General features: G+C 43.9%; 4 protein-coding genes across 11 annotated transcripts; 1 reads left to right on the forward strand and 3 right to left on the reverse strand.

Annotated features, from left to right (window-relative positions):
- Positions 1 to 16,259: 16,259 nt before the first annotated feature.
- Positions 16,260 to 26,621, reverse strand: ERI1 (exoribonuclease 1). 4 transcript variants are annotated; one of them, XM_068403143.1, is made up of 7 exons: positions 26,503 to 26,621; positions 25,478 to 25,653; positions 23,078 to 23,288; positions 21,715 to 21,798; positions 20,960 to 21,069; positions 18,585 to 18,699; positions 16,260 to 16,666 (listed from the first exon to the last, which is right to left on the reverse strand). In XM_068403143.1, the coding sequence occupies exons 1-7, from the start codon at positions 26,581 to 26,583 to the stop codon at positions 16,424 to 16,426; spliced, it is 1,020 nt and encodes a 339-aa protein (XP_068259244.1). In that variant the 5' UTR covers positions 26,584 to 26,621; the 3' UTR covers positions 16,260 to 16,423. The 4 variants fall into 4 exon arrangements, with proteins under 4 accessions (XP_068259244.1, XP_068259247.1, XP_068259246.1 ...); XM_068403146.1 differs by lacking the exon at positions 26,503 to 26,621 and adding an exon at positions 25,914 to 26,381; XM_068403145.1 differs by lacking the exon at positions 26,503 to 26,621 and adding an exon at positions 25,902 to 26,381.
- A 1,546-nt stretch (positions 26,622 to 28,167) lies between these two features.
- Positions 28,168 to 63,423, reverse strand: MFHAS1 (multifunctional ROCO family signaling regulator 1). Of its 5 annotated transcripts, XM_068403958.1 has the most exons (6): positions 60,120 to 63,423; positions 58,153 to 58,377; positions 57,229 to 57,314; positions 56,344 to 56,638; positions 50,656 to 50,829; positions 33,926 to 34,010 (listed from the first exon to the last, which is right to left on the reverse strand). In XM_068403958.1, the coding sequence occupies exons 1-2, from the start codon at positions 63,265 to 63,267 to the stop codon at positions 58,304 to 58,306; spliced, it is 3,222 nt and encodes a 1,073-aa protein (XP_068260059.1). In that variant the 5' UTR covers positions 63,268 to 63,423; the 3' UTR covers positions 33,926 to 34,010; positions 50,656 to 50,829; positions 56,344 to 56,638; positions 57,229 to 57,314; positions 58,153 to 58,303. The 5 variants fall into 5 exon arrangements, with proteins under 5 accessions (XP_068260057.1, XP_068260059.1, XP_068260058.1 ...); XM_068403957.1 differs by lacking the exon at positions 50,656 to 50,829 and having other exon boundaries at positions 33,928 to 34,010; XM_068403956.1 differs by lacking the exons at positions 50,656 to 50,829; positions 56,344 to 56,638; positions 57,229 to 57,314; positions 58,153 to 58,377 and adding exons at positions 28,168 to 30,377; positions 31,947 to 32,381 and having other exon boundaries at positions 33,884 to 34,010.
- A 7,089-nt stretch (positions 63,424 to 70,512) lies between these two features.
- On the forward strand, positions 70,513 to 218,753 carry TNKS (tankyrase). Its single transcript, XM_068402666.1, has 27 exons — positions 70,513 to 71,038; positions 84,234 to 84,458; positions 106,323 to 106,418; positions 149,351 to 149,387; positions 150,252 to 150,327; positions 171,432 to 171,526; positions 175,044 to 175,110; positions 175,564 to 175,750; positions 177,778 to 177,899; positions 180,508 to 180,599; positions 180,691 to 180,769; positions 188,565 to 188,736; positions 192,505 to 192,584; positions 193,529 to 193,674; positions 194,691 to 194,856; positions 197,865 to 198,084; positions 198,361 to 198,470; positions 201,050 to 201,238; positions 202,571 to 202,808; positions 203,541 to 203,623; positions 206,131 to 206,251; positions 206,884 to 206,981; positions 208,377 to 208,451; positions 209,677 to 209,782; positions 210,644 to 210,830; positions 211,586 to 211,742; positions 213,576 to 218,753. Exons 1-27 carry the CDS (start codon positions 70,540 to 70,542, stop codon positions 213,660 to 213,662), a joined length of 3,810 nt encoding a protein of 1,269 aa, XP_068258767.1. The 5' UTR covers positions 70,513 to 70,539; the 3' UTR covers positions 213,663 to 218,753.
- Positions 218,754 to 218,968: 215 nt separating this feature from the next.
- On the reverse strand, positions 218,969 to 224,823 carry DUSP4 (dual specificity phosphatase 4). Its single transcript, XM_068402667.1, has 4 exons — positions 224,427 to 224,823; positions 221,365 to 221,501; positions 220,729 to 220,948; positions 218,969 to 220,505 (listed from the first exon to the last, which is right to left on the reverse strand). Exons 1-4 carry the CDS (start codon positions 224,821 to 224,823, stop codon positions 220,120 to 220,122), a joined length of 1,140 nt encoding a protein of 379 aa, XP_068258768.1. The 3' UTR covers positions 218,969 to 220,119.
- Positions 224,824 to 288,358: the final 63,535 nt, after the last annotated feature.

Below are 288,358 nucleotides of genomic sequence, written 5' to 3' on the forward strand. Positions count from 1 at the left end.
TCTCGAGGTCAGCATCTTGCTTTTCATGAGGTAGCCCCCAAGGAAAGCCCAACTGCCCACATGGGAACCATCTTCCAACGCTACTCACCCCCCATTACTGTCAGGTCTCTCTGGCCAAGGGGCAGAGGCCAGCAAGGACCCCAGCCACACATGTGAACCAAGTCCTGGTGTTAAAGCAAGAGTGGGGACGGCCTCGGGGGTGACTCCATCCACGTGTCCACCCTGCTGAGACAAGGTGCTCTGCACAGGGCAGACACCTCAGGGCACAGCTAAATACTTCCCCCTTTATGAAGTGGGGATGGAAAGAGGCCAGTGATCTCAGAGGGACTGGCAGCCATGCAGAGGGACAGGAAGGGCAGCCTGGGAGAGGCTGGAGAAGGCTGATAGGGAAAGGTAGAGAAACCCCACCCCCTTCCTCCTCAGTGGCTTTGCTCTCCCCTCCTGCCACTTCCAATACACAACCACCAGGGAAGCAGCTGTCGGTTCACAAGAGCGTGTGCCTTTGGGCTGGAGGAGAAGGGAGAGACCTGGAGAAGGAGCCCCAAGGTCAGAAAGGCAGGTAGAGATGCCCCACCACCACTGAATGGGAATGATGGGAGACTGAAGGAAATGGCAGTGGAGGTCTTTTCTGTTTGCACCGCATGCCTTCACAGGTCTGAGGGAGGACAGTAGGGTTCCTCAGGCTCACCACAGCCATCCTAGTCCACCATAGTGCTCCACAGTAGAGGAGAGTGAGGAACTAGCGCGAGGTCACTTCCCTGCCCAAAACACAGCAGCAACCACAGGTGGGGATGCCTCAAGGTGAGGTAAGATGCACATTTCTCATCCACCCAGCAAGCAGCTCTGCCCAACAGACTCCCCTGAGGAAAGGAGGAGAAAAATGTGTGTCACACCCTGACCAGAAGCCAGCCAGCAGCTCACAGTCACATCAGCTGTCCTAAAACTGCAAAATAACCTCGTGGCTTAGCCAAGACAAACCCTGTTGCTCTGAAATTAATTTAGTAAAGCATATGCAACTCCAGTCAGAAAGGCCATGGGAAACACCCCAAAAGAGAGACAAAGTTTTGTCAAAGTTGCTTGTAGGGTAGGTTAAGAAAGCCTTCCTTAGATGACCATGGATGGTCATCTAAGCACGGGGTAGCAGAATCAGCTGTGATTTTGCTGGAGCCAGTTAGACTTTGGAGGCAAAAACGTGAAGATAACGTGAAGTTTCTTAGGACCAAGCTTTTCACAAGAAAAGGCTGGGCCAAGCAATGGCTTGGTTAAGAGGACCGGTGCCTGGATAAGGCACAGCTATGGCTTTCTCCCCACTGAAACCCAGGCACTCAACTTAGGGCACATTTGCTCTTCAGGGAGGCTTTTAATCAAAAAGAAGCATTAGCATGGAAAAAAAATGACTCTGCGGGTACTGTGTTGGAGTCCGGGGCTTCCTTGACTCATAGCATTGGCAAAGCATCCCAAGCTGGACTTCAAAGTTGGTCCCAGGCCCTGGACATCTTAAAATCCCAGTGGGACTTGGGCCCCGCTGTCTGGAAAGACTCTCTGCTGGGCTCTGAGCCTGCTCCTCCTCACCCGGGGCAGGGTTATTAATGCTTGTTGGCTCCAAACCTTTCCTCTGGTGAGAGCAGTCATATTTCCTCCAGTTGCTGCAAGTCTCTATTCCTCAGCTGTTAACCCTCCCACCAGAGAGAGATGGATACAACAGCCAACTCACAGGATACCTGTCCTCCCCCTTGGTGTGAATCCCAAATCTCTTCCGTTTCTCCCAGGAGGAGATGGAGAGAAGACAGCCCTCCTCCTTACTGCTTCCATGGCACGGCCTAATGAGAACACGTGCCTGCTATTCCTTCCTCTGAGATAACGGGAACAGAGCCCATCGCAGACACAGGATGCCTGAGGCAGCCATCCTGCCTTTCTCCTGCCTCCAGCCTCCAGCAGTGTCAGACCAGCGATGCTGTTAAAGCACTGGAAACCATTGTCCTTGCACGGAGGTAACCAACACTGATTCACAGTCCTTCTGCAGCGAGGACTGATCCAAACAAGTCAGGCAGCAATCACTGTTGAGACCTGGAGATGGGAGAAACCTGGAATGTCAGGCAAGGTGAGGTTTCCCAAGAGGCGAGGAAGAAATGCCATATCTCTTCAGTGAGTTCATGAGGTTGAGATGGCAGCGTGTGGAGATGTGAAAGAATACGCGGCGCTGGGCCTTGGTGTGGAGAAGCCAACACTCCTACAGACAGCAAAAGCCCCACGATGAAAAGAGGTGTCTGACTGGCTGCCCTTTGAGGCAGCCAGGAGGATCTCAAAGGATTTCAGGATGAAAGAAGTAGTAGGCAGATCAAGGGGTCAGGAAAGGGAAACTGTCAGAAAGCACCAGCACAGCTCCAGACAGCCTTTTGCACAAATGGCTGAATGCAGACAGAACGAAGGTCAAACAGGAGACAGAAGAGGGAAGCCTCGACATCTGCCCAAGACTACTGAGGAGCAGTCTGACTGGGAAAGATCAATCCTACAAAACTCCAAGGCCTGGCACCGCTTACCTGGGTTTGCTCTTGCAGCGAGAGGTGTGTGCCAGGCACCCAGCCCAGCCCAGTCCACGCCAATGGACCTGAATGTGACTGCAGAGGAGAATGTGACCGCAGAGGAATGCTGCGAAGCAAAGGCATTCGCAAGAGACTAAGGCCATGGTGGACATTTTGGTGATGATTACCAGGTTTTAAGCCTGTTGGCAAGGTTTCCAGACATGGAATTTTCCCCATGAAGTCATCTGATGGACCCACACTGGAGCCAGCACCTCACCATCTTCCATATAGGGAATCAAACCTTGTGTCACTCCCTGCCCCTGCATTTCTAAATCCTGTTTAAAAATAGGATGTTTCTGAGTTCAGCCTCCCATAGTGAAAACCATAGGAACAGTTGCTATCCAAAACAGTGTTGTCATGAGCTGCATACACCAAAAGACTGTAAAACTGGAGTGTAGAAAGCCAGTGACCTCAGGAGAGGTAAAAATGGCTGCAAAATTACTCCCTCTCCTTTCAAACGTGTTGCTTCCTCAGCCAGTGCCTGCCAAAGGAAACAAATGCTTTTTAATTATTCAGCCCCCAAAGTCATTAAGTAGACTAGTACCAGGCTAGCTGAAGTCTGACATCTTTGCTTTTTTTTTTTTTTAAACGAGCATACTACATTTCCTTCAAAAAACATCTTTGCCATGCAAAGAGCAAAAGCCAGCAGTCCGTGTTTAATTGGGTCCCTGTGTGTTTGTCTTCGTGCACTTCAGGAGAGAGAGAAATATGCAAACATGGGAACAGGGCCAGCATTTGCAAAATTCATGAGAAAAAAAACCCACAGTCACTGCTTCCGCAGAAGCACTGCCTCCCGTGAATTTATACTTGCACAACCAACCAACAGAAGAAAAAAACACGCAGCATGGTCACTTGTGCTTAGCTCTCCTTCCCTTCTCCCTCCAGCAGCACAGGGACATCAGGTCTGGGTAGTTTCTCAGCTTTTTCAACAGCACCATGGGCTATATGTAGTCTTCCTGTCAGTCAGATCTGCCTTGGTCAAACATTGCTCCTAAGAAGGTCAGAAGTCTGCAGGAAGGAGGGAACTGCTGCAGTAGGCTTTTGGTCTGCTGCAGTGGAAAACACCCATGCAACTTCTTCTGCAAATCAAAAATCAAGGCTGAACATACCAGTAGTGGGAATCCTCCTCTAAGGACTTCACACTCCACATGACTTGTTGCAGGACCACTGGCGGTGAGTTTCCCTGTTGCTGCTGGCTCCTGAGAGCAGAAAAAACAGGCTGGAGGTACTGAGATCTAGGATGCTTATGTTGCTCCATGCCACTTTGCAACCAGACAAGTCCATCACAGCAGTTTTCAGCCCATTCCCAGGAAGAGGGCAGGGGAGGAATCAGGTTCTCTGGGTCCCAGTGCCAAATCTCAGATGATGTGACCTAGTGTCAGAGCCTAGGGTGAACATGGGGTAGCAACACCACATTCAAGCATACCAGCGTGGGACACAGCTGGGCTGCTGTGGCCAGGCCTCCGTCCACCATAAGGCACTAGGATCACACGACATGAGACTCCCAAGAAGGAGCTACATATGCAACTGATGGTGTGTCCAAGCTGTAAGACCAACAACTTGACTCTCAGAGTAAGTGCTCTCCACTCTCATCTCTGAGCAGTTGAGCAAGGTGACCTTGCTCTGTTTTCCCACCCAGAGACCTTTTCTATGTTGCTCTGAGGACAAGCAGAGTATCGACCACCTTTGAGTCAGATGCAGAACCCAGAATGAGAGCAGCTCACCAGCAACTGGAAGGCCTTCTCAAGCAGAAAAAGGCTCTCAAAAGTGTTCAAAAATATCTAGAGCCCTACAGCCTTGTGTGGCAACACCAAGAAAAGAAATTCTGAAGAGAAGACTTAGTACTGGACAAACACAGACAAGGGACTGGCCCTGAATCTCTCAGCCCTGGAACTCAAAGCTTCCTTCTTGGATATTATTTCCTGTTAAGCACAATCCTTAAACTAGAGAGTGTTTTCAGCAGTGCAAGTAGAAACTATTGCAGCTGGCTTAAGCGATGGACCACCATTGTGAAAATGCCTACAATGCTGCAAGCATCAATTGGGACCTATTTTCTAGAGGTTACTGCCCACAGATACGTCAGTGTTTTTCATCTCCCACTGCTAGTTGTGCTTGCCTCTCTGCAAAAGATTGTCCGACTCACCTGGCCAATGTTTTGCTCCAGTTAAGAGCTGGAAAAAAGGACATCTGAAAATGCAATGACCTTTCTCAAGATGAGACCCTCATCACCGCAGGGACATTTTCAGATGTTTGACATCTTGAGCATGCACAATGTGGAAATTTATCCTCAGCTGATTCTTATAAAGTAAACAAGCAAGAACACAATGCCTCTGCAAAACTGGTACATCTCAGGGGACTGCAAATATCTGAAAATCGGAATAATGTGTAGGGTAAACGCTACTTTGGTACTTTCTTATATTTTTCTTGCTAGAAATCAAAAGACCTACTGTATATTTATAAAGCAAGAATTCTGTTTCAGTAGTACCACAGACAAATCAAGAGCCTATGGTATCAAACATTGGCAAGTTTAGAAAAGAACCTAGGGCTGGAAAAAAAAAGCGCTAGAAACTTGGGGGAAACTCTGGTGTTTTTTTAGGAGCCTCAGTAAAGGCTAGAAGTTAAAATTGGCCTGAGCATCTCAAGTAACACTTATGGCTACACACACCCTCCTGCTTCTTCTGGAGGATTGGCTACTAGCACTGGCCGTGACTTGAAAGCCATTGGTCCTTCTCACCTCTGACTCCTTGTTCTGTGACCTTGGAAATGTATTTGGGGTCACCTTGGACACCTAAAAAAGGGCCAGATACAGGCATTAAGCAAAACCATTAAGTTCCATATCTTGCCTCGATCCTTTCCTCAGTCCTGTCTCTCTCTGAGCACATTCAGACCCTCCCTGCCTGACGTGACATTTCCCCAGGTGTCAAGAGCTCAGAAGTACCTTGAGTAAAAGATGGGAGCAGCACTATTTCCCCACACCCTGCCTCTCCCCTACGGTCATGGCTCAGGAGAAAGGCATGTCTCTCTCCATCACATGTACATCACTTATAACAGAAACCACCCTGTCCAAGGACTGTTCCTGCCTTACCGGTGAGGAGTGTGGTTTTCTGCCAACTTATTATTTTTTGGGCCTGTTTACATTGCCTAGCTCACTCCAGTTAGTTGACATCTTTCTTCTGGAAGTCCTCAAACTGGACACCATGCTTCTGATACAACCCTACAAATACTAAGCAAAGGGAAACCAATCATCTCACCTGCTCCCATCACCTGGGTGCGAGCTAGGGAGGAGAAATCACCCCTGAGGACAAAAGACATGTAGCTCCAGAACCTCAAGGATACTTTTTGGCTCATCCAAAAACTGGAATGAAGCCAGACAAGCACCACCTAGAACTGTGCTTAGAGATGTGGTTATTCTGAGACTGCTGCATCTCAAAGCTGACAACCTCTGCCGAAGTCAGTGCAGCAGCTGGGAGAGAGGGTGTACTTGTGGACACCAAATCCCTGGGAACATGGCCTGCAGGAAAGGCTTAGTCACTGGCAAAGATACAGCTGGGTGTTAAGTTTATGCTAGAATTACATGTGCATGTTATCTATTCAGAAGTCCCTTTCTTTCCCATCTTGTTCAATATTGTTTTCTGTCCCTTAGCACTCACTGAAGACTCCTTTTCATATTGAGCCTGCCAGCACTGGGGTCAAGATGAACTGGAATGAAGCCTACAGCTTTGTGGACAGAAGGTGTCCTACAGTCATTGGAAAAGGCATAGAGAGGGGAGATGTTACCTACAGAAACCTTGAGAGGATTCAGAGTCCGAGAAGTGGGTGCCAACCAAGCTCTCCATGGACCCTGAATGAATACCACCACCAATGGTAAGATGGTGATGGGGAAGAAAAAGTGCCATCAGGCTGAACTCTGGGAAGGTGTTTCAGATGGCCACCTGAAGCCAGGTTCCTCCCACCCCCAGCTCTGTTTTCAGTCTCCTCTAGAATAACATTGGCTGCTTTACAAGTTTGGTATTGGCAAGCTGGTGAAAGAATTTGTGCCTGATTTGCCAGGTAAAAGAGGAGCAGTTTGTAGTGATGCTGTCACACAAGGTCAAAGACACCTGTGAAATAGTGCAGGCCCCAGGCCAAACACGGAGACAAGCCCACAATAGCATTAGCTGCCAAACTCAGAAAGCCTTTGACTGCAGCATTATTACCTAAATTTAAGGGCAGAAGGACTGGTTGAACTATTCATTGCAAGCAAACTCTCTGGCAAACCTTAGCCCTGCTACCTGTTAACAGACTGTGGGCAAACTGCTTTTCTGTTTACAGATGTTTGTTATGCAGAAATGTATGAACTGTTCATGCAAAACACGTTTCAGCCTGGGAGCTGTCTGCCAGTTCTTTACTTCTGCAACTCCCTGCCCATGAGCTGTGCCGTGTCTCAAATGACAGAGTGGTATCCCTGCTCCCTGCAGTACCTGTAAGTCCTACCCATGGGCAGAAGAGAGATACAGCCCAGGGAGGAGGAGGATACTGTCTCTGAAGTGTGTGGATAGATTTAACCATCCTTTTTTGCAGATGCTTATGCATCTATTTGCTTGTATCCATTTTCCACTCTTTCTTGTTTTCCTCTGGGACATTATCCTCTTTCTGCAGTGGAGTTTTTTGCCTGGCTGGGGGACCAGACTGGAAACGGTGCTGGGAGTCTATCATTACATTCTCATCGTTAGACTCAGTTCTACTGCTGTGCCTCTGTTTGCAGCCAGCGCTCTGTCCCTTTCTGCCTTCAACAGTCTCGCAACCATTTCCAACTTTTCTGGCTAAATAATCAAAACAAAGCACTCCCATGCTCATGGAAGAGGCTAGTGCTGTGCTATCAGTGTTGCATACACATCGCTTTGACGCCTTGCACTACCCTTTCCAGAGGCAGAGCTCTGTTACCAGTGACAGTCTTTAGCACAGAAAAACTGCTTTCTGGGAAGAGGTAGGATGGTGCTGAAGGCAGCCCAGAAAGAGTGGCTGCTCCAAACTTATGAAGGGAAAATAAAGTGCAAGAATACTTTTTTTTTTTTTTTTAAATTCCTTTAATTCCCACACTCCCCCCCCCCTTTTTTGGGCATTCTTCTTTTTGTAGGGGAGGGCCAGTTCTCTTGCCAACCCCTTTCACCTGGACTCAGCTATGTCTCAGTGTCCTGCAAGGCTGGGTTCACTGCCTAGCACGCTAGTTTGCTCCACTTGTTCTCGTGCAGTTGCACGGAAATCAGCTCTGTCCTGCTCATAAAAGAAGTGCCTTTTCATGTTCTACCAGCAGAAAGGAGACAACAGTCTTAGGCACTGTGGTTTGTGCAGACAACCACAGAGATAGTTTGGCAGGCAAAAGTTACCCTGAGAGGGACTGACCCTGAAACCACTAACACAAGGCATCCCAAATGCAACATTTTGCTCTAACAAACTGAAAAGCTGAAATCCCTTCATCCCAGCTTAAATACTTGCACCAAACCACTACCAAAAAGTAAGCATCACTCTTCCCTCACTTCAACAAGTGCTTCAGAGACTCTTCCCAACTTTGAATCAGTTCAAGACTTCCTAAAGATCAAAGGCTAAGCACCCTGATCTGCAGTTGAGGACCTCGGCAACTAATTGATATCCACAAAGATCAGCTCCTCCACCCCTCCTGCGCAAACAGGCAGTATAGCAGAAGGTGATCCCAATCTTAATGATCCTATAGCAGCTGTCACTATTGATTTTCACTGAAGTGCAGAAACAGAACAACTAAATCCAGATCTAGCTGTCTTTCTCCCGTGCGTTTTGGGAAGGCTTGTTAGGTGAGCCAGACAGAAACACGTCCTCATTTCCCAAAGCCTTTGGTGTTTGGGAGATGATGTCTTGGCCTCACAATTGCATTCCCTCTCCTGGCTGCCTGAAATCCCCATCTCTCTAGCAAAGGGTCTGTGGAAGCTCATATGCTGCACAGCAGCAGCACAGCTTCTACCTTCCAGCTAAGTCATATTAAGAGGCAGCAAAGACCAACGGGACAATTCATCCTCTGGAGGTACTTGTCTCTTCCTGTTAAGCTGACTGGGCCACAGGCTTGCTCCAGGGGCACCATTCCTGTGCCCACACATGGGTATGAGCAATAGCACTACTGGAGATATCTCAGGTCTCCAGTCTGACCTCCAACTGCTGCTTCAGAAGACAGGAGGACTCATGCAGGTCCCATATGGTATCTGCAAGCTTTGTGCAGACAGCTCAGATACCAGAGGGTACCAGACAGCTATGTTTAGATAACTAAACCTTTCCCCTAGCAGGCCCTACAGGTCTAATTCTTAAAGAGCTTAAGATAGAGTAAATTATGTGTTGTTTGTGCCAAGCTCTTCTGAGACAGGAAGAAATAAAGTGGAATTGGAAACACGACTAGAGTGAAAACTGGAAATCTATGGCAAACGCAGCAAGCAGGAACCATTTCTAATCAACAGGCATCCTTCTGTCTCTTTGAGAAAACAACCTCCTGGTTGGTCTCCATTTGCCTATTAAACTCTGCCAAAAATGCATACTTCATCATGCTTCCTTGAAATGTTCTGTAGACTGTGCCTGGAAAGACTCACAGACTCCTTTTCTGTTTCAAGGCCCATAATTTGAGGCTACAGCCTTCAGAGCAGATCACCAAATCTGTTTTGTAGTAGGACACTGGAGTCCCCTGCCATGCTTTGAGTTTGCCATCCTTTGAGTGCTACTGCTAAAATCACTGGCAGCTATTGGTTCCCAGCAATTCTTCGAGAGTAAGACAGTCTGTCGCAGGAAATGAAGGAGCAGAAAACTGTGTCAGAGCTTGCTTTTAAAGCAGCAAAATCAAGCCATAAGTGAAAGAGAAGAGACAGCTGGAGAAAGTGACTTGAAAAGGCAACTTTCCCCCAAAGACATTGGACCAAGAATGAACACTTTGCATTCCAGCACTGCCTATGCACTGACGGATCTCTCTTCTGGCAGCCACACTGCAGCAACAACTGTAGCAAAGCTCAAGGTGAATCTATAGAAAGGTGATTTTGCTTAAAAAACCCAAACTGATTACACTCATGCATACTCACATACATATAAACATAAGTACTATGACATGCGTCCACATGGTCAGTCCAGAATGCAAGCATTGAGGGTCCATGCTCTTACCAGGATTACTTGCAATGAGATGGAAGAAAAAAGATGCCAGCTATCTTCCCCCACCCTCCTGAACTATCAGGTTGGTGAGCATACGCATGTTTTGGATGTGCTCTCTGTACCTGTAGGAGTCCGACCTGTGATTAGGATCATCTCGTCCTATCTCTGTAAATCATTAGGATATACTCACCGTCTTTTGTCTGCTCAGGGTGGTTGGAACTAGATGATCTTTAAGGTCCCTTCCAACCCAAACCATTCTATGATTCTATGACTAATTGCTCCAATCTCATTCTTTTATCATCCAACCAGCATATTTTTTTGCCTTGAGATTTCAGATTTGTCTTGTCCTGGTTGAGGTTGCCCCTTGTTCATCCCATCGAGGTATTCTAAGGAGCTGTAGGTGTGCTGTATTCAGTTTCAAGATGACCCTGTCCTTGCCACAATTTTTAATCTCTAATGGTGGCAGCAGCCCCAAAGGAGATGTGCATGTGATAGCAAGCATGAATAAAAGAACTATTAAACCATGAGAATTTGCCACAATGTTTTTGCCATGACTTGTGAAGGAAGCCGAGAGATTCTCCATTTACTTACACTGCCCTCTCTACTGTTAGTATCTGTTAAACGGCTGCAGCATTCAGGAACTGCAACACTGCACTAATACAAGCTCCTAATGAGGCAGCAGTCCCTGATTTGATAAGGTTTCTGTAAGACCTGTTCATAACAGTTAGGCTAGCAGCGCAGACAAGATTACAGCATAGAGTACAGCTGCTTCCAGACATGGCTTGTTAGAAAATCAGTACAAGCAGGGTCAGGGAAGGACTATTTCATGCAAGCAAAACAAGCAAGAACAAGGAGCGAGCCAGTAAATTCCGGAGAAGCCAGCCCCAAAGCCAGCAAATTTAAGTGTTTGAGAAGGGTGTGAAGAAGCAATATGGCCATGTGGCTCTGCAGATTAACAGGGGGGAAAAAAGGCACCAGCATAGCTGAAGGAAACTGCTCCCCGAGATCTGCAGCACACCAGTGGGCAGGCTTTGCAGGCACCACAGCAGTTCCCTCTGACGCCCTCCAGATAAGGATGCCCAATTTCTTTTTCAGCTGTGCCCCCCCCCACGCTTCTCAAATAAATGCCCCTTATCTCCAGGGCTGCCTGTTTACTGAAGACTGCCAAGTGTGGTGACCTGTTCTATGGATATTAGTCTCAGCAGGACATGGCTTAACTTTCCAGACTAATAGATGGAGGGACATTGTGTTGGAAGGAAAGAACAGCTCTCTATCAGTAATGAGAAACAGTCCTCTGAAGAGTAAAGCTGGTCTCAAGGCCCTGTCTGTGGCCAAAAACGCATGGAAAATTCCCAGTTAGCTAAGCGATCCCAGCAACAGATTAAGACTACTTGATAATCTACATCTTGTTTTTCCCCTTGACTGATTTTCACAGAACCAGAGCAGTGTTGTTTGGAAAGGAGGTGGGGAGGTCTCTTGTCCAGCCTTCCATTTGGAGCAGAGCTATCACTAACACGACATCGGGGGGCTGGCTCTGTCTTCCCTCTTGTTGTGGAGAACAGCAATGTATGACCACACTATCCCCCAGACTGTGCTTAAATACAGTCAGTTACCCCCCCGTACATGGCGTTAGGCATCCCAAAAAGCCTGTTCTCAAAGTTCGTCAACTGTATTAAATACCCAGACTACAGGGATAGGTATAAGCACACACCTGGCCTACCCTGCCTAGATCAGCTAATAACGCGTCACTTCTCCCTTCTTTTTAGGTCTCTATCATCTTAGTCCTTATCTGCATAAATGGAAATTAATCACATCATTCAAGTGTTTTCAAGTGAGAAACGGAGGCACTTTGAGTCTCAGACTGCTGGCTGCTACACCTGTCTCTAAATTACATATAAAATGCTTTCATGCTGCTCAGAGCATAAAAGTATTCAACTACTTATCAATTCAAATGATGAATTATTATGAAATAAAGAAAGGAACACAGCCAGGAGACCTCCAAATCACAATGACTGCTGTCATAAATGAAAATAAGCGATGCCCAAGCATGGTGTTTTGCTGAGCATGTAGCCGTCTGGGAACTTGTGTCACGCTTCACAGCCAGCCTGCAGCCCAGGACATCCACACCACCCCAAAGCTGAACACAACCACAATGAAGCAATTCCTGCTTATTGGGACATCTCTGGCTCACAGAGGTCCATTTGGCTACATGTGCTCTTTAAAAATCAACATAGCTGAAACAGGGAACATAAACAAAGGAGATCAAATCACCTGCAAGTACTTTACCAATGCAAGATCATTACTACCATTCACTTCAAACAGCAAAAAGCCACGATTAGCAATAACTTAACCAGGAAAGTAGGAAAAAAAACCCCACTACATATCTGCAAGCAGCATCACAAGATGTACAATTAACATGTGCAGTCATGACCACACTGAGTTAAGATCGCAGGAGCAGGGCATGGTACCACCCATGGGGCACCCCTGAACTGAGCTGCCACAGAGGAGACACCTGCCCAAGCCATGCAATCACATCCCTCATCAAAACACACCCAGAGGTCACCTCAGCCATAAAGAGGTGTCCAAGGCTCATTTTCATTTGAAAAAGCCTTTCCTCCATATGAGGCCACTTACTGCAAAGCAGTCACACTCCTTTAATTTAAGGAGCACATCCCTGAAGCCACTTCAGGCTTCTCTCCCACAATACAAAGTCCTCCAATTTAAAGAGGGCAAAAGCCAGTGTTGGAGGCTGTGAATGCACAAAGACCAAACTAGAAGGAACACGAAGAAAGAAGCACCTTCTCATCCTCCAAAGCCTTATCTGCATCCATACTTGCATATCAGCACCTTGTTCTCCATTGGATGAGCAGGAAGGTCTAAAATGAAGTGTTAGCATGCTCCCTACTGTGGCTGTTCAGCTAAGCCACAGCTCAATACAAGGTAGAGCAGAGGCATGAACTGACCACCACCTTGCTACTTCACATATCGCCATTAGGGGAGTCCTTCTGGTAAGCTGTCACAGTTACCCATGGGGCTGTCAAATATGAAGTCCTTGAGAGGGGGCTAGAACGGTCTTGGTTGCAACAGAATGGTGTTCTATATATTTAGCCTGTTTCGAAAGCCTCCAGTCAGTAACTGGGTCTCTTGACACCTATCTTCCACCAGTAAGACTTCCACAAACTTCTTTCCAGGGGAGGCAAAAGTTCACTAATGGAAGAAAAAGGGAAAGGGAGGACTTAAACAGCCTTGGGAACTGTAGGGTGAGAGAAATGATTTGTCCTTTAGCGAAGCTGTGGTGAAAAAACACTGCTTCCGCAAGGTCACCAAAGAGCAGTGAAGGCCTGTGGTGAAGCACTGGGAGCTCTCCAAGGGCACGAGAACCTCAACTCAAGGTCAACTGAGGTTTTTTACTTATTTCCACTCCTGGGAACAGCCCCCTCCTCATTGCAATGTTAATTGACAACAAAATATGGAAACAAAAACTACCTTATTGAACTATATTATTAAATTACCTTATTATAAGACAAGCACAGACAGAAGCAGTTTCTATGGACAACTGACCTGCTCAGACTTGCCCCTGTAGCCATACCTCACTAGGAGGTTGATGGGAGGCTACAAACTGTTGTGACCTCTTCTTCCCCATACAGCTAGCAACATTTGCTCAGGCATTTGCTCATCGAGACAGAGAGGTTATTGCTCTTTAACCTGCCTGAGAAACCTTTTTTCCTGTCTAACACAACCCCAAGATTCGGTGAGTCCCTCTTGCATTCCTATAAATACTTATTAAGAAATCTACTTGAAAGTTCTCATGTTGAAATTTGTCTGCAACTCCTGTGTTTGAAGTTCGCTAGAGTTTTATATAGGCTGTCTGCAGTAGCAGCAGAATTGCACAAATACAGCTCCTGAAATGCGAAATAAAAAAAACTCCACAACAAAACAAGGCCTCTTACTGTATCAGCAGGATACTGCCTGCATGGGTTTTTTCTGCATAAAAAGGAGACTGTTTCTTGCATAGTTGTCAATGAATTTTTCCAGCGTGGGATGACTCCTCTAATAAAGAAAGATATTCATGACAGCAGAGATGCACTCTGCAAGCTCCTCTGAACAAACGAGATCAACCTTAAGAAACATTGCTGGCTGAACACAAGCATCACTACTAAAATCACTATACCATGCATCTTTCTTCCTCAAATGCCTCCTTCTCCTTTAGTATGAAAGCATCCAGGAAAATTAATCCCTTTACTGAGTGTTGTGAACTAGTCACATTCATGAGATTTAAGCCACCTAGTCATGGCAACGTTGCTAGTCCACCAGAGAAGACTAATCATGGGCCATGAAGAGACCAAGACACCCAAGACTGCTGAAGTCATCTCATGCTTTATAGAGTGAATTCAGGACCTGACATGTCAATAAAAATCCCAACTTATTTTAATAAGTTTGTTTACACTTCAACTAAACCAACAAACGCTGATAAAATTAACTTAATCTCAAAATCACAGAATCAAACATTCTGTGAAAACAGTTACAGTTTATAGTTTGACATTAATCCAACTTAAGACAAAATGTATCTGGAATTATTCTACTGATTCCTGCAACTCACTGATTAAAAAAAAAACTACTCAAGCAGTAAACAAAGAACAAATATTTAACCCTTATCTCAAAATATCTTTTTGAAGTTATTTAACAAAAATAAGCAACTCTGTACTTAAATGATGTAAAAATACAACAGCTCTTCACTTATGAAACCTGTAGTATAATCTGTAACAAATGAAGTTTTTCATTGGACTGTGAGCCTGGCTGTAAATAAGAGACTAGTGACAAAGTCTATGATATTGCCAGCATCTCAAGGGGAGATCTGCTGAGCTAGACTCAATTTTATCATAGAAACCTGCACCACAGTAACTCAAGAGAGAAAAAAAAAAGTAAATTACCATGGTTCTTCAGAAAAGAGGATACTATGGTTGCTATAGTGAAAAGCAAATATATAATTAGTAATTTGTAAAAAATATGGGCTGACAAACAGTATTTTCAGAGTAAGCATACCAGAGATTTGGATTTTACCTTTCTGAAAATACATCAAGTATTGCTACAGAAAGAAAGGAAACTGTAAAGTTCAACAAAACTCTACACGTAGAACAAGTACTTACTTTCAGAAAAAAATGAACATCATTCTAAAGCAGTTGCGGCTGTCCAAATCTGTGACTCTGGAAAGAAAACTGCTTCCTTCCTACATATGAAGCAACTGAAAGTTGACCAATACTTCTCTCTCTTACATGAATTTAAAATAAAGTTTTCACACTTCCACTGATCCAATCTAACAGCCAGAAGAGCAAGGGGAGCTGAGAGGAGTTTGATTAGCCAAGCAGTGAATGTTCTCAACAAAGCTTCATCATGAATTGGTTATTTTGCTTCCTGAATGTAAGTGGTAGAAAGAATAAACGAATTATAATACAGGGATACCAAACTAACTTTTTTTTTTGACTAAGAGCAACCAAAATATATCATTCCGCTTTTCAGAACAATCCATCCTAATGCAAAGCTGATCAGGTTAATGTTGCACTTCATAACAGCCCCTGGAGACAAAGCAAATTAACACTTTGGCCTCTCTTCGATATCATCTTATCTGGGGCCTAGGAAGAAAGCAGAAGTTGTTAATAATTAGATGTGGCCTTTATTAATAAGATTAATATAATCTTCCAGTGTTAGATTTTGAGATAAAGGCATAGCTTCATGGTGGCAGAGGTACGGGAAGGTACCAAAAATAGCTGAGCATGTCTTTAGCTATGAACTAGAAGCTTCTTGTTTTGTTTTACATAATAACCACATAGCACAAAATTTTGATGATCTGGCATGTTTTGAGCTTATTTTTACTTCACTCGTTTTTAAGGCCAAATGGCTGACAGTATCTAAAAGCGACATCAAATGAAGTGCAGCTGTGAGAGCGGCAGGAATAGAAGACACAATCCTCAAAGTGAAAATCTGAAGAACCTTCTCTTTTTAAATACAGGTTAAAAAAATTACTATCATACTGCATTAATGGAATTTTTATTAAATACAAAGCTCTTCTGTTTGATGTGGAAGCAGATAAACATATCCCTTAAAGAAAAAAAAACAAAAACCAAACCCAAACAACAAAGAAAGACTACTTCTCTACTGCTTTAGAATTTATGAACGTGCTCCCATTTCTCCTAGACTTTGTAGAAAAAAAAAAAATTACCAGCAGGAACCCTTAGAAGAGTGCCTTATCAGGAACAGCCAGCCCAACCACTTGCTATTTCAGTTCTTCCAGCAATGTCTTATTTGTGTGCAATGAATAATCAGATGCTAGATATCATTAGAGTATGGCATAGTGAATAAATAGTACCCACAGGCTGGGGTGGAACAGCAGCACACAGGCCCAATCAATCTTTGCATGTTTAAATTACATGTTCTTAAAAGCTTAACACTTTGCCTGGATTCTGCATATCATCCTTACTGCTAGAAAAGTTGCTGACAACAACAACAACAATCATCAGTGAAAAAAAAAAATGCTGTAACGCAGGCTTCAAAGAGCTTCCACACTCCTCTTTATTTCAACAGAGACCATTAGTTAAGGTGCTTTCAGATTCTGCACTGCAGACAGGTTGGCAGAGGTGGCCGTTTAATAAGCTCCTAACAGTCTTTGGCGGGTATCTGAGAGCAGTTCCTAAGGCAGAACCCCCAAACTACTAGTTTCTGTAGCGGGGCATCTGTGGAGCAGGGGCTCCCTCTAAGGGGGCCGAGGAGGAGACTGTCATAAGCTGTCCAGCGTGCATTCTCTCATTCACCCGCAGTTCACAGCCATCCTGTAGCATCCTTACAGCTATCCTTGCAATGTTTTTGGAGTCATCAAGTCCACTGTGAGGTCTCCCATCATAATTCATGCCCAGCTTTTCAAGCATGATTGTCAGCTTAGTCTGGTTCCTAGGAACCTGATGGAGAAAGTTAAGCACATTCAAGAATTAGGTTCTGTACCAAGTCTTTTTAATCTAACACAGTGCAGTAGAAACATACATGCAGATTTTAAGTCTACTTAAGTCACATACTACTTTCATGTTGCCTTTTGTCAGATCACTAACAATTTAACTTCAAAGCACCTTAGTGAGACAGACACTCTCATTTTCACAGAGGAGACACAGTCAACAGGAGCTTGGCTAGACTCAGGATAATGTCAGGAGCCTCTCATCATTACCAGCATCAGCTCAAGATGTGCCAGGGCTGGCAACAGTGGAAGCCATGGCCCAGCTAGGTTTAACAAGCCTTATAAAAAAGGAATTACCACCCAAAGTGGCATTGAAGAAGGAATCAGATTTTGTTTTTCCTTTTGAATGCTAAGCAATTAAACAAGCACCAGGCTCCTGATTCTCACTGACATCAAGCCTCTGAATGCCTCCAAACACCACAGGAACAGATCAGCAACACCTATAGCAGTCCATGTGTACACGGATGACCAAGAGCATGAACAGACAAGGAAGCTTAATTGACTTACCCATGCAAAGTGCTACATCTGCAAAATCCCCAAGTCCTCTCTTGATTAACTACTAAATATACATTTGTTCTTTGGAAATGTCAAAGAAAAACAAAAGGGTAACTTCAAAGGAAAAATTTAGTTTGCTGTCTTGGTGGTGGTAGTTGGGGTGGGGGAACATGGGGCATGGCAAGTTCCAGGATATTACACCATACTATTTAATAGCTAGGCAGAATGGGGACAACACAGTTGCCAAAACCCAGCAATATGCACTCCAATAATAACACCCACAAACTGGGCAGGGGAGACCTACCGCAAGTTGTGGAATATTCCACAGAAAAGTTACAATACATTCCTTGTCATTAATTTTATCTATTACTATTACTTAACAACAGATTCAACAGCAGCACAGAATAGCTAAACAGAAGCACTGAACAACTATAAATGCTACAACTGTTTGCATTTATTAAAAAAAAAAAAAAATCATAAAAAGTAAAAAGAAACTGACTCCTTCTAAGTTACAAACTTCATTGGCTTTAATGAAAAAGCACTCACTGCTCAACGGAGAAGGAAAAAGAAGGTATGTCTAGGTTAAAGCGGCTCTGCGTTCTAGCATGTTTCCATCAGAAACAGTCATGCAGAGAAGGCATCATAACAAAGAGAGCAATGGCGTAACCCTGTAATATTTGCCCAGCACAACGTAAAGCTCTTCTCTTATTAAATGTTAGCCTCTTTTTTTACTAGAGGTTACATTTAGTATGAAAAAGCCCTCCAAGAGAAGATTGTCAGCTAGGCTGAAATCACATTCAAACTAATGGTTTATCGTAGACTGACTAGGAATTCACGAGAATCTCCAATAACCCATTTTATGGTAATCTGACAGTGAAAAGAAAGCAGCAATAAGGTCCAGCACCGAATTTGGTATTACTTTTCTCATTTGATTCCACTGTAGATATGTCCTCATCTTTCTGTCCCCGTTACACTATCCAAAGTGGAGATATCTGAGGGTAGTGGTGCAAATAAGTTTTGTAGCATATGACATGAAAACAGGAAAAAATAATTGAAAAATCAATACAGTCTTTTCAGCTGAACTACTTCAAGACACACTTGATCTAAGAGCACCGGTATGACACTTCTAGACAATCCTTCATGGAGCATCTCCTGATTCTTAAAAACAAGATTAAAATCAAAATGCAGTAAATTATATGATCTTCAATTAGTAAAGTGAGATTTGGGCATGAAGCACATTTGAAAATCAGGCCTCAGGCAACTAGTTTAAGTACTATAGTTTTACACTACACAAGTAAAGGTGACAAGCACAACAAGACATTCTAGATTTGAAAAGAAATTTTCCCACAAGAGAAACAACAACTTGTACAAACCTTATAGAAGTTCCCGTATGATTTGCGAATATTGATCCACTTTTTGGCAAAAGAAGGGTATTTGATACGGCTAATACGGCACTGGGTGTTCAAAAATTTACTCATATCCCAAGACCTTAAAAAGTCAGAAGAGCGAAAAACATTAGTAATACATAATTTGGATGCCCTGTGTTCTACATATTGCACAGCTGTAGCACAGAAAGCTGTCTTGTCTTTGGTGATCAGTTGAAGGAAAATAGTTTAGGAAAAGCGCTTGCTACAGTCATAGTAAAGAATTTTTTAATATGAACTTGTTAATCATGGGGAAAACAAATAATGACATGAGCAAGATTTTCACTAGGATGGTTTCAGGTCCAGGATGGTTAAAACAAAAAATAGCACACCGAGTTTTCCACCTACCACATATACTCCACAAACCGCCAATAAACTAGATGCTTACAAAGCCCTTGCGGAAGCAAGCGACACCTTAAATTTTCCTGATTACTTGGGTATGCATGTATCTCTCTACTTAATGTCAGTAATTGAAACAAGACTGCATTTAGTTTTAGGAGAAACCAGACCTTTATGGAAAGAAGATTAAACTACAACCCTATGCACTTCAAGCCCGCCTTCCTGAAGGGAACCACCCCAACAAGTTTGTAAGCTTCAAGCTAAAATAAAGGCTTTTTTCCCTTCTCTTGCAGCTGTCTACACAATCTCACCTATATGACAGATTTCACTGCACCTATTTTCCTTGAGGAATTTCACTGAGGGGATTCCTCTGGAGTGGAATTCCAGACACATTCTAGGCCCAGTAATATAACCTGTCTTGCACCAGTTTTGCTTTAGCATTTTCTTTTTTTTTATGTTTATATTACTGTTGCTTCTAAAGACAGAAACCTGATCGTAGATAAAAAATTAGTCAAATAGCAGTATTTACCACAGTTCCTTAAAGTAAAGTTGGAATGACATTATTTTAACTCCCTATTTTTAAGGTGTACATGGATCTAAACTGTACAACTCAAGCCTTGTGTGACAGCTTTTAAATGGCTTCACTGTTCACACTGGACACAACCACGTTTCAATGACACAGGTTCTTCACCAGAGAAGACCTGTGATTTATAGTCATTGTCCAAATCTTCAGGAACTTAGAGAGAAAAGTCTCACGGCCAAAAAAAATTTCGCACTCGCTAAGTTGTGTTAGTTAAAAAAGCTTTGTATGTATCCATTCATCTCCTACAACACACTATTTTTGAAACCACTCATATTATAGACTAGAATATTTATCGTGTTTTACTTGACAGGAGTGTTAAGAAGTCATACTAAGATCCCCCATGCTCTTTTTTTCATAAACTCCAGTCTTGTTTTGGGGTTCAGCGCTCTTTGGTTCAACACAGTCACTGTAACAGAGCAGCACAGGACTGCCATTTTAATCCAGCACAGTAGAAGACCTACTCCAGGCAAACAACAGGCACAGCAACATGAAAATGCAACATTCACCTCAACATGGCTAATGTTAAAAACTCCCTGTCCTACTTAAATCTCTCATTCCAAGAGACAGAGGAAAGCAGACATGTTAACAGAACAGTAATGTTTCACGGCTAAAAAGCAAGCATCACCTACAGAAAAATTCCCTGGCCAGTGCTATATAAGATAAGGCTCAAACAGTATCTTTCATCATACAACAAAGCTAAGATCACAAGAACAATACCGCATCACAGATGTATCTAAATCTCAAGATCTGTTCACTTTGCAGTCATTAGGAGACTTGATTTTCCACCCAGCCTTTGGGAGAGAGCAAGTTCAGGTGTCAGTTCAAGGACTAGTCAATCCCTCACACACAAAGGTTGCCAGAGGTGGGACTCACAAGAGCCACAGTCCTCTAAGCCAAAGCAGAGAGCTTTCTGTGCTAGCCATTTCTCCTTGTTCGATAAACAGCATAATCCATTATTGCTTTCTGGTGAAATATGCAGGACGTATTAATAGTAACACTAACATACATCAGATACAACACAACCACTACACATCTCTGAATTCTTGGATTCAGGAGAGCATGGGAGTTGCTTAGAACTGAAAATTGCACGATGTTATTTTCAGGTATTATGTGCTATATGAAAGCTATATGTAAACAGAGAATTACAACAACAACAAAGGATAAAAAGTCTATTCAACATCATTTAGTTGCATAAAGAAAGCTAGGAAAGAAACAGTGCCATCTAATGGATTTCAGCTTCATTTCAAATTGTTTAGTTCCGCTTTTTGCATTTTCCCAAAGGCTAAAATTATAATAAAATGGCAAAATGGCAGTATCACAATCTACCTATAACAATACTCTCACAAAGATTAAATGTTGTTTTGCAGTTTTAGATTGTGCTGAAGGTTGCATAAGGACATACCCATCTGTCAACATGGAATAGCTATACTTTGTTCCCAGTTCTCGCTGCCTCATCCACTCTACGACATTCTGCAGAACTTGAGGAAATGTATCAGCTTTATCAACAATGTCCTAAGAGAGCCGAAAAAACAAAAGGGAGGAAGATTTTTTCAGAAAAAAAAAACAGCATGAAGTGTAAGAATTATGTTGGTATATAGGCACTCACTAAATTGGCTTCACAAATATCTTTAGAAACAGATTACACATTAAAATAAGCAGACAATTGGACAGATTTTTCTAAACTGAAAGAAAAGCACCACAAAAGCACCACTAGAAGAGCCAACCTCCAAATGGCACCTATAAAGTAACAAGGTTAGCCAGCTGTTGAACTTGGATTAAAACCTTTGAGCTTTTTTGCCAGGCTCCTGCTCAAGTCACTTGATTGCAAGCCATTGCCATCGTTAAAACTCTAAACTCTTTAGAATAAAAATCTTAGAAGAGGAACTGATGCAATTCAAAAGGTGCTTTCCTCTCCTAAAGATTAAGTTTCTACACATGGATTACAAAGTGAATGCTTTTCCCTACAGCCCCTTACAAACACCTAAATGACAAACTTAGTGAAATCCATTCTGTGATAATTGGTAGAGGGGGAAAAAACAAGGAATAAGAGAATAAGCCTGACAAAAAAATTGCCATGAAAGATTACCAGTCTGAAAACATCAACACCACATCTCTTTTTTGCATATTTTTTCCTGAAGAAACAAAAGTGAAAATTACCTGAGTGATTCCTGTCAGACTGATGCAAAAGTTTGAAAGCTTGGGATTAACCTCTGGCCTCACGTATTGCTGAAAGGTATCCTCCTGTAATAAGAGAATCAAACACTCAACAGCAGCACACCATGCAGCCCGCAAGGCAACTTCTTTGGCTTGTCCATGGCCAAAAGGCAATAGCGGCTACTTGTCCTGCTGGAGGCAAAAAGGAGTGTGTACCTCCCGAGCCAATAACAGCCTCCTGACTGGCCATCATGAGACTCCCAATGGGACAGATGGATGGCTTTCCAACCAGAACACATCCTTCCTCTCAGCCAGTAGGCACCAAAGAGCAGGGATGTGGATGTAAGAGGGGAGAAGGTCAGACTGCAATAAAGGGAAGGATTTGGGAAAAGCATAACACGAGTAAGGAAAAAAGAAGTGAGAGGCATGAGCAAAGCCTGATGTTTTGTAGGTGGTATCTCTAAAGGCTCACCTGTAATTCAAGGAAGGCAACTGGCCGCACATCTCACGAGGCTGCATGCAAGTCATACACCTCTGGATGCCAGCCAGTCGGAGGTAAACACAACGACCTCACTCTGAGAAACTGAGCAGTACAAGAGTGAAGACTACATGCAAGTTTCATGGCAAAAAGAAAGCCCCAAATCCCTCCTGCTATACAAACCCTTTTGGACAGGAGAAAGAAACACACAGTTTCCTACTGCTCTAAAGGTAATAAAACAATCTTGGTAATCTGCCCAATCCTCTTTCTGCAGTTAGTCATACATGCAGGTATGCTCTAATGTAGCATCACAGTGATTACTGGAAATCCTCCTCCTCTTAAAAGTTCTTGATAAATGAACTATTAGTCAGAGGAGCGTGCACTTCCTCCATTTCACTGAGTCACTCAGTTTCAGTTAGACAGCAAGTTGCTTTTCCTAAAGAAAGCTGTACTGGAACAGAGCACTTGAGGCTGTTAAATGCCTACTAAATGTTTAAAATCAGGTTACACAGCTGTCAATTTGTCGGGTACATTGTGGAAATAGTCTAGCTCACCAAGCAGCAGAATTCACTCAACCCCACTTTCTGGACCTCTGCATTAGTCTCTTCTAGATTGCCTCACACAGGACCACAGGACTTGCTAATTGTTGTTTATGATGAATCCCTTGAGTCCTAGAAATAGCTTTGTGGATCTCAAAGCAGGGAAAGAAGTGGGATAGAAATAAAGATTTGTTTGTATGTAAGAGGCACAGACGATAGGTCTTCATGAAAAAAAAAAAAAGCTATTTTTAATGAAGTTCAACATCTACCTAAAAGCTAACCTAGACTTTCTGAAGCAAAGACGTTACATTGAAGAACAGCATGCTGACACAGTAATTAGATCACTTACTATTTCCAGGGTATGCGTGTTTAGTAAGACAACAGGAAACTCAATTATTTCATGTATGAATTCAGGTGGGTTTCCTTCTTCACATGTTGCTTCAAAGTCAACAACACAGATATAGTCATAGTAGCTGTCTCCATTAATGGGCTCCTTCTGCATCAGCTTCTGTTTCTTATAATAGTTTTTCAGTCTCTTTTGCAGCACATCTTTCACTCCTCTTAAAGAGATAAGGAAAGTGACAAAGATCACACTCATTTAATTATTTCACCATTGTAGAACTGAAGCTATATTTAACATTCAAAAGTTCATCATTTATTAACCTCATTTTGAACACCAACACTTACAAAGTCTGAATTCAATTTTATCATACAGTTAACGCTCCATTATCTGGGATAATGCAGAGGCTGCGATACCCCATGACAACTAAAACATCTACATAATATCAGTATTTGGGGACAGGCTGGGAAGCACAGTGCCGAGACACTCTGCAGTCACCTCCAGTTCAGCAAGACTCAGTAGCCAAAGCTTTTGCAAAGCCCAAGTCTTTGTAGGTTGTTCCTAGATGACCTCTCGCCCTGGAAGGGCGACCTCGAGGTCCCTTCCAACCCTTAACCATTCTGTGATTCTGTGAAGCAGTATCACTTCACCCGTATTTCCCCGTGCTCTCTGCCTGAAGTGACTGATGCCCGAAGTATTTCTGCATCAGTGGCACAGATAATTCAGAATCCAGCTAGAACACCCCAATTCTAAATTTGTCTCAATTTAAATCTAAAATTGAGCTTGCATAACTCAATTAAAACAAAGTATTCAAGATTTCAGTTGTCAGAAAAATTTCCTGATCAAGATCCTGCTTTTCAGGAGGTTTGTGGCTAACACATAGATTCACCCTGGCAAATGACTGAAGTTACTTACTGCATCTTTTTAATACAAACATTGTAATATGCAAGTGCAGGTGCCAGAACTGCCACATACCAAATCAGAGCTGAATAAACAAGGCTAATTTACTCTTCGAAGGAAGTTATTTTTAAAATTACACATTGCAAATGAAATCACAGAAGCCAGGAGCTACTTGTAGCAAACGGTATTATCAGAAAAGCTGCCCACTGATCCACAAGGAGAAACTGGAATCAGACTACTAAACTTAATTGAACATATTGACAAAAGAAGTCTAGCTTAGCTAAAAGAAAAGTTTAAAACTTCCCTCATTTACAGCTGAATAAAAAACACAAAGAGAAAATCAATAACCTAGGAGGAAACCCCAAACACATAATTTACTATTTGAATTCTGCTTTTTATTTTAAAATCAAAATAACTGCTTAACAGCTGTACAAATCTAACCTGGTTTACTAAAAATTTTAGCAGGTAGTCATAAAAATATTTCCTCCTGGAGAGTCAAATTCATTTAACTGAAGGAGGAATTTAAAAAAGCATGCAGCCAGAACATCTGCAGACAGACGGAGTGGAAGTGGCAGGCTGCACTTCCCACCCACACCATTTTGTTTTTCTTTTATTCTGTTCAAATGAATCTCTGTTCCTTCCTTTTTTTTTTTCCTCTGAACATCCTCTCTGCTACAGTTGCCTTCTCTAGAAGGCCAGACGTCTCCTTTTAGACTCCATCTCACCTTTCATATTCCCTTTTTCTCCAGAGCAGTAGCTTCTCACTGTGCTAACTCCCCAACACCACCACCACTACTTCATTACTGCTGCTGATAGAAACAATATGCTTTCTTTTTCCCAGCCGATCTTCTTCTCAACAGCTCAAATTTGTCTGGCCACAGCAATATCAAAGGGCCTTTGCAGGTCATTTCCGATAGAGCAGAAGCTACTCTCTCATATTCCTAGCCCCTTCCTCCTCCTCCTCCTCAATGAGCACAAATCCAGTTTATAATACATTCACCTATTCATGTTATTCTGTCTCATCTCTTCTGATTAGCAAACTCTCCATCTAAAGGTACCTGTCCTCTGCATCGATTAAATTCTGAGCCCTATCACCACAGGGGTTCTAGCCAATATCAGATCTGTACTGGGTACAGTAAATAAAAATATGTATGTTCTGAAGCGAGGTTTCTCTACACTGAAGGTCTACACCACCACCTGAGAACCCTTTTGCAGTTCTTCAGACCTATCTTTACCCCTTGATCAAAAACGTGTTGAGAAGAAACCTACAGTTACACATTCTTTCATTTCTTTGCGTTACCAGTTGAGACAGCACACATTTCTGACAACACATTAAGCAGCATCACATGCACTAATCCTACAACAAAAGCAGCATCAAGACTGCATGTAAAACAACTGGTGTTTCGTGGTGTGTCTGCTTTTCAGTATATTTTTGAACTTTAAAATAATCATCCCTTATGTCTCTACTGCTGTCAAAGAACAATTAAAAGGTTTACAAATCAGTCTAACCTGGTTTCAAGCTTGAACTCTGCAAGTTTACTCCTGAGCTCATCTCTGGTCATTCTGTTGATATAACCATTGGTTATAGCAATTTCTTTGTAAACTGGATCACTGAAGTCACTTGAACTGGCAGTTGAGTTTTTCCCATTAGTTTCTTGATCGCTGATCCTACAACGCTGCCTACCCTAGAAGAAAGAGAAATACGAAGGTCATTTAGGAAGGTCAAAACATGAAGCTAGAGCATTAAAATTTACACGTCGTTTCGGCACCAAAATGCAGTAAAGCATCACACCATTTCACTCATGATCAAACTGAGCGAACTAGCTGATAGACAGGTAAGAAAATCAATACTGAAGGCTGCTCTGAAACACCGTTTTCCTTTTCACTTTCATAAAAATCAACCGACAGAATAAAGGGATACTAACACACGTGCCTGAAGTCATACCAAAGAGCAGCTCTAAGAGACAAAACCCGAACGCGTGTCCCAGTTTCAACGGAAAAAATTAGTTCTCCGGTATGAGCTTGACCAGCAGGAAGAGATTCCTCTCGGTACCTTAACTAACCAGAACCTATACCGACACACGGACAGAGAGATGTCCAACGCTGTGTCAAACAAACAAAACAATAAATAAAGAGGAAAAACTAAAGGCACTTTCGCTCTAAACGGTTATTCGCAGCCTCTGTGGGGCGAGCACACCGCGGGGCCGGCCTCCCCCAGGCCCGCCGACGCCACAGCCGCCGGGGCCTCCCGGGCCGCGGGCGCAGACGGAAGGGCCCGTGACACCGGAGGCGGCCCCTCGGTAACGCGGCACTGGGCCCCGCCGCACAGCCTGGCCCCGGGAACCACAGCAAGCCGGGGCGAAGCGAGGCCTGAGGCGGGCGGCGAGCACCGCCGCCATGGGCGCGCCGCGGGGCGGCCTCTCCGCATGCGCGGGGGCAGCGGCGGGCCGGGGGCGCATGCCCGGCACGGCCAGCACCGCCCGCCCGTCCCCGGCGGGGCCGCCCGGCGCATCCCGCCGCCCCAGCGCACTCACCGGCGGGCAAGCGGCGGGGGCGGGCGGCGCCGGCGCCTCGTTGGGGGCAGCCTGCGGGCAGTTCTCCTTCTGCTCCTCCATGGCGGCGGCGGCGACAACGGCCCGTCGGGGGGCGGGGAGAGCGCGGGGCCCGCCCCTGGGCTGGCGGCCGGCCCCGCCTCACGCTGCCGCTTCCGCTCTCGGCGCGCCGCCGTGCTCCAGGAGACTCGAACAGTTGCTCAACCCCGGCTCCCACCATCGCCGTCCGGGATAAAAAACGGCCGGGGGCATGTGCCACGCGTGCCCGGCCTGCCTCAGCCCCTGCCTGTCCCGGCGGGCTCAAGGGCAGCCCTGAGGCCCGCCAGCCTTCGGCCCCACTCCTCTGCGGCAGCCCCTCCGCCTTTGTGCTCCTGGCATCGGCCCTCCTGGGCTTTTGCTGAGTAGTCTCCTGGTTTTGGGGTCACAGCAGCTTTCTGGAAGCTCTGGCCATGCTATGGGAAAAACGCGCTGGACAGACACACTATTTAAGCGTCCATGTTCCTCTCCTGACTTTGCACAGGGCATCCTAATCTGGGACACCCACGGGGTGTGGGTGGTCAGGTCCCAGCCACCAGAGCAATTCAGCTGGCCCCCATCCCCTCCGAGCCCAGGGAAGCTGCCTCCTGCTCTTCCCCCTGTCCCTTAATCTGCAGTCAACAAGCTGAGTTGGGTGGACCGCACGAGTCAGGTGTGAGCCCTCTAGGTCTTCTCAGCCAGGAGGTAAACGCAAACAGAAGAGGCCTCTCAGTCCATCACAGGTCAGTTAATTTTCTCCTCATTCTTTCCATAGCCCTGGAGCGCAGTCCAGGCACAGCCTCAGAGATTTCCTGTCTGTCCTGCAGTGATAGATGCCAATGCATGTGTGGCACCCACCTGACTGATGCAAGCACCCCAACACCTTCACATTTGCCAGCCCCTAAAGAGCCTGGCATCTCCTCATCTGCCCTGCTGCAGCTGCAGCCCAGCCACCCACCCTGAGTCTTGCCTCCTGTCTCATTCTGGCACGCCAGCATCTTGTTGCAGATACTGCCATCCGGTCCCCTAGACCTGCTGCACAGCATCACTGTGTTCATTGGGGTTGCCACAGAGGTCTGTCTTGTCTTCTCCAGATGAGGGTGGTGATTGAAATACGGTCACACACACCTGCTCCGGGCTCTTTGGGAGGGGACTCACTCTACTTTTAGTTCACCCTCCTGGCACTGCCGCTAACACCCATGTTAGCAAGCAGAGGGCCACCTGTCTTACTGCTCTCACCTCTGAACAACGTGGCACTTGAGCAGGGCTCACAGGGAGCCAAGCTTTACAAGAAAGCAAACAACATAGTACCAATGAGAACCACTGAGCTGGCCTCACAAACCCACAAAACACCCTAAATGCCGTAGGGAAAAAGCTGTTCCCCAGAAATCTCCTGCCCTGCTGGGGTGGACAGTGGTTCACAGATGTTAATCCAAACAAGGGGCTCCATGCTCAGATTCACTCAATGTCAAATCTCTTGATGATTTTGCAAGTCATTTGCTAACAGTGCTCTTAAAAGCTCTCACTCCTGGATTCAGAAAACCCCAGATGTACCATTAGCCACAGACCCTTCCAGAGGTAGGGCCTAAGGAGGCACTGGAAGAGGAAAAACAAATCGAACTGCCAGGCCTCTCGAGATTGAGATCGCTTTTATTTTCATTTGTTTTGGCGAGGATGTGTGGGCGAGTGTGGGTGTGGTGCGTGCATGTCTGGGCATGCATGATGCATGTGTGCGCAGAGTTCTGCCCAGTGTCGTAGATTATATGAATAGCTGCAGTTACAGTCCGTGAACTGAGCCATGAAGCGCTTGATGAGTGCTACACTGAGGCCTGCTTACTTGCGTCTGCTTGTGCTTACTGCAGTGCAGCATCTCCACCTCCTCGCACTGCTGTTCCAAGGATGCTAGCCCAAGTTCCCATCCAAAGGGCGCGGGAGGAGCTGAGCTCCGGGATCTGGCTCTGCAGGAGTGAGACGGCAGGTTTTCACCTCACTTAGTAAGCTCCTAAATACCATTTGCCTTTAACACAACCATATCTGTCTCCTCCCAGTGAGGAGCCCCTATTGCTCTGACAAATTTTAACCACCTCAGAGGTACAAAGGGGAAAGGAACAGGGTCCCCATGTGAGCTCTGGTGCTACAGCACAGCCAAGCACATCTTGGGTTCCTGCGAAAGCAGCACCCAAATACACTATTGAGTTTTCATAGCCACTGTGGAACTGTAGCATGGGGGATGCTGCAAGGGAGATGACCCATGCTTCCACACCCCCCAGCCTCTTCCATCTGATTTGAGAGACCACAAGGCAGGTTAAATCCCAATCTGGTCTCTATTTCTGTGTAACTTTAAAGCTGAATCCCCCAAGCTCAGAGCAGAGAGAATGCAGAAAGAACAGCATTGCCACAAAAGGAGACTAGTCAAACCTATCCTGGCCTTGTGGCAGTTGGAAACAATCTTTTTTCTCTGACCTTTTTGCCTTTAGCAGAGTTAAAGCAGAGGTGTCCCACCACCCAGGACCCTCTGCAGTTGTCAGAGGCCTCCAAGTACCCCTGCGAGCCCTAAGATGAGCTAGATGTGCAGCATCACCCTTTGGGCTCCCTCTCACTCTACCTCAACAGATTTGTGTGCTGCTTAGGGACATGCAATTTCTCATGTTACACAGACCCAGCAGAAGGATAGCAGTATCCTGGGAGTTTCACTTGGACGGATGCAGGATTTAATCCCAGGTTTTGCTTCAGAGCTTAACAACAAGGTACTCCGGGACATGTACCAGGTGCTGAAAGTCCGGCAGTGCAAAGCAACTTGCCAGCTTTGCTTCCAAACCTGTCTGCACCAGTTTCAGTCGGAAATCAACTGGTCAACAAGCAAGGGGTCTGTAAAACAATAAGCAAAACCGGCACAGTCCTCTCGAGTGAAGTAGGCATCTAGTACCAGGAGATGCTCCTCCTGTTCCAGATGGGTTAAATTCACTGTCAGCTCCATGGAGAGACAACTGATGCCCCAGTCCTTTCTGCCCTCTCCATACACCTGCAGTAAAGGCTGCAGGGTGCTCCGCAAGAGGCCTTAGTAGTTTCTAACAGTTCAGTAACTCTCCAAGTAGGGACAAGAACAGGAATATAATACATGCCCTGAACTCAGGTATCTCTGCTCTTGGGGCACTGCCTTCAAGCCATCTTTCCTTGTGGCGTGACTCATGAAAAATGACAGATCCTTCAAAAATATGGGGCCCTCATCCGTGGGGCTCAAGGATGTTATGCGAGGTCTAACAGGCAGGAGCTCAGTAAAGGGAAACTGTATGCAGAGGACTCCAGGATGCATCCTTAAAAGAGTGACAGCAAAATCAAAAGAACGATCAGCCACTTGGCTTGGTTCTCCTGCACACATGTCCCACCTGGCAGTTGCAAAGGGGAGATGTTTTTGAACTGCATAGAAAATTAAATGGCTTTTGCATATTAAAAAAATACAGATGAAAACAGTTACACCAGTTACTAAACAGTGGGTAGATGAGCAATCACCATTTCATGTTAAATAGACCCAACCAGACTGATCTCCATATTGCCACACTCCTGGCATTACGGCTTCAGTGCGCACAGCAGACTGAGTGCCTGCAAAGGCCAGGTCATGGCGTGGTCCCGCTGAGGTGGCACGCCCCGGCAGGAGGGCTGCAGTCCCAAGGAGCAGTCTCTAAAATGTCTCCTCTGTCCTCTCACTCCTTCGATGCTCACACATCCCAGACCAGATGGGCGCTCTAGGAAACAGGCCTCTGGCTGGAAAAGGATTCCAATTTGTGGTTTCTTTACAACGTGGTTTCCACACAACGTCACAGCAACAAATTGCTAGTTTCTTCCTGTGGAGGACGGAAAGAGAGAGGTGAGTGGCATCAAAGAGAGGAGGAGAAGGCTGCCCACCACAGGAGGTGACAGGAGGGAATGCTCTAACATAAGTTCTGACTATACCAGGGCCCTTCATGTCTCATGGGCAGCAAGACTCGGGACAAGGGAGTTTCCTAGCACTATTCCTGACACCATTCAAAGATCTCACCTCCCTTCAACTCCCTCCAGCCACCACGGGCAATTTCTAGTCCCCAGTTTATCTACAGCAATACAGAAGCATGATCAATCAATGCTTCTCACTGACACAGGAAAGGTTCAAACGCCCACTGCCAGAGGTGGCAGGTCAACACATGAAATCTGAGCCCAAGCTCTCTCCCCAGCTGGAACAATACCCTGAAGAGACACAAAGCTGACTGAGCTGCCAGCTTTTATTTGGCTGCTTTCCTCACTGAAGTGAGACACAGTGGCTTGATTTCTTCCAACTGGCCCCTGCAACCTCCCACTAGAGTGGATTCTGTCCTCCGTTTCCCAGTGTTAAGTTCCTGCCAAAGGGGATATTTGCAGCCCTGCACACAAGGCCAGTATTTGAAGGACAAGAAGGCAGGGCAATGTCACCTGTGCAACAACAGCAGGTCCCAGCAGGACGCACGTCAACGTCTTGCACTGGTTGCAGGCCTGGCCAGCCCACATCCTGGTGGGGACTGCCCGCTGACCAGTATCACCCATCCCAGGTCTGGGGGAAAGGGCCTCTGCCCCATGCCTGCCATCACAGCCCCACGGGTTAAGAGCTGTACATTAACACAAGCATTTTAAGTTGCTCATCTCTCAGACCTCCATCAGCATCTGACAAAGTGGTCCTGGCTCTGGAAGTGCCTGCCTCCTATTTCATTTACACTAAATCAAATATTTGCACGGAGCAGGACTCATACAGTCCAGTTATCAGGGCTGAGCTGTAGAGCACAAACTGACAGCAACAACTTAGAAGTCCTCAAAACCACCTAGTCAGGAGAGAAACTAGTGCTGTGGTGTCAGCGCTCAGCCTGCCCTTTCCCACATCTGGCCTAGGGTAGAACGGCTGCGCAGGAAGCACGGTTGCGAGGGCCGGCCCAAGGGGATCAGGACCAGTTTGTACAACACAGCCACACGCTGCTTCACTAGATCTCTGCACACAGATGGCCAGGTAGCTTTGCTATGAGGACCCAGATCTAGGTTTCTGCTGCTCTAGGGGCCACAATGGATGGAGAGTACCGCAATGGCAACTCCAGAGCATCCAGACAGGGCTGACCATAAGCTGCTGGGGGCCAGTAATAAGGAAGAAATGGCAGGTGCCAGGGGCACACTGACTGCCCTTCTTCTGTCCCTGCATGATTACAACACATCCTTACTACTTCATGGCACAGTGTATGCAAATGCACAAGGCAGGAAACATTTCCTTGTGCCTGCTTCTCTTCCCGCTCTGCCGGCCACCACCCAAGTCTGCTGTGTGGGACACAGACAACTGTTTTGCAGTGGAGCAATTTTAAAGGCTTCACAGCATCAACCCCCTCCCCAACAAAGCCTTGGCCTACTGCCACAAAACTCACTTGTCCAGGAACAAATCCAGGGAATCCTGCTACAGCTCATTTCAAGAGACTTTCCTCCAAGCAGGTCTGAATTAAATGGTACCAAGAACATTTTTACATTCATCATGAGATCCAAATGGGTTTTCAACACGCAATCAATGGGTCCACAGAATCCTATCCCCAGTGCTTCCCCTCTGGCCAGTGGCCCCTGCCATCTGCAGCAATCGTTTTACTTCATGCCTCGTTGTTGTCCCCGACCTCCAGGTGACTGCATCCACTCCAGCCACAAGGCCCCCACCTGGGACCTGCCCCCGCCCCACAGCATTTCAGAGTCCAAAGTCCCATCGATCCCCGTCAGCATGCAACTCCACAACTGGAGAGATGGGAGCACTGCAGAGCATCATCAGCCATGTTCTGCCCGGTGGAAAACCTTTGGCACCAGCACTGACGACTTATCTGGAAGAGGAAAAGATAAAGTAATGTAGCACGAGCACTATGAACTAGTGCTCGTGACAAATAACCTAAGACACACAATTTTCTCTAGGCTTCTAAATAGGCAGGGTGAGGTCTTTAAAATTAACCAGGCCTTCTTAAGAACACAAGTTTCCTGCCAGCAGAGTGACTGTGAAACTGGGACACAGTTGTTAGGCACTGTGGAAGGCAGGCTGGAGGACAGTATGACAAGTGCACAGGCATAGCCTGACAGCACAGTACAACAAAAATTGCAACCTCAGATTAGAGATGTGCTGAGCCAAGTACACACACAGGAGGACCAAATGAATAGACAGTCGTGACCTGTGACTCACTATCAGGGCAGATACTTAGTTTCCTGCCCCATATGGCACTTCAACTTCACCTTCACACACAGCTCAACAGCCACCCATGACCAAAGCTATTCTCCAGCAGGATGAACCTATTTTGGGGTGGGAGAGTACTGAACTGAGAGAACAGCATCCAAAGCTACTTTCACACACTGAATTCAAAGTAATAGGCATCAACATGCATCAGAGCAGCAGCCACCAGCAAGATATCTGACTTGCTCCTCTAAGCTCCCTGCCAAACTCCCTTGTGCCACTCCAAGGAGAGCAGGCCACAGCTGCATTTCTGTTCTACAAGAAAACCCATGCCTCAAAAAGCCAAGGCACAGCCCGTTTTTGTGAGTGTTGTTCCACATTTGCTCCCACCACAGCACAGCTCTTTTTTCCAAGCATATCCCCACTCTGTGGAGTGAAGGACACGTGGGCTATTGATACACAGGAGGGCAGGGCTTCTGTCCGGAGGGACCTCACCAAGTTGGAGGACTGGTCCAAAAACAGGGCTGTGAAATTCAACAAGGACAAGTGCATAGCCATACATCCAGAACAGGACAACGCCATGCACCACCATAGCCTGGGGTCCAGCTGGCTTAGGATCTGGTGGAGAACATGTTGAACATAAGCTAGCAGTGCATCTTCATGGCAATGAAAGCCAAGCTGTAATAAGGGAGAGTTAGATGGGACAGAAGGAAAAAAGTTCTGCCCCAGGAGAACAGCGTTAACTCTGGAGCCCAGAGAGGTGGTGGCACCTCCATTCTTGGCAGTCATCAACCCTTGCCTATACAAGCTCCCAAGCAACCTGACGTGGCTGTGAGGGTGGCCCTGCTTGGAGCAGGGGGGTGGACAGAGACCTCCTGAGGTCCCATCCTACCTAAACCTGACCATGATTGTATTATCTCCTGATGTGTCGTGCCCGCTATGCGTGTCTGGCATCTGCCACAACACAGCTCAGGAAACACCTCACCCCATTTTACTGTACCTCTTATCCTTTGAGTGGGCTGTCTATATTCACAAATAATTAGAACTGTCCCCAGGCTGCTGGGCTGCTACCTTCCAGAAAAAAAATGCTTAGTGAGGGCATGTTTTACGTAGGTTTTCTGGTGTCTACTGAGAGGGGAATGGGGGTCTGCTTTCAGGTCTCACTTGGAACAAGGGCTGATCACAGTAGGAGTAGGGGGGTAAACCAAGGCAACATTAACTCGCTCGCTGCCGTTCTTGGGACAGATGATCTCCGCCAGTCCCTCTGGTCTTGGCTGACTCAGCAGTTCTCCTGTGAATAAGGGAAAAGAATAAAAACATTTAAGCATCAGCAAGGCAGTTTTTGCAATTTTTGCTTTTAGCATGCCCTTCCCTTCGCCCTCACCAAGCAAACGTCCACAACCGATGCAAGTGAACACTGTAAGGGGGCTTACTGGTCCTGCAATCCAAGCAGGTCTCATCCGTGTAACCATGGTGAATGTCCTGGTGATTACAGCTTGGAGACACACTGCTCCACACAAATGTAACATCTGCCATCTTTTCTGTCTCTGCTTTGAATCACTGCACACAGACTTGAGAGCTCCTTAGGGATTTATAGCATCTAGATGGAGCCTAATGACATGGAGGTTTTAGGAGTAGGTGTTTTATTTAGGCTTTGGGGGCAGATGGGATACAGAAGTTTACCTTCAATCTCCATGAAAGGGAAGAAGCTGACCTGTAGCATCAGCAGGATAATTGGTAAACAGAAAGCTACAGATACAAGCCTTAGTACTCATAGCTGCATACTACAGCCATCCACACCCACAAAGCTACCCAAAAAGTAGCTGTCTTTCAGTTCAAGCAGGATGTCACAAGGACCCTGCCAAGACCACCTTCTTTGGTATGAACCAGAAAGAAGATGGTTTGAAAGTACGGCCACAGACACGATTTTTGCATCACTTCAGTATTTCTTCTCTAAGAAATTCTAGGGAGGACCTCAAACCAGCCACAGACAAGTGTGCTTGACCTTTTCTGAACCCGTATGTTACCTCCTGTTTTGTCCCTGAGCAACCCTGCCCATTGCAGCTGTCCAGCCGTTGCTCCAGTACTGCGGTTTCTGAGCTGGAGATACCTAGGAGCTGGAGAGACCCTGCTGTTCTGCGCTGGCTGGCCAACCGCAGGGTGGCTCTTCTAGTTGCCAGAACGATATTTAGAAACAGATAAAAACACTTGAGAGGATTCCCCAACACCCCTCTCCCCAGGCGTGCTTGCCACAGCTGCCTTGGGACTGCTGCTGTGTCCTGTTGGGTTTCTGCACCACACTATACTCTGCTGAGCATGCAGATCCCAGCTCCCAGCCATCAGCTCTTCCCTAATGGAGGCAGCACCAGCTCTGCAAGTCAGTAGCAGTGGGAGGCTCTCTACCACATGGTAAATATAAATATATTTATAAAATATATTAAATAAATATATTAAATAAAATATATTAAATATAAAATACCTCTCCTAAATGAGTTGTGTCAGCTCCACTGTTCGAGTGCCAAGGTGGCAGTTCCCCACCGCTGGCACCCTTGCAGCATGTATTCCAGGGCAAGACACAGGTCAGCACAGCGAGAGGGGAAAGGCAGGTGCTGAAATGTGCCCAGCTCTGAGGAACACTTCCCCAACGGTTCGCTCAGAGCAACTCAAATTTCCTCCTGGCTCTGCTCCACACATGACTGGCCCCAGCAGGGCAGATTCCCCAGCCATCAACGTGCCATCTCCTCAGCACAGTCCAGCCACAGCTTAGACACCCAACAGCCCTAGAAGCACCTCTTGGTACCAGTCTGGCAGGTAGGGTCTGCTCTCAAAGGCACTCTGGGATGCCAGCATCCACGCCCAGCAAGGGCTCAATTCTTCTGCTGAGCATGCCCACATCGGTGCCGCACAGCTCTACCCAAGGCAGAGGCACCAGGCCACAATGGGCTTATGCCAGCTAGATCAGTGACTTCCTTTACAGAGGCAGGCTGGCTGTTAGCAGGCTGCAGTCACAGGTCCACACAAAACTCTCTGTACCCATCAAGCAAGCAGCCACTGTGAGCTGTCCCCATGGCCACTGAAACACTCAAGACAAATGGTCCTTGGACTCCCCTATTTTGAAATGCACTTGCAATAAATTCCTCTGCTGTTAGACAAAGAACAACAGGAAAATGTCTCCCTGTATCTAGCTGCGATTGTCAGGCACCCCACGAACACCAGAAAAGAAATCATGCTTCGAAGAAGTACTGCCCAGCCTGTGCAGCAATGGCACAACAGTCAGCCCCCTCATGCCTGAAGCCCCTCAAATGCCGCTTCCCTCCTCTCCTCCTCACACTGTTTCTCTTTTCACTTTCATGAAAAAGCAGATCCAAAACCCCTAAGTTTTTCCAAAGCAAGAACACATCATTTGGCACCATGAAAGCTGAGGGAAGGGCTTGGCAGGGAACACGGACACACACAATTCCCCTTGAGAGATACCCTACTTCTGGGGCCAGTAATTCCAGTTTGCCCCCATGGTCTGCAATCTGAATTCACATTTAGTTTGAATATCTACCCTTGTCTCACACCCACACTCAAACCTGAAGTGGCAGAGCAGCTTTTAAGCCATGCAGACACGTCTCCCAAAACAGAAGAATCGTGACGGCATTTGCAATTCAAAGTTAAATCTGCAAGGCAGCGTCCTCAATTACGTGAGCTGTCACACATTGAAAGGAGCATTGCATCCCATCAAGCACGTACACCTCAGGGCTCCGTGTCCCAGTGATTCCCAGGTTTCCAGCCCCAGGCTGACTTCCAAACTGCAGTACTGCTAACAGTACTGAAAACACGGGCTCTGAAAGACGAGTCATAAAATCAGTGCACCATTATATGCTTTAAAGACAGGGCTAATATCCATTAGATCTTAAACCAGAGGAGTGCAAAAAGACTGGTCTGTCTGCTTGAGCCTTCATTCCCATTTCCATCTCCCCACTTCAGGAATCCTTAGACGGGGATTTCTCAAGCAGAGGAGATTGCTGCAGGGTAAAACAGATGCCTGATATGCAGGCAAACCCCTTCCCACAGTTCTTCAGTCAACACTTGTTTGCTTAATGGCTTTACCTTCCCCTCTAGGTTGCCTTTGGGAGAAAGCTCACCTCACTCTGTCCCCAGCCCCATCCACACCTTCTCCAGCCCCACTCCCATATCCTGCGACGTACACGCTGCTCCCCAGAAGAAAGACTTTTCTCACAGTTACTCCATGAGATACATCACGCACCCATTGGGCAGGTCAGCTATGCATCCTTCCTATTCCTACCCCTCCCAGCTAAGGGATGTTCCACTACCTTCCCACCATAGTGTTCTCATCCCCTTGCCTTTGCAAACTGCTCGTCTTTGCTGCATAAACTCATCACAGTACTAAACCAGGCATAACTATCTAAATCACACTTCACATCACTGCTAAATAAAAGCCAGTGCAAATCGCATTGCAATATGCCATCTTCAGAGCTGTAACAAACTAGCATTGAGACACTGCTTGGATGCAACTCTCCAGGCCCAGAACCTCCTGGAGGTTTCAGAAACCTCACGTTTCTTTCCAGAAATTATTCAAACTGCAGGAGATTAGAAATAAAAGTCTTCAGGGCTGCGGCAGGGTGGGAAAGAGGTGATCAAACGAAGTATTGCACAGATACAAAAGAAAAAGCCAAGTGCCTGGCATGCGGTGGTGTTTGCTTGGTTTAACTCTTAAGTTTAAATGCAGCTGGAACAGCCCATGTCTGCAGCACTTGTTCTCCCCCTATGTACAGACTAACCAGTCTGTATTTTGATTGCACATTCCTTCATGAGCATGTCACAAATTTTACTGGAAACCTCAGTTCTGCCTGCCCTCTCTGAAAGGTTGCCCTGCAACAGCACACACACAAACCACGAAGCTTATCCTAGTCCCAACGTGGCCTTGGTTTTAATGTTAATTTCCACAGAAGCCACTGAGGTTTTAACCAAAACTCCAATTACTTTGTCTTAAGGCTAAAGACTAACACAGTTGAGTTTTTGAAGAACAATTCCATCTTCCAGGAGACAAATATGCATCACTGAGATTATTCAGCTGATGTAGCAGCATAAGCCCTATTTGCAAAGGCACTTTAATGCTGGGTACTTGCTGACCAAGGCCTGATTTTTAGATGCATCTAAGTCCCAGTTCAGGTGATAGCAGAGAGGCACCCACCAAGCCTGGTTAAAAGCACGTGCAAACAGACAGCAGATGCTTTAGAAGATGCTCCTTTGCTGCCTCTCCATTTACAATGGCACAAATGGTGCAGAGGAGTTGCATCTGTCCCATGGCCACCCTCCTGGTGTTTTGGCACAGAAACCGGTCTCCACAACTGGGTAAAATGTGCTGTACAGCAAGCTAAGGCTTACACACAAACCAAGACTCTGTCACGAAACTACCATGGTTGGTTTTGGCTGCAGTGTAAGATGGTTTGTAAACTCCCCCAGGCAGATGGGCTGAGCGAGTCATGCTGCCAACACCATTTAAAAGAAACCTACTACACGTGTGCAGTCACGGGCAAAGGTAGGAACAAACCTGCAGCCACGCCCAAAGCTCTACCAGAAGGGCCTGTTTTCTTTCAGCATTAGCTAGCTCACTCAAAGCAGGTATTTCTATGTCAGCAATATGTTTTTTGCTGCCACTGTTTTGTCCCAGAACACACACAGGCATTGGCCAACTTTGAGCCACCGACGCTGGGTTCCCGGGCCAGGCCAGTGCCTGCAGCCCGTGAGGATAACTGCACGTGCCAGACAGCACTCAACTGTGTATCGCCACTCAGCGCATGAGGAAGACATTTCTACTGCCACATATGCCCAGGAACACAGAAAAGCATCGGTGTACAATTTTTGGTCAAGTGCAGAGTTAGGCACATTATTCCTTCTGTCCTTGATTTACTGTGATTTGGAGAGGGATGCCTCCCTCAGAGCCCATGCCAGAGATCAGACCCATGCATGCTGCAAAGCACGCTTCACTGGCCTTTAGGAAATACCCGTGAAATGCCAGATACTCATGACAAATCAGAGAGTTAGGAGAAAGGCTGACAGCAAGAAAAGCAAGTACTTGAAGGAGTGTTCAGTTACTCCACGCTGGCAGCCAGACAAGGCCAGCTGTAAGCCTACTTGGCTGCCTAACAGACAGAAGGATTTTGCACACAAGGAGGAAAATCCCACCTGGACCATTTGCCTTCACACAGTTCCCACTGCCATGGCTGTGCTAAGTGGCACAAGGTTCCCTGTTCATGTGTCAACAATCTGCAGCAAAGGCACAGGAGTGAGAGACTGCTCCAGCCTGCCATGCCGTATCCTTTCTCTCAGAGCTCCCAGGAGAACACATTTGCACACTATCAGCCTGATGCTGTTTCTCATTTTCATGTTGTCATTCCTGCTGTCAGGACCTGGGCTCCATGGGACATTCGGCAAGCAGTGGATGAGCAGGACCTTGGCCCTGGCTCTGTGGTGCTGCTTCTCTCTCTTCAGTCTGCTTGGGACCTTGAAGATACATCACCCATGCTTCATGACAGGGGCATCAAACAGCCAAAACCAAGCTGTTCCTACATCCTGCCCTGCCTTAGCACTGACCCACTCACTCCACCTCATTCCCCTGAGCTGCTCCAAACCATATACCCACTGTTTTTTCCAGCCCCACTGCTCCTTTGCTCTCCTACCCCAAATCCCTTCTCACTCTTCCTCCTTGCTGAAGGCCTTCAGACACTCACCACTGCAAGTCAGGTTGGCAGGAGATAAACTTTACATCTCAGCCTCAACTGCTTCTCTGTCAAGCCTCCTTTGACTAATCCTTGCTCATGACATCTCTCAGCACAGCACCCAAGAGTCATGCCTTCAGAAAAGTAGAGAATTAAACACTTCAACACTGCCTGCATACCAAAAGCACGTGTCCCATGCTCAGTTTCCAACAGCAGTCAGAAAGCAGGGCTCACAAGAGAGCCCAAGGTCCCAGTACATCCCTCTGCTTCGCATGCAGTCCTACCCCCTTTCATCCATACAACTGCAAAGAGATTGGGGTTGAAGAAGCTACAGCTTCTCTGCCTGGTCATTAGTTGTTTTGAGGTTCACCAGCTGGCACACTTACACAATTAGATCAAACCTACCACAGAGGCAGGATGAGCTGAATAGCCACATGCGCAGGTTTCCCCCTCTGCACAGGCAATGCCCTCACACATCGGGACTTTGCAGCCAGCTCTACAGTAGACGAGAAATATGCCAGGAGTCTTGGCAGAAGCAGGGGGAAGGAGATGGCGTCTCACACCAAGCCTGCTTCTATTCCACACCATTTAAAACTTGTCTTCACCACTCTCTGCTTGGATGAAATGAATAAGTTGCTTCCTGCAAATGTTGCTGTGCATGACACACAAGCTTATTCTCAAGCACTGCGCACAGAAAATACTGCTCTGTATTGGTATGAATTTTTAATATGCTCCTCATAGCACTGCCTGCATGTCATGCACAAAAATATTCCCCATGAAGTTAGAACTCTGCACTTTCCTTGATTTATTTCTGGAGTCCTGAGTGACCTTATATACCTCGCCTGCTTGAAGCAGAGGGTTGGACAGAGTCCTCCAAGTTAGGACTTCATTTTCTTCTCACTGGAGGCTATTCTCCTGGCTGCAAACACAACAAAAATAAAGAAGCTGAAAGCAGAGATATCACAAAATGGAGCTGAGCAGGGTGAAATCCACATTATGAGCAGAAAGTTTCTCGAGTCTCACATTGCAGTCCCAGTTAAAGGAGCTTAAAACTAGCAAACAAAAACAACAACAAAAATGCCAGCCTGTGAAAGTGCCTCAGTGCAAGAGACCACTGTGGGGAAAAAAGCAACAGAGAGGAAAACCTTGAAGACAGAGCAGTTTCCTGTGGGTGCTCAGCTCCACTCCAGAGCATCACAAGTGCCAGAGGGGCAGGCTCAGCCTTGGGGCTGCTGGCTGACCCAAGCACCAGAGAGCTTTCCAGCTCTTGCATTCACAGCACCAGCTGCCTCTCAAGCCAGCACCTCATCTCTAGGCCTCACAGCTCTGGCTGTGGACATGTATATGGCTCACCCTGAATATTTCCCCCAGCTGCCTGCACAGGAGAATGTTTTCCCAAAGCTCTTAATTCAAGCCAGACGACAGAAGCACGAAACAACCTCTGTGGTAGATCTCTGGAAACAGGCAGGAGTGCTTTTCAGACTGGAACTGACAGGTCTAGGTCAAGGTTCAGGACCTAGAGCTGCAGTTCCCCAGGCCAGGAACCCCAGACCTGCTGCAGCAGCTGCACCCTGCTCAGCTCAAGCCCAAACAGCTTTCCCCACTGCAGCTCAGATCACCCTGCACTTTACCCAAGCAGCTACCAGGCTAATCACCCTGGCAGGAGGGGCAGTGCCAAAGGGTAAGGTGCTCTGCAAGGCCTGCCCAGGAGACGCAGGGAGACAGATGCTGTACCTGGCAATCGCTACCTCTAATTTTAGCCACTCAGGGAAGGGAAGAGGTCACACAAACACCAGCTAGAGACTGAAAGGCTTAAGGGGGTTAAATACCCTCCTCCTTCCCCAAGTCCTGACAGGGTCAGCTAGCTCTTAACTCCTCGGTGTCACAGCAGAAGAGGACATTGACGCACTTCAGCTGTTGCAAAAGCTCTGGGGAAGCCTGTGGCACTGGACCAAGCACACCTCTGGGTGGAGAACTTGAGTGGAAAGCATTTTAGATGCTCAGCTCAGCAGCTACAGGGGGTTAATTCAAAATGCCAATTTACATCTCATCCACTAATTTCCCCAACATGAGTTGAGATCATCCCCCACAAGCATGGCAGTACAAGGTTTCCAAGTATAAAGCTTGCAAAAGTCTATGTTTGTCTCAAAACATTAGTTAATTATCTTTTTCTCAGGCACATAGAAGTTAATTATAGTTAGAACTGCAATTCAGTTAAAAGCAAACCAAAAAACCCCACACATTCCCCAAACCACACAATTTGGTACTTCCTATCTCCGTACTCACAAAGCAGAATGGAAAGAACAGTAGGAAATCATCAAAACAGCTCCATCAAAACAACTCCAGGAGCAGTCATGAAGGTTTGAGTGCTTCTGTCTCCTTCTTACAGTATGAAATAAGCAGCTCAGAGAAATAAAGGATGGTTGACATCTAACTCATTCCTAAGCCAGTGCGGGTAACTGATCTACCATCAGTGTGGCTACATGACACATGCAACATCTCTCTCCTCTTTCTGCAACTCATGAAATACTGAGCACAGAGAACATTTATGCCAGGTAACACTGACATCTCAGCAGAAGATGTGCCATGAGGAGAGAAGACTGTGACTTTTGACACCACCGTGCCCCCCAAAAAGATGGGGGGAGGGGGGTGAACACAATGCCATTTCTCCACTCTGTCCCATCAAACTCAATATATTTCAAATAGTATTTCAGCATAAGTAGCCTCCCTTGCCCAGCTTTATCTCTACCTGTTCTGTTGAGCACTCCATCCTTCTCCCCGTGCAATGGGGAAGGTGGGAGCAAGCCACCTCCGCCCATGAGTGACCAGAGCAGATGCTGGAGAAAGGAAATGAGCAAAGGGGACAAGCAAACAGCATAGCATAAAGGCTCAGGAAAATGGGAAGAGGCACTGGGGAAAAGCTGAAATAGAAAACAAAGCATCCTCCAAATTGCTGAATATTTTGCTGCCTTTGTAATATCTAAAAAGCTCCTTGAATTGGCAGGTTGCAACACAGCACTTTCAGATGACTGCAATACAAAGCCATGAAAAATTGATTTGCTTCATTAACATTTTAGGACCTTATTAGCTGGAATGAAATTGACTGTCAAGGCATTTTAAGGGAGAGTCATGGTGTAATGAGCTCACTGCGAATTATCCTCATCCCAGAATAGAAACAGGCCTGTCACTGAGTAACCAATACCAGAACCTACCTTTTGGTTATTTTTAATTCCACCCCTTCAGCCGTATCTGGCATGAGCGCTTTCTCATTCTGCCAAGGCAAGGCACCAGCTGGAGAGAAAGCTGCAGCCAGCCCCAACCTGTCTGTTCTCACCCAGTAACAGCAAGGCACGACTGCACACAGAATCCACCTGAACACATCCACCTGAACGCTAGACACCATCAGCTGCAGACAGTCCAAACAGCAACAATTCCTATCAGCCTGAGCCCACCTTTCCAAACAGTAATTTTAAAGCTATTACACCCCCATCACAGGGGAGATGCTGAGCCTTCTTTCATTCAGACGATTAGCACGCTGCAGGACCCACTAAGGGGAAAAAAAGAGTTTAAAAGAGTTCTTAAAGCCATTACTGGGATAAACAAAGTTAACAGGCAGAGTTCACCAAAGTCTGCACTGAGCTCCAGGACTGGTCAGCATCCTTCTAGCTCTGGCTCTCTGTGTTTGGTCACAACATGTTAATAGCTGGCCACGTGAAAAGCTAACCCCTGGAAAGGGGACTTAAAAGACTCAGGCCCGTGGACTTCCAGCCTTACGCAACTGATGAGGCAGGGCGAAGTCTCAGCCTGCCCCTCTGCTAAATGTAGAGAATTAGGCAAGCGTGCAAGACATTTTTCTTCACAGTAGTTTGGCTATGGTATTGCACCCAGAACTGGCTGATCATTCTTCTGCCTGCTCCAACACAAGAGCCAGGAAGCCTCAATGCAGGTACTGCAAGGTGTGCTTGAAGAAAACCAAAGGAAGCGGTCCAGCTCCTGACACAGGCTGCAAGCTCCCTGCTGCAACAGACTGTAGATTCAAGAAGCTCACAAGGGTTCATGAAGAGACCTGATCAGTAACCAGCAGTGTCTTTAAGCATTACTAAAGAGACAAACCCCTGTGCTGAAGATAGACAAAGGCTGGGAGAGCACTTGGGACAAGTTTTTCTCCCAGCTGGCTTGCTCCTTCACCGCAAGATGTCCATGCATGCCACGGCTGAAGGTAGGATCCTGGTTATGCAGCCCCTCTTCTGGAAGTTCAGTAAAGTCCAGCTGGGGAGCAGAAGACCTGCAGTTTCCCTTGTAGTAGCCTTTTACGTTCTGGCACAACAAACCTTTTCTATTTTTTTTTTTTTTTTTTTTTTTAAATTTACCTGCCTTTCGCCAGCCAAGAAGAACAACAAACCAAAACACACATGCAAGACGTGCATGTACATGCGCTGCTCAACAGTTTTCACTGAGATTAAATAAACTCCTTCCTGGGTAAAAGTAACTTGGCTCCATGAGCTGCTGTTGCCTTAGGGCCATTCCAAGGCTTCAGTGTGTTCTGCAAACTGAGATGGAGGGAGCTGTATTTTCAAACCTGCACAGTAAGTATTCTCTTCCAGATCATTTCAGGCAAGATGCATGTGCAATACTCCTCTGTAAAGCTATTTTGGTCACTCTAAAACCCTCACTGTTCAGCAGAACAACGACAGAGCCCACTTAAGTAAAGGAAAAAATTTCTTTTTTTTCCCTTCATCATTGACTGATCTCAGGAGCAAAGTCTAAACACCGTAAGTCCCACTCAGGCACAAATGTTAAATCAAGTGTTAAATCAAATGTTAAATCAAATTCCACATACGCACGTACATCACAAAATTTATTCTAGGCTTGTGCTTAATCAGAGCAGAGTGCCTCCTTGGTGCTTCTCCTACAAAGGTATCCACTTCCTGCTAGTTAATAACTAACACCACACTACATGCTGACCACAGGTACAGCTTTAGCTGAGTAGGAACCTGCAGGATCACAGAAGTTTCCTTAATTACAAGGGTGTCAGATCTAACTTGCTTCTCTGCATATATTTTTTCCTTTACACTGAAGTTTCATGAGTACATGCTTAGGTCAAGTTTCTTCCTCGTGAGACAGAGTGTGATGTAGATCTGAGTGAAGCTATATGGCTGAAATCAGAGGAGCAGAGCACTGAGACCAGTGGCCAATTCTCCTCCTGGTCTCATGGGTAAGGCTGGTTTCTTCTGTAAGAGCACTGCTGGTGCACGTGGCAGTGCCCAAGCAACACTCAAAGCTCAGAGCCTGAGTCTTCCTGTGCCAACAGAGGTGGACAACTGATTTTTGTTTCAAATCTTCTTAATTCGTTTGGTTTAAAGTATTTTTGTTATTACCAAAATTGCTGTCTTGATATCTGAGTGAGCTGCTGGCTTTGCACTGCTCAGTGGTCAAGAACAAAGCTCTGTCTGTCCTTTTACTATTAAGAGATTTACAAAATCTTTTTCTACTTGCCCCCTTTTCCAGATGAGAACTAATCTTTTAAATTTTTTTTTGCAGCGATTCCTCAGCATTTCCAATCATTTAACCATTCTCTGAACTCTCTCATTCCCTACTATCCAAATAGGTGACAACTAACAGCTGTAAATCAAGGCAGTAACTAGATTTTGCTTACAAACACCTTTTCCCCTGGGGAAATTGCTTATTTATGGACTTAACATTATATATTGTTTTAATACCTCTGTTGAAACCAATTCTTACTACTTTTTTATTCTGCCACTGGAATGCCTTCCAAAGTGATAAGTCATACGAGTTCAAAAACAATAGCTTTGCTACTTAGCTCCTGCGGAGTTCATTGCCTGATAAATGCCATCTGGTCTGGGGTTCTCAGTGCCCAAAAATAAACAGCAGCATCTGTCTTTGCTGTTTAAAAATCACTTCTACTCAGTCGTGTTTGCTACCGAAACAAGAAGGAGCCCTGGGGGCTGTAAAGAACTCATCAGCCTCCCAGGGAGGCAGTAGCATTGCCAGGAGAACATTTCACTCCTCCATCATCTCCTCTACCCTTCTGCAACCTCTCAGGAGCTGCCTGCTCCACCGCGGGACTCCAGGACACAGCTGAGCTCCTTCCTGGCCCCCTATTTGTGCTGCAAAACTGTATTACTTCCAGGTTTCCTCCAGGCAGCTTTCCACCAGGTGGATCACTCTGAGATACTGACTCCCCAGTGTCACTGTAACAGAGCACTGGCCCCTTCTCCTTCAGATGTTTCACCATCTCACCTGAACTGTAAGCTGGATGGCTCTCCTCTGGACGTGCCCAGCAACAATCCCCTCAGAGGGATCTGTGTTGGGAAGAAATAACCTTAAGACTTCCCAGACATTTACTTGTACTGATCAAAAAGGAGAGACTCAGGGAGATCTTAAGCATATGGTCTAGAGACCCCAAGAGCAAGGACAATTGGGACTGGAAAAGCAGGAACCAGCACGATGCTCACTCTCAAACACCATTCAGTGCTGGAGTTCAGGCCCCAACCAGGCTTTCTCTGAAGGGAGGTGAAGCAGACATGGCAGCTCAAGAGAGTGCTTCTGCCAGAAAAGTGGGCAAAATGCTGGCATACAGGAGAAGAAGATGGCGTGTTTCAGAGCTGCTCAGAGATCATGCATTATTTTAGACAGTGCACTTTCCACAATACAATGGCAGAACAACAACCAAAGAAATAAGGTCAATTGCACGCAAACTCACACAAAAGGCCATTACAAGAGAAGCAAAGAGCATCCCCTCCTCTGCTGTGCTTCATCCACGATCAGAGTTTATTCTGACACTCAGGAGGCCCTGAAGGACCACCAGCATTTTGGACAGAGTTTAAAGGGGGAGCATGAGCCAGACTGGACTAGAAAGAGCCTTTCCTTCCCTTCACCACCACCAAAGGTTTGTTCTGCGAAAGAAAAATTCAGAGAAAGCACAGACCTACTGTCCGCTACTGTCTGCACACATAACTATTTTGCATGCTTGGTGCTAGCAGAAATATGTCCCACAGCTCTGGACCTCACCAGCAGCCACCTGGGAGCCAAACAGAGGCACCTGTCTCCCTTCTCCATGATCTGGCTCCCTCACGGCCTCCTGCATTATTCTTAAACACGCAAGCCAACACAACAGTCCTCCAAGCAAGGCAAAGCTTTATTAAAAATTACTTCCGATTAAAAAGGGACCGGATTATCCGCATCACGCTGCATTATGCAACTGGAGATAAAGCAGCACAGAGCAAGTGGCAAAAACGCTGTCTCCAGCAGAGCCACAACTTTGTGGGCAGCTCCCAGTCCCAACACTCACCTGCAAGGCTCAGATGGGGCTGGGCACACTTGGTACACCCCAGAGAAGCAGAATCATGCACAAGACGCAGCAGCTCCAGAGCAGAGGCTGGTTTGCGACATAGTTTTCAACCAGAGATGCTGTTTCAGGGGAATACTGCCATTAAATACTTTGGGAAAAGCATGTAAGAATGACAAACCTCTGACCTGGAGCCTGGCCATGGGTGTGCCATAAAACATGACAACTTGTCATGCCATATTGGCAATGAACTGGAGGCCAGGCAAGAACTGCACTCAAGCTGCCCAACCTCCCTACAAGGGCCACCCTGCCACCATCCACCCTGCTATCCAGGGGCAGGAGCAGCCATGCAGTAAGCGAACAGCCATGCTGCTCAGCTTTCCCTGGCCAAAGACACCCAGCCACACTTGCAGCTGCCTGCTTTTAACAGGAAGCATATTTTTAGCACCTGCAAAGTGCTGTGCCAGAAATCCAAGTCACAGATTCAGAGCCAGTCTACTGCGCTCCATCAAGCATCTCCTCTCATTACACCCTCTTCAGCCCAATGGTCTGGGGTTTTTTTAATTCTTTTTTTTTTGTCCTTATCAGGTCTCTCTATGAATCACTAACTTGAGCATGGTCTTGCCTTGTTTGGCAATGTTTTCTTAATATTGTGTTTAGCAGGCACTCAAAAATGTGCATGTGTGTATGTATGTAACATGCTTTTGTCATAAAAGAAAGTGGGATTTATTTCAAAGAAGGACAAGGAAGAAGTTAAAAACAGGCAGCTTCAAAAGCACCACGGTAGCTTTCTATTACAAAAGACGACAGAGAAAGGTACTTTTTATCTCTGATCCCAAAGGAAGGTTCCTAAACTTTTCTTTCATCAAAAAAAAGTCTTTACTTTGGCTGAGCCTTTGAGACACAAATACATTGCTTGGCAAAAGACACACACAAGACTCAACTCTTGATCATTTATTTCAGCATCTAATCCTAGGAAGGCTCCAAGCTGACCACAGCAGCCACTTGCTGAGCTGAATTATTTGCCTATGCAAGCACTGGTTAAGATCTTGCCAAAATCCAGTAACGATCACCTCTGGGCACACGTGTGCTCCTCTGAGAAATTACAAACTTCTCACTTACTAAAGCTGGCATGAAAATGTCACCAAGGCTAGATCACAGGCTTCTCCTTCACCAGCATGAGCAGACTCCCTGCCCAAAACCCCTGACAGTACAGGTTCAGGTACATAGATCTGACTGGACCTGTTAGGGAGGGCAAAGCATATGGGAGCTTCATTCCCTACGTAGCTCTCCAGCATCATCACGGAGCTGGTCAAAAGTACCTGGAAATGACCAAAGTTCCAGAGCGAGGCTTGTATCACCTCCATTTTCACCCACTGAACGTTTCTGCACAACTGTTGACCAGAAGCTTATAAAAAAAAAATCTCACTCAGCGTACCTCTGGGATATTGCAGCCAGCAAGCAATGGCATCTCTTCCCAATGTCCCAGTTGTCTGCCTCCACTTCCATCTCAATGTAGAAGCAGGCATGGGATGTTCGGGAACAAGTCAGAGGCGTCTGAAGCAGAGCAGTCAGCAATATTAAAATGAGCTCAAAGCTCCACAGAGCCAGATTTAACAAAGGAGTTGGCTTTAAAAAAAGCCCAAAAAATGAAAAACAATACCAGTAAAAAAGTTTGAAAGCTTGAATTATATATTCCTGACACCAAGAGCTCAAGGTGCTCCAGCGGGGCACGATTCCAGCAGTGCTTTTCAAGCCTGGGATGGCTCAATCCTGGTCTATAACAGGGTACAGTGAAAGGAAGTCCATGTATTAAAGAGACCTGTGAAACCAGATGCATGACTGGTTCCCACACAAACGCCCATTGCGCATGGAGTTGTCTCCTTGCTTTGGTGCCAGTGAAACACCATCTTCTTTACACTGTCCTCCTAGAATTTGGATGATGGGTGGAGTGGAGGGGTGTCAAAATCCATCACCACTGCAACTTACTACACCTCCAAGACACTGAAAAAGGGCTCAGAGACCCTCTGCTGAGCAGACATGGCTCAAGTGAGCCGAGCAGGACTGCCGGGGGCCCCGACGCAGCACTGGCACGAGCTCAGTGTGAGCAGACTGCCCTCAGAGCCCTGAAGCTGCAGCACGGCTGCCTTACTTTACAGAAACAAATGTCCTCTTTTGCACTGTACATTGCTTAGTACTCAACCAAAATAGATTTAAGCTGTTCCGTAGTAAAAATAACAGCGACCAAGAAATGTTATGTCGGATCACAGGAGGGGTAAGCTCTTTTTTGATAGATTTCCTAAATTTAGCCACTTTGATAAACCAGAGTCATTTGGACATGACAATTTTCCATATCCAGTGTGCATTTCATTATCTGAAACAAGAGCATCAAAATCTCTCTCAAACAAAGAGCGAGCCTGTTCAAAAGAAAGATTTAGAGAAACATGCAGGGAGCTGAAAACTCATCTGGTTATACAACACATGTAAGTAGGCCTGGTGCTTGCTGCCAACTCCTTGGTTTGGAAACCTGTCACCAAGCACATTTGACCCCATCCAGCAGTTCTGCCTATAAAATACAGCCGCATACAGCAAGGGGGTAAGAAGCACCATGCAGACCAGGAAAGGAAACACACACAAAACCCTGTTTCCTCCCCTCCTTGCAACAGCACAGACTTATCCTATTGGTAAGTCTGTGCCTCTCTCCCCACCTGGGATGCCCCAGCAGTGTGGAGAGAGGGCCGCCTGCTTGCTCCTCTCTGGACACAGCATGCTGGCTTCCTGAAGATACAGCCCACATGAGGCTTCCCCAGGAAAGCCAACCCATCCAAAGGACTACTTGGAGACTACTTTGAGCCAGTGCTGATCATCCCAGCTCTCACTCCTTGCTCCTGGTCGGGCTGGCCAGCGATGTGGTGGTGCAAGATTGAGAGTCACTCAAAATGGGTAACAGTGGGACAGAGGCTGGCTGGCTCAAAGCCCCCATTAAGGCAGTAGAGGCCAAGCCAGCAGCTGTACCCTCAACCTTCACTGCTCTTTAAAATCAGTTTGGGCTCAGGAACAGTTCCCCGTCATTGAATGAAAGTGTGGCACCACACAGCTATTGCTCAGTCTGACACCAGTTTGTCTGGATTTACAATTCCCCGTGCCCTTGGGCAACTCCTGGGTGAGTCTGCAATTTGCAAGATGCCTTCCACGCTACAGACCTCCCAACGTGTGCTGAGCAGCTCAGCTGCCTCCTTACCGTCTCCTCTGCTCCGGCTCCTATGGAGCTCCCCCTGCTAATGAAGGTCATCACTCCTGTGAGCCACTCCCCACTTCACAGATAGAGAAGAGGATGAGGAATTAAAAAACGAAGGGGACATCTAATTTTTGTAGCTGTCCCAAGTCCCCTTTGCTCCCCTTGCAGGTGACAAGGCCCCACCTGCTCAGCCCTTTTTGAGGGAAAAACAAATGAATTGGGCATAAATAACTTGAAACATTCCCTATCACACATTGCAATAAATACAGCTGCATCTCACTATCCGCCAAGGACGTAATCCTGAAAAGTGCAATGGTTAGCAATTTGACAAAGAGTTATGCTATTTTTCCCCATAATGTAGTAGAGAAGAACATGTGTACAGACCAGTGAGTTATACACAGTATATAGTTAGTTTTATATATATATAACTATATATACTCAGTATATACAGTGAGTTATATACAGTATAAATACAGAGGGAGGGTGGAAAGATACAAATGCCAGTATCAGGATGGTCAATGAGATGACTACTTTTCAGAATGGATCATTATCCCCACGCATTTTTGGGTCCTTCACTCTTGATTGATCTTGATTTATCTGAGAATTTTACCGAGCGCGATGAAAATGCAGCTGTTCAGCCACAGGCAACAGGAATACTTACGGTAAAAGACTGATGTCAGGCAGCCAGTCTCAGACAGAGGTCCCTGCCTCTCCATCCTCCACACCACACATCCTGTGCCTGTGCATTTCAGCTCTGCGCATTGCTAAGTCCTTGCTTTCTAACATTATCTGTTCAGAGAAAAATTGCTTGCCTTCCATACCCGACTTGCTTCATCTAAGAAAGAGAACACAGTGAGTGAAGAAAGGTACTAAATGGTCAGCCACAGAGCTCCACAACAACAGCTAGAGAGGCAGCTGGGTGTTGCTGCACCACACAGCACTCAGGGTCTGTGCTGCAGCACAACTTTGCAGTTCTGCTGTGTTCACCGTAATGTTTCAGAGGTCACACAATAGAGATGCCTGTTTCTTATGCTGCAGGAAGGTCACCCTCCACTTGTTGACCATGTAGCAAGGGGCTATACTATCTGTAAGGATATTTGCTTTGGGGTAGGTTTGGGACAAATCAGCTTCTCCAGCAGTCCTCTGCTGCCAGCCTTTCATAGATGCAAAGGCACCAAATGTGTTGCACATGTCTCAAAGTCAAGCGAGACCCAACCACTGTGTTCACCTTCAGTATTTTTCCACTGTGCTGTTTCACGTGGCAGAAACAGCAGCTAGATACATGGGAAGCAAATTAGGTCAAGCACCTCTGCCTCAAGCCAAACCCTGAAGATTTTGGTGCTATGCAAACCAAAGCTGATTTTTTAGGAAGCTCATCAACAACTCTACCCTGCTACAGGGCAAGATCTGCCCCTTATCACATGCCACCACTCATTCTGCACTGCTGGAGAGGAAAACACCTGCTAAAAATTGCAAAAAACATGCTCCAAGAGGAATTCACCACACAGAAATTGGAGAGCTACTACATACAGATCATTTATGAGACAAGTCTTGAGCGAAGTGTGCCACGATTTCACATTCTCTTATGACAAAAACCTACAATATTAATTTTATCATCAATCACAGCATGAGGTCTACAATCCCTGTCCTACCGTTGTTGTACCTTTGTTTGTTTCCTTCCTGTTATGCCGTAACAGGGAGAGCCTGACAACTCTACAGAAAGTGATGGGTACCAGATAAAGGAGGAGGGACCTCTCCCAGAATGGTCCGGGAGGTCTGGGTTCCCTCTCATGTGAGAGAAATAAAAATGCTTATCTAAACTGGACGCTGGGCAAGCATCACCCTAAAACTGGGTAAAGGGGAAGATACCCTGGTATCACTTTCATAAAGGGCCTTACAGAGATGCACTCAGCCAAGCTTGTGAAACCCCACTAACAAAAGCCCAGCAGGAGTCCCCCCTCATCTCATCAGCACAATTCAGCGTAACCTACCTCACCAACAATACAGCTCCTTCCTGGAGTATTCAAGCATGCCTCCAAGTCAGCATGGGGCAAAGCCTCCAAGTCAGCATGGGGCAAAGCCTCCAAGTCAGCATGGGGCAAAGCCTCCAAGTCAGCATGGGGCAAAGCCTCCAAGTCAGCATGGGGCAAAGCCTCCAAGTCAGCATGGGGCAAAGCCTCCAAGTCAGCATGGGGCAAAGCCTCCAAGTCAGCATGGGGCAAAGCCTCCAAGTCAGCATGGGGCAAAGCCTCCAAGTCAGCATGGGGCAAAGCCTCCAAGTCAGCATGGGGCAAAGCCTCCAAGTCAGCATGGGGCAAAGCCTCCAAGTCAGCATGGGGCAAAGCCTCCAAGTCAGCATGGGGCAAAGCCTCCAAGTCAGCATGGGGCAAAGCCTCCAAGTCAGCATGGGGCAAAGCCTCCAAGTCAGCATGGGGCAAAGCCTCCAAGTCAGCATGGGGCAAAGCCTCCAAGTCAGCATGGGGCAAAGCCTCCAAGTCAGCATGGGGCAAAGCCGGGCAGGTCTGAACAGGATTTGAGATGCAGCTTTGTTTTGCTGTGAAGGTTACTTGCCTCCACAGTTCAGTTTAGCCTGATCCTCACAAAGCACTAAGTCTAATGGACTTCCCCACAGAAGTGCCTAGCTCACCTCAAAGCTGTCATCTGGTTCATAACGGAGCTTGCCATGCTGAACTGTCAATTCAAAATTAATGTTATCTTGTAAAGTCTGTACGTCCTGGGCCAGTTTCACACCTGTCCCCAGGAGCCCAACCTAGCCACAGCTAAAACCAGTAAGTAGGTGTACTCAGTATACCTTTGGGAGAAGCACAGAGCTCCTGAGAATGACCACTGGGAAGAAAATGAATCTGAAGTTAAAGTTTTGCTTTAAACTACAACCAACTCCAGCAGGCAAGCACTCCAGCAGTCACAGCTCAATCTGAACACAGCCTCCATCCACTGGCCACAGGCAAGTCACCCCTAACCACGGAGCCTGCATCAGTCCTAAACCACACTGCCACTGACCACGCTGGCAACCCGATCAGCACATTCAGAACCAAGCTTTAGCCAGGAAAATACCACAAGTACAGTATGACTTCAGCCTCCAGCAGCCTGCTGGGGCAGAACCATAGGCCCTCAAAGATGGTCCACCTGAACACCCCAAATGAAATTTCTCCCAAAGTCAACCAGCCAGTTGTTTCACAGGTCTTGAACCCCCCAATCCCACTTCTTACATCTGGTTCCCAACAAAGAAACTGCAAGAGGACAAATCTCTCTCAACTGCTCAGCTGGAACAAAGGCCACATCCACACAGGTGACCTTCCCATTACAGGCTGTAAACTGCATCCACTCAACAGCTTCTAAAAACACCCAGGCCTCCTCATCTTCCATATGAGACACAGCTCCTTCCCACTGTGGTCACCAGAATCCCATCAGCTCTCCTGCTGTGGGCAAAGAGATCACTGTGTAGCAGACCAAGAAGGCAAGCTGAGACTCCTACAACCCAGATGCGTTGCTTTCTCAGACCAAGGTATGTTCTTAGCTAGCCAAAAGCACTGACACATTCTGTTTGCAGCAGCAGGAGTTTGATTGTTATAATTGACACGGTACTTTAAGGACTCCCTCCCCACTCCTCCTCCCTACAAGGTGGTCCCTTAAATAGCACATCCGTAAGTCAGCATCCCATGAGCTCACCTGAGAAGAGGTGACCTTACTGGCACCAGCCAGCCTGCTTACTCTCACAGTTGCCCACATCTGTATAGCAAGCACAAGTACCACAAGGAAAGAGAGAGATGAAGTAACTGATCATCTTTTATACACCCCCCAGACCAGAGTTTTCTTTACTCATCTGCAGAGGTTATTCTTCCTCTACTCAGGACAGAAAAAAAAAAGAAAAAAAAAATCAAAAAACATACAATGTAAAAAAAATTTGTACTCTTGATGACTTCCATGAATTCAAACCCAACACAGAACTTTTCATTAAATACATTTTCTCCCTTCTCCCCTGGCAAATTGTTTTCAAGAGCCAAACAACTAGCCTGAACTATTATTAGCAAATCACTAATTGGAGAGCACGCCACGCTACCAGTTACCTGCTTAATACTGCAAATGCAACAAGACGCCACAGCATACAGGAGAATTACCTACCAGATGCACTCATATTTTGCTTTTAAACTGATACTTGCTTTTTCAGAGCTCTATCCTAATGTCAAGTAACATGTTCGCGACATCACCAAAAGGCAACAAAGATTCAGTGCTGTTGGTGACTTCCCACCATCCTGTCCTGAGATGCAGAAGGAGAAGGACCTTGCAATATATCTGCATGTGGATCATGCACATGATACTGATACATCTCAACAGAACTCACAGGGGAAAACTTTTCACACTTAAGTGTTTTCAAAAATAGGCACCACACCCCAGAAGTGCGTGCACACAGCAGGAAGCAAAGCACGTTTCAGGATATCTGTGCCCACACCGTGCTGAAACAGAGCACAAATCAGTCCTCATGTAATCAATTGACTCTGGATAGGGGAAAACCTACGTTAACATTTTATCTCACCCCCACAGTCCGTAGCTTTTAAATAGTTCTCATGCAATGAAAAAAAGAATCACGTGGTACTGAGCATCTCTTTCATTGGTCATTTCCTGCAAAGACAAATTTTAGCCACTGTAAAACTAAAAAATACAAATAAAAAAAAAAGTAATGCATTAAAGGCCAAGAACTCTGCTTTGCTTCACTAACCAAATCAAAGAGATCCACTCAACCAAATTTAGTGTTTCCCTGGTTCAGTGATGGCAGCTCAAAGTCTAGAGGCCTGAAGCCCAGAGACGACTCCCATGGGGAATGGGGCAGGGCAAGACAAGCTATTAAGGAACAAACCAGAAGAGTTTTCTTGTACCAAGCTGACATACCAGGAAACCTTTCCTTTAGCAGAAATGTGTAGGAACTTTTTGCATAAGGAAGAGGATTCCTTCAAACAGTGTTAAATATGCACGTTGCCATCCTAATTTCAAGTAATTTTAGCAAGTTCCATATCAGGAGCCTTAAAAAAAAAAGCCCTCAAACATGCACAAAGCAATGCGCACAAGACAAGGTAATCAGACACTGCAGGCAGCAGGACAGCTTTAAGAAGGCAATTCAAAGCCTCAGCCTCTCTTCTGGCACCCACAGTTAAGTTCGTTCCTCCTGTTCCTGTGTCACCCTGAGCCAGATTGTCAGGCATGAGCCCAGCTCTGTGCTGGCTACTCCAGTTCTCCCCAAGGACTGGTTCCCACACCTACACCCCACCAGGCACAGTCCCACGGCAGCCATCCACCCTGCACACCGCACTCTTCCTCTGGCAGTGTCTCTGTCTCCTCCAAGATCACAAAACCTTTGTTGTCTCTTTCCTGAATGTGGAGTTTAAATTAGAGGATGCCCTACCACAGCCACCAAGGAAGAGGACCTCAAATGCTCACCATGCAACACACAGCTCAACATGAAGGAAATCTCTAAAAATCCCTGGTGGTAAACAGACTGTGTTTCTACACCATTAAATACAGCAAGTCACACCACTCAAGGCTGTCACTTCAGCAGCACCGAAATCAGCTCTTGTTGGTAAGCTAAATAATATCACTAGAGCTTCCCAAGTTCAGCAACCAATCTGTTCTCTTTTCCTTTTGAATCACAGGGCCTCATTCAGCTTCCTCCCACCACCCCAATCACCCATGTCCAGTGCTCCCACTGTGTTCATGACTTGCCCTACCATCTCTGATTATGCCATAGTACTCTGCTGAAGCCACAACCTTCAGGAGAGCATGACAACAGCCTCAGAACAGCTGCAGCATCTACTTTGAAAGTGAGGCAGAAAAGACTCCACCCTCAAATGGGGAAAATAAAAGGCTGCCAAATGCTAGCATCAGGCACTATAACAAGCAGGTGTTGCTCTACTGCAACTGTCTATGAAAAAGACCTCAGCCACTTACAATTTAATTACAAAGAACAATTAGATACCTGACATCAGCCTTTCACTGAGAGGGCAGCTCAGATTTTGGATCAACTTCTGAGCCCTTCTGACAAAACCAGTCCCACCTGCTCCCTCCTCAGCTTGCACAGGACTCGACAGCATGACACATCATGGGATCTTCCCCCTCTCCATCTCCTGACTCCATCCCAGCCACCAAGGGAGTTCATGATTGCTTTTGACTCCAATGCAGGGACGATGAGCATGGTTCACTTCAAATCACAGGAATAAGGTGGCACAGGGTTAGCTCTGCTCTGGCCATGAAACAGTGTCTCACAGGGGAACTATGCTACGATACCTCCACCTGTACCCCTGAAGGTGACTGGCACGTAATCCTTGCTTCTGCTCACCTTTGATGTGGGAGACAGGCAGAGTAGAGGCTTGTGTTCTCCTCCTTGTTCTGACACCTTAGGAAGGGGGCAGCAAGGCAGGCGGGAGATGTGCACTTCCTCTCCACAGAAGAGCTCTTGCCAGTCCTCCAGCATCTCTTAAAGCTCCCCAACAGCTTTGCAGCATCCTTTTGGGGAGGGGTCGCTAGGCTCACACACCGTATCTTTGCCTGTGGCTTTCTGTCCGTTGTCACATTTTCAATCTGTGAACACTCAGATCATCTTGTCTTGCTTGTGACAGCATTTTGTCTGTTTTCTGCAACAGACAAAGTCCCTGGCTTTCTTATGTCTCCATTTATACAGGTAAATTAACAGGCAGGAATAAAAGAAAACCACTGGTCAAACACAATTCCTCCCACCCCAAACACCAAAAGGATCACACATCGGACATCAGGAAACCTCATGCAGACCAGTCTGGAAGAGCCCACGGTGGCCCAGACCCAGCCTAGCGCAGAGCAAGAGAAGACAGCAGCAGAGCAGTTAGCAGGTACACACGAAGGCAAGCTTGGAAAATCCAGTCACATTTGTCCGAACAAAGCACATGTGTCTACTATCAGACAGATGGCAAACCACCTCCATGCCCCCAATCCCAAATCACTTAATAGCTTATGGGACATGAACAACCTAAAAGGCCTTCAGTCCAGAGGCTAAAAGAACATCACATGCAAAATCACAGCATTTCATAATGCCTGCGACAACCCAATTGAGGTCTCATCATCTTGGAGTGGTGAGTTATTCTTGTTGGTTACTCAAAGCTGAGATATGCCTTTCTCAGCCTGGCAGGGATACTTTTATTTATATATAGTGCAAATATTAAAAAAAAAAAATATTCAACGCAACACTTACCAGCCAAGCAGATGACTGCAGCCTCAAAGCACACTGAGATTCCAGCTCAGATGCCAATTCAGTTACTATTTCACTCAGCTACAAAACTGTTTCAAACACAAAAACTTCCTTAAAACGACCCTATCAAGGCATTTTTCAATATCACTTTTATTCACTATTTGTTTGCAATAAACCCTCAGAAGACTGAATCCAGAATCTCAATTCTTATTAACCATTTCTATGCGCATTAGGTTGTTCCATGAGAATTTCTGTGTGTATTATCAATGAAAGTTATAGAGTGTGAGCACACAGGACTGAGAGGGAAGGGAAGGAAAAGCAAGGATTAATCCTCAACTTATGAACAACCAAGTCCTCTCTTCAAGGGGGATTCCAATGAAAATTTTGGATGACCAAAGAATACACCATCGGTTTCATGAATGATGATACAGATTGAGCAGACACACAGCCAGACTGCACTTCCATTTCTGAGCACAAATTTGGCAGTGTCTCCACAGAAATATTTCCCTTATTAAGGTTAACAGGCTGCAAAGCAGTTTTTCAGTGCAGTCCTAAAAAGACCACAGCCCTATTTAAGAATTAGCAGCTTAGTAATTGCCAGGGATTTCTGCTGGAAGAGCTTGGAAAGAAACAGACATCACCCTTGCTACACATTTTCTAACATTAGACCCATCTCTTCCCTACACCTTGTTAAAAATTACACCAATGACAATTCACTTGCATGAGAGCAAGCTCGGCAGCACAACTTGAAACACCCACACCTCCTGATCAACAAAATCAAGAGGAAAAAAAAAGTCTTCAGCTTCACGGTTGCCATTTAGGGGCTCCTAAACAGTCTTTTATTCATAGAGCAGATACACAGCAAAGAGTATTTTAGATTAAATGCAGACATACAGGCCTCCCCAAGCCAAATGATGCACTGCTTACCTGCGCCTTCCCTTCCCAGCACACCCAGCCTGGCTCCCAGGTGAGAGCAATGCTTTCCCACTTCTAAGGAAATATATGGCACAGATAAATGCAAAGGAAAAGGCCCTTCAATTTCAATTGCCCCCTTATGGTTCTGGACCTGCTCCGACTGTCACCGGTCAGCAAAGATGCCAATCGTCTGCAGACAGTCTGGCTCCTCTTCACATTTCACTTCTAAAGCATCATCTAGTCACCAAGGGAAAAAAGGATAAGCCACAAAACATTCACCAAAAAAAAAAAAAAAAAAAAAAAAAAAAAAAAAAGTATGTGACTGCAGATCTGAATTATTCACAAGCTAAAGCTTCAACAGTCACCCATCCCACCTGCACATACAGTTTGCTGTCTTGGCTGATTTTGGTAGGGTTTTTTTTGGTTGGTTGGTTTTGGTTTGGGTTTTGTTGTTGTTGTTGTTTGGGGTTTTTTTGGGTTGGTTTTTTTTTTTTTTTTAGGGATTCTTTGTTTTTTTTAGACTGTGGGTTTTTTTTGGAAAGCAGATCACATTGCCCCAAGCACCATGTCAGCAGCAAGACCCAGCATGCGGATACCACTCAGCAACTCACTCAGCATGGGCTCACCCCCCCCAGTCCAACGGCTCTTACATAAGCTGGCACAGTTAGAGGGAGAGGCAATCCACAGAGCCAGGACGCAGACTGAGGAGCAAACAGCATCTCCTTATTTTCAAGGTCCAGAGGAAAAAAAAAAAAAAAACAAAAACCAAAAAAAACCCCACACAATCACAGCAAACCCCCAAAACACACCTTATTATTCACATTTGCCTATGAACTAATTCAGCACCACTGCTTGCTTTAACTCAAATCATACGCCAGTTCCCTCACAATTTCAGGCTACCTGTAAATAATGCTCAAACATACTTCCAACATGGGCAGTGTATGTGTATGTGTGTGTAAAAAAAGCATATTTCTAGAGCGCTGCTTACAGTTCAGAGTGCATGTTGATTTCACACAGATTTACACACCAAAGCACCTTTCCCATGGCCCCCACAAGCCCCAGAGCAAACCCAGCGGAGTGGGGAGGACAGAGGTTAGGAGGCAGGACCTGCATACACACAAAGTAAAACACTGCTGCTGGAAAACACCACCGATGAAACCACAACTTCAGAGGCGACAGCTTTAAAAAGCACGACAACTAGTCATATTCCAGAGGGGAGAGAGATGGTTTTTTCATGAGATGAAGGGGGAGAAAGGAAGGAAAATAATTGCTCTCAAGAACAGCTCCAAAAACGTGCAGTCTGGGAATCACTTCTAGGTGAGACACTTAAACAAAGAAGATGGAGTATCCCTCTCTCTGTCAGGGAGGAATGCTTCCTGCTAGAGACAGGGCTCCCAGACGAGAAAGCGTTTTTCATACAGGGCTATGGAGACCAGCACACCCATTGTCTACCAGCAGGAGCTTTCCTGCATTCAAGACTGGCCGCAGCACAGGCCAGGGTTTGGGGGTGGAAGGGGAGGAGGACGGGGCACCTGCAGTCTTTCAGGCATCTCTATCTGCGTTTGCAAATAGCCCCAAGGAAGGGGGAGCTGCAAGGTAAAGGAAATTACAGGAAAAAAACGCAGTGCCTTTCCAAGGAATCAAAACAAGGAGGAGGACAGGTCAGGGCATTTTCAACAATGGCACTGCCAATGCTTGGGGCCAAAGCCCAAAAAGCAGAGAGAAAATGCACAGACAAAGGGGCATGTAACACCCCCCTCATCTCAGAATAGGGTTATTTTAAGCCTGTCTCCTTGGAGCTACCCTAATATTTTCTCTCATGATTCAAGTCACCAGGGAAGGGAGTTAGAGCAGAGGAGAAAAAAGAAGGGGAAAAAAAGAAGAAAAAAGAGACAGAGCTAAGACTAACACATTAAAACTGCTTTCTAGAGGCGGCAAAGCTCGAGAAGAGGTGAAAGGTAAGATGGGCCATGCCTTACCTGGAAAAGTGTGTGGGTTGGGTGACCCTCTTTTAAGGCACTTTGAACAGAGGACGTGCACAGTGTAGTACAGGCCTGGCCATTCCTGCAGCAGGACATTCAGTTCTTCCACTAAAGGAGTAATAGCTTGCCAAGCTGTCCAGATATTTGGTAGGGACGCATGACTAGCGATAGACAGAGTATCTGGCTGCAGAGTTCCCCTGGCAGGCCGGTAACTCACCACCACGGGCACCTTTCCCCGGTAGGCATAGATCTGGTATTTGCCATCTGACCGCTGAACCACATGGCTGTTAATCTGGACACTGTAGCGCACAAACAAGCCAGGTGGGAAAATGAATGGAAAGTTATATTCAATCTGTAACTGCTCGACCACGAAGGACTGTCCGCTCAGATTGGCACCGTTGATCCACGCCTCCGCATGGGGCACCTCGTTCTTCACGTAGCAGGGAAATTTGTACCAAGCAGCCGCCCCATTTAGGGGCTTGCATTTGGGTTTGTTGACACAGTAACAGAGCCCCATCTTCTCCAGCAGCTCCAGAATGAGCTGCAGATCCTCCCGGCTCTGGATGTGGGGCTTAAGAAGGAGACGGATAATGTGGGCAGGGAGGAGGCCATGCAGCAAGAAGCCCTCCACGTAATGATGGAGCTGAGCGGCCCTCAGTTCGTCAGTGTGGGTGTTGCTGAGCAGTTTCTGGAGCAGCACGGTGGCGTCCCGCTGGCAGAAGACGTTGAGGATGTCAATGAGCCGCGGCAGGCAGTGGAACACATACTCCCGCAAAGTGAGGTGCTCCTCAAAGTAGAGCAGCTTCCCACTCTCGTGCAGGTAGGACAGGGCGCTCTGGAGCCGATCCTCTGTCAGGCCTGCCTGCAAGCCCAACCGGGCAGAGTCCCACCAGCTAAGCCACAGCTGCTGAGCTTGTGGCTGGAAGTGCAGCTCCTCCAGCACTTGCCAGGATTTAGGTAACACCCGGTGCAGGTTTGGGAAGATGTCCCGGTGCTCAGCCACCGAGAGGAGCTTGTCCCGCAAGCGACGCACTTGGCAACGGTCCTGGCAGCTGAAAGGCAGCACTGGAGAGAGGATCTGTGGGCGGTGGTTGAGAAGGTACTGAAACTGGGCTTTCTTTCGCCGCAAGTTCTTGTCCGAGACCCCATAAAAGGCAGCATGTGGGCTGGAGCAGCGCAGGTCAAAGTCCTGTCCCAGAGCCTCATCCACCTGCTGGACCAAGCTCTGGAGTCCCTCAGCATCCCTCTTCTCCTGCTGAGCGATCTGGTGATGAATGTCCAGGCACTTCTCTTCCAACTCCCGCTCCGCACAGAGGTCAGCATGGGTTCCCACCATGCACACCACGGCATGGGGCACCTTGGAACCAAGCCAGTGCAAGAAATAGCCCACAGAGGGGTAGAAGTGCTGAGGGACGTAGGCACTCAAATTCACCACCAGCACGTACAGGGCTCCAGGAGAGAGGAAGAAAGACTGGATCACATCATAGCTGGGGTCACCCGCCAGCTCGTACACAATGAATGTCAGGCCCCTCTCCACATCCGCTGTCCAGTCCATCACCTCAATGCCTTTGCTGCCTCCTGGCAGTCCCAGTCCTGATGGTACTTGGGGGGCGTTCAGTGGCAGTGATGGTGCAGGGCACAGTGTTTCCCCTTTTGCTCGGTGAGAGGGCACGTGAGAAGGGAAGTCCTGCCGCTCAGGGAGACGTTCCAGCTGCTGCGTGACAGGTACCCGTGTTGAGGAAGCATCCTGAGGCTCTGGGAAAGGGCAACACCCAGCTGGCACCCTCCCAGGACACCCTCTGGGCTGGGTGCTCCCTGCCTCCAGGTTTCCCACATCCTCCCTCTGCCCATCCTCCTCCATGAGGCATCGTCTCAGCAGCGTCTTTCCCGCATCCTTTAGGCCCATGAGGACCAGCTTGAGGCGGGGTTTGAGGGCAGGCTGGGAGTGGGCCAGCTCCTGCTGGTAGGCTGCGATGTAGGGGATGCCCTTCATGCACACCTCATAGGGGGGCTGGATGAGGGGGTTGTCTTTGATCTTCCACAGGGTGACGCGGGAAAGCTGCCCGAAGCCCTCGGGCAGGATGGCAATCTGGTTGCCCTGCAGGACCAGCTCCTCCAGACTGTGAAGGAGCACGATGGAGTCAGGCAGGTAGCGGATGCGGTTGTTGTCCAGCCAGAGGGTGCGGAGCTGGTGGAGCTGGCAGAGGTGAGGGGGCAGCACGGTGAGCTGGTTGCGGCTCAGGTAGAGCTCCTCCAGACTGGGCAGTGCCAAGATGGCAGCAGGGAACTCCCCCAGCAGATTGGAGGAGAGGTTCAGCATCTTGAGCCGCTGAAGGCTGCCAAAGCCAGCGGGCAGGGCCCGCAGCTGGTTGCTATCCAGCATGAGGCTCTCAAGTGCGCTCAGCTGGCAGAGGCCCTCGGGCAGGGCCGCCAGCCCGGTGCCGCTCAGCCAGAGGATCTTGAGGCGGTGGAGGGCGGCGATGCCCTCGGGCAGGGCCCCGAGGTGGCGGTTGCCAGAGCAGTCGAGCTCCTCCAGGGCGGCCAGCTCCAGCAGCGGGGCGGGGAAGCAGGGCAGCAGGTTGTGGTCAACGTCGAGGGCACGGAGGTGTCGCAGGCGGCCCAGGCCCTCGGGCAGGCAGCGCAGGCGGTTGAAGCTGAGGTCGAGCTCCTCGAGGCGGCCCAGTTCGGCGAGGCGGGGGGACAGGCCCGGGCCCTCGGCACCCAGCTCGTTGTGACTGAGGCTGAGCTTGCGCAGGCCCCGCAGCCCCGCCAGCGCCCCGCCGTCCCCCAGGTCCCGCAGCCGGTTGTGGCTAACGTCGAGCTCGGCCAGGCGGCCCAGGTGGCGCAGGGCGGCGGCGGGCAGGCGGCTCAGCCGGTTGCGCCGCAGGCTGAGCACCCGCAGCCCGCTCAGGGCAGCGCCCACCTCCTCGGGCAGCTCCTCCAGCCCCCGCCCGCTCAGGTTCAGCGCCTCCAGCTCCCCCAAGGCCGCCGCCGGGGGCGGGCGGCGAGGCGCGGCGGCGGGCGGCGGCCCCCCCGGCGGCCCCGCGTCCGGCTCGGGCTCGCCGGGGCCGGCCCGCAGCTTCCGTGCGCGCAGGGCGGCGTCGCGCCACAGCCGCACCGCCTTCGGGGGCTCCGTCTGCGCCATGGCCGGGACAACGGGCCCCCCGCCCCGCCCTACCTGCCGCCGCTGCTGCTGCTGCTGCTGCTGCTCGCCATGGGCGCGGCCGCGCTGTGCGTCACCGCCGTTGCCGCCGCCGTTGCCACCACCGCAGCCACGGCGCGCTTGGGGCTCCCCGCGGCTCTGTGCCGGCACTGCCCGCCGCGCCGCCCCGCCCCGCGCACGTGACCGCTGCCACCGCCCCGCCGGGGGCGGGACGCGGGCACGGCCCGCCCCGCACCGCCCACGGGGGCATCCAGCCCCGCCAGTCCTGCACCGCCCCCGCGCCGGGGGGAGCCGGTTCCTGCCGCGGGAAACGCCGGCGCCGGGGCACCCTGCCCCGGCCTGCCTAGAAACCTTCGCTCGCCGGGCACCGGCCGCTCCTCCCGGAGAGGAAGGGTCTCTGCCTCCGGCCTGAGCCTCCCAGTCTGCGGCTCCTGCCCCTTGCACCGTGTGGCGCGGCCCGAGAGCGGCCCCTCGGGTGCCCCCGGTGGGGTGAGCCCGCCTGGCGCTGCGGGGCGGTGGTGCGGGCAGTGGTAGCGGTGCTGGCGCTTCCCCGGGACCCCGGTCCTTCACCCTGCCCCTGGGCTCGCCGCGGGGTTTGCGAGCCGCTCGGCTCCCGGAGCGTGGCTCACGCCGCGGAGCAACAGCAAAAGCCCTTGTATTGCTCCGCGTCGTTCCTGCACCAGGCAAAGGCTGTTTTTTCATCCAGCACTGCAAGGAGCCGAGATTAACCTTCCTTCCCATTAAATAAGTGTGTTTCCGTGTTGGCGAGTGCGAAAGGCTGTGACCCTCTGGTTAGTCAGAGCAACTCTGCCACCTTCCTGCTGTGCTTTGTTTCCTTTGCTGCACACATCTGACCAGAGCCTAAACGCTGCCTTCTTCAGGATCCTCAGCCAAGCTTTGCTCCTAGGGCTCTGAGAAATGTGCCTGGAAATTTCCACCACTGCTACAGCGGGGAAACAGCGCTGTTCTATAGCGGGGCCGCGAGGCAGACTGACGGGGGCTGTGGACACTCAGATTTCCCGAGCTGTGTGACCTTACCCTTGCAAATGCCAGCCATGCACCGTGGCCAAAGGTTCAGAGGCTTTAAAATGTCACTGTCTTTGTACAGCACTGAATACTCCTGTGTGCTATGAGGGCTTGAGAACAATTGCCTCCTCTCACCTTGTCATGTTATAACAGCTCCTGTTAAAGCATGCTGTAAGCTATTACTTCAGAGCCACGAAGAGAAAGAAAAGCATTTGAAATGAAAAGTGGGACCCAGGGCAATCAGTTTCACAGCCTTTATTCTCTTTCTTGTGGAGGGCCCTCAAAAGAAGGACTCCTCTTTTGGAGAGAAGAAGAGAGCTGAACTGACCCGGTGCAGAGGTGTAGTCCCTGCACTAAATTACTACATTTACTAATTACTAAAACTACAGATTGCAAAGGCTTAGGTTCAGTTGCAGTCTTTCCCATCAGCAACAGACAAGCAGGGGCAAAATCATCTTTTCAGGCCTCCTGAGTCCTAACAAACTTTCACTAGGTTTCTGCTAAATGCCTTTCAGAGCACGAGGTCACCCTGGGTAGGGAAAAAATTGCAGCGTTGGCTGGTAAAGCCAAACACAGGATGCAACGGACAGGGAGGAAAGCCCATGGGCCTGGGACAAAGCGTGGCTGTGTGAAGGTAAGACCCAGCTCCAGGCAGGGTTCAGGAGCTGCCCAAAGCCAGCAGAGGCAGTCCTGGGGTCTGGGCCCATGGTTTGGCTCTAGGGACACCACTTGGGCTTAGGGGGAACAGGTATGCAGAGATACTCATGATCCAGGAGGCTCTGCTGAGAGGGACTAAACCTGGGGATAAAACTCTTCCCATCCTTCCTGCTTGGCTGGTGTCAGATCCTGACCCTGGGAAACAGATACTTCATTGCCTTTTGCTAAATTGTGCCCATCTAGAGCTAGTTTCCAGGCTTGCACTCATTTCTTTTCAGAGCATCCTTGCATTGGGTCAGTACATTTTTTATTTGGGCTAACCCAGTTTTTGGGTCTTTGCTTTTCCTAAAGATCGCTTGGGAAGTAGCCCTTCTCTGTGTGCCAAAAGAAGCACTCTCCTTCCCCACTTCAAAAGTAGCACATTCAATTCCTCCTGGGGAAAGAGTAATTCTATTCTCTCACGCTCTTGCCCAATTGCTTTTGTGATACCAGGTCGACGGTTTCATTTCCACCTCTCTACACGCACAGCCACTCAGCCTGTCGCTATCAAAATCACGTTTTTAAATCAAGACGATGTTTCTAGAAAGAAAAGATCTCTGCAGGGAAAACTGAATCCCGCATCAAATTTGCAGCTAATTTTCTTCCTCCCTGTGCCTTGTGCAGGTAAAGACAAAGAAAGCAGCATCGTTATTGGGGGCCACCCACCCCATGACGCCCATGGGCACTGCAAATCCTCTCTGAAGCCAGAGCAGGCTCCCAGTTGCTCTATGATCTGCAGCAAGTGTAACCCAAATGACTGCTACTCTGCACTATCCTCTCGCTTCCCACGGGAAAACTGGACAAACCCCTCCACTGGGGACACTTCAAGCAGCTGCTTGACTCAGCCAGCTGAAAAAATACCAAGGAGAGAAGCGCTTATCTCCGTTTGCCTGCTACTAGAGGTCATGGCCTGTATTAAACACATCTTCCTGACAGCATGCAAGGACAGCTGGGGAGGAGCTGGCCTACGCAGGCAAAGTTTTGCCTGTCAAAACCCCTATCACAAAATACGCAAAGCAGCAGGAGCTGAATGCCTCCCCAAGGTGATGAAGAGGGGGAGAAAAGTCACGCAGCACTAGTCAAACTTCAGTGAGCTCCTGTAGGTGGTGAATGAAGCTAAGGCACAAAAAACATGATGAACAGCATGCTGGCACAAAGACATCCCCAGTGCTGCTCGGAGCTTGTCCAAGGAGGAAAGCTCTGGTGCTTTCCCACAAACCTTACATTTTGTCCTACTATACCTGCATGAGCGTGCAAATCTGTGAGTAACTTCAAACAGCCAGGGATGGTGTCTCTTGGCTTCTTCAACATGTTCACCACAGTCAAAGCTGCCAGTTGTGAGTGAGATACTTTCTGTGGAAAGGGAAGTTTTTTCCTCAGAAAATGTAGCTTTTGCTACAGACCTAGATGATCCCTTGTCTTCCCATCTGCTTAGGCAGAGGAGACGTGTTTCTCCAACAGGACTTCCTCATTTCCTCTTGATTTACTTGTCAGCATACTAGAAGTCCGTTAAACATGAGCACCAGCATGCTAGATGCTGGTTTTGGAGCCTTTTCTTATTTGTTGGAGCTTAAAAATATACAGAAACCACCCCAAGCCTCTCTCATAGCTGTCATCAGCTGGGGCTGAGAGGCAGGTGGCTGTAAAATTGCCAGCAATGCTATAAAGCATTTTGTTTAAAAAAAAAAAAAGAGAAAGAAATTAATCCCGTTTCAGTGGATTCCATTATATGCCAGAATTGCATCTGGAGTTATTATTTTTAAATAGTGGCTCTGGAAATTCCTCTTGATGGGGTTTAATTATTCAGGTGAAGTCTGAGGTACCTCCACTTTACTGAGCCCTGCAGCTGCATCATTAATAAGATTTCTATCTAAAGCACCTCCTTCCTGGGTCAGGTAAAAGGCACTGAGTTATCAGCGGTATTTTAGAGCCTGACTCTGGGCTTTGCGGGACAAGAGGTGGAAATGTATTCAGCCACTTTGTGACAGGACGTGAACCTAAATCAGCTCAACAGAAGCATCAAGCCGCTGCAGCAAGCGGATGTGGGGAGCACTGTGGGCCACTGCAAAGCTCATGGGCCCTGGCACCAGCACCAAGCGAGGCTGGCATCCCCTCGGGAGAGTGCTTACCTTCCGCACCACCAGGCACACAGCCCAGATGCTAAAAAGCCCAAGTTCCTGCTTCGGCAGCAATTGAAGAAGCCATGTTTCCAAGGGCTCCGTGGCTCTCCAGGGAAAAAGCAATGATTGACTAAACACTTTCAAAGATCCTTCCCATGTTCCTCCTCGACCTTAAGTAGAACTGCATTCCCCACCCTGTTTTGCCTACCATTTCTGCAGTAATGATATGAATCTACCCCAAGGCACACCAAGCCATATGCAAATAGTGATGCCAGCACTTGAAGGGATCCTGGACATGCTTTGGGCAGGGGAAAGAGAAGGATTGGGGTGGACAGCACTGCTGCTTGCCTTATGTCTCTAGAGGGGAGCAGTGCTGTTGTATATGTGGGGCAGCAAGGTGGAGGCTCGGAGAAATTGGGGGCTACAATGGGATAGGGACCCCCACCCAAAGGTGGGGGTCTGAAGAGGATGTGCATCCCTGGAACCTGTGAAACTCAGGCCAGGCCCCACTTCCCCATGGGCAGGGCTCATACTGTGAATCCTAATCCCTTTACTTGTTCCTTCACAGGCACAGCTTTCATAGAATCACAGAAAGGTTTGGATTGGAAGGGACCTTTAAATATCATCCAGTCCAACCCCCCTGCCATGAGCAGAGACATCTTCAACGAGATCAGGTTGTTCAAAGCCCCATCCAACCTGACCTTGAACGCTTCTGATGAAGGGGCATCCAAAACTTCTTTGGGCAACCTGTTCCAGTGTCTCAGCACCCTCATGGTAAAAAATTTCCTCCTTATGTCCAATCTGAACCTACCCTCTTTCAGTTTAAAACTGTTGTCCCTTGTCCTGTCACTACAGGCTCTGGTGAAAAGTCTCTCTCCGTCTTTCTTATAAGACCCCTTTATATATTGAAAGGCCTCATTAAGGTCTTCCTGGAGCCTTCTCTTCTCCAGGCTGAACAACCCCAACTCTCTCAGCCTTTCTTCATGGGAGAGGTGTTCCAGCCCTTGGATCATTTTCATGGACCTTGTCTGGACTTGCTCCAACAGGTCCATGTCTGTCTCGTACTGAGAACCCCAGAGCTGAATGCAGTACTCCAGGTGGGATCTCACAAGAGTGGAGTAGAGGGGGAGAATTCCTCCCTCGACCTGCTGGCCACGTTTCTTTTGTTGCAGCGCAGGACACGACTGGCTTTCTGGGCTGTGAGCACACATTGCTGGCTCATGTCCAGTTTTTCATTGACCAGTACCCACAAGTCCTTCTCTGTGGGGCTTTTAGGAAAGGCTGACACAGAGTGTAGCATTTCTTCCTCAATCCTACAACCAACAATGATTTTTTAAGGCCATCACAAATCCCAAATCTTAAAAAATATTACTTGTATATTTAAAATTCTTTCGGGAAGTAGAACAAGTCTTTGCATACCAATACAGTTCATAAAAGCGATGCTGTCTGTAACCTTGGTTTATGGGAAATACAGAGAGGGGTAAAGGAATGTGATTTGTTTGCAGCTGATGCCACAAAAGCAACTGGCTGCTGAAATATAGACTGTGGGAAGCCAGCGGTGAGGTAAACAAGTGCATGCTGGTGCTCTGGCCTCTTAAGTATCTTGCAAAGCTTAGGCCTGACAAAGGGGATGTTGTAATTAGCTTGCAAAGTCCTCTCTTTAGGGAGTTTTGAATTGAAAGAAGGCTGCGAAGCAGCAGCTCTCTAGATTCAGGTGTCAGGGAATTCTTGCCGAGCTCTCTCAGTGCCTGGTCAAGGCCCATGGCTTCAAAGTTGTGTCACGAACCCAAAGTTGTGCCTCCTCATCGCTGGCAGAAAGGTACTTGGTAGCACTTGACCAGATCCTAATTTCTTATGAATTCCCGTTTTCTGATTTTCGGTGCCCCCCAGCATTAGACCTGGTCAGCCAGCGCTTCTTCAGCATGTCACACGGTGCTACGCAAACACTTCCCAGAGCCTGTCCCTACCAAACAACTAGAGCAGGTCTGTTTGCCCGGACGAGGCTGGCTGGCATTAGCCATATTCACTCCCTTTAACGGGAATTCCTCATTGCTCTCACCGTCCTCTGACCTGTGGCTGCTGTCTCACCGGTGCTGGGAGCCCCAGTACCTGGTGTACTGGAAATGCTTCAGGAATTGTTGCTGTTGATATTTTTCCTGTCAATGGAATCTCCCTTGTGCTCAGAGATTAAAGTTAAGTGAACTGCAGATCTCTGGGTGACAGTTATGGGGGCTTTCGGACTTAAACAGTTTATCCGTAATTGGTGTTTATCACCTCCCTCGATACCGGTAATCCAGAAGCACTTTGGTCGCATCTTCCTCCTGCTTTCCAAATCCAAAACAAACCCCTTATTTAAATACTTCTGCTTATTCCCACGCAGTTCACATCTGCTCATTCCACGGAGGGTCTTATGGGGCTGTTTCTGTCCCTGACATCCTCGGATTTCTCTTTCTTACCCTCAGCACGGACAGCCACCGTCTGCCTCGCTGCCCTTGGCGTCCCGTTCCGCCCCTCCGCGCTCTATTATTCCCGATGCAGCCGGGACACTCCCCACCTGCCCCTCTCTGCCATGTGCTGTACGGGGCTTTTCAGTGACTGCCTCGCTCCAGAGAACAGGCTCTCTGCCAGAGCCGCTTTCCTCCCTGAAATGAGTGGAGAAACGGCTCTTTCAGCTTCGCTAATAAACTTCTAAAGAACTGCCGGGCTTCGGCCAGGCTCCTCCATCCGGTCTCGCTCCATCATTTTCCAGCTCTGGGGAAGGAGCCGTACCGGAACGCAACCGCGCTGACGGTTGGATTGCTCGCCGGGGAGCGGGGATAGCGAGCGCTTGGCCAAGCTCTCCCGGCCGGGTAACTCACCCGCCTCTGCCGTGACCGCCACTTTACAGCCGGCTTGTGCCGCCGGGCCGGGCGCGCGGGCGGGCTGCCGCACCCCCACAGCGGCTGCCCGGCGGCAACAGCGGAGGGGAACGCTGCCTCCCCCCCGGCCTCCCCTCCGGGGCCGGGGTCACACCGGGGGCCCTGCCGGCCCAGCCCCGGGGCTCCCCCCGCCTCCCCCTCTCCCGGCACCGGCAGCCACGGCGGGGATTCGGTTCCTGGGCGGGGCCCCGCCCAGGGCTCCGCCCCCTGCCAGGGCTCCGCCCCCAGGACCCCTCGGGCTCCGCCCCCACCCCGCCCCACGCCGGCGGGCCCGCACGCGGCGGCCCCCAGGAGGCAGGCGCGAGCCGCTGCCCTGCCGTGGGGCGGGTCCAGGTGAGGCTGCGCCCCCGCCCCGCCCCGCCCAGCCGCTATAACGTGGGCGTCACGTCCGGGCGCCGCGCGTTACGATTGGCCAGGTGCAGGCGGAAGTGTGGGCGGGGATTGCCGCCGTTGCCGCAGTGACGGGGGCCGAGAGGGGGTGGCGGGGGGCGAAGATGGCGGCGCCGCCGCGTCGCTCCCAGCACCACCATCACCCGCCACCGCCGCCCGGGCCGGCTTCACCACCGGCCGCCGCCTCGCCGCCGCGAAGCCCCAGCCTCAGCCTGGCGCCGGCCGACCTCGCCCCCGCCGCGCAGCGCCATAGCCTGGCCGGCCCCGAAGGCGAGGCTCCCCCCGACGCGGAGCGGCCTCCGGCCCCGGAGTGCTCGGAGGGTGCGGGCGCCGCCGTCCCGGCCCCGCCGCCGGCCTCGGGCAGCAGCTCCAGCAGTTCCTCCTCGTCCTCCTCCTCGTCAGCATCGTCGTCCGTCGCGTCGAGCCCGGCGGCGGAGAGTCCCGAGTCGGCGGGCCCGGGCGCGGCGAGCGGGGCCTTCCGCGAGCTGCTGGAGGCCTGCCGCAATGGGGACGTGACGCGCGTGAAGCGCCTGGTGGACACGGGCAACGTGAACGCCAAGGACATGGCGGGGCGAAAGTCCACGCCGCTCCACTTCGCCGCCGGTGGGTACCGGGATCGGGGCCGGTCCGGCCTCCCGTTCCCGGCGAGGGTAGTGACAAGGAGGGTACAGCTCCCGACCTGGCTGCCCAGGAGTAGCTTCCCTAGCTTGTGAGAGTGGACCTCAGCGCCTCGGTGGGTCGGGAGAACTCAAGCCTAAGCTGAGAGGAGTGTGAGCACGCTTCCCCGGCAGCATTTTGATCCAGACTGTGGGGAGTCGACTGTTAAATCTCCTTTTTTTGCTCCCCTCATAAAATGGAAGAATGCCTTTCCTTTGGGTGAAACAAGTGGGAGAGAATCCTGGAGGTGTAAGGGAGGCGGTGTGATCTAAAAGTACAGATATTTTTCTCTGTGTTTGACACATAGGCTGCAAACTTGTGCACGAGTGCTTAGGAAGTGAGAAACTGGAATTCAGGGCAGTTGGCTTGAAGTGAAGGGTTTCACGTGTATTGTAGTAGCTCTTGAAAGTCCGGGACCCCTGTGATGTGTGTAGACTTGCTAGGAATCAAAGTTGATGCCTTGTGCTTTGTAACTTTTTTTTTCTTTTGTTTGGGTATAGATGCTGATTGATCTCTGCATCTCGTGTGGTCTGAGTGGGCTGGGGAAAGAGGTGAAGTGGAACATCTGAACTTGATAGAAGTCATACATGTGTCCGGGAGAGAATATGCCTCTTAGTGCAGAGAAGAGATATCAGTGTGATCAGAAATAATGTCATAAAAGCACTTAACAGTGGGGTCCAACAGTTTACATTAACTAGAAGTAAACATTACCTCTAGGAAGTATAGCTATTATAGGTTAGTGTAGTCCATAAAGAGAACATTTTGTACAGGGCATGGTCTTCAGTGGGTGCACAGGGCACATGAATTTCACAATAAAAGTAAAATGAGGAAGATGTTTTAAATCATTAGCCCTAACTCAGGACTTGCACAATTGCTAGGTCTGTGGTCAGTCTGAGGGCTTCCTGACGTGCCACAGTGTTACGGGACTGGACCTTATGTAGTAAGGGGCATAGATCTTGTTTGGGCTTTAAGCGGTGCACTAGTACACATGAATTAAGATAATTAACAAGACTGTATTGAGTGGCCGATATTTAAATACTGGCATATGGCTCTAAAGCACTGTGTTGAAGTCGATAATAAAAATGAACATTTTATGGCACAGTGTTGCCTGGAACTCTGGATAGTGGTGTTCAATTTGTCAGTCAGATAATACTCTCTGAAATTGTATGGGTTTGTTTTAATTTTCAAATTCAAGTGGCATTTCACCGTGCCCCTAAGGGAACTTTTGTTCTTGAGCTGTTTCTTTTTTATTCTTCTCTGATCACTGAGCTCTACCAGTAAAGCACAACCTTAAGCAAGTGGAGTTTAAAACAGTGAACTCCTGGAGTACGGAGATGGACTTAATTGTAGTGAACCCTGGAACATAATGCTGGTACAACTGCATGTGTGTGCATGAAGTTGTTAATGTTTTGGAAGGCTTGTCTTGAGTCTGCTCTGCTTGGTTTGGATTCGGACCTTGCTGCTTCCCCTTAAACCCTAAGATGTCAAGTTGTAGCCTCAGCACTAATACAAACAGTAGTGCTCAAGCTGCAGTGGTGTCTTGTACTTTGGTGAGAGAAGAAATGGACAAAACTTACTTAAGGGGATAAGGCTTTGAAAGTTGATCATGTTAATAAGATGTTACTGTAGTAGCAATGTAAGGTGCTTCCTTGTAGCACAAGGAAAACAGCAGATGAAGTTCTCGTACCTAACTCCTTTATCTGTTTTTCTGGGTTTAAGGACTTTCCTTATCTACCATACATATTGTATCTCAGATCACTGCAGTCTGTCAAAATGGATTTGACATGTAATAGCATTAGGCAGATTTCCTGTTACAGAGATCTTGGGGACTTGCATTTGGGAAAGGCACGTAAGCATGTTGTTTGAATGCAGCTGATCTTGGGCAGTGTATATCTGCCAGTGATGCAGCGTGTTGATTTGATCTCCTCCTCCTTCGTGGGCAAAAGGAGAAATAAAACTTGTTTGCTTATGAGCATAGGAGTCCGCTGTGTGTATGAAGCTGTGTTACGGATAATAGCTCATGTTTTATGAGCCATACCTAAGTGTGAATTGTATGGCCTTCACTAGGGGGGAATGGGAGTTGGAGAGTGCAATATGCAATGTTTTAAATTGCTTCTTTCAAACCTCTTGAAGCTAAACTCTGAAATGACAAGAGAGACAGTTCCACTTCTGGTCTTGTGATTTGTGATAGAGGAATTCTTCTTCTAATTTCTTCTTAATTTCCCAGTTTTGGGGGTAGCTGGGTTCCTCCCCCCCGCCGCGGGTACTTGACTTCTCGTTATCGCGGTCTGGTTTTCTCAGACGTCCTTTTTGGCAGCAATGCCAGGCAGTTAAGTTACTTTCACTGTAATAGGGAAGGAAAACCTCCCTATTCTAGTTTCTTGTAAAAAGCACTAAGTTCAGGTTTCCTTAAGCTTTGTGAGGTTTGTGATTTCAAAATCACCTCGTTTGTCTCGTTTCTCATGGCAGAAGGAAGATGAAAGGGGTGACTTCTGAGAGTGTTCAGAATCCTTAGCACATACGTAAGCTGGGGATGAGGTGAGAACTGAAAGCTCTGCAATCAATTATTTAAAAAGCTGCAGATAGATCTAAATCTGTTTCTAGAAGTTGGAGTCATCTGTCTGTTATCCACTTCCAGATAAAATGTGCATGGCCACATCAAGTTGAAGCAACAGTGTTATCCAGATTTTCTTTATCTGGGATATCTGAATTGTCAGTTGGTCTGAATGAAGGGAAATGGGTTCTTCAGCTCTGTGTTGAAATGTCAGCGAGTGTGCTGAATAATTCTGACCTGCTTTGGTTAGCTATTAATAAGGCAGAAATTAATATTGAGGCCGTATTAGGGTGATAGAGATCTCTCTTGTCAAGCAGGAAGAGGTTGAACAAAGGATCACTTTCCTTTCATCCTCCAACTGGACTGTTATTCTAGCAGAGCCTCTCTTGAAATTCTGAGTCTTTCAGGATGTGTGGTGTTCAGCTTTTCCTTTGCAAGTGATTTGAGGGATTCTTCTATAGAGGTACATACATGTGCTTGGGAAGAGGAAAACTCAGCAGTGTCTTGACTGCTGTGTGGATTGCAGGATATTTGGGTCTCTGGTACCAATGCAGGCTTTTGCACCACCCAGGAATCAGAGTAAGAAGCAGATTTGAAAGACTTGAAAGTGATTGAGTGACCTTAATACCTCCACTTAATTTCTTTTTGTATTTTAATGTAGTCATAGCTTTTGCGTTCATTTTTTTCAATGAAAACTAGCTTGCTTATAACTACAAAAAAAAATAAAACAGCAACTGTGCTAGGCACGAACAAAGGCATGTTTGGCTCAAGGTTTTATCCATACTGGTGGCCAAAAGCAGATGTCTAGGGAAGAGTTATACACTTGCCCTTGTCATATATGATACCTCTTTGAGTAGTCTTCCTGCAGTTTGTAGCTCAGCAACTATTTGAGCAAGACCTGGTTTCTACATGTCAGTAGAAGCTCATCCTATGGTAAGGAGTTCCACTGAATAATTGGAGTGTTAACTGATATTAAAAGTGACTTGCTTCCTCTTGTATTTTCCACCCTCTTCACTGGAATATCCTGTGTTCTGCTTAATGGTTTTCTTCTTCAAACTGCATTGAATGAGACAAACTATTCCACTCCCTTGCCTTTCCAGTGCACTCCTTCTTTGATCTAAAGATGTGTTAGCTCTTTTCCTTGACTTACTGTCATTGTTGTTTCACCAGATTATGGACATCCTTACTGTGTTATATGTCCCTCACTAGTTGAAAAATTTTGCTATGCCTGTGCTGTTTGTTCTTGTAAACTGGCTTGATAATCCTGCTTTTGGTGATGTTGTCGCATAGTTGACAAAATACCTTTTTAGCCAGCATAACCAAATGAGTTGGTTGTTCTGCCTATGTGTGAGAGGTAGATATTTTTTTTCCTTTTGGGGAATGTTATTGACTTTTTTTTTTTTAAATTGTGGCATCATTTCAGTCTATGTGATAACGTGCCACATTTTAGGTTTGCTTTGCATGGGGTAGAGTGGGACTTCACTCTCAGCCTACATATTTTCTGTAAATCATTGTGGTTTGCGGGGGCGGGGGTGCCTGTATTGGTCCTTTGTGTTTGAAGCGGGTTGGCAGTGATGCTTTCATGGCTCTTTTTTTGAGTGTCATCCTCCATTTATAGCACTCGCATATCAAGGTTGGCTTTCCAAGACTTTTCTACCTCTGGTATGCCTAGATGAGGAGTCGTCCTGTGGTCTTTTGTCTGAAATCGCAGCTTTTTCCCAGAGCCAGCAAGAATTTGTAGGAGCTGGTTTGGTAATGGACTTGCTTCTTACCTTCAGAAACAAGGTTTAGCCTTACAAAAGGATGTATTTGTATTTGCTGCTGACACCTTGATTCATATGTTTAGGCCTGGGCCTTTCTGATAAATCATTAGTAATAGCATGTCTTTCAGAAATGACTAGGTGGATGGACCTGATATAAATAAGCTGAGTCCCAGCTAATTTCTTCAAATAGCCACAGTCATAAACTTGTCCGGTTCCACACCCATTTAATGAGAAGTTTAACTTTTTTTTTTTTGTATCATGAAGTTAGCCCCTCAAGTTCTTAGGCAATGCATTCTTTTAGCTTTACAGTTATTCTCTTTCTAGTGTTTAACCCAAGGACATAGAGAGTACTAATAGCAATTGCTGAACCGTGGCTTAATTCCTGCTTCTGTACTGAGGAAGAGGTAGAGGTTTCCAGAGTGGCTTTTGGAAGGTGTGGAATTGGGGTCACAGGGTAAAGTGCTCCTGGTGGTATCAGCCCAAGCTCAGGCTTGGAGAAACCTCATTTAAGGTGACTTGTTAGAGCATCAGTGATGGTCCTTGTTTTCTTTCTGCTTGGGTCTATAGTGATGGCAAAAAGTTGTTTGGGGAAAGTAGTTTTCTGTAAGCACGGTTTTGATATCACTCGTAATAACTGTTGGAAGTTAAATCTTTTTATGAAGGCTAACATATATAACTATTGTTTGGAAAACTTCTGGAGTACACAACTTTAATCCTGAAGGCAAAGGGATCTCACTTGGGCTGGAAAATAGTCAGGGGTCAGAGTTTAAGAAGAGAGCTGATCAAGTTGATTTGTCAACTAGCAAGCTGTTAGTCATAAAAATGCAAGCTGCTTCAACGTGTGTAAGCAACTGAGGAGGCAGAACTAATATAACTGGCTACTGAGTGTTCCTTGAGGGAGAGCCAGGAAATGGCAAGAAGTAGTTGACAACTTATTATGCACTTCTACTCTACGCAGAGACACCTGAATTAACCACTCCACCTATGGTGCAATGTACAACAGCTTAGCTTAAACTGCCCTGGAAAGCCTTGCTTGAGATAGCATTCTTAAACTACTCTGACTCATTTTGTTGTAGTTGTCTCATATGTCCTTGCCACAGAAGAGAAGTCTGACCTTACTCAGACAGTTGTTTGTAAAGCTAAGTCACTGATTAATTCTGCCTTGTGCAACTTAAAGCGGGGGTGATAACAATTTTCAGCTGGATTCATATGGATAGAATGAAGAGTGCAGATCGTGTAGTCGATTAGGAAACATCCTGGCAGCCTTACAGGCTCGGAGCCTGCAAAATGCAGACTTTTTAACGTAAAAAGATGAATTGATAGATTACTGGGTTTGACTTCGGAATTCTTTCTTTTATGGTTTTGTAGCATTTGTAGGACGTGAACTCTGTTAGTGTTACAAGTGTATTACTTCCTAGGAAGTTCAGCTTGCTTTCTTTGGGACTGGTAACTTGTTCTCTTGAATGGTCTTGCGATACTTTGTACAATGTGTTGTATCTCCTTTCCATTTAAAATCCTTTGAGTGAATTTGCAAGAGGATATAAATGTGAGATCTCAGACCTTCAATAATACTGAACCAGGTGCCCTTTTTCACAGCTTGCAGGCTCTTCAGTTTACTTAGTTAAATCACTCGGTTAACTGTGTTCTGCATAGGGAAGTGGGAGAAGTGCTGGTGGCTTTGGGAAGAGCTGACTTGGGGAAAAAATCTGGTCCCAGAGTGTGTAGTACTAAAGCAGAGAGATGTGCAGTGACTAAGCTTGAACTTCTTCCACCCTTTGCTTACAGTTTAAAACCATTCTCAAAAGGTTGTGTGTCTCTTAAGATGTGTGCATCTCCACTTCAAGGGCTTATGTTCTCACATGAGCTATGTTTAGTGGTCTAACAAGTAGAATTACATTTAGAAAGAGCATCTTTCCTGCTTTGCCTAAGACCACAATAAAACCTGCAGGTATGCTTAACCTATGATTATACACTTTTGTAAAATTTAACTCCTTTTGGAGTCAACGTGTTCCTAAGAGCAAGCAAGTGAAAGAAGGAGGAAAAACACCTAGTGAAAGTTAGAAGTCTTCCATGTGGCAAGTTAAACTCTGCACATAACAGCAGCTTTACAGAGGTTGGAATTGGCGTTTGGAGGAGTTCATGCTATGTTGTGATCAAGTTACATTTATTGGGCAGTGGATGTAACAGTACAACTTAAACGGATCAAACTGGCTACTTGGTGGATTGTACTCACTGTGGAAAGCATTCTTCTGATTCTAGTGGGAAATCCATATTTTTTTTGTTATTTTTTTTACCAAACTTTCTGAAAATTAGTCTTGAAATTGGGCAGTGAATTATGTAGCTTCTGGGAGTGTTAGTAATCAAGTGTCTGTAAACTGTTACCATGGGAAAGCTTATGACTAACTGAATGCAGGTTTAACGTGGAAGCCCTAACCAGAGCATGTAACAGAGGGTATCAACTGATGCTCCTGTTGCTTTCCTGGCATCGCTTCCCTCATCAGTCATTCAGCCTGCTCACCCTGTTGCCTCTTGTTACTTAGATTCAATGCCACAAGAAGAGATGGGACAGGATCAGCTTGTGGGCTGGGAGCAGAGTGTGAAGAGGGAGTAGGACAGATCTTGGCAATAGTAGTAAGCATTTGGTGGTGTCTCTGTGTGCTGTCTTCTCTGGTGGCATTTAAAAGTTTTATTTAGCTTAATTTTCAAGCCTCCAGTTTAATACCTAAAGCCTTTTTTTCCTCACTTTCAGCCTAAAGTGACAGGTATAAATTGGAAAAAGGCAAGAATACAGCATTGGCAAAGAACTAGTTGAGTGGTGTTTTCTGTGAATTGTCTGCCTCTCTCTTGATTTATGTAAAGCTGTCATAGCTATGTCCATCTTCTGGCTTTCACCAAGCCTTAGTCTTCAGTTGTTTCTGTGAGATGACTGGAGAAATGAAAAGCCTGTCAGTTATTCTGAATTTTTGCCTTTTCTTTGGTTTGACTAATGAGTGTTTCACCCTTCAATTGTCAGATGTTCTCTTGCTACTGTCTTTTTATGATGGTATTACTGCTTCCTTTCTCTCCTGGACAGTATGTGTTCTGAGGTACTGCAACTTGCCTGAAATTTCTAAATTGTGTAAAGAAGCTAAAATGAGGGCAAAGCTTATGTGGTTTACCTGTGTGAAATAGCCCAAGCTGATAAGGGACCCTGCCCATGAGTGTGCTTTGGAAGCTGGCAGGTGAAGCTCGTCAAAACAAGCTTGTGTGTTAGGCCTTTAAATGCGACTCCATAGTTACCCTGGTTTTGGATGTTTTCTTTAGGAACCTTCTGTTTGATTGCCTTTTGGGATCTTTGATTACAGGTCCTTTCTTGGGAACTCCTCCTTAGACTTTGTAAACTAAAGTTGCACTGGAAATATACAAGAGTAGGATTTTAAAAGTCATCTTAAATGACATGACATCACATCGGTTTCTTCAGTTTAAACTGAATTATATGTGCTTCATCTGTCACAAACGGCTTGGCATGTGTCTGTTGTTTTTTACAAAAGGTGACCTCGACACTGCAGGAGTTTCAGTAATTATAACTGCTTTGTCAGATTGGGTCGTGTGATCATTTTGAAGACTTTCTGGCACTTTGTCAATTCAAGTTTTTACAGGTTTGCCTGTGGTGGTGGGTGCCCATAATTGGTTACTTTTTCTCTGAAGGATGCGTGGTCTGGTGGGGTAAAATCACAGTAACCTTTACTGTGCTTTTTGAGGACTGAACAGAAGAGCTAATCCACCAAAACCTGTAAAGTGTTTATTGCTGGCATTTCCAAAGTTACCTTTATCAATGACCCCATGTCCAGCAACACCTTGAAGAAGTATGTGTGTAGTACTGAAAATCACAACACTGAACAATTTGAAAAGGAATCTGGGTTTTCAGGCACTGGTTTTCCTTGGGAGACAAGAAGTATATATAAAGCAGATGCTCATGCAGTTTCAGCACTGTTTTTCATAGTTTAGTCTGTAAAAACTAAAGGCTAATAAAATATGTTGGTTTACTGTTTAGTAGAAAGCATCCTTTTCTAATTCTTGTCTTGATTAATTTTCCTTTGCCAGTCAAAGGAACAATATAAATGTGGGAACCTTGAGGGCTTGCTTCTTGGTATTTATGTCCTAGGCCTGCTAGCTCTGCTGTGGGACCAGATGCCCCTTGTTTGCTGTTGTACCCCCTTAAGCTGTCATTTTCTATTTGAAGACTTACAGGTGATGTTCCTTTACTGTTTTGTAACAGAAACAAACAAACAAATCAGTTTTCGTGCTAGAAGCTGCAGTGATTTACAGTAGCAATGACCTTGCTGACAGTTCAGTTAAGAAAAACGTGTCTTCTGGTAGCGGTTTTGTCGTGATAAATAAGTATCACTTTTAATAATACCAGTTTTGATTTGCACACTTCCATTTCTGTAGTGTAATTTCTAATGTGAAGTGATCAGTATATAATGGACCAGAAAGCTTGGACTTATCTGCCATGATAGACTAAAATTGCATTGCTGAGTGGGGTGCCAGCCTGGTTGTGGGCCCCTCCCTGCAGCTGGTGTGGCTCAGCAGCTTGTGGAGCAGCTGCTGAACTGCTGTTTAGCCCCATGTATTAAGGAAAACACACTTTGGTATCTGCTCAGTGCTAACTTGTAATTTGCAGTGGTCCAGCATCTCACAGAATCACAGAATGTTAGGGACTGGAAGGGACCTCGAAAGATCATCTAGTCCAATCCCCCTGCCAGAGCAGGATTACCTAGATCATGTCACACAGGAACGCGTCCAGGCGGGTTTTGAATGTCTCCAGAGAAGGAGACTCCACAACCTCTCTGGGCAGCCTGTTCCAGTGTTCAGTTACCCTCACTGTAAAGAAGTTTTTCCTCATATTTATGTGGAACCTCCTGTGTTCCGGCTTGCACCTGTTGCCCCTTGTCCTGTCAAGGGATGTCACTGAGAAGAGCCTGGCTCCATCCTCATGACACTTGCCCTTTACATATTTATAAACATTAATGAGGTCACCCCTCAGTCTCCTCTTCTCCAAGCTAAAGAGACCCAGCTCCCTCAGCCTCTCCTCATAAGGGAGATGCTCCACTCCCTTAATCATCTTCGTGGCTCTGCACTGGACTCTCTCTAGCAGTTCCCTGTCCTTCTTGAACTGAGGGACCCAGAACTGGACACAATATTCCAGATGCGGCCTCACCAGGGGCCAGGGGGAGGAGAACCTCTCTTGACCTACTAACCACACCCCTTCTAATACACCCCAGGATGCCATTGGCCTTCTTGGCCACAAGGGCACATTGCTGGCTCATGGTCATCCTGCTGTCCACTAGGACCCACAGGTCCCTTTCCCCTATGCTGCTCTCCAACAGGTCTGCCCCCAACTTGTACTCATACATGGGGTTGTTCTTGCCCAGATGCAGGACTCTACACTTGCCCTTGTTATATTTCGTTAAGTTTCTCCCCGCCCAACTCTCCAGCCTGTCCAGGTCTCTCTGAATGGCTGCGCAGCCTTCCCATGTGTCAGCCACTCCTCCCAGTTTTGTGTCATCAGCGAACTTGCTGACAGTGCACTCTATTCCCCCATCCAAGTCATTAATGAATATATTGAATAGAACTGGTCCCAGTATCGACCCTTGAGGGACTCCACCAGATACAGGCCTCCAACTGGACTCTGTCCCATTGACCACCACTCTCTGGCTTCTTTCCTTCAGCCAGTTCACAATCCACCTCACTACCCAATCATCCAGACCACGCTTCCTCAGTTTAGCTGCGAGGATGCTGTGGGAGACCGTGTCAAACGCTTTACTGAAATCAAGATACACCACATCCACAGCTTTACCATCATCTATCCACCGGGTTATGTCCTCATAAAAGGCTATCAAGTTGGTTAAGCATGACTTCCCCTTGGTGAAGCCATGTTGACTGCCCCTAATGATCACCCTATCCTTGATGTGCCTAGAGAGAGCACCAAGGACAAGTTGTTCCATCACCTTTCCGGGAATGGAGGTGAGACTGACCGGTCTATAGTTACCGGGTCCTCCTTCTTGCCCTTTTTGAAGACTGGAGTGACATTCGCTTTCCTCCAGTCCTCAGGCACCTCTCCCGTTGCCCACGACTTAGCAAAGATGATGGAGAGTGGCCTAGCAATGACTTCCGCCAGCTCCCTCAGCACCTGCGCGTGCATCCCGTCAGGGCCCATGGATTTATGGATGTCCAGATTGCTTAATTGGTCCCTGACCCAGCCCTCATCAACCAAGACAGATTCCTCCTCTATCCTGACTTCCTCTGGGGCCTCAGGGGTCCGGGGCTCCTCAGGACAGCCTCCAACAGTATAGACAGAGGCAAAGAAGGCATTCAGTAACTCCGCCGCCTTTTTATCCTCTGTCTCCAGGACCCCCACCTCATTCATCAGTGGGCCTACATTGCCTCTAGTGTTGGCTTTACCTGCAATGTATTTGAAGAAGCCCTTTCTGTTGTCCTTGACCTCTCTTGCAAGGTTTAATTCCAAGGAGGCCTTAGCTTTCCTAGTTGCCTCCCTACATCCTCTGACAACAGAATCTGTGCTGCGAGAGCTGAGGGCTCTGTATAGGGTGGATGGGGGAATCCTTACAGCTATCCAAAAGTAACCAGGCTGTACTTGTTAACTGGAGCCCTACAGGATTAACAGAGGTGTGAACTGCTACAGTCTGTACTAGATGTGAGCCTCTGTGTGTGTATCCATAATGGCTTCCCCAAACTGTTCTTCCACCTGCTTGCATCTCATAGAAGAATGCTGCTTTAGGCAAAAATAAAGATGTTGTTAAACTGTCATCAAAACTCTCAAACCATGATGTGCCTTGGTAAAGGGGCTTTTTGTTTTGGCCCTGCCTGCCTTAACCATAGTATTAGTCAGCTTCTAGAAAGCTTATGTTCTGCAAGAAAGGGTGTTGAAGGACTCTGTGCTTCACTGAGGAGGCAGCATAAATTCCTGCAGAATGGCTAGCCTGCAGCTTGACTGAAAGCTGGATGTTGAGTTACAACATTAGCCTTAACTAGATGAGCTAGTGTGGATGCAAAGCTGCTAGATCTGGCTTAGAGATCTCACCGTATGGACTGTGGGGGGAAAAGCGTGTTAATTCTGCACCCTATGTCTGCATGGCTGTAACTAGTGCACTACTCTTGCAAAAAGGGGGCTTAACTCATTGAAATGGAGGTCCTCTCCGGGGACTGCAACTCTGGGGTAAAATATTCCGATTTGAGAAGTCTTCATGCTTGAGTTGCCTGCCACAGAGGGTGCTGACTTTTGAGAATCATTTCTGTCACTGTTTGAGCAGCGTTTCTCTGTGGCTGAGTTACGTGATCACCTGGGAGAGAACTGATAGCTTCTCTGTTGCTTCCCTTGAGCTTTGTATTTGCCTTATAGAAGGGAAATAATGTCTTTAGTTCTGTTTTTGATCTGTGATGTTAATATAATCTGTGAGCTGCCAGTTAGCACCACTGTGATGGAATTTCACTTGCTGCAGCATTTAATTCAGCTTTTTCATAAGCGTAGTTCATATATGTGGGATTCTTCATACTTAAACTGGTTGGTATCCATGATTACCAGAAGACACAATAACTCTTAAAGTGGCAGTCTTTTAAGATCTCCAGTGATATTGCTTTTAGCCCTGAGGTTTATAAGAAATGCAATCCAACCTTTGAGATGCAACCTAGTAAAAAAATGAACACTTGTGTTTTAGTTCAAACTGTCCCTTTTGAGCCTGATAACTGATTTTTGTTCCTGTCCTCTAAGGCAGTGGTCTTCAAAGTGGAGTGTACCAGATAATTCATTAGGGTGCAGGAAGAAAATATATTTTGTACCATTAATAAATACAATAGAAATTTTAAAACAATGTTTATTTCATCTTTATCTCAGCCTTTTAAAATTTTTATTTTTGTGTATGTGTATAATCTACGTAATAGTACAGTAGCGCACGTATATGATATTTATAAATATATAGATATATTGGGGGTGCATGCTCAAAAAATTTTTTAGCAATGGGGTGCACAGTCAAAAAAGTTTGGAGGCTGCTGCTCTAATGCATTCGAGGCAATAGGACGCACATTTGGGCACTAGAACCTTTCTCGGTTCATTGTGGGCAATAAGCTAAAGGTGTCAGGGCCTGGCATGCTGACACAGGATTTTGTAGTGTGTTAGTTTAATGATGCTGGCTTTATGATGATGTTTTCCCTGGCCATTACAGAGGCTGCATTCCTAGGCTGAGACCTTCCTGAGGCACTATTTCCCAGCTTGAGGTCTCATTTGTACTTTTCTGTAACTTCTTAGTCTCTGTCAGTTTGTCAGTTGGAGGTAATCAGACTCTTTGTAAAAGAGTGAGAATGTAGTTTGGCTTGAGATAAGGTTGTTCTGCTTGAGCACTGACAGTTTCTTTTGGTGTTCATTAATATGAGGTGTTCTCCAAGCTGAGGACCTATATCAAGAGGTAGTATGTAAGATGCTTGCATAGGTACATACAGATTATACTAAATTTTTAAAACTAATAAAAAGCTTTTATTGAAAAAGAATGGCAAGCCTATGTAGAACTTCTTCATGAGGTAAGAGTGTCAGCCAGTCAGGCTGATTATCATATAACTGTTCACCTCTGTCATAAGCATAAGTGAATCTTCCAACTGTTGTTTGAGCAGGTGAATATAGTCTCAATTTATGGTGAAATGAGCCAAAAAGTGGAAGAGGAACATAAATAATATCATTTGATGTCTGTACACTAGACTAAGAGTGAACAGTTTTAAATACTGAATCATGTTGTTTTATCAGACAAATGAACAGGAATATGTTCTCTTACAGGCTTTGGAAGGAAGGATGTTGTAGAGCACTTGCTACAGACAGGAGCCAACGTTCATGCTCGTGATGACGGAGGGCTGATACCCCTTCACAACGCCTGTTCTTTTGGTCATGCTGAAGTGGTTAGCCTGTTATTGTGTCAAGGGGCAGACCCAAATGCTAGAGACAATTGGAACTACACTCCTTTGCATGAAGCTGCTATCAAGGGGAAGATAGATGTGTGTATTGGTAAGTGTCCATCACTTCTTATATTGAAACTTTGCCAGATATGTGTTTTGTGCAGTTGTAATTGTTTATGTGCTGGACTTGAGATGAAAGATATTAGTTATTCTTAACAGCTAACTTGTTTTAAACTGGCAGGTAGGTATAGTGATAGTCATTAAAGACTAACTTTTTCATGGTGTATAATGCAGGCTTTACTGAACTTGCACCTGAAAAACTTACCTAGGGAGGTTGAGTAAAGTCTCCTCGTCTGTTAAATTACAATATTAAAAATCTGAATATGGAAGTTTGTCTTGGTCGCTCTCAAGGAAATTAGCTTCACTAGGTAGTCTTTGCTTTTTGGGCTGCTCTATATGTCATCTTAGTGGTTAGGAAGATGGTTAACCTTTCATTCTATACAGTATGGGGAAACATCTCATTAGTCCTTTGGAGCTTTCAAATACAAGTTACAGGATACTGTTATTCACAGTGGTTATATATCTTCAGTGTGTGTGCTGTAGTCTGGAGCCAAAGCAATTCTGAATAAAATTGAACACTTCAATAATTTTAAATGTATCTAGAACATATAAAGAGCTTTTCAGGCAGGGTGTCTTTAACTTTTATGGTTTTTCTCAGGGTACTTAGTATTACTTTTTTCTAAATGGGAACTTCTGTTTTTATTTTTTATACTCAGATCAGTTCCTTGAACTTATTCATCAGTGCTGGTTCTTCTCACATCTACTGATGTGAATAAAATGGTCTGCTCAACGTTGTGTTTTTTTATCAAACGTGGAAAGAAAAGCTTGATTTTTAGGAACCACGGTTAAGATTAGGAACATGAGATTTGTTCTATGTTATCCAGATAACAAGACATGATTTTCAGAATTTCAGGTAATATGTATTTGCTTAAAGACTTACTACATAAAACTCCTGCAGAGAAAGCTACAAAACTTACAGGGCAAGTTTTTGCATTAGCTTTATTGCAATAATTATGTCATTACTTAAAAAAAAAAACCACCAAAGATTGAGGGAAAGAAATTTGGAGGAAACGCCAAAATATAAGTTTTAGTCTATTTCTTCTCTTTACAAGGAATGTGATGGACTTCATTCATTTCATCTCTGTGTGTGAGGTAAAACATATGGAAAATATTCTACAGAAGTTACTGAGTATAGTTGACTATGCAGCAGTACTGTGGAAATAGATCCACTGATATAGTAGGTCCCAATAACAGTGTGTTGTGACAATGGTGAATGGAAAAGTAAGCTTAATTCTAGTCAGTAACTGGGGTTTTGTATGTGACTTAAAGGAAGTAATTACTTTGGTCTGTTCAGTGCTGGAGTCTGCCTGGGAGAAGGTTGATAGAAAGAGGCTCTTTTACCCCTGTAAAGGCTGACTGGGTTTGCTTGCTTTGGAAAAGATTTGTCTTGCTCAGTCTTTTAAAACCTTGTTATAAAGCAGGAGGGGGTGCAGCAGCACACCTTTGTGTTCATAGCTGATAGGATGAAAGATGGTTGCAACAGAAGGTTTTAGGATTTGGGGAGGCAGTATGGGTAGTGTAGCTTTGGGTGGTTTGTCAAAGACTCTGTGGTGCTCTTTGGAGGAGATTGGGCAGGTCAGATCAAGGCGGCAGTTTATGTGGTACATCAATTCTGATGTACAATACTGACAGTAATTTGAGATTATTTAGATTTAATTTCCATAATCAAAGAACTGATGAGACCTTTAAAGATGTACTCTAATTCAGCAAGAAGTTTGTGGGCTTGGTGAAAGGAAGTACAGAATCAAATTTATGGCTTGTATTACACAGAACTTCATTCTGTGTTCCAAGCACAGGTTAGATCTGTGACCCTTAGATGTTAGACGAAGGGGATGATCTATATATATAAAATGTTCTGCATGTGGTGCTGGTCAAATCCCAAAGCTCTTCTACTGTCCACTGCAGTTGTAGGGTTCCTTGGAAGCACTGAGCAGGGCTGCAGGACTAGATGCAGTTCTCCTTACAAAGCTCCTTGCAGGCAGACTGGAGTCTGGGATTTTTTTTTTTTAATTTATTTTAAACAAGTAAGCATGATGCTGTTGTGCTCAGTTTAGTTACGGATATGCATGTATGTAGTACTTCAGTCAGATATTTGGTCTGTCAATGCTAGAATTATTACTGAAGGCAGAGTCACCAGTGGCTAGATTTAATATGTGTCAGTATGATGCTTCTTTGGTATTTAGTTGATTCCATAAAACTGCTAGGACATGAGTATAGACAAAGAGTGAGTTTGTTTGCAATTTATATCTAGTGGGCAAGCATGTTTTGCTGTCTTTGGTAAGTTCCTGTTTCTTTTCAATGGCTTTATATATAATTTTTATATTAAGGTCTTCAGATTTTATCCCAAAGTCTTTTGAAGGAACACATTATATGCAGGGATAATGGAACAATAGGGCACGAATTCTGACTAGGAATGCTTGAATAGCTTTCTGGGATATATTATACAGTACTGCTATTTACACCTTAAGTGTAGACTGTTACAGCAGATACGATGGAAGAAATTGTCCTGTAATTTAAAAAAAAAAAATCCCATTCTTAGAGTGTTCCTTTTTAAACAAGCAAGGCATGCTTTTTAAAAAGCATTAATTGAAGAACAGTCTCTGAAATTTCTGGCATAACCTAGGATTTATGGCTGAACTTAGATACCTGTCTGAAAAGGAATAGACTGTGTAGGAATTAGTCATATGGCCTCGTTTTTGGCTACCTATTCTTGGCATCTTCCTCCAAATGATGTAATGGCAGAGAATTTTCCAATTTATCTTCTCTCCTTTCATTCTTCTGTGCTACCCCAGTCTGCATCTTTTCTTTATCATATCTAGCATAGAATGCTGTTCTGGCCGCTTTACAGGTCAGAAAGAGACAAAGTGATAATTGAACAGAGTGCGGAAACGCGGCACATTCATGAATAATGATTTTTCGGAGGAAAACTCAAAGCATTGAAGCAGAGTGGGAAGACCAGCAAAAGCTAGGTAGTGATCACACTACAACAGTAGAGTGCTCTTGTGTCTAGCACTAGCCTTGGAACACAGTGTGCATATTTATGCTAAAAGCACTGTGAGTGCTCAGCTGTACAGCTGAGTTTAGACTGTTAGGTACGAGCCCTGCCACTGGGAAGCTTATGTGGAAATAAGAAGTGTACATGAACTGATGAAAACTCATCAGACAATGCACAGACTCCTACTCCAGGAAACTGTAAGATAGCAAGTGACTGATATGATTTCTTGTGCTTCTGTTTTACTGATTGCATATTACAATCATAGGACAGTGTAGGAACTTAAAGGGAGAGAAAGCAAGTATGCTGAGCTTGGGAGGAATATGGACTGTGGCTCTTTTAGATGACAGTTGCTTTTGTGTCATGGGTCTGCAAGTGTAGGAGACCTTGGAAGATAGTAAGCAGTGCTCAGCTGGTTTGCTGACCATCTCTTATGATATATTTAGTCACTGCAGATTTGTTTAAGTAATTGAATGCATTTGAAAGTGGTGTTTGCTATATGTAATCAATTTTTGGACTGAATGTATTGAAGCATTAAAACCAATTGTTAGATAGTGTTCTCCAGTATTTGTGGCTTCTAGGATTGCTTTATCTGTCAGGAAGATGCATTTTCAATGTCTGTAGACTGCTTCTAGAGCTAATGAAAAGTGTTTTTGTTCCTCAGTGTCGCATTTGCTCATGGAATAACAAATGCATGGTGAACTCTGCAAAGTGTGTTTGGAGGAATGCTGCGAAGTCAGGGTAGTGACTGTTCTGCAGATCAGGCTGGGGAGAAAGGATGATCTGTTTCTTCATCTGAAAATCTGTACTGTGGTCAGACCAAAGATCCATGTAGCTCACTTTTCTCCACAATGACATGTATCAGATGCACAGAGACTACGAATGGTTTGAGTGTATCCTTCTTTCCGATGGCAATCAGCAATTTAGGAAGTTGATAAAGTAGAGGCTGCATCTGAACTGTGTTGCAGAGCCATTGGTATACAAAATTCTTGAAGGATACATCTAATCACTTCTTAAATGGTGCTATACTTTTGGCTTTGAAGGTGTTCTGTGGCAAGAGAATTTTACAATTTAATAGTCTTGCAGGAAGAAAACAACCCTTCCTTTTCTTTAAAACGTTATTCTTGATGATTTTTATTGTAAGCCATTCAGAACTTCTGTGAGAAGTAGTGAATAGTCATTTCTATTTGCACTCTGCGTATCCTTTGTGATTTTATAGGCCTCTATCTTTTCTTCCCTCAGATGTCTCTTTTGCAAGCTGAAAAACTTAGTCTTCCATTGTGTTATTCTGTTGAATATTCTGGTTTGTTGGGGTTTTGGGTTTTGTTTTCTGTTTGTTTGTTTGGGGTTTTTTTTAAGGCTGAGGGGTTGGTGTGGGGTGTACAGACATTAAAACTGGATGTAGTAGATTTATAGAGTAACTTAATGTTCTTTCTGTTTTGATTTTCTGATTGCTGAGCACTGAATGAGAGTAGCTCCAAGGTGTTTCCTGGGTGGTAATAGCTCCTTTAAAACTGTGTGTCTGTGCAACAGACAGTTTTTGGTTTGTGGGTTTTTTTTTTGTTGTTAAAAAACTAGGCTAAAAATAACCTTATAGAAGCTGTGCTTATGCAGTCTGTCCAGGCTTGCTTTGCCTTCCTCTGTGTTTGTTTTTGCAGAGGTTGTAGTTGTTCCTGCAGCCATTTTTTTCAGGTGGATCTCCAGTTAAGCGTTGTGAGAACTATAGGACTGCTAGCCTAAAAGTGATCTCAGATGTCATACACTTGCTTAGTTTTTAAGGGCATCCTTCACAAATATGCAAACCGTGAGCATCTTCTATGATGATACCACGATTTATATATCTGAACATAGAGCGTACTTAGTAATTTTAGGCAAATAAAAAATTATAACTACCGAAAAGCTCTCTTCAACACTGTACAAAACTGTAGAAGTTTTTTAATATTATTTTTAGTCCATGCAGTGCTAAGGATCCATCACAAATTACTTAATTACTTAATGTGACATTACACCAGTGTTTTTACTGGCTTCCTCTGGGCTAGTTATAAAATTTCCTGCAAAGATCCTGTGGCATGATGAATTTACTGTCCCAGAGCTATGAAGCAATCGCTAATGGTAGTGTCAAGCTGCATTTGTCTCTCTCATTGACCAGAGAACTTCTGTGGAAGTTGATTTTTTTTTTTTTTTCCATTACGCTTTTTGCACTTGAAAGATACAGCAAGCAAGCAAACTAAAACTTTTTTAATCTAGCAGGTTTTCCAACATACAGCTCCTGTCCTTAGTATAGGAATCATTGTTATTTAAATATTTCTTTGTTAACATGTCAAAACATTGCTTACCCTGCTATGCTTCCTCACCACTGGGGAAGGAGAAGAGAAGAATTCATTAGCTATTACCTTCTGCTATTACCTATCTTTAGGCTGAAATATGTGGAGGGAATATGACGTGACCCCTTCATGCAGGGCAGATAAACCTTCTGTTAGCATTAAAAATCTATGAAAGGTAGTTTATGGGTAGACCTAGTGCACAGTAAACCTTAAAGGAATTGTAGAAATGGTAATTTGCCCTATCATTGAACTGCTTGTCTGTTTGGTCACCTTGCAAAGAAGGCATGTACAGCAAATAGTAAAGTTATTACGATTTACGATGTTTTTGTCCCTTGAGATTTTAGAATTCTAAAAGCATTTTGCCTTCCAAGCAGAGGAACTGTATTGCTCTAAAAGTTAGAACCGTGTCTGCTTTTACTACCTGAAAAGTTCAAAAAAATCACAGGAAGTGCTATCAAAGAGCAAAATTGTGCAGTAGCCACTTCTTTATGGGCCTGGGGTGAGGTGAGGGGGAGAAGCTTTAACATCTTAACAGAAAAATTATTACAATGACTATAGATTTAGCTGCTGGATTGACAGAAGCCTGTTAAAAGACTAGTAGCTTCTTACTAAGTGTTAGAGGGGGATATTGGTAATTGAGGTACATTGAGAGCTGGTTATGCATGTTGTCTGTTGGAGAGAGGTGCTGAATTCCCAAAGGCTCTCTGGGAGAGCTGGAGTTCTAGAAGGAAGCTTAGATTCAAAGAGGCATCCCAGGAATCTGATGTTCAGAGGCTTGTAAAATCATTGGAAATTGCTCTCAAGTGAGTACTTCCAAATACTTTGCGCAAAATGTTTAACTATTGCTGCTGTTTGTATCAGAAGATTCTTAAATATTGTTAATATTCCTGCTTTGACTTTTGAACTACAGAGTTGGAGCGCTACTGCTACTGACTACTCATAGTGTGCAGTGGGAAGGCAATGACTTGTATTTGAACTTTTTTTAAGCTGCAGGTCAATATAAAGAACTTTAGACTCTTTTTGTGTACCAGAAACATGAGTTTTGTTCCATTAGGAGAACAAGAATTAGGCCCTACAGTGGGGAGCTATGCTGTCTGTTGGTTGCAGTTAACAGTAACGTACAGAGCAAAGGTACCTTGTGATTTGATATGCTTAAGGCCAAGCAGTCCTGGTTAACAGCATCTGCATATTATCTGTCCAGATACGCAAAATAAAAATCCTGGCTATTCTTAATAATATTTATTACTCAGATACTCGCTGATCAAAGCCAGAACTCTTGTTGTGGAAGCAGGCTCATCAGACTATTCAGGTTATGAATTCTTTTGGTCTGTTTCTGCTCTGTGAGTGACAGCATGTGTGTGGAACCCTGCTTCTTTGAGTAGCAATTGGTTTTAAATCCTGTGCATATACAGTGGCTCAAAGACCTAATACGCTTAAGTCTACTCCTACTGTTTCTTCATGGGGTCTTTCTCAAATGAAGCTTGCGTGGTAGAAACCATAGGATAAAAATTCCATATTTTAGGTTGAGTGGAAGAATGCTTTTGCTTTCTCACTGGAGTTCTTGTTCATGGTTTCAAATAGTTTCATGTCCTCTAACCACTTGTTTAAGCTACATCAGCTTCGAAATGTTAATATTCATCACAGAAATGAGAGCTTTTTGGGCTGAATCTTACTACATTTCCCACTGTATAAGTCTGTAGTTCAGACTTCCCTTATTGAAAGGGACCTGAGAATAAGGCTGCCTTCTTTGTGAGCTGGGGGAGTGGAGGAACCCATGATTGAAATCATACATTGGTAATATGGAGGCATTGTAATATTGTTGTCATAGTAACAATGGACTGGAGTGTGAGACAACAGGGCTCTTGTCAAAAGTAACTACAGAAAATAGTTTGGGATGCTCTACCATGGTATACACAACTGCAGTGCTCCCTGGTGGACTTCGGCAGAAGGACAGGAGGGAAGTTGATTATCAGTTCCTGTATGTGAAGGATACCTCTTCGATACCTCTTCAGTATGTGGCATCTATGTGTAGGCAGGTCTGTTAATGTAGTGCAGTCCACAGGAGTTACTGTTATGGGAAAAGCTGCCAAAATGAAGTGGGTTGTTTGCTGTAAAGGCTCCAGGGAATCCTTTCTGCTGGGATTTTGCATCTGTGCAAGCGTAGCTGTAATAGATGCTTCATGAAGGAAATCTCCGTGAGCAGTGTCAGTCACCATGTGTGCCTGACAAAGGTCTCGGAGTGCCAAGAGCCTTGAAACAAGTGGATCATTGACATGAGGTGGAAGTGCCCTACCACAACACTTTTGTGAGAGAACCAAGTGTTGAGCTGAATTAATCCTGAGGTTAAATGCTCCTCAGAAACAAAATCGACAGTAAACTTGATAGCAGAGAGGATGATGCTTTGTACAAATTGGGTGAAAATGAGCCTTACTTCAGGTGAGGAAGACTTGTCTACAGGGTTACGCCAATAAAACGACTTTGTGTTTTCACATGTGGAACTAGTGGTGCTGAAGGCTTGTAAAACCTGTCATGTTACAGTGTTGCTTACAGTCCTTAAGGCTGTCATATTTATGTTATGGTATTTGTATTACTAAAAGTTGATTGAAATTCAACTTCATGAAAATAGGTTGAGGAGGATTGCTTTCTCTTGGGTTTCATACGCTGTGTACATTTTGGAAGCTGTCTTTCTGTTAGGTTTGAACTGTATTGACAGTTAATATGTTATAACCTGTCCGTGGGTTTTAGACTTTTTCCCAGTTCTATTTCTTCTTTCCTAAAATTCAGGTATCAAGAAAACTAGTCTTTTTGCGTTGTTTGGCTGCTTGGCACAGGAGAATCTGTGGAGGACAAGAAAAGTGTCATTTTATGATGTTTTTTTACAAGTGTCGATTAGATCAGAATCTGGTTACTTGCAGAAAAGGAAGTGGTACGATAATATGCAACATGTTATTGGAAAACTTGCTGTGGAGTGTTTATGGGAAGGTCTTCAAAAGTACTGATGTTAACTATTAGCAAATTGAGAGGGAGGGGAAGAGGGAGTTCCCAGAACAGAGTAATGGAACAGGTACTGCTCTTGCAGACGCTGAAACTGCTTTCAGATGTCTGATACCAGTTTACGGTGGCTTTCTAAATATTGTTCAGAAATACTTTATCTTATGAGACTATGCTTCTGATTACTGTAGCAATATCTGCTTTTAGCTTCTCAGAGGAACCATGTGGTCTTAATGCAGTCCATATGTGGTTAAAAAAACAATCTCTAGATAAATGTGGGGCTCTTAAAGCATCAATGAGCGGGGCCAATTCTAGCAGAGTTATCGGATGTTTTCTCAGACTAATGGAAAACATCGATTAACGTATTACTGTAGGATATAAAGGTCTTACTTGTAAAAATGTGCAGGCAATTAAATATTTGTCATATAGTGAACACAGGAAGGTGTCTTTTTTTAGTGATTCGGTCTTTCTGCAATGTAAAGCAAGTGTACAAAAGGAACTACAGGTGATTGAAGCCTACTGAAAATACTGAGTGCTTGTGTCTTGTTCTGTGTGGTCTTCATTTCAGTCTTTCATGCAGCTAGGACTCGTGATGAACATAGACTCCCATACTCCAGCAATTCGTTGTTTTTCCATGTTTATACAAACACACCATGCTGCTTAGACAAAGCTATTCCTTTCTAGGAAAGGCTGAAGTGTCTGATATGAATCCTGCTGTTCATGCTGCTTTGTGTAGTCTGCATGTTTTGTTGATGACTTGTCCAAGCAAGCAGTACTGAGTAATGCCTTGGTTAGGCACTGTGCTCTTGACATAGCTGTGATATTGGATACTAAATGTGTATGACAAGGCAGCCAAGAGGAACTGTCTGCAACAATTTGTTTTTATTTTCTTGTTTGGGGTGATACAAGGGCGGTGCAGGACACAGGTGTGCCCCAGGAGAGGAACCTACTCAGAATGATGTAATGGCATGCTTCCCTAGTGTGAGACCCACAACACTGATGTTATCTTACCTGACAGATTGTGGGATTTTTGCAGTGTAGGATATTTGCTTGTCAAGGACCTAATGCTAAATAGGATAAGACTTGTACTGCTCTGTATCAACAGGGCATGGCGGTAAGCAGTTTTGGGACTGGAGGACAAATGGATATAGCTCTGTCTTTTAAGAATAGAAAGCAATATGACTGTTTTACATAACAGTGTGGTCTAAGATAGTGGCTGAGGAAAGTTTTTCCAGGACAGATACATGTAGTACTGCTAGCTAGTCAGTTGTTAGTAGAGCTCTGTATCTGCTTGAACTTAATGTATTCTTAGCTTCATGATGTTTACTTCAGAAACAGAATTTTTGAGAATACCCATGTCTTCTGGCCAACCTGTAGCTTTAGCCATAATTTCATGGACTTACCAGCTTGGTATCCCTAAGATTTCATGTGCTTCTTTTATTTCTTAAATATTTGGTACTGTGCTGTGGACTAATGATGAGTTTACAAAATTGGCACAAGGTTCAAGCTTTATGCAAAATATGCAAAAGTTATTTGGCATGTTGGGGCTTCTTTAATCTTAAGAGTTTCAGCTCTTAATCGCATCAAAATGTTACTGTGTGTGTTCCACAGGGTGTGTGACTTAAGATACCATCCCCAAGTTGTGTACTGTTGAAAGCTGGTAGGCACTGAAGTTCACCTGTGGAAAAGCCTGGAAAAGGCTGTGCTCTTGGATTGTGACAGTTGTTTTGTTTGGTGGTTTGGGGTTTTTTTTATTCTTTTTTTCTTGTTCCCTTCTTGTGCTTACCTTACTGAGTGGTGGGTTGAGAACTGCTGCTAGGGTTTGAATCTCTTGAATGCATATTTCTTCTGGTGCTAAGAGAAACTCGTTTTGATTGTGCATGCACCCTTTCTGTTTCAGAAAAAACTCTTAAGACTCCTCAGTTTATGTTGTTTCCTGAGTGTTAGATTTTAGTGCACTGGCAAATAACGCATTCTGATAGCCAAATAGCTAATTCCACATGCAGTCTATAACCTGACTTCCACCAGGATTTTTTTTTCCCCAAACTTCCCCTGGAAGAAATGGTTAGCATATGCAGAAGGAGATTGAAATTAGTCTTTGGTTTCTCTTAACTCTCCTCAGTTCTTTTTCCTCTTAGGATGCTGCTTGTTGACCTGATTTGCCTCAGTGGCTGCTTTTGCTTTTCAAGGACACGGAAAGCAGGGCTCTTAATCTGTCAAGTGGGATGTCACGATTATAGCTGACATTTATTTGAATAAAACTTGAAGTAGAAAGGTGAATTCGTTCAGAGAAAAGTGAAATTGGGACCAAGCAATGAACACTTATCCTTAAAGCAGCTTTCAGCTTGGGATATAGATGAAAACATAAATTGCTCAGACAGGAGGGCAGCAGTTAAGATTTCTAGCAGTTCAAGAAATAGTATACTAAAACAAATACTTAGAAACTAAGTAGCTGGAGAATTGTTGCTTGCAAGGAAAAGGGGCATGATTTAGTTGTTCTATTCCCTTTTGAACACTAACAACGTACGTGTTCCAGATGACTACTTGAACACACTTAGGTGTAGTTCTTCAGCCTCTGTGTGAAATGGGCACAAACTGAAAATGAGTGGTTTCCTCTGCACATCAGGAAATGCTTTTTTACTGTGAGGGTGACCAGTCACCAGCACACATTGCCCAGAGAGGTTGTGGAGTCTCCTTCCTTGGAGATATTGAAAAGCCATGTGGACACAGTTCTGGGCAACTGGCTGTAGGTGGCCCTGCTTCAGCAGGGGTGTTGTTCCAGATGATCTACAGAGGTCCATTCGACCTCAACCATTCTGTGATTCAGTGTGATTCTGTGAAAAAGGAGTGCATGTGCTTGGCTGCAAATAAATGGTATTAAAGAAATGCGTAGTATGCTGTCTTTTATTGCTTGTTAGCTCAAAGAGAGAGATTTTTTTTTTTTGGTTACTTAAGTGAAGCTTCTAGAGTTCTTACATTTTGCAGGTTCATTGTGGAAGCCCCAAAGCTTCCTTTACACTACACAGCTTTTGGTGCAGATTGTATGCTTGGTGGGGGAGCGTTCTAGAATGACAGAGCCATCTCATGCATGATGCAAAAAAACCACAACAAACAAAAAACTGCAGTGACACTAAGGTTTTGAGGTTGCTGTCTAGAAGAAGACTGCATTCCGCATAACCTGCACATACTTTTGTTTTCTCACTATTAGCTGAAATGGAAAATTTTTATTTGAAAAGTATTCTATCCAAAAAAGGAAGCAGGAATATTTACTTCATTAACTCCAGGCAAGATCAAGGCTTTGAACTGCTGTTTATGTAGGCTGAACAATCTACCAGCTCTGGCTTTTTCTGTGAGAGCAGAAGAATATTATCAGCCTCTGGAACTTTCTGCTTGTTCTCTCTACCTATGCGTATTTAATCACTGTTAGGCAGATTGGTGTACCAGGGAGTGATTTTGTAGTGCTTCCTACATATAGAAAACTAATCACACTTAAGATGCACCTACTTATGGGGAAACAGTTGTGGGCAGTCACTGAGGGAGGAGGGAGTCTTTTAAAAAGGTATATTCTTGCCCTGCTGGAAGAGCTCCGACTGTTGCAGTGGTGCTTGTGGCTTTGGTTGTCTGGTTCAGATCCTTTTCCCCTACCTTACTTGATTAGGTAAATCTGATCTCTGGAACATCTAGTGCAAACTTAATTCTAGAATACATTGAAATATTTTGTAGTGTGCTGGAAAGTGAGGTTTATGGTATGTGTGTATATAAACCAGGAGTCAGGCTGTCTTGCTAAGAGGCTGAAACTTCAGTGAGCAAATTCTAAAAGTACTTCTGGGGCAAACAATGAAAAGGCTGAGACAAAAGAGTCTTTCTGAAAAATTAGAGCTTGCATGAAAATAGGATAAAGTCCTTTTACAGTGATGCTTTGTAGTATTCTTTTTGACTAGAGCTGCCTTCTCTCCTCAAAACAAACAAACAAAGTTGATATTGGCAGACCTTGTTCATGCTGCTGCTTTGACGATTTCTTATTGCTGCCTTGAAGCCTGTTTCTGTGAATTGTTCACCTAAGCTGAAGGAAAGTCTGACCCCTAACCATTGTTTCCATTTCATGTTTTACTGGGCATCTGCCCAATTTGGTAGTTGCATCCTGTTACTGTAAGAACTGGGACAGTTTCTGCAGCGTATAGATGCATGAGAACCTGCCTTTTAACAAGCAGATCTGTGTCAAGGAAGTGAGATGTTTGATATGGCTGTCCTCTGTCCCTGATGGACCAAATGGTCATTTCAGCAATAAAGCAAGAAGTGCCTCTGCTAGGAGCCATATTCTAAGCTGTCTGCATGTATAGTCTCTTAGCATATGTTGATGTCCCCAGCAGTTGCTATGATTACTTATCTAATGACAAGGTAATAGAAACATGCAAGCAGGTGCTATGATTTTATTTAGATTATGTCACATTTAGCCGAAGTACCATTTCTTTACTAGAGGGAGCTTTCCTTAGAAACAACCATTTAAGACCATGTGTCTGTATAAATTTTAAAACTGTATCTCCAGGAACTGGCCTGCAGGATTACAATCATAGAATGGTTTGGGTTGGTAGGGACGTTTAAAGATCATGTAGTGCAACTACCCTGCCACTGGCAGGGATAGTTTCCACGAGACCAGGTTGCTCAAAGCCCTGTGCAACCTGACCTTGAACACTTCCAATGATGGAGCATCCACAACTTCTCTGGACAACCTGTTCCAGCCTTGCAGAAGTTCAGGTAGATGATATTGTCATCTTTGTCAATTGATGCAATCACTCCATCATAGAAGGCTAACAAATTAGTCAGGCATGATTTGCCCTTGGTGACTCTGATCAGCTCCCTGTCTTCTGTGTGTTTTGACATGTCTTCCAGGAGGATCTGTTCCATGATTTTACTGGGCACAGAGGTGAGGCCAACTGGTTGGTAGTTCCCAGCGTCCTCCTTTTTTACCCTTTTTAAAAATGGGCATGATGTTTCTCTTTTTCCAGTCCCTGGGGATCTGCCTGACTGCCATGACTTTTCAAATATGATTGAGAATGGCTTGGCAATTACATCAGCCAATTCCCTCAGGACTCTCGGATACATCTAACTGGGTCGCATGGACTTAACATATGTTTGGGTTCCTCAGGTGGTCTTGAACCTTATCTTCACTTACAATGGGAGACAATTCATTCCCCACTCCCTGCCTGGAGGTTCAGGGGCTTGAGAGATGTGGGAAGAGAAATTACCATTGAAAACTGAGGCAAAAAAAAATGTTGAGTACCTCAGCCTTCTCTGTATCGGTTGTCACTAGTTCTCATGTCTTATTTATCAAGGGGGGCATGTTTTCTTTAATCTTCCTTTTCTAGCCAATGTTGCTGTAGGAGCCCTTATTTACATCCCGTGCCAAATTCAACTCCAACTGTGCCTTAGCTTTCCTGATCCCATCCCTATATATCCAGACAGCATCCCTATATTCTTCCCTGGATACATGTCCCTGGTTCCTCTACCTGTGCATTTCCTTCTTACACTTTAGTTTAACTAGGAGGTCCTTCGTTAGCCATGTTTGTCTCTTGCCTTCCTTGCCTGATTTCTTACATGTGGGAATCAAGAGCTCTTGCACTCTAAGAAAAAAGTCCTTAAAGAGTGGTCAGCTCTGTTCAACTCTGTTGTCCATGAAGGCAGTTTCCCAGGTGGTCCCATCCATTAATTCCGTAAACACCTGAAAGTTTGCTCTCCTAAAATTCAGAGTCCTGACTCTGTTCTTCACCTGGCCCATATCCATCAGGATTGTGAATTCCACCAGGGCATGATCACTGCAGCTCAGGCTGCCACCAATCTTGACATCCTTAATTAGTTCATCTGTGTTGTTAAGCAACAGGTCTAGTAATGCTCCTCCTCTGGTCGTGCTATCACCTGGATTAAGAAATTATCCTCGATGCACTCTGAGAGTCTCCTGGACTGCTCACAGCTTGCTGTGCTGCTTTTCTGGCAGACGTCAGGGTGGTTGAAGTCCCCCAGCAGGATCAGAGCTTGCGAGCACAATGCCTCCTGTAGTTGAAATAAGAACTCTTCATCAACAAGCTCACCCTTGGTCAGGTGGCCTGTAGTAAACACCAGCCATGAGGTTTCCTTTATTGTCTTGGCCCCTAATTTTTACCCATAAGCTCTCAACTTGTTCATTGCTGTTTTTCAAAGACAGCTCTGTAGAGTCAATCCATTTTTTTACACAGGGGGCAACCACCTACTCCTTCTTCCTTGCCTGTGCCTTCTGAACAGTTTCTAGCCATCGATTGCAGCACTCCAGTCGTGTGATCCTTCCCATCATGTTTCAGTGACAGTGATTAGATTGTAGCTTTCCAGCTGTGCAGCAGCTTCCAGCTGCACCAGTTTGCTACCCATGCTGTGTGCATTTGTATAGAGGCACTTCAGCTGGGTGATCAACTCTGTCACCTTTTTAGACCAACACGCCCTAACTCCTTTGAGGTATTTCATAGGTTTTTCCCTCTTGGTTCCTAGTATATCAGCAGTCCCTGGCTTTTCTCTGTTGCTCAAAACTCCATTGCTTTCCCTGGGTACTTGTCTGCTGCTTTCTCCTGCTGTCAAAACTCTCATTTCTGTCTATGCTGTTGGAGAGCACTGTTCTGATTCCCTTTACAATTTTTTGTTTCAGCATAGCAGGGCCTAGTGTTGCTTTTGTAAGCTTCTGTTCATCTACATCATACTACTGCAGTCGGCATATTTGTCTCTTGCTCTGTCTGGCTCCAACAAAGAACAAAACCAACATGCTGGTTCGCTGGGAATAAAACTGTTGTCTGGGGTAATGGGAAACTGGGATGCCCTGAACAAGAGGAGTAGGGAAGGCAAAATGATGGGAAGTGGTTGGAGCTGACATTGACTCACCAGGACTTTGACTGGTAATGTTAGATATACTCTTAACTAGAACAACAAAATGATCCTTTTTAACTCCTGTCACTGGCACATGTTCCTGTACTGTCCTTTCTTGTGCCAACTAGGGTATGCCAAGTTGTTGCATGATGAATTAGATTGGGTAAGTGGTCACTTTTCTAATCTGCCTTGTTGCCTGACCAAATGTTTGCAGCCACCCAAAGAGCGGGCAGCATAGGGCTGGGAATGGCCATTCTGCCATCCTGGTCTAGGTGAAACTGTAGCCTGTGATAGTGCTGTTTGGCAGGGGGGCATCCTTACAATGCTTTGCAGTCCTTCAGTGATTTTTTTTTTTTTTTTTTTTTAAATGGGAGAGGGGATAAAGGCTGCATGCTCTTCTGCTCTCTGCCTTGAAGTGTTGTCTGTTCTCGTCCTACTAGAGATGTTCCTTATTCTGTTGGAGCTTGGTGTTTGGACCCTCCCTTCTCCCCTTCAAGATAAGCACTGTTCTGCGAGGCCTGTTTGTCCCAGGGTTGTTGAGACTAGCTGGACATAATTTCTCAGCTTAGTGAGGTCCTTAGCCTTTGCCTCAGAAAAAGCAGCTCTTGGCCTGAAGGAGTCCACTCCAGTCTGCCATCTGAGCAATAAAACCCTGCAAAGCCACCATGGTAACGCAGGTCTTTGAAGTCTTCAGCTGGAAATCCAGTCTTCTGCAACTTTTCCTTATTTGTCCTACCTGCACCCATAGGGACTTCTACTGTATTTCTCTGTGAATACCCTTAGGGTTTAATTGCTCACTCTGCCTTTATTCTTCCTTTTCGCTTCTTCTGTATGCTCCTTCATGTTTCTCTCTCCTCTACCAAATGCATTCCTATCCTTCTGTCCCTGAACTCCAACCTGGTTATCATCTCTTCTTACCAATAAATCACCTGCAGTGCTCCCAAATATGCCTGGTTATTGCCTCTACCTTATCCTGACTCTGAACTAAATCCTTCCATGTGCTTAGCCTCTCTGCTCCATATTCCTCTCTTGATTCAGCTTTGATGGCTTTCACTATAGAGGGGCAGTCAAGAGCATAGGACCTGCTCCTCTCCTTTTTTCCAACTCCTCTTAGATGAGCTGGCAGTTGTGTTTGAGGCCATGGATGTCATCAGATCAAGTAGTGATATTCAGATCTTTAGAGCTGTGTGCAGCCTCTGTAGTGATACTGCCTCTCACGTTTTCACCTTGTAATTCTGATGACTGATGAGTATAGCCTTTTTCTTAATTATGCAGCCAAGACTGGGATTGCTCACAGAGGTGGAAGTTAATCAGTGATACAGTTGTAGGGGTTAATTTTATTACCTGTATCTCATATATTCAACTTTATGAAGCTGAGAGTAGGGTGCTACAACTTTTAGTTACATGGGATCATTTTGCAAAAAGCATTATGTATCTGGTAACTTGCCAAAATGAAATTATTAGATCTGAATCACAGAAGCATAATTTCTAGGGAAGAAATTGTTGTTCTTGTAACATGAGAAAAGCTTCAAAACCTTAGTGGTTTGATTTACGTGTAGAAGTAGTTCAGGGAGAAGATGCATTTAGCATTGGCTGAAAAAAAAAATAGTAGTTTGGATTCCAGTGTATTTAGATATTTTCAGAATGTGGAGGTAAATAAGCACGTTATATTTCTTGTCCCATGCAGGACACGTTTCCAAGTTATACTAGACTAGTACTGAGGTATGTGTGTTCCTGGGACCTAAGATTAGTGAGAGACTGACCAGCTTTAAAGGTATCCTTTAGAGAGATGGAAGATGGTGCATCCGTTGTGAGTCAAAAGGAGGGCTTTTCCTTAGGCTATTTTCTCTGTACCTTGATACTTTGGGAGTCATGTTCAGAAGGTGAAGTTGAAAAGGGGAGAAGAAAGGATATATACTAAAGCTAAGGTAGCTGGAGGGGACCATGAGCACGAGGCAGTGGAACACAGTGATAAAAGAACTGGTGGGGAGAGAGGAGGCAATGGTAGAGCTATGAGGAACTGAGGACTCTGGAAATGTAATTAAAAGCAGTAGGCAGCTTTAAGTACAGATACTTCTGGCTGGTCTGCCTGTTGTTTTTGCATTTTTCAGTCAACGGTTAAAGGTTTAGTTGTGTCCTTTTTTTGTACTACGTGCATCCGATTTGAAACCAAACGTGAACTTTTCCATCAGCGTTCCCGTAAGTACGTTCAGGAAGCTTGTGGATGTTGGGCCTAGGCAAACTGTAACAGAAATATTCTGATCTTTAATTGTGCTAATATTAGAACAACTAAATTGATTTTTATTCCCATTCTATTCCCATTGTATTTCTGTCTTTCAATCAAAAATATTTTAATTTGGTGCACTTCTAACTGAGACAGTATGAAGGAGGAAGGGCTAAGAACTTGCGTGGTGGTTTGCATGTAGACAAACTCCCTTTTTTTTTTTTTCCCCTTTTCTTCTACTAAACCTTGCTTCTCTCTTGTTGCTGTGTAGCTACCAGGAAAGTTTTTGCCGTACGTTGATGGTGAAAATGTGAAGGCTGAAACTGCCAAAACTAAAAATGTTTGTTCTTGATGGATTTATAATTTGGCAGCCAAATAAGGTAGTGTTGGTTAGCTTCACAGTTCAAAATACCTATGCCAGGAGGCTGTGGGCCAAGTGTTTAATTTGAGGATTCATCCTGCTGTAGCAAGTTGACAGTAATCTGAAATGATTAGTGGTTGTAGTTCATGCTCTGTGCAGTACTGTAACTTTTTTTTTTATTTGGTGGGAAGAATGTGGCCTTTCTTATCTCTAATACTGATCTGGTATAATAGCTGTGTAATTAAAGCATTTCGGATGGTACGTGAAGATCAGAAACGTATGTATTGTATCAGTTGCAGTGAGGGTAAAAATATAATTCCATACCAAGCACAGTCCATGTTTGTTCTATAGTTAAGCTTACAGGACTTTGATGTCCATATACAATATGAAGATTAAATTAAAAGAAGAACTTCTTTAGCCTGTTTGTACAACATGGTCAGTAGGAAAGGCAAGGATAGCCAGGTAATGGTATTGTTGAATATTAAGGGCTCTGCTTGTAGTACAGAAAAATAATACACCCTAATGTCCCCATTGTCCAGAGGAAATAAACCAGCATATCAAAATATGCTAATTAACAAGGTTCCAGGAGTGAGTCTGCGTGCACACCATCCTCATGCTTGCCTGTTAACAGCAGTCTCTTGATAGAAGCTATTGCCATGTTTCCTTTTCAGGCCACTCGGAAACCATCCTCTAAAATTGGTGTGCAGTGTTTGAAATCCAAAATAGTTACAGTTAGCTGGAATGGCTTGTTCTGTTGTGTTTCATTATAAAGGGAATGTTTTTCTCAAACAGGAGATCTATCTTGACGTTTTTAAGCATCCCTGGTGCACTGAAAAGGAAATTTAGAGAGACACCCTGTGTCTAGATCTCGAATACCCTGTGGTTAGAAGAGATTTTGTCTTGGGCTAAAGTGTTAACGGTTTTGAACAAGCAGGAGAACATTCAATTAGAAGCTACCTGTGGTTTGCCGTGTATAAAAGTACAGCTGTGTTACACCAATAGGCTAAACATCAAATGCTGGATTTCTTTTATTAATTCATGTTTGTGACAGCATTACTCCCTTGGACATCTTTTTGTGAGATTATGTACTAAAAAGATATGGAGAAAATAGAATCAAATAGTCAATAAAGGAAATGTAGGAATAAGATTGCCTTTGTGACCTGAATTTACTTCCTTTATTCATCTACATTCTAATACAGTCTTTAATTTATATGATTGGTTTCTTCTCCCAAGATGCTACTGCATTCATTTCACAGGGTAGATCTGTCTCTAGGACTGAATGAGGGAGCTGTCTGCAGGACCATATCCTTGTCTGTTGGAGAGGCTGGAAGGGTTATGACGAGTGGGATGAGTGATTACAGAGATAAGAAGGATAAGTTTCATGGTTACAGCCATTGAGTTCTGACAGGTTTTTTTTCTGGCCATTTCAAGTGCATGTTCCACGGGCAGTCACTAATTCAGGGTTTTTGCAGGCAACCAGCTTAAGCACTGTTAGTCAATTTTTAAATGTATTTCGCTAGGTTTTTAAAAAACCTAAAAACCTAACAGAAATTGTATGTTGTAAGTCATGCCAAAACCCTTCATGGTTCATTAACATGACTGAACAGGTTAGATACACTGCGTAATCCTTTGTCATTTTAGCCAGGAGATGAGCTGAAAGGAGTATTGTGTTGTCATCTTCTCTGTGTGTGTGTGCCAGCAGAAGTAGCAGGAGAGCGCTCCTGGTTGGTTTGCACAGGACTGAAGAATTAAGAGACTTGAAAAATCTGTTCTTCTGTTTTAGCATTGGGCTCAGGCAGTTGCAGATCTCTTTGACATCTCCATGCCTGTTACCTCTCATTTTTCAAAGTCACCTTTCTTACACCTTAACCTGCCTCAGCTTGGCTTCACATGCTAGTCCAAACCTTCAAACTCTGGTCACATCCCAGTCATTCCTCTCTCCTGGTCTTTCTTCCCTGGACTTTTTATCTGAGCTGTTATCTCTTCCCCTGCCACATCTTCTTGTTCAGTTCTCTCCCCTAGCTCTTTGTCTCAGACTTTTTGCCATGTTAATCCTTCACTGACTTCTCATCCAGTCTGTGCTGGTTCATCATTTTGTACTGCCTGCTTTCTCTTGGCAGACACTTAATTGCTGGTTCCCTCTTTTAGGGTCCTGCTCTTACCCTGATGCATTTTGGGACAAATGGCTTCCCTCTCCTCCGAAATATAGATTCACTAGCAGGGTCCAAGAGAACAGAGATAGGACATACTGAACGTGTCTTTCCATACTTACTTTCTGTACTGCCTACTGTGTTTAAAAAGCTGCAAAAAGTCCTGTTCACCACCTCCTGCTGGAGTGTGCTTGACTGGCTTGTGAGGGTGGCTCAGAGTCAAACCTGTCTGTGAGTAAGATCTCTGAGGGGGTGGTAGCATGTATGGCACAGATGGCATCTTCAGAAACACAGGTGCCAGATCTTAACAAGTTTCTGTGAGCACGTGCTAGCTGAATTATTTCTTTTCCATTTTGGTGTCTTTGTCTTAACGTAGGGCGGGGGGAAAAAACCACCACCAAACAAAAAACCTCCTAGGAAAAGCCCAATCTGCCTACTTCAGTCTTCTTTCAAAAATCATCGTTCAATTGCATCTTCTTGGCAAAGTATAAAATAAGTCAATTTACTTCATTAAAACACCAAACTTCTGCAAAAATTCAGCTTAGCGCAGGCATGTAGCATAGCATCCTGTAAGTGGAAATATGTAAAATTTGGCAATGTTAAAAGCATTTGAAGTCGGAATTGTATAAGAAAAGAGATTTGAATAAAAACAATACTATCAAACTTTTTTTCTAAATTACAATTTTATTTCTGAAAAGCCTTTTGCTGATTAAAATGATATATGTAGTATTGATAATTACTTTTTTTCTGGATTGGGTTATGTTTTTTTTCTGGAGAATCCTGTCTATGAAGTGGGTTTGGACCCTTAGTTACAAAAAGTGTTTGCAAGTATTTCTTTGTTTTGACTCCTTCAGTCTGACTGTATCTGAACAGACGTGGTTACATGAGCAACCAGAAATGTCTGCTGCTTTTTGTTATTTATTTCCTTGATATTGAATCTGTGCATCTCTGTATGCAGTCCTGTTATTCACACTTGTGCAAAGTAAGTGTGTAACTGTCCCTCTGAATTTGTAGATGATGTGCTTATTTTGCGCAACGCTTGCGGAAATGGAGAATTGGGGCACTTTTTGTCAGACCTCTAACGTTGCGGTGGACTTTGTTTTCCAATTCTGTCAAAAATACCTTGATCTTGAGAGGGGGTGGTCTGAATTGCATTATTATGTTGTTTCTGATCAAAACAGTTTACAGGTGAAATAGTGGGGGGTTTTTTGTGAGCTTTTCTAGATGGTAATTTACTGTATCAGTGCCTTCCTAGCCATATGGTTGCATATTGCATTCCGAGTATCTTTATGTACTTGAATTTTTATGTGTTAATAGGCTTAGTAGGAAAGAGAGATACTAGTGGGAATAGTAGCCTCTGAACATCCAGACTGCAGGATAACAGGTTACACATCTTACCCTATTTGTTACACTTCTTGAAGGCGAGCCAGTATACTGTGGTTAAGATTTTGTGCACAAGTCACGAGCCACTGAAAGGCTGGAGTATTACCGATTTGCAGAGGCGGGGTGACTTGGATATTCGGCAGGAAAAGGAACAGGAGTGGTAACAAGCAGCAGCAGTGGTAAAGGCAAGAGCAGGTTCCACAGTTAGCAGACTTCCCAGTGTGAGTCAGTGAATGCACAGCTTCCCAGTCAGCTGTCAGAAGGAACCCAAAACTGAGTATTGCAAAAGATTCAGGGCTCATGTTTATTATGTGAAGTCATGTGATCTTACTATATCTTAACTTGTCAACTTAGCTTTACTCTGGAGAAGATCCTTTGCTGCAGTGCTTAACAAAAAAAAAAAAGGGGGGAAAAAATCCAGAAGGAAAAATAAAGAAAATTGTGCAATGTGTGTTTATGCCTACATCATGCCGAGGAGACACTTAACAGTAAATAATCTGTGCATCCCTGAGGTAAGATACTGTTTCTGCTTTCCCTGCACAGTGCTGCTGCAGCACGGAGCCGATCCAAACATTCGGAACACTGATGGGAAATCTGCGCTGGATCTAGCAGACCCTTCGGCAAAAGCTGTACTCACGGGTAAGATGCGTACATCTGTCGGCAGCATTACCTGTAGTTCCTTTTGTGTGTATAAGTTCAGTATCTTAAGAGCCTTCTGCCTTTTTGGATTTTCTGTTGTGTAAGAGCATTTTAAAACTGTCTTTTACCAGATTTCATATCAATGTAACTGTCGTTAATCTGCTGTGCTGCTATACGTTTGCTTATTCTACTTATGCTAATACTGTAATTTTCTGTCATAACATCACTCATTATTCACTGTGTTTCTGTAGTTTTTCCTTTTTAATTGCTACCCGATATACAGATTGAATAGGAGCCCGCAACCCATGCAAAAAAAGAAGAAAAAAAAAAATCGGATCAATTGTTTTAAGACCTTCACTGTTCAGCAAGCAAGGACGTTTGTATAACTGTAAAAGTACCTGTGATCTTAAAGACAACCTGCTAATGATTGCAGAGATCAATAGTTACATTATATTTTGCTGAAGATTTGCACCCTTCCCTTCCCTTCCCTATTAGTCATTTTAGGTAGAACTCTTTCTCACCCATCAATTTTTTTTTCCTTTTTAGGGGCTATTAGCTGCCAAACAATGTTTCATGAAAATATTTTACAGATACAACTTGGGTTTTACACAGCTTTATTTTTTAATAGAACTGTTGTAGCATACCAGTAAGCATTAAAAGTATAATATAGTAGCCTGCCAAACCTGTATCAAGAAATACATGGTCCTCTGTGCTGATTTTGACATCTAGGAAATAATGTTTAGAACAAAGTAATGTTGGATTTTAAAAAATACACAATTAGATTTATAGAAAGGGATTCAGCATCTGAGCTTCATTTGAAGAAACAGCTATTTTTATTCTTTTGCCTTTATTTCCCCTATTCTCTCTCTCTCTCTTTATTGACAGCTTAATTTATAGGTTACGTGCTATGCAACACCCATACTCTTTCTTCAGATTATGTTCAGAGCACACCAGCTCCTTTCACTTTGTCAGGAACATTTCCTCATCTTCTTTTTCCAGTGCACTGACTGCTATACATAATTATCTACAGTGATTTGAGAGTGCCTTTGCAACGATGCACTTTAAATACATATGACTTAGTTTAATTACTCAGTGTCAAATTTAAACACATTCCTACAGTGTTAACACCAATGTTAGCTGCTAAGCAGGTTACTCTGACTTTTGACAGTTAATGGGTACAGTTGTACAGACGCTGAGTATGGAAAGGGCGTCAGGGAGTCAAAGTACCTCAAAGGTGTTAATGGATATTTGGCACTTAGTTGTGAGGAACTTGGTATGCCTACGGTTTGGGGGTTCCAGGCCCCGGGCTGCTTTTCAGGCTGTGCTCAAAGATGAACTTCAGAGGATGGTAGAAGACTTAGGAAGGTCTGTGATGGTGACTTCATGTCTGCTCCACTAAGTCCTCTGAGCACTAGATTACCACCTCATGCTTTAGGCAATGCAGAGGGCAACGTGTCATAGCAAACAAGTGGAGATGGGATAGAAGCAGCCCTCTGAGAATGTCCTGTCGAGTGCAGCAAGTGCCCAGTGTCCCTGGCCTCACCCCTAAAGACTCACACACAAGCATACAGTGACTGCAAGCTTCTGCAACCAATGGATGTTACCAGGTTGTGCATATAAACACACATGCACAAAACCACTTCTGCTGCTATTTGGATGTTTTATTGCTCACAGAGAGGTAATTTTTGTATGTGTTTATTCTTCCTGGAAGGAATATCAGCTTTTGGTTTTATCAGCTTTGTCCTCAAGGTGGCTCTTGGCTACGCTGGGCTCTCTCTGTGGTGTGCATCTGAGCTCCAAGCTGTGTAAACAGGATTTGATTCAGGCTTTAGCTTCTGTATGATTGACAATAACTGAAAAAGCTGACACTGGATGCCATTTAAAAATGGAAGCTTTCTATTAAGAGCTTAATTTTTCTGGATGCTGCCCTGCTCTTTAGTATCTCTGTTAGGCTGCTACTTTCTCATGCATTTTCTGCATGTTGTTACCTTCAGGTCTTTCTTCATCCCTCAGGAAGAAGGGGGCTTAAGGGATTTCTTAGGAACTATATGGCTTGGGATAATCTTTAGCTACAGCAATGCTTTGCAATTAGGTGCATCAGGATTTAAAGGTATTACTGGATTAAGGATGAGTAGGATGTATTAGCTTAATTTTCAGTATTTAATGTTGAATGGTGGGATTTCAGAAACACTCATATTTAGAGCTTTTAAAAGTGGAGTGATTCTGAAAGCACAATCTGTAATTGTTACTGTATTTGCATCTTTAAACAGCACGCATGTCAAGGCTGTTCTCATGATGTTATTTTGGGTTCCTTTTTCTATCAGTGTCTATGACCATAATAGACTTTTCCACAGTGCTGCTGTATTGATTGTTGGAGAACAAGGTTCGTCTTACTACTTTCTTTTGACCAAGTGTTTGCATAAGTTCATGCATTGATGTTAATCACTTTGCAAATGTACTGTGACTATAGTCTCTCTTTGACCTCCAACTTAGCAAAAGTGAACAGAAAACTTGTTGGTAATTGCTTAAATCCTTTCAACTTGACAAAGAATTCTGTATGTGTTTTAAAAGGGACATTTCTGGTGCGTAAAAAGCATTTCTGGTGTTCCGGCAGCAAATGCTGACTCCACGATGATTTGTTCTTTTCTGTCTTCCAGTCTAGAATAATGTATAGTATCTTTTTCTCCTGAATTACAGAAAGGATATATAATGCAGTAGTTTCTGGGATGAATTCCAGCCATTTTCTTGCAATGTTCTCTTAAAATGTGTGTTTTATAAAGGATACATAATGCAAATGAAAGGCTAATATTTTGATGGAAATGGACTTTGAAAATTTCCTTGTAGATTAAAGTGAACTTTATAGAAATTAAACACCCAGTTCCAGCTTCTTAAAAAAAAAAAAAAGTTATGTAATTGTGGAATCTGCTTTTTACTACTTAAACAGGAAAGCGGTCTTTTTTTTTCCCCCTTCTGCAGGATAAGCAGCGTTTGTGTGAGCCAAGCACTTCATGACTGAGAGGGTGAATATTTTTTTTTCATCTTCCTTAGCATCCCTTACTGTTCCTGAATCAGGCTGTCAAAAAAGGATTGTAATCCTCTTTTCTCTAGGCTGAAATGCTAGTACAGACTCCAAAAAACATATTGCATCTAAAAAACAGAGCTGTTATGCACATCAGATTAATATCCTAGTTAATTTTATTTTAGTTTAATTGCCTTTGGGGTGTGTGGTTTCTGAGATGGGGCCTCATCTTTGTTGCTATACTGTGGGACGCCCATCCAGAATAGGGCTTTCGGGAGCTTTTGCACTGCAAGTCATATTAGTCTTCATTATTCTCTTACTCTGCTTATTGCCTCTTTAAACATCAATATCCTTTTACGTCTTTCCTGTACAGTATATGAAAAGCCAACAATATTGTTAATGATTTATGTGAATAATTGATTTTGATTTTTCACACAGTGATTTTTTTGCCACTTTCCCATATTATCTGCTATTTGGAAATGCTTTCTCTACATGAATGTAGAGAAAGTTTTTTGTACTTCAGCAGTTTCCAAAGCTGTTAGTAGGAGCTGAAGGCACTTTGGTTGGATAATATGTTCTTGACTGCTCCATGCCACTGTTTTGCAAGGTAGGTTTTGGTTGATTTCAGGGATTACTCCCTTGAAACAGGTCAAAATGAAAAAAGTTTGGAAACTGCGTCATCTCCAGATTAAAGGAAGATTTCTTGGGTACAAAACAATGTCTTGTTTAAGTTTGAAAATTGATTCTATTAACAAACAAGACTCTGATCTTCCTACTTAATATGGAAATAATGACTTTTATAAACTAAGTGCTTAGGTCCTATTGAGCATTTGTCACTTCTGTTTTTTAGATGTGAAGGACAGCTCGATGAGTGAAAGTACAGCTGGGCTAAGGTTACCAGAAGTGTTAATGAGGATTAATGTTTTCATCTATTTGTTATGTCAACTTTTTAATTTAGTTAGGGGGCGTAGTCCATTTATTGAAATATATTTGCACAATTTTTTTAAAGTGAACTTCCATCTATGCATAATTTGCCTGCAAAGAAGGGAAAAATCTGATATTTCACTACAAAAATTTTACTGAACTTTAGAGAATAGAAGATGGATCCTTGGTACAACTGATCCATTTTAAAATTAGCAGGAAGAGAAGAAATTATTTTAGTGTGTGTTAGTTTTATTTTTACTGTGACACCTTTACAGCTTGGCCGTCTCAAATCCCAAACTCTTTCCTTCTGGGCTGGTGTTTTTTCCTCTCAGGTACTCTTAGGATTTTGAAGGCATTCTGAATAGACACTAGCACTTCCTTTTGGGAGGTGCTAACCTCCTCCCCTCTTCCTTTTGTTGACCTGATTCTTATATAGTGTACCCCAAAATCAGATCATTTGGACAAGGTGTAACTTCTGTCTTTAAGAAACTATATAATAAATGTTAGTGCAAAAGGAGAAGTCTTTTAATGGTAAGGAGGGCAGGTGCTGCTAGAATGGTTTGGGCCATCCGTTTATCTGGGTCGTCATCCTTTCTGATGGTGACACCAGGGTCTGCTGCCTTGAAGTGCAAGAAACAGGATCACAGAATGGTTAGGGTTGGAAGGGACCTCAGGAGATCATCTAGTCCAACCCGCTGCCAAAGCAGGTTCACCTAGAGCATGTTGCACAGGGTCATGTCCAGGCGGGTTTTGAGTATCTCAGAGAAGGAGACTCCACAAGCTCCCTGGGCAGCTTGTTCCAGTGCTCTGTCACCCTCAAAGTAAAGAAGTTCCTCCTCATATTCAGATGGAACTTCCCAAGTTTCAGTTTGTGCCTGTTGCCACTCGTCCTGTCACTGGGTACTACTGAGAAGACTTTAGCCCCATCCTCTTGACCCCCAACGCTGAGGTATTTGTAAGCATTGATAAGATCCCCCCTCAGTCTTCCCTTCTCCAGACTGAACAGACCCAGCTCCCTCAGCCTTTCCTCATAAGAGAGATGCTCCAGTCCTCTGATCATCTTTGTAGCCCTCTGCTGGACTCTCTCCAGTAGTTCCATGTCTTTCTTGAACTGGGGGGCCCAGAACTGCACACAGTACTCCAGATGTGGCCTCACTAGGTCAGTGTAGAGGGGGAGGATAACTTCCCTTGACCTGCTGGCCACACTCTTTCTAATGCACCCCAGGATACCATTGGCCTTCTTGGCCACAAGGGCACATTGTTGGCTCATGGTGAACTTCTTGTCCACTAGAAACCCAGCAGTTGAGGAATATCCTCACCCTGCAGAAACTTTCACTTTATTTCATATAGGCTGTGGGCATTTATCTTGAAGCAGGAGGTCTGAAGGGCCTTTTCCAGCACTTGTGGTTTGAATATATGTTTTTGTGATTGTTATTTGTTTAGAATTCAGGTAGGTCTACTTTCCTCATTTTTACCAAGGCCTTCTCAGGAGGAAACAAGCCATGTGCCCTAGTTCACTGGTGTGTGTGTGATGTGATACTTTTTACGTTTAGAGTCCATGGTGATACTTCACATCTACTCTCTGGAGAATTATGAGGAATATCAGCTTTCCTTCAGGAATGCTGGGGCATTGCTCATCAAGTCTTTGGAAGGATGTGGGCAAAATGTACTTGTGGCACAGACCTAATATAAAGTCTACCATTTTGGTGGCCCTCATCTAGGAGCTCTAACTCTATGGATACATAAATCTTGTCTCCTGTTTTTAGAGAATATTATAATTGTGACTATCTTGTTATATTTGTAAATATATAATTAAAAAAAAAAATTATTTAATATGTGGTATAGTTCCCACTTTCCTCTTTGAAGGAAACGCATTGGTTACTTGGGAGGCCAGGAGTGAAATGCCTTCCTTTCTCTCTTCTGGCACGGTCATGTTTCAGTTTCATTTCGCATTTCCTTGTTTTCACATTGTGAGGAAAGAGGAAGAAACAGTCCTCTCTTGTTTTAGATGCCATGACATGCTCTGTGTACACTTCTGTTACTTTTCCACCTCAAGAAGAACAGCGCTTGTTCTTTAGACCATCTACATACAAAGTTTTGACTTCAGTGAAAATGAAATTTCACTTTGATGCAACAACCAGTATCGCTGATTCTACTTTTCAGCACTGCATTATTTTTTCAAGATAGCATATCTTGTTTTGAGCGCTGTGCTCTGGTATAACATCCAGTTGACTTCTGTAGTGATGGTTTAATGGCTTTCATGGCATTTTTTTATTCCAGGTTTTATTCAGGCTGAGTTTGTGTTTTATTACTTCTGTGACTGCAGAAGAGCTAAGTGTTTTATGTGAGTCTGTAAAGGAATTCTGAATTCTCAAGTTTGTGGCTTAGATTCCAGTATAATTCCAGATGATTTATATTATGCATACACTGTTTATTGTTTTAATTATTCAGTACTCCTTTGGTCTACCCATTTTATTGCCCATTCCCTCAGTTTGTTTTATAATTTCTTCAGTGTTCTCTGGTAACTGAGTAATTAAAATGTTTCCTTCAATGTGGTAGGTTATTTAACACAAGTTCCAGTGTGTTTTATCACAAAGGAAACAAGTGTCTGATCCTTGAAAGTACTTCGATTCTGATTCCATGATGACATAATTTCTTTAATCTCTTACTGAAGGACTTGTACAAGGATTTATGTGAGCCGGTATGTATATTCTGCTGCCTGAATTTTCTATTTCCATGCCTTCATGCACTTGGATTTCTTCCTAGTGTAACTTCAGCTCTGGATGCTCTTGTTTCATAGGGCTTAGTTTTAGGATAATGAGAGCTTTTCCTCTGTTTCCCCCTGCTCCCTATTTTAGAGATGAGCGCTATCATCCTCATCTTTTGTTTAAACTTAGTTGTGTGTCTTGAAATGGTTTCATTGGAATGTGGCTGGCTGGCTAGATCAGACTACTTTTCCTTCTTGTACGTATCCTCTATTTAGGCAAGGAGTTAAAAGTGTGTAGTCTGTTGTGTAGGTGATCAAATAAGAAGGGGCACTGTGGGATTCAGGATTGGTGCTTTTATGAAAAGCATGGTTTTGATTTACACCATCCCTTTTGCCAGGTTTTTCACTCTTTCAGCTTTCCTTTTTACCATGATATCCTTTTAGGAATATTTGGTAAGAGCTCTTTGAATGGAGTCAAACTCTTAACTTGTCAAAGGAACAAATTATCCTTTCAAAGCTTTCACAAAGCACCTAAGTGCAGTCTTTCGGTTCTCTGATTCTTGGCTCTGCTGTTGTATAGAGTTTTGGATGCTTTGAAATCTTTCAGAAACCTGATGTGCACAAATTTATTTAGCCCATACTACACACTGAAGTTTAACAACATCAAATTCAAAAGAAGCTTTTCTTCCTAAGATTTGTTGTTATTCTCAAACCGTGTAAGTAAAGAGCCCCAAATGTATTTCCTGTGCACTAGGAAAGATAATTGCAGAAATGTGTAAGAAGCATTTCTATTTCCATAGTGCATCAGAGCACTCATCTTCTTTTTGTTTCTTTGCCTTGAGCACTGACCAACCTTATACTTTGCGGAAATTTTTTCTTCTTCTCTAAATGTTGATTAAATAATTTTGTTTGATGTTAAGTTTAGGATTTGTTTGTTGGGTTTTTTTGCATAGTCTATGTTGTGTATTTGTGAGACCAAATACTTTGATCTCTACTACATTTTTCCATTGTCCATGGATAACTTCTGGGATGTTGTACCAAAACGACCTTTTCACACTGTATACTGCATGCAGTAGTAAGCCAGAGTACAGTGGAAAGAAATGAGTGGATGGAGAATGTTATATGATGAAACTTCTCATTTTTTTGGTTTGCAAGTAGGATAGCCATGCTGCAATTGTAACTATTATAATGTATTTTTTGTGTATTGTTTTTGATTCTAATCTGTAAGCAAGCATGGAACTACCTGGAAAAAAATTTTTAGCTAGCTGGATAATTTCTGCAAACAAAAGCTCCGATTGCTTTTATCTCTCTTGTCCTGTAACTTCAAGAGCAGTCTTTCATTCTTGGACTGTTTTCTTCTGAAAGTGAAGCCACATTTAAATTTTGAAAACAATGAGCCACTCACAACTGTGAAAACTGGGGAGTCTGAGAATGTGTGGGCAAAACATTTACGACTATTTTTTCCAGGCTGAACATACGTGCACCCCTTACTTGAGATCTCCATCCTATACTCTGCCTTGTACTAAGCCTGTAGGGTTTTTTCCCCCCATCTGGCTCCTAGTCCTGGTTGTCTTATAAATTCTTCATCCAGAATCAATGATCTCTTCAGTTCCTCTGTCCGACCAGCTTCCTAACTCTACGTCCCATTCTCCTTTTCCTCCCCTCACCTGCCTATTCCCAGACAGTTTCTGGTATTCATCTTTTCTTGAGCTAGGAAAAGAAATCCTTTGAAACCATTAAATAAATGCCCAGATTTCAGAAGGATTTTAATACCATGTAGAGATTGTGTTATGTTTCAGATTGTTAATTGTTGTAGCTTTCCAACCTCCACCTTTTATGCCAGTCACTTTTTATTTTTCTATACTTCATTTCCACAGGAGCTGTTTTGAGTTGGAAGGGGAATGCAGACTTTGGAATGACTTTTTTAAAGGATTTGTTTCTTGTAAAATAACTAACCTAGCAAGGTGCATGTGGCTTGAAAGGTCATACTGGAATAATCTCAGTAAGAAACATGGTTCTGATGCCCTACTTGCAAGCCCTTACTGAGCTGAGGTCTTCTAGTAAGAAGCTTTGTCAAACTTGGAAGCATGCATTTAAGGAAGATTTGCTATGCGTGTATACCTGATTTAATATCGCTAAAAATAAATCCATACATTTTTCTGATTGGTAGAGATATGTCAGCAGAGGGGAAAGTTTCTTCCAGTTCTTTCAAAGTGAAAAAGTCCTTATAAAAGCTCTTGGTTTGGTCACATTGCTACCGAGCGCTATGGCTGTGTTGTGCACTCTTTCGGTACAGAGCTGCTGCACCAGTTTTGTTCTGGTGAGAGCGGGCTTGTTCTTGCCAGATGAGAAGTGCTCTTGCCTTGCCAAGTGCCAGGCACGGAGCGCATCCTGAGTTGTCCTCCCTCTACAGTGCAGGGCACCTGGCTGTGTCAGAAGCTTTTTTTTCCCCTTTAATTTCACTATACATGTGCTAGATGTGATTTAAGTTCAAGGATAAGACTTCAAAAAGTAGTTAATACTCTTGAAATTTAAAGGAACTTGGGTTCCTGAGTTACACTTTGTTAATGTCAATGATCAAGTGTTTGTAGGGCAATGTTTAGAAAGGAGAAATAAGATTTCTTTTTTGCTTCTGTTGTTTCCTGATGAGGCATTAACGTGTAAAAGAATTTTTGTACAAACGTATTTTAACATGTCTTCACCTATTGCTTGTGTAACTTTTATTTCTTTGAAAAACATTGTGATCGTTCTCAAGTCTCCATGACTTCATTAATCTAGGATTTAAGATTGTGACTGCTCTCATTTAGTAGGAAATCCATTTTTAACAGCGTGTTTGAAAATTCTTCCTTAGATCAGACAATTTATACTTAAGGTGTGACAGTCCTCTGTGGGTTTATTTGCAGCTCTTTGAAACTTCTGTGCCCCAGGTTTTTTCTTGCCCTTTTGCTGATGCTGCCATTCTTTTGGCAGGGTTTGAAGCACAGTGTGTGTGTCTCAGATATCCCATTTTACCCTAGGATGCTCGATCATAAACTGAACAGGGATGTGCACTGGACTCTGCTGCTGCATTTGCTGCTTCCAACAGTTCCTATGTGCTTTCCCATTTATGCAGAAAATAAAGCAGGTGTCCTGCAGATAAGATTTAGTTTGTTGTCGTCCTTATTCATATACTGAATATTGGCCATCATTGTGCAGAGTGAGTCAGGGATCCTGTGACAGGGAACGTGTGGTATGATCATAGCAGAATGCACATACATGCAAGTTGAGTTTAGTGTGAATGGGAAGTCGGCCAGATATGGGAGGGGAATGTGTTTTAATGTAAGTAGACCCCTGTAGCATCACCTTTTTCAGACTTTGCCCAGCATTCTCCTTTACTCCTGTCCTTCGTTTGTCTAGGTGTCTTCTCACTTTTCCCCTAACCTGTCTAATCCCAGCTGCAGTCTTCTAGACAAATGGGCTTGGATTTTTCAGATTGGCCATTTCTTCTAATTTTGGATGATATTCTGTCACATTTCAAGTCTCTACTCTAAAATCTCTAGATGTTAAAATTCCTTCTTACAGAAGTTAGAAAAGGTTAGACGAGGTTATATATTTTGTTCAAATACACAAAGCCTTATGTGTGAGTTTTCTGGACAGCACAAACACTCTTTGTCTTGTAGATGTGGTGCAATTCTTTTAGTATAAATTTAAAAACTAGATTGAGATAGGCAAGAAGAATTTCAGCTTGAAGGATTCAAAGTTTGCAGAATTACAATGGAAACTAGTCTTTAAATCATAATTGTTAAGTAACCTTTAGTTTCCCAGCAGCTATCAGAATTGCTACCAGCTCTGTCTATGATTAGTATATTGGAGAGAGTCATATTTCTTGGATGCAGCTTGTTTTGCTTTCATGTGCTTCTGAGCTTAGACCACTTACCTTGAAGTCTTTCGAAATGAATTTCAAGGCATAGGGGATTTTTATAATTGTAGATATAAGTAATGGAAATGGAATTGACCTGACTTATTTGATGAGGTGATCTGATTCAGCAGCCTCAGATGCCGTTTGCATTTCACGTGGCCACAAGTTAGTTCTTTGGTGTGCTGTACAAAACTTTCCAGAGGTGAATGAGGAGATAGAAACAGCTTATAATTAGTATCATGTAACTTATACCATCACTTCAACTGGCCTGTTCTGACAGGCCAAGAGCCACAAGTCTGATGTGGCTCATCTTCTGTGCCTTCGCGCAAGCCTGGTGTCCAAACACTGAGGCCGTCCACCCGACTTGTTCTGTTGAACGGGCAGTAAATTGAGGTGAGAAGGGAGGGGGAGGAAGGTAACCTAAAGCAAATACCTGTAACCTCTTCTTTATTGGACAGGTTGCAAAGAATAGTTTGAGCCTGTAAGAGACTCAGTTTTCTTTCTAGAAGTATTCCAGATGTCTCTCTACCGTTGACTATAGCACCATTTGGAGTCCGAATGTGGAGGCTTGGTGCATATATCTCTACTTAAAGAATACACTGTACCTAAGACTGAAATAGAGCTGCATTGCTTCTGTTGTATTTTACGCATGCTTTTTAATTCTGAAGAAAGTTCATGTTCTTTTATACTGGGGGTGTGGTGTGTGGGGAGTGTTTTATTCTCATGCGTACACACACGCACATGTATGTTTATCAACAAAAATGAGGCAGTTCTCATGTGTTAGGTAACATCAGTATCATTTTTATGTAGCTAAAAGTTACTGTCAGAAGTGTTGTTTTCCATTGGTGCATGAAGAGGGTTCTAGAATGGATGCTTCTCAGGGAATGGATATTTTACTGTTACAAGTTTCTGGAACAAACTAGTAAGTTTCTGCTAAACTAAGTAGCCATTTAAGTGGTGACTAATTCATTCAAGCTTTCACAAATAGTGTAAGTATTGACTGCTAAGATTCAGAAGTCCCAGGGTTTGGAGTCTCATGAGCTTGTGTTTATTTCATCGTTCCCTTTTCCAGGCGAAAAAAAAAAACAGCCTCCATGACTGGTTTTTAAGAAACTATTAATTTGTTTAATTATTTAATTGTTAAAATTATTTAATTGTAAAACAAAAATCATTTTCAACTTACCTTCACTTAAAACAGAACATAGCTTAGATATGCTAAAACCCAAACAAACCAAACTGTATTTATATTCTCCCATGAGGCTGGAGTAAGAAAGGAGAAAAACTGCTTCCATAGTGTTTGTCTTAATTTATCACTGGAAGGCAAACAGATCCTGTGGTGAATAATGCCAGTGCACGAACTTGAATTTCATAGAATATGACGAATTTTAGATTCTGTTGATAGCACTAAAAAAAAAATCTTCAAAAATTTTTTGAGGTAGCTGGTTGTTTCGGATTTTAAATTTGATTGTGTGGTGCCAGTATGTGGATCTGTGACTGAAGAATATGGAAATTTTAGTTTAAGATGAAGAAAATCAGGCTGAACTGTTTTTGAAAACTTTAAGTACTTTTGTTTGTTGAAAACTGAAGGCTCAACAGAAGATTTATTAGCTTCATTTCCTGCTTCCTTACTATTCGTTGTGATCATTAAATAACAATCAAGGCTTGTTTCTGTGTGACGAGAGATCACTTGTTATACTTCAATTTTCACTGGGAAAAATAAGTATTAGCATTTAAATTGAAATTGCTGATTTCTCCTTTCATACATCCTTAGGGCTCAATCCTGCCAGATGCTGAGCACTCTAGTTGTGATCCAGAAAAGATCTGGGGTTAAACTGGGGTTTGCTCAGACATTTAAATGTTGCTTGCTGAAAGGGGGCCACAATGTTCCCATCTCTAGAGTGAAGATGGAGGCCTTCCCAATGAAGGTCTCACTGGGTGCTTGTTCTGCTCTGGAGTACTATGGGAGACGTGAGGGCAGTGGCTGTAGTCTGCAACTTGAGTAGACAAATAAAATCTCGTTCCAGATTTTATAAAATAAAGCAAGTTACTTGTTTAAAGTATTTTTTTCTGCATGCAGTTATTTTAGGAGAAGCATAATATGTGAGTATAAAGGAATAACGCAGATCAAAGCAGTATTTCCCATCAGAGTAATAAGCAGGCAGACGCATTATTTTGTGTTTTCTATATTTATCTTCATGGACAAAAGAACACAGGTGGGGTTTTTTTCTCTTTAAAAATTTAACTTAAAGTTTCTAAGATGTAGAGAGTGTCTTTAATGTGATGATTGAGTTTTCGTAACTTTGTGAGAACTATCCCTTATGGCTATTTGTGAAACTGTTGTGTTCAGGTATGCAAAGGCAGGACTTGTCCTTCAAACCTCCTGTGTCTGTGTGAGTCAGCCCTTTCCGTGTGTCTGTCCAACATTCCTCCTGGCTACAAGACATCTGTTGTGGTGCTTTCTGTAGAAATGGGGCCTCACAGTTCAAATGCCTTTAGTCCTGGGATTAACACGGGATCTCTTTCCTCTTTAGCTTTCTACCACAGTCTCCTGTAGTCACTGCAGGGCAGTCTTACACTTTGGGAGTGTGGTTCTTCACGGTGGCATTGGCAGGAACCTCTGATAATTCAAGGGCATAAAACAAGCCTTGGAAATGTTCCTATGTTGGTTTCTCTTTATTGCTCGCAGCACAAGGGAGACAGAACAATATCCTTTTCTAACTGCCTGCATCTAGCTTTGGTCCCCTTTTGTAGGAATGAACATAGTTGCTTTTTCTTCTTACAGTTGAACAGTTATTTTTTTCTTCTGATTTCATGGCTAGAGTTGGTTTTTCTATGTGGTAGACTCTCTCTTCCCATACTTACTGTTCATCCAAAGCCCAGCTCATGAGGCTAATAGCTGCTTTTTTGTTTGTTTTTTGTTTTGTACTGCTTTTCTGAGGGTAGGGGAGGAAAAGGGTTTTACTGTGTATGAGGGCTATTGGCAGTCTCTTGTGGACATACTATGTGGAGACTCTTTCAGGGCCGTAGGAGTTTTCTTTGAAATTAGATTGAATTTGTCATTTGTACATGGCTCTTTGTCAGACTGTCATGAAGGTTCAAAGTTTAATTTATAATACAGCAAAAATTAACTTTATATTAAGACTTATGCTAAACCTCTGTGTGACTGCTTTTTAAAAAAATCTTTAAATCTTTAAAAAAGATTTCAAAAAGCATGACCTAATTGGGAGGTAAGAAGTCATCTATGCCTTTGAATATGCATCAGCTGTGGTATTTCTTTATTGTTACTACTTACATACATGAAAGAGAAACTCTGGCAACAGATTCAGCCTTTCATGTATCACAAGCTTATTTGTTTCTGGTATGCTTTAGAGATTTTTTGAAATTATGTTTTCTTTGTGATTTGTACCTAATTTAATTGCATTTAATAATATGTTTTTTAACTTTCCCCTGTAGTGCAATGGGACTGTTGTTATGCTTAAAAGAACTATATGATTAAGTGCTTTACTTGGTTGGTGGTGTTGAATGGTTTCTAATTTTAACATAATAGTTAATCTATTGTCAATCTTGCACGAAGACACAAAATTTTGAATTGGTACCATATTATTAATGGAAAATTTTCATGCATCTGGCAAGTTGTAACATAAATTAAGCAAAACTCTCTTGGTACTTTGGAAATGCATTGCTAAATCATACTCAATTATGCTGCAACACACAGAGAACCAGAATTACAAAGCAGTAGACAATAAAGTATGAATGTATGTGTTCTGTGCTATTGATTAGCTTTCATAAATAGTTAGTAAGTATCAGAAACCTGTTTTCCATGATGCTTTTTCTACTGCTGTCCCATAAAGGTAGCTACATTTTTGTTCAGAGTAGAATAATAGCTTTCAGTGGTAACTTAGAGACCATGTAGCTGAGACTCATTATAGATGTGATATATTGACATTGGTGTCACTTTACTTTTTCTTGAAAGTTCTTACAGGCCCAAAACGTGGACAAAAGAGGATTTCTCTTCTGTTGTGATTCCCATAGTCTAATAATTTCCTTTTTATAACAAAAGCAGGCTGTGTCCTGATATTTTATTAGTCTGAAATGTTTTAAGATGAGGCTTCCCTCTTCATGCATAATAAGCTTATTTCTCTGCTGCTTTGTTCCAGACTCCACAGATCCTGCTGCTTTGGGTGATAAAAGTGTTTCCATAATATTAAGAACTTATTAGGCCATACATGAGTCCTGTATTTTTCACTGTTGCATGTTTTAGTCCTTTTAAACACCTTGGGAGATGTCTTGTGGCAGCAGAAGTTCTGTGATTAGGTCAGCTAAGTTTGATCTTTGGGGGCTGATCACAAGAAGCAAGTTGCAGAGTTAGGGCCTAGATTAGCAGTAAGAAACACAAGGTGTCTCAGTGGACAAGAACTGTTTTATAAAAACAAACAAACCAATCCCCTCACATTTATCAAGTAGATAAAAGAAGCACAAAATACTTTATCTTTTTGAGGGTGTGGAAGAGAGCTTATTAGTTAATTCTTTCCCTTGCTTCTATGCATGTGTAGATATATTGCTGGTTGAAGAGGACTGTGTCAATGAGCAAGCTGTTTTTAACTGTCTCCTTTTAGCGCTTCATTGGGAAATTGTTTTCATATCTCCAAGCTTATTCCTTTGGAAATGGCAATTTATACAGCTGTGGCAGAGAGAGTTAGGACAGCTTGGGTGTGTGGGAGGGATGCCCTAGACTCTACAGAACGTAGGGCAACAACATCTGTGTTAAGTCTGGACAAAGTCTTTAGAAGTAGAAATAAAATGGCATTGGTATTTAATTGACCCATTGATGTAATGGTCCACCTCCACAAATCAACTGAAACTTCCCTTACTAAAACCTCAGGTCAATTATCATTTATACAGTTATTTCAAGCAAGTTTCTACAAAGCTCTCCTCCTCAGTAGTTAAAAAGTTGTGCCCGTAGTAATTAAACTTGCAAGTATTTGACCATAATAGCAAAGTCCAGACCTTGGAAGACACGGGTGGTTGGCTCCATGCAAGCAGCAAACTGAGAGCAAAATTCATGTCACCAGGTCTCTCCCCCTGCACCTTCCTCAGTTTCCTACAGTGCCTTTATTGTTTTCACAGACTTAACTTTGTTAGAAATGACAGGAGGATGCTGAGGCTATTCCCTGCATTCCTTCTCCTTATTCTCTTTACTCATTTCTACTTGATGCACCTTGTTTCCGGACAAGGTGCCTTCAAGAATTAGGTGCTGCTTTTGCTTTCAACAGACAGTTTTATTTGCTGACACATGGAAAAGGCAGGCAGACCTGACAAGCTGGAAGATAACAATACAGAGCTTGCCTAAGATTTATGAAGTACGTGTTGTGATGAGCATATTATTTACAGCAAAGTAGCAGTGGATTTAATTAGAATTACTAGACAGTGCTGTTATCTTGAAATTTCAGAGAAAATACTGTTTTATACAAAGCCAGTAACTCTTTCTACCAGAAATAAAGAATAAAAACACTGTTCTCCATGCTCCTGAAAACAGAGGAAGGAGCCATTGAGCATAGGAAGCTGGCCGTCTTCTGACCAATCTAAAAAAGTCTGTATTGCCTTGAATAATGATATTAACCAATACAGGAATTGATACATTCTGTGCTGTTCGTCAAAATGATGAACCAAGAGTGGTTTTGGGAATAAACAGATGCAAATATGTAGATCTGAGGAAAACCTACACAGCACTAACGGATGTGTAGATTTTTTTTCTTTATGTTGCCAGTTGTTTGAAGAATGAGTCTCACATTTGTTTAATCCTGGAGTTGTAGATAGTGAGCTCCTGAGATGTTTAATCCTAAAATTAAAAGGAAGCTTAAAGAACTGGGCATGCTCCTTTTTAAGAAGAATTATTAAACTGGTCCAGTACACTCGTCTCACTTGATGTGTGAGCTATGGGATGATGTTCTTTATCTGTTTCAGGGTTTCCTGGACATCTGAAAAATTGACCCCAAGACCTGTTAGTCATCCCCTTAGTAACTTGTTTACTGCTCCACCATGGGTTCCCTCCCCACAGGTTACAGTCCTTCATGAACTTCTTCAACGTGGGTCCTTCCCACAGGGTGCAGTCCTTCAGGAACAGACTGCTCCAGCGTGGGTCCCCCATGGACCACAGCTGCCAGAAAACTTCCTTCTGTGTGGGCTCTCCACGGGCTCCAGCTTCCTTCAGGGCACATCCACCTGCTGCATTGTGGGGTTCTCCATGGGCTGCAGTGTAGATATCTGGTCTGGCATGGTCTTCCATGGGCTGCAGGGGGACAACCTGTGCCACCATGGTCTCCTCCATGGGCTTCAGAGGGAATCTCTGCTCTGGCACCTGGAGCACCTCTTCCTCCTCCTCCTCCTTCTCTGACCTTGGTGTCTGCAGTTCCTCTCGCATTTTCTCACTCCTGTCTCACAGCTGCTGTGCTGCATTTTTTATCCTTTCTTAAATATGTTATCACAGAGGCATCACCAGCGTCACTGATGGGCTCAGCTTTGGCCGGTGGTGGGTCTGTTGGAGCCAGCTGTAAATGGCTGTGTCCAGCACAGGGCAGCCCCTGGTCCTTTCTCATGGAGGCCACCCCAGCAGCACCTCCTGCTACCAAAACCTTGACACTTTCACCCAGTACAGCTTGAAAGCTAGACAGATGAAGTCTCCTTTTGGCCATGTTGAGACTCAAGTATGTTAAAAGCAGTGTTAACTTCAGCTCACAAAATGAGCCTCTTCTGTAATGATTGATGTCTGCTGCATACTATGTATTATATATACAGTGCTGTCTGGCTAATTTGAAAGACAGCAACCTGCAGTTTAACCTCAGTTATTTAACTTCGCCCATATCAGAAAGCCCGTTGGGTCTATGGTGTGAATATATCAGTCATTCTGCTTCTATCAGCACATAATTTTGTCTGCAATATATATGTGTCATCTTTTTTTTTTTTTAAGTCATGTTTATGTGAAGAAAAGTTTAATCTCTTTCTTCCTGTAAAACAGCCTAAATTTGCAAGTGGCTATCTGCGTATTCATTCTTATCATAATTAGGGACAGTGTAAAAATGGATATACCTCCTCTGGCTCAAAACTGTGCAACTTACCTTTCCACGTTTTACACGTAGTTTTTTGGAAGCATTTTTAAAACAGATACCGGATTTTCTGTTTTACATTGTTAACTGTCTTGGAAAATCTTCTGCCCCTGCAGAAGTTAGACATGAAAGATTATCTAAATATTTGTGATTTGAACCCTCAGAAGAATTAATCCTGAGTGTAAGTAATGGTACTATTTTCTCAAGCCGTATCTGTCCTTGGAAGAAATATATGCTACTCTAAAAAATGTAAATATCTCACTTCTGCAGTAATTCATAAGATTTTCCTGAAAGCTTTCGCTGTAATTGAAGAGAAAGTCTGTGCCATTACAAGTGGCATGATCTTTCAGCTCCTCAAAGATGACATAAATGCAGAATGTAATAGTAATTTGTTAGTGTGCGCTAAGAGCAGCTAGCATTTTTTGTATAGTTGACTGCTGCGAATTTTAGTCATTTCTATTGCATTTTGCATTATAGTGCCAGCTACAAGTCAGGTAAGCATTTTTAGAGTGTGCCTAGATTTCACTTGGCATTGCAGCGGTGATGGTGGTTAATATTTATCTAAACAGAAACCTTTATAACATTAAAACCAACATTTTATGCTAATTAAAATAACACTTTCTACTTTAAAGAAAACATATACTCCTCCATATACAGCAAATATAAATAAAGCTGGGTGTTACGACCTGGTCGCAAATAGTTCATAAATCCCTTGGAGTAAATTAACGTGAAACGACACCAAATAACTGGTATGAAATTAAGAACAATTTATTAATACAGGGAAAGTTGCGCGGTTGTAAGTGTCTTGGGTTTCTAAAGGCATTGAGAAAAGAGAGAAAAGGGAAAAGGAAAGGAGAAAGAGGATAGAGACTATGAGAGAGAGGAAAAGAGAGATCACCACCCTTGGATCCAGCGATGTAAGTTGTCTGTAGAGTTGGTAAGTTGCTTGCAGAGTTGCTCCTCCGGTAAATCGCTTGCAGGATCGGTCCTCAGGTGGCGGGCGGGAGCGGGCGCCAGCATCCCAAGTGAGAAGGTCTAAATACTTTAGGTCATTTGCATGCGAGATAGGAGAGGGTGGTAACATCCCTCTTGTCTCCCCTCCTCTGCTCGCTTCCCATGCTAATTGGGACGCCTGCGCTTTGCAGTCTTAGATTGTTCTCGAAATGAGTCGGTGGTCCCCCAAGGGGTGTCTGGTGGTCGTGATCCCCTATTTGTGGTGTCCGCTGTATGACCCCGCTTCCGCACAAGCGTGGCTGAGGCCTTGCAAAGTTGTTGCACATGTAGGCTGGTCCCAAGGAAAAGATACCATCCTGCCTCTGCAGGACTTATCTCTCCTTCAGCCAGAGTTGTAAATCACAACAATTAAGGCACAGCAGGGGTATTGTTCTGTTCCCAAGGCCCTTATCTCTTGCCAGACTTGCAGGCTTCTGTAGTACACATACCCTCCTCCAGCCAGAGTTGTCAAACAAGTTGTTTAAGGCATACAAACTCTGTCCGTCACACTGGGATTATTAAGTATTGCATTTAATGGGTAAGGAAAATGTCATGCTGTGCGACTACTTACCAGAAATTTTATTTCCTGGCATTCTTCGTGCCACCGTAAGTCTCTAATATATTCCAAAGGCTTCAGAGCTAGTACTTTAGCTAATAATATTTGGGTTTTTGGCGTGACAGCCAGAATAATCACAGGTATGCTTCTAAAATGTCTCTCCTCTCTACTCCATCTTACTCCATGGGAGATCCCTAGGAAGCACGTAGTTTCCTATGTTACTGTGACTTTTCCATGTCCATTCTGGTCTTTAGGATTAGTAGGAGAGGGATCTTCAAACAGTTCTATAGAGCCATTCATAATGTGTACATGCTGTGATGCAGAAAGCACAGAGGGAACCCCCTGTGGCTTTTTCTGGTGTGAGAATCCCATTGTGGGAGACAGAGACCAGTGTATTTGCAGTGGAGGTGGGACCAGTTAATATATGGTTACCAGTGTGCCAAAACCTATCCTGACCTGAGAAGCAAGTTGTCCTCTGAAGTACCTCAGGTACGATCAAGGCTGCTGAAAGAGAATTCTTTTCCAGGTCCAGCTCCCAGGGCTTAGGGTGGTGCTACCGCTTGTGTTTTCCTTTTTTGCCAGTGTATCTTGTGCTTCTTTCTGCAGAGTGGCATACTCTTAACAGAAGGTCACTCCTCCTTTCTGTGTGTTAGTGTCCTGTGTATCATGTATTCAGTCAGGTAAACTTGCTTCAAAGATATTCAAAAGTGTTAAGTCTAGGAAGATTTGCACAGGGTAGACTTTTTTGTCTCCCCTTGGTGTAGATACTTTAGCCTTGCTGCAGGCCAGGTGCACAAACTGGTCAATTTGAAAACTTGCTACAAGCCAACTGGAGTCAGTTTGGTTTTTTTAATCAGACTTAGGCCAGCTAACTCTTGCTCAAAGTGGTCCTTCTGAGAACATCATGGTCATGTGAAAGACATTGTTTGGCATGAGGCTGCTGTATTAGATTTCTGTTTAACAGAAAAATTAAACTGCATGGGAACCAGGAATGTCTGAGACTCATTTATTAATGCTTGGTTTAAGCCTTCCATCAAAGTTAATGGATTTATTTCTTTTTTGTACTTTACAGTTTGGAGACCTGAGATGTAAAAACTGGTTTGGTGTCACAGAATCATAGAAACTCTCAGGTTGAAGGGGACCTCTGGAGATAGTCTAGTCCAACCCACCTGCTCAAAGCAGGTTCAGGTGGAGCAGATTGCCCAGGACCATGTCCAGTCAGATTTTTAAAAGCTCCAAAGATAGAGACTCCACAACCTCTCTGAGCAGCCTGATCGAGTGTTTGATCACTGTTAGAGTTTTAAAAAAAAAAAAAAAAAAAAAGGTAGAAAAGATTTAGTGACTACAGAGTAAGAAGAACAAGTAGTTTTCTCTGTGTCTGAAACCAAGTATTTTTGTTGAATTGTTTTGATAATTCATGGTTGGAGCAGGACCTTCAAATTTGGCAAGTGTTCATGCTGGGTTCATGACGGACAGAGGTGTGCCTTTACCTGCCCCTATGGAAGTCCACCTCAGTTTGGTTAAGTTTCTGAAAATTTTCATTTGCAAAACCTCCGAAGAACTTATTATCAGGTTACAGCTGAAAGTTGGATACTTCATTGCCGTAGGAATTACTTGTTCCAATTTACTTCCCTAATGTATCAGAATATGCTACCAGATGTGGAAATAGTGGGAGATTGAGGGCTCCATGCAAGTACACACCAACAAGCTTTCAGTCTAAATAGTATTTACCAAAATTTTGAAAGCAAATGACATTGGAATGCTTCAGCTTGGCCATGAGTTGTTAAAACCTATTCAAAATACACATTCAATGTAAATAGGGTGTATAGAGTTAAGTTAGTGCTTCTTTAGTGAAGTGCTTTGAGCAATAAAGCAGTTAAAAAGGATGACTTTTAAAGAATTGCTGTCGCCTGAGTCTGAGGAATATTCAGTTGAAATGAAAGAAGCAATTGACTTAAAGTGAGTTTCATGTTCTGTGTAGACTCAGGGTTTTAGTTGCATTTGCTTTGCATTTCTTTCCTGACATCAGCTAGCAGCTTCTCTCTTGAAAGTACTAAGCTGAGATATTTTTGCCATCTCTTGATTTCTCCAGTTACCAAGGAAAAACACCAAATGCTGCAAATGACATTTGGTCAATCACAGGATTTAGTAGCACTTGTCTCAGACTGCTATTTCTTGTTATACCTCAGCTCTGGAAAACACATGTAAACTGCTGCTGGGAAAGTATATGATTAGAAATTTGTCTGTTTGCCTGTAGCTTTGCTTTAGTTAAACCAAGCTCAAAGTCTTAGGGGAGTGCATATAGGGGTTGGGGGCAGGAAAATTACAGAGCTATCTGAAGTCAGACATGAACATGCTCAGAAATGTCAGAATTGAAGTTGCACAGGCAACCTAGGCCCAGCTCTCTTTCCTTTTCTGTCAGTAACTGGGGCTCCTGGTATACTGATAGCTCCAGCTCTTAGTTGGGGGAGAAAGAATCAGGTCTAGAGTAGAAGTCAAATGGTGAATGGTAAGTTGTAGGATTTGCACTTTGATTTAAGATACAGCAGAAGTAAGAGGTAGGATGGGAAGCATCAACTCTGTTTTTAAGTAACCAGGCTTTGTAAATATGGTATTGATAAAGGCTGCTGCAATGCCAAGGCTCCTGCCTTTGTCCCAGGCACTTCATTTCCAAATGGTGATTTCAGCATTTGGCAGCATCACTTTTTTTCCCAACTGTTGCTCCAGGAAGCATGTTGAACTATATCAGAATGGGTGGGGAAAGGCAGCTAAATACTGTTGGACATCTCAGCTGTGATGTGCTGAGTGGAGGTATATCATGGAAGAACGCTGGCGAAAGGTTAAGTTTCTTAGTACTAGGAGACAGCTTTGAAACAGTCCCTTAGCTTACTTTATTGTTGGCCCTTTTGGGCATGTCAGAAGAGCTGGCCTTGAGTAGACAATAGCATCCCTCCCCTCTATATACTGGTGAAATTTAGTTTCTGCCTCCTCACCTAATAAAGTGGCCATTTGTGTACTTCCCGTTTCTGTTACAGGGTGTGATTATATAAAATACTGAAGAGCTCTTTCTGTCTTGTTGCTGCTTTGCCTGAAAGTTTCAAATGACAGCTCTTCCTTTGTGTAGAGATGGTATTTTTTTCTCATATTAACATGCCTGGAATCTATTTTCTGTACTTTTTTCCTAATTCGTGTTCCTTCTCCCTTCATCTTCTTTCCATTTCCTCCTCTGTTATATTTGCTTTTTTTCAAGTTAGGTTTTTAGTATACTGAATTTGTATATAGTCAATTAGACTTATCAAGAGTCAGGTTCAGTTTCTTGCTTTGGAAGCACAAAGCGTTAGAAGTCCTTGCTGACTCTCTTGTTCAAGAACTCAAAATAGTTTTTTAAAGTTGTGTTGGTTTTGGTTTTTGGTTTTTTTTTGTTTGTTTGGTTTTAGTCCAGGGTGACTCTAGTCTCGTCCAGTCCTGTGGACTCAGCACCCACTAGCAGTGGAAGTGCCTTAAGTAAGGGTCTGGAGTGCATCCTTTTGTGGATTTTCTGAAAGACATCCATGTGGTGCACTCCATGACTGCTACAGTATATGCACAAAACTGCAGTATGTCAGGATGATGAAGATTACTTTGAAAGCCCTCTCCAGATCTAGAATAAAATGCTTATGTAAATACACCAGAGTTCAGAAGTATCACAGGCACCTTTGTCAGCCTCTCTTTTTACAGCCCTCTGGCTAAACTCTTCCAGGTCATTGAGCTAAACCAGACTTTTACAGTAGTTTTATGGATTGGCATTGCCTTTGGCAGAAATAAGGAGAGGTGTTTCTATGTGTGGCCAAAGGTACTTTCTTCTTATAGGATTAGTTTTTTTAATCACATTCCTTTTCATTCTGTTAATGCCTGATTTGTTGTCCCTAATTCCTTGATCCTGCCATGCTATTTTTAATGCTATTCTATGTTATTGAAGCAATCAAAGCTTTTTTAACAAATTGAAGAGTGCCATCAGCGTGAATTTGCTGGCATTTATGTATTGCCTAAACACAGGTGTATGCTGCAGGTTGCACTACTGCTATTGCTTTTATTCCCTCAGCCTTTGCAGGTGTTTGCTAAGTATGTATGCAGGTGCTATAAATTTTGCTATTGTTTAGAGGGGTGAAGATTTTGAGGAATGTCACCAGATCCTGAATACCTTCACCTTGTGATGTTGTCATTGCCAGATGAGTGTATGCGTGCATGTATCATAGCTGCCAGATCAATATGGTTTAAAAGTCCTGCTTCTCAGGTACAGTCTTCTGAGAGAAAGACTGCCTCGAGCACAATCTTACTATTGGTGAAGGTGGATGGAAGAACTTTACCTGTGACAATGCACTTATCAGTGGCCAGTGTTTTATGAGTACAGTCCAGGGTGTCCTAAGTGTTTGGAATGGATTTGGATGCAAAGTCACAGTTTTATTTTGTTGGTATATATGCTGATGGTATTCAGCAAGGTTTGCTACACACCAGAGAAATACTTGTACACCTTAATTCACCTGGAGGATTCTTAATGTCTCTCTTCATATTAAAGTAATTCCTGTCTATAACCCTTCCTTCTCTTGTCGTGGACCAGCTCTGTCTCTGTCCTGTTTTGTTTCTTTTCCCTGTCTGTCATACTTCTCTCTAGAATGGCTTCATTCTGTGTTTCTGGGTACCTCTGTACTTTGAGAAGGTTATGTCTGAAACAATTCCTTATTTTTTCCCCTGCTTTCCCCCTCCTCCAGTGGTCTCCAGAGGGCTGAAATACACCTCTCCTTGCTTGGCAAACAAGGAGAGGTTAGAGAGGTTTGGAGTGAAACTGCCTCACAGAATCAAGTCTGCATTATGTGGAAGTTGAAAGAAGTGCTTGTCTTAGCTTGTCTGACTTGAAGAAGATTTAGCACTCTGTGCAATGCAGAAAGAACCCAGATTTTCATAATTCAGTACTCAGTTGCTTATTGTTCCTATAGAGTGCTGAGTGCTTTTAGACTGACAACTATTGTTACTATTATTATTGTGCTGTTCCACCATTATACAATGCATGTGTAAACCATTTCAAGAAGTAAGGTTGGCTGTGATAATGGCACCAGGTAGAGCAATTGATTATGTGGCTGCAAAGGTGCCTTTTACTTGGGGTTTGTGCTGCTCAGCCAGCCTTGCTGAAAAGGCAAAATGACAAGCTGAACAACAGATTAATGAATTAGTGCACAGACGTGGTTTCTGCTTTCTGAAAAAGACAACAGAGTAGTGCAAAAAGAGGTCTACAGATATTATAGGCAGGTAGTAGTCTTCCTTGAGAGCAATGACAATCTGACATTTATTGAAATAGGTATGTGTTTGCAGTGGATCATGACAGCGCAGTGCAGGGCAGCAGGCCAGAATTCATTCCAGTGCAGGTTTGAGATGAAGAGCAAGGGACTTTTTTTTTTTGTGGTAAAGAAACGTGATAGCCCTTCTTTGTAGCTGCAATTCAACAAAGCACATTAGACATGAGAATATCAAGGTCAGTAGGGCTGCTCACATGCATGCTTAAAGTTAAGTACACTTACTTTAGTGTGTTCTAACCATACTATTTTTGGGACTCAGAATAGGCATTTGATAATCTACAGCTTCTCAGTAGTGGAAAAATATAAATAAAATTTGAAAAGTTCAGGTGAAAAGGAAAAGAGCTGAATTAAGCTTGAAAGACTGAAGATAAAAAGTGTAAGTAAATACAGAGTGAATTTTTCATTCATTTGTTTAAAGTCATCTTGTTACTACTTTGGTGGCCTAAAGGATCATCAAATCTGACCTTCAGGATTTTTTTTTACACTGCCAGAGCAGAGTAAACGAGTCTCTGTGTGTTTGAGGGTCAGATCTATGAAAACAGGGAAACAGAGGACAATTTTTAAAATGGAAGCAGAGGAGGTTGAACCCCATGGAACTTTCTGTATCATCAAGTCTAAGACCTGTGTTTTTGCAGATGATGATGACATATAATCTCCTTAATAAATTGACTGTGCTCTAACATGCAAGCATTAAGAATACTGAGGATAAAGCATCTGCTGAGAGCCCACTTCAGAAATCATTCCTGTGCTAACTATGAACCTAATAATTTCCAACCTAAAGGTATTCACAGCCATTGTATAGTTATTAGTTCCAGTGCCAGCAATGACACTTAGCGTACAGAGATCTTCCAGTCCTCTGTGTCCCTCCACCAGTTTAGAGGGAGGCTTAGATGAGGCTGTGAAGTAAAGACCGATAAGTGGCCTTGAGTCAAAGTAGTGGAGCATACAGAATGCCTCACCTCGTGGTCTGAGCTTGAATGTTCAGCAAAATTTGTAAAAGCATATTATGAATGGTACTTGTTTGTTTGTTTGTTTTTTTAAAGTATGTGCAAATAATAGTCAGAGAATTAACGGCATAGAGCTGTCGCAGTGAGTTGAGCAGTTAATGATGAAAGTCCAGTAAGGAAAAAGAAAGTGACTCTTCAGTATAAATATGCAAAAGATGCGAGGATTAACAGAGAATTGTGATATGTGAAAGACTTCCTGGCAGGCTGCACTGTTGGAAGAAAAATGAATGTTACAGTAGTGACCCCTGGAGCAGAATCCCCTAACCTTGTCTGGCCTGGTTCAGTTCCTCCCGTGAGGACAGACAACGTGGATGTTGATCGTTCTGGATTACTTGTCTCTCCTTTGTCGTATCACAGTTCTGTGGGGTTTGATTGGGTTCATAATGAGGTTTTTTTTTACCTTGCTGTTGTAATTCAGTCTGTAATTCAGTCTAATGCAGCCTTGGCATTGCTGTAGCTAATGTGTAGGGATCAACCCTGCCAGGGCTGACTGTATGAATTGAAGGTATTCCTGTGGAACTCAAGGAACTAGGAATAAATAATTCAAGCCACAGAGTAGGCTGCCTGCTTACTTTCAGCCCAGTGGTTTGCCTTTCAAAGATAACCTGCTTTGTCTTCCTTTCAGGTTCTTTAACATTCCTACAATACCTGTACTAATCCCCATCTGAACTGATAGTTCCCTATTTGTCTGCATGGATAAGGTATCCTGTGTTTTCCTTTTAACCATCAGTAATTGCATCAAAGATTTGTTTGGGGTAATTTACCTTTCTGACACTGTCACATACAGTGTCTATCATCTTTACTTGTGAATTGTTTTTGGCCCGTACTTGCTGTTGAGGTCAAGCATGTGGATCTGAAGTTGCTTGGATCAATCTGCCCTTAAAAGGAGGCACTGAACTAGCAATGCCACCCATCTTGGTAAATTTATGACAACTTCTTACCAGGACTTCAATAAAAATGACGTACTGATTCCTTCAGTGTTCTTGGATGGTGCACAGGTAGGAGCACATTCAACTCTGTTTTCCTTTTGTGATGTTGTGCAGTTTCCATTTCTACATACTTATTGCTATTTTTCTTCTGTCTCCATGTTCTATATTGCCATCCTGATTAAAAACTGAGGCAAAGCTGGTGTGAAGAAAACCAGTGCTGCCAAGTGGGGAAGAAGGATGTTCTGTCTTCAGCTAGCGTTCAAGGCAAGAATGAGTAAAACATTAAAAACACATTATTTCTTCACAAAGGAACTTGTCTTTTCTGTCCATAAATTGCAGCTGGTTGTCTGTAGCAATGAAATGTCTGTAGTACTTCACAGATGGAGCATCTTTCACAAGCAAAGTTAACATGGCGAGGTATCAGTCTAGAGTCGGTGAATGAGCCAAGGGAAGCTGAAAAACTTTCTGGTGGTTCATAGCTTCCTTGTTGGCAGAAGAGCAAAGTGTTATATTCCAGAGAGAACAGCATAATTTTTCAGGTGTTGAGGAAAGACAAGCATGAAATTTTACTCTGCAAAGAGTACAAGCAATGATTTGAGGATTTTGGGGGGATGCAGGGAACGGGACTGGTAATATAAATGTCTTAATACATAAGGACCGTTTAAAATAGTTTACAAACCAAAAAAGAAGTACTCAAAAGATATCTCCAGGAGACACTTATTCATAGATTCCATTCTTTTTTTGTCAGGTATCTGTTCTTTGAATAGAAGCTATATACAGTCCAGTACGGCACTGTGTTAAGATAAAAGGACTGATGCTATAGCATTTTCAAGCATATATTTTGAAATATTATCATCAGAACATACTTTGAAATAGTTGCCTGTTCTGTAGGATGCAGATTTTTGAATGGCATGTTTCCTTTCTATAGTCCTATATGTTCCCTTGGTCACCTAAGAAATGAGCACTTTACTCTTTTGAGGGCATTCCCTTGTGTTTTGAAATGAAACCTGTATTTTCTACTGTTCCAGTAACATTTTCAGCATATAACTTCATTTGATTATTTATTGACAATAGAGCATCACGGTCCACCTCCTTCTGGGCTCTGCAAATTTGTTTTTCATTGCCTTTTAAGAATACAATATTCTTCTTGTCTGTTTGAACTTTATTTTGTGTAATGGCAAGAATATTTTGTCATAGATTCAGAACTGAGTTTATTCTTTCAATTTGAGCAGGGAAGTAGCTCTATCCTTACACAAGTAGATGACTTGCGGAGTTGCAGCATTACTAGCAACTTTCATCTGGCTGCCATCTTCAACAGAATCGTCACCTCTTGCTGTGCTTGTGTCTTACGTAAGCCAAGCCAGGTGACTAAGTGGCTGACGAGGCTGCCAGCTGTTCTGGGAAATAAGCATAGTGTGGCTGTAGGTAGAGGAGTTTGTCCGTATGACTGTCGTGAAGACAGAAGAAAAAAACCCTATGATGCACATAAGTACTTTTGAATACCTCTTGGATCGTCACATCTGCCACTGTCAGCCCTAAAGCAGCTGCTTCCCCTGACAAATGACTGATTCTGTGCAGAATCCCCCAAGTTTCTATATGCAGTCTACTTTTGCTTGTGGGAAGGTGATGTAGGAGGGGGCAGAAGTAACAAAAACCAAACATGGGATGGCATCAAATCCAGAGAAACTGGGCTATTCATTTTTGAAGAGCTTTTGAATACATTTGTGCAGAGAGCTGGACTCAGTGAAATATGCACTTTGCTTCAGGAGCTCCGTTCCTACCAGCAGTGGAGAAGGAAGGCAGAGCCTTGAGAACCTCGCCTGTGAAAAGCCAAGAACTGACTATATTTTAATCTATTTTTTTTAATAAATTCCAGCCTTTACTAATATCTTTGTAAAAGCCATTTCTTGATGGTCATATTACTCTTGCTGCTTTACTATAGTAATAGCAGTAATAATAGTAATAATTACTACTCTAATATACTCTGCTTAGAGGATTAAGCACCACCACGCCTGTAGCTAAATATTACTTTCTTTTGCAATCAGTGACATGCCCAAAGTCATAAGGAGGTTGGTGTGTGTGCTGCTGCTCCTCCCTGAACTACTTCTACCAACTTCACTGGAATAGTAGAGTCTCTAGTACTATGTCCCAAGTGTGAGGCAGGGTGGAGGCTGCCTTGGCATCTTGATTTACATCCACTGTTAAACAGCCCAATCAAGAGCAGTCTTGCTTCAATGTGTGGTCAGTCTGAATTAACATTCTTCTGGAAGGACTTCCTTCTGTGGCGAGGCTATTGCAGGAGTGAATGCAAGGAGTCAAAATTCCAGCTATCCTTTGCCTGCAGGGTAAATCTCACCTGTTAAAGGCAATTCTGTGCTGAAATTGAACAGCTAATCTGGTGCTGAGAGACTGCTGCCAGTTAGCAGAACCATCCAAAAACCTGGGTGTCTGTTTTGCAGTTGTAGAGAAACTCCGTTTTTTGTTGTTAGGCATTCTAAAAATATGAGGCAAAGCAGATCCGAGTGAAGAGATATTATTTTCTCAGTGATATATTATTTCATATGTGGCTTTGCTGGTTAGTCACTTGTCCATTGCCCTGGAAGGGTAAGATTTATTTTCTCTGACAGAACACAGAAAAATAACCTTTCCTTTGAAGGGAGGTGTACAGATTCTATTTAATTTTTAGCAATCATAGCAAATTTTTTTTTGTGAACAACTCTTCTAGTTTCCAGTAGATAAAAGACAATTGTGGTTTTTTCTATGTTAAAAAAAAAAATTTAAAAAGCTTGATAAAACTAGAGGGATAGAAAGAGCAAAGTAAGACATGAAAAAAAAAAATCAGCAGCATATTCATGTATTAAATCTGATACTTGTCTTAGAATGGAGAGAAGAACATTTCTGTGTTTGTATTGCAACTCATACTGGTCTTCCCCGCAAATCTAAAGATAGTTATTTTAAGTGATTCCTTTTCAAATTGTGCAGTATCCTCAGGGAGCTAGATGAGAGCTCTCATCAGTGTTGTAGAAATTGTTGATCTAATTACCCAGTAAATCTTACCTTTCGTGGATCTTTTTTTCTCTTTAAGTTGTGTTGAGCTATACAGGGAAACCTGTTCCTGACCACTGGCAGGGAAAATGTAGCTCCATCTCAAGAATCTGCCCATTTTTGTCTGTCTGCACTGCTGCAAGATGGTAGATGAGTGTTTTCTTCCTGGAGACCTAGCAAGTGAGAGGGAAAATAATTTATGACTTATGTGCATTGTGGCTCTTACCATATGTGTCTGTACCTTCCCGTATAGGATATTCTCTCTTTGCTAAGGTTAGGAGCAGCATCTTGGAGGTGAGAAAAGGGGGAAGGAAAAGAGGATTATGACTGTTTGCTGAGACCCTGCTTTTTAGCTGCTGGCCAGGAATCCCCCACTAAAAGCTGAAAGTACAGGAATCCCCCACTAAAAGCTGAAAGTACTATACTTCCAAGTATGGCTCAGGTTTCCAGAGGACACCGCTGATTCACAGAGGGAAATTTTCTTGTGAAGCACCATCTGTATGTTCAAGAATGATGAGGGCTTCCATATCTAAGCTTGCCTTCTATTTGGGCCAAAATGGTAAATATAAAAACTGTCTTGACAAAAGCTAGAGGCAGACTGATGTCTTACACTGTTTGATGGCTCCTAGATAGCCCACAGCCAGGGGTCAAGGCTGCTGATGTGTGACTGTTGAATGGAAAAAGGGAAATTAGAAACTTTTAGTACTCCCTCCCTTTGTATATTTCCTTTCCTGTTCCTTCAGTTGCCTTGCCTTGTGTCCTTCATACAAATCCAAAACCATTTTGATCGTAGTAAAGCATGTTATGCCAGACATATATGCTAGAATTATTTTAATGGCACAGTGCGATCCAGCAAGAGCTGTCCTTTCTCTGTGAGTTTGTTCTTCCTCCCTGCAGTTTTTCTTTGTCTCTGAAGACAGACCCAGTTCTCTTATAACCTGTGTTTGCTCTGGTCTGCTGAGGTATGCTCAGAGGATGGCAAAAAGGAGACTCAGCATCAGGAAGCAAGATCTCTCAGTAGTAGATCTCACAGTCTCCTGAATTAATAACTGAGCTCTAACAGAAACGATAAGCAGGAATCCTAAGCTGGTGGTGGGGAAGGTACAGTATTATTTCTCCTTGATGGTATATGCTCTCTGTAAGGAGTGGTAGTACTGAGTTAGCTTGTGCTGAACTAATACACCTAAGACACAGTAGAGAAAACCTGTGTTAACTCTTGCATGGTCCTCTTTCATTTTAGGTCAAATGGAGGTTTAAAATACCACTTTTTGGGAAGTTAAGAATGAAGCATACCTCAGAATAACTTTGAAATAAAGCCGTTGGCAAAATAGGCTGGTTTAGGAGCTGCTGGTAATCCTATTACCTCATAAGAGGATCATTTAAATGTATTTTCTTGGGGATATTTAAGATGATTAATGGTTATGATGAATGAGGAATGTAGGAATATTTTTTAGCCAATTATATTTGAATTATTTGAGGTAAGCAGAGTCTTTAAATCTAGTGAGAATTACTAGAAGTAACTGAGAATAGAAAGCAGTATTTTTTCCTACTTCATGCAGAATGTAATTAAACTACCTTTCACTGCAGGTCTGCACAGAAAGCTGCAGAGCTGTCATGCTGAGGGTACATGCAGTTTATGTATTTCCTTTCTGGCCTGCAGTGAAGAGCAAACATTAGTTTGGAAGGTGCTTTATTCATGGATATACCTGGGACAGTGAAGTCTTGGTACTTAGTTTTCCAGTGCAATAGAAATGAAGTGCACGTGGTGTATCAGCAGTGTAAAGCTGGACATAACTGGTGACTGGTTTCCACAGAGTTGTCTTGGGTAGGGGGTCTATTGAACAGGCAGCCCTATATTGCATCAGATGAAACTTTCTATGCATAAATGAAAAACTGAAGAACAAATGCTCTCCTTTGGAGGTGAAACATAAAGACAGCAGTCTGGTGAACTAAAAGCTCTCTTGTCTTTAATTAATGAGTTAGTATTTCTTTCCTTCTGTCAGCCGCCTTTTTTCCCGTGGTGCTATTCTGTTTCCAGTCTTTGTAGTGAACCGTATTGTCATTTAGGGCAACGAGTTATTTTTTTTTAAGAAATCTTATGTGTAATCCTTTTACCTATGAGGAATGGCTGAAGACTCTGGGTTTGTCTAGTTTGGAGAGAAGGAGGCTGAGGGTTGACCTCATTGCTTTCTACAGCTTTCTGAGGAGGGGAAGCAGAGAGGGAGGTGCTGAGCTCTTCTCCCAGGGATCCAGTGACAGGATATGTGGGAATGGCTCAAAGCTGTACCAGAGGAGGTTGAGACATTAGGAAGCATTTATTTACTGAGAAGATGTTCAAACACTGGAACAGGCTTCCTAAGGAGGTGGTCCATGCCTCAAGCCTGTCAGTGTTTAAGAGGCATTTGGACAATGCCCTTAACAACATGCTTTAACTTGATCAGCCCTGAATTGGTTGGGAAGTTGGACTGGATGATTGTTGTAGGTCCCTTCCAACTGAACTATTCTATCACGTATTTAACTAGCAAAGCATTTAAAACAATGAGGTTGATATAAGGTCCTGGAAATGTTTACAAAACTTGAGTTGTATGTAGTATTTCAGTATTCTTTCATTGTTGGTAAATAGCGTAACCCTTCACAGCTAGACCTCTTGCATATTGGCATTAGATATTATTATTGCCATATTTACATCTTGTGGTATGTTATTCCAACAGGAGTAGCAAAAAGTGCCTGAATGTAAATAGTAAATTCATTTTCCCCAGCTGGTGTTTTAATAGATATTTTTTAGGGAGGACAACAGTTTGCAGATTTTAGATTCTGAACACTTTCCGTAAATCCAAACTTCTTTCCTTCCTCTTACAACACACCCCTAGTAACATGAAGGGCACAGAGCAGCTCTTTGACAGAGTGAACACCCAGAGACCACACCACCACTCAGACCAGGCGAAGCTTGATCTGAGTTACTGTGACTGATCACTGCTTGTGCAAATGTGTGTTCAGAAAAGGCATTAAAGACAATTTTTTAAAATGAAACAAAACAAATGGGAACTCTCACTTTTAAGTGTATATTTCCTATGTTGTAAGATCTGATGGGAAGGATAAGGGAGGGGAAGGATGTATCCAAGTCAAACGCAGCTCTTGTTTACTCTGGGGTACTAGCACGAGTCTTTCATATCAATCCATATATCCTGTTTCCAGTCATGCTGCTGTCTCCTCTCTTCCCCCAAATTGTACCAAGCTTTTCCTTGTTTTCCAACTGTCTTTTGACTTTTAACTGGCAAATAAAAACGCACGGGGAGGAAAACTTTGCTTGCAGTAGCGAGGCAAAGTTATTTGAGATATATGGCATTAATATAAGTGGAAAAGCAGTTGGGTTATTTTGTTACCTTTTTATTGTGGGGAAATGCATATTTTTCGAAATATTTAAACTGAACTGTTGACAGATTAGTTTCCTGTTTGGCATAGCAAGATTGTTCATTGTAACAAAATGTGTTACCTCTGTTTTGACATTCTTTTGATAAAGATTTACTTGTACTTAAGTGTTGCAGAAAAATAAGGTGACTCTTTTTTTTTTTCCCCTTTAATGACATCTCTGCTCTTGGTAATAAACATAGTGTTCCGGCATTGTTTTCTTTAATTTCCAAAGTACAGCTAAGTGGCTTCATTGCTGTGTGTTCGACAGGTTGGCCCTGTGTTTCCTCCAGTTACAAAGGAGTTCCTTCCTTCTGCTCGCTGCTCTGTGGCCCAGCAGGCGTAGGAAATGTTTCATGGTTTTTTTTGTCTAGGAGATAGAGAAGTGATTTAACTGGATTTGAGTGCCTTCCAGGGTATGTGCTGCAGGGCAAGCATGGCGGCGTACGTGCATTTTTACAAGGTGGCAATCTCTGTTTTCTCAAGCTTTTAGACTAAGTTTAGATACATGGGGCAGCTTCAGATGTACAGAGGAAGGATTGTACTGTTCAGTAAAAACCTTTTTAAAGTCAGTTAAAAAAATACTTTGGCACATATGTACATTTTGTGTCTCAGTCATTTCCTAGCAAACATTAAAAAAACACACTTCTTTCAGTCTGTACAAATTGTTAGTACAAAATCCATCATGTTTGCTTTATCTAAGAGAGTATAGATTTTTTTGGTTAAAATAAATGCTTCAATTTTGAATCCAGCATTTTCAGACACAGTGTACCCCGCTTGCTAGCATGTTTTATCTACAGTGGGAAAATTGGAGAGATTGCAAAATTTAGTCTGCTCATGTTCACTCCAGAGATCTTTTCAGAGAAAGATAAGATGATGGAGCATAATTTTGGAGCTTGCTTTTATACAATATAGCTTTCCTGAGGGTTATATATATATATATATATGTATATATATATTTCTTGCTAGTTTTCTTCCATCCTTTGTGTCAGTTATAATCAGGCATTTCTGTGGTTTCTCGTTAGAGGATATTCTGGGGGATCAAAGAATTTCCTTGTTTGAAGAAACTGTTTGGAAGGACTGGGAGGGAGCTGGCTTTTGAACAGGATGCACTAATATGAAAGCAGCTTATTTCTCCTGCTAAGTTCTGGATATACTACTTGGCTATTTATCCACCTCCACTGTACTCACATCTTTGACAAAGAGGGTTTCTTAGGCCTTTGTCTTCCTTTGGAAAGATTTTCCTAGAAATCCTGGAGGGAAAATGCATATGCAGACATATTACAGAAATGAAAAAGAAGTAGTTGCTGGAAAAATGGAATAACACAGTTGAGTTATTAATATGGAGCATGGCTGGAGTAGTGGGAATTACAGTGGGGGTTTGTTTTTGCTGGTAGATGGAATAAATACAAGGGAAGAGGGAGAGCAATGGGAATATTGCCTTTGCATTAGGCATGAAGGGGTGGGTGATGGGGAAGGCTCAACAGGTCTGGAAAAAAACAATCAAGTTTCCTTTTCCATGGGTATTTCAGAAGAGATCTCATGAGCATTGAACTTTGGTGAAAAGATGAGCCTTAACCCCTTCAGTTTTCCCCCCTCACCAGTGTGGTTTGAATTGCAGAAGGTTTGGATTTTCTTCCCAGTCTCTTGAAATTCTGCAATTCTTTTTCCTCTTCCAGTCTCAGTCTGAAGACATGACAGATGAGTGGTGGTGTGTCTTTAAGAAAACTACAGCATTCTGAAATAGTGCAGTTGTGTTGAAAATAATACGTTTTTCACACTATGAATAAAAAATGGATGTGTGCATGGTGTTTGAGTAGCATGCACTAATATGAAGAAATTGAAACTACTTGTACAGGTACACTAAAGAGATGAGTTGTAGAAGGTTTGTCAGATTTATTATTTCAGAAGAAATTGTAGGGTACGGTAGCTTTGTTGAATTATTATATATTTGTTGAATGATTATACGGATTACCACATGATGGGTGGTTTTAGGAGTTTTTTGTTACTTTGTTGGGTTGTTGTTTGTTTTTTTTTTTTTAAATTTATTATTATGGTCTTGCAGTGTGATGTGTTCTGTCCTTTCCCTGCACATTCAGGAAGATTCCTCTGTTTGGCTGCTGTGATTCACTTAGCTTCATCTTTGTATCTTATGATTTAAGAGTTAAGAAACTTGAAACCTTCTGACAAAGGGACTTTTTCATCTTCCTGCCACTGTATGGTGAAGGAAATCTGATAGCATTTTTTAACAAATAGGTCAGCACCATTGAAGGGAGCTCCTCTGAGAAACAGAAGTATGTTATGTGGCAAATGTAAACTTAATGGTGCTATAATTGCACATGCACTGAAGACCCATTTTAATACACCACCTAATCCTTCTTAGTGACCAAAACGCGTAATGTACATGCAATTTATACTTAGATATGAAGACAGCATTTAATAATTGCTGTATCTTATATATGCTTATGTAATATATGTCCTTTGAATTGATGGCTTAATAGATGAGAACCTCTTCCATTACTTAAGACCCTAGCAGAGGTTTTGCCAATCTGTGCTATACAAAGCTGCAGGTTTCCTGATGTGCTGCTTCCTGCCAGGCCGTAGAAGAGATCCATCTTTCTGTTTCTAGAAGACTGAATCAGGAATGCTCTGGATTCAAGCTCTGTCCACCTAACTGAAAGTTATTCCAGGTAGGATGATGCTAGCTTCAGTGGTTTGGTAGAGTTGTAGCCAAAACTAAATGATGTTTGTTTATTTCTGTAATTCTCACACTTCCCCCCCCCCCCCCGCCCTTTAAAACATGCCCCTTAAAGCACTTCACTGTTAACTGAGCCATTTTCAGTTTTTAAATTTCTATTTCAAATGGCTAATTTGAATCCGCATGCACAGTTCCTGACTCACCTTCATCAGAAGAGGCAGACTCAAGGTACCAAACCTTTCTTCCTTGGTAACATTCCCCCTTGTCTGCAACTTGTTCTTGGAGACATTATCACCTGAGTTGCTTTTCTGTTGTTCTTGCATATAGTAGAATCACAGAATCACAGAATGTTAGGGATTGGAAGGGACCTCGAAAGATCATCTAGTCCAGTCCCCCTGCCGGAGCAGGATTACCTAGATCATGTCACACAGGAACGCGTCCAGGCGGGTTTTGAATGTCTCCAGAGAAGGAGACTCCACCACCTCTCTGGGCAGCCTGTTCCAGTGTTCAGTTACCCTCACCGTAAAGAAGTTTTTCCTCATATTTATGTGGAACCTCCTGTGTTCCAGAATTGCTTTGGTGTTTTTCATCTGTGACGAGAGCTTAAAATTAGGTTCTTTCTGTGTTTCTGATGGAGCCTGTCAGCTTATAAAATCAGCCCATTTAGTTGTGAGAAACAGCTGAGTGGAGAAGTGCAAGAGGCATAATAAAATTAACCCTAAACAAGTGGGAAGTTGGGAGTTTAATAATAAAATCTGAAATTATTATTTTTGTTTCTCTTCCTTCTCATATGTTTCTTGTACTTCTTAGTTATAAATGCCTTTTCCCGAAGTTTATTATTTCAACATACCTTTTTTTTTAAATTATTTTGACATTTTGTTGCTGTGTCAGGTGGTTGTTCCCTCAACCTTGTGCTTTTTGGATGGTAGCAATACCTTGCTCTGATTTAACTCCATATTTTAGTCCCACCTGTTGCTTTACTTATAAGAAAAGTTAAATGAGGAAGAAGGAATTGGTGAGTATTTTATTGGTGTGATTGGACCCTTCCAAAAGCAGCCACATTGAAAATAAAATTTGAGTTTGCTAGAATGGTGTTCTAAAAAAAACCAAACAAACCACAAAAACAAAGAAAACCAAACAAACACCCACTCCCACCAAAAAAGAAAAACCCCGTAGTAGTCCATCACAAGCACTAAAAGCCTCCTGCTCTGATTATAACTTAAATATTACTCCAGATATCACAGTGAATTAAAAAGGGTGGCACATGTAGATGTGTGGTCATTGCTCGCTCATAGATCTGTGAAGTCCTGGTTGCTCAGAGAAAAGATAGATTTTAATTTACTTCTATGGTGTTTATTTCTTTGCTAAACTCTGGATTGTGGTCCATAGATTGCTTGCTTTGTAGCAATGCCAACTCAAAGACAGAGTCTTCATTTTCCCTCCCTCCCCTCTGCACCATCTTGCCAAGGCTCTTCATTCTCAGGGACCTGTTTGGGTGGCCACAGGCTGAGCTGGATGAAATGACACATCTGATGGAAAAACAAGTTGTCAGCCTCCCAGCTGCATCAGGACTCTGATGCTGTTTTCCCAGCAGCCCCATGCAATCCTGTGCTAGCAGAGTACCCAGTTGGAAAGGCACCAGAAACACATAAATGAGGAAAAAGGAGAGATTCTGATACCCGCTGTCTCTACTGCTGTGCTGTAGAGCCCACGTCCACTGTGTTGCTGGATAACTGTGATACTTACTTGAAAAAAATCTACTGGGGGCTGTTCACAAACATCTTGTCAGTCTTAGCATGGGACATGTATTTTCAAAAGTGGTAGTTCAAGTTTTCAGGGTAGGCAGCCAATAACAAGCCGTAGTCTGCATGTGGTCAAAGTCAAATGCAGAGCTGCCATGTTTTCTAATGGAGCAAGATTTTACCCCTGACTTCCAGTGCTGCTAGGCCTGCAGCTGCCAAGAAAGAAAGAGGAGGTCCTGAAGAGACTGCCACCTGGAAGGTTAATGAGTTGAGCTCAGTGGGACCCACCACTGACACAAGTTGCCCAGGGAGGTTGTGGAGTCTCCATCCTTGGAGATGTTCAAAATCCGCCTGGATGCAGTCCTAGGCAGACTGCTTTAGGTGGCCCTGCCTGAGTAGAAGGGTTGGAAGAGAGGACCTCCAGAGGTGCCTTCAACCTTAACCATTCCATGATTATGTCATATTCATGAATCATCTCTCCCCAGCCTGTGGCCACAGTTGCACATATCTCAGAAGCAGGGTACCATTGGCTAGGGTAAAATTTTTCATTGTTTATTAGTACTCTGGGGATTAAAATTTGTAACTGTGATTCCATATGATGTGCAACTTGTTCATCCTCTTTGTTTTTTCAGTTTCGTTGAAAATATTTTCATCAATATTTTCCCCATTGTTTTCTGCTGTTATGTTGGATAGTTATGGCTTGATTTAATCTGTGTGACATGAATTTTTAGGGAATTGTCCTCACTGTGGAAAACTGACACATATTAGTATGATAACACAAAAACTGCTTTGTCCAGGTTGACGTTTTGGCTCTGGCTGGTTTCTGTGTTAGCTGACATTCAGGAGGGGAGAGAGAGGAGAGCAATTCACCTTGTTTCTTAGCGTAGATGCATTGAAAAAGCACTGTTGGTTTATGCTGTGCATTCAGATAGGTTTTTCAGCTTGCAGTAGTCAGATGAAATTTCAACACTTTTGGGAGAGAGTGAAATAGGGTTATTTGTCTGTAAAGTACACAGTAGGACTGGTTCATTGTTAGTTTTCTCCAGAAGTTTTTCTTTTATCTTGAGCACATTCATATGTGATGGTCATGTTTCACAGACTCATCTAGTAAGTTTAAAATTTAAAGGTTGCTAGTGAATTAAAGCTAGAAGTGGGTTGACTGATTAATCCTTGTAACTCTTTAATAATGGAACAGATTTGTGCAGCACCTGGACCTTCAGTGTGACCCAATGTAACACCACATAATGATGTGGCACCAATAACCACAAAGATAGGAAGATGGCACCCTGAAGATGGGAAGCAGGCAGAACAGGTTGATGGTAGAAGAGGGCTCGTAGATGGTCTAGTCTGGCTGTAAGAGGCTGGTTGTGCTTTTCTGGCTACAGCTTTTATCATTAAGCTGGAAAGCACAAATGAAAGGAACACGTTAGGAGCACATAAAGATTTCAGCCTGTCACTGTTGGTGCATTCTGTCTTTCATTCTCCCAAATACGATGTGCCTGCATATGTCTGTGTACGTCTGCAGCTCAGTACTCCTCTCTTCTTTCAGTTACTTTCATCTGCTGCGGTTGGATTCAAAGTGGCTGCTGATCAGCATGTTGTCTCGGTGCAAGGCAAAGTCTCCTGTCTTCCACTGAGATCGCAATTGAGCTTCTAGCTACTGATCTGCTTAACCGCCAGGTGCAAGTGGCCACTGATGTCTGATAGTTAATAAGCATTTGATGCTAACCAGCTACTGCAAAATGCAGCTAGGGCCAGGTACAGCGGTGGCTGCACAGCATGTGGAGCCATGGTCACTAGTTCACAGCAGCTGATCAGAGGTCTTCAAGATAACTGGTTTTGTCCTGGGAGGGGACAGAGCTAGGGCTAGTTAGCTGCCTGGTGGTAGCTGTGTTTTGAAACACTGATTATCTGTGGTTGCCAGTGGTGACCTCCTACTTCTAGCATAAATGGAGCAGCAGTGGTGTGATCTGGAGCTGGGAGCAAGTAGAGAACTTCATGGTTTAAAGGATGCTGAGCAAGCTGTAAGCAGTGAACTTGATCAGATGCAGTGAACACCAGACACTGAGCAGTTTCTACTTACCTACCAGCTTTTATCTGACGAGACAGGAACAGGGATGCTGCTTTGGCACAGGCCTCTCTGCTCCCCATTTCATACCATTTCTATCCTTGCCTTCAGAAATTCCCAGGCTGACTGTCCCTGGGCTGCCCAGCACGTGGTGGTGGGCTGCCGGGCTGTCACTCTGGTCTCTCTTGTACTGAGAAGGGAGGTATGCCAGCAAGTTCTCACCTACCTTGTGTGGCAGGATGTGTCTGGTGGTGTGGCCGTGTGTGGTTTGGGCCATGAAACACAGAAACGACAGGTTGAACTGAGATACGATGGAAGGGCCACACAGCAAATAGATGAAAATTGTTTGCAGCCTTGTATTTCAGTTTTGGTCTTCTGTGGCAAGGCCTAACGACATTAACTTTCACACCTCTGGCAGACAAGCTTTATGCTATCCAAAATACTGCTGCCAAAAATCCTCTGTATTGACACTGTGATTGGAAGGATGTTTTTCTCTCAAAGCCAGCAACTGCTAAGAGATTTGGGAGTAATTCAGGCTGTTATCTGCACTTTGTTCTGCAGATGCCCTTTTGCGAATCTATAAATCCTAACCTGACCGAAGGAGCTCTTTAAGTGATGTTATTAGCTTGGTTCAAGCCAAACAGTTTGACATTCTTTGAACAGAAGTATTATGTGAGGTTGATGGTCTGTATTCCTGTACTTCAGCTCAGAACTTGAATTTTGCCTCTGCCATCAGCATGCATAGTTTGTTTTCAAATGCTTTGCAAGTGAATATTTTATGAGGAAGCTGTGGCCGAGTGCTGCAGGATGGCCTTTGGTGTGCTTGGTAGCCATGCGGCTTTAGCTGTGTTGGCAGAGCCCTCTAGTGGGAACCCAGCCTGTGCCAGCAGAAGGTCCTGCGTCAGTGCCACCCACTTCTCCCGCAGGCCATCAGCCAGCCCTCTCTGGGCTCAGTGGCGTCCCACCAGCTGCTCACTGTGTGGCCAAGGGCTTCCCCTTCATCCCGTTCCTGTTCCTAGCCAGGAGAGCAGAGCCCTGCGGAGCGCACTTGACCTTTTTTTAGCAAACCTGATGGTGTTCTGTAAGCGCCTCTATAATTTTAGGTGTTGCTTTGCAAAATGTGACAGCTTTTTGAGAGTAGTAGTAAAGTTAGCCAGTTACAAGATAATGTTTTCCTAGTCCATATCGCAGTGTGAGAGAGCTGTGACGAATTTCAAGAATTGCTTGTATGAATTTCAACCGTTTCTGTAGATGCCTTTTATAAAAGTACCACTTAGTGAAAGTAACTGATTTACTTAGGCATACAGTGGGACATTTCTAAATCAAAAGCCACAGCCTTCCGTTTCTGTTGGTCAGGAATGCTTTTGCTAATCGAGGTACTTGAGGAGAGGGCATTTGTGTTTTAAACTACCAACTTACTGAGCATGAAGGAAAAATGTTATTACACTTGTCTAACCTAATAGTATTCAAAAGCCTGGTTAGGACTGCTAGATGCACTGCCAAACCAGAATGTGCAAACAGGTCTTTGAATCTGATTAGGTCCCTAAAGTGTTGATGTAATACAGGCCAATAACTCTTCTGCAGGAAATCCAGCTGTTTGTTGCACAAGTAATGCAGTAGTAATAAAATGTCTTCCTTTCCTCATAACATGCTGGCCAGTGCTTTTCACTCACCATTGATTTGAAACACTCACAACTGTGCCCAGTATTTTTTTTTTCATTAAAAAAAAAGAGGAACATGCACCATGGCTTGAAAAGGCAGGACCCCCCTCTGGTGAAGTTGGAGAGCGGTGGCAAGACAAAGGCAACCATATTTTTGTGTCATTTTATTTGTCTCATGATCAAAAGTCTTGTTAAGACAGACGTATAAATTCTTCCAAAAGCTAAATTAACCTTCATGGCCTATGTTTGAAATGCTAATTTCAGTTCTTCACCTTTGCATGGAAGGTTCCCCATCTGCTCCATCGCTGGGGTTCAGTGACACAGAACCGCTCAGTTCAGAGACCTGTCATGCAAGAGGCAGTTGCGTGGTGGAACTCCTTGCTGCAGGTTATTGTTAATTCCCGAAGCTGAATGTTTCAGAAAGCAGCTGAACACGCTTGTGAAAGGAAAATTCACCAGTATGATGAGATGCCTTTGTCTGAGACTTCCTCAGCTGCAGCCAGGGGGCTGGGGTGGGAGGTGCATGGCTGTGTGCACTCGCCCTCTTCCTCCTCACCCTTGGGTGAAGGCATGATGCTGAACGAAACAGGGCTCCTTAAGGCCCTGGGGGGGGCTGGGTTTGTTGTGGTTCATGTCCCCCTCTACTGATAACCAGAGGAGCTGTGAGGGGGGTAGTACCAAGCTGTTTGAATGGATGAGGACTCTAACCCTCCTCCCGCAGCCTAGAGGAGTTCTTTGTTGAGGGATATTGTTGCCAGAGGAACCTTCCCATTTACCTGCAGTTCGATCTGGCATTTCCTGTGGCCCAACGGCTTTCCTCACCTGTAATGACAGTTTCACTGGAAGCTTATTACAAATACATATAGGAGGCAGCACAAAGGTTTTTTCTTTCTGGCAGGACAGCTTCATCTTCCTGTTTTGTGGTTAGAGGCTTTAATTCTCTGGCAGGTGGTATATGGTATGTTTTTTCCTAGGCTCTTAGGATACTCTCTGTTCTGTGACTTCATAAAGCTGCTAAAAAGCTATTTTTCTAATTTCTGAATTGAGATTCCCTTACACAATGTCATAATGATTCAGTTTTGTAGAATACTGTCTTACTTCCACAGGTCATCTTGTTCAATGCTCTTTTTAAGATATTCACATGCAATTTTAATCCTGTGATGCAACAACCCTCCTGAGTTGTCTATTGTAACTCAAATGTCAAATGTAAATGTTGCTTTAATATTATTCGTGGTTATCTCTAATCTCAGAGTGTCGTAACAAAATCTCTTGGAGAGTTCATGCTCTTTTGTCTGTGCTTTTTATTTCAAATGCGTAAAGTGGCTGATGATATAATATTCGGAATTTTTTAAATCGTCACTGCTCTTCTGAAGAACTTAGTGAAGTCTAGTATTACTGTTCAAATAGGCAGGTGAGAGCTTTGGAGATCAGTAATTTGTACCTTTTAAAAAGCTGCACTGCCTTGCTTTTGTCTCAGAATTTATTATGCTTCCCAAGTATAATGTGACATACTGAATAGGGCAGGGGGTGGGGACATTGTCTTCAGCTGACATGCTGTTATCAGCGGGACTGTGTTTCTGGACACAAGATTTCGCAGTCATTGGTTGTCCAAAGAAAGCCTTTCCATCTGAGGATTGGACAAGAAGATGCGTCAATTTGCTGCCCGTCTCCAAGGTACTGGTGATGCTGCCTCCACAAGCTGGCTAACGTCACAGCTCCATCACCCAGCGGGGTGTGGGCTTTTTTCTCCTCTTCTCTGTTTTAATTCTGTATTTGCTTCCTACTGCATTTCTTAATCTGTCTTCTGCCAAATGCTAACAGCATGATATTTTGCAATCATTTAGGTGAATACAAGAAGGACGAACTCCTGGAAGCTGCTAGGTGAGTGCTGCTTAGAATATAAAGCATATTTTGCGGGTGGGAGCAGCAAAGGAAAAGGGATTTTTAAAACAGTAATGTTTTGTCATTGCCTTTGCATGAAATGATGCAAAACCCCCACTTCACTCGCATAAATCTCTTCAGACTTTACAGTCTGGTACAAATGGAAAAGCCTGTTTATGTAATTGAAATCCCCCACTATGGTGGTTATAAGGTTAATATTGAGTCTTTGCTTTAAGCTGCTTAAATCCTCTTTATCGTTTTGTGACTGTTCTTTTGAGAACAATTTAAATATTGGAATTGTTCTTTTCTTTTGGTTTTCACTGCTACCTTAGGATATATTTTGAAAATAGGTTTTATCAGAACAGAGCATAAGGAAGCCAATACAAAAGGTGTAAAGTTCAGTTGTATATTCCAGAGATGCTTTCATCCTTCCTTCTGACAGCACAAGACTGTTTTATATAGACCGTTAACCCTTCTAAATATTGGATATTGGTATGTAGTTTCAAATGTTATGGGCCATATGCTATGAAAATATATTTAATTCAGAACATTTAATTCAGCAAATGGCTTTCAGAGGATCTATAAAATTAGATAAAGGAAATATAAGATGAGGTTAAGGAGGTTAATTAAGAGGTGGTTTTGCATGATCTTTTGTAATACACTTAACTGCAAATTTAATATTCTTTTCTGTATTTACCCTTGGATTTGAAATGTTCAGAAGGTCCTTTAGCCATCTGACATTCTCTCTAGCAGAGTACAAATTTCAATATACTATACTTTGATATCCAGCTCCTTAGCAAATGTTTTGCAAAGAGCTCTGTCTTTTTTCCCTCCTTTCCATAATCCTCTCCTCTCCATTTACAGGAGTGGTAATGAAGAAAAACTGATGGCTTTATTGACTCCTTTAAATGTGAACTGCCATGCAAGTGATGGGCGTAAGGTAAGTTAATACCTGCTTTATATTTCTGTTATTCGAGAAAGGCCAATTTAACCATACTGGGAAGCACAGATGTATAAACTAAGAGAGTGTGCAGGGGGAAAACCCATGATGTCTTTTCACCATAAAATTAAATGATGTTGTACTTGATGCTGGCAGTTGTGACAGATCAACAGTCATCGGACGTCAATTTTGTGGGTGTCTTTTCTTTTAAATGTCAGAACCTGGCGTACATGTAAAGTAAAACCTTAAGACCTTTTATAAGAAAAACAAAATGTACTGTTGCAGATGAATAAAATAACTAAGGGAGGAAAGTTGTTATTTGTATTTGAACATTGTCTGGGTGAGGTGGTTGGTATTCAGCTTAGCTCCTAATGCTCTGCCACGTAGGCTGGCACTGTATTGATACGCTGAACACCTTCTGCATTTTCTTAAATTTGACATTATTGTTTTGACTTTTTCTGGCAGGGATGTTTGAATGAGTTAAATTAAGGATTAGGCTGAAACTGGAGGAGGAAAGAACATATGGAGTGAGAAGCAGATCCTATGATTTTTGATATTTTAGACATCAAGATGATGGTCTGTCTAGACTGTTGGATTTACAAATGTTGGTTTTTTTTTACTGAGTACGAGAATGTTCTTAATCTGCTTCTCTTAAAAACATCTTTCACGTGTAACAGTACATCTCACTCTTGGAGAGAAAAGCATGGGAGTGTTTTCCTTTATAGTTTTCTTTATTTTTGGTGGAGCGTGTTGGAGCATAGCATAAACCTCTGCCCATTCTGGAGCTGTTGTGGAACAGCCCAGATCCACTGAAATCAATGAAGATTGGCCAGTTTACACTGCCTTTTCATTAAAAGACATGTTGCTGATTATAAAAAATGTAGCTTCTATTCCTATTTTTAATACACATTTTAAAATGTTTTCTTAATTGTAATGCCTATGATGCCTACTATGTAAAAGAAAACCCAGCCAGCTTTTTGCTTGTTTACATTTATCACTGATTGAAAGTTTATGAATCTTCCAGGTTTTTAAAACAATTAGTTTTATGATCTGAGGACAGGCAAATGAACAAGGGCTTTATTTTGTTCATCTGTGTCGGAACTGATTAAATACTCCCCATATTTCTTTGTTTCCCTTTTCTTTTTTTAAGACTTTACCATTCAAATGAGATTACATTTAGGTATTAATAGTGCACTGTGTGGTTATAATTAAGCATGGTGGTATACAGCAGTGCATTACTGAGTAATTGAGTCCCCATCACTATTGATTTAAAGCCAAAGGCAGAGTTGTGATTTCTGTCAATATGGAGAGGAATAAGCCCTTGCAGATATGTTATCTAGAATATTTATCACTCTAAAATAAAAAAAAAAAGCTTTTAAAATTCATATTAAGCTAGCAGAAAATATTTATGTGTTATTGCAGCCTCTGAATTAGTTTGAAAATTTGCGCCCAAAGCTCAGAAAGGATATTGCAGTTAAAGCTAATCAGTGTGGGCACTTTGATAATTTGTTTGTGCGTTTGGTTGTTGGTAAATGCACTGGTTATTAAAACGCCTTTTAAGATGGCTTGCCATTGATATTAACTAGGTTTTTTTTAATGACGTCTACCAGATATATTTTTTCCCCACTATATGTGTACAGACTGTTTAAGGTGAAGTAATTCTTTGCAGAAAGTGTGCTGTATAACTGTTAAGTATTTAATTTTTAAGGCAAAGCTTTCGGGTCCTGTACTAGTGCAAGATCACTTGGGGTTTAATCATTCTAAGCTGGGCTGCAAATTAAGTGAATATTTCAGCCTACAGCACAGCTTGCTTGCAAATGAAAGTCTCCGCTAGTGTAGCTGCCTCCAATTGACCTATGCTGATATACACTAGACGAGAATTTGTCCCTTTTGGAAGTTGGATTTTGCATTCCTTGATGCTCCTCTTAGTTATTTTTTGCAGATCCATGAGCCTTCAAGCCTCAAACTTGTCGCAGTGTAAGGCCACAGATTTAACGCAGCTGTCAGGGCCAGGAAGTGCAGACTCTGGGGAGTGGCCTCAAGATTCTCAGCATCGCACTTACTCTGCAGTACAGACATACCCACAAACTCTTATGTACACATTTCTCCGGTTTGTGCACTCCTCAGTGTTGCATGTTTCTGAGATGTTCAGCACTACTCTGATAAGGGAAACATTTGGCTTTGTAGGCGAGAAAATTGAGTCCCAGTGCTTAATAGGTAATTATTTTTTTCTGTGTAGCAGGTAGTGGTAGTGTTTTTCTCATACTTTGGGGTGTGAGTTTCCAGAAGTTGACATCTAACACCCATTGCACTAGAAGTGAATAGCAGAATAGTCAGGATATTGTGAATCACAGTATTGCTTATTTCATTGCTGTATGCAGTTTACTTTTTTTTTTCCTGGGGATCTCTTCTGTGTCCCATGCATACTAACATCTGGAGTTCCTGGATTTCCCAAGCACCACATCTGCTGTGAGAGTGTGCTTCATAAAATGGATGAAAGGGATGGAAAATTCCGACGGTAGCTTGCTGGTTTGAAACCAGCTCGAGTTGGAAATAACAAAGACTTACTGCATTCTGTGTGCTGCTTGCAGCCTTTTTGAGAAGTATTGATAGCCAGAGTCTGATTCCTACTGGACAGGAGTCCATGCTGCTAAAACAGTTACAGCTGGTGCTGATAACCAGTGCCCCATCTGTTTATTTAGCATAGAGGTCAAAGACCGAATCAGAGTGAAAACTGAACTCGATTCTTCCCCTTCAAGTCACAGTTTAGATAGATTATAGGAGCATTGTGGAAATGTTCACGTTACTGGAGCTCTTCAGCTGTTTCATGAAGAGGGAATTCATTCTCTGTTGTTACTCTTGCAATTATTTTTTGGAGTGAAAAATGGAGTGTGTGCAAAAGAAAAATATATGTATCAGCTAAAGCATTCATGCATACCAAGGATCTATGTAATTTATAGGGTTTTGTTTTGATGACCAAGGAAAACCAACAATAATATCTCAAAGAAACAACTATTTCGTTGAGCTAGGTAATGATTGACTTTTGAGTAAGTATTGGCTTATGTGCCTGGTGAATATATATGAGGGCACAAATAGTGCACAAGTACTGAGCTATACAGTGCAGAGCTACATGGTACAGTGAATGCAAATGAGTGTTATGCAAGGGTAAGATTTCACAAGAACTGAGGGTTTTTTTTGAAACTGTCCCGTTTGTTTGCTTTTTAAAAAGCAATGCCTGAGCTGAAATATAATACTAATCTTTAATACTAATCTTTCATGCCATTTAGTCTTGCTTTGATTTTTTTTTTAATAGGAGACTGAAAAAAAACACAGAATTGTTAGAATGCGGTGTTGTGTATAACATAAAATTTGCGTGTTGCATCACTTCTATTCAGCTTCGCAAGTATTTGTTCCATCAAAAGAGAACTTAGCCAAAATGCTCACGGGCAGCTACGTATTCCTGATGAGTCTGAAGTTTCACTGTGTCCAGCCTCTGAGCTCTGCCAAACTGTTCGGTCTTTATGTAATCTATAGAAGTAATGACTTCTAGAAGACATGCTACAGTATTGAAGTTAATGGATGATACTGAACTTTCACACTGTTAAAAAGCCAAGACACCTATTTACGTGCCTATCTACGTAGAGGTGTGTAGGGCCTGGAGACTTGCTTTACAGCCCCTGTTATTTTTCCTCAAATATTTTTTCCTCTGGGGGTATCTTTTTCAAGACTCAGTTGTAGGTGAATTTTCAAAAAATGTTTTTGACTATTTTAAAACAACTGATTCCTGTCTGCTACTGGAAGCTAAAGCTGTATTATTTTGTCATGGGAGCTGGATTTCTGACTTGTTACAACAGTCACAGCTTACCTAGTCCAGTAGTTCGTGGCAAGAGACAGGCTTAAAATAGAATGTATCGTGGTTGCAGGTTGAGTTGAAGCCATCTCTTAGCCCTCATTTCCTTTGGAAAGCTGTTGTGGACACTTGAAAGGTGTTTCTGGAAGAAATTGATGTTGCCTCCGTTTTTAAAATACAAAAGTATCTGAGCAAATAAGGAAAGACTGGTTTTAGCAATTCAGATGAGAATTCTTCTCTACAAGGCAGACTTCCCACATCACTTCTTGACAACTTTCCAAAGTGAACTGCATCCAGCTGACATGGTAGCTATTAGCAATGAGATGTTGGGCTTTTGTTCTGAAGTTGGATTTTTGCTGGTATATAGTATCCTGCTCCTGTACCACATTACGCATGCTCATATCATACCAGCAGTAAAATACTCAGGTGTCAGTTGAATAAAACCTTCTCTTCATGCAAGGGAACCCAACTCCTCCAGTCAGGAGTTACTCAAAAGTTTGTTTTGCTCCTTTTCTAAAGGTTTATCTCTTTTGAAGTAGAGCAAATATCTGAGATTTTGAGCTCTTCGGAGAACAGAACAATTATTTTTCTGCAAAATAAAATGTGTGCTTCCATATTTTGAAAATATAGTTTCCATTGATCTGTTGCAGCTGTGTTTTGTGTTTACATTTTGTATGAACCATATGAAAAATAGAATACCATGGTGTTAGCTGTGAACAGCTTGGTCTCAGGTATTTGTTCAGCATGAGGCAGGAATTACTACAAGAAGGGCAGCACAGGATGCAATTCCTCCACAGCTGTGTTGTTTCCTTCCTGCATCTTCCCTCCCTGCCTCACTCCTTAGAAAATAGAAACATAGAAATTTCTACAAGTGAACCAGGGAGCCTACAAACAATGCACCTCTGTTCTTTCCCAGCGTGGGACTGTCCAGCACTGTGGATGAGGCAGTGATCCCATGGGAAAAAATAGGCAATTATTTATTAAAGTTGTTATTATTTATTAAAATTATGCCATTTCTAGCATGCACATGATCCTACTTCATTTTATTTCACTGTAGCCTTCTGGCTCCGAGCACCCCTTTCTTTGTTTATTCACAGTTTTCTGTCCTTAATAGCTCCCAGTACCAGTCCTTAATACTTGGTATTATGCCTCTCCCATGCCTTTGTTGTTATGCCTTTCCAAACCTGGATCCACAATTTCAGTTGAAGGCCTTTGCGTTAAACTTTGAGTCGTAGGAAGCATACTTGCCTCTTGGGTTTGAGGCGTTTTTTTCAGCCCATTTCTTCCTCCCATACATTCATTTTTCTTGTGCACGGCGTCATCCATGTTCATGGATGCAGGGTACAGATGTAAGAAATCAAACTCGGAGGTGGTCTGCAATGCAGTGCTGAGTACCAGCATCCTTGGCCTGAAGCAACGCCTGCACAAGATCTTGCTCGTGCGCGTTTTGTGAAGAGGATGGAGCGCCCCTCAGCTCCTGCTATGGGACATATCTGATATCAAGTAACGTTCTGTTGGATGGGGTTGCAGATTCCTTCTCTTGCCTCCTCTGCGTCTCTCTCTCTATGTGCAGCCAGCTTGATCAGCCTGTAAACAAAGGGCTGATAAACAGAAATTGAATTCTAACAAGATCAGTTGAGTTATGTCTCTTCCTACCAGTGAGTCTCCCATTTGCTGCTGGTGAGTGGATTTGCCAGCCCCTGTTCCAGAATTCTGGTTGTTCTCAACCATTTTCATGAAAAATCCTGCAGTTCAAAAGAAAATTGGTGTGCCTTCCAATTTCTGAGCCTGTATGGAATGATCGATACATGCTTTCACAAGTTTTTTCTTTAAAGCTATTAAACCTACAGACTTGAGCAGAGGTTGAGATTCTCTTGTAATCATCTTGGCTCTAGGAGCTGGGGGTTGAAGAAAAATGCCATGCATTGCAAGACTTGTGAACAAATTGTGTGCATTTTTCCTGTGCTACAGTAATACAAATGAAAACTAATACCACATAAACCTATAGGTCTGCTTGTTCTATAAATTTATGGTTTACAGATTATATTCAGATGAGTATGGAACATCTTTTTGGAAGAAATTATTTCACAGTTAATAGAGTGTTGTTTAAATGTGAAAATACATACTTTTCTACAAACAAAAGCTGCAAGACTTGTGAGCAGATACTTAATGCAAGGTGTTTTTGTCGTACCCAAGGGTATATCTGAGTCTGTGTGTGCTCTACACATGTATTTTTTTTGTCACATGTAATGTACTATTTAGTGTCACAATGTACATGTTATCTTCCCCAAGATTTTATGAGCTTTTTCTGCTGGTATACATTGTTTGTTTGTGTTGTTTGTAGATATAACGAAACTCTCTAGTCTCAAGGCTTGTCTGCAACAAAAAATAGCTTGTGTGGAGGAGAGGAGCAAAAGAATCATACATTAAAACCAGATAAACAGTTGACTGAGTATATTTTTGGTTCAGAACAAGTGCTTTCTCCTTGATTATCTAATAAAATAAATTTTAAAATATATTAAGATTCTTTAACTAGAAAATGTCATTTTATTTCAGAAAAAAAGACAGCTCTACATGGAATAAGTCTGAAACAGTTATTCCAGAATAACTGGATAGACAAGCCCTTGCTGAATCTGCTCACTTGCTGCTTACTAGCATAAAGTGTCAGTCTGGTTTTGATGAAGTACTATAAACCCACTTTTGTGGCTGAGAAATGTGCAGATTTTGGGCTTTTCATTTGTGGTCCTTGCAAAGATTAGCCAGAAGTTTCATGATACATGATTACAGCTTTTTGGTACTCCAGTTATCGAAATAAGTGATAACAAAGTACTCTGTTAGCTAATGTTTGCTAGCTTAAAGTTGGCCCTGACTGATGGCTTCTGAACACTGTAGTCTTTGTCACTGATCTTGGATGCATTTCATGAAATGCATATGTATCAAAGGTATATCTAGAGGTGTGAGCGTGTATATTTTATATATATAAAAATTAAAAAGTATATAGGGATATATATGCCTATATATACTCATATATATTCATATACACTTTTATATATATCTAGCCATGTGTACTTACATGTGTGTCTATATGTGTGTATATCTCAAAGATATAGCTAGGTAGTGTGCTTGCCTAGGGGAAGATATGAGCCAGCACTCCCCTGTTTCTGCAAGCTAATTTTCTGAGAATTGAGGGAGGATGAAAAGCATATCTATTTCTGTTTAAAACAAAAATGTTATTCTGGAAGCTTGTTGTTATAAAAATTTGGGATTTAAGATCCTTCTCTACTGTGGTCAATGACTGCTGTGTTCTGCAAGTGCTACCATTGTTTGTGCTGCTTCTGCAGCCTCACCAGTGACCCGTATTGGGTATGGGCATATCTATAGTCATGGGAGAACATACATCAAATGCCAGCTGCTCCATGGGCACTGACCTATATATGCTCTTATCGAACCTCTGGTATGAAATCATTCACAGTACCTGAGTAAACTGAGTGAAAAAGGGCAGCTAGGGGTTGGACTATGAGTTGATCTCCAGAGCTCACTTCCAGCTTCAGTTATTCTGTGATACCTTGGTGCCCCCCTGTGACATATTTGTATGATCCATACTCCCACCTTTGATTTGGATGAAGGGCTTCACAATCTTAGAGCCTATCCCTGTGTATTCTATAATTAGGAGGACTGATGGAGGGAAGAAGATGGACTAAAGTCCTTCTGAGCAACTCTTCCCTTAGTGAATATGTGCCTCAGTAGTGAAAATAGGTGCTGTAGATCAGACACAGACATTTTTGTACTCTTTTCAGTTATAGCTATACTTCTCCATAATTGAGTTAAATATTTTAAATCAAAGCCTGCACTCAAAATTAAGGGTCCTTCCTGGATTTAGATAATGGAGCACAGTGGAAAAAGGTGACATTTCCAACATTACAAAGAGGTTACAAAGCAAATGCCATAACGTTCGTGGTGTGCCTGGGGAAGAAATGCCCGATGCAGTACATACACACATAAAAAGAACATTTAAAAATGGCCACAAATGTATTTTGCCTTTAAAACACCATTTTGTTTGTTTAAAAAGGTAGTTCCCAGGATTCATGTATGTCAGAAATAGTGACAAGTTATGCACTTCCTTATGCTGTGGTCCCATCTTATTTCATCAGCCAAGCATGGTCAAAGTGAATAACACAAGAATCCCTCCCCTGACTATGTACAGTATAGATGACTTGGCTTAATTTCTATCCCTGGTGTCACTTAAGACCCTCTATAGCCCAAGATGATATCTTTTGAATAAAATGTAAAACTGATATACCTGCTTTAAGTTTCTGTTATGAAATCTTAAATATTTTCTCCCAAAAGTTTCAGTGAGTATCCCTTTACCTGTTTTCATTTTCTTCAGAAATTATTTGAAGTGTAGTCTGTCATGTCCACAAATAGAAATTGTGCACTTGAATGACTGGAAAGAAATTGTTTACTCTGTAGTCATTCTCTTTGTATTGTTCTCTAAAAATCAGGAACCCTCATTTGTTAGGTCTTAATCAATGTGCTCTTAGGGAGCCTTCAAATGTATTAAAGGTGGGGTTTTTTTAATGCCTGAACTATTTCCCCTTGATGATTAGCTTCACACAGGGGATGGCTTCTTGCATTACACTATTATCCATCTACTGTCAGGAGAACACAAGTCAAACTGGCAGATTGGGGCAGAGCTGCCATTTAGTATTTTATGCACATTAACTAAATGCTGTGGTCTGGATTTGGCTCTATCGGCTCACAGAGCATCCAGAAGTTGAGTGCTGGTGATGTTTCTTCTACTGTAATCTCAGGAGTGGAGTCCTTTCCTTCATAGAGCTTGCTGAGGTTATGTTTGAGTTGAAATGTGACAGCTCAATCCATGGACTGTATGCTTTTGATTTCTGTATATGGTTGACTGTAGTGAATGCTGTAGGTGCCATTTCTATCCTTGGTGTCACTTCCTTCTTAAAATCCCTGCATGTCAGCATGAGAGGTACTGAGAAGTAAACTGTTCTACTTTCTTGTTGCTTTTCACTTTTGAGTGTGATATTAGAGTACTTTGTGGCCTTCCTCCATTGGCAGATATATCATTTAGTTGTACCCTCTGTTTTCCATCTCTGCATGCTATCATGCATCCATCTCTGGACCTAACGTCATCTTCCTTAGAAACCATTGATGAGGATTCAGTTAAAAACCTGTTGAGTGCCCACGTAGACTGTGTCAGTTGGATTACTCTTATCCATGTGCTTGTTGTCTGCTTCAGAGAACTCCAAAGGTGGAACTTCCCATAACAGTATTTGACTCTTCCCAAGCAGATCCTGTTTATCCAGGTGTCCACTAATTCTAGATGTTACTATGTTACATTTTTCCTGGTACAGACATCAAGATTACAGGCCTGTAGTTCCCCAAAACATGTTTTAGTGATTGGTTTGCAACTTTCAGGTCTTCATGTACCAAGATAACCTTAAGCGAAGGTCACATACCACTAGTAATTCACCTGTTCCATGCTCCAGTGCTCTCTTGGGTGAATGCAGTCCCATCCTGGCAATTTGTTGATGTTCATTTTGGTTATGGGTATCATTACCTCTTTTGTGCTTAGTTTAGTCTGAGACAGACCCTTTGCCAAGCTTTACCATGCTCCCAAATACGCACATGCTCACTCACCAGGGTCCTGGTGTGAAAATTACCTGTTTCTTCTAAGATATATACCATGCTAAGAGTTCCTTTAGTTCTTCCACAATGACTTCTCACCTGCAAGAGCTCCATTTCTTGCACTAGCATCACCTTGCCCCATTGGACTGTCTGGTGTATTTTGTGCTCCTGGTAGGTTGGAAGAAGGATTTATGGCTGGTTTGAATTCCTTTCACTAGTCACTGCTTAAACTGTTTTTGCCTGTCTAGTTGTATTTTTACCTTTAATCTGCTGGAGTTTATGGTCCTTATGATTTTCTTCGTCGTGTAAATTCAGCTTTTTGAATGATGCCTTCTTAATTCCAGTAATCTCTTTTAGTTTGCTGTTAGTCACGCTGGCTTCTTTCAATTTATCAAGCCCTTCCTAATAGAAGGTATGCATTAGCACAGCGTTTCTGGTATTGTCTCCATTAGTAGTCTTCATGCTGTCTGTAAGGACTTAATTCTCTTAGCTACCACTTTTAGCTTATTGTTAAAAAAACTTCACAATTTTTTCATAGCTCCCCTTTCGGAAGGTTAGCGCGGTCATGCTGGATTATTTTAGCAAGCATTTCCCCTGTACATACATTGAATCTAAGTATGTTATAGTCAGTGTTAAAGAGCAACTTCTACTGCAAGGTTTTGCACCAGGTGTCGCTTCTTACGTGGTACCAGCTCAGTAACTGCATTTACTCCTGTGACCTCACTCGCCAGCTTCTCTGTGAAACAATCCCAGATAGCATCCAAACATTTCACCTGTTACACGTTTCAGTGTGATACTTGCCCAGTCTATATGGCAGTAATTTAAGTCACCCAAAGCCCTTCTGTTTTCCACCCTTGCTGCCTCTCTGATTTCTCTCAGCACATCAGTTATCACTTGCTAATATAACCCCATCACTGGCTTCATAGGTTGTATGGATAATTAAGGTGATCAGTTTAATTCTAAATGAAAAGAACTGCAAATACTTGTGTGCAAAGAGAGGTGTATTTATATAACCGTTTCTAAAACTGTTGTGTAAGTTGACTGAGCAGGCAGCAGATGAACAATAAAAGGGAAGAAAAATGCCAAAATAAGGCATTGTAATTGATGATGGATGTGTGATTGATGAACAAGAAAACTGAAGTTATTTGACTAGTCTTTTCTAAGTCATGTAATACATTGCTACTTATAAAAGAGACTTATTTCTTACAGATTAAATTCTTATTAATATTCTAATAATCATAACTTTTCAATTCTGAAACATACTAAAAGGAAATACAAGATAAATTCTCTGTCTTTTTTCCTCTCTTTTGTAAGGCTCTTCTTCAAAGGAACGAACAGTGATGTGTACTTGACTGGATTATAAAGGCATTAAATTCTAAAATTTGCAAATTATCACTGTAATGCAAAAAGAGCATTTTGTGTATTTAATTTTGTGAATTATTTTAGAACTTGTGTTTTAATTTCATTCCAAAATACAAGGCATAAATATTTATTTCACACTGAGCACTGGAGCTGAAATGCAATCAATTTGCAAGCGTTGTTCTTAACAGAGTTCATTCTGACCACACTTTCAAAAAAATAAGTCAAGTGCTGGTTTGAATGTTAGGTTAATAGAGGGAACAGTGAACTTAATATATTCTGAGAAGTTTTTGTTCTTTCTTAATAATGTGAAAATCTTATGAACTGCTAATCAGGGAAGGAGAAGCAAAGTAAATATATAAAGACAGAGTAGGAGAAGTGGTAAAAATAATAAGAGATATAAAAAGAAATGGGAATAAAAGATTGTTAGTTGACTGTAGTAGGAAAAAGATTTTCATAGCAAGTGGAAAAAGAAGAGCAAACAGCAAACAACAGCAGAGTTTTGGTTCTCTGGTGTTGGAGTGTGCATCCTCTTCAGATTGTTTTAATGTTGTATGCAGACCTTCCCCAGACATCTGGCATGGCTGTTTGGAGAGGAGCCTCTTGTTAACACTTGGTTTTGCTGCCAGAGCAACACAAAATATTTCATTAAAAAAGGGAACAGCAGCCTGAGCAAATAATTAGAGAACAGGATTCTATAGCTTCTGACACTGCCTGACAGGACAGATTAAAATGTATGTATTTGCGCTGGAAGAGGGGAGAAAGTTGTCTCATCCTACTCTCCTGGAGTGATAAGCATTTGCAGCTTATGATTTGACAAGACTGATGGGTTGAGACTTGGGCTGCAAACTGTGCTGGCTGGCACTAAGGTGCTTTCAAAAACTCTGCAGAAACTTGGCTATCCGTGCCCCTTTGCTCAGACCAGCAGCAGTAGCATCTGTTCTTCCCCATGCACTAAACTTGAATCACAGCTTCTAGCGTGAGAATTAACAAATAAAAGTGTGAGCTGTTGACATGAGACAATCCTGTGTGCCTGTGTGCTCAGTCCACCAGCCCAGATGAGTTTGTTCTCTAGCTGGCAGGTGTTGCCAGCTTCTCCTTAGAGTACTTAGAGGTTTGAATACCCTCCAATGACTTTAGTTAATAACATCACAGGGGCAGTTTCTTCTTCTTACCATTGCCTCTGCAAGAGCCAGTCATGCCTCAGTGCCTCACCTCAGACTTGTCCATTTTTGACTTACATTTCTGACAGATTCCAGGTGATGAAAAGGAGCAACAAAAATGGCCATCCTGGACACAATGATACTGTAAGTAATTCCTATGTAGTGTTCTGCCCTATCTTTCAAGGCAGTGTACATCATCTTTCAGTGTTAAATAACATTAGCAGCATTCCCTTAGGAGAAGAGTGGGTCTTTACTGTCATTTCATCTTTATGTAGCTCAGCAAGCCACTACTCCCTCAGCTACCAGCATCTATCACCAAAGAAACAGTGTATACTCCTCTGCTTCTCTGATAATCCATCTCAGAGTCCATCTTTCCATGTCCTTGAGTGCTGCTAGAGATCTATTCTGTGCTTCTGAATCTGGGAAAACGGCAAATGCTGCTTCACAGTCGAAGTTAAACAATTTCATTTTTGTATTGCAGTTCTAGCCCCAGCCAAACCTTCGTCATTTGTGTGTAGAAATGGAAGAGATTCTTGCAAGGAACAGTTTTCTGAGAATACCACGGTTTGTGAGGGATGTTGCTCAGTTTTTCTGACACATCCTCTGTGGAACTGTTTTACCAAATGGGTGGTAAGTTAAGGTACATGCAAATACAGAAGAGTTTCAGGAGTTGCAGGGGGAGGGTGTTGCATTTTAATTCTTATTTAGGAAGAGGTCAAGGATCACTAGTGCCCCATTTATGGGACTTGCTGTTTGTGAAATCCTAAGACTGGAGGTCAAGGTGGTGTTCCCATTAAAAGATTTAAGTGTTTCTCCCAGCCCTTTACCATTTCCCTCTTAGTCTCTTCTAGGTCAGTCTGTAAAAGTAATGGCAGCAACTTAGTATGGAGTTGTTGAGGAACTAAGCTTCCTAATTAATGTTTGGGGAGCTGAGGTCCCTTTTATCTCTTTGCCATACCTGCTTTTTCTTGTGGATCAGATTGATCTTTGCTTTTAAAGTTCATTCCAAACATGGTTGCTGCCTTCTGTCTCACAGTATCTTTTCTCCTTCTGGCCTTTCTTTTAGCCCTTTTTCTTCCAGGTAATGATATTCTTTCAGGTTAGACTTTGTTTTCTTTTCCCTGAAGTAATCAATTTGAGTTACACTCTTTTTTATATAGCTACTTTTAAGAGAGTAGCTTTCAGAGCTATCTACATGGATTAAGGATTTGCCTTCCTGTTGTCAAAGATAATCTCCATAGTTTTGACAGTCGAGTGTCATTTTCTGGAGAAACTTGCTGGGCAGGAAGACCAGGTTTTTCTTCTGGGATTTAGTAAGGCTTTTATATGGTCATCTTCAAATATCCATTTTAAGCCTGCCTCTGCAGATGAAACTTTCTTTTGTTGTGTGGTCCTGCAGTGCTTGCATGTCAGGAAATATTTTTTGCCCTTTACTCCCTTCTGCTTTTGGGCATATCTTGTTTGCCTCCACTTACCTACCTTCTCTGTGGTGGCACTGCTTCTAGGCTAGCAGGAGGAGTTCTTGACCAGAAAAGTGAAAGCACTCATGTCCTATTCTTCCTTCTTTTAACCTCTAAGAGACAGAGACACTCTGGTTATTTCTTTGTCTACCCCTGGGCAAGATGGTACTTGTCATCTTTTCCATCCTTCCCTACCCCAGGCATCCATGTGATTGCAAAAGCTCTTCTGTCATAAATCTCCTGCCCGTTATTTGTCAACACTTAGCCCAACTTGCAGTACAGCAGGGTCACCATGTTAATGTGTAGGACTGATGTTAAGCCCTGTCACACAGTCTTCAGGTTGAGAGGTACAGTCAGAAACTGTGTTGTCTCTCAAAGGTCAGATCTACTAGAGAAACATTTAGTAGTCAGTAGTTTGGACATTACAGCCCTCTGAGAAGGAACAAATTTGAATGCTCACTAGAGATTAGAAGAGTCCTGGTCTGTCACCCAAGTAAACTTTTTCCAAATGAGGGCTTATTCTGTCAGTGTATTTGCAGTATTTTTATTCTGCTTTTCCTGTGCTTTTTAACTCTCCAGCCTTTTTATTAATTCTTTCCATTCCACCTTTATTATAGATTCTTATCTTCTCCAGTTTATGAACATCTGACTGGTCTGGAGGTGTCCAGCACTGATTTGGAAATAACTTTCCAGCTGTGGTTTCTGCACAGTTGAATACAGAGAGGAATGTTCCTTCAATCTGTGATCCACAAAGCAGTGCTTTGTAGCTGATACACATTTCTAAATACTTCCACAATGTATGCCATTCCTGATACCTGACCTGCTCTGGGCTTTGTACCATAACCCAGGTGGTACAATACCTGAATAAATTTCTGAAAGGTATTCAGTTGCAAGGAAGAATTTCTATTTCATGCAGACTTCTTCTTTGTTCTCCTTCTGACAAGTGACAGAATAAAAAGGAATGCAAACGTTTCTCTCTTACTCTTCATGTAATCCTCATTCTCACCCGATAATGCTCTGCATTGTATGTATGTGAAGTCAAGCTGGTTTTGTCTTCACTGGTTTACAGCTCAAAACAGTGGATTTTTTTTTTTCTTCAAAGAGATCATCTGATATACCAGAGCTCTAAATTAAGATACTGTGTGACTTGCAGATTTTGAATTGGCTAGCTGTTCAGTTTATTTTCCCTGTCATTAGCTGTTAGAAAGCACTAGGTGAAATTTGTGACATGATGTTTTTCTGAATTTTTCTGTACTAAGTCTGTCCTGTTCAACAATCCAATTAAGTACTACTGGCTGTGTTCTGAAGATGAAGCAGTTAAATTACCACTGGAAACACAGTGGAGTGAGAAATGTCTTCTTTATGCATTTTATAATATCCTTAGGAATTGCTTTTTGTGGTTTTTTTTTTGTTTGTTTGTTTTGAGTTCTTTTTTAAACATAAAAAAATAGTTTAAGCTCTTCATCCCTGTGCTTATTTATCTCTAGAGTTTAAACTTGTTGCAGCTAACTGATCTACAGTCAGCAATCTGACATAACTGGTTTTCCTGGAGCAGCATCTGTAAGTTTGCCCCTAAGGCATAATTGTCAACCATGAAAATAAATAACTCAGTATTGCTATAAAATGGCCAAGGAGGTTGCACAATTTGGGTGGCTGAAGTTGACAAGCCATGTGGCTGATGAACAGAAGCACAGCCCTTTTCCTGCTCATTAAGAGCATCATTCTCTAGCTGAGGTTAGGGACCTTTATTTCTGTAGTACCTGGTGTGCAAGAGCATTTGTGGTATGAATATAAAATAATTATTTTGAGTTATTTGAAATATGTGTTTCTAGAAGGAGATTTTTTTTGTATTTGGTGATGTGTGCAGTCTTGGCACCATACAAACAAATGTGTCCTGGTTTCATGGGGATAAAATTTATAGAATCACTTTTCTGTAACATTTTTTCTCAGTTTGTGGCCAGCTGTGGTATGGTGATAAAGGCCATCAGCAGTGAAAGCCAGGGCAGCTGCCCCAGGCTGCCCCAGAGTGTATTCTGTAACATTAACGTCAGGTTCACTATAAATGGGAAAGCTGCTGGGGAGGGGGGTGCTTTTTGCTCTGCTCTCTTCTCCCCTCACTCTTTCTCCTTCTCCTCTCTTCTCAATGGTTTTGATCCCTGGAGCGACTTACCACCACTCTGTGGGCTGAGTATAACTTTGTGTCTTTTGTATTAGCATTGATATTATTTTTCTTATTTTATGAAATCTGTTTAAATTTCAACCCACGAGTCTCCCTCCTTTTCCCAGTTCCCGTTCTCAGTCGGGGAGGGAACATTGGGTGGTAGAACAACTGGTAGAACAACTGGAGACAACTATGTCAATGAGATATTTTCCCAAGAAAGCTTACAACTGAGTCTAAAAATGAAGGTGTAAGATGGGCACACTGCTTAAAATCAGAATGCAAGTTGGTATCTGAGCAGCAAAGGAAAAGCCTGATCATTGTCACAGTGGAAAAGTTCAGGAATCTCTTCAAGATTGTTATGTTGTTGCAACTTGTTTTCTCACCCCATTAATCAGAATGATAAAGTGGTGATAGGAGGTATTCCACTCACATCCGAAATGTCTTCCTGATGTACACTGATGATTGATGCAGTTCATTTTAGAGAAGTCTGTAAGAGAGCAGCATCAAGCAGACACAGACTATTGCAATTGGAAAGAAAGATTCTATCATAAATTCTAACCCAGTGAAGAGAGGGTTGTTTGCCTGCTCAGAGGTTTTTCCTTAGTATGCCACGTTCAAATAGTCATCTTGCCAGGAGTCAAGACATCTTTCAACACAAACAGTTTTATGCAAAACTGAAACAAATGTCCCTTCTACGATTAGAAACCCCTCTGCTTTTCCCCTAATTCAGAGGAGGTGAAACACTGTTTTGAAGGGAGCTTGTAAGACAAACTAACAAAAGTTTAAGATATTCTTTTTATTGTTACTGCTCTCTACAGGCAGTATGGTCTGATTAGAATAAAGGTTTTGTTTGACTAAAGTTAGATGGGAGTTGGCTGCATACCTGGCAATTTCCAAATCTACCAAACCTGAAGATAATTATAGACAAGGTAAAAAAAGTCACATATATTAAAGTGTACATTAAACATTTTAAAATCCCTTCTCATCCCTCCTTTTTTTTTTTGACACCTGTTGTCAGCAGGGTGTTGTAGAAGAGCTAACAAGAAACATAACGAGTGTCCTTAGGTATTTTCTGCCAAGTCGTACTTGTTTGTCTGTCTGTCTAAGAGCCACCCTTACCAGTGCATATCCATGTGGGGACCTTCTGAACATAAGAGTAGCCATAATATGTCAAGGCCAGAGCTGGCTCTCAAAATCAGTGTTGCCTCTTTATTGCGAGAATGCCCTTCCTGTAGAAGATGAAATTAAATGATGATAGTTCTAAATCACTGTATAGTGTTGTAAATTAGATGTATGATGAGACGTCATATATGTGATAAGAAGATTGTTGATTTTAATAGCCTTTGGGATGACAACTTGAGAATGAAACACATTAATTGAGATTGTTAACAGATAGCGCTATATAGAGATTTTGGTAGTAGAAAGCAGGAACAGGCAATATTAGTTCTTAAAATAGATCCTGCAGCTGTCATTGATCCGGTAGATAATAAATGATATAAGATCCTTACATAAGATCCCTCAGTTTAGTGTTGCCCATAAAATGGGCAGTTCATAATTTGAATCTGAAAATGCAGCTTTCTTTTGAGGCCGTGGCAGTGTTACCATCTATGAGCTGCTGAAGACTCTTAGCAAGATAGGAAGGGAAATGGATGTTGCTTGGAGCCAGTGTCCGGTGTTGCCTGTGGACACTTTGTTGAAACCAATTTTCTGATTTCATTAGAAGCAGCTCAGCAGCCTGCAGCTTTGGCAATTCCTCGGGGCCCCTTTTGTTTGACACAGGTGAACAGGGGACAGCAAGTCCAAGGCGGCTGACCTTGAACAGGGATCATCGAATCAGCTGTCGGTAACAAAGCAGTGTGAAAATACCTAAGACTCAATGAAAATAGTATCAAACTGCTGTATGTACATTTTTTAAATATAAAAAATGCATTTCTCGTATTCCCAGGCAACACATTTTCAAAAAGACTGCAGGCAAAAATACCTACTTTAGTATAAATTGTAGGTATACAGGTTGTCAGTGATTGCCATCTTGTGTACAGTGATCTTCCTTGAAAGGCGCAGTACCTGCTTTGAGTCAATTACAGCTGCCATAAAACTTTAAAATAATCTGAGTATCACACATGAGGGTCTACTTTACTTAATAAAAGTGGAGTTGTACTCTTTTTAATTACACTAGCAAGTAAGGCAGTGTGATTGCCTTGGTAACTGTGAATGTGAGTCTTGGAAGGTAAATGCCCTCAAGGGATTATTATTAGTAAGTCTCTTGCCAGGTATTGCAAGACATGGGAGGAGGGGTTAATTGATAGCTCAATTAAATCTCTTTTCTTAATATTAAGTGATTAGTTTGATATACCTTGCAGGTGCAGTATACAATACTACTGTTTGTGATACCTAAGTGTCTACTTTTATAGTGCTATAGGAACAGCACGTTATTTTAAACATCAGTCTCTTTACTACCATCGTTCACTTGATTTTTTTTTATTTTTTTTTTTTTGAGGGCTGATATCCCATATAATGAGTAGTTTGTGTAGCACGACATTATCTTTTAGGTACTTAGTTTCTGTCATTAGCATACAAGCTTGTAATGACAAATTAGTATTTTTAACTGTTAAATCTGTAGCATTAATGAATGCTCTTTCTCACGAGAAAGGAAAATAAGTCCTTAAAAAATCATTGAGATAGGACCTTCCTGCTTCCTCCTTCCTGAAGGATATGTAAGTGCAGCATTTACAAGAGCTCTTCAGCCAACCTAAAGAGCAACAGGCAATGCTGGCTTGTGGGTTCTGATACACCAGGCCCGGATACAGCAGGAGCAGCCCTCCAGGATTGCTTCTTCTGCACGTCCTGGGTGTTCAGTTGTGCTTGTCCCTCAGTCAGATGGTCTCTCTGGCCCTCTGACTGCCTGTGTCTCCAGCACTGCATCGTCCTTCAGGTTATATGGTTTGCGATTGCAGAGTCAAAGCATGCAGACTGACAGAGATCTCAGTCCCGTCTCCAGGCATGGGTGCAGGGAGCACCAGTTAGCTCCTCCTTGGAGAGGCAGCCGCAGCACGGCTTCACTGAAGCTGCTGTGGATCAGAAGGCAAGCACGCCAAGCGTCAGGCACCTGGCTGCAGCTAAATAACTAATTCCTGGTGTCCTGGGGAAGGCACGGTATTCTGTGTTCGTTCATGGGGCTGTGGTGTCTGCATGGCCTCACTCAAGGAGAAGGAAGTAGCTCACCTTTCTGAAAGGCAGGGAGATAAGTTGTCTGAAGATTTGGGGTGACATTGTTTTGCTTCACTTGTGTCATTGTGTCAACTATAAGCTTGAAATGTTTTGGGTTTCTTCTGTAATGAAGTTATTTGGCAAATACAGGTGTAATAGCCCTAGAAAGACAAAATGCACAGTCCCCGCTTGAGTCATAGTAGTTTTAATTTTAAGCAGTGAACAAGACTCCAGGGTTGATGTATCTTTATTGAGAACATCTCTATGAATAGTGCTTAATATGAGCAAAGCATCGTCTTGGAAATCTGCCATCATTGCTTGAGAAGTAGTATGCAGACAAGAATAGATGTAGTTTAATTGCAGTGAGGTTAAAGGATCCTGCAGTGGTCCAAAGATTTAGTGTTTGCTCCAATTTCTGCTGGAGTTTAGACCTTTCAATAGACTGACTTTTCCACAGCCCATTTCAAATTCCTTTCAGGCTGAGTTATTAATTCAGTTGATAAAACTGGATTTAGTAACCAAACCAAGGCAATTGTTGGAACAAAGAGTACTGAAGTATTCTGCTAATGTCAATAGTGGCATAATCTTTATCCACATTTTCATTAGTGTTTATGATATGCAGAAGCCAGCTATTTTATAATAGGGGCAGATGTGAAAAGAATATAATACCTTCTGGATCAGTCCAAGTTGTTAATTCAGTAGTAGAAGCCCTTCTGAACAGAGTAATAGATCCTAACAATTTGAATGGCCAAACGCTTGAAAGATTTGACTCGTTTTGTACTTTGGAGACACTTAATGGATCTTCAGGTTAGGAATGTTAGAGGTCCTTATTTTGAGTATAGATAATTCCGAAGATGGGTCTTACAGAAACTTGCGTAACTGCTTACCTAAATAAACTGAGTTACCCAGATGTTTTTCTTAGAGATGCCCTGTGCTGTTGTTTCTGACAGTACAAACTATGTCCACACTATGGTACCCAGGACGCTTGGTAGGTGTCAAAGTAGTTACTCTTTCTGGAGCAAAGTATCAAAGTGTTGAGGCTATAGTAAAATATAATACAGACTACTCCAAGTTATGGTCCTACTAAATATGTATTAATTCCTGGAAATCCATACCATTTACGGATATATAGCACCTGCTGCTCTTTACCACAGATGAGACAATTTGTCTTGATTTTTGTTTTTAAAATCTTTAAGAGAGGGAGAATGTGATGTCTCGCCTGTAATACTGTATAACGATCATTTAATACTGACAGTATTAAAAGTAAATCTGTACTTGGCGTAACACTGTGAGATATGTAAGTCTTCCCGTGTGTTCAAGCTGGTTTATGTATGGGGTTTTACTGTAATAAAATTGTACTGTTTGGTTGTGTGCCACAAAATAAATGGCGACAAAGATCCCTTTAAAATCCTCTGCTTCTCAGCCTTGTAAGAAATCAGTTCCTTCAGACTGAGACAGCACACGAGATTTGTTTCATAATAAAAAGCTTTTAAAATAAACTGAGGGGAATTACTGTTGTCAACTTCAAAAGCTTTCAGTTAAAATTCTGATATAGAGAAAGGTGCTATTATTACTCTGTAATTATGCAGCAAGGTGCATTACTGCGGAAGATGTGTGTGTTGCAGGGAACTGCAAACTGCATACAGTTTGCTCTGCGTGTCACAGCACAGTACAGAACATGTACAACTGTTTGGTGAAGAGCTGAAACCAAACATTCCTGCTAAGGGCTAAATGCGTTATTTCTTGTTCTGCAGTCTGCCTCTTGTGCACTTGTTACAACAAGCATACATACAAACAGTTTTGTAACCTGTGAGTATGCAGCCTGAACTGCATAAATTTGCATATGAATTTAAAAAAATAAATTCTAGCATTTAAAAAATTAATTAAATTCTAGCATTTAAAACAAACAAACAAAAGAACCAAAACAAAACCAAACCAAAACAAACAAAAAAACCACGAAAACCAAATAAAACAAAGTTGTGTCATCATTTAAATTAACTTTAAATGATGAGCTTGTTATTGCCTTAGGAGATAGCTGGATTTTTCCCCACCTTAAGGAACGTTTATTTGGTTGACAACAGGAAGGCCATGCATGTGCTGTGTATTTGTTAATTTGGCTAATCACAGAAGGGAAGCCTAACTTATCTTGATTCAATGTGTAAGAGAAATGAGGAATACTTAAATGGCAGGAAGTGCAGGATTTCAAATTTACGTGGCTCCCATTATTCATCTTATTTTGTTTTACTTTGCAGTCTACTCCTTTACATCTAGCAGCAGGCTACAACAGAGTTCGAATAGTCCAACTTCTGCTTCAGCATGGTGCAGATGTTCACGCAAAGGATAAAGGGTATGTAAAATGAATTGACTTATCTGTTTGCAGCAGTGGTTTTGTATTAATCAAGATGAGGAATTATTTCTCTGTTTCATGTTGCAGCATAATGTCACATAGTTGGCTGAGAATGTGACATTTGCTTCCAAAATCTGAGTGTGGTTCATCATAAATAAACTTTTGTTAGAGCCTCAATAACAGATTAGCTGTGATTGCACTTGTTTTAAGTCTTCTATTACACCTTTAAATTTTTTTCCAAACCTTATTCTTTGCTTCCATGCACAGACTGTTACCGGAAAATAGTAACCAAGAAAACTCTCTAAACCAAATGATAGTTCAGAAAGCCGACATTGGTTTATTGCAGCGCTGGGTGCATGGGGGATCTCTCCTCCTAGCATGCACACCTAGGAACAAAAGCTTGCTCATTATATATATTACAGAAAAGTGAATATTCATATAATTCCAAGAAAAGCCCACCTATTCCAAGAAACTTATGCATATGCTAATACATTATGTAATTGTCTTTGCGCATGCGTACTAAATTGGGGAAGGGGTCTTGGGTGGTCTCTGGGGGTCTCTGGTGGTCGCAATCCCCCCTAATTGTGCTTCTGCGCAAGCGTGGACGAGGCCTTCTTGTTTACAAGTGCAGGTGGCCTCAAGGAGAAGATATCGTTCTGCTTCTCACTGGACTTATCTCTCCTCTGGTGCCAGAGTTTGTGAATCAAGTTAATTTAGACATCACAAAGTTGTTTTTCACAGTCTTGTTTGTCTTTGGCCCTTCTTTATAATTAGCAAGGAATTTAACAGAGACCTTGGATTTTCTAAGACTAAGCGCAAGCAAGAATCATTGTCGACTACAACACTGTTATCAGTCCCATAAGCAGACTCTATCTACAAAACATGCAGTTTGCTTCAGAACATACTGTTATTCTCTGTTATTCTAGCTGAAAGGAAAATTACTGACAGGAAAGCTGATTCTGTGTAAAGGTAACACAGAGCAGGCCTTTTAGAGCCTACTCTGAGGCCTGCTCTTGCTAAACCATTGCTAAACTGTCTGGTATCAAGACTACACTTAAATCATGGTCTTCTAGCATTATTGTAGGGAAGAAGATGGGGAGAAGGCATGTGGGCTTAGTGAAAAAAAAGTGCATTGAAAAATTTCTCTATAGTCTCATTCTCTTGTTGCATATATATGGATGTAATTCAAAGTAGTATCAATAACACTCATGTGCCTGCAACTAGTGGTCCTTGGAGACCTCTCTTGATTGATGTTGCCAGAAAAAATCATGATGTAATAGAAGCTAAACTATTCTATTTTTGAAGTAAGGATGGTTGTTACATAAGACACCAACAAAAAGCACATAGCCGTCAGAAATCTGGAACGATACATGTTGTACATTGTTCTCAGCCATATGTTTCTGAACTCTAAGGTGATGATTCTCGTGGTGGTCTGATAGGAAGGCTTAGTCCTAACATTGTAGAAATTGGGCCCCTGGTTAAAGGCGTGCATTTTGTATTCAGAGTCCATAGATGTAAGATATTAATGAGTGTGTGTTCTGTCTCAGTCAGCAAACTTGAGGCGCTTCCTGTATCTTCATTTTCTGCTGAGCCCAGCCTAGTGTTAAAAGAGATTTTAAATCGAGATCTTAGCTTTTTTCTTTTTTTTTCTTTTTCTTTCCAAAATCAGTCCCAAGCCTACTTAACCTCTTGAAGATTGACTAATTGTAGCATTTTTGTCTGCACATTCACCTTTAATGGCTTTTTTGATCAGAATTGTGAAATGCATGGTGACCCATTATGTAAGTAAAAAAAAACCCAGAGTAAAGCTGCATGAAATGCCTCTTCAGGTAGATCCAGCATTGTTAAGCAAGTTTTAGGCATTTCACACCTTTCTGAAATTTGAGCACTGCAGTGTAGATGCTTTAATGAGTTGTGAATGATCTACTTGGAAAGTATGAAAAGTGTGCAAAGTCATTAAGTTGAACTTGGGGAGGGGCGGCGGGCAGGGCCGGAAAAAAAAAGAAAGAAAAACTTACTTTGTGTTAAACTTAACAACAATTCAAACATACTTAGAAATGTCTGACAGCACAGTAAGCTCACGATTTTTTTTTTAGCAGCATCACACATTTACAGTCAGTGTGGTCTTTTTTTTTTTTTCCTTGCTGTTCCTTATTTAGACATAATTCATAAGTAAATAGGCTATGAATAAATGTCATTTATTATTTATGGAGCTAAGTTGGGTTACATTGATTTTATGGACCTGTTAGATTCTCTTCAATGGGGTCACTTCAGAGAGAGTCCTGAGGAACTGTGACACGTCTTCATAATGGTCATCACTTCTTGTTATTCCCGCAGAGGACCACAGCCAAGGAAGCAGCTCTTTTTCCACTGGTCCTTTCTTTGCCTTACTGCTATTGTGCACAAAGTCACAATATGCTGGAAAAGGGGAGCGTGTGCTGCAGAAGTGGCCAGGTGGATTGCTGTGGTGACTGTCTTTGCTGATGAGACCTTGAAGGCCTCAGTCCTCTTAGATGACCATCATTTTGGGAGCGGGCAGGTTTTTTGAGTTCTCTGTGAACTTGCATACTCTCTCTCTGTCTCACACATACACCCGTAAGTTGTAATTAAGAAAAGTACAATGGAAAATAACAGTTTGAAAAATTTCCCGCTGTTGTGACAACAGCAATACTGCTGAGAGCATCTACCTTGAACTTAAGTTTACCCTGTTATCTAGTACTTGCTGTCCCAGTGCTCTTCGAGTTAATTTTGCAATTCTGGGAATCAGCCCCTGTATTTTTCATAAATGGTGAAGGGTTAATTATTGTTTTCAGTGTATTATGTGTCCTGATTTGTTGAGCCATAACTAGCCTGTCTTGCTTGGCTTGAGTTAAACTCATTTTGTCCTCTATAATAATTGCCCTCTTTGCATCTCCCTTTCATTGCATGACTTTTTTATTACGGCTTGTGCTTATGACTAGATCCCTGTTATTTACTTTTTTAGTGTCATTTTTAAGTATGGCCTCCAGTAATATAGCTGTACAGAATTTACAGTGACTCTCTTAGAAGTATCTTGCACAGTTAAATAGGTTGTACTGTAAAAAATGGAGTAAAATCAGGTCATTCCCCAGTCTGGAGTAGCAATTTCGGTCTGCTTTCTATGGATATTTGTACATCTTCATAATATACCCAGCAGTTGTGTTAGCATTATCTGGGGAGTTTTGCCTTTCACATAGCATTTTAAATAAACAGGAGCTCGTATTTAGGCAGAAACAGAACACTGACTTCTCGTGAGCAAATTGAATGTGGAATGGGACTTTCCCCCCTCTTAATAGCTCCAAGAAAGATATTTCAAAGCCAGTTAATGCTAATCTTAGTGGTGGATTAAACATCTGTGGCCTTTTAGGACAAAAAAAAATTAATGCCAATCTTAAGTAACATGTTGTTTGGGAAGGTTAGATTTTTCCATTAGTTTGTGAATCTTAATTTTTAAATATTTGAATATTTAAATATTTGTCATTTGCCTTCTTCCATACAGTGGTCTTGTGCCTCTTCACAATGCATGTTCATATGGACACTATGAGGTTACAGAGCTGCTGCTTAAGGTAAGCAGAAGGATGGATAGTGTGTGCTAGGTGAGATATGAACTGTTTATACCAGAGTTGAAAAGGAAGATTTTTTTTTCTGTAGTAACAGGTTTCAAACATCCTGTGTGTCATTTCAGAAGCCTGCAACTTTAGGTCTTTCTGTGGTACAGGATATGTGTTTTTTTCCCCCACCTAATTTCTTTGGACAGATAGTAGAGTTTCATTTATTTGAATTTTTCTGTGGAAAAATCTGTTCTACTGAAAAACTAGCTCATACGGAAATTCCTTTTTTTTTATTTTGAGGATTCAACAGTATTTTTGTACGTACAGGTATTTTTATAACTAATTTTTTTGTGTATGTGTTCATATATGAAACAATGGAACCAGTTTTTATAATAAATTGAAAATCTGTAAGCTTTTAGTTGTTAAAGATGGTTTCTTACTAATATAAGGTTTTCTTTGCTGTGCTAGCATGGTGCCTGTGTGAATGCTATGGACCTCTGGCAATTCACCCCCTTGCACGAGGCTGCTTCCAAGAACCGCGTAGAGGTCTGCTCCCTCCTGCTGAGTCACGGTGCGGATCCCACGTTAGTCAACTGCCACGGCAAGAGTGCCGTTGATATGGCCCCAACGCCTGAGCTAAGGGAGAGACTCACCTGTAAGTGTTTTCAGACTGGGAACAGTTGTTGGTGGGTGTAAAGGGGTCCTTTCCTTTCAAGCCAGCTTCCTCATGCTTCACAAGTGGATGCAAAGCAGCAGAGTAACTGCAGCTGTGCCTCTCACTTTGAAGTACGCAGATACCTCTAATAAACTGTTCATGATATTGCCTGGTTTTCTTAGGTTTCAAATGTTTAAGGCACCGCTGAATCAGTGTCCGTGAGGGTTTTTTTACGCTTGAAGTCCAGTTAAGTCACATAGGAGCCTCTGTATCACACTTAGAGTAACTTCCAGAAGGTAGGGAGCTTCAGTGTGCGAACTTGGAGATAGAAATTCTAGCACCTTCTTTTGTAGTCTTTGCAATGTTTATGCTATTTACAAAACAATGTTTCAGCTCTAATTTTAATTTTTATGCCTTTACCCTCTTTTGGGGATTTGTTTTCTCATTGTTATAAACTGTAAAAGATAATTAAATGAGACAAATATGGAAATAAAGCATCATGAAGTCACAGAAAACTTCTTGAGAAGTAGATTCTGAACTCAATTATAAATAAGCTTTTAGTTTTGTCTGTCACCTTTTCAGTACAGCAGAAGTCCCCTGACACACTGAGAATGTGAGCCTGCACTACTCACAGTCACAGTTAGGTTGTCATCTGTCACTATTGTTTGCATGTGAAGGTGGTGAGATCATGTGCAGCAGATAACTTTGCTCTAGGAGAACAGAGGAGATCACTAATATCTTTGAGCTACTTTTCTGCGCTGTTCTGGGCTAACTTGGGAGATGCTTCTGGCCTTGAGGCAGGTTAATTTACCATTTGTTTAAATTAGCAAGCAAAGAATTGTTTTATTTCTGTATATATAGATCCTGGAGACATGTGGGGAAAGATTCATGTCCATTAATATCCACTGAAATGTGTATGCAAATGTGAGCATTATGCCAAATTTGACAGTATCTTGATGGGACATCCTGTATTTGCATGCCCAAAATAATGCATTTAGTATATTCTTGAGTTCTGTGGTTTTATACTTTAGGAATAATATTACATTTATTTGTTATTTCAAGATTTATTTGTACTTGTGCTTTGAGTAATGCTTTGTTTACAAAGAAATTTGAATTCTATTTGAAATGAAAACGTAGAAGTTATTATATTTATTTTTATTTCTAAATCCACAAATGCACCAAATGTTAAAACAAGGGTGGGAGAAGAAAGCCTTTCTTAACAAGCCTAGCATTTCAAGTTGCTTATGAAATAAAAATACTGATATTTTTACTGAGATTGTTGAGCTTTTTTTTTTCTAGTTCCCGGATTGAAACGTTGTTCTTGCTAACCTACCTTTCATTTGTTCATTTTAAGAGAAACACTTTTAGTCCTTTTCAAATTCAAAATTATTTAAAACTAAAATGAACTAGATGCTGAATTGAACAAGATGTGACACTGAAAATAACAAAATTACCTCTCCATACTTGCAAAGATATGGCTGCTATTGAAACCTGTTTCGTCTTTGTAGCAGACTGGCTTCAAATGCTTAGCCGGTTAGCTTTCTTTAAGATCAATTGTTTAATATTTTATGTTTAAATCAGATATATATTATTTTTATATCTAATTATATATTAATTATATCTATTCAGGCTTTACCTTGGAATTATTTGTAGTTGTAAATACAATAAGGTTTTTGAAAAGCAACTGTAATGCTTTTTTCCGAAGAGCAATTAATAGCATTGTGCTCACTTGAACACATACATAGCTAATTCAGAGGTCACATATGCATTTAATACCAAGTGGGTGGAGAATAAGAGGGAGAAAAGCTATAAAGATTTTACTCAAGGAATCAGTTCCCCTCTCCTTTAGAATGTCCCTTTGGTTTCAGTAAACGATGTTTCATGTTCTGTGTCCCAGGTCGGCTACTATCTGATGATGTACAGTAATACTCCTATTTACTCTTAATTGAGTATAGCTACCTTTCTCCAATAACATTTATAAATGTGACATGTTGCTGAATATTAAATGCATCTTTTTCCTCTAACAGATGAATTCAAAGGACACTCTTTACTGCAAGCAGCCAGAGAGGCAGACCTAGCCAAAGTGAAAAAGACACTTGCTTTGGAGATCATTAATTTTAAGCAGCCACAGTCGCATGAGACTGCACTGGTGAGATTATACAGTCGATCCATTTGTTTTATGATAAATGTGGTGGTAGTGCTAGATGAGGAGTTTTATTTCTACACTATGAAAATATATTCATCATCTGAGATTGAGGATTTGCCATCAAACACTTTATATATAAAAATTAAATCACCAATACAGAAAAAACACCTTATAATTTTTTTATCACCTTTTTTCTTCCTGGTAAATTACAGAAGCCCTCCAGCCACTCCTCACCTGTTCATTTTTCACTTCTTTTTTGTTTTTTTCCCGTCACCCTCTTCTTTTGTTGGTCAGTTGCTGTGTTTTTTTTCTGGGGTTAAATTCTATTCCAGTGGGTCAGTGCTTCCTTAATGTTTTATGTGGGCAAACTTGAAGTACAAATTCCTTTCATAGGATATGTAATATTGTGGTGAAAATAGATGCTAGGTGTATATCAAAGGGTCTTACAGGATTGGAATAGGGCTGACAATACCACATTAGCTGTGGAAATAGAGGTCTTTGAGCCTTTCCTGTCAGTATCCTGCTCTTACCTCATTGAAGAAGCAGTGGAGGCAAAGAACACAGCCATTATCCCAGATGCAGTGAAGACGATGAAGTTGAGAGGGACTGATGGTATTACTATAAAACCATTACAGTTATGATACTTTATTCTAATGGAACATTTTCTTCATAGTGGTAGGTCTCAGCTGCAGGCATACAACTGCATATTTAGTGTTACAAACATTGTGGCTGTTAGGAGAACATTGTGTGTTGAGTACCAAGCATCCATATGCTCTGTTCTCTTCATGAAAGACTTAGCATCCTAGCCCGAACTTAGAAGCAAGACAGAGGAGAGATATTTAGAGGCTGAACATGAAGACAGTAGGAAATTTGGGATGATGTTTTCTTTTCTTTCTGAGTATATCAACTGCTGATATGTGTCATCTCTTCAGCTGTGTAATGATCACTTCGTAATCCTGTGGTTTTCTTTGGTCTTCTCCGCCTGCTCATTCTGCAGAGACAGCTAGGCAAAATGGGATATTTTAGCTCTATTGATGTCTTTGGTTCACTGTTCAGTAAGTGTTTGTGATTTCTCAGTTTTTGCCTCCCATACCTGCGATTTCCAAGTGGTCTCCCATCCAAGTGGCAGGACTTAGCTTCCCGGATCAGATGAGGTTATGTACAATCTAACTGAGCTATTCCTATCCTAAGCATGGTATCTTCTACCAAGGAGCACTGGGCTCTGTGCCCTGTTACCCCACAAAGGCCAAGGCAAGCACCTTCTTTATGTTTCAGTGTTGCTCTGAGGTTTGGCCATATTTCAGCATTTGTGTTGCTTTTAGTGTTGGTTTCTCATACTGGCAGGAAATACAGATAGGTTATTATCTGCAAAGCCTCAAAAATACTGCCACTCTTCAGAGCAAAAGTTGATCTTAATATCTATTGACAAAGCTTGCCTTTGCAAAACTTGGACATGCTCTGCTGATTAACAGCAGCGTGGAAGCTCAAGTGGCATTTACTTCACGGTGAAGACTGAAACTGGGCAAAAGGTGGTCATCAGTACTATTGCTCCTTATTAGCATTCTGTTTGGGGTCTGTCTCGTTGTAAAGGCTATTGTTTTGCTATTGGAAAGTTTGAGAACTCTGTTGCAGGAGACTCTCTGCTTTTTGTGGGTTACTGGTTTAAAACATGGGTAAACATATAAACAAAAATATTCAAAAGTATCTCCTGTTTCTCATAGTCTGCTATCTTCAGACATCCAAACTTGAGACAAGCATTTCTGGAATGATTTTAGAGCATGGTGATCAGCTTACCTGGAACCATGCTTGTAATTTCAGGCCTCAGGAATGCATTGGTAGGGCCACTGTTGAAAATGTCAGGACTGATTGAGTCTAGTCTGCAGAGGATCAAAGAAGAAAGGAGGGAACAAAGTGCTCACTTCTGGGTGCCAAATGCACAGACAAACCAACAAGCAGACCTCAGCCACATTCAGAATAGTTACACCTAGCAAAGGGCTGTATGGTGTTCCCGCAAGGGCAGGCTTGAACACTGAAAAGCACTGTGTGGAAGACCTCTCTTTCTCATAGCATGGAAAAGAAGATACTCTAAGAGAACTTTATTGCCTGTTTGTTTATTGCATAATTTGTAACTGGATGCATAACAGAATTGCCACTAGGTTAACAAGTTCAGTACACGCTGAAATAGAAGAAGAAACAAAGCAACATTCAAAAGTCATGTTAATCTGACAACAGCAGCAGAGTCTTAATGGACCCTTTGGAGTCCCTCTGTAGAAAGTTAGGCTGTTTCAAGTGCTTTGTCTTTACCTCCTTTGTGCATTGTGTACTGGTTTTGTCCTGATACCTTGTTAATGTAGTTGGGAACATACCGCTTTTTTCATAAGTGACGAAGAGCTTTAAAATGAAAATTGTTTTTCTGAGTAGAATAATTTAGCATTGATCACTAGCTTGTGTTTTGTTCCATGTGTTGTATGTTTTGGCAGAAATACAATAGATTCTGTTTGTAAATTTTGTAGTCTGACATTCATCAGAATAATTAAGAGATAAGTCATGGATCTTAAAGCTCTTTGTCATCTATGTAGTTGAAATATAATTTGTATTTATTTTTTTGCAGCACTGTGCTGTGGCCGCTGTGCATCCCAAGCGGAAGCAAGTTACAGAACTGTTGCTCAGGAAAGGAGCAAATGTTAATGAGAAAAACAAAGAGTAGGTTTCTGAAGTCTTTTAATTTTCCAAAGGACTCTGTCATACTAGGAATGTAAAACTTATATCTTCCTTTTTTTTTTTTTCTTCCTAGTTTCATGACCCCTTTGCATGTTGCAGCTGAAAAAGCTCATAATGATGTCATGGAAGTTCTGCATAAACATGGAGCAAAGGTAAATATACTTAAATATATTTTATTTAAGGCAAAAGGCAAGAAGAAGGGTTATATTGGTTAAATACAGTGTTAGTTTTTATGATAGTTGTTGCTTTTTCTTCTGTATGCCTTGTGCTTCTCATGTTAACCTTGAAGTGTGTGTATCTTAAATCAGTACAGGATGTTCAGGAATCCTATTTGAAAATTAGGTCTTCTCTCCAAGTAACTGAATACAGGCTTTAGGAGTCTATCTTACTTGGTTTTAATGAATCTTGCTACTCATTTCTAATAAATGTGGTCATCTAGGTGCTTCTTGTTGCTTTATCTTGTTGGCTTGAAAATATCCAATGTCTGAGTTTGCTGACACTGAGTTTAGTAGTTTAATGGTAGGCATCCCTTAGCCCTTGCTTGCTTCTTATTCTCTTGGTCAGATTGTTTTGCCATGCTCTTTAGCCTTTGATAGGTCCTGACCAAAGTAATTTGTGAGCCTATGGTGAAGCTGGCTTAGAGACACATGGTTCAGCAAGTTATTAGTTAAAGACAAAAGAAAGTGTAACTTTATTTGAGATATCTTTTAAGTATCTTTCAGAAGTATTTCAGAATGGTCTTTCTCTGAGTGTTAGCAGCAAACTTGACATTCATGGTAATGATATAGTTAGCTACTTAATTTTCTCAGAAACTCTTCTTGATGGGTACTTCCTTTTCATTGGTTAAGATATAAATTATGTCTTTATTTTTGCTTTTAAGGGGGCTCACATTACCTTCTTTGAGTCTTCATCATTCAGGTAGCTAGGAATGAAGAAATATACCTGTAATAACAATCTAGTGTGTCACTCTTGAGGTGCTAGGAGGTGCAAGCAATGTAATTGTACGAATAGTCAATACTAAGTCTTTTTATTTTGAAACAATGAATTGTAATTTATAAGCATCATTGCCAGATTTCAGTAGCTGATTCACTTCCATAGGACTTTAATGGCATCATAAAATAGCTTAACAACAGCACCATGACAAAGTTTATCGCATTTGAGAATCCTGATGGAGTGGTGACACACCAAGATTTTCCTGGAGGGGGGAAGCAGAACCAGAGGTCTCAGTTATAGTCATTAAAACCATTCATTATCATTTTCTCAGATTCACTCTTAGTAGCATACCTATGCACTGAAAGTGAAAACATTTCATTTTGACATAGCAATAGATACCTCATGGCTTTATGGATCAGATTTTGCATGCAAATTCAGTACTGATGGTACTTGGGTAGGCACTGAACAGAACATGCTGGAATTTCAAGCGTATTCACACCCAAGTACTGCCTGCTTTGAAATACAAGGAGTTTCTGTGTGCTGAGGGTTTCTGGAAAGCCTTCTGCTACGCTGTAGGTATTTAAATTAGTGCTATCTTGAAAATCTAGCTCTGTGTAGCTGGATTAGGAGCAAGCTCAAAGACATCATCATTACTGGAATGGCCCAATTTTATTGTTTGTGTCAGTAGCACATTCTGACAATAGCTTGTAATTCTTTTATGTCCTGAAGCAGGGGTTCCTAAATCATGATCCATGAGTCACTTGTGGACTGAGTGGTGGTGGTGAGTGGCCCACAGTTATCTACAGGGCCATGCTGAGTGGTGGGTTCTCTTGTTTTTTTCAGTTGACCATATGCAAATAGAGGTACATGATGCTCATTAAAAGTCATTATTCATTTATATCCTGGTATATGCTTCCTATGTTATTCTGAGGATAGCCATTCCCATTTATGATGTAGCAAAGCACTTAAGTGCATGGCAGGAGACCACTCGTAGTTAAAATTAAGCATATATTTCCGTACTGCAATGGATCAAGTCCCTCTTTATCAGTGTCCAAAGTTCCTTAGCTGTAAAATGGTAATGCAATCCTGGTTTTTCATCAGAGGTAGGTCATTAAGCCTTATGAAGCACCTTGAAGTTCCCAGGTGGGATATGCTCTAGAGTATTAATTAGTTAAGTAGGCATATTTAATCACTCTAAAATGTTTGTCTTGCTTGTGTATTATCATTTGACCCCTTGCTCATGCTTTGACTGGAGGCATTCAGTTCATCAGACACTTTTAATGTTGATATTTCTTTGTTTCTGATTGTTGGGACATGGCAGCTTTAATCCCTGAAGCATGATACAGGTTTTTCATTTTTTTCTGTTTATTGTGTTTCTGGAAGCTTTTTGTTCATGTTTACTCTTCTTGTGCCTTGAGTTTTAGTTACTTCATAAGATGTAGTCAGATGTATTAAGCTCTTTGATCCTGTCTGGTCGTATATTTTACAAGAGAGGGTTCTCATGAGCTGGTGAATCTAGACACTGCAATAGAAGCCTCACAGTGAATATCCATTTGTTCTTTGAACAGCACTCTCCTGCAGTTTAGATACATCTTTTCTATTTTGATACTTCCTTTGCTGAGGTATTTGCAGTGAACAAACTGATTCTTCTTAGCCTTTGTTTTGGTAGGCTAAAAGCCTCAAGCACTTAGTCTTCCCTCATAAGGGAACATTGCCATTTCCTAATCATCCTTATAACTCTTCTCTTTACTAGCACCAGAGGAGATCTTGGAGCTCAGGCAACAAGAATGGAATTCATTCCCCCACTGCTTTACATGATGGCACTTCCATACCTCTAATGTAAATGCTGGACTAATGCATACTGGGATCATATTTGCCTTTTTAATAGACATGACACAGTAGTACTCAGACCCTTCCTGTAGTCTTGTAGTACACAGAGAGTCTCGATTTTTTTCTTGCTAATTTTTCGTATTCATGCCCTTCAGCATTCTCCTGTGCCAAGATCATTAATGAAAGTATTAAAACAAAATTATGCTACAACCAGTCACTGAGTAGATCACCCCCTTTCAATATGTTCTGTTCCTCTGTGATCCCATATGAAATGCGTACTGAAGTGTGGATGGATGAGACCCTACCATATTTTCTTTACTTTGCAACCTTTTCTTCTATCAAAGGAAAGGTACTATATAAGTCAGCTTTAATCTACCTCCTGGAAACCACTATTGATTACAGACAGAGTAACAATTTGAAAAAGATGAGTAACTGGGGCTTCAAAGAAAGTGGAACTTTCTTATTCTGAAATACAGTGCCAAGAGCCAGACAGCTGATCCACCAAAAAAAATCTGGTAATGGATTTAGGAGACAATCATGTAGAGTTTTGTAGATAGAAAATCATTTGTGATTGTTTTAGCAATAGAGAAGAAACTGCTGCTTTCATGAGGAGCAGCTGTGATCTGTGTCAGACAGCAAAAGTGAGATAACATTTGAAGTAGATATGTTTGGGAAGTGGGCTGAAGCATGGTAAAGACTGCTTTAGGTAATTTGCTTGGGATGAACGAGAGATAGTTCATGGTCTTGGAACTGGATTTAATTGATGAACAAGAGATGATTCATGGTCTTTGAACTGGATTTAATTATCCTTAATTTTATCACTGTGTAAATTTGCTGTTTGAAGTATGTCAGACTATAATAAAATGTGAAGGGTTACTTGAATAACATGTGCTTGATCTAGACTTATTTTACAGAAATATTTCTAAGAACACTAGTATTGCCAAGAGTCAACTTGCACCCACAAATTGCATATTTTGGTGTGTCTTGCTGGTCCTTACTGAGGACACAGACTAGATTTGTAATTTTGAACTGTGAAGAAGTCCTTGGTGCGCACCGCTTGCACATCAGCATGTTATGTCTAAGCAATGCCCATTCTATGCTCAGTGAAGATATTTTCATTAGCTTGTTACTGGAGTTTGCAGAAGTTGACTGTCAGCTGTACATCTAAAGCACAGGTGAGAAACCTTGGGGTTTCTTAGCATTTTCTTCAAGAATGATGATCATAAATGTCTGTGGTTTTAAATGCCATACCCAGTTTTCACTTGTTTGCCTGAACTGCAGCATGAAACAGCATTTCACACCACTGCTTATTTGATGTTGAATATCCTCAAAGTACCTTATGAAAAGTAAAAGCAGAGGATCTTTAAACGATCCTCAAACATAAACTACTTTTTTGTTAGACCCATGAACGAATCTTCAAGTGTCGCAATTGTATCTTTGAAGATGATTGAAATCCTTTGTTTAAAAAGAAAATCATTTGAAGGTGGTGAACTAATGAAAAAGTAGCTTTCATCCTGTTTTGTTGTAGCACTAGATAGTTGGATACCTCTTATAACTAGCACCTTGTCTGAATTTACAGATACATGGGAAATTTAGTATGAAAGACTTTCTAGCAGTGCAGAAAGAAATGATTAAAGTCTTTTCTGAACCAGAATGATTGTTGGAAAGAAAGACCTGCAAGCATGCAAGTTCACTGGTATCTTGGGCAAGTGTGGAGATGTTATGAATGCTATTTGTTTAACTATGTTATGTTTCTAAAGGATAATGTTGAAACTATTCTTCTGCAAGAGCAAATGAACCTTTCTAAGGTCATGTTAGACAGATAGTTAGACGGCTGGATCATTTAGGAGCTTTCGGAGTGAAACTAGACCTCTTTTTCTTTTATTAATTTTTTTTTCTTCTGACAGAGCTTGAAATTGCCACCAGCCTCTCTTCACTCCTATCTTGGTATTGTTAGTAATGCACAAAGACAGAAGACATACTGCAAGTTGTCTTCAGAATAAATGCAGCAGGAGAGCAGTTAGAACGCTTGCGTTGTGCTGAGAAGGATACCCTCATACTGGAACGGCTGGCAGAGCACAAGTTTCATATGTGATTTTTAGAATGTACATCTCACAGAGAAAATTGCAGTGCTTGGAAACTGTTGCATTTTGTGCTGCTGCAGCATCAAGGAGCAGTAGGATATTTAGGGCATTTAATACCAACAGAAAGCTGATATGCTTATGATGTCTTGCAAAAAAAAAGTTTCCTGATCAGTTCCCGGCTGTTGAGCTGCCACAAGTGCCTGGCAGCCAAGGGAATATTGCTGTGGCTGTGTACGCTGCTCTGAGACAGCAGCAGTGCAGGGAGGAAAAATCTCTTCAGTGTCTGGTGATACACGACCATTTTGATTTCTCTAGTGCATGTATCCAGGATGGAGAAGAGGAAATGAAAGGGATAAAAGGAAAGAACAGAAGGAATTCTGCAGTGGGAAATACTGTGCAGGATGGTATCTTTCCATGAAAAGCCTTATTTAAAAACACTTTTCATTTGATAACTGCATTCTGCTTTTATGTTGGGTTATGAGCAGTGGAGTGACTGTTTTCATACTAAAAGGGGAAGAAACCAGATCGAGAGCCAGTGTGCTGTGGAATAAAAACTGTCAAATCTGTTATTTTTAATTCCTTATAGAAAACTCGTCTGTAAAGTAATTCAGAGCTGCAGCCTTCTAATTTCAGGCTGCTTATAAAGGAGACCAGTTGAATATTTCTCATTTTTAAATTACTGCAGCTGGAACAGTCTGCCTTCTCAGCACACAAATAAGGCAGTACACCTTGGTTATTTTAAGTTTTGTCAAAGAGAGTTTAAACTTTAGCTTTGAATTTGAAAGGGCATATGTTTTTAGACCTAGTATTGGGCAGGCGTATGTCTTACTAGATTTGATTTTTATGAGAGTATAATCTCGGTTTGTATGTCAATTTGTAATGCTCAAATTGATTTTGATTTGGAAATAAATCCTGTTGCCTTCAGCCTTAGTGCAGTATATTCTTAAACTGGTTTTAGACAAGTGCTGTGTGATTGGCGAGAGCAGATCTGCCTCAAAAGGAACATATTCCCCATGACATTGCCCCGCAAAGCCTACTTCTGCTCCTGAGGGAAACAATAGCTTCATCTGGTGCATTCGTCCCTCTGTCAGCTACAGCCCTCTTTGTCCCAGAAGTAAACAGGCATTTCTTCAAATGGCTGGCATTCTTCTGCCACAAGAATAGATTGTTGGCAAGGATAATTATTTGGAGGTGAAAGGAGACCTGCATACGACATGTGAGATGATGGATCTGATGACTCTGCCAGTGTTCTTTTCAAATGAATATTAACATTTTTTCCAGGTACACAGTCAGTATTGAGTTGTGCAGTGTGAACTCCTTGCTGCTGTTCTTCAACAATTTGTTCAGTACAGGAATGTTTAACACAGGAATTCAGTGTTACAGAAGACATTAATTATGATTCTCTTTCTTGTGTGAATGGAGTGTTATCAGCTACTTCCAGAATCCACAAGTCTCATTTCATTCTGCCTTTACCATCACTAAACCTGTACAGCTCCAGACTTCTGCTTTTCTCTGTGCCCTTATCAGTGGTGAAAGGTGTCCAGTGTCCTGAAACAGATGAGGATCATCATCTGAGCAAAATGATGGATTTGGGACATTCAGCATCTAGTTAATATTTATGATAGCAGTAAGTTTTTATTTAAAACAAAACTTTTAGGGAAATCCCGTTAGAGTGGCATGATCTGAGCACAGTTAGAAGAAAGCAGAACTGTTCTTCTGTACATCTTCCTGCAAGAGAGGTTTGTGATCTGAGAAATTCCTGCTTTACCAGCCTGTAGAATTGTTCAGGGATATAGAAGAATTACAGATGATATCAAATCTCACTCTGCTTTATTTATGTGCTAGTTCTTTGTTCTTTCCTGTGACTTGATATTGTTGTATTGCAGGTATTTTACTTTATTTTTTTACCCTATCTGGTAGTAGATATTTTCTACATAGTTACCCCCTAATTAAATTTCATTTAGTTACAGAATATGCATCTTACCTAAAATGTGTTTTCACTAGTTTTCATGGAAAGGTAGTAGGATTTGCAGGCTGCATTTTAGGTGAGAAATAACAAGCAAAACCTTTGTTCACTGCCACCACAAAGATTTTTGAGAAGGTAAAAAGGTGTTTTTCTACAGTAACAGAGTCTATTATGCATGCGGTTCACAGCCTGCAATCCGTAGGCTTGGAAACAGATAACAGGTTGTGAGTTGCTTGCAGAGAATATAGAATAGTTCTGTATTTCATAAAGTGGTAAAAAAGCTGTTGGACATTTGCATTTAAATTTGTCATGAATCGCTGCTGGGTACAAAGTATCTTCTTGAAAGGTTATTTTCATGAGGTGTTTTTTTGTTTGTGGTTTTTTTTGCTTTTTAAAGCTCTCTATTATTCTCTTCCTTTCTCTGATACTGAACCTATGGAGATGCTTCCAGTTATTTAGCTACTCTGTTAGGTCTTGACAGACAGGTTTCCGTTATATCATACTCTTTGAAAGCAATACTCCATTTTGCCTGTTTATACAGTCTTGTATTGGGTAGGATTATATCCAGTTATACTTAACATTTCTGTAAAAGTACAAAAACTGAGGAGGAAATGGACTGTTTGTATCAAACCTCTTTTTTTTTTTTTTTTTTCCCCCACTCCTTCATAGAATTCCTAATCTGACATTTTGTTTTCTGTTAATTCTTGGTAATGAGTAATGTTAATTCCCCTTCTGAGGATGACAGATGGTAATTCCCTTAAAGCTGGAAGGTCTTTGAATTGTTTGGTTATATACCTCTTTCTCCTCTGTGAGAGTTTTGCTTTTGTTGCCCAAGGTTGATCTTCCTCGAATTTGTCAAAAGCTTGGGTTTGGGGATTCTGTGTTGTCTGCTAGCCATGCAAACAAATAACCTGCATTGTTAAAAGACAGGAAAGCATCTGAAATAAATTATCTTTACATTGGAGTGTTTACCTATTTTGTCATTTGGTTTTGTTTAGCTGCAATGCAGAGGGATTGATAGATAAATTTGTATGCTGGAAAATTCTTGTTACTGCCCTTCTTATTAAGGGCAGGGACAGGTGCAGGCTTTTAATTATAACAAAGTTTTATTTTATATTGCTGCTAATTTTTCAGATGAATGCACTGGACACACTTGGTCAAACAGCGTTGCACAGGGCTGCGTTAGCAGGTCACTTGCAAACCTGCCGGCTCTTGCTGAATTATGGCTCTGATCCCTCCATCATCTCTTTACAAGGCTTCACAGCAGCACAGATGGGAAATGAAGCAGTGCAACAGATTCTAAGTGGTGGGTAAAAATAAAGGCTTGTGTATTTGAACTTCAGCTTCTCTTTCCTTTACAGCTGTAGCTCTTGTTTCTTTTTCAATGCAAGAGACTTGCAGTAGTTTTCTCATCCCTCCCTTCTACCATCGCATGCACACATCTACAGTATGCACTGCACGATACTCTTCAGAAGAAAACCAAAACAAAAACATCCCTGCTCAAATCGGTGATTTTGTGCAAATCGGAAAGAAAATAAACATCTTGTGGATTTAGAGCATGCTGCTCTACAGGGAGATTGTAGGAAGGCAGATGTGGGGAGTTTTGGGGTTTTTTTGGTAACAAGCTCCAAGGCAACTGGAATATTGCTGCCCATGTGAGAAACCTTTATTCTTCTCATCAGCCACCCTGTTAGGTACTCCATACTTTAGCAGTCATGTTACTGGCAGAAAAGTACTGATAATTGTTAAACCATTTGAACTTCATAACTCTTGCTTGTCCAGCAAAGAAAAATTTTATTGTGAAAGTACTGTGGGTACTGCTTAGATGACAATGTGTTTATATCTTGCACAAAAAACTTAAATAGTTGTTTGAAGACAGTGCCGCTATTTTTCATTTAAGTGCTTGAGAGTTTGCGTCCTCTTACCTATGTCACTTTTCAATTTTTGCAAGTAAAGAGAAGAATAATCGCATCAGTAGCTACTACAGAGCAAGTAACTTACCTTACAGGGGCATATGCATGTAGTCAAAGAAAGGCAGATACCCAGATAGATGAGAAGACACATGGTAGCTAGAAACTTAATTTCCTTCAGTGTTCTCATCAATATTGCCTTAAAACAGGCAAAATAACAGAGGCGTTTTACAGCAGTGCAAGGAAGGACTGTTTTGAAGTGTACACACTGCGGAGACATAGCTGGTTACATACAGCTGGTTACACGGGTAGCATTACTGGTTTAAAGTATGCACATGACTGTATGTACGTGTAACGAGAGAGAAGAACGTTAGCTATGAATCAGAAGAAAGTAAACATAATCCCTGCTGTTAAAGAGGAGTTTGATTTAAAAAAATAGTAAACTTACAGGTATTCTGAAAACACTCATTTGATTTTGAATTAAAAATTCATTTTCACTGATTTACCTTTTCTAGAAAAACTAATTTCAGATGTCATACTGTACTGCTTTTCATTGGAGAGGTAGCAACCTCTTATATCCATGACGGTTTTCAAGACTGAAAGATTCAAAAGCTGAAAAAATGCATGTAGTGTAGGGTTGTTGACACTTTATGTTCTCTTTATTTCAAAGCTAGTAAATGAATGCTGAAATTATTTACAAAATATTACTGCGTGTTCATTTTTGTAAGATTGGGTTAAAGAAATATTTTTTTAAACGTTGGAGTTGTTTTGATAAGAGATTGTTACCTGACTCAGTAGTTCACAGCTTAAAATATTTTCTACATAGTATTGTTTTTTTTTTCCTCACACTTGATTGCTGAGCTGCTTCCCAACTGTGAGCTAACAACTATGAAAACAGCCTTCTGATGGCATAGTGGCCAGTGGATACAACTTTACTTTAGCTGCTTGTGATTTTGGTTGCAACAGGTAGGAGTATGGCCATGAGTATGTCAAGTGAGCTTGTTAATTTTTTCAAAGGCTTATTAGAAAATGCTGCTAGTTTTGCTTTCTTCAAGAGTAAGGTTTGTTTTGTTTCTTTGCTCAGTGTAGCCTTTTGGTACTCAAGTTCTAATGTAGTGGAATTGAAATTTCTCTTGTAGTGATTAGATTGTATTTCTGATTGATTTCCTTTTTTAACCTGACTAAAGTCAGGGTCTTCGCTATCTTGCGAAGACAAGGACAGGAGTTCAGAGAAGAGATATACCGTTGCTAAGGAGCAGAACTTTGGATCCAGTATAGGACTTAGCCTCATCTCTTCTCTCCCTGCCTCAGGACACTGACGTGGTGGTGCTGTTGAGGAGAGTGAGGGAAGGTGTGAGCTGAAATCTTAACCCACTCCAACAACAGGAGTTTGATGCATGCTGTGCTCTGCCCACAGTCGCTAACATTTGTGTCAAACCTCTGCTGCCATCTTTCTCTTGCAGCATGTGTTTGAATCATTTGAATCATGGAATCATTTAGGTTGGAAAAGGCCTTTAAGATCATTGAGTCTGACTGCTTGCTAGTGGAACTGCTCCAGAGGATCGAGGTAGACTTGAGGAAAGGAGCTGGCAGCTTTGGCTGTGTTAAAGGTGGCACTCGCCCTCTTCCCTGAGCTTTCTCAGCCTTTCCTTCAACTGAGAGCATTTCTTCACCTAACAGTTGAGCTTGTAGGAGTTACTTCTCACTTCTTTCTCCTCCTCTTCTTCCTGGAGTGAGTATGGAGGCAAGGAGGTAGCAAAAGGGCACAAAACACTGATCAGGAAGACAAAATAGGGCTGCAATAGGAAATACTACCTCAAAGTGAATTAATAAGTTGACGTCCTTCTGTAAGGATGGCCAGTTAAGAAAACAAATATATCTTTCTACCCATTTTTCATTCCTGTGATATAGTCACAAGTTACATTCTAAAGTCAGGAATTGACTGGATTCTGCAGAGACTCTGTTAGTCTGTAAGAAGTACCTTCTCACAACGTCTCTGCAGTTTCCTCTCGGGACATAGTACTAGTTGTCTGCATTTAAAGAAGTCTTAAATATTTTTGATGGAGTTGCATACCCATCTAGAATGAGTTTAGCCTGTTAGAACATTCTGACTTTCTTTAAGCATTCTTACAGAGGATTGCAACCCGAAGTTCACCTTGCCCCATTTGTTTTGCACTAGGCAGTCATTTCTGTCGCTGATCAGGTAACATGCTGCCAGAACTTCTATTCCATAAGTCCTTGAGCTTGAGAGGAGTGGCTTCTACAATAGAAAACAGTTTCTATTAAAAATGAGGTGATCAAGATGGTCTTTTCAGCTCCTTTTTGAGCAACACTGAAGAGCTCTAGGGACAGCTAATGCACTGCTCCTTTCCAGCCACTTCTTCCTCTTCCATGTGTGCATGCTTGCTTTCTCACAGCCATATTTAAAATGAGAAGTAGGGTAAAAGAGTTTTGAGGCCGAAACCTGTCATTGTCTTACAGTCATTTAAAGAGGAAAAAAGGTATCTCTCTAGAGACCTCCTTTTAATCTCTATGTCATTCTTCTGATTCTATTTTTAACCACCCTGTGTTTATAACAAGGGACAGATCTCATTGTTGCTATGAAGTGCAGTATGCAACTGGAGCATCATAAAGCAGGCAGTCATCATGTGGCCAGAGCCATTTTAGAAATCCCATCCCCTTGTCACTGCTTTATAGTACGAGACATATCACAAGTGCAGAGTGCAAAGGCTGTAACTCAGCTGCTGAATTGAGCACATTTAACCCTGGCTGTGCACTGTGCTTCATGCAGTTTGCTGAAATTGTTGAGAAAGGTGCTTTTGATCTTCAGCAAAAGTTTGAATCTGTCCCAGTGAGCATGTAGATTTCGTAAATGCAGAAATGGTCATTTTTACCATACACAGAATTAGCAAAGCATTGGAATTCCATTTGACAGGATAAAGTCGGCTCTAGAGTCTAAATCTGAGTGGTTTACACTGAAACTAAGGCCCGTTATTCAGCCGTTTAGGCAATATGAACTTGAACATCGCAACTCCAGCTGCATTTTTACAAATGAAAACAGACCTTTCCCCGCCCCACCCTTCCCCTTTGGAAAATGTGTTGAGCACAAGTTAATATAACTTAATGATCCTAAGTAATCCTAAAACATCTTTTTCCCTATGTAGAAAGTACACCTGTGCGCACATCTGATGTGGATTATCGGTTGTTAGAAGCATCCAAAGCTGGAGACTTGGAAACTGTGAAGGTAGGTTTGAGCAATTCATGTTAATTTTCCACTTTGTATTGCTGTGCAAGGCTTGTGGAAGCCTCTACTACAAAAGTTGTGGAAGTATTGCCCAGTGGATGATATATTCATTCTCCCAGTCCATCACACAGTCATGTCTTCGATGAACTCAGATGCAATATTGCAGATGCAGCTGTAATTCTTTGAAGTGGACCCTGTGATCCTCAGAATCACAGTTAGTAGAAACAAGCCTCAGGGTGCATGATTCCATCAGAAGGCAAGCAAACAAAAGTGTTAACAGGTAGCGGGCTTCACATTTTAAGCCATCCTTAATCTAAAGCTGAAGGGTCAGACCGTGGAATCCCAACATCACAGGAAGGTTTGATCTTGTCTTTCATACTTGGTCTGTGGGCAAAATAGCCTGAAGATAGACCGTTCTGCATGCATTCTTACCTTGAACTTCAACATGATACATATTCATATTCAAACAGCAGTGGTTTTGTGCACCAGCAGCTCCTTTGACTGCCAAGCTCAATATTTCTAGATTTCTGAAGACAACATAAGCTGGAAATGGTAACATATCTGGAGAAAGTTACATGGCCTTGAACCTGGTGCTTGATGATTTAGAGGCTCACCCTTTCCAATACATGAGGAATGTTTTTAGACTGCTTCCATCATTTAAGGCTTGTTTGATATAGAAGTACTTTCGGCCATAAATTTAGAGCAGCCAGTTTTTTAACTTTGCCTAAGTGGAAAGAAATTTCCTGAAACCTAACCTCTAAAAATTTGTATATAATAATAAATGGATCAGATTTTGTGTTGGGATGTTTAGGAGTGGTAGTTTGGGGTTTTTCCTTTCTGTTCTTTGTTCGTTTGTTTGTTTCATTGTTTTTTGTTTGGTTTGTGGGATTTATTATTTGCTTTAGTTCTGTACTGGATTTTGGTTTCTTCTTTTGTCTTTGCAGCAACTTTGCAGCCCTCAGAATGTGAATTGTAGAGATTTGGAAGGCCGTCATTCAACGCCACTGCACTTCGCTGCAGGATATAACCGTGTATCAGTGGTAGAGTATCTGTTGCACCATGGGGCAGATGTGCATGCCAAAGATAAAGGGTACGTTTCATTCCATGATATGCTCTGCCGTTTTCTATTAGTGTGAGACTTCTAGCCCTTCTATTTATTTTGCTTTGTATTTCAGTAACCATTATGTTTTTCCCTTGACAATTTTTCTCTTTCCTTTCTTCTTGTTCTGCATTGTTTCTGACATCACAGTAGGGAGATTTGTAGACCATTAAGGCATACTTAGCTTTCTGGCAAAGCTGCTGTCAAGTACATATCTGGCATTGTAATACATGATCCTTCTCTTTCCCCTTTTGCCCATTTTGGAGACTTTGTTGTGCTTAAAAGCACCCTTTAAGTTACTTCATGTGATCTAAAATTAGTTTTGAACTGCATGGGGTAAAATACCAGGGTTATCTCTGGTCATTTTTCTAATTCTGTTAGTTAGCTTTTATTATTTAGTTAGTTATTTATTCTGTTAATATGCAGTTAAATGCTATGAACCATTTAGAGGTTTTTCCATTATTTGCAAAGCAATCATGTAGAGTAGCATGATTATGTTGATCTTTCCCTTGTCGGTTCAGGGTGGGGGATAATTCATTTCCAATGCTAAAGCATTTCCAATACTGAATTTTCAGGCTCTCCCTGAAAGAAATGTTTGGATATCTTTCTGTATCTATCAGGTGTGCAGTGCTTACTAATTGTACTTCAAACCCATTGTATAGTGTTATACCTTTTCTGAAATTTACACTCAAATATGCAAAGTCAGAACATCAGTGATTCTTGCAATTTATTTTTTAACTGTTGTTAACAGCATTTAAGTTACTTGCTTGTGCAAGTAGTAACATTGGTGCTTGCTAAGTATTTAAAAGTCTAGTGGATGAGAACTGAAGAAGGATAATGAACTTTTAATTGATGTTTTAATAGCAGGGGGACAAAGCCATGAAAATTGAAAAGACTGGAAAATACCAATAATGTCTGGTGGAAGTGGGAGTTTTATCTACTGGGACTTTGTATGATTGCATATTGGATTTTATTTTCTGTAGCTATTAATACTTCTCTTTGATTAGTGGCTTAGTACCCCTGCACAATGCCTGTTCTTATGGACACTACGAAGTGGCTGAACTCTTAGTGAGGCACGGTGCTTCTGTCAACGTGGCAGACCTGTGGAAATTCACTCCTCTACATGAAGCAGCAGCAAAAGGAAAATACGAAATCTGCAAGCTGCTTTTAAAAGTATGTGATCTGGAGTTCTCAGATGTGTCTTTAAATGTGTATGTTTATTTTTGCTGAAGATTAATTAATTAATGCAGTTAATTGCATTCAATGAGTTCTTTATGGTGTCTTTGAATCTATTTTCATCTTTATATTCAGATGGTTTCTTGTGTAGTGTCAGTTTGCTTACAAAGAATCATCAGTACAGTTACTTTTTCCAGTATGTGTAATAATAGTATTAACCAAGTAGGACAAGACTCTCAAACTGGAAAAAGCAGCTGAATTCGTGTTAAAAAAAAAACCAAAAAACAAAAACCAAAACCACCTTATCCTAATTATCCCTTTCTGGAACAGTTGCTGCAGTTAAGTAAACCTTTGTAAATACTTACACAAGAGTGTGTTCCAGAGCAATAACTGAATCACAGAATTGACTAGGTTGGAAGAGACCTCTGGGATTGAGTCCAACCTTTGACCTAACACCACTGTGTCAACTAGACCATGGCACTAAGTGCCACATCCAGTCTTTTCTTAAACACCTCCAGGGATGATGACTCCACCACCTCCCTGGATAGCCCATTCCAATGCGTAATAACCCTTTCTGTGAAGAAATTTTTCCTAATGTCCAACCTGAACCTCCTGTGGCACAGCTTGAGGCCATGTCCTCTAGTGCTGTCGCTAGTTGCCTGGGAGAAGAGGCTGACCCCCACCCCACTACAACCTCCTTTCAGGTAGTGGGTCCTAAATGGTGTCTGGCATGTGAGAAATTTAAAATTGTTATGTTAATGTATAATTTATCAACCTCCTGGAGAAAATGCATATTAATATACCATGGAATAAATATTCATTATAATTAGTGGAAGAACCTGTAAAAGCATGAGGTAATGCCAACATGTTTCCAGTGAGAAAAATGAGTTTGAGACACTTCTTAACATAAGGTCTTATGCTGCCATGGGAGGGTGAAAGAGGGTGCTAGAGTAGAATTTCTTGCCAATCCTATTTCCTGCTTTAGCCTTGCCTACTTCATGTCCTCTGAGGCACAGCATTTCAAATAGGAGTAAGTCAGAATATGAATAGTCTTAAAATGATGAGGCTCTTCCCCGTTCACTTCTCTTTTCATTTGCTGCTGCAAAGCCCCGCTATTTCCCTCCTATCTCATTAATTATTTCACTTGATTACCAAAAAAGCATTCAGAGGGGGTAGCACATCAGTTTGAAACAGGTCTGCAGCAGAAACCAGAAGATATTCAGAGATGTCTGTGGAGTAGGCACGATGATGGCCCTGGTAGTAACACCTGAATACAGATGTTAGCTCAAGCTACAGAAGCACTCATAATTACTCAAGCACAGCGTTACTTTATAGTCACTGGACGTCTCTGGAGTTTTCTGATCATTCCACTGGGCAGGTAGCCATTTTTGTGTTCAAAGGGTCCTGAATGGATGTGTGACAGGAAATAGAAAAGTGCTGAAAATCTTCCTTTTTGAAATCACTCTTGCACAAGAGCTATATATGCCCTTAAGGTGACACAGTTTTGTAAAGACTCTGGGTGTCCCTGGATATGTGCTCATGCTGCAGTTTGCTCAGGGCTTCTCTTGCTGTGTCTCTTCTGCCAGCTGGCAGTGCTATCAGTTCTGCTGAGCTGTGGATGTTGAGCTTGACTCCTCCTGACTTGTGCTCTTTCTGTCCTGTTCTGCTTGAAGAAGGAAACAAAAATGTAACAGGCATTGTTGAGGGACTTTCTTTTTTTCATCACCTTTCTTGAAAATTACTGCCTTCGTTTGTTTCTATGCCTTTGAAGGGGTCTCAGAAAACACTGCCTCTTCATTTAGACATTTATTATGGAAAGTATTTGAATAGTTCCATTTTTGATGAGTTTTAAATTAAGGGATCTAAGGTCCTATCTTGGAGAAGTCATTGCAGTTTAAAAGGCTTTGTGCAAAGAATGCTTGCTTCCCAAAAGCACCACAGATGTGGAAGTGGTTCTGTGCAATCAATACTCTGTTCCTTTGTGTCCCTTGCTGTTTACTCTTTACACCCTGAGCATTGCTGTACTGCTTCCAAATACAAGACAGTTAATTCCTTCTGCTCTCTCTATCCCCTGTGGCTCACACTAACACGGCTTTGCCAGCATCCCCAGTGAGAAATGGCAGGGTAGACTTGCTGGCAAGGGTTGGACCACTGTGTTTGATTATTCCAAAGGGGCCAGCTGCCTATAGTGCAGGCAGCTGCCTCTACCTTATCTATCTTTGTTTTTTTCCCCACTGCTGCTGACAGTGAACAGGGAAGGAGCTGTCTTCCCACAAAATCGTATGTGGACATGCCTTACACCATATGCTGTATGTAGATGTATGTTCCCCTCCTCATCCTGTGCTCCAGTACTGTGTTCTTATCACTGGCTGATCTGCATGTTTTACCAGCACAGATATATTTCAGCAGTCATCCAAATCTACTTTCCCACCAAAATGTTTTCTTTGCTGCTTTCCATGACCTGTAAACTGCTTATCTATTGGAAAGTGTAGAAATGAGTATTTTTCTAGTTCCCTTCTGAAACAAGTGCCTTTCAATAGCAGGGTGGCATTTAGTGAAACTTGGTGCCTGGCTTCACTAGCTCAGAAAGGTGTGCTGAGGAAACACCTCTGCCAGCCAGTTTGCAGGAGAAGGGAAGGATTGGCCGGCAAGGTATTTGTAGTTGGCTTTTCTTTAGCACCTGCTGTGACAGTAGGGTATAGCTATATGCAGGATATGCTCCCGAACCTACTTCAGTTGCAAGTAGAGCAGTGGCAGCTCTCGCGGAGGGCTGCCATTCTTGCCTGTGGAGTTGAGATCCACACAGCTGTGTTGCAGACTAGTGCTTTAGGCCTCAGACTCCTGGATTTATTCTCATGTGCCTACTAGTCTGTACAGTTGTTACTTCACGATGGCAGGTCAGCAAAATCCCCCGCCTCCTATCTTGTGCCACAAAATAGTGACACGCTTATGTGCACTGCTTTGCTCATGGTAGTGACAGCAGCATTCCACTTTGCTCTTTGCAGCATGGAGCTGATCCAACAAAAAAGAATCGAGATGGGAACACTCCTCTAGATTTGGTGAAAGAAGGAGACACGGATATCCAGGACTTACTGCGAGGAGATGCTGCCTTGCTAGATGCTGCCAAAAAGGGGTGCCTGGCACGAGTGCAGAAGCTATGTACTCAAGAAAATATCAATTGCAGAGACACCCAGGGAAGAAATTCAACACCGCTACATCTTGCAGGTGGGTAACTCACCAGGTTTTGAAGGCTTGTATATTTATGATAGGGCAGCAGAAGTTAATCACCAAAACCAGGATTAGTATAGTTAAGAGTTTCACAGAGGATTGTCCTGTATAGAGAGTTGTTAACTATGACAGCTGTATTTCAGGAGGTAATACAGTTACTGGGAAAAGAGGAGCTTCTGCAGTAGAAAAATTGCTTTAGCTTTTCTGTCTAATAGTTTTTCTTTAGTTTAGCTCTCTTAATACCCAATTTCTTTTTCTGTGCCTTTTCTACAGCTGGTTACAACAATTTGGAAGTAGCTGAATACCTTCTTGAGCATGGTGCTGATGTTAATGCCCAGGACAAAGGAGGATTAATCCCCCTACACAATGCAGCATCCTATGGGGTAGGTGCAGGCATTCTTGCCATGAGTAGACCAACAAGGAGCTCCTTAAAGTCATATCCAAAGACAGTTATTTTGCAGCTGTCTTGCTGTGAACATAGTTCAGGTTTTGATGGCGTGAAATACTTGTTGGGCTAAGCTGCTCTTCTGAGTCCTGTTTGCAGTCCGACAGATCTAAATAAGACACAGATACAGGTGTGCTGTAGCAGTTAAAGGCTGCGGTGTGGAAAGATCACTAGAACATAGCTTTTATGCAGGCAAGCAGATGCACAACATTGAACAGTGTTAAATTTGGAATGACTGTTGAAACGGAAAAGAGCTCAAGTTGTTGCTGAAAGACTTGGATGGAAGGAAGAGAACAATACCAGGGGATTGTGTCTGGGTGAAGACGGAGAAGTGGATATCTGCTACAGTTGGTCTCTGATGAGGAAGCTATCGCTAAAGCTACAGTGTTGAAGGGCTACTGAGTTTGTAGTATGGGTGTCCTCCTGGGCAAGCTGTCTACTGCAGTGAGGTTGCAGTGGCTGATTCAAACCATTTTGGATGAGGAAGGCCCTCTTTCCTCCATACAGGAGGAAGCATCTGTGTGCATACCAGTTATGCAGATGCCTGATGGATTGCTTATTAGCAGCTGTTAATTGTGGATGAGGTGAGAAAGAAATCTCTTGCAAATAATGGTACAGAGACAGTGCTTGAGAAGCTCCTAGCAGTGTGCTTACAGTCAGACAGAGGACATGAATCTCCAGAAGTAGTGTTTTTGATGGTCTCATGATATTCTTGGCCCGCTATTGCTTGGCCCTGGCACAAGAAGAGCAAAATCTGGGAGAGATAATCATAATAGAATCACGATTGCTTTTGTTTGAGAGCCAAATGAAATAAAAAGTAGTGTTCACCTTGTTTTTAAGGAGAGCTTAGCAATGAAACTCAGCCTGCATCATTTGCCTTGGTTCTCTGTTAGTCTGGGCTCCCGGTGTCCAAAAGAGCAAAAAGCTCCAAATCCTGCTGAAGGTTTAGAAATGCAACACAAAATTCTTTTATGGTACTGGGTCCTAATACGAAGCAGTATTGTTCATCAGCATCTGCAATAAGCATTAAATTCCCAGGATGTTGCTTAGATCTAGAGATACTTTCTGTTGCAAAGATTGTGTTCTTTCTTTTCAAGCACGGGAAACCAAAACACACATTTTACACAAAGGCAAAACATTCCGTGCTGGCACAGGGAAATGTTAGTGGTTGGTTCAAGCTGATTATCACTTCTAAAAATCATAATGCCCATCTAATCTGGTTGCCTTACTTTCTCTGGGAAAAGTTAACGAGGCAGTTAGTTAAGAGTTGCTGTATACCTTCCCTGTAGTGCCCCACACTTCTCTCTGAGCTGTCATCAGCCTGTTCAGGTCTCTGAGAGGTAGCGAGGAGATGAGTACTGGTTTCACAAGTTCATAGCTGGCAGGTTTCACAGACTCAACCTTTTCCTTACAAAGTATTTATCTTCTGTTCTCCCACTCAGCACTTAATGCTGCATGTCCCTCAGTAGGGTTTCATGTGGCAGAAAAGTCACAGGAACAGCAATTGCTTTAGAAATTTGGAAGAGAGGAAAAATAAGGTCAGCAGTCTTTTCAAACCACACTTATTCAGAGAGCAAGCCCTTTTATGAGAGCTGCTGAAAGTCACTTAATTGCCATTAAGAGGAAAAATTAAATCCATTGGCAAGTCTTTGCACTTTTGCTTACAATTTCAGTGTTTCATGCTCCTACCTACTGATTTTGAATACTTGCTTTTTTATTGCTTAGCTGTATTGCACGAGTAATTTTACTGATCAGAGGCAGCCAAAAATTTTATTCACCAGTTTTCAATTCTCTTATTTCAACTTGGGAGACTTCAAGGATGGGGTATTGATGGAAGCGTGGGGTTGTAAGATCGTTACTTTTATAGCCCATGTGAAACAGTTGTCCTTATGACACTCATCATGCATTTTATGAGTTACAGTTCTCTCATAAAATATGATTGGAGAAAGAACAAATTTGTGCTGCCATGGATGGGTTCAGAGTCTTGCAAGAAATTGCAAGAAAGAAATAAAGTACAACGAAGAATTCTGTGTGCAGACATTTATGTGGTGACTCAGCAGTACAACACATTGATCTTTAGAGCTTCTAGTATTGTATCACAAATGTTGTAGTCCTGTAAATTTGTGTTGCCAGTTCAAATTTGTCTACTAATATTTTGGCAGTTAACTCTATTGGTTTTATGCTAGATCAAGTATCATGTCTGCTCCTGCAGCTGGCACAAACTTCATGCTATGTACTTTGGGTGATTTGGCAGAAATACAATTTTGTGCCTGATCCCAATTATACATATGCTGGTGGATGATCTGATATCTGCACAGATACAGATTTAATGACCGTGGAGTTGCAGTATAGAGTGCTACCTGAAGAGGTGCACTGCTACATAGACACAGGAGGCAGAGAAGTGAGTTAAAGAAAGAGAAATTGCAGGGGTCTCTAAGCACCATTACCTCCAGCAGGAAAAAGGAAATACGTGTTTTACCAGTGTCACATGGATTAAGATGCTCTTGTGTTTTCCAGCACGTAGACATAGCAGCGCTGTTGATCAAATACAATACATGTGTAAATGCAACAGATAAATGGGCATTCACACCATTGCATGAAGCTGCACAAAAAGGAAGGACACAACTCTGTGCTCTGCTGTTAGCTCATGGAGCAGATCCAACCATGAAGAATCAAGAGGGTCAGACACCACTAGACCTGGCAACAGTAAGTTCATGTTGGCGTACTAGCCACAGACTGCTCTGGAGGATTTGCTCTGCATATTAAATGGCTTTCTATGACTCCAGGGCATCAGCGGTGCTGAGGTGGAGGGAGATGAGCATCTCCAGGGTGCCTGTTTGTGACTTTTTACACATGGGTACAGGCTTTTTCTTTTGGCTGAGATCTTAATGTGACTTGTGATTTAAGGTTTGCTTCTACTTAAGGATTCACTTCTGGGATCAATCTTCTTATTGCCAGAAGTAAACCCATCTGAAATGTCCCCGATGATGGTCAGTCTGTGTACTGATGGTGATTATTTCTTTGAACCTAGAAGGAAAATCAGATGGGCCTTTAGAGGAGTGGGATCATTTAGAGGATGGTTATGCTCAGTGCCTGCATATTACCTCAGTTCTTTTGTGACTAACTCCAAAACAGTGTTCTAAGATTTGCAGGTGACTATCAAATTTTTTCTAAAACAGGCACCTGAAAGTTTCTTGTTAGTGGTGGCAGTGGCAGCTGGTTAAAAAGCCTGATAAGGTTACATGAACATGTATGTCCCAGGTTAATCAGTCTTGATGCAATAGATAATGCAACCAAATTGGATGCTGTGTCTGGTTGTGGTGCAAGTATCTTTTAAAGTCACTGATTGATTTGTGGAGAGTTCAAGAAATAACCTCCAGCATAATCTGAGCCCTAGAAAACTTGCTTTGTGATGAGAGATAGGAAAACTATTTGATTTCTCTGTGGGAAAATTAGAATATCTTGATCATGTTCTATGAGAACATGCAAGGAGGAAATTCTTGAAGATGAGAGTCCTGCTCAATTTAGTCAACAAAGGCTAAATGCAATTTTTAGCTAAGTTCATACTTCTCCTGTGGCTCCTGTCTTTTTTTTTTCTATTTTAACACTATAAGATGTGATTATAGCAAAGGCAATGGAAGAGTCCTTCCATTGAAACCCTGATCCAGTGCAAAATGCTTGACCAGAAGTTGAGTCGGACAGAGAAATTATGAGGCAGCATCGCCTGGCCTAGGTTGTGAAGGATTTCAGATAAAGTTGCTGCATTGCTCTTCCTGGCTTTAACACCTATAAAATCATTCTGCCAGAAAGGGAATTAGATGTACCTTCTTACTTACCTTTAGAAATGAGGAGTACCCTACTCACCTGAGTAGTGAATCAGAATGTTCTTGCAATCATAAATTGCCGTGTTACAAAAGTTGGCAGTTTTCTCTTTAATGGGGGAACAGAGCAATCAAAAAAAAATTCAAAGAGAAATTCTTTCCAGAGGTCAGTACTTGTGATAATAGAACCTCATGTTGAATGTTCTTTGTTTTTCAGGCTGATGATATCCGAGCTTTGCTGATAGATGCGATGCCTCCAGAAGCTTTGCCTACATGCTTTAAGCCTCAAGCTACTGTTGTTAGTGCCTCCCTGATCTCACCAGCATCTACGCCGTCCTGCCTCTCTGCTGCCAGCAGTATAGATAACCTCACTGGGCCACTGGCAGAACTAGCCGTAGGAGGGACATCAAATGCTGGTGATGGAGCAGCAGGAACTGAAAGGAAGGAAGGAGAAGGTGCATTTGCTGCTCGACAAGTTTACATTGCCAGAAGTACAGTAGCTTAGTATCACAATAGGCCTCGCTTTATCCGAAAAGCATTTCTGACTAGCCAGAAAATATTGTGCAGCTTGAACTGTTATCTGTGTTGTAAAGTGTCTGATGCTTGCGCTGTTTTCATGTGTTCTGCCAGGAGCATTGTTGGCTGTTCATCTGTGTTTGCTATCAGTGATTAGGTCTGACTACAAAGGCAGATCTGATTAGGTGCCCAGATGTTCATTGTTGATTTTATACAGAAAATCCAATGAGAATTATTTTGATGAAGGAATTATGATTGTGATGCCTGGGGGGTTTTACTAAGGCTTTTTAAACCCTTTGATTAGTATCTGGAATGCATGCTTTATGTCAGCATCTAGGTGATTACATAGCACAAATACACCCACCCGTCCTTTCCTGCTCTTTGCAATATGAGCCTGTGTTTGCCACAGATAGCTTGTGCTTTTTAATAGTTGATTCTGAGGAGGGAACAGTGATGAGCTTTGCGCTGAGCTTTCACACAGTGGAAGTGGATTGTTTATTGTAGACATAGACAAATTGATTGTAAAAAGAATCAGAGTTTGGAATTTTGAGAGAATTGGTGGTATTGCTTGATTTTTTTTTTTTTAAGGGAGATTTGGGGTTTGTTTTTTTGTTTTGTTTTGGTTTTAATTCAAGTGCATAGGATTTAATGACTTGTTACTTCTCTTATAGTTTCTGGTCTTGACATGAACATTACCCAGTTCCTAAAAAGTCTGGGTCTTGAACACCTTCGGGACATCTTTGAGACAGAACAGGTAAGTGGCAAGCATCATCTCTGTATGTTTAAAAGATAGTCTAATCTAATAAGTTTGAGCGACATTTTCATTCCCTAATTGAAAAAGGGAAACAAAAGACCACAACTTCACATCTGCAGAAAAACAAATATGTCCAAGAAAACTGCAAATGAGTCCCCAGATATTTATGGTGAAGTTGAGAAACCTGTGAAAGTCTTTTTTGTTGTTTGATTCAGACATCCAGTGTCTTTCACTTTCTTATATATACATGGTGACTGCCAATTTGGCTTGTATTCTGAGAGTTACATTGGACCTTGTGAACGTTGAACATGATGGCTATAACAAAGTGAGGTTGGAATGTCACCTGCTCTTGTCCTTCAGCAGTCTTGTTATTCAAACAAGCCTTTCACCACTGGTGGTGCTGCATATGACACTTTGGTTAGATCTAGGAAACCCTCCAGTTTGACTATAAGCTGAAATAAAAATCTAGTTTACTGGGGCATAGTCACACTAGAGAATGCAGAAACTACATTTCCTAATAGGTTAGGACTACAGCATTAACTGGGTTTTGCAGGGCTAACAAGTTTCAAATGGAATTGAGAGATGGGGGAAAAAACTTGCAGATTTATCAATAATACACAATGTATGGAAAGAATACAACAAATGTAACAGTTTCTCAAGCTTACTTTATTTTTTAGAGCAGAACTACCTCTAATGTATTTGTAGACTATTTTTATGTACCCTTTCTTTAACATGTTACAGTTAAATAGATTATTTGTTCACATGAGTGAGATGGAGACAGCAGCAGAAGTGAAAGGTACAAGTGCAAGAGGCTGCATTTGATGGTTATTTTTTTCCCAGGCCTCTGCTGCTACTCTTTTATGAGGGGTCAGGAAACAAACATTTGAAATATAATGTGTTGCTTATGGGAAAAGTTCCAACTGTTTCCATGAAACGCTACTGGAGGTATCTCCCCAAAGTTAAAATGCCATAGAATCTTTTCTCTCTTCTTATATATGAAGCATAAGCTCTTTTATTTAATTTGGAACTTCTTCTAGTAAGAAGCAAACCAACCTATATTCTAGTCACATCTCTCTTTTCTTATTATTTTTCACACCTTCCTGTTACCATGGTGGTTTTGTTCTACTTTTGCTTCTGTAACTCCTAACCTGTTTTTAAAATCTTCCCCTTCTAATAAGATTTAATAATGCAAATCACATTCACTATATTCATTCATCATTTTGAAACTGTTCAGCTCCTCTTGTAAGTTTCTTTCTAGTGAAAACAAGGTCATCTTCCTTAAGCTTGTTGTTTTAAGCTGCTTTTTCCAAGCACTGCAGTACCTTCCTGTGCACTTTTTCACCTTGGCTCTAGCCTCCTCCTGATGCTTTCTAATATCTGGGTTTCTTCTGTTATCTTTTTTTTAATGTTCCACTGCACGTGATGAATGTCTTCAGTGGCTTTTCAGTGGGATTGTTTTCTGCTCAATTGGATGGATGTTCAGTGCAGCTATTAATTCCTTGCTTGAGTTGCTTTATTTTGAATTAATCATATTCAATTTGTAGTGGACAGAGTTCATATCTGCAAGTCCAGTTGTGCTAACAATCCAGCTTCTTTTGAATCAAGTTGTATGGTTTTCTATTATTTGCTGAGCTTCCTATTCTAGTTTAAGGTGTAAACTTGGAAGCAGATTTTATGTAATTATCTCCTCCAGATGAAATATTTCTGTTTTTCACAGTATCACTTCAGTGCACAATTGCTTTATAGTAATAAAATTATGTATTTTATTTAGCCTTTATCTCCCATTCTTTAAAAACAAAATGTTTATTTGACATCATGTTTTATTACCTTTCTCCTTCCACCAGTTGTCTCCATGACCTTGAAATTTAAAACCTGGTCAGGTGATAGTAGATATATTCATATATTGCAACCAAATGAATAGCTGTATGTGTCCTCACAATGATAATTATTTCCAAAAATAGTGGAATAGTTGAGCAGGACTTAGCATAGCTGACCCATTGGTTTGATACACATGCAAGTACACACGTGGATATATACACACAGTAATAACACACACCATAATAATGTTGATGTGAAGCACACTTAACGTTTATTAGTAAGGTTATAGAATGTTCCTTTCTGCTTGTGTAGTGAAAATAATGAATTGCACAACAATGTGAAACTTTGCTTCCAAAATATTCTCAGATTTGTCCCAGCGTTTCCGTGCATCCTCCTTCTACATAAGCAAAAATGTTTTTGAGAACCTCCTGTGAGAACCAGCTCTTGTTGATTGCTGTAAGAGAAGTAAAACTTTTGCACAGCTTCAGGCTGTAGCACCTGGGTATGGTCCTGTGATAAGGAGAGGCTTGCCAGAAGGTGGCAGCAATTAGAAGTGCAGCAAAACATGAAATATACGTACTCTCTTGGTTGCAGCATGAATACCTTCCATTTTCTGAACTGATACCCATCAGCCTTGGAAATCGGGCCAGGTTTGCCAAGTGATTTTTGTGGTCTTTCCCCTTTCCCAGATAACCCTGGATGTGTTGGCAGACATGGGGCATGAGGAGCTTAAAGAAATTGGGATCAATGCATATGGACACCGCCACAAATTAATAAAAGGTGTGGAGAGACTTCTAGGAGGGCAGCAAGGTAAATATAACACTTTTACTAGTTAGTCTAAGTATAGCATACAGCAGGCTCTCAGCAGTCACCTTCTGTAAATGTAGGCATTGTCACCAGGACATGAAAGAATCCGGATGTCAGGAAAATGTACTTGCTGGCAGACCTGGTGGTTGGATGGGTTGTGACAGGTAAAGAACACACTGAGGAGATACAGGACCCAGTGGTCGCTTGCCGTTCCAGAGAACGGACACCCCTGAGGCAGCTGTGGAGGCTGTGCCCATTTCCAGGGAACCTGTTTCACCCAGGCAGGAGCTTTTGGATTGATTTGCCCTACGTACCTACCCACAGGCCAGTTGTATCCTGAAGTGTGGACCTGATGGAGTTTTTTTGCTGCCCCACACTTCTCAGATGCTTCTCTTGAAAGCGGAAGCATTAAAATGCTATTATGTCCCACATGCATTTTTCTTCTCTCTTTTAAAGCCTCTGCTGCTAACAAAAGCACTTTATCTTTTCAAGGTTGTGCTTCTGCCTTGTGTTTATTTTGCATTTCCTGCTGTACTGGGTTTATTTAAAAAGAATAAAGATGATGATGGATACAAATAGAGCTGGTATTGTTTTCTCCTGTTGATTTTTATTCCTTTAATTCCTTCTCTTTACAGGCACAAATCCTTATTTGACTTTCCACTGCGTGAGTCAGGGCACCATTCTTCTTGACCTTGCTCCTGACGATAAGGAGTATCAGTCCGTAGAAGAGGAGGTATTGCAAGTACCTTTCTTAATGCTCCAGTGGTGCAATGTATTTCTCTTTTCACTTATAACCCCGCAGAGCTAAAGCATGCAACGCATGTTGAAAGTGATAAAATATGCTTTGGTGTACGTATTGCATAGATCTGACATGAAGTTTAGGGCTCTTTATTTGTCTTTTTATATAGAGCAACGATGGGAAATTATTTTTCTGTGTCCTGCCAATTTTTTTTAATAAGTGGCCTGTTTGCTCACTTAGTATTATCCCAACTTTGCCTTTTTGTTGTTGTGTTTTGGATGTCATCTTATAGCAAGGGTTTCCACAGCTTTCTAGGGATAGGTAGACCTGTGAAAATCAAAGGCCATGAGTGAAGATCAAGGCCTTGCAAGTCTGTAGTCATTCTCTGTGCTCAGGCTGTTTCTGCATGTGAACCAGCTTGTTTTCTCTTGTCTCAATGGCTTAGTTAATCTGTAACCCAGATAAACAGCTCTTGGATTATTGAGAGTTGACTGTAATTTTGCCTCCCACACACACATGCTCTTTTATTTAAGTAAAATAAAAGCAGATACCATTTTGAAAGATAAATCATAACAGAAGAGAGAATTTCTGAAGAGCTGTGTTCAGAAGAAACTCTGTTTTACTGTGCACTTGCTGTTTGAGTAGTGTTCCTACACTGTAGCACAGAAGTGTTTGGAGTCTTTTTAAAAGTCTAGATATTTAGGATTGCTGCCATCTTAGCCTGGAATATTTTTGATTAGTAACTCTGTAACCTGGAGTTTGTGCAGATCTTTTGTATAAACATTTCTGACAGAAAGGGTCACTTGTCTGCTATAGTAAATTGGGATATTTATTTGAGCTGTTACTAAATGTTGTTGCTGTAGCTATAAATACCTCTGTAAAAGACACGACAAAACTATTGAAATTCTCAGGGGCTGCTAATGACATAGGAAAATTTACAGTGCAAGCATTTTCCTATCACTAAGAAATACAAGCTGTACTCATTAGAAACACATTTTTTATTACTTCAAAATGATCTTTTTGTATATTCATTTTCAAAGATTGGCTTTTTTCTAATCTAAAGCAGGTTTTCTAGTCATGTATAATTTTGATAGCAACTGCCACTATTCTCCTTTTTCCTATGTATATTTTTATTACAAGATTGGATAATTGCGTCATCCAGATTCTCTATTGTGGAACAGCATAGTGCATTGGGTGCCTGAGAAATAAAGGGTGTACCTCAGTTTAAAATTGAGGGGTTTGGCAGGTTTGTTTTTTTTTTGACACTTTTTAATTACTTTTCAATCAAGATTGTCTGTGGTTGCCAGTGGTGTACTGATATATTGCATGAATACTTGCCTTGCTAGCAAGTTTTGTGTGCTGAACATTCAGTTGTGTTCACTTACATAGATGCAAAGTACAATCCGGGAGCATCGGGATGGTGGAAATGCTGGCGGGATCTTCAACAGGTACAATGTCATCAGGGTAAGTTTCAAAACCTCTTAATTCTATGTGGTAAAATAAGTTGGTACTTATGCAAGCAGGCAGAATTGGTTTAATGGATCACCCTTTTATATTTCAAGTTCTTTGTTGAAATAATACTCAGGAGCAGAGTTAAAGTGCTAAGTGCTAAAATTAGACTGATCATGTGCTCTGCACAAGGAATGAGGGAGAAGTATCCACTTGTGCTCTTAAAGGAGTCTGAAGAACTGATATTGAAGACAGAAGTGGTGAAGAGCCTGACTTATTTCACATCCTGATTTAATTTCAGACATCTATAACTTCTGTATTTGACTGCAGCACAGATTTTTTTTTTTCTCAGTGTAGTCTTTTCTTGCCTTTTTAAAGGAGATTTTGGGAGAGGGGGAAAGGATGAGCATGACTTTTAATAAAAAGTTTCTATCTCCCTGTGCTACTTTGGATCTTGACACCTTCTTCTTTGCCTCTGCCAACTAGAAAAATACCTTTTACAAGCCCTGGTGTATCAGAAAATTGAGTGTTGTCTTTCTGAGAGAAAGTACTCTTTCTGGTTCCTTTTTTGGGGGAGAAGGAAATAGAGGAAATCAGAACAGAATTCAGTTCCTGAGCTCCAGCAAACCCCTGCTGTGTATCTGTTTGAAAACTGAGCCTGTGCAGAGCTTCTGCAACTTGGCCCAGTAAATCATATGTCCTGAAGCAAACTCTGCTTCCATTCTGCTTCCATCCTGCTCTCAACCAAAGGTGAAGTCCTTTACAGAAACCGCAGTGGTATTAGAGAGTGTGGCTGGAACGATATCTCAAGATAGATTAAACGTCTCCTAATTTCTTTCCTCAGAAGTTGTTCTTTTCATAAAAATTCAACCTAAACCAGAGAGCAGGCTTCAAAAAGCTAGCCCAGATTGTTCAACAGAGGTGAAAGCTGAGAGGGAAGGAGTTTCAGACAGTTTGTAATTCTTGATGGCATTACAAGCTCTGAGGGAAGAAGCCTGAAAGTCTTCCTTAAACCTCAGAACTTAGGCTGCAATTTCACAATAGTTTTAACCATCAGTAAGCGTGTGCTACCAACTCGTTTGAAAGACTTCAGCCTTGCATGCAGAACAGCCATGGGGTTTCTTTATACCATTCACGTATCTTACTCTTTGTTTTCCTGTCAAATTTATGCAAACTCTGTGAAACTATATTCCATTTCAATTCCACTTCAAGTATGGTTGGACTTGTTGTACCACTGCAGATTCAAAAGGTTGTGAACAAGAAGTTGCGGGAGAGATTCTGTCACAGACAGAAGGAGGTCTCAGAGGAGAATCATAACCATCACAATGAACGCATGTTGTTTCATGGTAAGGAAGTGATCTCTATCTGTATGTAATGGTATTTAAAAAAGAAAAAAAAAAGCTTACAAGGACCCACAGCCAATGTTAATGTTGCTGTGTCACCATCCTGTACAGTAATTGTATTTCTACACTAGAAACGCAAGGGTGTGGGGGTGGTAGAGTTAGTCTGTGTGGTTACTGCAATCTGAAAAGCTAAACTAGATAAAAAGTACATTTTTTTAAAAAAAAAAGAAAAAAAATTTTTTGATAAGCCATATCTTAGTCATTTCCAGTAAAGCCGCTGGGAGGATGTTATATTGCTGTGAGAAAGAATATCTTCTAAAAGAGGGGAGTAGCACACAGTCAAAGCGTTTTACCCTGGCACTTCAGGCAACCAGCAGGGAAAGGAATCAAAACCAACCATGAGTTTCAGCAAGATGTTCTCTAGAAGCATCCAGAAGTGCCTACAAATGACAGTTGCCTGAGGGTCCTCCTGCCCTAGATCCTTCTGTGATTCTGCGTAGGAAATTGGTTTTGGATATGATTGTTCTGACATCTTGCCCCATCTTAACCAGTACTGACTGCTGGAGAAGGTGTGCATTGACAAGATAAATCGTGCTGAAATGTGAGTGGGGGGAAGCTATTTAACAAGATCTGTGAAATGAGTAAGAAATATGAGTCACACGTAGGATCTTGGTATAGAATGATAAATCCCACACACCACTGCATCCTGCTGGGTATCGCCCCCTTCCAGCTGACTGAGCATGCTTTCTGTTATTTAATGGTCTATTTGAGGCAAACAAGCTCCTCTTGACATAGAGTCCTGTATTACTATAGAGCTTAACAAGTATGTATGATAACACATCGTTTTGTGTCATTCTGTTCTAGGGTCTCCTTTTATTAATGCTATCATTCACAAAGGATTTGATGAAAGGCACGCATACATTGGAGGAATGTTTGGAGCTGGAATTTACTTTGCCGAGAACTCCTCAAAAAGCAACCAATATGTGTATGGGATAGGGGGAGGAACAGGCTGTCCCACACACAAAGACAGGTCCTGTTATGTCTGCCACAGGTATGAGTCCAGCAGAGTTCCCTAGATGTAATTCTGGCTGTCTGGGTTTTTACAGTCCTGGCACAGGATGAATTGCAGGGAAAGAACAGCCACTTGAGCTTGGTCATGGCAGGAAAAATGCAGTTTTCTGTTTGTCAGGGCTGAGCAAAAAAGGATATAAAAGCAGTGTGTCCCACAGAAAGGTCAAAAATTACATCTAAGCATACAGTGAGTATAAATCAAAGTGAATTGCGGCTCAGGAAAGGGGCTTGAAACAGCAAGTTTGAAAATGAAGAGTCAGGGGAAAATAGCAATTAAACTCCAGGCACTCTCAGAACAAAACTGCAGTGCAAAGTGGTGGTCAGCAGTACAGTGTTGTACCGTGGATCAGATAATTTTGGAGGTAGTGAAGAGGACTTAATCACAGCTTTGTTTTGTGCTGGAGTAGATCAATGTGCTTTTCACACTTCGACACCTGTCCATACCCTGCTGGTAGGAACACAGATTTTCAGCTTCTTTCAGCTGCTTTATATAAAATGAACTATAACAGCCTTCACATGAGGGCTAAACAAAGTGTGTGTTTTCCCTTCTGTGTGTCAAGAAAGATTTTTTGTGACAGGTTTTATACAGCCTTAGAACTGGTTTCTAAAAGCGTTTCTCAAGAAAACCTCAAGAAATTAATTGTAACAAAATAAACTCAAAAATCTGAAATAATTCTGGAAGCATACAACTCCTAGTAAGAGATTTTAAAATGATGTTTTCTTTTTTCCTTTTAGACAAATGCTCTTCTGTAGAGTGACCCTTGGAAAATCCTTTCTTCAGTTCAGCACAATGAAAATGGCTCATGCACCTCCGGGGCACCATTCTGTTATTGGCCGGCCAAGCGTGAATGGACTTGCATACGCTGAATATGTTATCTATAGAGGAGAACAGGTACGTGGGTTAACAAGGACTGGGCATGGAAGGGCAGAGCTTGGAGCTGGAGAGGGGATGTGACTGGTTTCCATACCAGGTGTGCTGTGATAACCTGGTTGATTAGATTTTTTTAATTTAAATGTGGAAATAAACAGGGAACTGTATCAAGCCAACAAATGCTACTCCTATCCACTGAGCTGCTCTGATTTATACCATGCAGGATTGCCGAATTCGTCCTGTCCAGCACTGCTAGAGTCTGTTAAGAGTTGTAGCTTCTCTCAGTAGGCACTGGTTCTCCCATTGCATTTTACCAGCATTACTGCAGTAACAAGAACACGTGCATTTCTGGGGCTCTTGTAGTTAATGAGGATTGTGGGCGTTTTACCCGTCGATTCCCAGCAGTGACAGTGTCCCTGTATGCCAGAGACTGACCTTAAATAGCAGCTGAAGTAGGAAAGCAATCTTCAGGAGCTGATTTTTAATCTGAGTAACTCAGATAGACCCTTACTCTAGAAGAGTGGTTTGCTTGCTACTCCAGATGGCTCCAAGATTATATAATAAACTCAGGTTGGAAGGAACTTTAAGGAGGTCACCTAGGCCAGCCTCTTGTTCACGCTGAATTCAAACCAGATTGCTGAGGGCTTTCTTTGACCAGGCAGCTCTTGAAGGCCTTGAAGAATGGTGTTTCACAGCCGCTCTCAGGAGCTTGTGCCTTTGTTTCACTATCGTCAAAGGAAAAAATATGTTCTTTGTATCCAATAGGAACCTCCTCTGTTTTATTAATCTCATTTCTCCTGCTGGGCAGCTCAGGAAAGAATCTGGCTCTGTTTTCTCAGTACCCTTCCATACGTGATGGAAGATTGCTATGAGGTCTGACAAAGCCCTCCCTTTTCTGAACTGAACAAGCCCATCTCCCTCAGCCTCCTCTTGTTTATCCTTGCTCCCTCCCCCTCACTATCTTATTGGTCCTTTGCTGAACTTAGCTCCAGCTTGGTGACATCTTTCTTGTATTGGAGGGCCCAAAAGTTGTATGCAGTTGTCTAGATGTGGTCTAGCGAATACTGGCAATCATCACTACACTCAGTTGACTGACTGCACTGCTGTTGATGTACTACAGGATGCTGGTAGCCTTTATTGCTGCCAGGACACACTTGTTCTGCTTTAGCTTGCTGTCACCCAAGGGCCCCAAGCACCTTTTCAGCAGAGCTGCTTCCCGTCCTGCAATGTTACAAGGATTAGTTCATCCCAGGTGCATTTGCCCTTGCTGGATTTCATGAGGCTTCTGCTGGTCCAGTCTCCTCTGATCTGTCTAGGTTCCTCTGAATGGGGCCCTGCCCTCCCGCAACTTTAGCTTTGTTCTGGGACTGAACCTCCTACCAGCTGTCTTGAGAAAACACTGGACAGACACCTGGGTTACATGCTTTGGGTGTGCCACGTGTTTTACTGACAGTAAAGGCATTTGCAGGTCATGTGGCAAGTCAGTGTTTTAGGGTCAGGCTACATTGGGCATCTGAGATTTTTGAGTAACTTACAGGCACTGACTGATCTGTAGGATTAGCTAACAAGGAGAGTAACTCTGATTGTGAATGCCTGTTGCACACACAATTTCTGGCAGTGTCTGCATGGAAGAAACATCTTTCTACTAGCGTATTAACGAAGGTATTAACTACATCAAGCAGCTCCCACTTAGTGCTGGCTAGGTTTGAAATCTGCTTTTTCTTTTCCAGTCTGCAAATGTAGAGCTGATTCTTGCACTGTCCTTCCTGGTCACTCTTTAGTGAAATCCAAAATGTGAACTTGCTGAGCGTACCCTTGCATAAAGCAATGGTTTTTTTCTTGACTTACTTTTAGGCATACCCAGAATATCTCATTACGTACCAGATTGTGAAACCAGAAGCTCCCTCACAGACAGCAACAGCAGCAGAGCAAAAGACCTAGTAGCTATAGAGCAGTGAAGAAGGAAGTGACTTCAATCTTGGACTGGATGGATACGTGTTTCAGAAAATCAGTATCATATAAAATTCTTAACAACCTGGAAATAAGCTGTATGTCTTTTATAAAGCATTGCTGTCTTGATGAATACGATATGAGTAACTCTTGCATACTCAACTACTACTGTTCCTTTTGAGGAAAGTTTACAAGGGACTGCCTTTTAATAACGTGTCTCAGGCTCCTAGTCTCTGCAGTTACCATGTGTAAAATAATGTTGTTTTGATCTAGACTTTGGGAACATTATTGTGCAAACAGAAATCTTTATCAATCTCACATGTTAAAATTTCAGACACTACTATTCTAGTTATTTTATTTGCAGATAAATTGCATTAAGCCCATAATTTTCTTTTCAGTATACACCATTCATTTTGTTTTCAAGAGATCCTAGTCAACTATTTATTTTCCTTTTGTACTTTGAAGTTGAGCCAGAACCTTCTTAAAGATATTTTGCACAAAGTCGATTTGACTAAAATCGTTAACAATGCAATATGAATTTCATCTGAGAAGGGGCTAGGTCCAGTTCCTCAATATAGGGGTTTTTTTGCACACTTCTGAGCAAACGATAATATGAGTGAGTATAACTTTAGAGTGGAAACCAATTGTGTCAGTTTACTGCTTTGCCTGTGTGAGTTTTCTGGGGGAAGCCCTAGAAGTGTCCACAAGGGTAAAACCAGCTCTTGTGGCTGGAAGAACTTCCTAAAGCAGGTCAATGCCCTCTGCTGGCATCTCTAAAAGAACGTTTTAAAAGGCTCCTATTAAGTACATGCAGTTTGTGTAATGCTCTCCAGTTACAGTGGCGTATGGTTTTGCTGGGAGATAGGTGAAAAGTCAGAAGATTGCATACACAAGGGCATATCTGGTTCATGTCCCTCTGAAATAGGAGACCCAGTAAATGGGTTTCAAACTGATAAAGGAGAGTGTATTATAGCAGTTTTGTGTCACATCTTTGTGTGTGACATCACAGGTGAAGACCTTAAGGGATTTACAAAAATAATAATTTTTTTAAATATCGATTTTACATTTTGATGAAAAGGAACTTTTAAAACATCAGTTGGCAAGTGGATTTGCTTGCAGGTATACCAGAGAACAAAGCTAAGATTTATTGACTCTAATCCCCTTCCCTGCAAGTTCCCAGGTTTACTTCACTGGGTGGGAGAAAGTTATTTTTTAGCATTGCATAGCACAGCATCAAACAATTTCAAAAGTCCCCCTCATGGAGGATATGCATTTAACAAAAGTAGAAACCAATTTCTTTTGTGGTGTTTTTACAGCTTCAGAGAAGGTTGAAAATTGAGCCCTGTTATTTTTTTTTCTTAACAACCAGTACCAGGAGATGTGCTTCAGTGTTGAGCATGTAACAACTGGAGAAAAAAATGTTCCTTTGAACACAACACGCTGTACATTTCCCTGTCACCCACCACTGTTTAGTATCTGATGATCCAGTTCATGCATTCAGGTTTTATCCTCCTTAAAGCAAGGAAACAACAGAATAGTGTGCTTTTAGTTTGCTAAAATGTATGTGCTCCCTGCAAGTGGGAGTTTGCTGACATGTTTGGATAAAACAAACTTCAACCTGATGAGCTTTCCACTTTCAGCATTAAGTCACAAAATTTTCATTTTTAACATAAAGACATTAATGTTGAAACAGTTATGCCCACAGAGGAACTTCACCCACTCTAAAATCAGTCATTTGGTGCAATCTGGCTACCTGCACATCATCTGTTTGTAATATCTCTAAAGAAAACCTTAGAAATAGCAATACTCCAACAGATCTTGAACTTTGGGTTTTATTTTTCTTGAGCTGGCAGTGGATATATGGTTCTCGCTTCATTTTGTGACCTGATTAAATATGTAGCTTTGAAGTCCAAGCCAGGCTCTAGCCTAATTGTCCTTTTAATCAAATTGCATTGATAAAATGGGGTGCTTGTATTTTGGCTACTTGTTTAATAGTGTTAGGATTGCAAAGATCACCACTAGGCTTTGGAGCTTTGTATTCATCATTTAAGTTTGGGGTTTGTTTTTAACTTAGTTAATAATGGAGTGAGGGGATGTGCCTATCTACATTAGGGTTTCAGATAGCAGTGAGAGTGTGTGTTGCTCACCATCCCCAATTAGACATAGTTTTAAATGGTAAAACAGTTGTGCTGCTTAGGTGAGCAAAATGGTTAGTGTGGGTGTGGAAGTTAAAAGCTTTACAGCTTTCAAAAACAAGAACAAACCTAAAAACAAAAACCCCACCAAGCCCGCACCAGATTCTGTTCTTGCTTGTTGTTTCCTGTGTGCTGATTGATCTAACTGCTAGTCTGGATTTCTTATGCAGAACTTCTAGAGGATAAAAATACTGTCTGGTATCTTTGAACTGCCAGTGTTAACATATCTGATGTTCTGTGCAGAGTAAAGGTGCTGTGTGAGGAAATAATTTTGCAGTGGTTTTTGTCTCATAATGACGTGATCTCAAATCCGTCTGTGGCCAGACACAGAGGAGTACCCAGGCCTGATGATGCATCTGTGTGTTGTAGAAACCTGTGCAGGGGTAGCATCCACCTCTCCTGGCATACGTTGTTGTAGCTCCTCTTATAGTACAAAACAAAGTGAGGATCTGCCCATCAATATCGAAGTTACCTGTGAAAAAAGCTGGTTGTGGTTTTGGTGGTAGAGCTGCAGTTGGCAAGTTGTTACAGTACAGGTGCTGCTGCTTTAGTTGAGGGAATTAACTTGGTGCCTCCTAATTCTAGAGAATGGGACCTTAAAAATAGCATTGCCCCCATATCCAGGCAGCTGCTGCCTCTTGAGAAATGGAGAAGTTTTTCGACTTCCTGAGAAGGGCAGTCCCCTGATAATGGGATGCTCATTTGCAGCATTGGGTCACCAATGGAGGCCCAGTAAGAACTAAGGATGCGAGAACACGCTGGGCTAAGCCATCTCATAGTCTTGGGAACCTGGGCACCTGTCACTGGCTCCAGAAAGAGCTATTCCCACTGGGACAGAACGTGGTGTCTGCTGGGGAAAGGGACAGTTGTCTCTCAGGCCTGTAGATTTTTGTCCATGTCCCTTTGAGGCAGCGCTTTGAAACGTCTGTGCAGTTTGCAACAGGACCTTAACAGGCAAAACAGAAATAAACTTCACCACGTAGTGAAGAAGGGAGGGTTCTGCTCTCCATTGCTGAAATTGTTTCCACAGGACAGATGAATTAGGTACCTGGTGCAGAGTGACACTGCAGTCTGAATGCTGTCAACAAAACTTCTGTTAGGATTAAAAGCAGAGAGTACAGTACCTTAATAAGGTGTATCTTATTTTCTCATCCTTATTTTTATCTGCCAATCTGTTTTGATCCCAGCTCCACGGAGACTGTTACAAACCTCTTGTACGAGTTCCACTGTTTTGCAGTCACTATTGGTCTGTAGTCCAAGGAGTGAGCAACGTGTCTAACTCCTGTTTTCAATGTTTGCATGTGATGCGATTGAATCCCACTGCATTGTGCAGCAGGAATTTATTTTTCCTGCAGACTTTTATGCATTGCTTGTTGATAATGGAATACCCCAAAACAAAATTCTGCACTGAAGCAAAAAGAAAGCCCCGCAAAATGTTCTGCACTGCTGGCTTTGGTGGGCAGCAGGCACAGAAAAGGCATGTGGTATATTGGATGGAGTAGCTTCTGGAGAAGGGCACTTCCCTGGCTCTGGAAACCAGCTGATCCTACTGTTTGTTGTAGGTTAGAGGAGATGTCTGCTCCCCGTGAATGTGTGAAGTGCTGAGGGATGCTAACATGTTGTGCCACTGCGTGGCCTGCAGGAACTACTTAAGACAGTGGCAAATCTTCTCAAGAAAGACTCCATCCCTGCAGTGAAGTCAGAGCTCCTGCACAGTACATGCACTACCTAGAATTTCCACATGGGACCGTTAACAGAAATTACCCAGAACAGATTTTTCCAAAAGATGGGTAAAAGGAAGGGTCCAGCCACAAAGCAGATTAGTTTGAACATTGCTACTCATTCTCAGAAGCTGAAGGTCAGGAAAAGTGTAAATTTATTTTTAATAGGATTTCTTCCTTTCCATGCTGCTTCGCAACAGAAAATCTAGCTCAGAAATCTTAAAGGGAACTGCATCTAATGCATGCTTCAGTCACTTCAAGCAGTGCTGCAGCCCTGCTGAGGAAGTCGTGGGAAAGTACAGGTGCCGTTCTAGCCACAGGTAGTGAGTGGCTTGTGAACATCCATGGTCTTGAATCCATTGATGGTCGGAGGTGGTGGTGGCTTTGGCACAGTCCAGAGCATGCTCCTGGTCTTTCAGGGAGCAGCAGGAGACGTGCCCAGAGATGGAGTGGCAGTGTTCCTGCCTATCTGAACACATAGTAGATGTAAAACCTAGAGGATCAGGGGGCAGCATGTGTGTGTTAAAACTTCGGAAGCACGGTGAATGAGCCCACAACTCAGTAGAGAACACGAGAAAGGCATGCATTTCCCATTACACATGCCTGTCAGGTCGTATTACCTTGACTGGTTTTGATACATCTATTTCTGTCTTACTGAACCTGTTGGTGGCAAGTTTTAGTGTTGGTTCCATTAATTACTAATGTAGTTTGATTAGAGTCTCTATTACAAGGTAATTTTGATGCTTTGTTCTTAATATCTGCAGAACTTCCTTCAGCTTTGGAAATTGAAATGGGGATTTTTCTGTGGCACAGTCCCATAAGCTTCTCTATCTTCATTCCTAATTGCTTTCTCTGCCAACCCAAATGGCAATGTACCTGGGGGTTGAGTTTTTACACCTTTTTTTTGTGTAACTTGTTTTCAGAACTAGCCCTGTATGTTTCCTCTCTTGGTTCCCAATTACCTGGAGCTGGGATATCATTTATTTATTTCCTCCTTTACCCTTTCTCTCAAAGAAGACAATAGGTAGGTTCTCAGCCTACCTATGTGGTGGACTTTAGGTAACATCTCTGTAACAACCGAGTTTGATCTATAAATGTGCTTGGCTAAATGTCTGATCTGCAATACTTTAATAGTTTAAAATTCAATAAATACATTTTTAACAGTTGCTCTGTGAAAGCTGAGTGTTTGCATAAACTGCTATCCTGTCTTGGTCTTAGGACAAACCTGCGCCAGCCACAACTGTTGAAAACTTTTATTTTCTCCGAACAATTTGTTTTCTCCCTCCCTCAGGCAATAAATAAAAAGTTAATTTCTAAAAAAAAAAAAAGGAACAAAACCATACATATGTACATCAGCCACATAGGCATCTTGTCTGTTGGATTGGACTAGGGGGGAAGGACGGTGGGAAATAAAGCTCCAGGTGGGTAGATGAGGCATGTTCTAGGTTTGGACTGAAAACTGCAGCAGTGTTGCACAGGTGAGCGAGACCCAGCTCAGGTGGAGAAGGGCAAATGAATGCTGTACAAACAGCCCAGCCTGTGGCACATGCCAGTCATAAGGTGGGGGAAGTTCAGAAATGATGGATGGATGGATGACATCCCTGGGCCAGCCTCTCCTCCACCCAGCTGCTTCTCTCCATTACAGCCCAACCATGTCCCATCCTGCTCCTTCTGGAGGAAGAGCAGCAGTGGGATGGGTAGAGAGGAAACTGAACAGGGTAATCAAAAGCCCAGACTGCTGCCCCCACGCCTTCTTTCTCTTAAGCCACAGGAGATTGGACATCAGTTCTGCAGGAACGAGAGATCCACAGAGGCAAGAAAAGAGGCATTTAGGACTGCAACTCCCCCTCCAAACCGCCTCCCAGCCCCAGAGATTGCTTTTCCCCACAGGAATGGGCTCAGCTGGTGACTTGGCAGGTGCCTGCCAGCTACTGCATTGCCTCCCCAGGCACTGGCAGGGGTGAGGCTGGCTGCAGGCAGCCCTGTGCCACTACTCCTGCTTCCCCCAAGGCCCTGGCTGCTGCTCTGCTTGTCCCCCAGTGTAACTGGCTCAGGTAAGCAGCACCCACCACATGCACCCATGTCGCTTTTGTGCAAGGGGGAAGACTGCTGCACAACAAAAAAGAGCGTGTGCCGGCTTTTCAACCCAGATGAGCTAGAGGCAGAAATAAGGGGAGAAGGGGAGGTGTATCTTTTTTTTTAAAAAAAAAACAAACCAAAAAAACAAGACAACAAAATAGGGATGGAAAGAGATGAAGACCAGGCACTTGAGGAAACCCACTATACTATTTTTTTCCTCCTCCAAAGAGCCTGGACAATGTCAGGGTTTGTGGCTTTTACAACTTTCCTGCTTTTAAAACATAAAAAGCAAAAAAAAAAAACAAGATGAGGTAAGAAATTTCTCTACAAAAAAGACATCGAGTCCAGGGTGAACGGCAGTGTCCAGCACTATTGCTTAACATCATGGGGCTCCACACCCACCTGCGCCCTCCACGCCTGGCACTATCTGCCTGGCTGGCCCCAGCCTCTGAGCTAACAGCTGGGTGACGTGGTGATGGGGCTGTGCAGGTACGGGAGGCTGCTGGGGGTGGCATGGACACCGACAGAGACTGGGAAGCTGAAGACAAACTGGGAGGTGGGGGTGGAGGTGGCCTTGCCCCGCTCCCGCAGTGTCCCCGAGGGGCTGACAGCTTCCACTGCGCATGAGGTGGCCAACACCTGCGACTCAAACTGCAGCAGCTGCCCCATGAAGCTGAAGTTAGGGGAGATGATGCTCCGGCGCTGCTTGACGAACTCAAAGGCCTCCTCCAGCTTGACACGCTTCTTCATCATCAGGTAAGCCAAGCAGATGGTGGCGGAGCGGGAGATACCAGCCTGGCAGTGGACTAGGACCCGGCCGCAACACTCCTTCACTGAGTCTGGAGGGCGACAGGGGATGAGACATGAGACCAACACCCTCCCAACAAAGCCCAACCCCTCACCAAACCTGCACGTGGTGGCTGACCTCCCTCCCACCAGTGCAACACATGGCCTGGACCCTGCTGGACCCCAGTCCCCTCTGAGCCAAGGGCCTCACATCTTTGAGGCAGGAACCTCCCCCCCAGTGAAACATGGACACAGCTCCCCTGCACAGGCACTCACCGATATACTCAATGGCCTCCATGAACCAGGAGCTGATGTCAGCTTTGTGGTTATCCTCCACGGGGATACACTTGTACTGGTAGTGCCCCTCAAAGTGGTTGGGGCAGTCTGAGGAGACGTTCAGCAGGGCTGTGATGCCCAGTGCATCAAGCATGTCCCGCCGGGCAGCGTGGTAGGCGCTGCCAAGGTAGAGGAAGGGAAGGATTTCCACAGGGCCACCCTGTTACAGAGAAAAAACAAGAGAGAGGAGGGTGACCAGGGGGACAGCAGCAGGCAGGACACACATCCAGATGGCTTGGAGGTCCTGAGCAATGTAGGAACCTGGCACCCTGATCCAGGGCCCTCAAAAGAGGGAGCAGAGGCTGCCTTTCTGAGCTGTTAAACCCATTTCAGCCCTCCCCCTCTTCATCCTGTTGAGGAACAGGCAGGTGTGGTTAACACGATTTGGGCTTGTCCACTCCCCAGGGAGCACAAACACTCTGGGATCAGGAGGACCACCATGCTCTCCTAGGAGAGGAAAGGGAGCTCTGGCTCTGCAGGCCTCAGCTGAGGGAGAGCACAGGGACTCCAGCAGGACTAGGTTGCAATGCTGGAAGGAGCAGTCAAAATAGCTGAGCACTGGGCTTCTAGACATACCTGGTCATGAAGGGGGGTCCCGCAGGAACTGCAGCCCAAATCCAAGGGCTCGGCGCTGGTGGGGGGTGACACATTGCTCAGGGACTTGGTTTTTGCACAAAATTCAGGGTACTCTGAGGAGAAACGCTCGTAACCCCCTGCAAGAAGAGAGGCACGAAGTGTTATCCCAGGCTACATTCACAGCACTGCAGAACAGCACAGCCAAAGCTGACACGGCTCACCGTGCCCTTTGCCACTAGATGATGCTACAGTGATGGAGAGTGGTCTCCTGCCCCAGGATGAGCAACCAGGCTCCTGGCAGCAAGGGGGGAATCCTTCAGGCCCCACCACTCCCTTGGAGCAAGAGCTCCAAGAGCTCTGCAATGCTCTTGGCTGCCCAAAGTCTCTGGTCCAGGGTTTAGTCCCCTGCACGCTGCCAGCCAAAACCCAAGACCAAAGCCAAGGTTGCTGTCTAAGATGATAGAGGGAGGATTTGTTGCCAGCATCCTCTGACTTGAATGGGAAAAGCTGCTCCCAGGCCAAAGACTGTTCAGTTCCCAGCTTTCCCAGACACAGCATCCTGCCACAAAGCACAGGGAGGTCTCCCACTTTCCCAGCCTGACCCGCCAGCCCACCGCTCCCAAGACAACAGGCCCGGGAAGCCCTGGCACTGGCCAGGTATAGTGAGTGAAGCTAACCCCACAGCAAAGCCACTCTCCAGAGAGAGATGTCCCCTGCCGCTCAAGGACACGGGTGCAAGCTGAACATGGAGGCGAGCGCCCTGTGAAAAAGCAGCCTGCTCCTTTGACCTTGCTGCGAGGGGGATAAGCAAAGGTGACCTCATATCTTCCCGAAAGCAAAACGAGCAAACCCCATCGACTTCCCAGGACAGGGCAACTGCAGTGTTGGCTGCAAATAAACACTTCTGGCGAGATTTCCTTCTCTCATTCAAACCAAATCAACAGCCCTGACATGCTTGTGAAGTCTGACCTTGAACCTTAAAACCAGTGGAAATCAGGTATTCTACTGTCACCATTGGAATCTAGCTAGACCAAGCCCTGACTCCCGGGATAGCTCCTGAAGACTCACCCCAACTGCACAACCTCTGCCTGTAGATTTGGGCCTGCCAGAGCACCCGCAGCCGTACACATACTCCTTACCCAGCCTTAGCTCCGAGACTGCCCTGAACAAGGCTGGATGTTCAAAAGACAAGCAAGTGCCTCCAGCAAAGCAGCCCAGGAATCCTTAGGCAGCTAGAGACCAATACTGCCAGCATCCCAGGGTCCTTTATGGTTTCCTCCCCCTTCGCAAGGTAGGGCTCTAGTACCTTATAAAGCATAAATAAGCATATGCATCACTGAATTTGCATTGTCCCACCCACATGGGTGGGTGGGACAGTTTGCCTAGGCTGTGTTTCCAGGGCCTGACACCCCTTTGCAGTCATACTGGTTTGATTTGGAGGAGCACTCAAAAACAAGTGCCCCTGTTAGACATTCTTCAGGAGGTCTGATCCTAAAAATCCAGATCTACCACATCCCACTCTGGTGGCCATCACACCATCCTGAGAGGGAGAAGCTACCCAGGGTGATGCGCAGAAATGGGCTCCCTCTTTGGAAAAATGGAGTGACCCTTTCAAACAGTCAAAGGCATTTCTCTTCAGTGTAGATCCTGGCTGTGCACACAGGCCCTGCTCAGCACAGGAACTATGCTGTGCTGGTGCCCATCACCAACCGAGACAGGTTGTTCTACAGGGAACCTGGTAGCAGTCTGATCTGCACAAAACAGATCCGGGTATTCATCGTGATCTGCACCCAACAATTCTGGATTTGGACAGGCACCGTGCTGGGTTAGCATGGCTCTTGTGAAATCAGAGCGAGCCTGATGATTTTAGTAACTCTGGTAAACGAGGAAAAGGTCTCTAGTGCCAAGACTGAGTCTCTAGGAGCCCGTTTGTTCAAAATAAAGGATTGGAAACCCCAAACAACCTCCTGTGAGAACCACAGGGGCATCAGAAGTCCTCAGCTGACAAAGGCCACCCTTGAAGCACAGCAGCGTTTCCTGCCACACGTGTGGCTCCCACACCATGACGGCTCATGGCGAAGGACCCGAAACCATGTACCCAAGTGAGCCCTTGCTGTGCAGGCACTCCCGCCGCAGCACATCGTATGGCATCCTTGGAACAGCTCCCGCTGTTTTTACTGTATCTAGTACAACAGGAGCACTAGCTCCTCCATCTATCAAGCCTCTTAATGGATTTGCTACTCTGCGTATGCATCCTCACCCCTGCTGTAAGTAAACCAAGGAATAAATTAACTCTCAGGCTGTAAACAAAAAAAGAAAAAAACCCCACAGAGCTCATCCAGGAACTCCAGCTGAGCATCCCCCTCCCCTAAATCATCTCATGGCAATTCTCAGGACCAGCAGCTCCGACTGCTCGCAGCATCTCATTTAATACGTGCAGATGCTGAGAGCATGGCGGGGGGAAAGCCCCGACTGCCACTGTAGTCACAACAGGAGCACCCCGGGGGTTTTTGCCCGCTGCAAAGGGACATCGGTGTGACTGACACCAGGTCTTTGGTCCTGCACAAACACCTCCTCTGCACCGTGGGGCTGGGGATGCACTCAAAGAGGGGGGATCCCCCCCTTCCATCCGGAGTGGCTTGTGCCACCGGGTTTGCACCTTGCCCGCCGGGCTCTGCGTGCCAGCCCAGCCCGCGGCCGGGTCCCAGGCAGAGGCACGGGGCCTGCCCCGCCGCTCGCTGAGCCCGCGGTGGCTCAGGCGGCGACTCTCTCGGGCCACCCACGCGTGGGGTGGGTGGCCGCGCTGCCGACTGTCCCAGGACCCCTCCTCCGGGGCCACAGCCGCGCAGCCTCGCTGGGTGCGACCCCTAGACGCAGCACCCCCCTCCCTCCGGCTCCCAGCTCCCGGCAGGACGGCCGGCAGGAGGAGCGGCACCGGGGCGCAGGGGCACAGGGCCCCCGTCCCCGGGCCGGCGGGGGGGCTGCCCGCGGCCGGGTCCCACCAACCACCCCCGGGTTCCCCCCACCGCAGACCACAGCCGCCCCCCAACTCCCGCCAGTACCTGCCAGGAGGCGGATGTCGGCGCGCGCCGTGTCGCGGCGGAGCGCGCGCACCACCAGCGCCACGGTGCTGTCGTCGCGCAGGGCCTCCGCGCGCGGGCTGCGCTCGTCGTACACCACGACGGCGGCGTAGAGCCCGGCGCGCAGCCGCGCACGCACCTCGCCCTCGGCCGGCAGGATCTGCTCCAGGCTCACGGCGCCCTTGGCCCGCCGCCGCACGATCGTGTTGCAGCGCACGTTGAGCGCCCCGCGGATGTGGCCGGCGCTGTGCGCCAGAAAGGGGCGGCAGTCCAGCACCAGGCACCGCCCGGGGCCGGGGCCGGGGCCGGCCTCGTCGCGGCACACCAGGCGCCGCAGCGCGCTGCCCTCCATCTCCCGCAGCCCCTCGGTGGCCACCATGGCGGGGCGGGAGGGGGGGAGAGGGGGGGGCGGCGGGGCCCTGCGCCAGCTGCCGGCGCCGGTACCGCTCGCGCACCTCCGCGCGCGCGGCGTAGCCTTTACTACCGCGCCCCCGCCCCCCGCCCCGCCCATTCATCCCGCGCCGGGGCCGCATGAATGGACGGGAGGCGGGCGCGGGCGACGTCACCGCCTCCATTCACAAAAAAAAGAACCCCGGCCGCTCCGCCTGCCCGCCATGTTCCCCTCGCTTTGTGAATGGGGGACAGCGGCGGGCGGGCGGCGCCGTGGCTGGGTCACCGCGGGGGGGAGCAGCCCTCGGGCGGCACGCCCGCGCGCCGTGTCCCCCCCCGCCGCGACCCCCGCCGGGTCACACGCGCTGCGGGGCACGCGTGCGCGCACACGTGTGCACGTGGGTGTACACGCACCGCTGGGCACACACGGATGTACGCGCACACGCACACACACTGTAGAGCGCGCACACACACACACACACACCCCCCGCGGCGGGCACACACGCGTGCACACGCTGCCCACACGCCTCTTTGCCCCCCTCGGCCCTCAGCTCCCGCGGGGGCTGGCCGGGGGCTGCCGCGGCAGGCGGCACTCCAGCAGGGCCCACCGACAGCTCTGCGGGGTCCCTCTGGCTCCGTGGCTGCCGCCGCCGCGTTTTCCCTGTCAGAAATGACAGCTCGTCAGCTGCAGAGCCTCAACAACAGCACAGCACCCCGTCGGGGAAGCAGCCCCGTGGAAGACTCTCCGATTTCATTTCTCACGTGGAGGAACACTATTTTTGGCTAAAAGCCAGAGGAGCAGATTCACAGCCCTCAAGTGACCCCAAGAGGGTCTCCCCATAACCACCACCTAAACACCAAGCAGCCATTTCATCCAGAAGTCCCCTTTTGGGCTGCTTTCAAACTAAAGCAATGGCGCAGACCCCAACACCAACAACTCTACTCAGGGCATTTCCTGCAAACAGACACTCGCCAGTCCCAGGTGAGGCTGCTTCAGAGCCTTGAAGGTGCTCAGCTACCTCCGTGTGGACTGGACATGGTGTAAGGCTAAGGGCCCAATGGTTATCCAAGCCCATCTGCCCTGGTCCGTGCTTTCCACAGAGGGCAGCCTTTGGGCAGTCAGCTTGCCTTCCCCTCCCCTGCATGCCCAGTAGCTGTTTATTTCAGCAAGGCAGGGTAACACCTTGCTGTGCCTGCCTACCTGGGAGGAATCCAGCCTACCATGCACGTTTGAGGCCTACAGCTGGTGACGCTCCTGTGTCCCGCTGCTACACCTCCCTTACGCTCTGCTCTCCGACCGCTGACAGATTCTCCCCTCCATCTGCATCAGCCTGATCTTTGCGCACCTGGCTTTTGTGTGCTGTGTCAACCCCTCACCAGTCAAGCCGACTCGGATTAGCTATGGGGGGAACATAGCTGCCGTTTGTGTAATGCACCCCACTCCATGAACATATTTGAGGCTGTTGCCTAATACAACAGGGTTAGAAGGCTAATCTTCTCCTGTTCCAACCTGCATCAGATGCAAGGAAAGAAGAAACCTATTTTTACTGAAGTAGAGCAGACTCTGACTGGCCAGTGATAGGGACATGCCTTCTTCCTTCAGAGAATGCTGTCAGAGACCAAAAAACAAACTGAGAATCTGATTTCAACCTAATTAAAAATTCTGCTCTCGTAGCCGTATGACTTGAACTCAAGTTGGACCACCAAACATGTCTTAGGAAGCTTTATTTAAGAGTTGATGCCAAAATATGCAGTTATATTTGCTCCTCTGGGCAGGAGATGTTGGCCACCACCACGTGATGAGCTAGCCGGCTGCCTTCAATGCCTTCTGCACTATTCAAGCCAGCTTTTGCACTAAAATTGTGTGACCAAGGGCACAGAGAATATGACCTTGAAGGCAGGGTCTGACATCCTAATTTTTCCCTTTCTGGTCCAGCTCATGGCTGGGACAAACTGGTCTGAGGTGGGAGAGGAAGGCAACATTGGCATGAGTGCAGGAGGGGGGGATTTGGGCTGCTGTCCCTGGATGTTTGCATGAGCATTGATGGAGGACATTATTTCAGGATGGAGCATGGATGGATGTGTGTGTGTGTGTGTGTGTGTGCATGTGCATCTGATGGAGACTTCCAAGTGTTTCCACCCACGTGCTTGAACTCTCCTCTCCCCGTTGTGCATCCCCACCTGCTGTCTGTGTGGAGGTGGCAGGTTCTTGACCTTTTCTTCCTGGAAAATAAACTGCATCCAGCCAGGCTGTTGGAACTGCCATTGTGCACCTACACCAGCTGTTCCCACGGTTGTGCTCCTGGCTGGTCACATCTGGAGCTGATACTGCTGTGATGATGGTGGCTCACAGACAGCTGGAAGTGGAGAAACTGAAACCAAAGGTGAGAGTGCCCAAATTGGACCAAGTCAGGACACACAACTGGAGGAAAACAGTCATCTCCCTCACCACAGTTAGCTCAAAGGGAAATCTAATTAACTTTGTCTGGGGAGGTGTTACAACGAGACAGCCAAAAGCCACTAGAAATGCAAGGCAGAAGCCATAAGGCAAAAGAAGCAGCACAATTACCTGGGGTGGAGGGGCAGCGGGGGCAGAAAGGATTGGGGAAAAGGGAGGGATGGGGATAGGAGAAGGCCATACGGCTTCATGGCCTGACTTTGCAAACCTGGAGAAGTGTGAAAGCAAATATTGCTGTCAAACGGCATCCATATGGCGTGAACTGAAATATATCCAGCTGGAAAACAAACAACCAAAAGAAAAGAGAGAGAGCAAGAGGCATTCATTTCCTTTGCAACAGAGTCAAAGAATTGTCTTTTATAGGGCCCTGGCCAGAAGAGGCAATTGTGGAAGGAGGCTGGAGGGAAATGAATTGTCAAAGGAGGCACATATTTGGATGATTAAATGTCAATATGTACCTTGAATTAAGGAAAAGGAGTTTACACCTCATCTCACCATGGCAGTGAAAATCAAATTAGAGCCAGGCTGTAAATTTGCCAGCCAATAGACACCAATTTGGCTACATAAAGGCTTTTCCTACCCAGAGAAATGCTGAAGCACGAGTCCCACTGGGTGGGCAATGGCGGCTGTGGGCAGCTGGTAAGCTGCTGAGCTCAGCGAGCCCTCTGGGCTCCTCCAAGCTTTCCTGGCTCTGCTACCCCGCCTCCTGGCCCCAGTGCGCACACGTGGGGTCCTGGCATGCTGCGTCATGCTGCAGGTGTCAGCTACCCGGCCGATGTGTCTTCCCCTGTGCCACCTGGGCTGGAACACCAGCCAGCATTTTGTTATGCTAGAGTTTTCCCAAGAGCTTGTTCCCTTCCTCCTCCTGGTCAGACTGTCAGCCCGCTGTACGGCTGTGGGTGGACAAAGCACAGAGCTGTGTCCCAGCTACTCTTGGCACATGGCAGAGGTTGCAGTGTAAGGATGCTGCCACCTTCCCCCAGCAGCTCCCAGGTGTTAGCAGAAGGGTTGAGTGATTTGCCCTGGCATGCACAGGAAGCCTTTGGCAGAAATGAAAGGCAGAATCAAGGTCTTAACAACTTGCAAGCCTGCGCTCACCCACAAAACCCGGCCTTCCCTGAGTGCCATGGGGTCATTGCTCCGTTCTGTCCTCCTGCAGCCCCTTACAGTGCTCCTTTCGTGGCACCTCTCTTTCTCACAGCTTTCCAGGATGGGGAAAGCATCCTCCTGTCTGCAAAGGGCAGTGTGGCAGTGAAAGAGTTAACAGATTCATGTTAATAAATTCAGGCTCTCTTTTCCTCTAGGGCCTATTTGCATATTAATGGCGGGGAATTGTAACGAACCTGTCTAGGGAGGCTAAAGGGAAAATTATGCAAGGTTGGCTGAGAAGGTGGAGGAGGGGAAAACGTTCGTTTCTAGTGCGTTCCGACCCCTCAGCTGCAAAAGCATGTGAGCAACCTGAGCTGCAGGGCAGCGCCTTGCCCAGCGTGGGACACCCTGGGAGTGAAGGCAGTACCGGAATGCAGGCAGCTATTCGGACCCACAAGCATCCCCTCTGCGCTGGCTCCTCAATGCTAAGCTTCACATTGCCTCAGACACGCTTTTATTTTAAACCCAGGGCCAGCAGATTTCAGCGAGAAAGTCCCAAATAATCGCCCTGTCCTCCAAGGCATCGGGATAAAATGCAGCTCTTGGTGGGCTGTCAACAGAGCAGCCCATCCACAACTTGTTCTCATCAGAGGATCTCTCAGGGCTCTTCAGCAGCGCTGTGCTTGGTGCGGGGGGAGCCAGGGAAGGGGATTTGACCCAGGCTGTGCCTCCCTTTCCCATCCCTGCTCCTTCACACCAGGCTGCAAGTAGCTGCAGCACATGCTTGAACCCTGCCACAATCTTTGTTGCCTCAAGCCCCAAAGCCCCACACACCAGCCCAAAAGCCTCTGACAGCACATGAAACATGCCAGCTCGGCTTTCTCTGCTCTCTGCTGAGGGCTCCATTTATAATCCCCACTCCAGTGAACTGCCCTACAGATTTTATCTCAAGAAGGACAAATAATCTGTTGCTTTTGCCCTGCAATAACAGATAGAATGAAGGTTTATAGTCATGGGGAAATCAGCTATAAATCACTAGATAGGAGACTAATCACTAGACCCCTGATCTGACCTAGATTAGGAGATGAAAAAAGCAGCCTTTATTCCCAAAGGCAAAGCAGTCCTTCTTCAGAACAGCAATGGGGTGCTCCATGTACCCCCATAGCTGCAGCTGGTTTGTGCCCATGCAAATGTGATCAAGGCAGGACCCACTCAAATTAGCAGGATGCAAAGTGGCCCAAGACATTTTCTGCTGCAGGTTTGGTTTCCTCTCTCTCTCTCTCTCTCTCCCCCCCCCCCTCACTGCCTCGTCTCTGCCTGTAAAAGTCATTGCGGCTCTAACCACACTGGGTGAGAAACGTGAGCTCTGAACCAGGAGGGTCAGTGAACAGGAGGAGGATTTTAAGAGGATATATGGCTTCTGCTAAATTGTTAGCTCAGGCGGTTAATTAGGGCTGGTGTTAGTGGAGGGCAACAGGCCTAAGTGCCGCCTGTGGAAGCAGAGAGGCTCGCTCCCCCAAATCCCCATGCTGTTTCTTTTGGACCTGTTTGGTTTTGAGGGGAGCTGTGGGGGGAAACAAACGGCAGAGTTTGGAGGTTAGCTGCTGGCAGCATTCCTGAGAACTGGGTGTGGGTAAAGGCCCACAGATCTGATGCATCACTCCAGCTTGGAAGGACTCAGGAGCCCACTGGGCCCACAGATGTGGCAGACTTGCCCCTCAGTATCACCAGGACCCAGAGACCAGCCCTGACACAGGGCCAGCAGGTGCAGAGCCAGTCGGACTGTCCCCGGACAGAGCATCTTCCAGCACGTGGTTCAATGTGAGTGGTGCCCGGTGGGATGCAGGGTCATTGCTGAACTTTTCCACAGCCTTGGCATACAAGGGCAAGCCACATCAGCAAGCTGCTTCCTGACATAAGAATCTGCATGAGCTCTCCTTGACATTTCATCATTTTTGATGCAACTGTGGTGTGTGCCGGCTGTCAGACCTCATCAGTACTCTGTGCCCATCCCCTTCAGTCTCCTGCCTTCTCCAAAAGCCTTGAAGCTTTCCCCATTCCAGGTGTCAGGGTACACATGATCTGTGGTCATGTTATTACCACCATAGATTATAAAGCAGATGTATAAATGAGGTGGATAAAATGAGCACATGGGTCCCTTAATCCCAAAATTTCAAGTCCTGTGGGGATTAGACTACTATCTTTGGCTGCAGGATTTGGGGATGCAGCAGAGCCGGAGAAGTGAATCCGTGGAAGCAAGCTGATCCCCTCCTCTCAGTTTGCTGTGAGACAGACTCAGTGTATGGGATCAGCTTTGGAAACTAGACTGAAGCCAGTAAAGGTTGCAGCATTTTGACCTTTAACATAACCTGTGACATTTTGTCTTAACACACATTGGACCCACGTGGTTGTGAAGCCCTGAAAGCCTCCTGAAAGCTCTCTAGCCCCAGTGCAGTATTTAATTGCAGGCATGCAGATCCTAGCAGCTGCCTTCTTTGGGGACATCGCTGTTTGCAAGTTGAAAGAGAAATGCCTCACTTGAATCTCCCAGTGTTTGATTAAGCGTCTGGCCTCTGTGATAGGATTGAAGCTGAGCTTTGAATGACGTTTTTTGCTAGGAAGAAAGGGCTGGGGAAAAGACATTTCTCCCTTGGGCTTAAGATCATAAATAAGGCAGTGTTATGTAAGTGTGACTATAACCTATTTATACATTGTGTCAGACTCATACAATCAGGCTATGAATGACAAATCTCCCACTAATTTCTATGAATATAACAGTGGTCCTTATCTAAGTTTTGATACAGCAGTGGAAATGCGTGTTGTCTGTCTCAGCAGCACCTGGGACTCCCCTCCAAATCATACTGAGGGAGGGGTGACCTGTGTCTGGCAGTTCATCTTATACAGGCACAGTGGGTGCAACTGGCTTCAGGCAGCTCCCTTGCACCCATTCCTGATCCCAAGGCCCAAATGGCAGGCACCCAGGGAATGGAAACCTGCTGCCTTTCCTGGGGTGAACCTGGTCTCTTGTCCCTCAGGCAGTGGCCCAGGCAGGAGCTGGGCTCCTCAGAGGCTATTTCAGCAGCACTGTGCCAGCAGCACTTTGCCCTGTTACGAGGTGTGGAGATGCTGAGTGTTCACCGAGGTGTCAGGGCACGGGAGCCAGAAGTGTCAGCTGGCAAGGTCAAACCGACGTAAGGAGCACCGGCTCACACGCAGTGTTAACCAGGGGAAAGCCTCACTGCAGGACCCTGCACGGGCTCAGGGTTTACAGGGATTCAAAACCAAAAGGATAAACTGGAAGCAAAGCTCACCAGGGGTTACTAAACACAGGGAGATTGCTGAGCCAGAAATGTTCAGAGGCTAGAGGTGTAGCTGGAGTCCTTAAGGCATACACTTGCCCTGTTTCTGTAGATCTGTCCCTAATATTGGTGCCGCTCAGTGTAAAGTCGCTGAGCAGAGTAGTTTGAACCAAAATGGCTACGCTTAGGCTGATGCAGCCTGAGCTGTGTGGGTCTCACTTGGTTGGCACAGCCTGATGCCTGCCTGGGATCAAGGTAATGGCAACTGTATGTAAAAAAATCAAAGGAGGATTCAAACCCAGAAATGACTCCTGAGGCCCAGAGAAGCAGTCGTCATAATTACAACAAGACAAAACTCCAAATCAAGTTCAAGTCTAAAGCAAGGCTTTTTCCTTCTCCATCGCCTCCCAGTCTGGGCTCTGCCTTGAGCACTGTCTCAGCATGGCAAACAATTGCACATCACTGCTTCTCCCACTGCTGGCCCCTGTGCCAGCAGCCACAGACCCCGGTGACCTGAGCATCACAGCCATCCATGGGAGGCCGTGGCAAGAGGACAAAGTCTGAAATCCCTGTGGGGCTCCTTTGTGCCTCCAGCTAATCTTCCTTCCCTGCTTCACAGATGATCTCAGCTCCCACTGTGGCCTCACACAACTCTGGAGGGAACGCATGGCCCTGGCTTGTCATGCCCTGCTGTCCCCCACCGGAGATGCAGCAGCCGTAGGGTCAAGTGTGGATGGCCCAGGGGGTCCGAAGTGATTGCAGCTGCCATGATGTTTTCCTAGACACCCCCAGCAGAGCCCTGTGACTGATTCACCTCCTGTCTTGGTGCATCAGGCATTGACTCACACCCAAAATGCATCAGATGGATGTATCCGTGAAGGGCTTCATGGACTTTGCCCCAAGCGTCCCCACTGAACTTTGAAGCTGGGCGTTCTTTCGGAGGGGGAGGTGGATGGGAAACTTCTGCTGGCGATCGTCTGTGCCTCTGCAGGAATGGGGAATCGGGGTGGACAACTCTCCCAGCCTCCTGCAATTTGTTTCTCAGTGGTTTCCTGTGCCAGCGTGAGGTCTCTCTTGCAAAAGTAGACCTGATCTGAGAAAGGCCTGATCCTGCTGCCTCTGCAGTCGTGACAAAGCCCTTGGTAGCTCCAGCAGGGACAGAGGGAAGCAGCAGAGACCTCAGGCTTTCAGGCTGCTGCCAAACAGATGCTCTCACGGCTGAAAACAACTTCTGCAGCAGTTGGCACGTAGACGGCTAGGCGCATGCCACAGCCTGGCTGGCAAGAGCTTATGCCCTTGAAAATCTCTCCCAGGAGCTCGCTACTTCTGCACTCTGCTTTGCCCAGTGAGTTCATAAAAGGGAAAAGAAAACCCCTAACAGAATAGAAAACCCTCCCACAGACTTCTTGATGTCCAGGCCAGCCAGAGCCCATCACTGACCCGGTGACTCTGAGGAGCTGCCCCTAAACTGGATGGCTTAACCCCAGGAATGGTGTCAAGCACCAGCAGCACTGGCTCAGCAGAAATCGGGAAAAAAAGCAGGCAAAACAGTAGGCAGTAGAACAGCAGAAACAGTAAAACTATGTGCTAAATAGATGAATTTGGTAGATGTCCTGGCCAGTCCAACAATGCTGGGAGCACTAAAAGGATGTTTGTACTCCAGCCATAATATAGAGATGTAAAACGTCCATCTGGATCAATGACCCGGCTGCAAGTGCAGCTAACCTGCTCCAGGCAGCTCGGAAACAGCATGAACCCGGGCGAGTGAGCCAGCGCTTCCCAGGTGACTCTTCCTGTTTCTTGTCTCTTGCAATGTGCCTGGGGGACTTCCTGAGCCAGCGCTGGGATCTGTGCCCCTAATAGCCCTTAATAGGTTTTTCCTCCATGAATAAGCCCGGGTGTTTTTGAACTCAGGCAAATGTTGAGCATCCACAGCATCCTGCAGAGAGGAGTTCCACCGCTTCATTATGCCAGAGACACTTCCTTGGGCTTTCTTTGAACCTGCCCCCTCCTTGTTTCACTGCTCCTCCCCATTTCTGTGCTGGAAGAGACAGACATTTCAGACCCATCTCTCTCCAGCTATAGAGGAGGAGAAATGGCATCTTCCTGCTTTATTTGGGGAACTAACAGTGTTGCCCTGAACTAACTGATAAGAGCAAAGTGTAATTCTGGCCAACTAATTCAGGAAAATATTGCTCTTATTGCAGCTTGTTTGCTTTATCACACGAAGGATGCATAGACAGGTTTCTACTCAGCATTTGCAGACTGCTCTTCACCATCAAGACTCGCTAAATAATGTTGTCAGGACATCATCTTCTGAGAATGACGTCATCTAGCACCATACTCTTCTCAGGGGATGCAGACTATTTATGAAAGTCTTTCTATGAGGCTTCCCAGGTTGCTGGTTATTCAAGCCCTCTCGTTCTGAGCTCTGAGCACCAGCTCAGTGAGCTCATGGAGTGTAACACGATTAGCAGAGAGGAAGTTGTGTTTTTGCAGAGTTTGGCACGACATGGGAGCCTGCACGCATTTGTGCTGGTCTGTGCTGCCAACATACACTCGCCAGTGGCTCATAATAAAGGGAGAAGTGGTCAAATGATGACATCTGAAGGCAGAGAGGAAAGAATAGATAGTTTCTAGCAAGGTTTGCATAGGAGGCAAAATGTATGGCTGGGACAAGTCACGTAAGCACACAAATATGCATGTCAGGTCTGGGGCTTGTTTTCAGCATCCCTTCCGTAAGTCCCCAGTACACAGCTCCAGTGACAAGGCCATCTGTTCCACCATGACAGCTGGCAGCTAGCAGAGGCCAACATGAACAGCCTGCCTCCTTGGGAGCCAGCATACGGCCAACCTTGCTAAGAAAAGCAGTTTCAGCCGTGCCAGATGAAAGCATCCTGCTGCCCCAGTTGGGGGGCACCACGGCACTGGGCTCTCCCAACCTCACACCACATCCCTCCTGTGCTGCAGGGCAGCAAGGTCCCGGGGCAGGGGAAGCCCCCAGCGACATCTCTTTTCACCCCTGCATTTTAGCAGGGAGAAGCTACAGCAGGGCTGTTCTCCCTGGGTGGACTTTCCCTGGGTTCTTTTTCTTGAAAAATGATGGATTTTCCTCTCTGTCTCTTTCATTATCCTTGGTGTGATCATTACTCAGTGGCTGAGGGAGGTGAGTAACGGTGCTGGGCGTGAGGAAAGACTGACATAGGAAAATGCAGCGAGGAGGAGGAAGGGGTGCAGACAGTGCGGCCCTGCAGGCTCTCCAAAGGACAGAGCAATGGTGACAAAGTGCCTAAAAGAGGAAGCAAAAGAAAAAAATGAGGAACTGCCAGCCCTCCATTGGGCGTCCCCTGGGGAAGGTGTGCAAGACCACATCCCCAGAGCGTGTTATCCATCAACGTGTGGACAGCTGGTGACCGGGGACCTCACAGCTGCCTGCTCCAGCCCTTCTGTGCCACCTCTGGCAGCCTTTTTGGGAGGCACTGCCCTTGCTAGTACCACAAACCTGAACCCCATCTGCGTGGAACTGATCCCACAGACCTTGCTGCAAGGGGAGAGAGGTTGTCTGTAATCACAGGGGTCCCCTGGGGATGGCCACCTCCTTCGCAATATTTGCTAGGCTTCCTCATGCAGAGAAGGGACCCAGCACCCCTTTTGGGAAAGCCAGCCGCAGACGCTGCCTTTGGAGCATCCTACAACTTCTCAGCATCCTTGGGGCTCTCCTGAATAGAGGAATACCTGGCTGGTGAACCTGACCCAGGTCTGAATGCACTGCTCAGAGAAGTTAATCTGAACTGAAATTTCAAATGTTGCCTTAAAAAGGTAACCAGACTCTTTTTAACAGAAATAGCCTTTAGACTATCCCAATAGAAATAGAGGCTCACAGGAATTTTCGAGGAGGAGGGATGGGCCCATTTGCCAGCATCAGTGATGCCACCAGGAGGCTTTGTTTGAAGAAGGAAAGCTGAAACAATTTACCCAGAAGCAAGGACCTCAACAGGGTTACCACCACATTAAGGGAACCTCATTAATCAGGATTAGCGCCTGGGATCTCCGGCCGAGGTCAAAGCCAGGGGTGCAATTGCAACCCGTGGCAGCCCCTGCACCCCCCTTGCACCATGCGCTGGTTTCAGTTCCACCCAAAACTCCTCCTGGGCTTAAGTGTCTGGTATAAGACAGAAGAAGAAAGGAAAATTTCCAACAGAAGGGTTTTTCAGAGCTGTCCATTGCATTTGTTTGGCCTTGTAACAGCTCACTTCATCTGCAAGGAAAATTTCTGTATATGTGACCACACAACTGCCTTGCAGAAAAAATTTGTGGTATCTCTCCTGCAGACCTCGTGGGACAAGGGAAAACCTGGCCGACTTTCCCTCCCTGTATTTGGAGAGCAAATTGGCAGGGATGTGCTTTTGCTTCCTTACATGAGGGCTGGCCTCTCTCTTTCTGGGTGCTTCGGAAAATCTGTAAAGGTCTCAGGACAAAGCTGAGCTTTCTAGTTCTCAAGAAATCTGTTGTGATAATATTCACCCTTCCGTTCCTGTGTTGCACATGTCCCTGTCAGCTTTGCTGCTGGACAGCTGAGGAAACCCATCCTGCATCACTGAGTTGTCCCGTCTCATCCTCTTCTGTCCTGTCCGTCAGGAAAGGGTGACAGGGAAAGAGTCCATTTCTTATACCACACTTTCTTTTTTTCTGAACTTCCTTGATTGAGCCTGTTGGAAAAAAACATCTATGCTAAAGCACTAGGGACTGTAAAGAGCCTGGAAACACCGAAACCATCAGGGCAGAGCATCCCTCCTCCGCAGGAAAGTGCAACCAGGGCATACAGCAAGCCCTGATGCACACGTGCCTGTGTTGTCAGGGTCTCATGGGGAAAGGGACTGGGATGAAGCAGTGGTTTTAATTGTACACATGAATTTTGGTCACAGTCTTACTGATTCAATGCTGAGCATTTTGGGGCACACACATGCCTAAGCATTGCCAGTGCCTGTTGCATGGGGAGCAAAGGCACGCTTAGCCAGCATGGTTTAGTTTTGTGTCAGCTCATTTCCTTTTCTCTGACACAGGAGAAATTTGTCTTGCATTAGCTTTGCTTCCTACCCATTTGGAAAGGAAGAAGTGAGTTGTGGCCACATCCCCTTCTCTGAAGGCTGTCCCTGGTGAAGGGGGCCCTGGGGCCAGAGGGGAGGGGGCAGAGGAGGCCCACTTTGCCATGGCATCCGCTCGAAGCATGTCAGACAGGTTTTAACCTGCTGCCACACAGCCAAGGGTCAGCCCTGTTTGCAACACACACTCTTCATCCTCATCTAACCATCACAGCAGCACAGACAGCTTCTCGCTGCCCAGCAATGCTGGCTGCACACCTGCGTTTCCACAGCATCCCTTCCTGGTTGGAAATCCCTGGCAGGTAAAATCTCCTCTTTGTCCCTTTTCCCCCAGAAGCTATGCCATTCTGCATCATCCATCGCTCGGCAGGAAGTTTTCTGGCATGACTGCAGGTGTTGGCAAGGAGGTTGGGTAGCTGCTGCGGGCACTGGCCATGAGAAACAAAGTCCCAGCAAGGAAGGCTGGCCAGGCCCATGAATGACCGCTACTTGCTCTATGTAGTGAGCAAATATTGTTAACAAGCAGCTGCAATCTCCTGGCTTTGCACCCTCCCCCTTTCCACACACAGAAGCAATGTCGGGGTGTCAGGACAGGCATCTCCCTCCTTGGCACCCCATGTGCTTGCAGCCCCGAGGCCAGCAGAGATGCTCTCCAGAGCTGCACAAGTCAGCGTGACCCCTTTTTGCCTTCCCTTGGCTCTGCAACCTCTGGGCTGGAGCAGCTATTATATCTATTACATGGCTTCTCAAATCCCCCCAGCATGTGACGGTGTAGGGATGCATGTGCTTAAGCCCAGACACCCACCCACCCAGACCAATTTAATGCCCATCTCACTCACGTGTGGAGTGGGGGGGGCCCAGACCCTTCAAACAGATATTCAGCCTTGCTGGCATGTTTGGGCCCTTAGAAGCTGCCTCTGAGGGCCAGCGCTGTTTGGCATTAAAGGCTGACTCTCTAGCATTATCATTTTGTTGGCAGAAGAGATGTTAGGATTAGGGGCAGACGAAAGAAAGGGTTGGAAGAGCGCTCCATTTCCTAGAGGCGGCCGCTTTTTCCTCCTCCCAAATTGCCCAGTCAGCCATGAGATGAGTCACTGGTCTCCCGCATTTCCACCTGACCCACTTTTGGCTTGTCAGGGCTGACTGCAGAGCTTTTGTTTCTAGGATGCACATACTCACAGCCATGGAGCTGTGATGCTTTGGCCTTCTCCTGTGTGAAATAACCTGGAAGCAGGGCAGCTTTTCAGCCCTGGGCTTCCTGTGAATGCACAAAATGGTGACTGTCCCAGGCCACCACCATCCAGACTCCAGTGGAAGGGTCCTGGTGTCCTTGCCTGAGCTATGTTTGACCCCCAGCAGCTCCAAGCTGAGCCTGGGGGTCTGGAGCTGTGAAGCTGTTATCCCGTGGTTAGGTTTCCCCCTGGAAAAGCTGAAAAGAATAAACAGCAGATGGGACAGCTTGTTCTGCTCGCCTGCTAATGGGTTTCAGCAGGCTGCCCCTAATTTTCATCACTCCTGCCTGTGGAAAGGTGCTGTCATGAGTCAGGACACTTGCGCAGCCTGAAGCAAAAGTATCTCTCAGAGGCGCTCAGACTGTGCCTGCCAGGTGCCTGTTCACCTCCTCAGTGCTGTGTCTGACATGGACCTCTCATTTACCAAAACCGGGAGCAGCCCTGTTTTGAACCACAGTTGAAATGGTTAACTGAGAAACAGAGATGGGCGGCAGAAAGCGGGGATGGCATCCCAGGCACAGGAACAGCCCTGGGCAGCAGTATAAATAGACACACGCTTGCTCCTCTTTGTGCATGGTGGTGTCATGATTTTTTTTTCCACTGCCTAAGGGAAATTCCCAGGGATGAAATGTCCATCCCAATTGTATTTTCCATGTCCAACTCATTATGCTTCCTATTTGCTCAGCCACCGCATCTTGAAGGATGTTGCAGGGGACTTGCCTTGCAACAAGATCATGCCGAGTTTTCACCTCCCTGTGCTTGCCAGTAAGGCAGGGCTTGTTCCTCTCTCCCCAGCTATAACTGAGTGCCTGTCTCTCTCTCTGGCTCCTGGTGCAGTATCTCCATGGCTGCCTGAAAGAGTCCCTGCCTGGTCTCTGTCACCCGCAGCCAGTCCATGGCTTGCTTGCCTCTCACCATGCTTTGTTGCAGTCTCTCACTTAGGATCCCAAATTCAGATAAGCGACTCAACACCTCAAGCCACCAATGGCTATGGCCCTTGTGGCTAGGGTGCAGGACAGCAAAAAAGCCCAAGCCTGCCCGCAGGGCATGGCAGGACTCTCAGGAGAAACTCACTGAAGAGAGGCAGTGAATGGGAAGGTTGTTCTTACTTGGCTGCTAGTTACAAGGACTATTTAGAGCTGAGAAAGCCCAATTTGGCTCAGTACCTGTCCCACACAGGGCAACATCCAGGTTATCCCAGACCCAACTCCAACTCCACTCATGCTGAATGGAGGACACGTAGTGTCAGCTTTAAAAACCTCCCCTAGCCAGCTGCCAACGGCCGTACAAGGTCCGTGTCCATGCACTGCCCGTTGTGTACCCCAAAGATGCTTACAGCAGGGCAGCCGTAAAGTGGCACCTCATTTCAGCTCTCTGCAGCACCTGGCAAAACCCGTGAGCAACTGAGCCAGCAAACAAATAACGTGGTTCCTGCCCATAGGCTGTAAAATGTGGGAGAAGGAGGCCACGCATCTCAGCGAGTGGCTTCCCGGGCATCTGACCACAGCGAGGGCTGATGAAACGGCCTGTTTATGTTTTCAGTGCACGTGGCCCTAATTACTGGTGTCTGTGTACTAATCCATGCTCTGCGGGCAAGCCAGGAGGCGAGGCTGGGCACACCTGCCCAGCATGTGGGACCCAGCCCGAAGCGTTGGCAGGGTCCGGTACGATTCTGAGGTGCCTGTGCCCCATGCATGCAAGGCACCCAGCCTCTGCCTGTGCCCAGTTGTGTCCACCACCCCATGCACCAGGGCCATGCTGCTCAGCAGGAACCCCCCCAGAGCCACCCTGAGGGTCATGCCAGGCCCCATGTCTGGATTTTGGGCAGGTTTGGGGTGCAAGGGGTTCGCATGGGCTGGAAACGTGCTGATCAAGGCAGGGCTGTGGCTAAGCCCTCCCAGCCGTAGCCGTGCCAGAGCCGGCTGCACCCTGTCTCCCATCCGAAGAGGTGACTCCCTTGGCCAAAGTGCACTCCTCCACAAATGATTACAATATTTGGCACTTGCTAGGTCCCTGGCTCTCTGCACCGAGATTTTGGGCGGTGTGACAGCTATTCATTACACCCTGGAAAAGTGGGAGACTGCATTTGTTTGGAAACTGGGGGTTGTTTATTTGACTCTTCCCGTGATCTCCTCTGACAAATGAGAAGCTGTTTAATGAGGCTTTTCTTCCTTTTTTAATTGGAACTACAACTTCTGACATTACTTTTCCCATATGAGCCCATAACCGTAGTACCTACAGTGAATGGCGGCTAGTTGTAGCCTCATAAAACAAAAAGTGCCAGGTCCTTTTCATGCCCTTTCCTCTGCCCCTCAGAGCAGCCTGTGGCAGAGTCTGGTCACATCCATACTATTAAGCTCCTTGTCACTCCAGAGCAGGGGACCCGAGCAGCTGACCGTGTTTCTTTCCCAGCCGCAGCCTAACACTCTGCCCCATTGCTGAGGTCCCCACCTGTGAAACAAGTCTGCAGCATACTTCTTCCCAGACAACTCACAAAGATAAAACCCACTCCTTATTTCAGACCCTGCAGGAGAGTGCAGGCATGCCTGGAGTCACTGATGTACAAGCCACTGCATTCAGCCAAGTCTGAGAGAATTAATGAAGGTGCCCTGGATTTACACCAGCACAACAGAACAAAATTCAGGCTTTGATTAAAAAAGAAAGAAGTCAAGGAAATCCCATGTAAATGTAATAGGTGCTGAAGGAAGATGACAGTTTTTCACTGATGAGGAATAAAAATTTGTACTGAAAGTCAATTAAGTGAGCAAGTAGTACACTTTTCCCCGGTCTTCAATTTGGAATCACATCAATTCCCTAAATCTCCCTTTGGAGATGACTTTTAGTTCCGCTGTTAAATATCACTTCTGGAATTGCAATGAGAGGAAATCAGTGGTATTCAGTGATGTATGGACCTGCCAGGAGAGAATGGGGTTCCTCTGAAAATGTGATCATAATTCTTCTCTTTGCATTATTTCCCTGCTTCCTGCGCTTCTCTGCCACTCCCTTTGTACATTAGTGGTCCAGGCTGAAACCATCAGCTCAGCGCGTCCTTGACTGCAGCAGGAGTAGGGTGCCTCCACAGAGACAAGCCAAAGGGATACCCAAGAGGGACTGAGCAAAATTTGGGCTGAAGTCACGATCTCCCAGGTTTCTCTGCAGTCCATAGGGCATAGTCATTAAACACCCAGCACTTCCTTCACACAGCCCCAGCCCCTGGAGCCCACCCTGCCTGCCAGTGTCTCAGCTGACTCCGCTCACCCCATCCTTGAGACAGTGCCCACAACACCCAGCAATTACTCATTTTCGGCAAGCAATTTATCGGCCCCGAGTTGCTCATAGTGCAGCGAACATCCTGTGAGCGCCAGAGGCAAGGGGGGGACCACAGGATGCGAAGTGCAAAGCTTATCAGAAATGCCCCCACAGGAAACACAGCGATGAATATAGAAACCTGATCAAACTGCAGCTGGAAATGGGCTGCTGAAGGCTCTGAGAGATGCTGGGCTCTCTTGTGACCTGCCAAATTGCTATCAGCTTCCTTCCAGCAAAAGTAAAAGAGGGGTAACGTTATCTGAGGAGGGAAGTTGAATGCACATGGGGAGAAGGTGTTCAGCCCAGCAGAGGCACGTGCGTGTGTACCTGCTTTTGCAGGAGCCTGCTAAATTTCAGCTCTCTCTCACACACACACACCAACTCCAGCCTGTGCTTCTTCATTAGGTGCTGGGTCAGATCCCCAAAGTGGGAGCCTGTCAGTGCCATCCAGCACCTCCACGGCTGGCCCCAGCCCTGAGGTGCTGCGCCCCACTCCCACCCATCGCTCACAGCCCATGCAGCAGCCTGGGCTCCTCCACGTGCCCAGGGCAGGACCTGCTCACGTTTGGCAGGAGGGGTTCGGAGCCAGTTCTACCCCACGGTGGGTGTCAGCTGGTAATGCCGGGAGACCTGCTGAGGCCACCGCCTTGCTAGACTCCTACAGGTGCATTGCTTAAGGGTGAAGCACAGAGAGCGGGACTGCCTGCAGAAATAACAGCCCTGGCAAAAAAGCACCCAGCTCGCAGGCTGGAGGGTCCCTCTGCCATGCCTCTGCACACTGAGCCTCTGCCTGGCTCCCCAAGTGGGCTCTCTGTCACTGCTTTACAGAGAGCATCTTCAGTCCCAGTGGTGGCTACTGAATGAACCCACTTCATTCTCCCTGGAAGCCCAGGACTAGAAAGCAAAGGGGGAAGAGACATCCTGGCAGTCTAGGCTCACAGGCGTCCAGAATATGTCATTCAAAATGTTCCCCCTCCCTGGGGATAGTCTGTTGGTGTTGAAATTCATTTGCATTACCTATTTTAAGTGCTGGCCTCTTTCTCCAAAAAGCCCTGGAGCTGGAAAGCTTCTTGGATTACCTCATGCATTGCTCCTCTCTGGCTCATGCCAGTTCCTAATACTTTCTGCCTCTCCGGTAAAACAAACAGGTTTTGCCTGCAGATCCCAACTTATCCATTGCGTGCCACAACCAGGCTGGCATTTGTCTTTAACACGGTATCGTCTCTGCTTCAGCCACGGAGGACCATGTAGTGAGCTCCCACACTTACTCTCTCGGGCCTAGTAATTAATCAGCTAGCAAGGGCAATGGTTAAATGGCACTCAGTACCATACACAGGCACATAATGGCACAATTAAATCTCCTGAATAGATGTCAAACGACTTCCTTAAGGTAGCTGCTAAGTTCAGACAGTTCAGAGAGTTTTTAATACCAGATGCTAATGGACAATGCCCAAATCTAAGCCTGGATTAATTAAATCATGCCACATCAATCAAGCATGAACGCAGCCTAGTTGGCACTTCCAGTTTATCGTTAATATGTGACCCCCACCAGGCCCAGAATTAATCAGTACAACCAATTATTCTGCCCCTACCAATAACACCGGTGCTCACCAAGCCCCCTCAGGGTCAGGCACAGATCTCAACACAGGCTGCTTGGCCGGTGCGTGATGCTTTTCTGCCCGAGAAAAGCAGGCTGTGTGTGGGTGACTGAGACCCCATGGGGCTCACTCTTAGCTCAGCCAGGGCCATGTAAGAAGGACCTAGAGCACTCTCCAGAGACAGGCAGTTTTGCAGTGGGAAGGTGCTGGAGTGAGCCCTTTTCACCCAGAGGAGCAACAGGGGAGGAGGATGATCCAGGGGACGCAAGAGAGATGGACGAACTCTGTGTTCTGCCAGAGGCTTTGAAGCCACGTGTCAGTAGGCCTTTCTACACATTTGTTTCTCCATCTGTAATAAAATAAGTAAAATAGCACTTAGTTGCCTTATAGGGTGTGTGAGCTGTACTTAATTGTTATGTGCAACTGACTTAAAGGTTCTGGGAAGAGGGGAGAATCAAGAGGAACTAAATGGCACTCATGCTCCTGCATGATGCTGTGTCCTTGTGTACTGCACCCTTCAAAGGATGAAGTGTCCATGTCACCACTTCCCTTTAACAGTAAGCCCCATTTTGAAGTCAGACGGAGACATCCTGCCCTGTCTTGTCTTGACACACAAGATGTCTTTGTAACCGTGACACCTTGACCATCAACATGCAAGGTTCTGTTCTCACCCAAGGAGACAGATGTGCTTTTTGCATGCAGAAAAACACTGCATGTCAAATCGTCCTTCAAAACAGTCCACCTCAAGGCACAGGAGCAGAGAGATGGAGGTGAGCTGAGAGAAAGTTGGAAGGAACCTGAGTTTAGAGTGCTGCAGCTCTCTGCTCTGCACTTTTGTCACAAGACGGTACAAACATATCACCAGTCCTTGGATGTGGCTTCTAGTTTCCTTTGCAGTAATGTGTTGCTAATGTTATTCAAGAGTCACTTAAAATATGAAATAAGCACTTTTTTCCCAGTGCCATAGTATTTAGCCTGTTTTCTATCACCACTCTGGGCTGCAGTCCGAAGTGCATTATGATACCCTCTTTTTCCATGTGCTCCATCTCCCTGTGCCTCTGGATGATATCAAACAGTAATTTTCCTTTGACTTTGCCTCATCCTGGCCTTCAACAAGGACCAAGACCTCACAGCACAAGTTGTCCAAGCCACCAGAGCTGTTGGCTTCAGGCATGCCTTCACAACTTTATTGAACATGCAGCGCCAAGCCTGTATTCAGAAGACTAGGCTCTGGTGTGCCTGTGTGACTAGGTAAGATGTGCACAGAAATATGTGCACCAAAAGGAAACTGAGCTTTCAAAGATCTTCACTGCCACAGCTGTTCCTGCCCAAGGGAAAATAATTGAAGGGTAACGTAGACATCATTGGTATGCCAGTCACTGGAATATTGTCCCATCAAGATGATGGGAGTGCTTCTCTGTAGGCTAGATGACACAAGGACCATAAAAGAAACCCGTAACAAGATAATGGGGCGAATGAACCAGGATTGCATCTGCCATCTCCTTAGGCAGCATGGAGTCACACAGCGATGCATGGCCCCTCACAGGGGAGCTGTGAAGATAAGAAGAAAGATGGAAGAAGAGAAAAGAAAGATGAGGTGATGAAGAAAAATAAAATCAGCTGATTCAGCTTAGGACCATGCATAGGCAGAGTCAGTCCCTGTCACGGCATTGACTCCAAGCTTAATGAGCTAAGGGACAGAGCTCCTACCAATGCATCCAGTCACTCCTCAAACTCAGGCAGGACACTGTTTTTACACACATGTTAGTAATTAATTCAGACATCAGGAAAAAGACACTGGAGACTTATTGCTCACTTAATTAAAGAAAATAAAATTGAAAGAACCACCACAACCTGGCAGGAGCTCAGCTCCGTGCTTCCCAGGCAGGCAATGGCTCAGCCTTGATAATAAATGTTAACTGTTGCTAGACAATACCCATCACTGGCAAATAACAGTACTTTAGGAAGGACATCCTCTGTTCAGAGTACTCAGGATCCCTCCTGTTCCCCCAGTGAGGCAGAGAAGTGCTTGGCATGTGATGGTGAGACTGCTGCCATGTCTAGAGATGTTCAGGCTTTGCTAAAGGCTCTGTAAGATAGAGAGCACACTCAATCTTATGAGCTGTTGGTCAGGGGTCAGTTACTCTCTGATTTTGTCCTTCCTCCCCTTCAAACCCTCGGATGTGCTATCCCTCTGTAGCTTAGGATGGAAAACCCAGCATGGACAGAGATCTCCCCAAGGCGGTACCTAGAAATAAGTCATGGCTGTGACCTGTAGGCTGCTGCCGTGTCCCAGGGCAGCAAAGCACAGGTAGTCCAGGCTGTGTCCCAAGAGACCAGTGAAGGTCCATCTGTGGAATTGGGGGACACTGTAGCCCCAGGCTGCGATTGCCATCTCACGTGTCATAGGCAAGGGAGAGATCCAGCCACTGCCAGCCAGTGATTCATCCTTCGTAAGACAGTTCAGATGAATCATCTGATGCAGATATCTACTCTTCTGCATCAGCCACAACAGGAGTTCAGCTGTCCTGCTTTGAGACATGGTCTGTTTGGTATTACTCATCTCATGCGAGACCTTTAGCAAGATCAGGTTTAGATTTACTAAGCATCTGAGGAGCTACTGGGACTTGACCTTCCGCACAGGCCTTCACACCAGTGTAAAGGGGTTGAGCCCTGGGCTGGGACAGTGGGCTTGTCATGTTAAAACAGCTTAGCTGGAGCCTAGCCCTTAGCATATCACAGTTAAGCATCACCACACTTCAGTGAAAGAGGCTTGCACGTGGACAGGACCCAGGCTGGAGGTGTTACTCAAGTTACAAGCCACATTGACCTGCCAGGGAAGACAAGCCAGGAAGAGATGGCTAATTTAGCATTTTTCAAACCAGTAGAAAACTCATCCAATTAACCAACACTTTGCTTTCCATGCAAGTCATCTTTGAAGGTTTTATTATTAATGCAATTAAGCTGGCTTCTCTGGCTACAGCTGGGGTATCTCTACCACTGGCCTATGTTGCTTTGCGTCAGATACCAATATAAATAACCAGAGCCAACTGAAATTAGAACTCCTGGCTTGTTTGAGGACAGCTCTTTGGCTTGTTGGGTGATTGCAGGTAAGTCAGACCCTGACTCTTTACCTGTCTTTCCCCATCTGTCCAGTAAGGATAACTGCTCCAACTCCAGAAGTGCACAGAGGCTTAGAGTTGTTCTCACACGAGGATTGTCCTTTGCCCTGTCCTTAGTGAAAACACTTTTCAAAACCCTGTGTTTAAACTTCTGTGGGAGTTAGGCAGGAGATCAGGATGAGGTGGGCACACCAGCCTGGCCAGGGGAAAGGAAGAGGAAATCCTCAAACTGAACATCTCCTATTCTCCCTGACATAGTTCATCCCACCTGTGACATTGCTTAATCGGCACAGCATTCGCAAACCCATTGGAAAAACAACTGAATCATTAAAAACAGAACCTAAAACCCCTAAAACCCAAGCCCACAAAAAGCACAGCTCTCTCAGACTCTGGCAAAGGGTCTTGGGTGCATCAGATTTAACAGGCAGGTCAGATCAGCCATGCAGGATGTGGAGAAAGCGCAGAGCAGCTGCTACATAGATAATGCAGCCAGTTAGGAAACATCACAGAAGTTTCTTGCTACATCAAGACATTAATCTTGGGAGCTACTATAGACACATTCAGCAGTAATGGTCCACTCTTTCCTCTACAACTAAGAGAAATAAAAAAAAAGCAGGTCAACAGGGCATAATCCTTGAAGGTGTCCTCAGAAAGCCCCAAAAGCTCATTTGGTGGATGAATCACCTTCAGCGACATGGTAAAGCCTCCTGAATTGTGCAAATGGATTAGGACTTATAATAAGTTTTCTGCAAAACCATGCAACAGCTTATAAGATACTGAAAGGACAGAGAAACTTGAACAGGAAGCGAGGGACATGGAGGACATCAATGTATTTAATGAAGGCTACCTGTGAAACAGGAAAAAAACCCCACACCTTCAGTCAGGCTGATCTTTTTAACTACACCAGAAAAATCACTTTCCAAAGAGGATGGACATTTAGACTTGTTGACAAACCTCTTCTGAGGTAGGTCTTGCTCTTTGCTTGATCCTACTCCTACCCTGGTGAGGACAGGACAGAGTATTGCAGCAGCTCAGCTTTGTACTTGACACGTTACTACCACACAGTGCATTGCAGCTAGTGTCTAGGGATTTCTTGCAGTTGATGGCACCAATAAGGTGTGAGGTTTAGCCTGCAAAAAGATGATTAAGCCATAATCATTATTCTTATCAAAGATTTCAAACCACCTACCATACACCTTTTCAATCTGCCATCAGGAAACCATGGATGTAAAGACTCTGACTGATGTTATGGCTATGGTTATGGAGGTTGTAAGTGCAGTGACCTACCAAGACTCTCTGTGTGGTCTTAAACATATGGTCTAGGAGTTGGGCTTCCTTCAGAAGAGATTGCTCTTAATAAAATGTTTCATTGCTATTCAATTTCCTTCATAGCTCAAAGACTGTCTCCACTAGTACCTATAAATATTCCGGTGATCCTATCCTGGACGCACTCGTTCCACAAGCTGATTGCTGTTGCAAAAGCTGACTTAGACAGTAGGAACGCAAAAGGAAAAATTTTAGACTCAGACCTATGCACACTCTTAGCACTTGGCTGAATCACGCCCACAGGGATGTCCAGCTCCAAGCTGGCAAAACTGATCAATTGTCTTAAAAATGAGCTGACTTTCCCTGCCATATAAAATTAAGCTTGCATCCAGCAGAGTGTCTTTTGTGTGTGCGTGTGGTTAATTTCTTAAAGGGGAGTAGGCAGGAGGAGAGTCACAGAAGGAAGTGCACCCGGGCCTGTGCTGCTTGGATCACATGTTGATAAGCCAGGATGGTACCAGGGATGGGAGAAGCAAATGACACTAGGTGACAGTTTCCAAAGAAGGGACATCTTTGCGCAGTGCTAGTTAAAGCATGGACACACGGAACCACAGGATGTTGTGCATGCTAAAAGCTCACACAAGTTCAAAGAGCAATTAGACAAATTCATGACAGAAAAATCCATCAAGGGCTACTAATTGCAAAGACAGAGTATCTGCTTCAGGAATTCCCTCAGTCTCACACACCTGGAGGCCAGGACAGTACCCTGGGATAGCATCAGAACATGCTAGCTCCATGCTTTTACTTCTTGTTAGGCATTTTTTTCCTGGCCCTGAGTACAGAGAGGATGGATGGGCTGCGTAATGCTGGTCTCACATCAACGTGTGGCCATGGGATGTTGACCTGGGAATACCACAGACCTACACAGGACTTCCTGCCTGTGAAGAAAACTCCCTCCAACTCCAAGTAGCAATGTCATAAGACTACAAACAAAACTGCCCAGAAAATAAACCTTTTCTTTTTGTTTTGGAGTGTATCTGTGAGCCCTATAGAAAAGTCCCCAGGAGCAAGATCTATCGCTAATGATGTGAGGAGGCAGAGGAGAAAGCTACACCATTTTGCCTGAACTGCCCCTCTGATCTGAAGGCACCATCCCTGCCTCCTGTTGATTTTTTTCTTCCCAAAGGCTAAAATGCACATGGATCGTTAACAAGCTCATAGAGCCAGTGCTCGCTATCATGGTTTGCGTAATTAATTCTTAGCCAATGTTATTCCACGAATTAATAAAGTTGCTGTTGCTGGGGTGGAAATTCCTGTTACCTGCAGCAGGACTGGATTTGCTGTTCATTTACATCTGCACATTTGCAGACGCCTGTGATCACAGCAGCAGGAGCTATACACAGAGCATATAGATATGGAGTAAATATGCACAGAGCAGAAGAAAATGAGAAGAAATGCATCACGATCCAAACTTTTAGTGGCTCTTATTTCCAAGAAAGAGGGCTCATCATGTCTCCTGTGCAAGAGATCAGGTTTGTCATGACAAGCTTCAGCGTCCGTGCATCACTTCTAGAACCTGGGAAGACATCTCTGACACTTTGGTCTTTTAGTCTTTCTATCTATTCAAGTGGTTATTTTACTTACGTCTTCTCTTAATCGCCTTTATCCGAGAGATCCCTGTTGTGAGGAGCAGAGGGAAGTAGCCTGGTTAAAGGAAAGCAACCCTGCAGACCGAGGCAGGAGAGAGGTCTACGTTCTCTCATTCCCCTCCATTGTCCCCTTGTGCTCTGACACACAGAAGCAAGTAGATGAGATGCTCAGGTTTTACCTCAGTAACAGAGCTTGGTTTGATTTCAGAATATTCAGCTGCAGGACCAAGCTGTCCATGCTCCAGATACTAAGTTTTATGCAAGCCACTCTTCAACATTTGGCCTATGATTCCTCCAATACCATTGTCCAGGTGAGCTGTCTGGGTTTGGTCTTCATTGAATTTAAGACTCTCCTGCTGTTGAATGCAAAACTGTCTATATCTGGGGACATCTAGACCCTGTTGACCATCTCCTTCTGGAGGGTAATTTTGGTAACTCCTGCCTGGTAGCTGCTATGGAAGAGTCTTGGTCCTGCCAGTGATTTAGAGAGATCCCGAAGGTCTCAGTAAAGTGCTGAGGATCTGGGCTGGAAATGTTGAATTTGATGGTACCCTTCTCTCCCCATGCATCTCGTGCACTAGGTTAGATGTCTGTCACCTTTATCAATCTCTTGTTTGCCCTTTCTCGAGAGTCAACAGACACTTGTCCTACCCAGCCAACAAGCGTGTCTGACATTGACCTAGCTGATACCCATCCCTCCCTGGGAGCAGAGCCGATCCATACAACGTGAGCAACACACATCTGTTTCTCACAGCAAGGCAGCTTTTCTGTATCAAGAGGACATTGTGTTTTCAGTGAGTGAGCAAGAAAGGAGACATATAAAAATAGTCTCCCAACTTCCTTTCCCAACACGGGTTTCACAGACTCCTCAGTCACCATTTGCCAGGTATGGTCTCTCCAGACAAGCCAGCAGGTCTGAGTGTATGTGTTTTGAGGTGTTCTTCTGTTTCTTAAAATACAGTTTGTTTTCTTTTACAGTCAAAAGTGAAACCTGGGCTTGAAGCATTGAAAAAACAGACCACAGTAGTGGAGAGCTTTGTACAAAACTGGGATAGTGAATTTTCTATCAGTGCTCACTCTGTTCAGTGATAGAAAAATTCCCATTGCAATATGTCCTGAGCAGCATTCTGCTAACTATCAAGGAAGGGAAAAATGTTATTTGTCCTAAACACAGATGTGGTAAAAATAGAAATTGAATCTTAGGCCATATTTAGCATTTCAATTAAATGACCTCATTTTTAACAAGCGTACCTAGATGATTCACATATTAGAAAAAACAGGCTATATACAGAGCTATCCAAATGGGAAAATATAGCATGCCCAGATACAAGTGGAAGGTTTAATATATCTTGGGTTCACATATTCACACTACTGACCAGATTTCAGTGGTGGTCTCTCTGCCTCTAAATATGGACTGCAATCTACCTTGTGCTAGGACAACCCCATAGCTCCTCTCCCCAAAGTCAAGAGAAAGGAGGTGAAAGACAGACAGCCAGAGTTGTTTGATCTAAAAGAGAAGGGAATAGCCCATGCTCGAGAGGCCAGCTGAGATCAGGGCAAAGACATGAAGTAAGGCAAACACTGATGGGGTAGGAGGAAATAAATCTGCCCCAGGAGAGCAGGACAGCCCTGGATCACAGCCTGGAGGCATGGTGGCATCTCCATCCTTGGGGACCATCCACCATCAGACCTGACCTGGGTGTCAGGGTGTGGGGGAGAGGAAGGGCAGCAAGATCCCTGGACCTCCCTTCCCACCTAAACCCTTCTGTAAATTTACAAACCTGTGAGCTGCCCACATCTACCCCAAAGAATGGGGTTGAATGTGCCAGAAAATTAAATCTAAGCAACAAAATTTTGGCCCTAAAATTATCATGGAAATGAGTTGTGGAAACAAAGTTATTGTATTAACAGACTGGCTTGAGCATTAGTATAAACCTATCATTCTGTCAGAAAGGACAAATATTTCCTGCAGAGTTAATAGAGCTCTAGTGGGTTGCTCTTAATAGTTGTTTATTTTATTTTCCACTGTTTGTAATAATCCTCTGTGCATCTGAAAATAGCTCTCTCTAATGAGTACTGTATGAGTAGCCATGCATTATCTGTGTGCATGGGTGTGTTTGTGTGTGCTGATGACACCGCAGGTATATGTAGAGGGCTACGCAGCTTCTTTGAAAAGTGTATATTCATTGAGAAATCTGAAATGGTTTTGGTTCACAAAAGTTTCACCAAATCCAAAACTGGGTTAGCACATTGTTGCAATCCTTGGCAGTCACTGACAGATCTCTGCCTTTGAGGGAGACATGCACAGGAGAAATCCTGCAAGGAAGGCAAGGGACAGTCAAAAGGAAAAATCAGAAAAATTTAATAAAAATCAAAATTGTTTTCTCTGATTCATACTAAAATTAACTGTCAGAAGAAAGATATTTCCTCTGAACATGAAGCCTTGCTGGTTTTTTTTCAGTAAGACTCCAGTGACATGCTCTGTCACCCTTCTCTTGAGATTTTTGTCACAAATTGCTCTCCTGATAAGATTCAAGATACTGACATGCAAAATAAGACAAAGAAGATGGATATGGTGGGCTGGTGATTTCCAGCAGTAAATCTTGGTGCTAAATGAAAGTCTTAACTAAAATATGGCATGTCTTCTTAATGAACAAGTTGGTTTTCATTTTGGTTAAGACCTTTTGGTTCGTTGAGGCACCTGGACAACAGCTGGGTTGTCTTACAAACAACAGGTGCTCAAAACCAGGGTTCAACTCAAAAGCAGTCAGGGAGTGGGAGGAGCTGAGAAATAAAAGACAAATTTGACTCAAGATTTTGCACAGAATTTTGTCAACATAGATCAAATCAGTGCTGGAGCAGGGAGATGGGTGAATGTTCAGCAGTGTGCAACAACCAGGGCGAACGGGTTTTTAACTGAAGAGGGACAAGGTCTTTTTAAAGGGCTCCTGGGTGAGCTCCACATCTTTATTTTTGCTTGGTTGACTGCAACTGAGAAACTGCTCATGGAAAGATTTGCACTTCATGGATCCCTAGGAGACTACACCTGCAGTGACTGCCCCCATTCCGGGTACAAGCAAATTAAAAGTCGCCAGGGCCAATTTACTTTCAGAGCTTTTCCAAGTCCAGTGCTGTCTTTGGATGCATCAGTGGATTTTATCTCTATGCTCACCGTTGAGCTAGGGTAGCCTCCTTGTAAAGGGAGTATCCACCACACAACATTATAAGTGCTTCTTTCTTTCCACTGCCTTTTTTTCAGATGACTTATCTCTAGAGTAGCTGTCTACGCTGGAGTGTACAGCCACCTCTTTATTTTATCAAGGGATGTCAGCTGCAGCATGGTCTCACATGGCTGAGCTCTTCCAAATGAAGCCCAGGACTGGAAATAATGATGCCAGATGAGAAATGTGGTACCAGCTGACTGCATTGTTCAACATGGCCGTCATTGTCCTTTTTTCTGTCAAAATAAGGGTTTTTTTTGGTCAAAATTGATGATTCTACCCAGATCTGAAACACCCCTTTTTCTGTTTGAAATATCTCTGGCATTTCAGCTTCAGCATCAAGATTTCCTTCCCACTGAAAATATTCAGGGTTTTTTTTTGAATTGCACGCATGGGATTGTGTGTGGGGGTCATATGTGTTGTCATTTGGTGATGAAGGCGGGTCTGAAAACTCCAGGGACGTTGTTTCATGTATAACAAGTTTCTGTGTGTGCACTAGTGTATCTGTGAAAGAAAAGTCAGAAATGTGATTCTAACCATGGTGATGCTGGACACCTTCCAACTCTGTAGCAGGCTGCAATGTGGGTTGCAGGCTGTTTCACAAAAGCTGTCTCGCACTGTCTTTTCTCCGGCTGATGCTCTTTAAGCACTACCACTGCCAGATCACATTCCTTTGAGGACCCAGAGAGGTACCAGGTCTGTGCAGCCAGCTTGCTCTGCCAGTGCAGCATTCAGGATGGGTAACAGCATCCTTGTTCTGACTAGATTCAGGCAACTGAAAGCCAGAAAAATTAAAAAAAAAAGGTGCCATCCATGTCCCTCGGATCTGCAGGCTTTGCTCAGTGCCACCATGCTGCTGGCAGGGAAGCACAGAGCCAGTAATTCAGCTCCAAAACGTTGTCTAGTAAATCAGCAAAAGTGTAGGGTGCCTAGCTAATGGCCCCGTAAGGACAGGGTACCTGAGTAGAAAGGACCTTCCAAAACAAAACCAGGAGATGATTGCTAATGTGGGATAACAGGAAGGCTAAACCCCAGTCTGGTCTGGTGTTTCACTTCCTTCTCACCAAACAGGAGAGGACAAGCTGGCATCAGAGACTGCACTGTGTGCATGTTTTGGGTTCCCTGCACAGCCTGGGAAGGGGCTGGCAGAGGAAACTCAGGTTCAGTTTCTTGCTCTCTCTCTCACCTCCTCAGTGCTGGAAGACCTGTCATCTTTTCAGGAAAGCCGCTGGATGGAGAGGAGGTGTTTGAAGGAAAAGGAAGAAAAGACTGCAAGAGAAGCACCAAAACCACTGAGATACGGTAGCTGACTAGTTTTTCATATATGAAATGCAGACAAACAGCTGTCGAGAGCTGACTGATAAGTTTGTTAGGCATCTTGGAATTCCTCTGAGAAGGTGCTTACCAGGCTGCTCTCCTGACATCCATCTGGCTGAAAGCACCCCAAGCACTGCCCCTCTTCCCGTGATGACTTTCTGCCATCTGCCAGAGCACACGGCAGAGCAGCCGCCATGCCCCAGCCTCAGGAACAAGAGGTCGAGGAGGCAAAGCAGAGATGACATTTCCTCTGAACTCTTCATGCACACTGCAGGATTTGACGGTGTCCCAGGACAGTGGGAAGGCCCAACCCTTTCAGAGCAGTTCCCCAGAATCCCAGCTTCACAAATGTCATCCTTTGGGGTCTACCATTAGCTGCTCCCAGCACTGCAGACTCTGCCACACAAGGACGCACAAATCACGCAAACAAGTGACAGGGTGTTGCTCACAGCTGGTATGGCACCTCGCTGCGGCCTGCACTTCATTGCAGAAGGTTATCAGGTCACTTAAGTACAATTTCCCCTTCATAAATCTGTGCTGACTGCTCCTGGTCACCTTCTTGTCTTTCATGGGTTTGGAAATTATTTCCAGCATTAGTCGAGGTGAGTCTGGCTGGCCTGTCATTCCCCATATCTTCCTCCTTGATCTTCCTGAAGACAGGAGTGGCACTTGCTTTCTTCCAGTCTTCAGGAACTGCTCCCAGTTGCCATGACAGCAGCCACAGCAAAGATGGAGGAAGCAGCAAAACTCCACAGAGTCAGAAAGCACTGTAGAGGCAAAGGCCCCGGACTGCATGTCCAACAGTTTCTCACCTCTTTTCCTCACCTCTTTACTGATATTTCCTCAGCCAAACTAAGCCAAAAAATGGGGATGCTGAGGTTTTTCTTGCCCTATATGCTGCTTTCTCTGGAAAGCAGAGAGCAGTGTGACATGCCACTCCAAGCTCTGCTGGGTTATGTCTTGCAGCTGGCATGGGCTTGCCTTTAATTGACCCAGATGCTTAAATTTAAACTCACAGTTGAGGACATCACTGGACCTGGATTTAAATTTCTGAGGGAGAGATCCCACTGCTTCTCCTGGCCACTTCTATGGTCTCTGTTCCTGCCAATGCTCCTGACTGCCTCTGTACGCACATGTGGCCCCCTCTGCAGAAAGAAGACCAGCACTGTAAGCCTTTAAGATAATTATTAGTTCAGCTTCAAAAGCACATACACCCTGCCTAAAAGAAGAGTTTCGAGCTCACACCCAAAGCAAGAGAAGCCACATGGGGATTTTGGAAGAGCAACTGGCCCTGCATAGAGCTGAAGGAAGATCTCTTTAAAAGCCTCCGGTTTTGAGAAGATGAATAAACATTGGAACCCAGCTGCTTGAGATTCACTCCGGGCTCTCTCCATGTCCTGTAGAGCCTACCAGCCTCTGAGGCTGAAGCAAAGGCTGACACATCTGGAGGGGATGCTGAAATCATGATGATTTTACTTCTGCAGAGAATCACAAAGCTGTGGCCATGGGGAAAACAAACATGGGAAGTCTGGAGAACAGAAAAAAAATCACAGAACTGGACCAGAAAGCCTCCTTCTATTTTGTGTTTTCCATGAACCACAAGCCTAAGTATTACTGATTTTTTTTAATACACCCTCTTGATCGCGTTATGGGGATCTGCAGATTTTTGATTGACCTTACAATTCCCACTCCTCCTGTCAAACCAAATCAAAGCCCAAATCCCAGTCCTTCCCCCAAAATTCCTGGATTGGACAAATGTTTTGGATCTGAAGCCAGATCCATGGGCCACGGAGTTTGGCAGGCATTGGCAGGTCTCCTCAGCATGCAGGGCAACATGTGAGGAACAACATGTCCCTGCCAGGGCTGGGCAAGAGGGAAGGCGTGTGGCAGAAAGACACAGTCTCCGTGACCCATGTGGGTGGATTTGGCTCCTTTCTTTGGAAATGCTAGCGACAATGGCAGACACTCCCTCTGGATGCTGCGAGCCAAGCTTCCAAACCACCCTCACACGTGCAACATGGGTCTCTTGCCTTCTGCCAGACAGAGTGTCCCATGGGGCGATTCGCCAAGTACAGTGGGGGACGGGAAGCACAGGTGGCATTAGGGTCTTCGGTATGTGCATTGGCTCTAGTCGATGGGGCAGCAACCTCCAAAAATATGGAGAAAGCAAGCTTTGGAGCTACTTTTTGCTCCATTCCTCACTGGTGGATAATCTTGAAGGGATTTTGCACCTTTGTACCAACGGCAAGTGTCTGGGAAATACCCCTGCACTACACAAGCAGTGTCCAGATGCACAATATTCAGAGTAGCAACTGCCAGGATGAAGGTCCCTAAGGCCCCTCTGATCTCTCAGCTAGGATGTGTCCTCACCTTGGTGATACAACTAGCAACACATGTGCTGCAAAGCCCCACTAATTCTACCCGTGGGAGACAGCAGTGATCACCTGGGACAGGTGAGCATGTCCTTGTGTATTTGCTTTCTTTCTGAAACTAGTCATTAGAGAGGGTGTCACTTGCTTTCAGCTGACAGAAAGCAAGCCGTTGTTACAGGAGTCTTCTTTGCATGTCAGAACTTTCTCACGGTCAGAAGTGCTCCTGGGCATGGGAAGGGTAGAGAAAGGAGTGGTATCGCCCTCTGAATGTATGTCTCATGCATTGAGGAAACACTCACACAAGCCAGGAGGAACAGGAACTGTGCTGAGGTGATTGCATCAGGTCCTTTGCATCAGTATTTCACCATCCCAGCAATTTCAGTATGTCTTTCTCTACCCTGACCTGCTTCTCTGAAAATGAGGAGGGTTTTCCTGTGGATTTCTCTGGCCCTGCTCCCTTCTTGCTGGGCATCTTGTCCTCTGACTTCAACAAGCCTGCCAGGCCCTATGGTACCATGGGAGCTGGTCTGCCTCTAGGTAGCAGAGCAATGGTAGCACCTCACAGCTGAACTGGAGAGGACAATTCCAAGGGGCAAGTTACTGTTCTGTTTGATACTTCCACAACATGCAGCTATCTATCTCATTTAGGGTTACCCACACACTCAGTCCTCCTCTAGTAGCTCTTCTTGTTGCTCTGCTGTGAATCCTGTGAAGTTGTCCCTCCTCTTCTTTCCAACTCCTCCTGCGTTGCTCCCCAGCCCTCCTCCCACCTTCCTTCAAAACAGCACACCTTTCTGGCCAGAATCCATCCAGTACCATCATTACAAGGTTTGCTGATCCCCAGAATGACACCTGCACATTCTTTTGCAAGCACTGAATTTAGTTCATGGCTGTTTTGCCCTATGCGTACTTTTATTGGGTCACACAGTGCTTGCTGACTCACAGAAAGCATTCAGGTGAAAAGTGGCAAGAATGGTAGAATGCAGGCTGGATAGCCTCTCTCCCAATGTGAGGTGGACGAGGCTCATCTGTATGGCTTAGAAAGAGACCTCATGCCTCTGAATGCATCCATACAGAAGGAAGGTTTCTGATAGTAGAGATTTTTAATTTACAAGCAAACACAAAACAGAATCTAGAGGTTGGACCTGGATAGCAAATGAATGGAATGCAGGCTGAAAGCAAAGCCAAAATTTTTCTAAACAAGGTAGCAGAGTACCTGGGGAGTATGGAGAGCCCTCCATCATTTAACAATTCAAGCAAGTTCTTGTCATGAAAGGGAGAAAGGCACACTATATATGAAATCTTCTCTGAAGCAGTCCTGCCACATGCTTCTAATGAAATCTTCATCCTTCCTTGTGTTCTGGTCAAACATTACTGTATTATGTTGATGGGTCCCAGAGACATGGTACCTTTGCTCTGAACCACTCCCAGAACGGATGAGGCACTTGCAAGAGTCAGGGCACACTAACACTACAGCCTCCCTCCACACAGGCATCACAACTCTACCAGGAGTGAAGAAGAAACCCACCTCTGTTCATTCACATGTACTGAATGCCCTGTCAGATTTCCCATGGGTTTTGTCCAGGGCACTCCATCCAGGAAAGGCCAGTTTGGTGCTGCTCACCTCCCCACAGTGCTGGAGCTGGGACTCTTAACACTGTGACGGCTCTTGCAAGCTCCTTTCTGACAGGGTTTTGGCAAGATGGGACAGCCTCCACCAGAAGCAAGGCTGGAGCCAAGACCAGATAAAGCAGGTGGGGAGATTTATCATTTCATATTTCCCAGCTCAGCCCTTTCACATGGCTTGCAGATATTCACCCTGGGTGTGTATTTGAAAGTCCCCTGTGTCTGCAGAATATCTATGCAGCTTTAATAAGGCCCTTAATCAAAACTCCAGAAGCAAAGCAGATGCAATTTCTCTAGCTAACTGTGTTAGACTCTGAAGCATCTGGAAAACTGTAGCAAGGTCCCCACAGCTTCTGGGATGAATGAGGGCCATGTTAGTGGCACTGAAGGTGTGACAGCCAGCTGTGAGCTTTGCTGCCTGCACGTGTGTTTACCCCATTCATTCACATCTCACATGTAGGGAGCCGTGGATTCAATTAGAAAATAATACCTGTTTGCATCTGATTGCCTGAGACATCAGCTTTAATAGCAGCTGGAGAGAGTTAGACACCTGAATTGGTTCTGAGCTACACTTCCTAGTTATTATGCTTCTAATTATGGCAAACCTGCTATTTGTCAACAATGTTTTATCAAAGGTGGGGAGACATGGCACTCATCTTTTGGGAGGTGGCTCAGACTTTCTATTAGGCATTACACAAGATGGAGTCTGCCATGTACCTGCTTGCCTTTCAAAGAAGCATCTGGGCTTTTTCTGTGGCAATGAGGATGTGTAGACAGCCTGGGAACAGTTGGTCTGGCAGCTTGGTGGCATACCTGTTTCTCTTCTGATACACAGGGGGCTTACTAATGTTCCAGCCTATTTTTAACTCCATCTGGACCAAATCTGTGAGAAGGTCTGTTCTAGAAGCCATTAAAGTTTTCATTCCAATCAGGGCAGTAGACAGCTGGGAAATGGTCTAGAGCCTAGGACAAAACTTTGCTAAGAGGTTATGTGGCTATAAAGAGAGAGTGAGCAGTACTTCTTTTTCCTGTTGCAGCAATTCAGCAAGGGCTGGTTGGTGGATCTTGATAGCTTGGTCTTAAGGACTCCCTAAGGCACAACTTTTCCTGATGAAACTCGGTTCAGAGGAGCAGCACTTGTCCATTGTACAAAAGTGTGATACGCTCTGCTTGGCTTGATGTAGAACGTACAGCAGGAGCTCTCAGGTGGCCTAATCCATCCTCCTGCAGTCAGAGGCAACCATTTAGTAGTCATTCAGTCCTGACAGGGACACAGGGTTGCACTCCATGAGCTATGGAGCAACTCTAAAGCTCTTAAGCAAGCTTAAGATTCTCTACCAAAAAAATCTACCTCAAAAGCAACAAAAATTTCTACTCTAGGAAGACAGCAAGAGAGCTGAGGGTTATTGCCACTGTCCTTGGTGCCTGCAAGGGAAAGGAATTTGGTAAGGAAAATTCCCACATGTGCCCAGTAAATAGATCACAACAGAAGGCAAAACAACAACTAACCCAACCGTGCTTTTGCTAGCCAATTTGACTTGAAATTCCTTCCCAACTCCAGATTTGATGGTCTGTTTAACTGTGGGCAAGACACCCCAGCCAGGCACTTGGAAATCTTGCTAGCATCCATAGATGCAACATCATCCTCTGTACTTAGCTCTGGTCAGTCTCCAATGTTCAAGCAAGGTAGGTTTCACATCTTTTTTTCAAGCACTAGGTCTGCTTGCCTCTTTCATGTGGCAGTCCTAATTGTGGCCACTGCCTCGAGCACTGACAAAGTCTATCTCAGGATGTGCAAAGACAAATTCCTTTTGGAGTGTCCTTGGTAGCATACCCCTCATTGTCTTTATGATGAACCAACATCTTGCTCTTGCAGAGGGATATGAACAAGCCCTTTGGTGATATTAGCCTCTATTCAGGACAAAAAGAGACCAAAGATCCCAGAGAACTGGAGTTTCAAAACAGCAGCACTGACTCTTCCCAGAGAGCTCTTCCATGAGAACAAAAAGCAGCCCGTCCTGTGAAAATCACAGGAACCAGTTCTGGGCAGGGCAGAGGCATAGTAAACAACTTTCACCTTCCTGTGACCCTACTGCACATCACTGTAGCCCATGTGCAATGTATTAGGGATATATAGTAAACCCACAAAGAACAGGTGACTATAAAACACCAAAAGGCATGTAGTTAAACCATAAGCTTAAGTGTTAATATATAATGAGGTCTTATGGTATTTCCTGCAGCCTCTGAAACCCTGAGGCCCTAGGATCCTGTGGCTCTGAGAAAATCTCAGTATTTTATTTAAAATATCTCCAGAAGATAGAAATTTCTTTCCCACTTTGTGGAAAAACTTGAGTTTGTTCTAAAGGCATTTATTGCCTCTTCCAGTTCTCGTGAGTTTTTAGGGACTGGCAATACAAGAACCATCTTGTTCATCAGCTGGATTTATGAGACTGAGCCTACTCTCTCCAATTGCAAGGATGACACCAAATTGAGGGGAGCAGCTGATATGCTGGCAGGCAGGCAGGGCTGTGATTCAGGGGGAATGCAATGGGCTGCAGTACTGTGCCAGCAGGAATCTTATGAAGTTCAACCAAGGCAAGGACAGGCTCGTGCACCTGGGATGACGCGACCCCTCACACCAGGACAGACTTGGGGCTGGCTGACCAGGAAGCAGCTCTGAGGGTCTGAGGGTCCTGGTGGACAAGAAGTTGAACATGAGTCAGCAGCGTGCCTTCACAATGACAAAGTCCAACTGCATCTCAGTTAACATGAGCAAAAGCACAGCCAGCAGAATGAGAGAAATTATTATTCCTCTCATGAGCCTGCATCTGAAGGTCTGTGTCCAGTTTTGAGTCCCTTCAGTGCAAGATCAATAAACTGGAGCAAGTCCAGCAGAGGCCATCAAGATTGTCAGGATCTGGAGCACATGGCATATGAGGAGAGAAGCTGAAAGACTTGTCCTTATTAAGCGTGGAGAAGAGTCTGACTCTATCTTCCCTGTAATCCCCCATTCAGCAGAGGCAGACAGCAGCTAGGTTCCCCCCCTACATACACATCTTTCTCTTCTCCAGGCTGAGCATACTCAGCTCCCTCAGCATCTCCTTGTATATCATGTGCTTCTCCTCACAGCCCAGCTGACTGCATCTGCCCTGCTTGTCAGAGCTGCCAGCACTGCAGTTTGTGAATGTCACCACAGAGCAAAGAGCTAGGGGATGAGGGAAAGAGGAACAAATGAAATCACCAATGAAGCACTGATGGCAGCCTTTGGACCAGGATCCCTTTGCTTTGCAGAAGCTGAGGACTATGACTAGAAGAGGCAGAGAACCCATGCTGCTTCCCCCAGCCCCAACCCTGACGTGCACCCATACAAGTTGCCTCTCAGAAGAGGGTGAATTTTTTTTTTGTACTGTACTTCAGGCACACCATGAGCTATGAGCAATCATCTGGAGTGCATGGCTGTTCTGCAATCCACTGCCTACTCTGGGGGATTAGCGTATCTAATGAGTCTCCTGCCCCTTCTAATTGTTGCCCGTATACAATTACTGAAAAACCTGCCTCAACGTGACCCAATATTCTCTCTCCACACTTGCTAATTGCCACAGGTCCTTACTCTTGTGCACGTGGGTATAGCTACTGGGAAATGTTCTCTTGCTCAGATAAGAATTGTAACACAGGCATTTAAACTGGATGGCTTTGTTTATTTGTTGAGCTAGAGAAAAATAGCTGGGGCAAGAGCCAGCTGAGCTCACAGCATGAGATGAGGTGAGGCACTAACACTTGGTTTAGGCCTATGCCATGCAGTAGAATCCAGCAGACGTGTTCCCAGTGAATGGCTCCAAAGAGAAGCACTCCTAAGCTATCTGCGATCTAAGAAATGGCCCATTTTGGGATACTGAGCATGGACTGGCTCCAGAAAAAGCAACAAAACAGTAGGTGCTAAGCTCCTCTGAATTAGCCTAAGAGATAGCTGAGTGAATCTACATGTGGTTGACAGCATTGACATGACTGATTGAAGCTGGAATAAGTAAGTCCTTGAGGTCCAACACAGGTACTCCAGTCATGGGTACCTCTATTAGAAAGTGCTGGCCACAGCTCATTTGCATTCTTTTTTGTCTTCCACTAAACTCCCTTCCCAAATTCCTTATCTCCCATGACACGTCTCTGACCAGTGGCTCTCCAAGGTTGAGAAGTGAGAAACCACCTGACAATCTCCCATTTTCAGATATTCTCTTCCGACATCCTCAGATGTTTCTGCACTCCTAGTGATGAGTTAGGGGATTGAAAAAGGGATGAGGTTCCTTGGTTTATACATTTAATTTTGTCAAAGACAGTGATCAGAAAGGACAAGGACTGTAAACTCCTGCCCTGCCAACAGGTTTGCTGTTGGAGTGAGACAAGTCCCTGAACAGGGAAGAAGTTTACAAACACCACTTCTTATAATGCCCCATTCTCACCACTAGTTGTGTTGGCACCAAGCAGCAACCTTAGATTGCAGACCTCTGAAGCCAGATAGAATGACCCCCTCTCCTAGATCTCCATCATGGGGTTTATGTGAAACCGAAGCCACCTCTTTTCTTTCTTTTTCTCTTTCTTTTTCTCTTCCTTCCTTCCTTCCTTTCTTTCTTTCTCTCTCTTTTTGTTTTGTTTCATTTTAATTCAAACTTTCAAAGAAAAAAACAAACAGTAGACTCAGGTGTGCCACCAGGTACCAGATGTATTTGTAGTGTGCTGTCCCAGAATTTTGCTCAGACTCATATGAAAATTTCCTTCTGCTCCCCTAACAATTTGGATACCAATCAGACTCAGTAGTACAAGTATGTGCAGATACACGTGTTTCATAAACAAAGAGGAAACATCCAAAATGTGCTTGTAAGAGGAATCACCACATCCCCATTGCACATGTATCTTAATCTGCCTTCTTTCTACTTCAAAGAATTGGCACCTTTTACACAACAGACCACGAGCTCACAAAGTGCTGCAGTTTGAAAAGCAGGGCGAAGAATACCCATTTATGGACAGCATGAACCATACATAAAACTTGAGTGCATACTGGCCACCCATGCATCTCAGCAACAACTGTTCAAATTACACCTTGAAGAGAAAGTAGAGCCACAGAGTATGACTCCTACAATGAACAGGCTTCATCTAAACACAGTAATTAAGGTATTGTGCAACCACTCTGCTACTTAAGTATCTGTAATAATTATGCCCCAGGAAAGTAAGCCCAACACATGTTCACAACCTTCCCCTAACATATGGGTTGTTTACACATTCAAGTTCCCATCCCATCTTCTTGGCAGCTTAGGAAAAGCATTTAAAAACATGAGGCCACATTGCTGAGATGGCCCTCTGAAAATGCCATTCAATTCAAAGGCTTTTGAAAATCATCCTTGAAAGGAAATTGGGTGGCAGGTTCAAGGTTCAGACATGTGCTTCTGTACTTGTACCTTCAAATAACAGCCACCATTCCATGCACACCAGTGTCATGTTTTAGCCCAAGTCTTGTGCTCATGTTCCCCCAGTGACTGTCACACTTGCACTCTCAAGCAAGAAGTCCTGGGGCTCTGCCTTGCAGAATCCAGGATCCCACCATAAATGAAGTTTGGAAAAGACGGTAAAGCTCTGCCTTCCCATGAGAAGGCTCAGGCATTGGGAAAGGGCAGCTAAGAGGATACAGAGAACTGGGATTTTACTTGAGCCCTGCTGTGTGCTAGCAGTACAGCCACAACTAGCTCAAATCAGTTGTGATTGTCAACTGAAGCCTGCTCTGATAGCTGGTCAGGGTTTGGCTGAATACATGTGACTGATAGCCTGGAAGCTGACAGCTGGTGCATACAAGACCAATTTCTTTCTTGTTTTAAGCCTGTGGTTACTCGGGTCGACCCATTATCACCTCTTTTTCCTGTTTGTGATTTTGAGGTCCAAGACCGACAATTGTAACATGGGAATACATCCAAAAAGCTCACAGATAAAAGATTGCAATATATGGCACCAAAAATACAGAAGCCCTCAAATGCCAGTTACTTGCTTGTTGAATTCTTTCTGGTATAATTTCACTAATTTACTGCTTGTGAATTACCTACAAACCTATTTTTTCTCCAGCCCAATATCTGCTAGATGTGTATCAGTCAGTGGACACTCAACTTCATCTGAGTGCTAGTGCATTTGTTATTTAGGTTGTACGACTGATCACTGAAGTCACTCATCATCTCCTCCAGCTCACTCCATTATAATAAACCACAAATAAGACCAGTTCCTGCTGAAACAGCCTGAGCTTGCCCACAGACCTGAGGTTCTTCAAATAAGACAGCCTCTCCCCAGGGGATACTTGGCCAGTTACGATCAAACCTCTGCAAGCTGAACACCAAGTATTTTGAATTTCCACAGCAGTAATGCCATAAGCCTGAGCCACAAGAATATATAGCAGCAGGAGGAAACTCTTCCTGGAGAAGTGGACTCTGAACAGATGGTGAGGAGATGAACGCATTTCATGCCAAAAAAAGCCCCAGGTGTTTGGAAGAACATGGCTTTTCCTGGGCTAATATTTTGTATAGGTTTGGGCTTAACTGTGAAGTCTGGAAAGCAAAGGGATGTTATGCTTAGCTATCCCTTCAGTCTCTTGCTTAATAGGAAGGAAGGAGAATATTTATATCAAGTCTGGATTTTCATTTTCTTGTCACTGTTGTTATTGTATATGAAATAAGAAAGAAAGAGTTGCATCCTGATTTTAGAATCATAGAATCATAGAATGGTTTCGGTTGGAAGGGACCTTAAAGATCATCTAGTTCCAACTCCCCTGCCACAGGCAGGGACACCTTTCCACTAGACCAGGTTGCTCAAAGCTTCATCCAATCTGGCCTTAAACACTGCCAGGGAGGGGGCATCCACAGCTTCTCTGGGCAACCTGTTCCAAAGTCTCACCACCCTCACAGTAAAGAATTTCTTTCTAATATCTAACCTAAATCTACTCTCTTTCAGTTTAAAACTGTTACCCCTCATCCTGTCACCACATGCCCTTGTAAAAAGTCCCTCTCCAGCTTTCCTGTAGGCCCCTTTGAGGTACTGAAAGGCCACTATAAGGTCTCCCTGGAGCCTTCTCTTCTCCAGGCTGAACAGACCCAACTCTCTCAGCCTGTTTTCATAGGAGAGGTGCTCCAGCCCTCTGATCATCTTCGGGGCCCTCCTCTGGACTCGTTCCAACAGCTCCATGTCCTTCTTATGTTGGGAGCCCCAGAGCTGAACGCAGTACTCCAGGTGGGGTCTCACGAGAGCGGAGTGAAGGGGCAGAATCACCTCCCATGACATTTTCTCTGTACATTTCTGCTCTTTACCACATCAAGGGCAAGCCAAAGAAAAGAGGTTGCAATATTGCATCGATTTGGTGAATATGGAAACAACTCAAGGTCCCCGGGACTCCATGATGACTGCCACCATTGTCTTTGCTTGCTGCATGCTCCATGCCATGTGCTGTCTCGAAAGCAAGATGGACTGGGCATACAGAGAGGATGCAAAATGTCCCAGACAAATCCAGGTGAACTACCAAGTTTGGTAATGCTTCATGGAGCCCAGCCCACATTCCAGGCCTTGTTGAGGCGCTCTCCTCTTGACTCATAGCACAAAGTTGACAAATTACCCACAAAGGCCTCTGAATTCTCTCTGTAATTAATTAGCCACAGGAAAACCTCAGAGAAGAGAGAAGGGAGCAATTTAACACAGCTCTCAGAATGACAGAGGATGCTGAAATGCTGAAGAGTTAAACCTGTCCCTTCTTCTCACCAACCTGCCCCTTAACAAGGCATCCCAGAGGCCATCCCTCTGAAGGGGAAGGTCCCAGCTCCAGGACAGATGGTGATTTTGGGGTTAGTTTTCTGAGTCACGAGTCTGGCTTCCTTCCACCTTGCAGGTTTTATTCAATAGACAACAAAACCAAGCAGTATTACTCAATGGAAAGCTTCCCATCAACTTCCACAGCAATTGAAAGAGGCCTCATTCTGTTGCTGATCTTCCTGATGTGCCACTCCTGAGACATGGTCTGTCCCTCTGCTGCCCTAAACACCTTCTGATGTTTTAAGATCCAGATCTGGACAATAGCATGTCTTGTGTGCAAGACTCCCTCCTTTTTCCCCCTGCCTCCATCCCATTTTGGAGTGGGAAGGCTGGGAAATAAAAAATATTTTTTTCTCTCCTAAACATGTAATGCTAAAATGGCAGCTGGTGTACATTTTTTCTCCTGTCCTAGCCCACCCTACTGTCACTTCAGTGTAAGCTGCTTCTCCATGGGTGCGTAAGTCAAGATTCAGCATATTGTCCTGCCATGATGTCCAGTTTGGCCAGTTTGTGCATTGGCTGCTCTGTGAAATACGCTTCTAGCAGAAGAGACATCAGAACAGTCAAAGCCCAGGAGTGGCCTTGCTGTCCGGGCTGTGAACATAAAATTTCCAAGACATGACTCAGGTGCAGAAGTGGAGATCTGCAGCAAACCTGCTGCAGAACAAATAGCATCAGGCCTAAAAAGACAGGGTCTTCACTCTGGATGGTTTCTTCTGGGTTTCCTGTGCAAAGTCCCTGCTTGTAGGCACTAACACCTCTATTTGATGACTCTGTCTGACGCAAGCCGCTCTGATTCTTCTACTGTCCTGACAAACAACAGCTGTGTGGACACATAGCAGGTTTAAAATTGGTGGACTATTCCAGATCCTTGCCAACATATTGCTCCTAGCCAACTTAGTCTCAGCTGCCTTTCTACAGGATTTTGCAATTGTGGAGTTCAATTTAAAGGTCCAAACTGGAGGGCCCATTTGCTTGTTGAGGGCTGCTGGGCTGCTCTCCCGGAGCCCTCTTGTGGTGATGAGGGAGAGCCAAGCAAAGGCCCTTGGCTCCCTGAAAGACAAGAGGATTTTGGGAGGTGCCCTGGATGTGTTTTGCCATCCTGCGATGACACACCAAGGACTGAACTCAGAGCTGACCTCAGCAGACGCATCTCCACTTGGCTAGAGCAGAAATGTTTACACCACAGACTGGTGATACAAGACCCAAAACAGTCTTCTGTTCTGAATATTTGTTGCTGTCCTTCTCTCGGTTTGCCAAGGAAGAAGTTCTAGCTGATGCTTCCAGTGTCTTTTGATGACTCCACATTAGAAAAGAGGAAGCAATGCAGTAAGTTTGAATGGGCTAGGAGCTTAAAGAAGCTCATAAATTTTAACAGAAATGCCTCATGCTCTAAATCTGGATTGGGTGCATTTCCAGGTTGACGTACATGTGACCACAGCCAACCAGGACTCAAAGTTTACTTCAGCCAGAGATTAACCTAAACTTCACACCAGATTTTTCACCCAGAGATATGGTCTACCATATCTCAGGTAAAAAATAGACCCAAGACACTCATATGATATGGCTCCTGGAGCTGGTATCAGAGTAATATCCAACAGTGGGACTGGTGATGTCACTGGTATCATCCTACTGCTACTGCACCATGCCTAAGAGCCTCTCAGGTCTGATTCTCAAGGAAAGTGTCAATTCATAGTTCTCCCCCCACTCCAAAACACAGGTCCGCATCTTGGTCTTCCTTGGCTTATACAAGGAGGTTGTGGGTTTTTTAAGGTTTATTACTGCCATCAAAAGATGCAAATTCTTCATGGCCAGGCAATAAACCGGAAGGTAGTGGACTTGCAATGCACCTTTTTCCCAAAATGCAAAGTGTCAGAGTGTTACAGCAATTCCTGCTCCATCTTATTGTTATATCTATGCAATGCCAACTGAGAAAATCATCTTCTTTATAACTGTGATCCACAAAAAAAATACATGTGATCAAAAAATGCCCTCGCAGCTGAAGCACCACAAAACTATCCTTTTTCTACACACAACAGTTTGATCTGCCAGGAGAGGTGCACATAGCACAAGCTGTTATCCTTGCTCTAGGTTCTGAAGAGAAAAGGGAACATTTTTGTTCGGTTAGCATGAAGTTTTGCATAGGATAGAAATTCCTGCAAGAAGACCAGAATCTTTAGCTGGAGCACTTCCTCCAACAAGGGACTGTTTGGTTTTGACTCAAGAAGTCCACAGGACAGTGTCCTTCAAACTGTATCGGTGTGCTGTTCCTGTAACTAATTAAATATTTGTGCTGCTAAAAAATGCAGGTTTGCATTTATTTTGTATTGTGCAAATTATTTACTTCACAGGATTTCATGTGATTTTATTTCACAGGATTGGAGAGATGTGATGACATCCTTAGTTTACTTAGTCCAAACCTCTGTTAGCCAAAGAAATCCCATCATCATCTGATCTTGGGAGGAGGGAAATTTTATATTTAATGGAGACAAGAGGACAAATTTTCCAGGCTTCCTCCTGAATCTCAGTTTCTTTTTCTTTTATCTCTTCAGGAACACCAGCTAGAAGACAGACTAGTTAGTGCATCTCTGAGCCCTGCCTTGATTTTTACAGCAGGATCACATTGACAGCTCACATTTGGTCCATGTTCCTCTACAACCCCCCAGATGCTTTTCTGAAGTACTACTCAGACAATTATTTTCCATTCATAAAAAAATCATAGATCACATGCTCACAAAGTCCTTAATTCCATCCAGCTAGCTTGGCACTGGGTATTTGATTTCACGTTCTGAAGTCCGAAGTGCTACACCTGGTTTTTATCAAATTTTATCTCAGGGATTTCAAACCTTCTCTCCAGTTTGATGGATCGTGCTGAACTTCTAATCCTTGCTGTTAAAGTTCTTGTGATCTGGCCCCACAAATTAAATAGCATGCCCCTCAGTCCTTTGTCCAAATTATTAACAGAAATTTGAAATAGCAACTAGACTGTGGTGCATCCCTTGAAGGTGGATCTGTAAAGCCCTTCCAGTTTGACAGTTACCAGCAAACTGCTGGTAACTACTCTTTTTCTTCTTTTTTTTTCATAAGGATGCATATGGAAGGGATGTCCTATGAGGAGCAGCTGAGAACTCTGGGTTGGTCTAGTTTGGAGAGAAGGAGGCTGAGGGTCGACCTCATTGCTCTCTACAGCTTCCTGAGGAGAGAGGGAGGTGCTGAGCTCTTCTCCCTGGCATCCAGTGATAGGATATGTGGGAATGGCTCAAAGCTGCGCCAGGGGACATTTAGACTGGACATTAGGAAGCATTTCTTTACTGAGAGGGTGTTCAAAACACTGAACAGGCTTCATGGAGAGGTGGTCAATGGCCCCAAGCCTGTCAGTGTTTAAGAGGCATTTGGACAATGTTCTTAATAGCATGCTTTAACTTGGTCAGCCCTGAATTGGTCAGGCAGTTGGACTACATTATAGTTGTAAGTCCCTTCCAACTGAACTATTATTCTATTCTATTCTATTCTATTCTATTCTATTCTATTCTATTCTATTCTATTCTATTCTATTAATTTTTAACAAGAGTCTAACCTGTGCTATAATTCCCAACCATTTTTTCTGCCAGCTACCCACCTATTTTGAAATCTTCATGACAACTGTCTCAGCTGTTTGCAAGAACAAAGCCAAGGACAAATCAAGCCACTGGCCAGTGTTTTAACACTCTAGGCTATCTTCTGAAAATTTCAGCTACCCACAAGATTATACTTTCATCCACCACCTAATCTACATCTGCTCCAGCTCGTGGTGTTGCTGAAGATAGGGGAAGGTTTGCCAGCCAACCCTACATGGAGACTAGGAGAAGGAAGGTCTTTCTGAGTGCTTGAGCACTGAGGTCTCCCAGCAGTTTATACATCCAATGAGTTTTGGATGGCTTTTTCACCACCTTCCAGATAAACTGGAAATTGCAGTGCAAACCTTGGAAGTTTTTAATTTGTTTTTTGGCTGGGGGAAAAGACAGATTTTTCCCCAGACTCAATTTCAGGAACAGCCGAGCTTGTTTGACTGAAAAAAAATCAGCCCAAGGCAGAGGGTGACACTGAGAATTTCAGTTCTGACTAAGTTAGATGCAAGCGAAATAGGTTCTACAAGAAGCATTGGGCAATCAATATAAGAGGCACTGCAACCAGTGCAGCCTATAATACAGCTGTAATACAATCCATTCCCATATAGTTTGCTCTTCTAGAGTGATTGCTGGGCCATTATCTTGTCAGCTCACTGGTAAGTCAGAATAAAAGTCCACATCTAGCTAGAGCAACTTTTAGCATCTAAACAAAAGAAATCAGCATAGGGTTGTGCTGCACCATCTGACCTGGAGACGAACCACAACACACAAAATACAGACAGAAAGGATTTACTGGGCTCCGAAAGCTGTCTCGGTCCTGTCTCTCCACAAGGATGTGGTAGTTCTTCTCTGACCAGCATTGCACTGTGAAAGAAGGAGGTCTGTTCCACCCCTGTGGCCTTCAGCTAGTCTCTAAAGCACTTGCCTGGTGCTGTTTGATGCTCTGACTCAAATCCCTTGCATGCCTGATATGGGACATGGCCTTGCATACGAGCCTCCTGCTTCCCAGCAGAGTCTCATGCCTCTCTCCTGAGTCATTTGCATTCAGAGTAATGCTGGGCTGGGTTTGGTGAAACTCAGCCTCAGCCAGAAGCCCAGTGCACAGAAACTTTTAGGCAACAACCCAAGCTGGGGTTGAGTTATTGGAATTTCTTTTTAAAAAAAAGAACTTCCAAAAATACCCGTTTCAAAAAGCCATTCAGTTTTGTTGGAGTTAAAATACCTGCTTCATCCTCTGCAATCTCTTCTGAACATACTTGTGCCAGAAAGCTAGGCACTCGTTGGACTAGCTGGCATCTTTTTGGCTTAGCCACTAATGCCTTCCTTCCTCTGCATGCTGACACAGCTCTTATTGGGAAAAATTTTGGGGGTAGGGCTTGAATTTTCTCCAGCACTTGGGTTTACATCCTCAGTGCCAGGCTGGGATCACCTTCATACTACTCTACATCATCGCTCTTTTTGGGGCTGTTGGTGTCTTTTTTCTTTGAAAACATATCAAGTATTTTTCTAGTCATTTTTTTCCCACTTTTTTCAAAATGACAATTTAGTGAGAAGGAATTTAAAAGGCAGCCCAACTCTCGGTGACCAAGGTTGGCTGTATGAGCCCCACACTGCATTTGGAGTTCATGGCAGCCACTGCTCTTCTCACAGGACTGCAGAATGTGTAAGCACCATAGGGACATTCCCTGTTTACTCTGTGCACAATGTGGGCAAGATCTTGTTACTGGAAAATAGTAACCAAGAAAACTCTCCAAACCAAATGATAGTTTAGAAAGCCGACATTGGTTTATTGCAGCGCTGGGTGCATGGGGGATCTCTCCTCCTAGCATGCACGTCTAAGAACAAAAGCTTGCCCCTTATATACAATTCCAAGAAAAAAACCCACCCAATTAAAAAACAACTTATACATAACACATTATGTAATGCATTACGTAATGTCTTTACGCATGCGTACTAAATTGGGGAAGGGGTCTTTGGTGGTCTCTGGGGGTCGCTGGTGGTCGCAATCCCCCTTTAATCGTGCTTGTACGCAAGTGTGGTCGAGGCCTTCTTGTTTACAAGTACATGTGTTCCCAAGAAGAAGATATCGTTTTGGACTTATCTCTCCTCTGACACAAGAGTTTATGAATCAAGTTAATTTAGACATCACAAAGTTGTTCTTTACAGTTTTGTTTTGTCTTTTGGCCTTATATAATTAGCAGAGACCTTTGTTTTTCTAGGACTAAGCGTAAACAGCATGAATCATTGTTTACTAGAACCTTGTTATCAATCCCATAAACAAACTCTGTTTACAAAACACGTAGTTTGCTTCAGGACCTATTGTTATTTTCTACTATTCTAGCTAAAAGGAAAATTATTGACAGAAAAGCTTGTTCTGTGTAAAGGTAACACAGAGCAGGCTTTAGAGCCTACTCTGAGGCCTACTCTTGCTAAACTGTTGCTAAACCTGAACCGTCTGGTATCAATCTGATCCACTTTACTTGGGAAACAGTTGCTGAAAGTATGTCTTCCGTCTCTGCCAGCAATTGCCCAGTGTCCCATCTGCTCATGGAGCTCAGTCTGTCTTCAGATGCACTACTTTTTCATCACCTGCTCTTTCATCAGTGCCATTCCCATCAGCAACTTCCAGCCTTCCCAAGGGAGCTATTGGGTCTGTTTGCCATCTGTCCTTCTCCTTCCCCTGAGAACACTTGGACAACGTTTCATTTAGTGTTTTTTGTTTTTTAAGTAAGTTCCACATCTTTTGATAATAAATTGCTCTTGATATCCCTTGGAGGCACTTCCACCTCCTTTGGTGACCTCTTGCTCTTTCAGTGCATTACTGTGGCTTAATGTTCGCCTGCCCTCTTGCCATTTCATCGGTCCACATTTGACGACAGAACAACCCCTGAGTCACAATCCTATTACTTTTCTGGAGAGTGCTTACTACTGCCTGAGATTACTTTTCCCCTTAGCATTACTCTTTTCTCATTTGCATTCTTTTGTGTGTGTGTATTCTCCATTTCCTTCCTTGATTTTCACTCCCCATCTTTACTTCTGGCACTCCCTTTTCTTTTGCCCTTGAAAAACAAAGATAATAAAACCTACAACAGCTTTTTAGATAAGGCTTTTTTCTAATTAACTCTTTATTGGTTTTGTTTGAGACAATAAAAAGGATTTATGTATACCAAACACAGAAAGGGACAAGTATGGCTAAAATGAAACATTCATCTAGGTTAAATAATTGGAAGAGGTGGACAACATTATATTTAAGGTGATGCACAGGGAAGGAGAGAAGAACGGCAAATGAAAGAAAAATCTGGGAATGCTTTCACTTAGCCAACTTCTACAGACAAAAATAAAGCAAAATTAAGTTCTTCTAATCTGATAAAAATACAGAATTGGGCAAATCACAGAATCACAGATTGTTGGGATTGACAGAATTTTTCAAATTTCCTTTAAAATATTATTAAAAAAAAAAAGACAGCTGTGATTTCCGCCATCAGATGACTGCAAAAGCTGAAGCTTGAAGAAAGACTTCAAGCACGAGGCTCAGACAAATACTGCAAGAGGTGGCAATGCTGGAATTTGCTTTACAGCAGCAGTGTCACTTCATCTCCTAAACCAAGATTTTCCTCTGAAACTTCCAGGCTGCATTATAGGTTACTAGACAATAAAGTGCAAAATGCTGAGGGAAATACCAAAAGGAAGCCTACGGAGGAGCTCAACTGATTATTCACAGGAAGTGCTTCTGAACTGTCTGGTCAGCTTCCATGGTTCCTCTGGGTAACACCAAAGAGAGATGTCTCCTCCTTCTATGTCCTATCTCGTTTTATTCTTTCTTCTTTTGTTACCAGTCCTTTTTGGAGCAGTGAGGGACTCTCCCCAGACAGGTATTGCCAGAGTACGGAGCCTTACCAACCATGGTCCTCTGCTGTCACTCCTTCTTTCCCAGGTAATTTGTTCTCGGAACCAGGACACGGTTCGTGGTCTGCTTGATGTTTGAAGTCACAACAGACTCCTAAGAACATTTAGAGTGCTGGATGTAAAAACCGTCCCTTGGATGCTGTTGCTTCATTTGCAGAGTGTCTGTTGGGTTCTCATTGCCCAGTTGTGCCAATTTAATGCATCAGGGAAGTCATACCAGGAGACAGCTTTCCCTGATGATCCAGGGGTCTCTAAAGTGGTGTTTGATAGCCTGCAGCTCTTCTGAGCTTCATATACTCAAGATGTAAGTTGTGGTCAAGCCATGGTATGTGCTATGGCTTTTGCTGAAGCGTGGGTGCTGCACTCAGCCTGCAGGTTATTTCTACAGTCCTGCCCTTTCTAGCAGGTGGTCTGAGAGAAATGCGTTGTCAGTAGAGGAGCTCTTGAAACTGGGGTGGTCTCCGCTCTGCTCTGCTACCACTTACAGAGAAGCCCTGACTATAAAATGTGAAGGACACATCTCCTCTTACCCACCCAGCACTGCTATCATCCAGACAGCAGTATATAAACATGAACTAGTCTCCTGAGATTCCTAAACTCATCCTGGCTGCCAGATTGAGACTTTCCTTCTTCCACTTTCTTTTCTTCAGAGGCCTGCTCCCAGCCTCTTTAGGCAGCTGGTGAGAGCTATGTGGCTTGAGTCTCTGCAGGGCTCTGATGACCATGTTCCCTGCTCCGCTGCCTCCATTGAGAACTGACATCTCCTCAACTAGCAAGCAAAACTTAGGCAGGCTGCCCTTCCAAGGAGCACAGCCATCTCTCCCACCATACCACATCAACAGAGCCAAAACTGTTCCCCAGCTATCGCATGTCAGTAGGGAATCACAGTTGTACCTGGCATTTTTTGTTTGGGGTTGTGAGGGGTTTTTTTACAGGGAGAGGGAATACATCTTCTAATTGTGTATTAACATTCAAGTGCCGACCTGGTGAACTCCTGGCTCAGGTGAGTGTCAGAGAGAAATTCTGACTCATTTGCAACAAGGAAGGAGTAGGAGTATACTGTGTGCTCAGAATTAGGGGCAGCAGGCAAGATTATAGCTGGAAAGGCTGCCTGCTGAGAGCACAGTGTATTTAGAAGCATCTAAAATTATTTGTGTGACTCAATACTGTTTTCCTAACACTGAGAGCAGCATGTGGTAACTCTCCCCCTTAGGATGCTCTTTTTATCCTCCTTGATTTTTTTATTTGTGGATGAGAAAGGGGAAGAAAAATGAAGAAGAGGGAGAGTTTCTCTGCTGTTTAATCAAAAACAAACAACATTTTGCACTTCTGCAGCAATTCAAGGTGTTTTGCAGATGAGCTTGGAGCTCTTGGACTTGGACCAGTCTTGGTATCACATGGTTTCTGCTGCTGTATGCAAGAGCAAAGTTGTGTGGTTATCTCTAAGTGGTTCTGATTGAGCTGAAGGGTTTGTTTGTCCTGGAACAAAGCCTTTTCTTTCTGTCAAAGACAATTTTACACAGTCAAAGCCATGGCAATGTGTGGGCACCACTGTGAAACCTGGAATGTCTAATACATCAATTTGGGGAGCCAGCAGAGCCCAACAGCAGCAGCACTAAGAAATGCTAAGGTCAAAAGGTAAGGACTCTGCTACAACTTACCTTCATATTGTAGAGGTCCTTGGCAATCCAGAACTACCAAATAGTATTTCAATACTTCCTGTTTTTGTCAGCTGTTCAAACTCTGTTCTTCCCTCATCCTTAACATGAGGGAAGACAAATCTCATCTGATGGGATCATGTAGAAAGTGATACCAGCTCTCAGTGCATGGACTTTGGAGAATCTACTGAATGAGCTGTCCTAGGATTTAATTTCCTTACCAGGTAATAACACTAGGTACCTCCTGGCTTTTCTTAACTTATGTCACATCTGGTTCCAGCCCTTACATTTGCCTCTGTCTACTGGATCAAGTAGCATTTGGCTGTCAGGAATTCTCTGAGGTTTCCCAGTGGTTGGAGATCACAACTGAGCTACCTCTTTGCCAGCTCATTTGGGCCCAGAGATTGCTGGGAAGCTTAAAGGAAAGGCAGTTTCATGTCACAGTGTGTCTCCGGAGGTCCAAATGGACCTCATGCCAGGTGGGTGGGTGGGCACATCCACTGCTGTGCAGTTGTGATGATAATATGGCAGTGCCTGAGCTAGCTATTGCCTTCAATGATTCATTATTTCCCCTCTTATCTCCTTCCCTAACCAGCTTTGCTGACAAAATTAGCAGCTACCTGCTGTATGCTTAGTGGTACCATTCACAGCACAGAAGAAAATATTAATTCATCATAAATGGAAGCAAATGGACCCACATTAAGCAGGAAGCAGCTTATACTTGTATTATTGCATCAAAGTGAATTGTACGCTTTGACTCATCTAATAGAGGCCATCACAGAGAAGAGCCTGCTAGGTAGAAGGAAGGAAGTCCAGATCTGCATGAGAAAGCATCTAGTGACATCAGGAGCCGTCTCTAAAGCTGTGCGAGTATCAACCACAGCATGTTTCTTTCTTCAAATCCCCTTGCACATCATGTAGCTATCTGGGCCAGAGATCCTCCTGATCCACCCAAACCACAGAAAAGGGCAAATGGGCCCACAGGAAGACATCTTAGCCTTCCACCTCTCCACAACCACCTCCAGTGCTCAGCACTTGCACTCTGAAAACTAAAACTGCAGAGAGCAGGAAAATCCAACTGAGAAGGTACGTGGTTTAATGTGCAACTCATGCAGATGGATACCCTACCTGAATTCTTTTGGATCCACTGTTTTTATCTGGGTACTTGTCATCCACCCAGGATCTACTGGTGGAAAGAAGCTACTTTCCATTCATGGAAAGGGCTCGCCCTAGCCCTAAAGGAAAGGCACCAAAATGAGAGCTATCTGCCAGTGGAGAAATGGAGGCTGTCCATGTGTGCAGCTGACTGCTACCTGCTCACAACCAGAACATCTGCACAGAGATCATCACACCAATGAGTGAGGCCTTAGTCAAGTCCTTTTCCAGATATCTTTCAGTCATACTGCAGAGGATACAAGGAGTCACAGAAATGCTCTTCTTTAGGGGCAATTCCAGCTCCAAAACATTGCTCCCACCTTGCCGCCTTCCCCTAAATTACTTTCCCCATAATCAGCATCCCAACAGAAGCGCGTTTGAGCCTGCAAAGAGACAATCTCCAGACACGGTGGCTTTTTCTTCTTGTTCATTCAAGGTCAGCTCCAGTCCTACGGCACCAGCTTATTTTTTCTAACAAAGCATTACAAAACCATGGTAATGGGATCGACCTCTGCCTGCAAGCTGCTAATGACTTCCTGGGTGAACACCCAGGGAATGGATCCACTCTGGTCTGCATGCCGCTGGGGGAATTAATTCACTGGAAGAGCATTACTTATCTGACTTTCAGCACTTTCACAGAAAAAAGGGGCTCAGCAATGGCTGGGTGAAACCCTCAGCTTGCCAGGGGGGCTAGCTGTTGTCAGATGTTGTTAAATCTCACAACACTGCATAGCCACTGCATGTCCCTAGCAGACAGGGTGTTTTCATTCAACGGTTATTTGGGAGCAAAGTGCACCAAGTACCTCAGGCAAGCATTATTATTAACTCTGATTATTCACCACTGTTTTTGCTATTACTCTACACCTAAGAGAGGGCACAGTGACTCAGATCGCAGGAGGCCAGCGAAGGGATGCAGAGACCATGGCACAAGCAGGCATGAGCTCACGTCCCAAGCAGGCACAGCAAGGCAGGTACAGTCCAAAGACTTTGCATGCTGTCTGCAGTCCAGAGCTGGCTGCAGAGCCCTCCTAAGGCATATGGCAGGCACGCGAGAGAAGGCTGCACCCCTCATTTGATGTGATGCAGATCAGGAAAAGAAAAGGACTGGCAGAGGTTTTCCTGACAACAACATCTGTTGCAAATGAGATTGAGCCAGACTTGTGTGTTAAGCTGCATTATGAATAAGGTCTAGCAATTGAATTGGCTCTTCGGAAAAACAAATAAACCAAAAGCATGCTGAAACCAGGCCTGCTCCTGTTGGCGTTTTGGACCCAGCTCCTTTCTGAGCTCTGACTTGCAGAGCCATTCCATAAGTCCAGAGGATGGAAGAAATGAGCTTCTCTACCTCAAATTGTCCTGAACAACCTGACCTAATGGTTAGGGTGGCACTGCTTGGTGCGGGGTTTGGAGACAAAGCTCCAGAGGTTCTTTCCCACCTAAATCTCTTTATGATGCTATGATATTTCTTGCTGAAAACCGTATGAAGGGAGAAGCATAATACATTTATTTTTTGCAGGTCTCCTCTTTTGGCACGGGTCTTTTTAGCCTCTTAACAGCCAGCACAGGCCTCTCAGGAAGTGTACTCTCCTTTCCAAAGAAGCATGCATATGCACCAACCCTTCCACTACTGCTCATTAGCATCTTTTCAGTGTCCTGTATTTTTTGCAATTAGTGGATAAGCAAAAAATCAATAACAGTTTCTCTTTTCCTTCCACTGAACTCACAGAAGGACCAGTTTACCCTGGAATGACTCAACTGGCCCCTGCCTTGCTGGCTGTGTTACCGTGCTTGGCTCCTGTCCTTTAGGGAGGACCTAAGGCTGTCCCTCACTGCTCCTGGACACTACCTCTGCTATTTAGGTCCTTGATCACCTTTGGGAAATTGTTCCCATCCATGCTTGCTTTAGTGCTGGGGCTTTTCAATGCAGCAATTAATGATGGATGGGGACTGCAGCCCAAGCTAAGTCCAAGTCACCAGAGAAGCCACAGGTATGTGGTTCTCCTTCTTCGTGTGGCTGTCTTCAGTTTAACATTAGATTAGGTTCTTGTTCAGGATTTGTCCTAGACTTAGCTGTTGTTCACATAGTGCAGAAAATGGGCTTGTCACATCTTGTCCCATCAGTAGAGGGGATAACCAGGAGCATCAGAGTCAGGCTGGGCATTGTGAGCTGAGCACTTAGCGTCAGGAGACTGTTAGGAGCTGAGAGGTCTTTCGTGAAGACATACAAGGTGGGCACAGACCAAAGTAAGAATCTGATTTCACTGCCTGACTTTATCTGTGGTTTGAACATACACAAGCAATTATTTTAGTTTTGTGAATGTGCACCAAATGTGTGGCTCTCTCGTAAGAAAAAGGATCAGCTTAAAAGAAAGCGAAAATCAAGACCACAAAACTGGTTCTAATATTGCTTCAGATTTCAGCTCACCAGGGAATCTCTTTCCTCTGTGAAGAGGTGGTGGGTTTTGTTGCTGCTTGTGCTTTCAGGTGAAGTCTCCCAGTGCTGGCAGACTTCTGCCTGGCCTGAGAGCTCCCTTCATTTCTCCCCTACCAGTGGAATCCACATTTACAGCTGGTGGAGTCTTCAAAAACAAAAAGAAAACAGGAAAATCAAAGCCTAGACTGCTATGCCAGTGTGACAACTGTATGTCTGTAACATTAGATTTGCTAATGAAGCCTTTCCCTTGTGTCTGATGGATCATCTGACATGCACGCATCCGAACTGAGTGAGCTGGTGTAGCTATTTCCAGATGGGCTTCGTCTCATCCCAGGGTGTATAAGCTGGGCAGATGGTTCATTCTCTGCAGGTATTAGTCTTTACAGTCTTTACAGTCCTATCATAACTTTCAGAAACGGTGCTTTGATGTTTATCAGCACCTGCTTAAAAGAAGCAAGTACGAAAACAGTAATGCCTCATTGCAACAAATCTCATGAAATTTGGAACTGAGCATCTTACAGCAGAGAGATGTAGGTACATTACACTGCCTTCCTTCTGCCACTCAAAAAATGGATGAATAAATTAAATTTTAATGCTATTGTAAGTGGGAAAAAATCCCCATCAGGAAAGGGTTAAATTCCAGAGGAGTCACCCAAAAAGCAAGACCATGGCAGCTTTTCAAACCCTTTTTATTTTCATCTTCTTTCCCCAAACCTTTCTCTGACAGGCAGTCTCTTTTTCTTCATTCCCACAGAGAACAACGGTCTTTTTGCTAGACCAAGGAAATAATAGGTGCTTGCAAAAGCAAAGCACTACCTTAAATTGCTTGGGCAGCAGGGTGGTTGGTTCAGTTAATTGCCTTGACTTTGCAGAAGCATCTGGTATGCTGTTTATGTCCTGTGAGAAGCAGACTTCCATTACGAAAGGAGTGAAAAAGATGAATGAAAAGCTGCAAAGACTCACTCACAGACTTGAGCAAGTATAAGATCTTTAGCCTATTTCTATTGAAACCACCCTGCAAAATGCATCTGCTCACACAGTCAGAATTTCAGACTAACACAGCTTTCAGGTGCTTACAGGAGCTTTGATCCTAAGGATGGCAGCAAATGGGGATGATGAAAAGAGTCTAATTATTATTATTATTATTGCAGGTAGAGTTAGACTGTCTGACACTGGAAAGTGTTCCTGGACTTCATTCAGATGTGTTCCAGCAAGGACACAAGGACCAGAGACAACATGGTGCAAACTGAACCACAGGCTGGAGCCTTCATCCAAAACCCATATCTGTGTGAGCTCATTGAAAAACATGACCAGCATGACACAGAGGGCTTCACAGGGTTTATTGTTAAAGGCTCTGTGTGTGTGTGAAGGAGGCAGGAGAAACTGCATAAGCAGCCAGACAAGACAGTGAGGAACAAGAGCCAGAGCCACAAACAACTGAAAAAAGAAATTTAGTTTCTTGAGTGGAGTACTGGTAAAAACAGGTTTCAGCTGTTTCCAGGCTTCTGGAGACAGGATGCTGTGTCCTCATCAGAAACAACATTGCTCCTCATCAAAATGAAAGGGATGATTACTAAATCACAATGTTGCTTCATAAAGTCAGGGCAGATTATTTGGCCTCGCTTGTGCTGTGGTATGCATTGATGCTCCAAAATTGAAGGTAACTGGCAGGTGAAGACCTTGGTCTCTCTGACTGATGGAAAGCTCCAGGGAGGGTGGCTGGCTGGCTGAGAGACCCTTTCCTGACCCTGAGCACATGAGCTGTCTCTCCTATCTTCGAATCGGCTGTGAAACATACATCATCCTGAAGGCTCTGGGTGGTGAAGTCTTGGGTCGGAATAAAGAAAGTGAATCCAAAAGTGGTACAGACCCAGTGGGAGACATTCCCAAACCTCCTAATGGGTTAAGACTCTTCACACTCTATACTTCCAAGCAGGAAAGACCTGGGTGGACTAGGAAATCTTTCCCATGTTTACCAAACACAAAGTGGTGGGGAGGGAGCAGATCTAAAAATATAATCTTGTAAATAATTTATTTACCTGTCTTTCCCCTGCATCTGGCTTTGCTATTAGCTTGAGCAGCCCACCAGCACAGAGCAAGCAGAGATGTGTAGAGTGGGTGGGTTGGTATGGCTCATCTCATACATCATCTGCAGCTAACTGCTGGGACTGTACGGAGCTTGCAGGCTACAGGAGATTTAATTAAGAAGAGACATATGTTGCACTGGGGACAGGGCTCTTGCCTTGGCGTGCTGTGTTTCTATCGCACGCTTTTGACACTGAATATAAATGTTTTTTCTTCTTCCTAACGTCAGTTCTTGTTCCAGTAAAACCATTGCCTGACTCGTCCTGTGAAAGCACAAGTCCCAGTGTACTCCCTTGATATGGTGGGGAAGCTGTTTTGAGACCCTCAGCCCCTCTTGTCCCTTTCTTTCTTGACAGGAAGGATTCTTTTAGCCCACACTGTTACTTGTGTCCGCTTCAGTACAAAGCAGCAGGGGCGTGATGAAGCTCACTGAGGTATGGAACTCCAATAGGAAGCCCAGGAACACCCCCAGCTTGCTGGGTCACAGCCACTACCCTTTCGGCAAGCTTCTACTTCCTTGTGTTTCAGTGCACTGTCATGCAGGAACATCCATCACGTGCAGGCAGCGATGCTGAGCTGCAATGAGAAAGAATCATTTCCGATAGACTCATAAATTAAGCGTGTCTTCTGCAGGACCTTCCCCTGTGAGGGTTAGGAGGTGTTTTGGCTTCAATTTAGCCATGGCATATCAGTCATCTCACCTTGTGCCTTCCCTGACGTTTTTCAGCTCTGCCTTCTCTATCTATCTTTCAGACCCTTCAGCTGCCTTTTTTCATTATTGTTAAAGCCTAATTAACAATAATTTCAGTCCTCTTTCTTGAGGGGGCAGCTCATGTACATAGCTACCTGATTCAGCTCGTGTAAATGAACACGCAGAGAGAAAATGGTTGTTCTGGAGTCAATATGGGGTAGCAACACACTTGGAGGACTCTGCTTACACCAAACACAGGCCATGGCATATGCTGTTGGAGAGCATTAACAGAGCCCATTCAGAGGTTTTCCTTGCTCAGGGCTGATTTCTGTTCTTCTTTTTATTGATGGTATATTAATTTCCAAGCTCCCCTCTGAACTGAGGAGAGATCACTTAATTTTAAAATGATAGATCACTTCAATGCCTCGCACTTCTGAACTCCCAAAAGAGCAGAGTGGAAGCCACAATGACCACCACTTTGAAGGTTGTATTGGCCACTGCATCAAGGTATATCTTTATCAGGAGCAATCTCGCATTCCCCGAGTGGGCAGAGATCTTCCACTGCCTGGAGTTTATTCTCAGTGCCACTTTTAATGCAGTCTGTGCTCAGCCAGGATATGACAGCCATCAGCCTGAGTTCAAATACTGTAAGCAACAGCTCGTATCACCAGGCCTCATATCACCACAATTAGAGATGTCTCAACAACCTTGGTCCTGGCATGCTTCTTGCAACCCATGGCCATCATCTTCCTCACTTGCTGTGGCTTTATCTTCTCAGTTCCCACAAAGCAGCTACCTCAAAAGCAGCCAGTACCACCAGTTTCTGCATCCAATAGCACGCAAGAGGATAACCTGAGACAAGCCTTGAGACTTCTGACAGGTCCTCCTGACTGTTTGGCCCTGTCCTGCCTCAGTGCCAAAGACCCTAGAGAGTCTGTAGCCTGCTCCCCAAAAGGCTGGATCCCAGAAACCTGTCCTTCTCTGGTCCAGGACCTTTGGTGCACATTAACTGGAGTGTTGAGTCTCACAGCTGCCACCTCATAAGCTGGGGTGGCTGGGAGTCTTCTCACCTGATTTCAACCATCTCCTTCAAGCTCAGTAGTGTGAAGTCCATGGACAGAGCCAGGCACCTCCAGGTGCGGGATCTTCCCCCCTACCCAATATCCAGAAGGGAAGAATTGAACCCATCTAGGAGATGAGGTATTTGGACTAAAAAGTGTGTCTGTACACTTCTGCTCTAAGGTTCAGACTCCATCCCCTCTGAGAGTGACCTAACAGTAGTCAGTCCACACTTTCCAGAGTCATCTTCTGGCAAGAGACTAATGGATGAACATTTCTTGTTCAGGCCTCAGGCTTTCTCCAGGCTAAAGCTAGGCTCTGGGACTATGTCAGGTGCCTGCTCTTCATCGACTGGACACCAGGGGACCTGAAAAAGCTCCACCACTGGTGGCAGTCTCAACCCCATCCCAACTCTTTGGGCTCAGTGAACCCAGGCAGTGCTGGACTTTTGCTGCAACCTACTTGCCAGCAATGAATACAAAAGTGTCATCATGTATAGCCCAGCTGGACTAATCTAGTTATGGAAAACATCTTAGTGTGTACCCCTCGGTACCAGCTATGACCTCTTTAGCACATTCTCGTCAACCCACTCTTCCTAAAGCACTGGCCAGAAATAGACTGTGACAGTGACTCAGAAAGGGAGAGAAGAGGAGAAGAGTCATTCTGACTCAAATACCGAGATGGGCCTCCAGAGGATGGCACGTGGGACTCTTCGCACCAGCACTCACAGCTCTCCATGTCTCAGTTGCCAAAGTTCCCTCCCCAAAACCTGCAGCATGCTGGAAATGTTGCTGCTTCTCTCTTGGTAGAGGAGGTGATGCTGTGCTGACACTGCAGTGTGACTCAAAGGCATCACTTCTCCAATAGGTCTCAACGATGGGCTGAAGTCCCAGTAGCTTTATCTGGGCTGGTAAATAACATGGGCCAAGGCTCACAGTCTGGCCTAGAGGACAAGCAGCACAGCAGAACTCACATCCATACAACTAAACTCTCTATCTATACATCCTGGGAGCACTCCCTGTCCTGTTGTTTCACCTGAACCATGGCCAGGCACTGCTGCAAGCTGAGACAGCCAGAATCACAACAGAGATGTGGATGGTCTCACAACTGAGCTCACAACCCAGGTCTAATTAGGAAAGCCAAGATAAAGAGCACTCATTTTTAACTGCTTTCCTAAGCTGGTCCTACTCTTGTTAGCACCAATTGCCCAGATAACAAGCATCTCGTCCACAGACAACATCACTCCACTGCTCCACTTGCTGAAGGCACAGCTGAATGGGAGGCTTTTCCATGGGAAAGAGAAGATAATTTGCAAAAAGATAAACAGACACATTTCCCTAGAAAGAGAGAGCAGAGCTTTGTTACCAGAATCTAAGTGATTTCCCTTTTCTCTCCCTCCCTGTTTTTCTCATGTTCTGTACATTTTCCCCTTTGTCTGGCAATACAGCTCAGATATAACATTACATGGACTCTCCAGGTCTAGAAACGTATATTTGATGACTGGATAAAATAGGGTGAAGTATGGGAAGACATAGAGAAGGACAATCCCAGCAAATGGTCCAATCCCCCATCACCTCCACATTACCAGGAGCAGTGGGATCCCTTCCCAGCCTTCTCAACAAATCAGCAGGGACTTAGTCCACCAGCCTAAGGCAGGTTCACCTGCAGCAGGGAAAGCAGGTCCACAGAGGGTGCAACCACACCCTCACCTCTTACAGGAACACATTCGGCTTCCCATGCTTTCCTCACCATCTGAAGCCCAGTCCACAGGAATATTAGTTCCTCTGGCTGGTTGTGAAAGATCAGCAGAGATCAGTCCAGGGGTGGCACTGAAGGACATGAGCAGTCCTCTGGCTCCTGGATACTCATCTCATCTATTTATATGTCCTTCTTTTTGCAACCTAGGGACCATGACGGAGGAAGTATCTGCCCTAGCCATCACTTCCCTTTAGCAGAAGTCAGGAGAAAATTTCTCCTTTGAACTAGTTAGAGCAGTTCTGGGAGCAGTTTTGTGCCTGTGACCACCTACAGCCCTTCAGCCCCTTCCACTCCTGAATTGCTCTACCCAAAACATTCAAATCAAGATGCTCTTTGCATCCCCCAAAACACAAGGAAGTCTGTGACTTGAGCTGACTAGAGGAGTTACCTGCTTTTGGACTCTACCCCAGTGCTTGACTTTTTACAGCAGGAGGTTTTGACACAAAGAAATTATAGCCTTGATCAATGCAACCTGTAGCTAGAGTTAGGAAAGCCTCACCCTGAGCTGGCTTCTTTCTACCAAATATCACATTCTGCTTCAAAGCAGGAAGGGTCTTGAAGATGTCAGAATTTTTTTAATGCATCATTTTGCCTCTCCTCCTTCTGGGAAACAGACAAGTCACCTGAGTTGCAACTTTCCAAAAAGGTCAAGCCTGGGCCAGGCAGGCACCAAGGACACAGTTGCTTGAGCGAATAATGTTTTGCCTAGAGATCAATGCCATCTTTTAAATGGAAGCATCAAGGAAATCTCTATGCACCTTTCTGCACCTGGACCAGCTCAGGTCTGTCAGGGAAGGAAGCCAAACCGCTGCCCTGTTCATTAGCGCTGTGCAGAACCACAGCAAAAGGCTTTCCCAGCTGACAATCCACATCCACACAGGCAACGTGCAGCCACTGTAATTGCTCTCTCATGATTGCTTCTCCTGGCTTTTCAGAGGCAAGCAGCATCTAATGTATTTCAAGGGTTGGGTCCTCTGATTTAAAAAAAAACTGACCAGTATCACTGTTCTTTAATTTAAAAGGCATTTAGTGTCTGATCACAACAAATCGGTCCATATTTTTAAGGTCCCACTGAGTAACAGCAAAAAAATATATTTGAAATAGAGATAAACCACATTTCTTGGGAAATCAGAGATATTCTTGAAGTTTATTTAATTCAGCAATTTTGGAGCCTTCTGACAGTATTCCTGGTCATATAGGTGGTAGGTATGTGTGTACACAGGTGCATTCCTCTGATCTGTTTCTGACCTTGATTACATCAAGGTTAATCCAAGTGAGTCCATTGCTGACCAGGAGGTGCTTCAAACTTATGCTGAGATGGCAAGAGTTTCCTCTGAGAATGTTACTGTCACGTAAGCAGCACAGAGCAAAACCAAGCACATCAACTTTCTGCAGTGTGCATGCATCTGTCACCTCTCCTTGTGACACCCTAGTTTTCGGCATGAGCAGAGCCCTCATCATGAACGTGTAACTGACTCCGCAGTTTGCTGAGATGGACATATAATTGCTTTTGTTATTGCCATCTGTGGGTTAATCACAGCTGACCCTTAACATTTTTCCCTGTGCACAAAGGAACTTCGGCTTCTGTGGTCTGAAACTGTGTCGCAAAGGTTTGTTGCTAAGCGGAAACTAAGCCAGTCACAAGGCTTTCCGTGCTGGAGAGAGCACGTCGCTCCTTCTCCTTACTCTCCCACTGTGTTGGCTTATAATTAGCACAGCCCAACTAATAAAGCAGTGTCAGATTGCAATCACGCTTCCGGAAGGTATTTATGGACAGGAGCAAACATGTTTCGTGTAAACTTGCGTTGTGGTCTGGCAGGTTACCCACAGAACTTCTTGTTTGGAGATGCAGTTTCAGCTGGCGCTCTTCTCCAACCGGCATGTTCAGCAGACCTGCAGCAGTGCACTGGGAAGATGCTTGGTCCCTCTCTCATCCCCGGGGGAGTGTGGCTTGCATTTGCTTTGGGATGGATAAACTGTGCCCTTTGATGAGTACTTTTTCCCTTCTCAGTGCAGATCTGCAGCCTTCCAGCCTTCCCACTATTCCCCTCACATTTTGGCCAGGCAAGAGAGCAAAAAAGAGAGAGGACCGTCCAACTAACTGCTCTTCCGTCACTCAGTTTGGAGTTAAATTCCACTTATCCCATGCTATTTCATATTTCAGCAGATCAATACAAAAGACATGCATTTGGCACCTTAGCAGGACGCTAGAAAGAGAGAGGGAGGTGGAAAGAAATAAAGACCTTTTTGCTAGGTGTCCAGGAGATACAAGAAGGGCTGTCACCCAAGACAGGATGAGAGGGAGGGTTGAAGACCGTCTGTAGTCGCCTCTCACATTCTGGTGTGGGACTTACTTCAGGATGGTCATTTTAGTCAGGAAAGCACATCTTCCTCAATCATCCTTGGAACTGGCCATCACTCAAGCCTGACCCAGAAGGCAAAGGTACAGACTCCAGGGCAACACATTGGCTAGGGGAGGAACTGACCTCTTGCCTACCTTAGGTTTCTCCCAAGGTTTAGACAGCAGCTGAGCAGGATGGTTGAAGATCTGCCTGATGGCATTTTTTGGTGCCCAGGGAGATCATATTCCCTATGTCCTATCTTCCCTCTTTACTCCCTTGCCAGGTGGGAGACACTATAAGGAGAGGCAGGGGAAGGACACTGAAGTGCTCAGCTCCCACAGTAACAGGGGCCGTGCCGGTAACGCATGAATGCAAGCTCCCAACCTCTCATGTCTGAGGAACATCCCTGAGACCTATTTATTTGCTCCTCACACCATCTCTTTCTGGCTGAGGCCTCTGCAGCTTGAGCCATCACCTGGAAAAGACGTCCCAGGGCAGGAGAGAGGCTGTGGCACTGGGAAGTACCTGGGGAGTGCGAGGCTGCCAGCTGGCATAGCTTTTGAAAATTGTCCTGGCTGGGGCCCTAACATTTTGTCCCCCTTCCTGACACAGGACTTGATATACATGCAATATTGAACCATCATGGACTACCATCCCGACCCAATACATGCAGAGAGATGCATGTCCCTGCTCATCCCAGACACTTGACAGAAGGTTGCACCTAGAAGGAACAAAAGGTCTTACTTGCTTTAGAAAAGCTGGTTAATCCAGTTTGTTTGGTGTGAAATAACATTTCCCACTCCTTACCAAAGGAAAGCCCTAAAATGAATTATCTAAAAGTAATCAAAGGCTGAAATGTCTTACATCTCAGGTACCCATAATGAATCTGGAAGGTATATTTAGTGGGTTTTTAATGTATCGGAAAAGGAAAAGCCATAGGGCTGATATCATTAAAGGCAGCAAATCCATCCTAGTAAAGACAATGGATTTAATCTTGTTCTAACATTTCTGATTAGCTTTTCTCCTTATGAACACTTTGATTGTTTGAACCTTGCTCTTTTACTTACTGATTTTTTAATGCAATTAATACTAATTTAAACACTACCATTGAGAGCATCTTTTCATTTGCTTTTGCAAACAGAAAGCTGAGGTCTGCTCTAATCAAAAGATGCACTCCAGACGTGTGAAATATAGTACCACAATGTGCATTACAATGATTAATTGACAAATTACAACAGCTCATCATTCCCAGGAAGGATTTATTACCGAGGTAAAAAGAACAAATAGTTACAGCAAGAGGTGGTTTGTCTTTTCTTGCTGATTTATCCAAAAGCTCTGTTCCAGCACTCACTTAAATGAACATGTTAAGGGAAGAATACATTGTCATATGTATTCATATAGAGAAAAGCTAAGCAGCGTATAGAAGAAGGGGTATTCACAATGCTGTCTTCATCATTCAGTCCAGTTAGTTACTTCCACCAGAGACAAAAGTTGGATTGTTAAATGTGGAGGGAAATGGAAGGACTAAGATCTTATGAAGAAAAATGCCATGAAGAAAAACAATGAAGTATAAAAGATGTTTTAAAAGCAAAGAAAAAATAATGGATTCAAAGTTACTGTAACAAACTTCTATCACATCAAGACATTTTTCACTTTGCTGTCTTCAAGACCTTTTCATTTTCATTCTGATTGAGTGGCAAGAAAACACCAAAACCTGGAGAATCTTTGCCTGATTTCCTCCCCTTGCCATTGCCATTCTCAGCAAGGCTTGAACAAGAGCACTGATACATTTTATTAAGACCTCTACAGCCTTTAATCTAGCCATGGACCCCCAGAAGAAATCCAATCTCTACCTCAGCTGTCTTGCCTTTGCAGGGAGTACTTCAAGGCAGTAGTGGTTATTAAATGTGTCTGCATGGACTGCAATATACAGACAGGTTAGCTAACACGTCATGACCACAAATGCAGCAGGAAATTAGTGTCTTGAAGAGATCACACCTACCCATAACTTTGGCTGGGGAGCATCAGAAATCCATTTTTATTAGGCTTAATGGGAGAACAGTCACATGTTGTAGGGAAAACTAGCATATAACTCCTGCTCCATGTCTCCTTGAGTCTTTCTGTGCCTTTCTGAACCAGCCTGGCTATATTTTTGCAGTGTGTCTCATAATTTTCTAAATACTAGACTGGACATTCACTTAGGTTCCCTGGCTCCCTGCCATCGTTTAGCAGTAACGAGCTCTTGCATAGGAAGTTGCCTCAGCCCCAGGCTGGGGTTCCTCCTGGCATAAATTCTGCCTGTCTCTTAGATGGCATCAATCATTCATAGCCTTGTTCTGCT

This window comes from Nyctibius grandis, chromosome 6, assembly GCF_013368605.1.
Source record: "Nyctibius grandis isolate bNycGra1 chromosome 6, bNycGra1.pri, whole genome shotgun sequence".
In the NCBI taxonomy this organism is placed as follows: domain Eukaryota; kingdom Metazoa; phylum Chordata; class Aves; order Nyctibiiformes; family Nyctibiidae; genus Nyctibius; species Nyctibius grandis.

Bases quoted from the DNA above. Each gene is read 5' to 3' on its own strand.
- ERI1 (XM_068403143.1), bottom strand. From the start codon at position 26,583: ATGGAGGAGCAGAAGGAGAACTGCCCGCAGGCTGCCCCCAACGAGGCG. The intron at 23,289-25,477 runs GTTAGACTGATT...TATCTCTTTAAG, and splicing joins GAGTTCAAGCTTGAAACCAG to AGGAGTGAAAGATGTGCTGC. The intron at 16,667-18,584 runs GTTTGTACAAGT...TTTCTCCATCAG, and splicing joins CATACGGGAACTTCTATAAG to GTTCCTAGGAACCAGACTAA.
- MFHAS1 (XM_068403956.1), bottom strand. From the start codon at position 63,267: ATGGCGCAGACGGAGCCCCCGAAGGCGGTGCGGCTGTGGCGCGACGCC. The intron at 34,011-60,119 runs GTAAGGCATGGC...CCTTATTCACAG, and splicing joins CAACCCACACACTTTTCCAG to GAGAACTGCTGAGTCAGCCA.
- TNKS (XM_068402666.1), top strand. From the start codon at position 70,540: ATGGCGGCGCCGCCGCGTCGCTCCCAGCACCACCATCACCCGCCACCG. The intron at 193,675-194,690 runs GTACGTTTCATT...CTCTTTGATTAG, and splicing joins GTGCATGCCAAAGATAAAGG to TGGCTTAGTACCCCTGCACA. The intron at 208,452-209,676 runs GTAAGTTTCAAA...GTACCACTGCAG, and splicing joins ACAGGTACAATGTCATCAGG to ATTCAAAAGGTTGTGAACAA.
- DUSP4 (XM_068402667.1), bottom strand. From the start codon at position 224,823: ATGGTGGCCACCGAGGGGCTGCGGGAGATGGAGGGCAGCGCGCTGCGG. The intron at 220,949-221,364 runs GTATGTCTAGAA...TCTCTGTAACAG, and splicing joins GGACCCCCCTTCATGACCAG to GGTGGCCCTGTGGAAATCCT. The intron at 220,506-220,728 runs GTGAGTGCCTGT...GTCGCCCTCCAG, and splicing joins GGAGGCCATTGAGTATATCG to ACTCAGTGAAGGAGTGTTGC.